This window comes from Castor canadensis, chromosome 2 (genome assembly GCF_047511655.1).
Source record: "Castor canadensis chromosome 2, mCasCan1.hap1v2, whole genome shotgun sequence".
NCBI classification, from domain to species: Eukaryota; Metazoa; Chordata; class Mammalia; order Rodentia; family Castoridae; genus Castor; species Castor canadensis.
The window spans coordinates 178,971,024-179,222,326 of NC_133387.1; the positions used below are offsets into that span (position 1 = coordinate 178,971,024).

The 251,303-nt window shown below is 41.6% G+C and overlaps 3 protein-coding genes, 1 long non-coding RNA gene, 4 other non-coding genes and 1 pseudogene across 12 annotated transcripts in view; 7 read left to right on the plus strand and 2 right to left on the minus strand.

Annotated features, from left to right (window-relative positions):
• Window positions 1-7,630, plus strand: part of LOC109697757 (uncharacterized) — an 11,132-nt gene extending 3,502 nt beyond the window's left edge. The window contains exon 3 of the long non-coding RNA XR_012445588.1: window positions 1-7,630. This exon is cut by the window's left edge and continues 1,092 nt beyond it. This is a non-coding gene — a long non-coding RNA (uncharacterized lncRNA).
• Window positions 7,631-47,387: 39,757 nt separating this feature from the next.
• LOC109697753 (CXADR like cell adhesion molecule) lies at window positions 47,388-149,530 on the plus strand. 5 transcript variants are annotated; one of them, XM_074066509.1, is made up of 8 exons: window positions 47,388-47,489; window positions 47,685-48,030; window positions 124,117-124,274; window positions 137,805-138,006; window positions 139,215-139,382; window positions 140,272-140,394; window positions 145,215-145,353; window positions 146,023-149,530. In XM_074066509.1, the coding sequence occupies exons 2-8, from the start codon at window positions 48,003-48,005 to the stop codon at window positions 146,321-146,323; spliced, it is 1,119 nt and encodes a 372-aa protein (XP_073922610.1). In that variant the 5' UTR covers window positions 47,388-47,489; window positions 47,685-48,002; the 3' UTR covers window positions 146,324-149,530. The 5 variants fall into 5 exon arrangements, with proteins under 5 accessions (XP_073922610.1, XP_073922613.1, XP_073922614.1 ...); XM_074066510.1 differs by lacking the exon at window positions 47,388-47,489 and adding an exon at window positions 78,170-78,253 and having other exon boundaries at window positions 47,640-48,030; XM_074066512.1 differs by lacking the exon at window positions 47,388-47,489 and having other exon boundaries at window positions 47,638-48,030; window positions 139,215-139,283.
• Window positions 102,264-102,370, plus strand: LOC141420995 (U6 spliceosomal RNA). Its single transcript, XR_012445703.1, has one exon. It is a non-coding gene; the product is annotated as a U6 spliceosomal RNA (small nuclear RNA).
• Window positions 133,556-133,694, minus strand: LOC141421123 (small nucleolar RNA SNORA29). The gene has a single exon (XR_012445797.1). It is a non-coding gene; the product is annotated as a small nucleolar RNA SNORA29 (small nucleolar RNA).
• A 9,256-nt stretch (window positions 149,531-158,786) lies between the features above and the next one.
• On the plus strand, window positions 158,787-163,483 carry Hspa8 (heat shock protein family A (Hsp70) member 8). The gene is made up of 9 exons (XM_020181592.2): window positions 158,787-158,940; window positions 159,667-159,876; window positions 160,370-160,575; window positions 160,763-160,915; window positions 161,014-161,569; window positions 161,790-161,992; window positions 162,223-162,421; window positions 162,577-162,809; window positions 163,078-163,483. Exons 2-9 carry the CDS (start codon window positions 159,672-159,674, stop codon window positions 163,261-163,263), a joined length of 1,941 nt encoding a protein of 646 aa, XP_020037181.1. The 5' UTR covers window positions 158,787-158,940; window positions 159,667-159,671; the 3' UTR covers window positions 163,264-163,483.
• LOC141420961 (small nucleolar RNA SNORD14) lies at window positions 161,628-161,713 on the plus strand. The gene has a single exon (XR_012445671.1). It is a non-coding gene; the product is annotated as a small nucleolar RNA SNORD14 (small nucleolar RNA).
• Window positions 162,063-162,148, plus strand: LOC141420962 (small nucleolar RNA SNORD14). The gene has a single exon (XR_012445672.1). It is a non-coding gene; the product is annotated as a small nucleolar RNA SNORD14 (small nucleolar RNA).
• A 12,593-nt stretch (window positions 163,484-176,076) lies between the features above and the next one.
• LOC109697754 (high mobility group protein B2 pseudogene) lies at window positions 176,077-176,914 on the minus strand (annotated as a pseudogene).
• Window positions 176,915-230,689: 53,775 nt separating this feature from the next.
• Window positions 230,690-234,455, plus strand: Bsx (brain specific homeobox). Its single transcript, XM_020182388.2, has 3 exons — window positions 230,690-231,052; window positions 232,970-233,166; window positions 234,210-234,455. Exons 1-3 carry the CDS (start codon window positions 230,791-230,793, stop codon window positions 234,453-234,455), a joined length of 705 nt encoding a protein of 234 aa, XP_020037977.1. The 5' UTR covers window positions 230,690-230,790.
• Window positions 234,456-251,303: the final 16,848 nt, after the last annotated feature.

Below are 251,303 nucleotides of genomic sequence, written 5' to 3' on the forward strand. Positions count from 1 at the left end.
GAGAGTGACTTCAACGAGCTGGACTCCCTCTGTAGAGTTGAGGTTCATGCTTCTCCCCCATGCACATTCACGCTCTCTAATACACATACGCAGACACACACATTTCTCTCAGGCAAGAAGGAACCAAAGTTTGTCTGATGTCTCCTGAGCAGCTTCAGAACACCTTTCCCTGGATAAACACAGAGGGAGTGGTCCTGGTGTCTTATGGTGAGGCTCATCTGCAAAAAGGGGGGATAGCTTTCTCCTACAGGTAGGAACTGAGGAGCTTCTTGGGTTGGAAGTCTCATATGCCATGGTTCTGCTAAAGGACAACTACTTCCTCCTGAGAAACGGCTCATCCCAGGCCATGCTACTTCTTCTTTCAGCCTTATTGGACTCTGGTCCTAGAAGAATGTTAGAGGGAGGGTCAGGAAATAGACTAGGAAAGGATGGACCTCAGATCCTTTTTGGGAGCTTTTCAGGAGTTTTCTGTTCTTCATCTTAGGGATAGAGGACAAAGGCTGGTTTGACCCTTGTTCTCTCCTCCAGGGGCTTTGGCAAAAGTTGTTGTCTACCAGAGAGAGGTGATACATCAGCCCAAAGCCACATACCTTCTGCTAATGTCCTCTAGTTAGCAGGACAAGGCCTAGATGGGCCCCATCTTCTCACTCATGGGCTAAGAAAGGTTGATGGGGGAGAGGGCTAATCCATGGCAACCCAGCTCTGACTGCTTTGTGACTTATATAACCTGCTTGACAATTCCAGCACTGCCCAGACCCTTGTATGTATGGCTAAGTTCATCCCACTTTCCTGATCTCTGCTTCAGTGTCATGGAAAAGTGTTCATCCTTCTAGCCTTTTTTTCCTTAAGAAACCAGTGGGATTCCCATTTCCCTCCTCAGAGCCTCAAGGGCTTTGGGTATGGGATACTGGGGATTGTACCCAGGGCCTTGTGTATGCTAAGCACGTACTCTCCCACTGAGTTACACCCCTCCAAATCCTAAGGGCTCATTTTTTTCTTTTCTACGGGTTTTATCATTTCATCTAGTTCATGGAGATCTCAAGTGGAGAAGAGATGATCTTGAAAACAATCTGTGAATTCTTTTCACACGTAAGTCCCTAGTCCCATTTCTTATCCACTATGGAGAGGCAAGAAAGGTGTACTGACTGTCCTGATGTTGGTCTTCTTCTCCTCCCTTTCCAGTATGAGTAAAGTAAGATTAGGAGGCTGTTACCTCTCTTCCTGTCAAGTGAGTGGCCCAGCCCTCCCTCCCATCATCCTCTGGTACCTACAGGTGAAGATGGACAACAGCCTGGAGCACCAGCCAGTGGACTGTGCCATAGTAATCAATGCCAGAAAAGCTTGGTCTGGGCAAATTGCAGAGCTGGCTGGTATTGGGAAGGGGCCGCCTGGTACGCTGAAGGGCACTAAGCTACCTGTGGAGCTGCAGAAAAGGTAGCTTCCCTTGGGGAAACTTGGGAAGTTGGTGAGAGAAAGAAATGAATAAAAGTTTGGGGTGTGTGTATAATTTAATCAGAAAAGGAGAGACATACTAATAGTAATGGTAACCATGATCCAACTGGGAAGGAAGTGTGGCTACAAGAACTGCTTTTTCTGAGTTCTTCTTATGTGTTTCATCCTATGCCTTATCCTGGCTTCTTGTCCACCAGCTGCCATCTAAACTATTTCAACTTTCCTAATCAATGGTCTTATTGCCCCAACTCTCACTTACCCAACCCACTGCTACCAGCTTTATCTTCCTGAATCATTGGCAAATGTAAGCTGAGTTTGGTGGCATACATCTATAATCCTAGCACTGGGGAGGCTGAAGCAGAAGGATCAAGAGTTCAAGGCCAGTATGGGCTACATATTAGACCCTGTCTCAAAATCAAAACAAAAGGGCAAACATGTTGTCCCACCGCCAGTCTTTAAATGGATTTTGGTTTCCTGCAAAGCTGGCATTCTGGTTATCAATGTCTTCTCCAGTTTAGCTGCAAACCACCTCACCAACATTATCCAGCCTCTTCACTCCTCTATGCCACCTTCAACTCCCACCCAATTAACACACCCCCTGCCCCAGACATCCTGCAAACCTTCCCACTTAGAATCCAATACTGCTCAGGCAGTATTTGGCATATGCTGCCTTGAGATACTTGTTTTAGTGTGTCTGTCTCATGGTTGAATTCCTTAGGAGTAGGAGTTGGGTACTAATTCTCTTCATATCTTCAGTTCTCAGCACAAGCTGGGTACACAGTAAGCCCTGAATAAATCCAACTCACTTTAACTAGGGCTTTTTATTAAAGGTACCAAGCTTTGTTTATCATAATCCATACTTAAATCCATCCAAGGTAGACATGGTATGCAGAGGCATATCAGAACCTCTTGGTGTAACATAAAATACAGTCAAGAGTTGAGACACAAGTAGACTTTTCAAGTGAATGCACCTGTTCTCCAAGAGGGTAATTTCCTTGGTCTTTTCACAGTTAGTGTATCACACAACATTATTGCCACAGCAAACATTTTTCACTTATATTCCTTACTTCACAAAATCTTGCTTTTTGTGGGGAGGGTACTGCAGATTGAATTTAGCCTCCCGCATGCTAAGCATATACCCAACCACTGAGCTACACCCCTGGCCCAAGGCTTGCCTTCTATAAAGAGGACTACACTGGGAATCACAGAAGCTGCTAAGCATAGAATTATCTGAAACGGCTTTAACCCACTTGGTGTGGAAGTCTTCTGGCAACTCTGCTAGACTCTAGAATAGTAATTTTCAACTCAACTACACCTTTTGGTTATAAGGTTTATTTCTCCTATTTTGTCCTCAATTCATTGTTCTGTTTGGGCTAATTGGTTATGTTTTTCAACTTGAGCACAACGTAAGACAGTTATTTCTTCTGGTCTATAGTTTCTTGGATATTCTTTGGTATTGATAACAAATTGACATAGCATAATGCATATAATTTGTAAATGACATCTCATTCCTTTCCCTCCCTCAAATGACTTACTACCTGTGAACAGGTTCTTCTGTTGAGGAAAATGATTATGTTCAATTAAGTGTAAACTGAGAACAACAAAAGGATGCTGTTGGAAAAGTGTGTTGTCACATCCTACCACCAGACCATTCTCTCACCAACCACCTGACAACAGCTGCAAATAGAAATTTCATGTTTACTTAAGAGTTGATGAGCCACACAAAACCTCAGCTGTTAAGCAGTACATCACCTTTGATTGATTTCCAACTTTGGCAAGTTTGGAAAATCATTGTCATGGTGGGTTTCTAGAATACAAAACAGTTGAGTGGCTCAGGAGAGAGGAATTGTTCAGAATTTCTGGCTCTGAACAATCTGGTGGAAGTAGGTCCTTGTGGGTTTTCAGTATTGTAAATTTTATATTTTATATTCAGTTCCATATGTTATATTTCAGGATTTTCTTATTTTAGTATTTCTCAGAACATTGCACACAAAGTCTCTCAGTGTAATGAATAGAGTCAAGACTTGTCCCCTGCCTCCTGCCACCCATTCCTTCTGACGCCTCAGTCTGTACTTTCTAAACTAGGAATTTCCAGAATATGCTGAAACCTCCTCAGTGCTCCCCTCTACATCCCACCTGACTGCTTAAAGCCCAACCCTTATCCTCACTATTAAACCTTTCAACAGGTGAGTGGAACCAAATGCTCCCGCCTCCTGTCCCACCACTAAGTTTAATTAGCCTGCCCTATGCCCTGTCCTGCATCCTTGTCTGTATCATGTTTTATGTTTCTATAAGGCAAACAATTACCACTTACTGTGCATCAGACCCTATACCAGACCTTGTCATGTTGTGTCTGTTTAATCATAGCAATGTCACGAGTATGTTTCAAATAAGGAATGAGATTCAGAAACTTGTAATTGATTATATGTGACCCTAAAGCTTTACATCTTCCCACCCCACCTGTTCCCCCTTCTCTCCATGTGTCTTTGCTTCATTTCATCTATATAAATTTGATTCATGCTCAAGCCCTCAGTTAAGGCCTTCCCCCACTCTTCAGAGAAACATCCTTCCTTGTAATTTGTAGCCCTTGCTGACATTCAAGTACTGTATGTAATGTCTTATTATATATTTAGTGTGTGTGCAGTATTTTTCCAACAAGACTGCAGACTCCTTAAGAGTAGGAGTCATGAATTGCCAGTGGTGTTTACTCAGGGCAAAGCGCTAGATAGTGCTAATAATTGTCTGGTAAGCAGCATGACACTGCCAGACATGTCTAATACCATCCATTCTGTCTCTTGCAATTGAACTAATTCCGGAAAACAGCTAGCTAGTTTAAGAGAGTACAGCAGATGCCTTTTGCAGTGGGTAAAGGGAAAAAGTCAAGATTTGGAGATGACTTGGAGGCTTTTACTACTTTTAATGAGGGCTGGAAAAGATAAAGAATTAGAAGAGATCCATGGTTGTAATCAAATGCCAAATGGAGATTTGGACAAGAGAAACATGGCCATAAGATTGGCCTAGTCGTCTCAAGAAAATGTCCCCAGTCCATGACTATCTCTCAGAGCATCAACCCCACTTGCCGAGAAATGTATATTTAGCACCTACTCTGTATGGTCACCAGTAGGGCTACAAAATGGTTTTATTAAGGGTCTGCTCAAAAAGTACCTGTAACTTAGTTGGAAAGAGAGGACAAGTAATTACAGAGAAATGCAAAAACACCAGGAAATATATACTAGCAGTTCAATAACATACATTGAGTGTAGGTGCTGGTGGTGTTCAGAGGAGGGGAGACTTCTACAAACCCTATCAGAAAGATTTCACAGAGAAGATTGGACCAGAATTGGACCTTGAAATCAAAGGTAGGGCTTAGATAGGTAGTGGATACTGGGAAGAAAACAAGCAAATGAGCCATGAGTAGTGGTGGAAATCCAATTTCCTAGGGAAGGTTACACAAACATGCAGTGACCAGGCACAGGACATCACATGCTAGACAGCTTATATCAGAACCCAGTATTACATCTTCCTGATTACATTGCCTTGCACAACACTGCACTGAGGCAAAACAAAACAAAGCAAAAAACTAGCCAAACCAAACATTTGTGGGCTATAGTTTGCAAAAACAGAGGAATCAAGTAATAGCGTACAGTGGTGTGCTAAGGGTTGTGGAGGAAACATGCTTTTTGTATTTAAAAAGCTAAGTATCTACTTTGAAAGCAAGACTAGCTCATGGAAACAAACATACTTTCAAAACTAGTATGAGTAGTGATAAATTATATTTTTTGACTTTGTGACACAAAAGCATTTTAGAGACTAAAAAAGTCAGTATGGACACAGGTGTCCAGTAGTAGTACTGTTTCCATAAACTTCATGAGATGGCCCATGGAAATACAAATCCAACTTCATCTAGGTTTGCCCTGATTTCTCCTTTTTTTTTTTTTTAAGGAAATACAAATTTTATTTTATTTATTTTTTAAAATTTTATTATTCTTTTATTCACATGTGCATATATTGTTTGGGTCATTTCTCTCCCCCCACCCTCTCCCCCCCTTTTACAATCTACCTTCCACCAGACACCAGGTTTCTTGTGAGTATTTCAAAAGGCTTCAGTTCCAACCTGAACTTCTAAGAACCAATCTCAAGACCAGGCAAGAGTCATCTGACCTGGCAGCTGGGACATGGGAGGAACTGGTGGTGCCACACTCCTGCCAGATTCAGTTTCTGCTGAGGTGCACTATATACAAGCCACAGAGTCAATGTGCAGGATGTTAAAAGTGGTAGACACATTCCCACATTGACGGATGTTGAGCCTAACAGAGCTGAGTCAGTGCATTGTTCATAAGGCATCTTCTAATTTTTTTCAGATTAGAAAACCAACAAAAACCATTCTATGGCAGAAACAGATGTTTCATGTGGTCATTTCAAAAATCTGGAGTCATACATGTGTCTTATTTTAACAGTTCCCAGAATGTTACAACACTGAATTCGGTTCTTGAGTTTGCAAAGAACTTCCTCCCACGCAGTCCTCTTCACCATTCCTGTGATCTGTAGTAATTCAGCATCCCTACCATGTCCCCTTGTGAGCCAGGTGTGGAGGCCCAGGCTGGACAGGCTCCTCTGCCCTGAGGGTGGGGAAGGTTCAGTTAGCCACCTTAAGAGAAGGAAGTAATAGTCTGTCCAATGACTGAAGGGAGTGCAGAGCCTGCAATGGAAGCAGAACATACTCAGATACTCAGGAGCCAAATGGCTGGCGACATGAGGCTCTTCTATTGTGTGAGAAGCAAGAAGCACAGTGGGCAACAAATAAGTGAGGGCCACATAGATGTTTATTGAATGAATGAATGTAGTCCCAGTTTTCTACAAACTAGGTGCCATATTACAATGAAGATGCATCCATAATAACAAAGGCTACCACTACTGAAAATTGCTATGTGCCAGCCACTCTTCTAAGCCTGTAAGCCTCTAAGCACTCTCCCTGTATTGTCTCATTTTGCCCTCACAGTTCTCTGGGCTATGTACCATTATAATTCCCACTGCACAGAGAGAGATTAATTACCTTGTTTGGCTTGACCTAGTAGTAGGAGGCAAAGATAAGATTTGAACAAAGTATTATCTCTCCACAACCTAAGCTCTGTGATTTATAAAACATTTAGGACATTTATGGAGAAAGAAAACTAAGTATTCATCCATTCATTCATTTGGTCCCTGCCCTCAGGGTAGCATGGGGTTTAGCAGGGACTAGATAGTGGTGTGCTCATGTTTAGGGAATGTGAGGAGTGCTATGATATACATAAGCCTGGAATCCAAGGAGAGGAGAAAGGAGGGGATTAGAAAAAGCTTCTAGTGGGAGGTAGTGCTCAGCTGAGTTAAAGTAGAAGTGTAAATTAGAATTGGAGAAGGGTGTGGTAGATTGATTGCAAAACTACCTGCAGTTCTTCATTCCTCCCTGTTTCCTTGTCCCTTACAACTGACATAGTAACTCTTCTCATGAAGAGACAGTCTATTCCTCCGTGCCCTGAATCTTGCAGTTCGCTTTGGCCAATGGACTGTAGTGAGAGAGATGTGGTACCAGTTTTGAGCCCAGCCCTCAAGAGGCCTCACATGTTTCTGTACTGTCTTGAGCTTTGCCACCACATGAGAACAGCCTGGGCTAGCCTGCTGAATAATGGTGAACCATGTGATCCAGTCACCCTGTCGTGTCAGCTGGCAGCACACACCAATTGCACCCAGCTCCCAGTTGGCTACAGCCACTAGCTGACTGCATAGACCTGAGTGAGCCCAGTCAAGGTCAGCCACAGCTGGTCCAGATGCACAGAACTGTGTGCTGGCCTCTAGACTCAGCAAAAGGCTATAAGGTCTGTGGTTGTGTTGCTATATAACAGTATTATCATAATAGGAGTAGGAGGATCTCTTATAAGATTAAAACCAGTGTAGTACAGATTACACTGTAATCCTGTTATATTTTATTGCATTAGAAAAGAATGTAGGATTTTCAATTGCTCTAGAACAAGTTTCCAAACTTGGCACTATTGACATTTTATGTCAGATCACTTTTGTAGGAGGCTGTCTTATGCAGTGTAGGATATTTAGCATCACTAATGATCTTGACTCAGAAAATGATACCTCAAAATATGCCACTTTGGGCTTCAAACTGAGAACACTGGGGGAGCACAAATGTGGAGAAGGGATTTTTCTGAAGTTCCCTTTGTTTTTTTTTTTTTTTTTTTTTTTTCATTTTTCTTTTATTATTCATATGTGCATACAAGGCTTGGTTTATTTCTCCCCCCTGCCCCCACCCCCTCCCTTACCACCCACTCCACCCCCTCCCGCTCCCCCCCTCAATACCCAGCAGAAACTATTTTGCCCTTATCTCTAATTTTGTTGTAGAGAGAGTATAAGCAATAATAGGAAGGAACAAGGGGTTTTGCTGGTTGAGATAAGGATAGCTATACAGGGCATTGACTCACATTGATTTCCTGTGCGTGGGTGTTACCTTCTAGGTTAATTCTTTTTAATCTAACCTTTTCTCTAGTTCCTGGTCTCCTTTTCCTATTGGCCTCAGTTGCTTTAAGGTATCTGCTTTAGTTTCTCTGCATTAAGGGCAACAAATGCTAGCTAGTTTTTTAGGTGTCTTACCTATCCTCACCCCTCCCTTGTGTGCTCTCGCTTTTATCATGTGCTCATAGTCCAATCCCCTTGTTGTGTTTGCCCTTGATCTAATGTCCACATATGAGGGAGAACATACGATTTTTGGTCTTTTGAGCCAGGCTAACCTCACTCAGAATGATGTTCTCCAATTCCATCCATTTACCAGCGAATGATAACATTTCGTTCTTCTTCATGGCTGCATAAAATTCCATTGTGTATAGATACCACATTTTCTTAATCCATTCGTCAGTGCTGGGGCATCTTGGCTGTTTCCATAACTTGGCTATTGTGAATAGTGCCGCAATAAACATGGATGTGCAGGTGCCTCTGGAGTAACAGTCTTTTGGGTATATCCCCAAGAGTGGTATTGCTGGATCAAATGGTAGATCGATGTCCAGCTTTTTAAGTAGCCTCCAAATTTTTTTCCAGAGTGGTTGTACTAGTCTACATTCCCACCAACAGTGTAAGAGGGTTCCTTTTTCCCCGCATCCTCGCCAACACCTGTTGTTGGTGGTGTTGCTGATGATGGCTATTCTAACAGGGGTGAGGTGGAATCTTAGTGTGGTTTTAATTTGCATTTCCTTTATTGCTAGAGATGGTGAGCATTTTTTCATGTGTTTTCTGGCCATTTGAATTTCTTCTTTTGAGAAAGTTCTGTTTAGTTCACCTGCCCATTTCTTTATTGGTTCATTAGTTTTGGGAGAATTTAGTTTTTTAAGTTCCCTGTATATTCTGGTTATCAGTCCTTTGTCTGATGTATAGCTGGCAAATATTTTCTCCCACTCTGTGGGTGTTCTCTTCAGTTTAGAGACCATTTCTTTTGATGAACAGAAGCTTTTTAGTTTTATGAGGTCCCATTTATCTATGCTATCTTTTAGTTGCTGTGCTGCTGGGGTTTCATTGAGAAAGTTCTTCCCTATACCTACTAACTCCAGAGTATTTCCTACTCTTTCTTGTATCAACTTAAGAGTTTGGGGTCTGATATTAAGATCCTTGATCCATTTTGAGTTAATCTTGGTATAGGGTGATATACATGGATCTAGTTTCAGTTTTTTGCAGACTGCTAACCAGTTTTCCCAGCAGTTTTTGTTGAAGAGGCTGCTATTTCTCCATCGTATATTTTTAGCTCCTTTGTCAAAGATAAGTTGCTCATAGTTGTGTGGCTTCATATCTGGATCCTCTATTCTGTTCCACTGGTCTTCATGTCTGTTTTTGTGCCAGTACCATGCTGTTTTTATTATTATTGCTTTGTAATATAGTTTGAAGTCAGGTATTGTGATACCTCCTGCATTGTTCTTTTGACTGAGTATTGCCTTGGCTATTCGTGGCCTCTTGTGTTTCCATATAAATTTAACAGTAGATTTTTCAATCTCTTTGATGAATGTCATTGGAATTTTGATGGGAATTGTATTAAACATGTAGATTACTTTTGGGAGTATAGACATTTTTACTATGTTGATTCTACCAATCCATGAGCATGGGAGATCTCTCCACTTTCTATAGTCTTCCTCAATCTCTTTCTTCAGAAGTGTATAGTTTTCCTTGTAGAGGTCTTTCACATCTTTTGTTAGGTTTACACCTAGGTATTTGATTTTTTTTGAGGCTATTGTAAATGGAATTGTTTTCATACATTCTTTTTCCGTTTGCTCATTGTTAGTGTATAGAAATGCTAATGATTTTTCTATGTTGATTTTATATCCTGCTACCTTGCTATAGCTATTGATGATGTCTAGAAGCTTCTGAGTAGAGTTTTTTGGGTCTTTAAGGTATAGGATCATGTCGTCTGCAAATAGGGATATTTTGACAGTTTCTTTACCTATTTGTATTCCTTTTATTCCTTCTGAAGTTCCCTTTGGAAGCTGATCTGGAAGGCACACAGTTGCCTCCAGTCCCCTCCCTGAAATCTCATCAAATTCATTACAGAGAAAGAGAATAAGCATCAAACAGTACATCCAGAGCTCAAAGGAACTTTGTCCCAGGCCAGTATCTATTCTTTAGGCCCATTTTCTCCCCTAAACACCACTTAGTGGTCCTCTAAAATTGCCTACAGCCCCTTTCCTCCCTCCTCTCTGTGAAGAGGCTATTTAAACTTCAACCATCTGGCTCTTTGAGTTTTCCTATTTCATATGGCTCCTGTGCACATTAAATAAACTCATATGCTTTTTCTCCTATTGATCTATATCAGCAGATCCAAATATTAAACCTTCATGGGGGAAATTTGAACCTCCCCGTAGCCTCTATTCACTGGACACCAGTAGCATCCTTAGTTGTGACAAATTACTCCAGACATTGCGACATGTCCTTCAGGCAGCAAAATCATCCCCTGTTGAGAGTCACTGTTCTAGAAATCAACACAAAGTTTAGTTGCCATGTAGCCAAAGCCCGCTACCCCCTACCCCATCCCGCAACCAGGCAATCTGGCTACAAGAGCTGCCTCTCATGGCACATGAGGCACTGGGGTGGCCAGGTGGGTGCTACAGGAAGTCCTTTGTGAGGAAGTCCTGTAAAGCTTGCTCTGGGAAGGCCAGGTTGTGTGCTTTCACACACTGAATTTCAAAAAGAAATAACTAAAATGCAGGCAAGAAGCCAAAAATGGCAGCCAAGGAGATCAGACCACCTGTTTCCAAGAGCTTCTTCCAGTTTCCCTCTGACTTAAACTCTTCCTCCTAATTCAGTTTTCCATTTCAAGACTTGTGAAAAGAGCTCATTTCGTCCTCACACCCCATACCTGCCCGAATATTCCACGTCCGTTCCAACTGCCACTCTTGCATTTCATCAAGTTTCTTAGCTAGGAAGCAGTGTTTTTCCTATTGCAATGCTAAGGTTTAGGCTGGGAATGTGGCTCAAGTGGTATAGTGCCTGCCTAGCAAGTCTGAGGCCCCAGGTTCAAACTCCAGTACTGCCAAAAAAGAAAAAAAAAAAAAAACTAGGCTGAAGGCATGGCTCAAGTGGTAGTACACCTGTGTAGCAAGTTCCAGGCCCTGAGTTCAAAACCCAGTACCACCAAAAAAGAAAAATAAGTAAATAATTATACCTTTTGGGAGCTAATTTCGCTTCATGAGAGAATACTAGATTCAAGTCTTGGAACAATCTGCCATTTTTTTACCACTAGATAGGTGAATTAGCCCATTCACTAGTTCCAGAAGATGCAAGGCAGTGAAGAAAGACTTCTAGCTCCCTTACTGACCTACACATTTCATTGATAAATGTATTTGAGCTTTTGAGCTCTGTGTCTTGGAATCTTAAGCAAATTTTTAACTTCTCCAGGTTTCAGTTTTCCTCTAATCAAAAAAAATTTTTTGCTTTTCCTACTTTATAGGGAGAATTATAGTTTTAATCAGAAAATGATGTTTCATAAACCTATGAAAAATAAAGCAACCATCCATTAATAAAAAGGTCAAATTGAAGTCGAAGCTATTTTGAATTCTAAATTCTCAATGTCTCACAGGCAACTCTGTTTTCCTGATTTATTTAGCTTCCCAGTGGAACACGTCCAGTCATGCATTTTAGAAGTGCTTCAGGGGAAAAAAAAAAGTGAAGTCATAGATTCTTAGTATCTCAGAGTTGGGCTCAGCCAGACTTTACCACAATTAACTATTAATTCACTTTTTCTCTAACTCACTTGTTCCTGAAAGGATTTGTCAGCTTTGTGAATACTTGGGGGTATTGGGAAGGAGAACAGAGAAGGTCCAAAAGTCCAGGTAAGGTAAATTAAATGGTTATTTGGGGAAATTCACATCAAATCTAGATATTGGATGTGACAAATTAGTTATAGTTTCCACAAGTATGAATCTTTTTAGCAGAACAAGAAACGCAGATAGTTTATGCTGAAATGCTCCAGAATGTATTGCAAGAGACAGCCAAGCATTAGGGGCAAGTTAGGGGAGGTAACCCCAATGTGTGCCCTGACTCTGCAGTTCCATCTATGTCCACCAGGTGATGCTCAAGAGTGCTTGGTGCTCTACCAAACCGGCTCCCTACAGAAAGCTAGAGGTGTTAAAAGCTTAGGTCTTTGCTCTGAAGATGTTCACACTTCAAACTCGTGCCTCCCTACCTCCACAAAACTAAAATGCTTTGAGGGGAGAAATGACAATTTCTGTATATTATTGTGCCCTGTAATACATTTTTACAAATTATTCTGTTTGAGCCTCAAAGCCCTGTAACATATGTAGGATAGTGATCAGAACCTTTTTTTTCAGTTTGAAAGTTACAGACCTGGCCCATGGTCCCAGGCCAAAGTGCCAAGGAGTCTAGTTTGGGCTAGAAACCAATTTTCTGACTCCATATCTGGAACCCTTCCATCCACATTTGCTTCTCTAAGCAGACTTGGGGAATATAGCCACTGGGTGATGTTTCCCTGACCCCAGTTGCTGTATCAGTACCACCTCGCCTCCCAAACACACACATATTCCTATTTCCAAAGCAGCCTTCAGGAACTTCAAATACCTAGTCCCACCTTCTCAGAAACTAAACACTGATGAGGCAACAGCACTCCATTTATTGGTAATGACATGAAGCGTTAATTCTTTTAGTCTTGTCTGTTTCTTCAAACATGAATAGACATATGGTAAGTAATACCATATTTAACAGTTGACAAATCCTGATTGGTTCAAATATGCTGAGCACCAGATAGACTTCTTGTGTGTGGTTGTAGGGGGAGCTGCATTCGGGGCACCCAGTCCAAGGCATGAAAGGGAGCTGACAGCCAACTTGCTTTCTGCTTACTGCCTTGCCTCCTGCACAGGGCTATGTTCACCCATGGTGCAGTGGATCCAGCAGCAGCCTGGTTTTACACGTACAATATATTTACCAAAACCCTGCATGGTAGATAACAGTATCCTCATCACTTTGCAGATGAGGTGAGCAAAGCTCAAAGAGGTTAAGTGATTTGGCTATGGCCTCGTCAGTGGTGAATGAAAGAAAGACCCACTCTACATGTTCCCATGCGGGTATGCAGAATGTCATGATGCCTTCCCAAGGCCAGTCACAGGAGTTTACCTCTCACCTGTGATGTGTCACTTGTGCCATTTCAGGACTTTTCCCACACGGGCAAGGTGCAATTGTCAGTGAGCCTCTGAAATTTAATTCAGTAAAGTGACCTCAATATTTAAAAAAAACAAACCTACTTAAATGCCTTATGCTTGCAGATCTGAGCCACCTCAAAAGACAGGTTTTCATAGGTGATAGCAGTTCACACCTTATCACTTTTTTTCCCCAAAAGAACTAGGGATACGGAACCGGTGCAGTTTTTAAATGCAATAGGAGCTTTGAACTAAGATTATTTTATTTAAAAAACTGAAAGGATTTGGAGAGACAGAACAAAGATGTGCTTTCCTGATCCTGGAAGAGTTGATGAGGTCAGGAAGGTCAACCCTCCTCCAGACTTCCTGGGCTCTTTCCTTCCATTCCCATAATTAAATGCTCTTCCTCCTCAGCTGTTGTCACAGTAACAGCTTGGATCACATGGCTGTCACTTTACAATCTGCTCATGGAGCTGCTTGTAATTCTCACTCCAAGGCATAGTGACAGCTCATTTAGAATCAATCAAACATTTATTAATAGAGAGGGAGCCAGGGGTGCAGTTTGCTGCTGAAATTTTCTATGTCCGTGGCAAGGGCGAGAGCAGAGATAGCAATACCACAGGGTGGGGGTGGGGAGGCACACTGTGTTAAACAGGGTCCACATGGTCAAAGTCAGGCAGATCAAAGGGCCAAGACCTGCCTCTGCTGCTTTCTAGCTATGTATTCCAGGCAAGTAGTGAAATCCAGCTGAGTTTCAATTCCTCCTTAGAGGCTGTGAGGCTTAAAAATAATGAACGCAATCTGACCCCTAGGAAAGACTTTAGAACTAAAACCATCATAAATGGTTGAAAGAGTAGTAAAGGTGGTGTCTTAACTTCTGGATGCTGTAAACAAGAGCCCTTAGAGTGAGTGACTTAAATAACAGAACTTTATTTCTCACAGTTCTGAAGGCTGGAAGTTTAGGGTCAAGGTGCAGCAGATTCAGTGTCTAGTGAAGTCATTCCTCTTAGCTGTTGATGGCTACCTTCTCTTTGTATCTTCATATGGCAGAGAGAGGAAGCAAGTTCTCTGGTACCTTTCTTGTTATGAGGGTACTAATCCCATCAAACTGGCTGCACCCTCAGGTCCTAATCACCTTTCAAAAGCCCTACCCCTAAATGTGGGGTTTAGGGTTTCAAGATAAATTTTGAGGGGAGACAAACTCTCATACCATAGGAGAGAGGAAGTGGAGTGAAACAAACCAAAAATCATGATGTATGTCTGACTGCTGAGGAAATGAGGTTATTTAATCTAAATGTTATTTCCAAGCAGGAGTACTTGAAAGCACAGAGGATATGAGCTGTCTGAGTGGAAAACTGGAAAGGCAGAGCAGTAGAGAGCTGTAGGGAGGAGCTCACAAGAGAGAGCTTGGCTCTGGCTTTTTTGCAGATATGTAACTAGGGGTATGTCTTGCGATACTTTCTCTGTTCTTTTGTCCATGTGTGACCTCATCTGTATGGCATAGGTGGTCTTGCTAGAAATCCAACAGTAGCTTGTATGGTGCCTGTTATATGCCAAGCCCTATGACATAGTAGCTGAAAAAAATGAATGAATGACAGATAAATTATTCAATGGATCTAATGATACCATAAGAACACTTTGGGTTTTATGGAAAAGTTCACAACTGATGCTAACTTTCAATTTCCTCCCTCTATGTCCTAGTTTCTTACATTCAAATGTGCTAAATATTCTTCCTGGCAAAGCATTTGGAAAAAAAAGAAAAAGCTGAAGTATCCAGATGGATCTGACATGGGTGACAATCCCCAGAAGTGAAAAAGCCCAAAGATTGATGAATTGACCTCCTCCATCCACACTGAGCCAATGGAGTCTCAGCCAACATTTTTCCATTCGACTTGTTTACAGCCAAAAAGATGAGACCAACTCATTTTGTTCTAGCACTCCAGATCTCCTGTCAGCCCCCTGAAGTGGCTGATTTAGGCCAGGCCAGGCGCCTGGGGCAGTGCATGGGGACTGCAAGCAGTCTGTGTATGCCCTGCCTCCCTGTAGTCTTTCTTATTTCCTCTCTCTAGCATCTTCCTCTTATTTCTCCCTTTCCTTCTTGTTTCTCATCTTTCTTTGCCTGTGCTCAGGGATTGATATTTGACTTCAATGTCACTCAGAGCCAAAGAACTTCTGCCTTTGGCTAAAATAAGTTTCCTTGTCACCCTGGGTCCCTGATGACTCCACTGTAGATCCACATTCAAGACCTTACATGACTAATCCATTTAAACTCCACTGCAGTGAGAGCCGTTAGTCTCTGTATGAGTTTTCTTCCTTTCAAAAATCTATCCAAGTCATCTCGGGCTCCCCCACCCTTCCCTAGATGACTCCCATCTCTCTCTCTTAAAGACCTTTGTCACAGACGTGGTGCTGCACAGCATGGGAGCTGCTGCACCAGGGCATCTGATTAGAGCCATTGCAGTAAAGTCTGGCTCCAGTCCACCTCTCAAGTGTGTATCTTCTTTCCACTGACTTGTCATTGCTAGGGACTTTTCCCACTACCCAGTAGAAATGTAGCTTCTATCTGTCACTCCCCTGTTCAGAGCCTCCATTGGCTTCCCAATTTCCATAAGATGAAGTCCAAGTCCCCTGCCTGACACTCAGTACCTTATAAAACCTGGCTGCACTGGAGTGCTGGGATTATAGCCACACCCAGCAAAAAATCAGCAATGATTGTTTTTCATGGTACCGAAGATGGAAACCAGGTTCTCATGCATGCAAGGCAATTACTCCACCACTGAAAACTATACCCTTATCCCCAGAATCTTTTTTTTTTTAAACTGTACTGTGGTTTGAACTCAGAGCCTCACACTTGCTAGACAGGCACTCGACGATTTGAGCCATTCTGCCAGTCCAGAATCTTTTTTTTTAAAGTGTGCTTAAGTTTATGTAAGTGTTCCTTGTACTTTCAGATAGCATCTTCTTTGAAACCATCTAATTCTTACCTTTTATATGCTATATATATATATATATATATGTATGTATAGTTCTAGAGAGGGTAAGCAATCTGCTGAGTCATGCAGCAAAATAGTGGCCAGATGTCTTAGTATGTTAGAGATGCTATGACAAAATACTTCAGTCTCGGTAATTTACAAAGAACAGAACTTTATTTCTCACAGTTGTAGATGCTGAGGAGTTCAAGATCAGGGCACTGGCATTTGGTTTACTGAGAGTCTTCTTGCTGTATTGCAGCCTTACATGGCAGAGACAGAAGGGTGACCTAGCCCAAAGCTGTGTGAAGCCTCTTTTACAAAGGGCCTGAATCCTACTGATGAGGAAGGACACTGCCTTTATGATATACCACCTCATAAAATCCTGCCCCTCAAACTATCACATGAGCAGCAGCTGAATTTAGAGGGGACCCTTTCAAACTATAGCACGGTGTCATAATGAGCAGGCATGTTGGAGCCCCAGTTGGGTCAGCCTCCCCTTGTGCACACGCTGGTAAAGTCTGGTGTCCCTTTGCTGTCACCATGTGCTCGCCATACTTCCTCCCCTTGAGTGACTTGTCAAGAGTTCATTCTGGATTGTGTCCTGGTTGGGACTTCAAGTCCCAGGTCAGCAGAATTTACAATGAGAAATTTAAAACCTGACACTTGCCAGTTCCCATTGAGCTCTGGGTGGGCAATGTCCCTGACCTCATCCATTTTTAATGTCACTCATTCTAGCAGAAAAGATCACCTCCAGGTAAAGACATTCAAAACTAGGGTTTTGTCATTCTAGTACCACTCAACTGAGGTGGGTCACAGGTCCACTCTTGCTTGCTCTCTAGTCCTGGACATCCCAGAGAAGTGGAGCTTGGGACAAAGGTCAGTTTTCACGGCCCCCTCATCCTTCCCCTTCCCCACAGTGGTCAGGAAAATGTGGTGATGAGCCCTTGACAGAATTTCCTGGGGCCCAGTCCTCCAGAACACTGTTAGAATGCCGTTCTAATCCTGCTTCTACTGCTGACCAGTTATGTGACTCAAGCCACTCTAACAGCATGACCCCACTTCCTCATCTTTAGAAGGGGAATAATACTGTATTGGCCAGTCTTTTCCACTATGACATAATATCTGACATGAATAACTTAAGGGAGATTTACTTTAGCTCATGGTTTCAGAAGTTTTAGTCCCTGGTCACTTGATTCCGTGTTTCTGGGCTGTGGTGAGCAGTACATCATGGTGGCTGTAGTGTGTTAGGGGCTGCTCACATCATGGTGGGCAGGAAGCAGAGAGTGGGAATACAGGAAGGGGCCTGGGCAAGATAATCACCTCCCAAAGTACATACCTCCACAGTGACCTAATTCCTCCAAATAGGCTCCACCTCCTACTTTTCAAAACTTCCCAATGATGCCATCTTATTTTGAATCCATCAGGGATTAATCCATTGATTACATCAGAGCCCTCAGGATCCAATCATTTCCCAGAAGTTCCTCAACTGGCAACCAAGCCCCCAGTGTGTGAGTCTGGGGGACATTTTAAAGCATTATACACTGTGTCACAGCTTGATTTTTGAAAGCACTTTGTAAACTGTAAATCACTATATAAACCTAAAATGCCACATTTCTAGGTTATACTAGCAAGTGCCCAGTTTCCTTGAGGATCCAAATGCCAGGGATGGGAGCAGAGTTCCATCTCTTGAAATAGAAAAACTTCTTTTCTTTGCAGATACCTGTTTAAATAGGTCTTACAGTGCCCAGAAAAATCTGTCATTCTTAGAGTGATCTGCTTTTCTTCATCCTCACAAAGAACTGAATAGGAGGAAATTGTTGTCAGTCAATAAACACCAGGCACTCATCTATCCATTCCTTCAAAGAACATTTGTTAATTATTGAGATGTACCAAGCATTATACTGCACCAAGTGCTAGGGATAAAGAGATTAATATCAACCTAAATGCATAAACACTTGGAAAATAATCTGGAAGGCCCTCCCCCAATAGGTCCTCCCTCTCTCGTTGTCTCTCTTCCTTCCTCCTTATGTGAAATTGCTTCCAAAACTATATAAGTCATGCAGCATGGTGATACACTCCTATACTCCGAGCACTAGGAAGGCTGAGACAGGAGGATTTCCAGTTCAAGGCCATCCTGAACTTCATAGGGAAAGTGTCTCCCAAACAAAAACTTGTGAGTCCTCAGTCCAGGTAACTCAGAGGTGGTCAGGTCTATGGCTTAGTGGTATCTGCTTTACCACCCTCAGTCAGCTCCCCTAGCCAAACCAAGACATTCACGAAAACGTGGCTTTGGCTGGAGAAGCCATAAGACTCTGCCTTCCCGTGAGACCTTTTGATCCTACTGAGGAGCTCCCTTCATGTCTCCTTTGTCTGAATTGGGTCACATGTCCATTCTTAATCACTGGTCAAAGGAATAGTAGCAATGGCTTACACCACTGGTTCTCAAAGTGTGGGGCCTCAAGACCCTATCTGAAAGTCGAAATTACTTTTACAATAATACTTAGATTTTTAAAAAATTGTAAGTGTACAGAAAGCACAAGTTCATAGATATGAAACTAACATTTCATGAGTTTTGTCATACAAAATCACCATATCAGCAATGATCAAGAAAAGCTTATTAAAGTGTTTTTCCCTGTCCTGCCACATATCTGTGACCGCAGACTTTCTTCATTTATGGAACAACATGTTGCAACAGATTGAAGGCTGAAGCAGTCAAGAAAGCCCAGCTGTCCATAAATCCCAGTATTAAAAGACTTGCAAAAATGGGGGGAGAGAACCCACTCTTTTCATCAAGTACTTTTTATCTTAGAAAATACATTGTTTTTTGCCAGGCACTGATAGCTCATGCCTGTAATCCTGGCTACTTAGGAGTCAGAGAGCAGGAGGATCACGGTTCAAAGCCAGCCCCAAGCAAATAGTTCACAAGACCCTATCTGGAAAAACCCTTCACACAAAAAGGGAGCTGGTGAAGTGGCTCAAGCACAAGAAAGAAAGAAAGAAGAAAAGAAGGAAGAAAGGAAGGAAGACAGGAAGAAAGGAAGGAAGGCAGGAAAGAAGGAAGACAGGAAGGAAGAAAATATATTGTTTTCATAAAAATATTTATGGTAGGAACAGATTTACTATGGGCATTTTTAATGAATTCATCAATTAAAATGAACAATGAATTAAAAACTTGTTTTAATACTGAATATAGTGAATATCAATAGATATAACCCATCAGAGCTAAGGCTTAAGGAGTCTTTAATAAATTTTAAGAGTATAAAGGTGTCTTGAGACGCCTTTTCTTCTTTTTTTCCTTTTTGCAGTACTGGGGTTTGAATTTAGGGCCTTGCATTTGCTAAGCAAGTGCTCTGTCACTTGAGCCACACTCTCAGCCTCACCTTTTTACTTTTAGGTGATTTTTTAGATAGGGGCTCATGATTTTTGCCCAGGCCAGCCTTAGGCCTCAATCCTCATACATATGCTTGCAAAGCTGGGATTACAGATATGCTCCACCACAAATGGCTTATTTGTTGAGGTGGGGCCCTGCTTATTGTCAGTGCTAGCTTCAGTCCATGACCCTCCTGATGTCTGCCTCCCAAATAGCTTGAATTACAGGCCTGAGCTACTTTGTCTGGTCTTGAGAAGGCTTTTAAAAACAAGCCTGAAAAAACAAAAAACAAAAACTCTCTAGATGCCGATGGGTCCTACATGAGATAAGGGTTAGATGCATAAACTTTGCCAAGAAGAATGATGTAGAAAAATAGAAATTGCTGGAGAAGGGCCAGGGGCAAGATTCAAGTTATAGAGTGCCTGCCTGTGAGGCCCTGAGTTCAATCCCCAATACCCCCCCCACAAGAAAAGCAGGTATAGCTTGTGGAATTTTTACTATATATATTTATATATATATATAAATTTTTACTATTTATTTATTATACTATATCTGGTACCTTCTAGGAGAAAGTACTTTTCCCATTTGAAGAAGATGGAGCCCTCATTTGGTAGGAAATGGGAAGGTCAAGCCAGGACAAAATCATATACTAAGCATCCCCTGTGCCAGAGATATTGGAGCCACCAGGGAGTGGAAGGTGGCAGGCTATAGGGGGCTGAGTTCCTGATGGCCTCCACCTGGGCCTCTGTGATCCACACAGGAGCCTTTCACTGAGGCAGTGCCTCAGTTTGTCCCATCTCAGAGTGTGGGTAGAGAGGTTGGCGGGGGGGGGGGGTGGGGGGGGGAAGGAATCCAGAGAGAACAGAATGAAATGTAAGGCCTTGGACCTTGTCACCATCTACCTGGGGAGACAGGGTTTATTCACTGAAAATACATTATAATAATTAGAGAAAACTCCCAGGCCACATTGTTTGGGGCAGGTTGCATATGCAATGGAGATGTATTGAGTTAATTATAAAGAATGCCTGAACTAAGAAGTGTCTCCTCACTGCTGTCCCAGCATGGTTTTCTAAGTGAGCAAGGGGAACTCGAGAACGGAGATCCTGTTTTTGGCCTCACTTAATGTTCAGACATTGTAGCCACCCCGAAGCTCACTCCACTTTCCCAACATGTTTTCCTTCTGTCTTAGCCTCCTCTATCCACCCCTCCCTTTCAATCTTCCTCCACTTGCTGCCATCTTTCCCACTTCCCTCCTTGCTCCATCTTTTCTATTCATTTCTGTCCCGTTTCACTCTTCCTAGTTCATTAGCATTCTTTCATCCTAGTGATGAAATGCAAATTTTTCGTAATTTTTCGTTTGCAATAGGGGACTGCTACTAGCTGAAAAGATAAGAAACACACAACTTACTCATTTCTAAATGTCTAAGTGCTTTCAGTGCAACTACTTATGCAGCCATAATTTTACAAAGCTGCTATCGTAAAACCTATATCAAAGCAATTTTTGCTGCAGGCAGAAATTAGAGCCGTGTGTGCGTTCTGTCTGGGTTTAAGGACCACTGCTCACTTAGCTGGTGCCGTAATGAACAGCCACTGTCATTGCAATCAAATGCCAGGGAGCTCTATAAAGAGAGTACACATGCAAAACATCACCCACTCTCCAATAATCAGGGCCACAGAGTGGGAACGCTCCCATGATCCCTTGGCCTCCCCACACAGAATCAACATGACAAATTCAGAGACCCCACAGCTGGATAAAGACCCTTGTTCTTTCTCTATTCCCCATCCAATAACATGCTCAGAAATGTGGGTTCATTTCAGGCTCGGGCTGCTTTAAATATCTATAATCTATCATTTTATGTAAATGACAATCGGGGGACCTATGAATAAGCAGCCTACAAATTCACTTAGCTCAGCTTGGACACTCTTTAGAGAAAAGTGTGTCTGCTTAACCAGCCAACCCTTCATCAGATACTGACTTCTAGGGCCACAAGGTTAAATGGCAAACCAACAAAATCAACTCCTGTGTGAACCAGAAGGCATTACCTTGAATCTGGAATGAAGAGTCAGTGTGTGAGGGGGAGAGGTATTGGGGTAGGAAATCCTAGAGGCTGGGCTTTTCTCATTTAATCTTGTCAGTGACTGGGGTTTAGATTCAGGACTTTGTGCTTGGAAAGCAGGCACTCTACAGTTTGAGCCACATCTCCAGTCCATTTTGCTCTCTGCTTATTTTTAGAGATGGGGTCTTTGGAACTATTTGCCAGGGATGGCCTCAAACCATGCCCTCCTGATCTCAGCCTCCCAAGCAGTTGGGATTACAGGTGTGAGCCACCAGCACCCAGTTCATCTAGTCCTTATAATAACTCTGTAGATAGGTGATATAATTACACCATCTTACAGAATGGAGACTGAGGCTTAGTGCCATGTCAGCTCTATATAAAACTCGTGGTAGAATCAGATTGCATTGCAAGCAGCCTGCCTCCCATCTGGCTGGAATCCAGATGTTGTACTCTGAAACTTTCCACCCTTGGGCCGGAGAGGTAGATTACACCTGCAACCCCAGTTACTTGGATACAGAGATTGGGAGGATCTCAGTTCAAAACTATCTAAGGGAAAAAGTTAGGAGACCCCATTTCAGCCAAAAAACTAGGCATGGTGGTGCCTGTGGTGCCAACTATATGGGAGGATATGGTCTGAGGCCAGCCCAGGCCAAAAAATGTAAGACCCTACCAGAAAAATAACTAAAACAAACAAACAAAAGGGGCTGGGAGTGTGGTTCAAGTGGTGGAGTGCCTGCCTAGCAAGTGTAAGGCCCTGAATTCAAACCCCAGTACTGCCAAAAGAGAGAGAGAGAGAGAGAGAGAGAGAGAGAGAAACTTCCCACCTTATTGCTTCCTCAGTTCTTCATCTAAAGCCATGTCCTCCCTGCTCACAAGAGGCATTATAGGTTTTCCTCTTCCCTCCTAGAGCACCCCAAACAGACTTCTATAGACTGTTGTCACATGCTGTCCCCTAGAATGCGAGCTCCTCAAGGGTAAGAAATATGTCATTTGACCTTCATAATCCCAACCCATAGCTCAAGATGCTGTCTCAATAGATGTTTGCAGACAGTATATCTTCTATGAAACCCATTTCTACCTTTTACAGTATAGTGCCAGCTTGAAGGTCTGCAGTCAATAATTCATTTTCCCTTCAGTCCTTCCATCTCCTTTTTTTGTCTTTGTCCATTCTGACTGCTCTCACATAGGACTATAGATGGGGTGAGTTATAAACAACAGAAATTTATTTCTCACAGTTCTGGAGGCTAAAAGTCCGAAATCAGGGTGCAACCATGGTCAGGTTCCAGAGGGCTCTCTTCTTGTTACAGACTGCTGTCTTCTCATTGTATCCTCAAATGGTGGGAAGAGAGTTGAAGAGCTCCCTGGGGTCCCTTTTATAAGGGCAGTCATCCAGCTAATCCCCCAAATGTACCATCACCTTGAAGTCTAGGATTTCAAGCTATGAATTTAGGGTGACACGAACATCCTGTCCAATGCACTGCCCTCCATCAGACCTTGGAACTCTTTTCCTAACTGCAGTCTCTATCACAGTTACCCTCTTCATCCGTCACATTAAATGCATTTTTTAGACTTTGGGTTTGTTTCTCTTGGAGACAGTGTACTCTTTTCTTTGTTATTCATATTTGTTTGTTAGAAACCACAAATGCTAAGAAAGAATTGTGTCATAAATTGTGGCAGAGGACCTTAGACCTGGTATATGCCTAATAAATGCGCAAAAATAATTCTCTTGGCCTATCTTTTGACCTAACACCACACACAATTCAGCTGTCTGTATATTCAAGATCTAGATGTTCATCCATTCAGTCATTGATTAGTTGAACAAATGGCTATTCCATACAAAGTCAAGTGTTACAGAGTAGGAATATGAAGATGAAATAGACACGACTTTAACTTTCAGAAACCATATGTCTACAAGGGGAAAAAAATATTGCACTAAAAAGAGACAAAGAATGCCCCATGACCATTTCCAGCTGAACAGATTCGGGAAGACTTCATGGAGAAAAAGAACTTTGCACGAGGCCATGAGGATCAGTAATATTTAGATATTTGGCAAAGAAGGAGACAGAAGGGCATTCCAGATGGAGCAAAGAATTTAAGCAAAAGTAGGAAAGCCTGAGGCATGTACTTGGAACAGAACAAAGTTCATTTTACTGGGGCATGGAGTAGGAGAAGAGGAAGGTGAGGCGTGGAGATGGAAATGTGTGTGGATGCAGGATGATGAAATGATTCAAAAGAGGCCAGGACAGTAATATTAAGTCCTAGTTCACAGAGCTCCTCAACATTGTCTATATAACCAATGATGATCACCAGGATCTTTGGCCCTCTGGCATGGCTACTGTGCATTTTCCAACACCAGTCACCTCCTAGCAGATACTTTTTCCTTCTGGCAGATTTTCCACTTCTGGAAGAGTCACCTATATCATAGTCATATTTATAACTGTCTTTTGCATTTATATAGCCATTAATGTGTTATTAGGAGCTCCTCCCAGGTTCTCCCTCATACCTCCAAGTCCTTCCCATCACCTACCCCCGTTATGACAGAAATGAAGACCAGGGCAGCTTGAACAGAATATCACAGATTCAAGGTATCTAGGAACTTGACTTCTAGGTTGCAATTGGAGGCCATATTCTAGATAGAGGAAGAAGAAAGTTGTATTCAGATAGGGAATCATCACTATTAGCATTTAAACCATCAATCCCAAAGGCCTGTCCTATCTGGCGCGGTGCTGGCTACATCGTGGCTTCTCCAAGTCCTGGCTTCCTCATCTGTGATAGGGTATGGGAGGTGGGAGGGAGGGTTGCTATCACCCATCTTTTAAGGATTTATGAGGCTCTATAAGGTAATATATGTAAAAGACTTACAGAAGTGTTAGTGCCTGATATATAAGGTGCTCAATAAGACTGGAGATGTGGTTTAAGCAGTAGAGCACGTGCTTTACAAGTGCAAAGCCCCGAGTTCAAACCTCCCCAGTCCCACCAAAAAGAAAAGGGAGGGGAGGCTCAATAAATGGTAAGAATTTATAATGAAAAAATTTAAATGTATGTTAGAATAGATGCTATTGTATTATGAATATGCATGTATGTAAATCTGTGTATACCAATATGCATAGTGGTTTTTCACACTATACTGACAAGGTAGAAAGAGTAATTTCCTGAAGGAATCAATGCCATAGGAGAGATAAGGCAGTTGCCCAAGGTCACACATGCACAAAAATTGATGGCTTGGACTATAACTCAAATCTCTCTTCTCTTTCCCAGTATAACACAATACCCAAGTTCACATCAAGACCACTTGTGTAGAATTACAAATAAGAATCAGAAATGAGGCAAAAGGATTCTGTGCCCAGTGAATGTAGGAGAGGAAGCAATTAACTCCCCTTCAGGTGGCTGTGTTTTTGACCAAGTTTGTCTAGTTCTACTGCACCTTCTCCACAGAGGCTACGGAGGCCACTAATCAGCTTCCAGTCATGTTTCTCTCCTCTCCTCTGGGCTTTCTTTGAGTTCTTGACAAGTTTCCTTCAAAGTTCACTCTCCCAAGTAAAAGAGTGAAGGTGGACATCTGAAGTTTCCTCAAGGCCAGAGTTCACGTCTTTTTAATCTTTGTCTTCCCAGCACCCAGCTCTTGTGGGCTCTCATGACAGATTCTCTGGGCACCCTGCAGGGCTGTTGTAAGTCATGTGGTAAGGGTCAAGTCTACCTGTCCAGTCATACTGGGATTGGGTGGGAGCAAAGCCAGAGACGAGCATGGAGGGCGGAAGATGGAGAGTAAAGGGTGGAAGATGGAGGGTGGAAGATGGAGGGTAGAGGATGGAGGGTTGAGGGTGGAAGATGGAGAGTGAAGGGTGGAGGTTGGAGGGTGTAGAACAGAGATGGAGCAGCAGGTAGACTAGGAGGAAGTGGTTCAAACCAGACAGCCTCCAGAGAAGCAGCTGGGACCACTGCTTTGGGTGTATCTATGGAGTCCATGCACTTAGGCCACTGGCTGTCTGCTGAACTGATGGCTGCTCCAACTGGCTTCCTTCCTTCTTACACTCTGTTGTAAGATTTGGGTCAAGAAGAATGTAAACAGAAAGGCATGACTTGGATGTTTCAGAGCACAGAGGCAAATTAAAAAAAAAAAATGAATGAAAAAAGGGGGGAAAAAAATCAAGCCAAAACTCTTTGGTTAGAAAACTGGATGGCCTTTATGGCACTCCTGTATGTAAGAGTGACCCAGGCTGGGATGGCTGGCATGTGTTTCTTTGCAGCAGTCATCTGTTGAAAACAGGTACCGACCTTGGACGGCTCTTGCCTGACAACAGCACTGCACCTCAAGAAACCATGAATTGGAGATAGAAATTCCACATCCAGAACCTAACAAGATTCAAGCTGAAGAAAACCAGGTCACAGATTTAAGGGAGGTTTTTTTGGTTTTGTTTGGGTTTTTGGGTTTTTTTCTTTTTTTGCGGGGGTGGGTTTTTTTGGGTGGTACTGGGGTTTGAACTCAGGGCCTGTGCTTGCTATGCAGGTGCTCTACCACATGAACCATACCCCCAGCCCTTTTGCTTTAAGTATTTTTCAAGTCAGGTCTCACACTTATGCCGGCCAGCCTGGATCATGATTCTCTTATTTATGCTACCCGCATAGCTGGGATGGCAGGTGTGCACCGTTGTGACCAGCTTTTTATCAGCTTTTTATTGGCTGAGATGGGGTCTCGTGAACTTTTTGCTTGGCTGGCCTGGAACTACAATCCTCCTGATCTTAGCCACTGGGCCCAGCAGATTTACAGGAGTTTAACTTGAATTTTTCAACCTTGACCTTTTTTTTTCTTAGCTAGACTTTTGATAAGAATAAGGATGAGAGAAAGTGACAGACCAAGCATCTAACTTTATTCCTGATATTACAATTTGAGCTCCAAATTCTCAGGCTTCAGCATTAAAAAAATGGTAGGAAGTCAGATTCCTCCTGTGTCCTGCTAAGGCCAAGCCAGGAAGCAGGTAGGAATGAAGGCCCAGAGCCTCCCACAAGTAACCCCACCTCTCCTCCAGGGTGAGAAAAAGTCAGGGGCTCATAAAGTGTTATCTTGTTGGCAAAAGAAGCGTGAAGAACTGATGTGCCCTCTTCCAGCAATCCCAGTGAGCTCATGTATTTTCATTTTGAGGTGTTAAATATTGCCAGAGAAAGGAATTCAAGGAGCATTTAGGTCAAATGCTAAGATTTCTTTTAACCATTTAGAATTCTAGCCAAGTTCTGGTGATGCTAAATTGAGGTGCTAAAGCTGATGTAAGCTTCTTCTGGAACCTTAGCAGAGTAATCACTAATATTGTTTAAAAAAAAAAAATAGGCACGGTGGTGCACAACTGTAATCCCAGCACTTGGAGTCAAGTTTGAGGCTGGCCTGGGTTACATGGCAAGACCCTATCTCAAAAAAAAAAAAAAAAAAAAAAAAAACCCATTTGGTCTCAGATAGATGGCTTTATCTCTTTTTCTGTCCCTGTGAAAAGATCCTGACATGAAACTTCCATGGAACTTCAATCCTGCTGCTTACTGACTCTTCCTTGACCAACTCTGAATATGAGGTCATATTCAGGCTGGGTCCTTGGTTAGGGGACGATGACCTTCTTTGCCTGTCACTACCAGAGACTTCAGATTTTTGTTTGTTTTGTTTTAGGTAGCATCTTGCTGTATACCTCAGACTGGCTTTGAACTCAAGATCCTCCTGCCTCAACCTCCTGAGTGCTGGGAATATAGGTGCCCACCACCACAGCCAGTTCCAGATTTTTAAGGCACAAAGAAAATATCCTTTCTAAGCCTCCTGACAGAGCAGGTCTCAGTAGGCCATTCAGTAGCCCTAATGCTGACACTAAAATCCAGTTTTCTTTTTGAGTTTATAAAAATATGATTTGGCTATATAGTATATTTCTATGGTAATAACCAACTTTCAAAGAAGCCCCAAAGAATGAGCCCAATCCCTCCAAAATTACTATTCTTCATCCTGGAAAGAGAAATGAAATCAACTCTCTGTTTATACCCCAGCATCAACTGTCAGAACACCCCAAGTATCCCAACCCCGGAGACGTCAAAAGAAGGAGTGCCAGGTCAGTAACTTGGAAATAACACACAAGATACAATGAAAGAAAACGCCTACTTTCTAATAATAAAAACTACCTGGGACTAAACCTAAAAATCATATAAAATGAACAAAACAGTAAAATGCTAAAACCACACTGAACAGAAAACTTGACTAAATGCCAAGGCATGGCAAATGCATGCTCTTTGGTAGATGGACAGAATTACTAAGAAGTCATTTCTCATCCTTGGTGAAACACGCCTGTAAGTCCAGGTACTTGGGAGGTGGAGACAGGAGGATGGAGGTTCAGGCCAGCCTGGCAAAATTAGCTCAAGATCCTATCTTAAAAGCAAAACAAAACTTAAAATAAATAAATAAGTAAAGGAGTTGGGGGCATAGTTCAAGTGGTAGGCACTTGCCTAGCAAGTACAAAGACCCTGGGTTTAATCCCCAATACCCAGAAAAAAGTCAACTCCCCCAACATACCTACAACTTTAATGACTGATGTAGGACTATCCTGAAAGTGTTTTAAAGAAATACAATAAGGAGGGTTCCAGCCTTACCAGATACTAAGAGTGTTCTAAAGCTGCATTAAGACATACCGTGCACACTCATGCAGTGAGTAGACCTAAGAGAAAAAATTTAAAGATAAATACAAGTACATGTGGGAAATCACTAAGTAAACTGAACACTGGTTATTCATGTCTATAATCCTAGCTATTTAGGAGGCTGAGATCAGGAGGATCTTGGTTTGAGGTTAACCCAGGCATATAGTTTGAGACCCCATCTCCAAAATAAACAGAACGAAATGGACTGGAGGGGTGGCTCAAGAGATAGAGCACCTGCTTTGCAAGTGCAAAGCCCTGAGTTCAAACCCCAGGACCACCAAAAAAGAGAAGAAAATTACTCACCAATCAAGCTGGACTCTAATTTGTAGAGAAAGATTAGGGAACAAAGCTGAAATCATGCTTCACACATAACACCAGAATAAATTGTGAGTCCAAGATTTATAATATGAACAAGAGATCAACAATTTATGAAAAGAAACCTGGGAGAGGCTGCGCGCTGGTGGTTCACGCCTGCAATCCTAGCAACTCAGGAGGGTCATGGTTCGAAGCCAGCCTGGGCAAATAGTTCGTGAGACTCTATCTTGAAAAAAAAAATCACAAAAGAAGGCTGGTGGAGTGGCTCAAGGTATAGGCCCCGAGTTCAAGCCCCAGTACTGCAAGAAGAAAGAAAGAAAGAAAGAAAGAAAGAAACAAACAAACCTGGGAGAGTTCTTTTATAATCCCAGGTGGAGAAGACCTTGCTAGTGATGACACAAAACTAGAAGTCATAAAAGAAAATACTAACAAACTCAACAACATCAAGGAAAAGCCCATAGAGTTAACACCACCATAAAGCAACAAGGACTTCTTCAGAACTGAGATAATGACTACACTCTGAGACTCCGTAATTATACATACCTCTGATCCCCTGCCCCAGTTCTTCTCCTAGTTAAACCTAAAGCTCATAGCAATACCAGAAGATGGGATGAAATGCTTACTCCTCTCCACGTTACCAAATCTCCTTTCTCTGCCCTTCACCACTACTGCTCTCTTGAATTGGTGAGTGCCTGGACCTGATGTGCTGGAACCCTCAGTGCTGGGTCTCCAGCCTAGGACTCCAGCTACCTGAGCAGGCAGTTTTCCAAAAAAGAAATTATCCTCAAATATATGAAAAAGCTTTATCTCATTATTTATTAAAGAACTGCAAGTAAAAAACTATGAGACACTGTCTCCCATCTTAAAGTTCAAAAATGTCACAACACATTCCTTTGCAGTGTTGGAAAAGACTCATATATTACTGATGTGAGCAGAAATAAATTAATACAACCTTTATAGAAAGAAACTTCTCAAAAATTAAAAAAACTACAATTGCATATGGACTTTGGGCAAACAATTTCACTTCCGGAAATTATGGCACACAAAGGTACAAAATGACACATGCGCATAGTTATTTAGTGTGTCATTGGTCGTTATATCAAAGGATTGGGAACAACCTAAATATTTATTAATAAGACAAGGGTTAAATTGGAGTGAGTTTACTCAGTGGAATAGCATATAGCACTAAATAACAGTGAAGGAGCTCTTCTGCAGTAAAATTGAATAACCACCAGGATATTTTGTCAAGTGAGGAGAGAAAATTGCAGCTCAGTGTGTAGAATGTTCTACCATTTATGGAAAAAGCAAACAAAAATAAGCATATGTGAAGACACATAGAGAATTTAACACTAGAAATTGTACAAATTGTCTTTGAGGAGACAGCTGCATGTCTGGAGAGTGGTGGGAGGTAAAGTCCTCGCTAAATATTCTTGGGGCTTTTTGAACCTCAACCATGTGGTTTTATTATTAATTGCTTTAAAAAAATCTGAAAATAGAGGGCTGATGGGGTGGCTCAATTGGTAGAGTGCCTGCCTAGCAAGTGTGAGGCCCTGAGTTTATACCCTAGTACCTCCAAAAAAAAAAAAAAATCAGAGAATATAATTTTAAAAGAATTTATGGGATATAAAGCGTAACAAGACGAGCGAAAATTAAGTTGTATCTAACATGCATAAACATCAAAAGCACAAACAGAACTCGGTGTGCTCACAGCCAGCAGACTGTGGGGCAATGTGTGACTTTGGTGGCAAGTTATGATGTTCAAGTTTGGAACGTGGTGTTGTCACAGCATAATTTCCAAAAAAAAAGAATTTATTTAATGCAGCAATTCATGAGGGGAAATCAGTAAGATAGGGAAATAGACCCAAAAGCATTTGAGGGGAAGTAGCCTTTACCTAGCTCTGGGGACAGACTAGTCACAATAAATTTCTTAAGGACAAATCTAGTTAAAGTTGCACAGGGCAATAAAAGTAAAGATTCTCTTTCTGATGTTCAGAAATCATTTGCACCTCTACCAAATGCGTATCTTCCAGTTAACACATAACTCACAGAGTCTGAGCCCTAACTGAGAATAACAGAGTCAAACTTTCTCCTAGAGACAGGACTCACTACATAGTTTGCTGAGCTCTGTGCAAATGAGAATTCAGGGGCCCTTGTTCAGTAATTCAGATTTCAAGGCAGGGACGGCATAGCATTAAACAAATTAGGGACCCTCCTAAACTCAGGGTTCTGAGTGACTGCAAGATTGCTTGCCTGTGAAGCCAGCTTTGCTTGCAGACCTAAGCAGTATTTAGGAGAGTTCTAAAAGAGTGTTCCTGTGTGACACTGAGAGGCCACATAGTCACTTTCTTCTTAACTTCCAAGTTTTGGAAAACTTTTTTACAGAGTCAAAAGAACCTCTTTGGGCTGGGCATGGTGGCTCACATCAGTACTTTCAGCTACTTTGGAAGTGGGGATCCCAAGGATAGAGGTTCAAGACCAGTTGGGGCATAAAGGTAGTGAGAAGCCATCTCTCCATCTCAACCAATAATCTGGGCGTGGTGTCATATACTTGTAATCCCATCTCTAGGAAGCTATAAGTAAGAGGATTGTGGTCGGAGGCCAGCCTTGGACAAAAAACTACAACAACAACAACAAAAAGCTACGTCCCTGTCCAGAATAACTAAAAAGCCAAAAGGACTGGAAGTGTGGCTCAAGTAGTACAGCATTTGCTTAGCAAACAGGAGTTCCTGAGTTCAAACTGCAGTACTACTTTAAAAAAATATTAAAAAGAACCACTTCCTATTTGTGTGGGTTGGAGCAAGTTAATCAGCCTCTTTAAGGGTCCATCGCCTGGTTGTAGATGAGACTTAGGACCTTTGAGTTTCTCAGAGTCATAATGATTACTAAATAAGATATGAGCTTGACAGTTTTACACACATGTAAATCCTATACAAAGCTGGGCAAATACTTAGTATTTGGAAGGTGAGTGAGATGTCTCAGCTTGGTACTTCCTTCAGATCCTCTGTTCAGTTTTCTTAATCAGGAAAAGCTTTCTGAGGGAAATGATCTTAAAGTGCATTGTCAGAAGAAAAAGAAATGTGATGTGGTTGTCAGGAAGCAGGAGGGTTGTCCCAGACATAAGTGACAATTTGGACAAAGGTTCAGAGAAAGAAAAGAGTGAGCCCATCCCAGGAGATAGGCTGCCAGGAGATGAGAGTTGACACGTTAGGTGAGCAGAGACAGCAAAACAGTAAGAGCTCACCTGCCCCAGGTTACATCGGAGTAACCCCTGTCAAATTTCCCCCATACCCGGAATGACAGAAGGAAGAACATAGGTCACTATCTTTGGGACACTTCTTTAAACTCTTGTATTTAACTTCACAAACTCATGAAAATATTGCATCCTATCCTATCACATTCAAAATAATTTCTCCCTTAAACAAATAAAAAAAATGTTTGGTAAAATTGCATTCCATCAAGACATTCCATATTTCTTCTGTGGTTCCCATACCCCATGAGGCTTAAAAGCACCGAAATATTAGCACCTTACTATGACATTGTTCCTGACACCTGGATGATAAAGGCTACTGCACAGACAATTCCCACTTGAAAAGCTTTCTTGGCACCTCAGGAACCAGGACTCTGTGTTTGGGGACCCTGTATAGAAATTCCTCTCCACCACCACGGTTATTTCCAGCTTTCTCTGCAGCTTTCTCTTTATACAGACACCCACCATGTGCCTTCAGCCTGACCCCTTCTTGACTCTCAGAGAACTGGCTGGCTTAGGGAGATTTATGGCTACTTGAGTTTTTCCAAAACTCATTCTTCCGCCTCTCTTGTTTTTCTGCTCCATAATTGGTGTGGAGGTAGAGCAGTAGAAGGGGGTGGGTGGGGGAGGGTGGGCTGTAGGCTCAGAATGGAGAGATTTTTCCATCAGAAGAGGGAGCTGGGGGCTGAAGAGCAATCTTCATGACCTGTGACCTGGAGACCACCCAGGTTCAGAAACTCCCTTGCTGGCCATAGCTCCTTCCTACTGCTCTGTGCCCTTTGGAGCTCTACTGTCCAGAGCTTCACCCACCTGGAGCAGAGCTATCTGTGTTGATGAGTAGTAATCTTGTATTTCTAACTGTCCCAGGGAGGGGATCCTTGGACATTGCCCTGGGTTAGAGTCATCGTATGCTGCTTGGAACCTTGGTGACAGTCTGAAGAAGCCAAATTCATGACTGCCTCTGTGTTCAAATGAGGAATTAAAGGGGAGCTGGTGCGTGTCTCTCAATCCCTTCTTCCCATGCTGAGAACTTGTTTTCATTACCAGCCCAGGGGCTGCTAGAAGATAAAAACAAGAGATCAGAGGGCTATGGTGATAGGATATCCTGCCCTTCTGCCTCAGGATGGAGGAAGCTGGGGAAGGGAGCCAGGCAAAGATGAAGCAGGTGCAGCTAATTGTGGAAGTGCAGTGATGAAAATGTGGGGGATGCAAACATGATTCTCTCTGCTTTATGTTTAGGTTTGAAAATTTTTCAAGATTAAAAAAATTCCTAGCTGGGTGCCAGTGGCTAATGTCTGTAATCCTAGCTACTTGGGGAAGATTGTGGATCAAGGTTAGCCTGGACCTCAGTTCAAAATAGTCAAGAGACCTTATCTCCAAAATAACTAGAGAAAAATGGACTGGTGGTGTGGGTCAAGTGGTAATGCCTGCTATACAAGTGTGAAGCCCTGAGTTCAAACCCCAGTCTCACCAAAAACAACCACAAAATTTCCTGCCCTATGGACCTTACACTCTCTTTTTAAAAGAAGAGGGCTGGGGTGTAGCTCAGTGGCATAGCAGAGGCAGGATGCATGGTATTCTGCCCAGTGTATTTTACTCTATCTTCTCTGTGTTTTGTCTGTGACCAGAACTTCTCTATCACCGATCCATGTAAGGCCTCCACTTCTCACCCAACTCTTGCTGGTCTGGGGACCAGCTTTTTACATTGCTCTCTCTTCCCTAACTCCAGAAAACAACAACAACAACAAGAATAACAAGAAAACTAGGTTCTCCAGTACACAGGATCAGCCCCGCGACCAACAACCAGGAACAATTCTGAGCAAATCCAAGCACGATGCTCTGCCAGATTCATGGCTGAGAACAAGAATCAGATAGAAAACTTAAAAGTGCCAATGTCAGCCAGGTACAGTGGCTCACACCTATAATCCTAGCTACTTGGGAGGCAAAAACTTCAAGTATCATATTTGAGGTCTGCCCACACAAAAAGTTCTTGTGACTCCCGTTTCAACCAGTAAAAACTGGGTGTGGTTGTGTACACCTGTCATCCCAGCTATTAGACAGTTGTAAATAGGAAGATCTCAGTCCTGGCTGGCCTGGGCATAAATGTGAGATCCTACTTGAAAAACAACTAAATCAAAAGCTGGGTGTGTGGCTCAAGTGGTAGAGCATCTGCCTGGCAAGTGCAAGGCCCGGAGTTCAAATCTCAATACTACAAAAAAAAAAAAGGCAGATGTCCAGGCCCTAGCTCAGACACAATGAGTTAGGCTTTGGGGCTCCCCCAGAGACTCTATCGCATTGTCTTGTGTGGGAACTCTGACCCAAGTTACCTCAGCACCAAGTTGCCAAACCACCAGTCTGACCTCAAAGAATATTTTGAATCTAAAAGTTTGGTTCTACCATCTTGGACCCCTTCAATTGTCTTATTCCACCTGCTGGTGCCTAGTGATGGCCATTTCCCCTGACCACCCTGCTCACTCATGAATTTTCTGTTTCTTGTCACAGTGGGCAACTCTGGTTCTTGATTTCAGCCCCTACCCAGCTGCCCTTTTCCTGGTAGGTCACCAGTCCTCCAAGGTCAAGGGAGAATACCGGTGCAATTCCCACCAGCATCTCATGCTCAACATTCACAAGTTCACTGGGTTTTCTTCTACTAGCCAGCTGCATGTCCTGGGCTGTATATTTTGTTCTGGTTTTAGAACCTTATCTGTTCTGGTTATCCTGGCTTGAAATCGAAGAAGATGGGCTTCTCTCCATCTGTTCCTGTGCTCCTTGGTCCTCTCTAATTCAACAAACAAATCGCTTCACTCACTATTCAAAAACTTACACCAGTTTCTTCCTTCCAGGCGCCTGGCTTCTGTCCCACCTCAGCCCCTTTCACCTCTCACCTGGAACATTGGGAGTGGTAAAGGTGAATGATTCATCTCTGACTCCTCCCCACCTACGCCTTTTTCTTCCACCACTTCCAATCCCCTCCCTTTTGGTGTATGCAGATAAATCCAACCAATCTTCCTGTATACCATGATGCTCCGCAGGTCAAATATCTTTTACAGCTCTCTTTGCCTACTGAATAAATCTCTCACATTGTATCCAACCCACACGATTGCACTTACATCCACCAAGTTTCTTATGCTTCCTCAAATGTTGCCACTCACAGAGCTTCAAAACTGCCTCCATTCCTGTCCTCTGAGCCTCTGTCTTTGCTATTTCCTGTATCTGAGCATCCACCCTCTTTTTACTCATGTATTGAAATTGTACCCATCTGTCAATGCCCCAACTCCAGATTTATCTTCTCAATGAAGACTTCCATAATGATTCCAGCCAGATGTGACCCTGTGCTCCTGATCCCCAACAATGAGTGTACTTTTGTAGGACATTTCTCATATACTCTTCTTGCCTTGGTTATTTGATTCTGTGGCATGGTTCACTTATCAGACCATAAGTTTCTTTACTCTTCTTTGTGATCTCCTTTGAACAAAGCAGCTTCCTCAAAACTTAAGTGGGCTGATGGTGTAGCTCAGTGGCAGAGGGCTTGCCTAGCATACATAGGGCACTGGGTTCAAGCTACAGCACTGGGAGGGGGGAGCCCAAACCCCACCAAAACAAAATAAGTAAATAGATAAAACAAAAAATATTGTAAGTATTGGAAGACTGAATATGTCAACAATAGATTATATCAAGATGAGAAAGGCTGATATGCAGATGGTACATGAGGTACAACCACCCTCATGCAATGGGAATATTGAAATATTTCCATTCTGATTGGTAAGTTTAAGTAATTACTGCCCTGAGCCCCTAGATGCCCCCAACTATCTCCACTCTCCTCTGAGAGCTGCTGGCTCCCTTTCATGATCCTGCAGCTAAAGAGGTGACACCTGACACAGCTAAGGTCTCCACAACGAAGTAATGTCTTCACAGTAATTGTGAATACCTCCCATGGGGAGGAGAAACACCAGAATCCTATATGGCTCTGGAATACCTTTAGTAGGAGGATGCAGCAGTAGAGGACTTGGCAGTGATGCTCGCGTGAGGACTAGTGACATGTGGGTAGCTGTTGCAGGAACGATAATAAAAACCAGTGCTTGATGATACATTTTTATTCTAGCTGGTTTTAATTTTTACAAGAATTCTTTGGAAGCAGCTGTTACTTCTTCATTTTATAAATGAAAGAATCTGAGGACCAGACAGACAGTGATGTGCCCTGGTTCCTGCAAGACACAAACCATCTGAGTTAATGCAGCTTCTTCATGATTTCATACTGCTTCAGAATCAGAAGCAATGACACTGTGTCCCTCAGTGGAAAGAGAAGAAGAAAGGAAAGTAGGAAGGCTGAGGGGCGTGGGGAACACCAACAGACACAGAGAGGTAAATGGTAAATGAGGAAAGGGAGAGCAGGAGGAAGAAGGAAAGAGAGAGAGAAGGGGAGAATATGGAGAGGGAGGGAAGGAGGAGAAAGGAAAAGAGAGAGGAAAGAAGAACAAGGAAATAAAGAAAGAAGAAAAGGGGAAGAGAGAGGGAGGGAGAGAGAAAGAAAAGGGAGGGAGAAGGAAAAAGAAGAAAGAAAAGGGAGGGGAGATACTAAGTAGGGGTATTTTGAGGCTTTCACAAACCTTTGAGGCTTACATCATATTACACTTACTAAAATATGCCCTTTATTGAATATATTGCAACATTTTTATAATTTTCAAAATTTCATCTAAGAAGACTTGTTTTTTAGCCATCATTGCACATAATCAGAAATTCTTGCCAGGTGCCAGTGGCTCACTCCTGTAATGCTAGTTACTTGGGAGGCAGAGAGATCAGGAGGATCACAGTTCAAAGCCAGCCTAGGCAAATAGTTCATGAAACCTAATCTCAAAAACAGGGCTAGTAGAATGGCTCAAGTGGTAGAGCCCCTGCTTTCAAATACATAAAAATTTTGTCATCATCAATGTAACAATTAATGAAAATGACATAATACATCATTGTCAATGTATAGAGAGGGAAACAGAGAGAGGAAAGGAGGAAGAAAGAAAGAGGGAGAGAGGCAAGAGATAGAGATAGAGACAGAGAAAGGGGAGTGATGAGAAGAGGAGGGAAGAAGAAAGATGGAAAGAAAGAGACAGAGGGACATTGAAGTACTTATTAATTTCAGTTTCACAAATTTCTTTTTAAATTGTGAAATTGCTCAACACTGTTTAGGTTTTCCACATAAAAATGTGAAGATCTAGGGGATAAACAGCCCTGGTTGCCAGGGTTTGAATAAAAGCAGCTGATGACTGATTGAGGATGCTTGAGGTTACCATGGAAATGCTGTCGGCCACTTTTTCCCCAAGCCATCTTCACACATCTGCACATGGAGAGTAGGCATTTGTATCCACAGTGGAGTTAATTCCATCTCCCAGTGGCCTCCTCTGGAAACTCCCTCCCTGCTGGTGATCTGGCAGAGCTACTGGAAGACAAAGAAGTACATGAGGAGCTGAGCAATAGGAAGGGCAGGAAGCTATGTCACTCCAGGGCTTGAGCCTGGGGCCAGCGGGAGAGGCACATGGTGTTAACCAGTGAATGCTACTCATCCTAGCCAACCTGAGCACATTCCGAGACCAGCCTGCAATCCAAATGACACTGAACAGTCTTCCTTTGCTTTGGGGGTTGCTATGACTGCCAGGAATTTGCAAACCAAACTGGACCTGGAGAAGAATTCTGTCCTTGGCCCCAAAAGTTTGTGGTTCCAAACTATTTGAGGGTTCCGGCTGTCCCCTTTGATACCTGCCAGATGGAAGGATCTCTAGGCCTAGGATCTGAAAACAGCCCAATGGAAAGGTTATTTTCAAGCTGGCTGAAACTGCACTAGATGGAATGGAGGTGCGATAGGAGGAACTTCTTGGCAAGAGAAGTTGGAAAATATGACACTAGGTCCCAGAGAGACCCTCACCAACACCTCTAAGAATCTCTTATATTTGTTTAGTGTTCTGTGGTTTGTTAAGCATAGTACCACTAATTATTGAATTAGATATTCACATCTGCCTGGTGAAATAGTCAAAGTAGGTAGTATAATACTCAGCCAATGACAAGGAAAATTAAGTTCAGTAAGAACAAAAACAAACACTAATAAGCAGCAGAGCTGGGACTTGAACCTGGCTTTCTGACTCAAGGTCTTGGCTCTTAATTCTACCATGATGATCTTCAAAAATATAAAACCCAGCCTTGGGATGTGCACTTGGGAGCCTGAGGCAGAATGATGACCAGTTAGAGGCCAAGTGGGGCTGCATAGTGAGACCCTGTCTCCAAACTATACATAAATATAACAGATCATATGTGATCTAGATAGTTTAGGAGCAGGGTTTTTATTTTTAAAGAAAGTGATATTTTTTTAAGAAGAAAGTGATATTGTAGATGGATGATTCTTTTTATTATGGTAAAACACACACAACATAAACCTGTGTGTGTGTGTGTGTGTGTGTGTGTGTGTGTGTGATGCTGGGGATCAAACCTAGGGTGTTGCACATCTTCCCTCCATGCCCTGCCTCCCAGCCTCTGGAAGCCACCATTCTCCTTTCTGTCTTTGTGAATTGATTACTGTATATATTTCATATAAATGGTCTTTCTGTAACTGGCTTACGTCCCTTAGCACAGTGCCTTCGAGGCTCGTCCATGCTGTAGCATGAATCAGAATGTATCTGTCTAGAGGTGTAGCCAGTGGTAGAGTGCTTTCTAGCAAGCCCCAGGCCCTGGGTTCAATCCCCAGAAGAGAGAGAAAGAGATCTTCAAGACCCTGTTTTCAACTCTTTCACGTATATATCTAGAAATGAAATTGTTGGAACACATGATAATTCCATTTTTAATTTGTTGAGGAACTTCTATGCTGTCTTCCATAGTGGCTGCACATTTTAAACTCCCACTAACAGTAAACAAGGGTCTCAATTTTTTGTCCCAACACCAGTTTTCTCTCTGTGAATATATATATATATATATATATTTACCATCCAACTGAGGGTATAGAGGGATTTTTTTTTTTTTGACTATTACTGGTGTTTGAACTTAGGACATTACACTTGCTAGGCAGGTGCTTTACCACTTAAACCACACCCTCAGCCCATAAGATGGATGGTTTTTAAGTGCATGGTTTATTTGGTTCAGGTTGGTTGGTTTGGAGGGAGTAGAGAATGGTACTAATAAAACCAAGTTAGTTTTCAGTGGACATGCCTGTGCTAGGTCCAGCCAGAAACCTTGGAAAGACATTCCACTGGTCACCAGGTAAAGCACTTGAGTAACTTGCTCTTGGGGATAATGAACTCAAAGTAAAGATTCTACTCACAGGAATGTCATATGCCTTCAATAGGCACATGGATTCACTCTGCAGATACTTCTTAGATAAGACACCTTCCTCCACAATTGCAGGGCACGTGTGCACACGGGGACAGGTGAAGGCAGGAGTCTGTGTGGTGAAGGTGAAGAGTTGCAGAAAGGATGGTGTGATGGGGGTGTTGGGCAGGTGCTCTTCCCAAACAACTCTACAGTCACAGAAGTCACTTCATGTCTATTTACTCTTTATCTATCCCTGCCCACTTCAGAGAGATGAGTTAGGTTGGATCTTTAAAGGACTTCAGAAGAAAGTGCTCTGTGAATATAAGCTATAATTATATTGGATCTTCTCCACAGTTATAATTGCTACCTGACATTAACATTTAGATTCCTATCAGGTGGTAAGGAAGAGTGAGGAGACATGAGGCTGCTAAGATTGGGATTAGGAGGCATTCTAAATTTCTCAACCTTGAGAGTTCGAATCCTACCCACCTCAAATGCCCGCTCTCCAGGAAGCAGTCCCTGAAACTACAAGGAAGGAAAAATTTCCATCTTTTCAAGTTCCACAGCACCTCACCTGTGCCTGTCTTAGGCCAATCACTCTTTACCTTAGTCTGCTTATTAAGAGTATATTATATATCCCCTGCCCTCTTAATTTTTTTTTTTTTTTTGGCAGTACAAACTCAGGGCCTTCGCTTGCTAAGCAGGTGGTCTACCAGTTTAGCCACACACCCTAAACTGGTTGCCCCTTAAGGGCAAAATCCAGTTCTGGTTTGCAGAAAGTATAAAGCAGAGTTTACAAAAGCTCCCTAACTGACTTCTATTACACCTGACTTGTTGGCTATAACTGTGTCATGTGGCCTTCCTTAGAGGCAAGGGAGGCTGGGAAAGTGACCATTTCTCTTTCTAGCCTCTTTGATGGAGGTGAGCTGGAAAGAATTGGGAATGGGACTGGGTCAGCCAGTGGACAGTGTCTACCTGGCCTCTATGTTCTGGGCACTTCCCCTGGGAAGTCAGGGGGAGGGGCGAACCCTGAGTCCTAGGCCTGGGTCCTATTTCTTCTTGAGCCCTTCATGGGCCACACAAAACCCTTGTGGACTGATAGATTCTCTATTGAAATTGAGCAATCTGGGATACAAAAAAGAATGACTGATTCCCATTAGATTTTGACAGTTCCTACAAATTTATACTCCTAATCATGTTTATCTCATAGTCATAAAGAATTTCACAGTTTACAAGGCACTAGAATCTTTATTTCCTTCAGATAAAATAACTGTGACACTGAGAGGTTTGTAATTTGTTCAGGCTGGCTCAGTAGGGGACAGTGCCAGGAGGGCTCCATTCTAGTTGGCTAACATCACAGTAGTGGCTGACCCACCACTCTTCACTGCCTCTTGAACACTAGTTTCAGGCTGTGACTGTCATATACTTCCCCTCACCTCCTGGGAACAGAGAAGATGCAAGAGGTTGCAAGACAATGGCCGGAGGAGTTTGTATCTTGTAGTTCTCTGCATGTGGTGATTGAGGTAGGGGACATTCCTCCTCCCCTCCCATCTCCTGAGTTTGGCCACCACAGACATCAGTCTTGGCAATGAGCAGCTGCAAGCAGCTGCTGACAGCTTGTAACATCTCAGCCACATACTCTGAGTTCCCCACAGTTAGGACACCAGTGGCCTGGGCCTGTTCAAGCTTTGCATGTACTGTAATATTCTCACCTTTGTTCTATGGCTTCAACTGGTCACATCCATTACTACAAAATAATCCCAGCTCTTCCCAGGGTCCTAGTACACCTGTTTCTGCCAGTAGACACCATGGAGTCTTCTGCTCTGGTTCCTGACTTTTTAGGAAGAGGCAGAGCTGTTCTGAAGGATAACTGTCCACATGCTAGAAAGAGAAAATGGCCAGACCCTAGGAAGCCTGGTTTCAAACTTGGCTCTGCCTCTAACAAGCATGACCCTGTGATAGCACGTCCCCTGGCTGGGTCTCCATCTACAAAATGAGAAAGTTAGACCAAAAGGAACTCTAGGGGTCATCCAACTTGATAGTGCAGACAGCTGCTGCACAGTGGTGGGGTGAAGTGTGACTTCCAAGCTGGAATACATCTTTTATGCTGATGGGAACAGCAAGCTACTCTTCCCCAGCCAGGAAGACAGGAACCATTTCTGTCTTCTGGTATGGCAATTTCCCTGCCAGGGGCCTACATGGCAACAGAGGGAAATGATACCAGATTCTCAGAAAAATCACCAGGTCTCAGTTTGGCTGCAGATTAAAGCCAGACATGGGTCTGTTCACCCATCAGATGGTCTTGGGGAGAAGTCACTCAGAAATTACAGAAGATCAGTGGGACACAGTGACAAGAACACTAAACTAGGAGTTAGACTAGGGTTTTTAGTGCCTCTGTGCCCCCAGCTAGCTGTGTGGCCTTCAACATGCTCCTGCTTGAGTTGGTGTCCTTTTCAGTAAAATAAAAAGTTAGAACTGATGCTTTGATATCCCTTTTGGAATGTGAGATTTAGAACTTAATCTCACCCCTGCCTCATTTGGCTCCCTTGTGCCAGCTTCTTTGTGGGTATTTCTGAGTATCATTAGCCAAAGAAAAACCTTCTTTTAATCTCATCTCAGAGACAGGGAACAATGTATGAAAGGGAGAGAGCAGAGGAATTGTCTTTTTTATTTTGATTTTGATTTATTTTTGAGACAGAATCTCTCTGTATAGCCCAGGCTGGCCTTGAACTGGGGAGATCCTCCTGCCTGAGACTCCCAAATGCAGCAATTACAGGCACCCAGTTTAGGAATATTCTTTGCTTCTTTGAGAGGGGAAGGGCTCTCTGCTGATCCAGTTACTATATATCCTGGAGTCAGGGCATACATTGTTGCATTAATTTAAGTAAATACAAGCTTGCTCAGCACCAACCTGCCCTATGCTAGGAGCTTTCTTTATAGTTTCCCACACAGTCTTCTAAACAAGCAGAAGTGAAATTTTTTTTGTTTTGTTTTGTTTTTTGGTGGTACTAGGGTTTGAACTCAGGGCCTCATGCTTGCTACAAAGGCACTCTACTGCTTGAGCCCTCAAAAGTGAAATCTTAAAATGAAATAATTCAGGCTAAGAGAGGTTAAGAACGGTGCTCCAGTTAGGCATAATCAGGAGGGTAGTTGGAGTTCAAAATCAGCTGGTCTTCCTGGAATTGCCTCTCTGAGGGTGTTAGTCTATAGAAACTGAGAGTAGAAGATGGAAAAACCTGAACCTAGCTGATCCCAGGGAAGAAGGTAGGACACTGAGCAAAGAATCCTGAAGATTCTCAGTGATGGAGCCTTCTCTAATGTTCGTCTTGGCTTTCGAGTCTCCCATGGCCTTCTCAAAACCCCACCAGGTAGACAGACAGACCTCTGCATCCTGGATGCTGGCAGCCAGGTTGGGGGGGGGTGAGATTTTTTCTTCTTCACAACAAACATTCTATAGGAAACACCAGTCACAAAGTCCCCGCCTTCTCAGCTGATCACATGGGTGGAGGGAGCTAGGGACTGTCCTCACATATGTGTGGCTAGAACAGGACCCAGCTACTCTAAACTCCTCCCTCACTCCAACAACACACACCCCCTTTGGGAACAGAACAGCTGCTTTCTCTACTATGATGAGAACACCTCATTCCTTAGCCTCCCCAGCACACAGGGCCTCAGACATAGCCTCAGTAAAAGTTTTCCAGGCAAGACCCTGGAAGCCAGCTGGGGCCTCTTACTGTTCAGCCATAAAAAGAAACAGCACACTGACCAGCCTAGATGAGAAGCATCTTTGCAGGAAAGGAAAGAATATGTAAAGATAACCTTGTTTTAATAGAAAAAGGAAATGACACATAAATTGGCTTCTTTCACTGCAAAGAATGAAATCCTATGAATTCCACTTTAGTTTTAGTTGGAACAAATATTTGCCAAGTCTCATATGTGTTAGACACTGCAGTAGGCGCTTCATCACAAATTCACTTCTTCCTCATTCCAATGCTAGGCAAAGAGGAAGGAAAGGCTTGATGAATTCAAGGGAACTCTTCATAGCCACTATGAGCCCAAAGTTGCTGCCCCCTCCTTGATGTCCTTATGACCTTGGATCACTGGATTCAGGGCCTCAAAGGGACACGTCCTATGAGATAGGAGAGTCACAGAGGTCTCCCTCTTCCTACCCTCCCCTCCCTCTCAGTTTATAGGACTCTACTTTCAGGCTTTTGAACTTGACATCTCCATGAGGCACAGGGTGCTGGTATGATCTCCACAGCTCTGCACTTTCTTACAATTGCTTGTGTCCCTCTCCCTTAACTCACCAGAAGCTTGTGGAGGCCAAAGACACCTTTTCTTTGGTCACCATTGATTTTTCAGTGCTTGGCACATACTAGGTTCCTGACAGAGATTTACTGGATTTTCTGTTTTTGATAGGAATGCACTCTGCCTCTGAGCTGCACTACCAACCTTGAATTATTGATTGGAAGAAAAAAAATGGAAAGATGGATGGAGAAATGAATGGATGATGGTTTATCAACCCCTCAAAGTCACCATCTCTCAAAGTAATTGAGCAATTTATCTTTCTGGTCCTGACAAGTTAACTCATCTGACTTCCTAGTTTGACAGCAGACCAGTCCAGATAGTAATGTCTAAAAGGTTTGAATTTTCTTACCTTTATAGCTTGCCTTAGTAACTTACTAGCTATGGGTTGCCATGTAATTCATTCAGTTTTCTGAACCTCAGTCTCCCCATTGTAATAGGATAATATGAGGCTTGCTTACGAGGGGCAAATAAATGGTTGCTATCAATCTTTTCATGTAAAACAATCTTTGAGGTCTCTTACACTTATTTTTGGTGCCTCTTTTGTATTCTACACTCTCTCCCACCCACAATGGCTGTTAGATTCTTAATGATGTCTTAATCTTTCTCCTAAATGTCTTCTGTGTTTTTTTCCCTACCCTCCTGGCATCAACCCTGTTAATGCAATAGGTTCCAGCCAGTTCATCCGGTTCCCTTCCAAGGCATTATGCACTCCCTGTGGAGCCTCCAGGATTCCTTTAGAGGAGAGTTTTGCAGTGGCACACCCCAGAAAGCAGGGAGGACAAGGGACAAGTCTTAAAGCTGCATATGCATATCACTTAACAAAATACTGAGACAATGTCAATTGTCTATGTTAAAGCCTATGTATAGGAAGATTGGATGGATATAAAAGGGGTACAAAATTTCTCTACCCTGACCAACCCTTGTGATCACCTCTGGGTAGAAGTTGCCAATTTATGCTTCCTGTGGCTCTCATGGAGGTACTTCTGTTAACATTGTTTTGACAAGAAACTGCAGATCAAATTTCAGTCTTTGCCTGACTTTTAGATCCCTTCATGATTTTACTTCAGGCCAATCATTTCAGGGCATTTTGCTCCAACATTCAATTTTCACTTCACATGTTTCATGTCACTCAATGCCCCCTTAATACACCAAAGCTATTCCAAACTCCAGGTGTGTGCCCCAGAATGCCTCACCTGGTCCTCTCAACTAAGGAATTCTATTCATACCTAATGTCTGCCTTCAGCATTGTTCTTCAATCCCCACCTCAAGCCTATCGTGAGCCTTCCTTCCTTGGAATTCCCAGTGTTTCTTACTGTCAGGGTCATTGACTTTTACACACACATAACATTTGGGGGGGTAGTACTACTAGGGTTTGAACTCAGGGCCTCATACTTGCTAGGGAGCCACTCACTCTACCACTTGAGCCATGATAACTATGTAATTTTCTTGTACTGTTGCTGAAACATTTCATATTTTTATTTTTCTCTTGTTTTTGGTGGTCCTGGGGTTTGAACTCAGGGCCTTGAGCTTGCCAGGAGGTCCTCTACTACTTGAACCACATCCCCAGCCTGAAACATTTCACATGTTGAAGTTTTTTTCTCCCACTGACTTCAAGATCCATTAAGGGTCAGGATTGCCACATTGCTCTGAATTCCCCAGGGCACCTAGCCCAGTCTCTGTGGGACCCAATGTAAGCAGGCATGAGCTGCTGAATTAAAAGCCATCCCAGAATCTTGGCTCTTCTGGCCCAGGAAAGAAGTTTTAATTTAGGGACAGTCATCTCCTAGGTCTAAAAATTAGCCTATCTATTTATTGGCTGGTAGACTTTGGTCCTGGGAAAACTGACCATTTCTGACCCTGTCTCAGATGACCTTATCACTTTCTATGCTGATGACTAACCACTTAGGGCTGAAGTCCTCTTGATACCTTTGGCTTGATCAGTGCAGGTCTAAAACACACATGATAAATAGCCATGGTACTGCCAAGCCATGAGAAAGGCCACCAATGGCCACAGAAAGAAATGAAGAGGGGAAACTTGATAAAGAGTATCCAAGAACTTTGTACTATTTTTTTCTACTTTTCTGTAAATCTGAAATTATGTCAAACATTTTTAAATATTGTAAAGCAGAAATAACAAAAATTATTTTTTATGTAGTTTCCCTCCTACCTTCCTCAGCCTTTACAAAGAATTCACTGTTTTTTCAGCACACACAAAATAATGCTTTTTTTCAATACAATTTAGAACTGTGAATATATCTCTTTCCCTGTTAGACAGGAAGTGTTACATGAAAACCAAAATTACTTTAGAGTCAAAGAAACCTTTTAAATACTACATAATATGAAATGTAATCTTTTAAAATACTAAATTAGAATGTTAATGTTGGAATTGGAGGGGTTTTAACATTTTGTAATCCTGGGTAAAATATTTAACCTTCCTAAATTGCAATTTTCTTATCTTTAAAATGGAATAAAAATGCCTATTTTTTTTTTAACAGCCCTAAGAATTAAATAGGGGCTGGGGTTGCAGCTCAGTGGTAGAGTACTTTGCGTAGCATCCGTGAGGCCCTGGGCTCAATCCAGAGAGAAAGAAGGAATATTAAATGAAAATGCAAACATTAATTAATATGCTTCCTGGTCCATAGTATTGAAATTTTTTAAAATATCAATTAATTACTAAATTATATTTACTTTAGGTCCTCAATGCCTATTGAAGCATCTGGCACAGAGTGGATGCCTGAAAAATGGTTATTGAAGGAGTGACTGAGGGAGTGAGTGAATGAATGCTGTAATTCTACTAGCAACTCCACACTGATCCCAACACCCCAAGAATAGCCCCCACTTTTGCCAACACTTCTGAGTGACCTTGTGGGAGTTCCATAACCTTTCCTGGCCTCTGCTTTCCTCATCTATGAAATGGGTTCTGGTTTTCATTACAACTGGGAAGTACTAAGCCAGTTACAGAGGACTTGGGGCCCTGGAGTGAGGGGTGGAAAGACAAGGCAAACATGTGACCAGTAGCCAGCCAGCCTGGAGGGCTTCATCTCTTAGTGCAGCCCTGCTTCTCAGGCTGTGGTCCTAGGTCGCAATCTAGGCAGATAAGGCAGACCGTGGGCAAGTGCACCCTCAGTCAGGCCTCCAGCGACATCCAGAGCCTGGCACCAGAGAAGGCAGGTCTGTGACTTCTAGGAAGCACAGGACAGTGCAGGGCAGGAGCTCCCAGTGGTAGAGACCCGAGCGTGGTCCTCAGTGCCCTTTTCTTGAGAGGAGCCTCAGAGTTCTTAAGTATAAATTCCCAACAGCAGACCACAGGGGAAGTGGAAGTGGGGGGTGGCTCCTGTCACCTGCCAGTCTCCTGCCTGTCCCTGGTCCTGGGAGTGCAGCCCTAGAGCAGAGGGCATTCTATTCCCTCTGCCTTCTTTTCTTCCTGAAATGGAGTGGCGCATATTTTGCCCAGAGCTACGTGCAATACAGTTTGTTCCAATGCTTCTTAAAGTTCTCCATTTCCCTGGGGTGCCTTAAGAACCCCACAAACCCCACTCCACTTCCCTGGGGTGAAAGCTAGTTCAGCTTTGTCCAGACTGAGGGCAAGGCTACTGTAAAAACTGACAGGAGAGAGAGAGACAGACGGACAGACACTAGGGAAGGCCAGGCTGTGTGGATGCTAGGGGCTAAGGCAGACAGTTAAGCCAGAAAAGCAGCAACCCAATGCTGGTTGGCGACCTCTTAGCATCCCACACGGAGAGCTCCACTTTCTAAGTGGTGGGTCTGGTAGCTTTCTAAGACCAGATCCCAAAGGGAGGGGAGAGGAGAGGGGGAAAGAAGAATGTGAGTAAAAGAGAAATGGGGAGGGGCACAAAGGGAGAGGGAGGAGGGGAAGGGGGGGAGAGACAGGAGAGAGAGAGAGAGAGAGAGAGAGAGAGAGAGAGAGAGAGAGAGAGAGAGAGAGAGAGAGAGAGAGAGAGAGAGAGAGAGAGAGAGAGAGAGAGAGAGAGAGAAGAGAGAGAGAGAGAGAAAGAGACAGAATGGCAAGGCCTCATCCACCGGCTCTTGGCCCAAGTGTTAGGATTCTCTCCTACACAGAATCAATGCGCCGAGCGCCTCTCGCAGCCGCACAGCCGCGGGATCGCCCCGAAGCCCCCGGCCTTCCCTCCAAGGCCGGAGGTAGAGCCCTGCGGGGCCAGCTGTCCCCTCCCGTTAGAGCAGCCCCCGCAGCTCACCCCAAACGCTGCGAGCAAGGGAGGGAGGCAGCGAGAGGGGGAGGGAGGAGAGAGGGAGGGGCTGCGGTAGGAGGTAACCATGTGGTTCCAGCTCAATTTTTTTCTCTCCCTTTCTTCACTCGTTTTTCTTTCCAAACAGGGAAAAGTGTTCCATGAAGCGGTAGCGCCTTTCCGCCTCGCCTTTTCCTCCCTGACCCTGTCCGGGCTCCTGTCCGGGCGCAAGCTGGTGGGGAGAGCGCTAGAAGCCCTCAGTGCCCAGGAGCGCAGGGCGCGGGGACCCGGGCTCCGGGCGCGAGGCACGGGGCGCGGGGCCGGCTCCCGCGCCTGCACATGGCTGCAGCCCCCCGGGCGCACGCCCAGGCGCCGCGCCCATCTCGCCAAAGGTCCGTCGGCTGTTCCCGACAGCCCCACAGCCAAGCAGCGCTGAGCGGGGAAGTGCCCGCGTCCGGGGATCGGGATGTCCCTTCTCCTCCTCCTCTGGCTAGGTGAGTGCCTCGGGGAGGGTGGGAGTTTAGATGGCCCCGGGCCAACCCAGCCCAGCGTCGGGGGAGACTTGTCTTCTGCATGGTTGTCTCCGCAGCCTCTGAGTGCGCCGACCCTTCGATCCCTGCCTCCCCGCCGCGGAGGAGCACATCTGGCAGCGGAGGACCGCCCAGTCGGCCATCGAAAATATCTCACACATCTGGGCCATCGAACAGGCTACAGGGGTGGGGGCGTTTCCTGGTCGAGTTTGGCTTGAACCGTCTGGTGTGGAGGGTACTTTTTAGGGTGGTGTTTGGTTTCAGGAATATCTGGGGAAACTGAAGAATTGGGGGAGGGAAGTTTCATCTAGGAATTTCTATGCCAGGTCTGAGGGTGGGGGGTGCTTTTTTGTTTCAAATAGGCGCCTCTGAGTGCTCAGATTAGAAACAGATGTGTTGAAGGGTAAGCGGAAGGGAGAGGGGAAGAGACAGGGCAGGAGAGGAAAGGAGGGAGGAAAAATGGGTAGAGCGCAAAGAGCCTGGAGAAGGCGCAGCGCTGAAAGCCACCAAGGAGAGAAAGGAGGAAAATGGTAAAGAGAGAGAAAGCACAGAGGAGAATGGGAATATGAAGAAAAAGAGCCTGACTGAGAGAGACTGAGCAAAGGGAGTGCAAAGACGCCAGAACAAATGGAGCAGAGAAGACAACAGAGAGCAGAGCAGCTACCACTTTCTCCTGTGGGTGCTCTGAGGCAGGAAGAGCCCTCCTGGGTGTCCCCCTCCCGCCCAGTGGCACCCAAGCGGGTCTCTTGAGGCCTCAGAGGCTCTAAGGCACATGCTGACGCGCCTGGGCTGGACACAGGCAGGTTTACAGAGCAGGACACAAAAGAGATGTGTGAGGCAAGAGCTGAGAGGAGGGAGACACTACTTGAAGGGCCAGAGCCGGAGGGCAGCGGGAGAGCAGCAAAAAAGACACAATGTGCACCAAGGAGGCTAGGGTGGGTCCACCGGAGACAGCACCGGAAGTTACCTAGAGTTCAAAAAATCAAAGACCTCCAGGGTGTGATGGACAGTGAGCACTGCCCTGGACACCAAACCACATGAGAACTAGTTGTGGACTTGAACTGACTAGCCAAGTGACCTGGGACAGCTTACTCACTATCCAGGGTTTCATTTCTTTAGAGCAAGAAAACCAGAAGTTTCCCAAGACCTTTCTACCCTGACTGATACACCTGTATTGGAGGGTGATCGATACCTCCAACCAGCAAACAAAAGTGAAGGGGAAGAGCTACCCTGAAAATGTCAACCAGAGCTCTTTGTGACCTTACAAAACCATTAGCATGCCAATGTGGGCCTTCCTCGGCCTGGTTACCACCCAAGCTAGAGGAATAGAAGAGCTGGGCTAACCTAAGCCATTGCTCAAGGAGAGAGGGAGAGAGCTGGTTTCTGAGCTCTTTGAGATATTAGCCAAGTAGTACAGTACTTCTGCAGGTATCTAACATATCTAGATGGCACCTTTGTCATCCTTACCATCCTCTGCCACTAAGCTACCAATTACCAGTTGTTCAGTAGAATCCAACTCCAGAGTTGCCTTATTAAAAACAGCTTGAGTTCATTCAGTCCTTGTTATGCTGAGCACTTTGTACTGTTTTGTTAACTCCTTCATTCTTCACACCAACCCTACTGACTACCCATTACAATGAACCTCAGTTTACAGATGAAGAAATCAAGGTGTGAAGAGGTCAGGTAACTTGCCCAAGGCCACAAGCTCATAATTAGCAGAAATGGGACTTGAAAGTAGGTTGGGTACAGTTCACGGTGGAGAATGACTTTGGCCTGTCAATATCAGCTGGTGGGACAGGGTGAGGGAGAAGACAAGGCTGAAAAGTGTCATTGTTTCATTGTTCCTTCTTTGCTGATGCCTACTATTGTATAATCATTGTTCTGGTGAGAAAATCTGCTGGATGGTTTCTCTGCCTTTATCATGGAAGCCACTTCTCCTGATTACTCTCATGGTATACTCTCTGTGAATCCATTACAAACTAAAGGCCAGGAAGAAGAGAAAGGAGGATTGCTGACTTTGAATTCTGCAAAACTAGATTTTCATCATTCACACCTGCTCTTAAGTTTTTGCCACATACAAGCCTGTGGCAGGCATACCCAGACTTACGACATCGTGGCTCTAAGTTAATTAAGCATTCAAGTAAGAGGCAGGCATCAGAGGGGAGCAAGACTGAGGGAACCACTCTCCAAATGTATCCTGCATGGGCAAGGAGCCCATGGGGAAAGCAGTTCTGTTGACTACATTATCCCCTGTTTGCAAAGTGGTTTTGAATCATGGTACACTTGGGCATTCTTAGCAAAGCCAGAAAGAAAATCCACAGATTGCTCCAATCCTAACATCATATACTGGTCCTTTAAAAGGGCTGCTTTTGATTATGGCTGGCTTGATTCCAGGACTCTTTTTTTTTTTTTTTTTTTTTAAGAAATTGCAGTGTTGGAGGGGAGTTGGGAGGGTTGAGAGAATTCCTAGCTTGAACAAAGATGGGCTAGCTGACTCCTTGCTTTCTGTACCTGCCAACAAGTGAGGTGAAATATTCTGCCTCTCTGATGTGAATACAGACTCCATAGAGATCAAAGGGGGATCTTAGCTCCCTCTTCTGAACACCTCCCTGCCCTCCGCCTCTCTTGTTGAGATCCTTATTATTCTGCCCTAATGTTTCTCTTGGATTTGACAATAGCTGCCACATTCATGTCCTGCCTGACCTCTCTCCATCTTACACACTGCTGCCCGTGGGGCAGCTGGCAGAATGCAAAGAGCCTGGACTTGGATCTCACATGGTTTCTGGGTTCTGGTTCTGCCTCCCTTGTCTGTAAAATGGGGGTAGCAGTCAGGGGATCTTGAATTCAAAATTTCTATAATGCTATGATCTCTCTTACTTCTTCCAAAAACCTTTAGAAGTCCTCATTGCTTTCAATACTGAGTCCAAACAACCCATGCTGAGATGTTGGGGAAGGAGCTTGGTTCCACAGAAAATGAGCTTGCAGAAGGCTTGACTGTAAGAGTCCATTGGTCTGCAGTATGACAGATCTCAGAAGCATCCCAGGTCTGTCCTTCATCTTCTCACACTGATGAAGACGGTCACAATAACAATACAGTCCCAGCAGACTCACATTGTCTCTCATTCTTTTTTTGTTTTGTGCTGAGCCAGGCAACACACACATTTATGTATTTCATGAACATATCTAATGATAATGAACTAGACAGATTTTTTTTTAAAGGTGAAGATTTTCAGAGCTTGGAAAAAGCTAAGAGACTACTTAAATCACTGGTTCTTAAAGTTTTGAGTCCCCAGTTTCTCTAAGAACCTGATGGAAGTCACAAAATCACTTTAGAAAAAGATATGCATACATTAAATTCTGTCAATAATTTCTGGGGGCTCACTGACCTCCTGGTATCCTTCCTTGGCTAAGTTCATCCTTGATCTAAGCCTACCCCTTCTTTTTTAATTTTTAATTTAATTTTGCATTTTTATTAATGCTGTTTATTAATTATACAGAAGGGCAGACGGTTTCATTGTGATATTTCCATGAATTCATATTCACTCCATTATTTTTTTATCCTTCTTCCTACCTCCCCCCATTTTTTTAACAGTTTTAATATACCCCTTCTTTTATGAGGAAGAAGGAACTGAAGTTCAGAGAGTCTTAGGTAAGACTAGACTACACAGCTTAGTAGAAGGGCCAAGATGGGAACCCTAATTCCATGATGTGTCCTGTCACACATTTTTGAAATAGCAAAATGTCTTTCCTTCCTTTACAGTTCATGTAGTTAAGCTTCAGGATCACGGTTGCCCTTCAGTGCTTCAGTTAAATGAGCTAAATACTGAAGAGTTGGCATGGTTTTCATGTTGAGAAATTGCTTGAAAAATAGGGCAGATGTCGTAACATTTCAATTTAGCCATCATAACTGGAAATCCTGGAAACAATTTGAAGTGTCATGTTTGATATCTGATGTATTCAGAAAAAAGGAATTAATGCCCTATGTTCCAAAGATGTGGTTTGTGTGTGTGTGCACATGAGGAACAGGACTGGAAGTCAGTGGCTCTCACGCCTTCAGAAATTTGCTGTTATCGCAGGCAAGTCACACCATCCTGATCCTTAATTTCCTCCTCTGTGAAATGAGAATATAAAGATTGAGGTTATCACTAAGTTTCCATATATCGCTACCATTCTCTGAGGCTTTTAAGTCTGAGAATTTGCCAACTGGTTAAGATGAGGTTGTGATCAGGAACACATGTGTATCACCATGCTTACTTGATTTTTCTCCCAGCACTGCCATTCATAGCAATTGGTGGCATATGATTATAAACCTATAAGAACCAACCAACTAATTCGAAGAAAACAGTCATGACCTCTGTCCTGGAGCCGCCTTGTGGTTCTGTGAGTCAGGGAGCATCACTGAAGATCACGGTGACAATCACATTCCACTGCTCAGGAAGTCCAACAGCTGAAGTACTTACCAAAAGGACTTCATCCTAAGAATTTACCAATAAAACAACCCCAAAAGTCAGGTGTGCTGGGATGTATCTGTTATCCCAGCACTGGGGAGGCTGAGGCAGGAGGATCAAAAGTCCCAGGCCAACTTGGACTACATAGAAAGATCCTGTCTCAGAAAAACAAAGCAAAAACAAAGAAACCCACCAAACAACAGCAAGCACACCCAGGAGAGATGTCAGTATAGAGGGTCTATTGTGTGAAAGTGTTTGCAAGTATTAAGCATTTTTCTTTTTTTCTTTTTGTTTTGTTTTTGTTATTTTTCTCTATTTTTTCAAAAAGATTAAGCCATAATTTATACCCATTAAGTGTACAGCTTAATGGATTCCTTGCATGGATTTGAATTTTTGGTTGTGGTTTGAAATAGGAATTATGTATTATTCACCCACTTAAAACACCCGAGAGTGGATTTTTTACATAAATTGGAATAATATCACATTATAGTTAGCTTCTAGTATTTGTACAGGTTTGCAGTTTACAAAGAGTATTAGCATACCTTATGTCATCCTTCAATGATTCTTTGAGAGTGAATGTCACTACTACTCCATTTCACAAATAAATAAACTGAGACTCAGAGAAATAAAGTAAACTTTTTAAGAATACCTTGTTAGGAATCAGATGAGCTGTTAGGAAACACTGACCCAGGACCCTGAATTGCCAAAACCATGTGTTTCCCACTTACCAGGAGACACATGGTTATTCTGAAATAAAGGCTCTGGGCCACCAAGAGGAGAGGGTCGAACTGAAGCAGAGGCCTCGTTGTCAAGATGCCAAACTATAAATCCCAAAGTGGAAAATTCTGTTGGAACATTCATCACCTACCCCATTCCCCTGCACCAGTCATGTGGTTTGTTGGATTCATGACTACTGTTTATAACAGAATTTGGACACATATCACGCAAAACAATGCATGCATTCTTAGTTCCTCCTAACCAGTTACAGGCCCTTACCATCCTCAAGGTTATTGATGGAGAGATGTGCCCTGCTTTGAGGTCAGACACAGAAGCCTCCCTTCTTAGCATATGGTCCTGAGACTGAGGGTGGTGATTGTGTGGGGACATGACTCACCTGGAGGTTGCCTTTTCTCACTAAATTTTTGTTTTCAGCAGCTCTTGACTTCCTTGTTTCCTAAAGAAGTAATGCAGACTGTACCTCTGCAACCCCACCTCCCCAAAAAAGTTCTGGTTATCTGAGCTGTTATGTGTCTGAATTCTGTAAAAATAAAGTTTATTTCCTTTGGCACCCTACAGACCAAAATGGGAAGAATGCTAAAATTGAAGCTTGCTTTTGTGAGCAGCAGTCAGTTGGGTCACTGTGTGTGTAGCCTCAGCCAAAGTCTGTTAGTGATAAGACTGAAAACTGCTTTGAATCAAGAGAAGGCAGGGGAGAAAGCTGTTTTCTTTGGGCCATACTAAGAGGGGAAAATGGGCAACTATCTTCAGAATAGTTCTCCAGACTGTGTGGAATATTGGGGTTTTTTCTAAGAGGAAGCACAGGGGATCTGGAGCTGTTCAGGTCACAAAAGCCAACCAAAGAGAAGAAAGGGAACAGAGGGGAAGGAGGAGGGGAAAAGGAGGAGGAGAGGAGAGGAGAAGGAGGGCTTAGAGACAGCAGAGAATGGAAAGCTAAGCTAAACTGACCTGGTGTCTACACAGTGGCCTCTCCCTCTCTGAGCTCATTCTGTTTCAGGATGGCAGCAGCAAATCGTTGGTCTCTTTTTACCATCTTTAGCGCCCACATCTATGCCAGCACATTTCCTTCATCATTTACACTCTCCTTCACAAAATTATTACAGAAGGGATGAACTCTCTTAGAGTTCAGGCCCTGAGCTAGGCTCTGAGACGCCAATCTGTGTGATAGGCCCAGTTTCTACCGCCTAAGTACTCACCAGTGGGGCAGACATCCATCCATAAACAAGGAGCCACACACAAGGAGCAAGCGATCATGAGGAAAGTACCAAGGTTTCTAGGAGTTCCAAGGAGGAAGCAACATAATTACGTGCTGCCTGGAAGAAAGGGTCTTTCTTCTCTTGTGGTCTTCAGGGGCTGTGTCTGATTTTCTTGTGTCTCTCACAGCTTTTGCACATTTGTGAGGTTCCTGCCAGTGTTAAATAAGTGACTGCTGGGGTGATGGGTCGGTCACCCCATCATCATCAGAAAGGATGGATTAATCAGCCAGTGTCCTTGGCATTCTGCCAGGTGCTTCCTGAAGGGATTGAATCTCCCCAGTGTCCTTGCCTATTGAAAGTTATGGTCTCATTCTTCATCGCAACCTGCCAGCTACATAGCTACCTCTAACTCCTCATTCCTCATGGGATAATAAAAAGAAAAAGAATGATATCAGTGAATTTGGCTCTCTTAATTAATAATGGCAGTCTATTCACCCAGGCTTTGTATAGTACTCATCTATATGAAAAGTCAGTAGAATCAAGCAAGAAGGAATCTTCTGTTTCAAAAGAAATCTATTGTATACAACAGAGATTTAGCCTATGCATATTCTAATTTCTCTTCTAGGTGGTAGTGGTGGGTGGGGAGGATCAAATCCTGAGAGGGAAATTGCTTTGTGACTTCATGGTTTAAATTTAGGCTTGGGTTTATGGGGATCGTCAGACTGGGAGCAATAAGCCTTCTAACCCAACTTCTGTCACTTCTCATTACTTCCAATGACAGTTCCAATTATTTCCAATCACTCTTCAAGGGAAGAGCAGGGGGAAGGCACATAAGGCTTCCATGGGGACCAGCCACCGAGCAACTGCTGCACAAACTCAGCCCCTGGGGTCCCTAGACCCTGGCTTGAAGCCCGGCTGGGGCACTTCATAATTGCATGACCTTGGGCAAATTGCTTCACCTTCCTAACCTTAGTTTTCTCAGCAGTCATTGCATCTAGTGACAATGTCATAGCAGGGTATTTGTGTGTGTGTGTGAAAATTAAATGAAGTAATGCATATTAAGGGTTTTAGCCCCTGCTTGGTACTTAATAAGCAGTTAATGAATGTCTGTTGTTAACATCATGACTGTCTTTGCTGGGAGAGGGTCAACCCATGGGTATTGGGCAGGTCTGCTTAAAGTCAGCTGACACCAGGCTATCAGAGCCAGCCTCCCGTGGCCACTGCTGCTTCTCTGCCCTGCAGGCAAGTCCTTAGTGTCCTTTCGGGAATATCACCCTGCTTCAGGACCCCACAAAGCTTATAGACCCATCTGTGCTCCATCTGTCTGCAACTGCTCTGGGAGAGGAACTTTTTTATGTTATTTAGTCTTGGGCAAGAGGAGCCCTTCCTACGCTGTTTAGTACGCTGTTTGCAGGTTGCTGAAGCAATATCATAGTGCGTAAGTCTTCTTTCCCCAGCTCTACCCTCTCTATTACATGCTTCCTGATGGCTGGGTCCACTTGGACAGCCCCAGCTGGGGCAAATAACTGGCTGGTTCAGTTCTGCTTTCAGTATCAAGCAATGTTTTATTCAGCAACTACTGTCATTAGGCATTGTGCTAGGGATTCACATGCAGGTGATTTCAAGTAATTTCTTGTGTCCTTACAACAACTTTTGAGGTTGGTATTACTCCTATTGAATAGGTGAGAAAAGTGAGATATAAAAAGACAGGTATATTCTCAACTGTAAGCTTGAGGATAGCATGATGGCAGATTTGACCTGAGTTTGTCTTTTGCTTCAGCATTGATCTAGGAAGGCAAAGAATGAACAGGTAGCAAGGTCAACACACACACACAGTCATGCATTGAATAACGACGAGGATATGTTCTGAGAAATGCATCGCTAGGTCATTTCGTCCCTGTACTAACATCATAGAGTGTACTTACACAAATAGGATAGCTACAGTGCCAGCAGGAGGTGCACTCTTATGGAACCATCATTGACCAAATCATCACTGTATGACGTGTGACTCACTGATACACAGACAGGAAGCCACTTGGGGGGCCTGGCTTCGAATGGAGCTCCAACTTTCTATGTTCTCAGAACAAAATAGACTCTGAAGAACCCAGCACCTGAATCCAAGACATGTTGAGTTATGTTTCTTTTTTAAGTTTTGGAGGAAAGGAAAACCTCATGGTGAGAAGAAAAACCTGGGTTTTTTTCCATTGACCTGAGCAACGAAGTGTGATTTTTTTCCTCCCATGGGAGAGGCTAAGCTGGTGTCCCACATTCCTGCAGACCTTGCATTCTGGGGCCAGGCAGGTGGAGTCTGAGTCTGCAGCTCAGGCCTGCTCCCCATATGTGTTCCTCTGGGGAAGTTCCAGCCCCTACGTGCTGCAGACAATAGCCAAGTGCAACAGGCTCTGCCTTGCCTTTCTTCATGCACAGCAGCTGAGGAGAGGCTGGAAATGAAGGAGAGCCTAGAAACAAGGCTACCTCTCCACAGCCACCTTCCTTGCTTCACCGCCTCTCACTTCCCTTTCCTGGAGCCATGTGACTTCCCAGACCCCCACATGCTGGCACCACAGCCTGACCTTCCTCCTGTTCCTTCTCTCTTCAGACCCCAAATGGCCTGTTTTCCTGTCTGGGATATAGAGAGAGACAGAGACAAAGACAGATAGAAGGAGGGAGGGCAGAAGGGAGGGAGGGACAGAAAAGAGAGGGAGAAGTCTGAGATCTGTTCTGTAAAGCTCACCTTCCCTGTACTCTTTCTTTCCTTTCAGTCCCCCTCACAACCTCTGCAAGAAACCCACTCCTGAAAGAATTAGCTTTCAACTCACCCTAAGCCCATGTGGTCCTTTATCCATGGTGTTTCTTTATCCTAGGTCCCAGGACTTGCTCATGGAAATCTCCTCTCAGATGATCTTCTGTTCCCCTGTGCCCCAAGCCTCTTCCTCACAAATTAACTCCCTTCGGGGCCACCTCTTCTGCAAAGGCTTCAGTGACTCCAGGCAGACATCTCTGGATCCCCAGAGCACCTAAATCACACCTTTCTAGTATCTGAGTTACATTATGGTAGCATTTGGGGTTCTCTGTCTTTTCTCTGTGACTGTGGACAAGGAACACTAAGCCCAGTGGGCACCACATGTTAGATACTTGCAAATAAACAAGCAAACTTTTCATTCATTAATGAATATAAAATGTAAGCTTATAAGAGTTAAGAGTTTAATTCTCTGAGAGTATCTTTAAAGGGGAATTCCTTATCATCAAAAAGTCCCCAAAGGGAAATGGTAATGGAGGCTTCAACAGAAGATGGTGTGAGCATTTGCAGACTGGGTTGTGTGGGGGAAAGTATGGAGGTGGGCTGTCTAGTAGTCCTCAAAGTCACAGCCCTAAAGGCCAGAGCTTTCTGAACAGCAGCAACCCCAGATCATCCTTAGAGAAGAGTTGAAGCTGTGCAGAAACAGGACAGGAGAGATGGGGGGGAGGGGACATTATAAAGCCCTCTGCTGCCCATCTGGTCACAAGAAGCCTGCAGCAGTTCAGCCCTTTCAGACTTTGGTGATTAATTTCTCCTTCCAATATTATCCTCAACTTTTGCCTCTTTAGTGGACAAGACCAACAGAACAATGTTGACTGGCTCCTGTTCTGGCCTTTATAGGTCCTCTGGGGTGAGCAGCGAAAGAGTTGAGTGTGGCTCTTGCCCAATTCTGGGGCTCCTTCCCTGATGCAGAGCTTCAGGCCCTCTTCCTCTCTTTTTCTTTCTCTTCTGCCTTGACGGGTTCACCTTGCTTATCACTGCCCTGCCAGGATATCATGGAACAGATCAAGCAAATGAAACACACATCAGCCAATGATTACAGAAAGTTTGGGTGGGGCTTTAAACTATGTATGCATGCACATGTTAGCTCATTTAATCTTTGAGGCAACATTGGAAGGCAGATACAGTCAACTTCTGTTTTACAGATAAGGACTGGTGAGGTTAAGCAATTAATCAAATCAGAACTAGGACTCCTGACTCCAAAACCATTGTTTTTCCATCTACTCCTCATGACCAGAGTCCCATTGTGAGTGGCAGCTGCATCCCACAGTGCTCAGCAGGGCCCCTTCCTCCAGTATCTCCTGTCCAGCCCAATTCATCATCTGGGCATTCGGGGAAGCTTCCTTTGGAAGATAACTGCCCGAAGGCAGGGCTGCTACCTACACTGGGAAGGGTTGCGACTTGTTTAAGAGGTACACTGACCAACCATCCCAGTTGGCCCAAGACAGGGCTTTCTTAAGAGGTGGAATCAGGATCTCCAATTTGGAAACCCAGATAGTCTTGAGAAAGCCATTTGGTTGGCCACCCTGGCAGTGTCTCAGCACTTAAGTGTGGTTCTCAGATGACAGCAGTGCCTTTCCCAGCATGCAGGCCTTCCCCCAATGCCTCCTGAGTCAGAGTCTGCATTTTAATAAGATGCCCACGAAGGTAAAAAACAAAACTAGGTCTGAGGATGTAGCTCAGTGGTTGAGTGTTTGCCTAGCATGCACGAGGTCCAGAGTACCACGACAAACAAACAAACAACAACAAAAGACATTTGAGATGCTCTAGAGCAGGACTCATAGTACCTTTGACAGGTGGTAGGGTAGGGAATGAAGGTTCATACCTGAATTATCTGAACTGGGAACAGCTTTGCTAGGATCACAGGTGTTGTGCAAAAGACTTACTTCTACAGAGGAAAGAAGGCCTCAGTTCCCCCATTTGGCCCAGTTGTTGTGTGGTGTGTAAAGTGAGCAATGGTAAAGCTCTTTCCTACCTACTTTGGTTCAGCACCTCTGATGACTGTCCCCTTGAAAGGATGACGTTCTCTAACGATGCTGCAATTTCCTGGGTCCCCTAGCCTGTGCCCTTGGATTGGGCAGAGTCTGGATCATAACAGCCAAGAGCAAGTGAGACGGAGTTTGCGCAAGGAGAATGACAGGATGTGCTCTTGGGCTGGGGAGCTCAGAGACAGGAAATAAAAGCACAGAGGATAAAGCATGCTTAGGAGGTATATGTGGCAAGATTCTCAATAGTTACTATTGATAGAGTAATGAGGCTATCAGAGGAGTGAGGCTATTCCAAACTCACTGTGCTCCCATTTGATGGCTGGCTCTGCATCACCAGAACCTACCCAAGCTTTGTAAAGAAGGTATCAACAATGACCCAGCATGACCTTCCCCAGGGTGGTCACCTGGCTTAGCTGTAAGCAGAAGTAATCCAATCAGTGTTCCAGTTGAGGAACTGTGATCCTCCTGATCTCAACCTTCTAGGATGAGCTAGGATTTCAGGAGTAACCACCAGGACTCAGTTGTTCAAGTCTTTTAAATGGGTGATAGGTGTTATCTTCTATTCATTTCTTAAATTTAGTTTGTTGCTGTATAATTCAACTCAGATGTCTATGTAATAAGCACTGAACAAGGTAGGAAAAGATGATTGTATTTCTGGGATTGCAGAATAACCTTGAACTAAAAGAAGTATAACCCACATTTGTCAACTTTCTCTCTGATCCAAGTCACATGGCCAGTAGGGAACTGGAAAGAAAGGCGGCCCAGGGGAGGGAATGACAGGCAGGCCTGGAGATGGATGTGCTCATTCACTCAGAGCCATTTCAGACCAAGCCGATCTCTGCTGTGATATGAATCCCTCCCTGACACCAAGAAATCAAGCTGTCACTTTTCTCATAAGAGGGAGAACTGTCTCTGACCTAGGTTTGGTTTTATGACTGTTTCTTCCATGTGTGTTATTTTCCTGGAGTCTCAAAAGGCTTGGTTGGAGGTGGGTTTTATAACAAAATAAAGATTTCAATTAGGGAACAACTCCCTGTGTTTGGTACTGCGGGCGGACATGGAGTCACACATGGCCCTTGGGAGAGAAGAGTCTTGACTCTGCTCATCACAGTCTGGTGGGCGGACCAAATAGACAGAGGAAGAAAGAAAAGGGCCAACCATGTAAGACAGGACAGAATTCAATGCCAAAATATTTGGAACAGATAATAAAGGAAATGGGGGTTTTGGAAAAGGATGGTCATGGGAGGGAAGATTCTTTGACTAAAGGTAGAACAAGATTATGGACTGAGAGGCGAAAGCACAGTCCCTTGAAGGCATTGCATGAGGCGTGGGTGAGGGGTGGAGTGTGGAGCCCTGGAGAGCCTAGAGCATAGGAGGGACACGTGGGAGTGAAGGCTGCTGCGAAATTGTCATCTCACTCTGGAGATAGCACACATTCGTGGTGCATGGGCCAGTTGGGGGACCCACCTTAGGCAGTATTGAGAAGTGATGGTGGGTGCCATGCTCTGGATGTGGTTTGCCCCCCAAGGATTCATGTGCTGGAAGCTTGGTCCCCATTGTGACAATGTCTAGAAGTGGTGAAACCTTTAATTGGTGCTGCCTTTGGAAGGGACCTGATTAGTTTCCACGATAATGACTTGTTATAAAAGAGTGCATCTGACTGCTGAATTTCTGGCTCCCTGTCTTGCTATGTGATCTGTCTCATGCATGTGCTTCAGCCACAATGCCACCTGCCATGATGACACCCACTGTGTTAACACCTACCATGAGGCTCTCACCAGAGGTCAAACTGAGGGAGCTGCCTAATTTTGGACTTTCGGGCTTATTTACTTATAAATTTCTTTTCCTTATGCATTACCCAATCTTAGTGTTTTGTTATAGCAATAGAAAACTGACTTAGACAGTTGGACCTCACATTCCTGGTCTGTTTTCATCCTGAAGGAGATTGGAAGGGAGAATTTTCTTCCAATGGGCTCTACAGCATTCCGTGTAGGAGAACCATGGACCAATGGCTGTTCTTTCCACTACAGGAGTGTGAGGTGATGCTTTTGCCATTGAAGTCTGAACCAGAGCCCCTCTCACCCCTACACCCGCAGCCTCTCTGCCATGGCTTTGCTCTGTCCCCAGGGATTTCCCTTCATCAAGCCTAGAGACCAGCCATCTTCCAACAACCCAGCCTCACCCCCACTTCCTGTGCAGTCTGACCATGCTTCTGCCCCTACAATGTCAAATCCTTTCCACTTTTGGGTCTTTGCTTCCCCCACCTCTACTCCCCACCTCCGCCCTGGAATGCTCTTTCCCCAGATCATTGCTGTGCTGGCTCCGTGCCTTCCAGGTTTCAGGGCAAGTATTGCCTCACTGAAACCTTTCCTGAACTCCCTCCTGAGTCTACCCAGAACCTCTGCCTGGTTACACGTAACCCTGCCACATTATTCTGTTATATTTTCTCCCTAACATTTACCACAACCTCAAATATCCTTTTTTCTTTTCTTTTAACCATTCATGTCTTAGTCAACTCAGGCTGCTGAAACAAGTTACCGTAGATTGTTGGCTTATAAACAAAGAAATCAATTTTTCACAGTTCTGTAGGCTGAGAAAGAAGTCCAAGCTCAAGACTCTGGCAGATAGGTGAGGGCTCTCTTATGGGATGCTGACCGCTGTCTTCTTTTTGTATCTCAGGTGGTAGAAAGGGGACTAGATTGCTCCCTGGGGTCTCCTTTATTAGGGAACTCTACCCTCATAACATATACCTTCCAAAGGTCCTGCTCAAATTCCATCACACAAAGGACTAGGATTTCAAGATAGAAACTTTAGTCAGGACAGGGAAATAGCACACATGTTCAGTCTACAGCAAGTACTTATCTATTACCTGTTTCTAGGAAAGCCTGGACTTTAGTGTATATAATTTCCTCTTTTGTGCTTGGAGCAGTGCCTGACATAGAGGTGCTCCATAAATATATGATGAGTGAACACTTACGCTCTTGTCCATATGGCATCATAGCAACAGAGAAGTTTTAGAAAGGAAAGTCATTTAAATGAGCTTTTAAGTGCAAAGCTTTTAACATCCATTAGTTCGTTTAATACTCAGGACAAGTCTGTCAAGTAGATACTATCCAGATCCCACCTGACAGGGTGTTACCAAGGTTAGTACTTGAGGAGTTACACAGTTGGTTAGGCATTCTGACTTCAGATCTGGTACCATAACTTAATATGCTATTTGTCTTCATTTGTTTTGTGTTGCTATAACAAAATACCTTAGGCTAGGTAGCTTGTAAAATAAAGAAGTTTTTTTTGGCTCATAAGTGTGATGACTGAGGCACCCCAACAGCATGACACCAGCAAGGGGCTGTGGCTGTGTCACAACCTGGTGAATTGGGAAGGGGCATGTGTGCAAGCAAGAAAGCAATTGCGACACAGGGGAGATGTCAGGCTCACTCTTTTTATAATAAGTCATGAGAGAATGAGAACACATACCCATAAGAAAAGCATTAATCCCTCTTAAAGATTTCATCACCTCCCACTAGGCCTACCTTTTAAGTTTCCACCACTTGGGGACCAGGACATATGGGGAACAAGTTTTCAGCACATGAATCTCTAGGGGGAAAAAAAACCACACCCAAACCATAGTACTACTCAAGTTGTCTAACGTAGCACTTTTCAGTGTTTGGGTATTTACCTGGAAAGTCTTGTTAAAATGCAAGCTCTGAGTTAGTGTGAAGTGAGGCCTAAGATTCTGCATTTCTGTTCAGTTCCAAGCCGATGTTTCTGGCCCATGGAAAGCCCTTCTCAGGAGGCAAAAGACAGAGGGAGAGAGACTGAGGCCCAGAGAAGTTAGGTGGCTTTTCTTAAATTATATGTCTAGTTAATGGCAGAATTGGGGCTCTAGATCTAGGTCTGGCTCTCAACCCAAAGCTTGTGGGAACTTCAGCAAGCCCAGGGGCTTTAAAGCATACTTACATCTTCAAAGATCTGGAGATTGCAAACAGAGCCCCCAATGACCACTCCTAGTACTTGGTTGACTCTGGGCCATCCTGTCATAGCACACATCAGTTTTTGTCTTAGAGACAAGAGTGGTTCCCTCCGAATTTGTAAAACTTCTGCTAGAACAACACTCAGCAGCTCGGCATGTGGTCTCCAGAGTACACCACCCCCCCCCCCCCCCCCCCCCCCCCCCCGCTCATTCTGCCATATGCAAAAGTAAGTGCCATAGCTCTCATCTACCAAGTTCCCATTGCTGCTATAGGGTTTCTCACTATAGCTTTTGCTATAATGAGTGTGTTCATTTGTACACACACACACACACACACACTTTCCCCAGCCTTTCCTGTTCTTTCTGACAGGAGATTAAATGTAGACTTGCTGAAAACTTAAGCTCCTTTTAGGAAGATGATCATTCATCTTCTATTTGAGCAAACAACAGGAGCTCAATACTTGTAAAGAGCCCTTCCTAAGACAGTTTTTACCATGAGGAATGACTTTCTACTTTGAGTGTGAGTCTCTCTTCCTGGAAACTGCCACCCACTGAAGCCACAAAGATTACTGAAGCTATAATCACCTTTCAAAATAAGGGCCCTCTCATTTAAAAAGAGTTTTAAAAAATTTATCTGCAACAGGCCCTATGCTAGACATTTTTCATGTACAGGTCACCTCATGTTATATGCCCTGAAGTACACGTACCAATCCCTATTTTACAAATATGGAAACTAAGGCTCAGAGTGATTTAAGTGGCTTGCCCAAAGACAGGACCAGGAAGCTTCAAAGGTAATGTCCTTTCTACTGCATCATAGCCACACATCCTTCTTCTACCCATAAGCCGAACAAAAGTCCTTCCATATATGTCTTCCATCTTGCTCTTCTCTTCTACAAACTAAACACTCCTGTCTCCTTTAAACTTTTCTCCCTGGTTATCACAATCGTAGTGCTAGCCATCATTAATTGAAGTCATGTTATGTGCCAGGCACCCCATATGAGGCTAAGTTAATTTCCATGACGACCCTGACATCACTGTATTTCACAGAGGAGAAATTGCTGGAGTTCAGAGTGGCAATTTGTCCTGTGGTACTCAATTAATAAGTGACAGGAAGTTAGGCTGAGCCTGGGACTCTGAGATTGTGAAAATGAGAAAGTGCTATAGAGAATGGATGGGACGGAGATGGTGGGAAGCCAAGGGAGAGATGATGCAGACTTGGATGTTCGCCCATTTGAACGGGTTTCTCATGTTGGCTTGTTGGGCACCAGTGAGGGTTCTTCCCAGGAACCAATGTGTGCAGGGTGTGGCCTGAGTTGCCCAAGGGATTTCTCCATTGGGGAGATTTGACACCAATTCTAAGTACTTTTTGGAAAAACAGGTTTATTAAACTGCACATATTAAAGTATACAATTTGTTAAGCTTGCCTGTGTGTATATACCCATGAAAGCATCATTTAAAATTAAGCTATTTTAAATACATGAAATAGGCCCAAAAGTATGGCATCCCTGAAATGAATTTTTGAAGTTCTAATCTTCATGAAGGGGACGGGAGAAGGACTCGGAGGATAATGACAGTCCGTCTCTGATCCTGACAAGTATTGGAGAAGTATAGGCTGAACTCAGCTGTATTTCACATTCTGTAGGACCTCTCTCAGTCCCCTCATGTCTAGACTTACTAGTTTTCTGGTTTGCTTTCTTCTTGAGGCCACAGCCTATATTTCTAGACCTGTTTGGCTTCTCTGGATTCCCGTGAACAATCTATCTGAGTTCAAGAACATAAATGTAGGCCAGGCACCAGTGGCTCACGTCTGTAATCCTAGCTACTCAGGAGGCAGAGATCAGGAGGATTGCAGTTCGAAGCCAGCCTGGGAAATATTCCAAGAGACCGTATCTCGAAAATACCTAACACAAAAAGGACTGGTGGAGTGGCTCAAGGTGTAGACCCTGCATTCAAGCCCCAGTACTGCCAAAAATAAAATAAAATAAAATATAAATTTAGCTGGTGGAGTGGCTCAAGCAGTAAAAGCACCTGCCTAGCAATTGTGAGACCTTAAGTTCAAACCCCAGTGCTGAAAAAAAAAAAAGAGTGAAGCTCAGCAAACAAAACAAAATTTCCCCAGTACAATAATAATAATATGATAATAAAAAATTAAAATTAAAAAATAAATTAAAAATAATACCATCTGTGAGGAATGGCCCTCACCTTAAACTTCTAGCCTCCAGCACGGTGAGCAATAAATTTCTGTTGTTTAAAAAAAGACTATAAGTTTATCTTCAAGTTCTTGGGGCTGAAAAATTAAAGTGCAACCCATGGGGCTGGTTCTTTAGCTCAGGAGGCCCATCGGGCCTCCCCAAAGACACCCTGACGATGGAGTACAGGGTCACTGGCCACTTGCCCTCTCCCCCTTTGCCCCTTTTCCTTCTCTCTAAATACACACTGCATCAAAGGGAGCAAAAATGATCTTGAGAACCGAGGATTTGGAGGGAAGGGCTCTGAATTCAAAGACAGGGGCTTGCTCTAAAACAGCCTCTGTGGCCTAAATATGTATTTACCTTATGAGCTTCCTCATCCCCTCTGTCAAAGTCATCTTTGTCTACTCTAGACTCACATGAACTTTCCATTATGACAAAATTTCAAATGTAAGTATTCACACGCAGCTTTTTTCACCTTCTACAATATAAGCTCTCTGGAGGCACCATCCTAATTGGATTCCTCTTTGCATCCTTTGCAGTGTCTAACTCTTCAGACTCAATGGAGACTTGTTGAACAAATGAATGAATCACCCACTTGTCTTCAATGTCAGGGAAGGACTCAGGCTAAGCACAGCACTATCCCCGTGTCTCTCACACACTTACCATATATGAGGAATTAGTGTGTGACATCCAACGTGGTGATTCTCACACATGTGATATGGAGCCAGGAAGATGGTTACACTGTCTTCTTTACACACTTAACTCTCAGCCAAGGTGAGACTTGGCTTGACAGGCTGGGCTGCTATTGGGGAGGCTGTGTCTGACACTTTGCGGGCCATCAGCTGTTAATGAGCCAGGAGAGAACCAGCACTCGGAGTGGGAGGGGATAGTTACAAGAGAGCTGGGATCTCAGCAGCCAGGGCCCCATTGGCTCAATCTCAACCTTAGAAGAAAGTCCACAGAGGAGAGCATCCTGCGAGCCACCAACGCTATTGTTTTCTCTCCCAAGGATCAGAGAAAATTTGAGTTGAAGTATAAACATGGGTAGGTTAGTGATTCTCAGACTTTTAAGTTTCAAAGACCAGTAAAATTTCTAAAATAAATTTGGGCATAGAATCAGAAAGCCACTATCAAAATATTGCTAAACATAAACCTAAACAAAAATATACACCACCATCCTCCTATTGAATTTGTTCCTAAAAAGAAATGGCATTTTAACAACTACAAAAAGTCAGCTGTTTACAACAGGTAACATTTACCGTGTCTAACTGTATGCCAGGCACCATTCTAAGTATTTTACTGATAACTCATTTTACACACTGCTTGTCTATTTTTTTTCTTACCTCTCCATGAAGCTATGAAAATTTCATCATGGACTAGTGACAGATTTATACCCTAGTGTTAAGGAATCACTAGATGAGATTTCCTGAGGTAATTCACACCTGTAGGGGTTAAAGCTTTCTCGAACCTTAAATTTTTCAACAGGTGAGCTCTTCAGTGCTTATGCTGGATCCAGGTGACAAACACCTTCCTTTGAAGTTTTCTTTAATATATGGGATCCATCAAGATTTGTTCCCAGTTGACACTGAGACTCCTGAGCTCGCAGCCTTTGTCGACAAATGCAATGCCCAAGTAAACCACAATCCAGCCAAAGCTAAAATGTTGCCAGCTACATTTTTGAGGCATGGAAGATGAAGGCAAAGCTACCACTTTTGCAATAGAGAGTCATTTCTCCCCTTTTCTTGTTGTACTTTTGAAAGCCTAACATCCCACTATCCTGTTTCACAATGAACACAAACCAGATGGCTTTCGCCAAGGGGAAAAATACTGGGTTGAGTAACAAGGTATGAATTAAACAACCTTCAAACAACCATTTAAAAAAATTCTAAGTGCTTTCTAATTTCTAGATTGAAGGAAACTCATGGGGCCTTAAATAGAAAGAGAACATAAAGAGTCTTATGTTGCTACCTCTAGACAGAGGGCTTTCTTTAGACGATGGGTAAGCCAGCAAGGTCATCCATTACAAAAAGTCTCCCCAGAGACCAGACAAATGTTCCAAAGGAGACAGGAGGCGGCAAATGGGAGGCTCTGTTATTTATTTTTTTAGTGCTTACCAAAACAGCTCAAGGCAACCCAATGTCAGGGATGTGAATTACGATATTTCTGAGGATAGTGCTGTGTGTACAGATGGGAGAGGAGCCAGATTCAGGGCAGACTGTGGTTCAGTCCTGGTGATCTTTGCTGGTATCATTCCTTCCTCCTCACCATCTTGCTTCCTTGAACAGAAAAGATGGAAACAATTGGAATTTCCTATTGTACGTACTATGTAAAAAAAAATTAACTACTTCCTGTTCCTAAGAAGCTAGAAGTGGAAGGGAATATGATAGAGCAGAGTGCAGTAGGGTAAGCAGTCAAGTAAGTATAGGAAGGGCACGCTGTAAGGGACCATGTTGGGCCTCCACTTCTGGTGGAAAGCTTAAGGTTCTTAGAAGTTTGGATTCCTAAGCCTAGAATTTTAATACTGTGCTGGGGGAGAGGGGAGCCATGGATGGTGCCATTCTTTATCAGTTCTGTGGCCTTAGGCAGGTGCCATATCCCCGAGCCTCGGTTTCTGTATCTGTAAGACAAAGAAGATAACTCCCATTTTCCAGAGGAGGAAGGGTAACGCTCTAAGAGGTTAAGAAACTTGACCAAAGTCACAAACTAATATATCCTGACTGCCAAGTCTGTGCTTGTTTCCATCATCACACCAATTCTCCATGTGCTTTAAAATCCTCTCTGGTGGGAGGGGGAGGATAGATGGAGAGAATGAAGGAGAAGAAATAAGGTTGATATACTTTATATGCTTGTATGAAAATACAACAGTATAACTTGTTGAAATTATTTTAAGGGGGAATGAGGGAGAATGATGGACAGGACAACCAAACAACTACTATATGCTAATAAAATATTTTAAAAATTACTAATGGAAGTTCAAATGTGTAAAATATTTAATTTTTTTTGAAATATTAAAATATATTGAGATATTTTAATATTGAAATATTAACAAATATTTTGAAGTTGTATTTTATTTTGTGGTCTCCCGGTTATAGGAAGAATCATTACTTGGATGTCTATTTTTAGTTAAGTAAATTTGTATTTTGGTAATTATATATTCTGTACAAGAATGGAATAATATTAAGAAAGACCTATGAATTGTATGAAGCATTCAAAACAATCATTAATAGAACACATTATTTAAGTAGTTTTGCTTTACTAAAATATTTTATTAAAGAAAGGGACTTACAGAAAGCAAAACCAGATACTTTTGAAAAGTTTTGCTGATGTATTGAAACTTTTCAAGTAAAACATTTTTGAATGGAGAAAAAATGCTCTCTAATGAGCCAGGCATGATGTAGTCATCCTCTTGTGGGTTTTATGCACAGATGGCCGTCTGGCACGTACGAAAAGGAATGTCAGCCCACTTCTACATGTGTCCATGAAAGCATCACATAAAACTGCTTTACAAGTACCAGCAGCATTATGGTCTGACTAGAATAAGAATTCTTCGGGAAGAACAGACTAGAATGAGCACCATATAGTGCCGTATGGTGGCTCTAGCCATAAAGCAATCCTGTCTCGTGGACATTTGCACGTGCTCTAAGGCCAGCCCTGCAGCCTTACTGCATGTAAGGCTTGCATCAGCCTCGCTGCTGATGTAATAGATAATGGAGAAATTTTATGACTTGAATAAATGCTTATGACATAATACTGCGTAATAAAAAGAGTACAAAACTGCATATGTAGTAAAATCTCGATTGTGTCCTTAGGTATCGGTACAAATTTCATTTGTACCAAAATATTTGTAATTTGTATCAAAATATTAAAGAGTTGTTAAGGTTGATATTTTCTTCATTATTTTTGTCCTTATTATGCAAGTTTTGTATACTAAATAATAAAACTTCTATTTTTAAAATCTTACTTAAGGACTGGAGGTGTGGTTCACACAGTGGAAATCCCTGCCTAGTGAGCACTAAGCCCTGAGTTCAAACCCCTGTACTGCAAAAAAAAAAAAAAAAAAAAAAAAGCAAAGTTACTTAAAAATTGCTAAACATAGTGCACCTGCCCATGCCAGTGCGAGGTGAGTTCAATCCCTAGTGTTGAAAAAAAAAATTGCTAAACATAAATGCCACTTGTCCTCAAATGGCTCTTTCTTTTGCTAGTGTAAGAGCCTTCCAACTATTCTCCCCCTTCCCAGCCACCCTTCCTGGTGCAGTCTGCCATCCCTAGGGCTACCTTCCATAGGCTCAGCAATCCGTCTGGCCCCTGGCTCATTGCAGACTTTGGCTATCTGGTTCCTCTAGACCAGGAGGTAGGGTTGGTTCCTCTAGACCAGGAGGTAGGGTTGGTTCCTCTAGACCAGGAGGTAGGGTTGGTTCCTCTAGACCAGGAGGTAGGGTTCCACCTCCTTAATGTGACTTCTTGTTCCCGACACTGGCAGACCCTTTCAAGCCTGGTCTTCATGCATGTTCTTTCCTCTCCTTAGAATGATGCCCTTTCCCCAACTCTCCTACCTGGGAAATGTCTACTGGCCTCTAAGGCCATGCTCAGAGGTTAGCCTTTCTGGGAAACCTTACCCGTCACTCCCAAGTAGAGCCCGTTGCTATTTACTCTGCTTCCCAAAGAAGCATAGCTCCTAGCTCCTTTTTTAGTAAACACCATAACTTGCAGTAAGTGTACTTGATTGAATGTCTCCCACAGAAGACCACACGATTGGGAGGATGCAGTTAGACTTGTTTGTCTTTTTTTTTTTTTTTGGTGGTACTGGGGTATAAACTCTGGGCATACCTTGAACCACTCTACCAGCCCTTTTTTTGTGGTGGATTTTCTTGAGATAGGATCTCGCAAACTATTTGCTTCAAACCACAGTCCTCCTGATCTCTGCCTCCTGAGTAGCTAGGGTTATGGGTCCCGTCATGATTTGTTCATCTTGCTGTGCCCAGTGCCTGGCACAGAGTCATTCCCCGATGACAAACAGACCGAAACTGGCCACTGAACTGAGACGAAAGCAGCAGGACCCCCAGTGTCAAGCAGATCATCTGTAAGATAACTGCAAGCTGATCCTCAGGCCTCCAAGCAGCAAGAAAAAGCAGGCTTTGTGTGCAGCAAAACAGATCCATTCGCTAAAAGGAGGAACTTCCACAGGGTGCTATCATTAGGGTGCATGAGTGATTGGGATAGGAATCCCCTAATAATGGGGTAAAAACCTCCCTATCTAGGAAATGTTCACACTTGTCTTGGACACTGGAAGGTGGGTAAGATGATCCAGCCAGGCCTACACTGCAGGGTATGCAGCTCTGCTTCCTTCTGGAGCCCCCTGTAATCCTGCAGGATTGGGCAGGTTTCCATGTCAACTGCACTTCCAAGCCCAGATCAACAATTTGAACCTACAGCCCTGCAGACAAAGAAGACTGTGTTAAGAGTAGGCCAAATTGCTTACAAAGCCCAGTGGTGCTCTTGGCTCCGCAACACTCATTAGCATCTTAAGTTCACATAAATATATATGAGGCCTGTGGATTCCCCTGGGAGTCCTGGAGTTCCCTCACAGCCAAAACAAAATCTCCCTCGCTTTGCACCTCCTTCAGAGCCCAGCTATCTCCTCGGAGTCCCAGGGTTGGAAGGAGGCTCCCCAGCAGGGGTCCTATAGCTCATTTTCAGAGTGTAGAAAATAGCCACTTGGTCCTTTGGGGGACCAGAGTTCTGTTCTGTCCTTCATAGTTGAAGGTGTCTGAAGACCAGGGATTTCCCCACTTTCCTTTAGTGTACCTGATCCTGGAAGATATTGGACGCTGCACCATCTGGGGAGGGGTGGAAGGGTTGAGGGAGATGAGGAGATTCAGGGCTTTAAATTCTTAAAGGACTCTCTAATCTACTGGGATATACAAAATAGAGAAGGAGAACAAGTGGGAGAGAGAGACAGAGAGAGAGAGAGACAGAGAGAGACGGCCCTGATCCCAGAGAATTACAAATGAGAACATAATTAGCAGTACATGAACCTTGTAAATTCCACAGACAGGGCAGGGCAAGAAGGAAGTGTTGCTGAATCCAATCTGAGAGCACTCCTTGGAAGAAGCAAATTTGGAAAGAAAAAGGCTGGGGCACCAGCTATGGGCACTTGCAGGCACAATGCAGGGCAGTCGGGTGGTATGGAAAAAGGCAGCCCCAAAGCTCCTACGACTCCAACAACCACCCTGCTTCATTCCAAGCTGAGTAGCTCAACTAGCACAGTGGTTTCCAAGTCTTCAGAGAAAGAAGGGCTTTCTGAGAATGCTACCAAACTGAGCTGGTTGTGGGAAGAGCCAGTGCAGTGGCTGCCCCTGGGTGTTGTGGAGGGTCCTGGCCTCAGTGTCAGTGTGTGATGCCACAGCACTGTCATGGCCAGGTAGGTGGCTTTCCCTCTAAAGATGTTTGTGAGCACATCATGGACTAGAGGCCAATGGATGAAATAGAGGGAAGAAATAAATGAAGGTGGCAGATTTTCAGCCCCTGACTGTGTTTTTCAGCTAATTCTTAGGAAAGGTTCCTCTGGTCCTGCTTCCTTCACTGAGCTAAGTAGATTGGCAGCCTTCAGTTTGAGAAGAGGCTCTCGCTTTGGGAGTATCTTTGGTGCCGGGTAGACTGCCTGTCTTCCTGGACCTGAGACCAATCACACTCTTGTCATTTGCTTCTCGTGGAACTCAGCCATTTCCCCTTTTAGAACAGCTTTCTTCTACAGGGAAGGAGCTTGAATTCACAGCAGGTTAGATTGGAAGGACTCAAACAGGTCATTAAGTTCAACTCTTCCTGCAAGCCCAGAGGGAGGAGGGGGCTTATTCAGAGCTGCATCTGTCATCTGTGGTCATCAACTTGCCACTGCAATGGGAGGAGGCACAGAAACTGCGCAATCTGCAGTCACACTGGCCCTATATATGACATTCCATCTCTGTAACTTGATGGCTATGAAACCTTGAATATGTGACTGAACTTCTCTCCATGTTTCATCAGCTGCCCAAAACAAAACAGAATAATACTTCTTCATCTGTAAGATTATTTATAATAACACCTATTACTTATTGAGCATTTTCTATGTGCCAAGTACTATGATAAACATTATGTGCCCATTACCCCAAAGTGCCATGTCTGGCCCATATATTAGTCACAATGACCACCACCCTCAGACCCAAGCAAACTGTATGAGCTATGGACAGTTCCCACCTTTGGTAGCAGATTTCTGAGATGAGGAAACTGCTACTTTCCCAAGTTTCTGAAAAGCAGAAAACGAACTCATGTTCAGGAGGGGCAGTCTTGCTGGCCTATCTCCCACACTGGAGAAAGGTCACTGGCCTCTGAGTCCAAACACAGCTCACTCTTGTCCTGTTTAAACAAGGTCAGGGAGGGAGGCAGGCAGCCTGTGGTTGAGGAGGAGGAGACAGGGGCTGTTTGGGATTCCACACAGACTCTGGGCTATTGAAGCTGTCAGGCTGATACACAAGCTCCGTCAGGCTCATAGCTCTTGGCATTCTGGCTGCTTCCCCATGATGACCATTTATAGTCAATCCTTCTGAAGAGGGTGTAGCCTTGAGGTTGGGCAAAAGAGATAAGTTGGAGAAGAAGCACCTGGATGTGGGGAGGCAAGTGGTAACTACTAGAAACCTTGCTGCATTCAAACTCCACCAATTTCTCAGAACACGGGTCCAACTGCTCCTCCTTCAGGCCTGCAAGGCAAGAACAAGCCAGTTGCAAAAGGGAGGTTGGAAGAAAGAATGAACAGAAGGGTCGTAACTATAAATCATGAGTTTTAGCAGAATCCATACAGCTTTGTGGTAGGAAAGTCAATCCTGCTGGATGCCAGAGGCTCTCGCTTATAATCCTAGCTATTCAGGAGGCAGAGACCAGGAGGATCTCAATTTGAAACCAGCCCAGGGAAATAGTTTGAAAGACCCTATCTTGAAAAACCCATCACAAAAAAAAAAAAAAAAAAGTGTGGGGGCGTGCTCGTGGAGTGGTTCAAGATGTAGGGTCTGAGTTCAAACTCCAGTATTACAAAAAAAAAAAAAAAGTCAGTCTTTACATACCTTGATTTTTTTCATTCATTTCCCTTGAAATTTAATTCAAGTAGCAAACCGTTAACATCTTAGGAACCATTTGATCATTGACCTGCGGTAAGTTCTGCCCTTTGTACCTCCTTCATTTCCATGTATCTGTTTGGGAAGACAGCAGCATTGCATGGTCCTAAGTAGACCCTGTGCTCTTGTCTCTAGAACAATGAAAGATTAGGGGGAGGGTTTGTAAAGGTCCCTGCAGAGGTAGGGTTTAGTAAAAAGAACACTGCTAAGAAAAAAGAACATCGTCCTCAAAGCCAGCTGGATGAATTTCTAGCAAATCAGGAAATTGCAAATAATCATGCTAAAAGGAGGAAAGCTTGCTTTGCACTGAGGCCACAGGGAATCAGTACTTCAAGATGGTCACCATGGACACCGCAGACCTGCGTGCACCTGCCAGAATGCAGAAAAATAATAATGCCTTTGTTAATCGTGAGAGGAGCATCTAAAGGGGAGGGACGGTCAGAGACAAAAACCATTAGTATTATGTAGCAGGTATTATGCAGCTGGGTTGTGGGTTCCATGCACGTTATTTTACTTTTTCAATGTTCATAACCCTGAGAGGTTAATGTTACTGTTATTTTAAGATGATCAAGAGATCATCAAGCAAATTGCTCAAGGTTTCAGATTAGCATATGGTGGAGCTGGACTTCGAAGTTCTTTCTACTGTCAAGCTGTGTTTAACAGCCTGTTTATAACAAGGTCAGTTACTTGTTCAGAACACTCCCTCCTGGGAGATACCATGTTCTCAGGAAGCTAGCTGACAGACCAGAAGTTGCTTTGGTGGCTAAAGGGTCCTTCCGTCAAGCCAGTAAAAACTGGAGAAGCTGTCTCTAGTCTGGAGAGGTGCCTATTTTTGATCAGAACAGCCTGTCCCATGCAGGATGTAGAATGATACTATCAAAGTTTTGGTTTTACAATTCCTTTTCTAGACGTTTGTAGAGATTACGACTCTTCTGTTACCATATCCTTTCCTCCCTTGGTAAATTACAATATACTCAATGATAACATTCTCTAGCTGGTTTCAATTCCAAGGATTCAGAGGTCACTTTTATTAACTTTTAGGAATGTATTGTCATGTTTTAAAAACCTTTTAGTGGAAACTACAACCTCATTTATTCATTCAAGTGTATTGAGCACTTACTGCCTACCTGACAACTGTGTTCAATACTAAAAACAGGAAAATGAATGAAGTCATCCCTTCCTACAACACGGGCAATGTCACATGTGCCGAGGCATCATGTTTTAAGTGTGATGCTGACTGCTATTCTCAATAGATTGGTTTTTCATTCATTAAGAGAATAAAACCAGTGAGTTACTACTAATTATAAGGCCTTATTTTAGGTACTGGGAAAATCAAGGGGAGCTTATTGAGGGAGACAAATAAATAAATAACATGGTCCAAGGGTGTAAACATCTCTAAGAGTTAAGGGCAATTTTTGATAGGCTAGTTACTACTGATTTGCATAGAAGTAAGCTGCTTAGCACTTTGCCAGGAACAGAGCAAGCACTGAGAACATCAATGTGTTGCTGTATCTCTATCACATTTATTATTCTCGGCAAGTAAACATTTGGTCATTTAATTTGGATTTTGTCTTTTAAAATCTAAAATTGGGGCAATATTGTATTTCTCCAGCTGACGGGAAATCTGTACATGGTAATATGATTCCACCATATAGTGATTTGGGAAAGATCAAATTTAAGCAGATACCCTGGCCCCCTGTAGCTATTGAACTCAGAACTCATAAGCTGGTCTTGGGTCCTCTCAGCTGCAATGCAACCTGATTCTGATCCTGCTGCCAACTCCTTGTGACCTAGAACTGGAGCCATCTGAGATTGTCTTAGGAGTCTCCCTCCCTACTTCCTGCACTCAGTAAGTCACCAGGCCCACAAGCACAGTGCCTTTCACTTCACTGTGCATTCAGATCACCCAGGGCTCTTGGTAAAATGCAGGTTCTGATTCAGTATGGTCTGGGTTGCGCCTGAGGCACTGTTTCTAATAAGTTCCCAGATGCTGGTAGTGTTACTGGTGATAGGACCACACATTGAGTAGCAAGCTGTGGATCTGAACTTCAAAGTGTCGTTTTCTACTGTCTTCCTTTCTCTTGCTCTTGACTCTCTAACTCGGGCCATGCTTCATTCTCTTCTAGCATCTAGAGTAGGCTCAGCCTCATGAATGGTCTCCCTACCTCCACCCTCTCTCTCCACTCCACCTTATATGCATCTGCTGAATTCATCTGCCTCACATTTAACTTTCCCCCATGTTACTCCCCTGCTCAAACCCACTCACTTCACACTAATAAACCCAACACAAATTTCTGCAGTGGAAAGCAAAACCCTCCAAGATTTTGTCTTGAGTTGTTTTTTGGGGACCCTCTCACTCCCATCCCTTTATTCTGCTCTTCATTTCCATTGTTCATTTGCTTTGGGGACTTTGTGGGTATTCTTCATACCACTGATACTTTATGCTTCCAGCCATAGCCCTAATCTCCCCTTCCATCCTCACCAAAACTCTCCCCCTTCTCCAAGGTACAAGTAGCCATTTCCACAGCTGGAAATGACCTTGCCTGCCCCCAAAACACCATAGTCCTTTGCCTAAATGTGCTTATTTATGTACACTTTCATCTTCCCTGTGGACTACAACCTCCTTCCTCTCAGTGAACCCCATAGCACCTCTCACAGTGGTTTGCTCCCATCAAGCCTGAAATTAATTCATTCCAGGTGCTTGAAAGATGTGTTCCTTTTAATGGGTCTCTGTTCCATTTGCATTATTTATGTGCCTGTTTTGGATGTGTTTTAACATTCTAAACTACCTCAAGTCCTTTTTTGGAAATTGGTGAGCTATAAATCATAAATAATCAGCTGCCAGAACAGACACTCAGGAAATGTTTGTTAAATGAATAAATGGATGCTTTCTTCAAAACTGGGTACAGAGTAGGTTGCTATCTGTTCTTCCCACTCCTTCCTGCCTCTGTCCCTTTTGTTCATCTGTCCCTACAAAGTCTTCTCAAAGCTCATTTTTAGGGTGAGCTCTAGCTCCTCCAGGAATTTCCCCCTTGATTAAGCTGTTTTGTGGCATTCAGCTGAATATCATGCACTAAACTGTGATCTCCATTATGTTCTTTATTTTCTGCATCCCTGCATCTCCCGCGTTCCCAACCCTGGATCCCTGCGAGTATACCCTGTGCATCTTTGCAAATATTCAGGAGCCCAAACCTCCACATTGAAGCCAAACCTCTTGAGTCAGGTGGTTCTCAAATTCCAGTGTGCATGAACTCTAGCACCTGGAGGATCTGTTAAAGAACAGATTGCTGGGACCTCCCTCTGCCAGGAATTTGGGGCCAAGAATTTGCATGTGTAAGAAGTTCCCAGCTGATGTTGACACTGCTCACAAAATGACAATTGGAAAACTGCTGTGTGAGGCATGAGGCCCAGCTATTCTGAATTTAAAGAAAAAAAAAACAGTGCTTCTCACATGCAGGCTGAGCATGACTGGTTTAGCACATGGTAAGGCCTTAATAAATATTTAACGTACTTATTTCCTTCATCTACCTTAGTTCTACATCCCCAAATAGATTATAAGCAACTTGTGGTTAGAGACCAAGTCTTAGAATGCTGGGCAGCTAGTCCTCACCTCTGGTCAAGTAACTGCCTTTCCTGCCCCTGTACAGGGTTGCTGGCAGAGGGAAACCAAGGAAACCTAATGCTGCTTGTTTCAGTCAATAAACAGGGGAGCAAATTCCTTGTTGACATCTGTGAAGTGGTCATGCTTGAGATGTTTCCAGAAGAGGAAGCTTCAAAAGGAAGAGAAGTGAGGCAGGACCAAGCCACTCTGTACATGTTAGGAAATCAGTAAATCATAGACTTGTCTCCAGCATGATCCATCCCAAATAATTATGGACAATTCAGCCTTTTCTCCCAAGTATCTCAAGTTGCTTATCTGCTGGAAAATCTCTGATTTTTCCCTTGAAATAAATAGTGTTCAGGTGAGCTGGTCTTTGGGCAGTCATTAGAAGTCCAATCTTCACTTAGCAAAGTCCTTCACTTCTAAGGACTGTCCTTCCCAAAATGTCAGTAGTTATCCACCTTCTTAGGAACATTACATTCATAGAGGTACAGTTGTATTATTCTAAGAATTCTTATCACCAGTGTCTACTTTACCTATTTTATGGTTCTCTGAGCCACTTGTTACAAAAGCAAATTCATTACCATTAGGCAGAAAGTCTTAATAACAAACAAATTTTGTAGATGTTAAAAAAAAAAAAAAAAGGGTTGATAAGCTCCTCATCTTTTTCCCTTTAGGGCTAGACCGTGAAAAACAAATTTTAATGCAACAATTATGGATAGACTGAGAGTGTCCACAGGGAATTATGGGACATACCTCCTCATCTTTGCAGACTCAGAGCATCATGACTGTCCTCTGAAGTTGCCTTCTTGTGTGCCCCTGGCATACTGGGCATCTTACCACCATCCTAGCACTTACTTCATGGCCTCAAAATTGTCAGTTGCCCATCCCCTCTTGTGTTAAATGTGAGGTAATTATCTTGAGATTGAAGCAGTAGAGAAAAGCCAATGTACATTAACAGTGTGCCAAGTTGAAGCATCTGTTGACTTTACCTAACAAGTGATAGGTTCTCATGTTCTCATTCAGATGTTACACACTCAGATGCTTCCATGCCTGTCCAGAGGGCATCATTGGTCTGAAGCATGCTGCTCACATGAGACATGAGGAGACGTAAGTTACCCTTCTTACCCATGGCACCTCTGTTCCCACCTCTTTAATGCCATGAGCAGGCTCACCCCATGTCCATGTAGCTTCATCTTCACAATGGCCTATAGGTTCTCATGTAGGCTTATTGATAATTTGGTATGAACACATTCTTGGAAGATCCACAGGCTGACACCTCCTCAAGAAGTAACTGTTAATTCCCAGGAGATACTGGGTTTTTGGTGACCTTTCAAATACTATTTTAATTGTTTAAAAAAAAACACACATGCAAACACAAATTTAATTACATTAATTTTGACCAGGCATTCTGGCCCACACCTGTAAATCCCTGGTACTTGGAAGACAGAGATTGGGAGGATAGTGGTTGGAGGCCAGTCCTGAGAAAAAGCTAGCAAGACCCCCATCTCAGTAAGATAGGCCTGGCAGGGTGGTGCACGCCTGTGATCTCAGCTATTCAGGATGCTGTAGGTAGGAAGATCGTGGTCTGAGGCCAGCCTGGGCAGAAAACATGAGACCCTAAAATAACTAAAAGCAAAAAAAAAAAAAAAAAAGGCCTGGGAGAGTGGCTCAAGTGGTGGAGTGCCTGCCTTGCAAGTTCAAGGCTCTGAGTTCAAGGCCCAGTATGGCCAAATGTCATTAATTTCTTAATTAATTTAATTACTTTCTTAATGCTTTGACAGATCTTGAGTCTTCCCCACCTTTCCATTTGGAAAAAGAACTAGATCACGAACTTCTTAAGGGAATGGCTCTTTTATATTTATACCCTCAGCACCTTGAGCAGCACCTAGCACACAAAGGGGGCTCAGTGAATAGCAAATAGTGCAGAATAGCAAAAGTCATAGCTAATACAGAACATTTCCTCTTTGCCACACATCGTGAAGCCCTTTACCCGTGATCTTAATGTAGATTCAGTCCACCTGGGGCTCAGAGGGCTGAAGTAACCTGTCCAGTTTTAACAACTGGAAACAATAAAGCACATTTGGAAGCTAGATCTGTATGGCTCTAAATCCCCAGCACTTGACCCAGCAAAATATGCGGAAAACAGTTGAACTACACTTGATTTTAGGTGCTATAAATATTGAAGTTGGCTACTGGCTTTGTGATTTATTGCAAAACTAAAACAATACAGCCAGCAGCATGACACAAGTGAGAAACAATGTGTAGTGCTCTTTTAAAGAGGGAGGCAGTGAGGCCTAGATAGCTGAATGGGTCCACCCAGGGCTGCAAAGCCGTCAGGCAAAGGCAGCACTGTTCTGGAATCCCTGAGTCTGATGTCTAGCAGTGGAAACTGACATACAAACCTTCCTGTTACCTGTAACCGAGCTACTCTGTTGACTGAGGCAGAAGGATTGCAAGTTCAATACCAGCTTGAGCTACATAGCAAGATCCTGTCTCAAAAAAGGGGGGGTGGGGACTGAGAATGTAGCTCAGTGGCACAGTACTTGCTTAGCACACAGCAGATGCTGGGTTCAATCTCCAATACCATAAAAATGAGTAAATAACCTTCCACAGTGCCTGAATTCTCCAGCATGATTCTTTTTGTTTGTTTGTTTTGAGCAGTACTAGGGTTTGAACTCAGGGCTTCATGCTTCTTCTACCATGGTTCTTGTGCTTAGTCTTTTCTAGGACAAAAGCATTTTATCAAGTTCGTAGTGTTATATTATCTAGGCACGCCAAGGGTTAGTTAGCTAACTCATCAAAAGGGATTGCTTTCTCTGATTGATGGATGACAGGCCATAATTGGAGGGGCACTTAGAGGCTGAAAAGCTTTTTGTGACTAGTCTAAGTCCCCGAGTGCACCAGTGACCCATGTTAGAGCCCCAGTTTAACCCTATAGCTTGGGCCTCTTTCTATTATACCTTCTTCCTGCCAAAGGCTGCCTGGGCATCAGAGTTTGAGCCAAGTAGCCTAGTTTTCAGGTGGATTGAATTATCTATGTGAAAACCTTGGAGATCAAACCTGAGAGTTTTGTGCAGAAGGGACCTGGTAGGAAGAAGCAGGAAGTGATTCATTTAATAAAGAAATGGCTGTTGGGAGAGCAATGGAGGCAGTTTCAGGATTTCACTTAGAAGAAGAAAATGCCTGGAGGGTGGGAGGAGGGGGGAGGTGGCCCAAACAATGTATACACATGTAAGTCAATGAAAAAATGATAATATAAAAGAAAGAGAAAAAAAGAAAGAAAGAAAATGCCTTCCCACTCCCCTCCACTCCTGGAGGGTAACAGAATCATTTGCGCTTGAAATACAAAGACTAAGCCAGGCATGGTGGTACACGGCACTTAGGAGACGGAGGCTGGGCTACATGGTGAGACCCTGTCTCAGAAACCAAAATGAAACAACCAAACAAAAAAACCCAAAAAGCAGAATCCCAGGCTGTGCTCTGTCACTTTATGCCATTACTATGTAGGAGAATGACAACCTCTGGCCCTTCATTTCTCCTTTGTTGGTAACATAAAGAGTTTGTCTTGGATGACTTCTAAGGTAGTCTAGCTTCGACATTCTAGGATTCTCTTGGACTGGAATTATTTAAAGTGAAATCTGATATCCTAAGGCTACTCAGAATATTCTACTCTGATGGGGCCATACTGTGACAGGCACCTCTCCAAGTTCTCTGAATTTTGTTTTGGAAGGCAGAACCATCTGATAAATTGATCCTGGGTATATAACCTTTAATTCCTTCATTCTCCCAGGAAAAAAAAATCCCTCAATGTTTCTGTTCCTAAAGCTGATAAACGTGATTTTGATCACATCTTAAAAATAATTTCTTAGCAAAGTAGAAGACAGAGTCTCAGAAAGAAAGGATCTAAGTGGTGATTTCCATGGAAATTTTCCCTGGAGCCCTCTTTACTGCTGCTAGGATGCTTCACAAGACTTTGAAGAAAGGAAGTATCATTTGTGAGATTTTATCTGTGAGATAGAGCATAGTTGGGCATCTGTCCACCACATGTCCTCATCATTGTGTATAGCCAGCAGCAGAAAGCATCGTTTGTGAGGCTTTATCTTGAAATGGAGCATAGCTGGGCCCTAACCATGACACAGATTAAAATCTTATAAATGATGCCTTCTGCTCCCAGCTATATAGACAATGCCTTATGTGGTATTCTGCCTTGGGATAAATGGCATCCTCCATTACTTCCATCAGTTAAATATTGTCACACAAAAAGTTATGCACCAACACAGTGGCTTAAAGTAACAAACATTTATTATTTCATAGTTTCTGTGGATCAGGAATTCAGAAGCAGCTTAGCTGGGTGGTTCTGACTCAGGATCATTCCTGAGTTTGTCATTAAGGTGAAGCTAACGTCATCTGAAAGGTTGCTTGGGACTGAAGGATCTGCTTCTGCATTAGTTTGCTGGCTGCCATATCAAAATACAACAGGCTGGGTAGCTTAAACAACAGACATTTATTTTCTCACAGTTCTGGAGACTAGAAGTTCAAGATCAAGGTGCTAGCAAATTTGTTGTCTGGTAAGGGCTGTCTTCCTAGCTTGAAGATGGCTACCTTCTCGCTGTGTTCTCATGTGGCCTTTCTACCATGTTTAAACATGGAGTTCTTTAGGGTTTCCTCTTATAAAAACATTAATATTATTGTACTTTCCTTGTACAATGATAACATAAGATAAGAATTCTAGAATATCAGGGTTAGCAGGACTTCTGTATCAAATAGTCTTATAGTCGCTAACTCTTTAATCACGAAGGCTCTTTCTATTATTCATCTTCAAATGAGCCCCATATTTGATCACCAACTTATAATAATTAATCATCTCCCATTATATTCATCAAAAACATACATAACTGTCCATCAGATATTTCCAAATAGTGAGAGATCATTGGTACTTTCACAATGAGTTGTGATAATTTTAATGAAAAGTAAAGTGATTATTATTTTAAAGAACCAGAAAGATGGGAGGTGATATATCCAGAGTCACTCAGATTAGTTAATGACAGAATTAAGGCTCAAACCTTAAACTCCTGATTCCAAACCAATGACCTTTCCCTATTCTAAGTGGTCACCATAAGTACTTGAGATAAAATGCCATGCTATGTTTTATGTATTTGACACATGAAGTTCCTTCTGGTCTAACATTATGAATCTCCAGGATAAGATACCCAATCTTGCATGGCTGACACAAATGGAAAAGACCCCAAGAACCACAAATCTGGGCCCATAATTACCACAGAACAGACCATTCCCCCTGTGACCTCCGCAGAGTGTTCTCCCACCAGCCAATAAGCCTATTAGTCAGAGTTTAGGACATGGGGTGCGATTTGTGTCTTCAGGTTTGTTGACCTAAGCTCCAATCACAAAGAGAAACCAGCTTTTCACTGCCTCATAAAAGTGATATCAGGATGAGTGCAAGGAAGTCATCCTGGAACCTCCTTGCATGGAGGATGGCCTGAGAGGGCTACGCTTGGCATAGACTCTGTCTTGCTATGGAGAACAATAGTTCAGAAGTATGAGGGTCCATATTCATCCTGGCGTGGCCATCAGTTTCATTTCTGGCCACAAGATCAGGATTATGATAGGTGTCCAATCCTATTGCCTTCTTTGAAAGAGAACAGAAAGAAACCAAAGAAAGAAAAGCTCAAGAATTAAACCAATATCTCTCCAGCCTAGAGGTAGAGAGAATTAGTGCTCGTGAGCAAGTTAAGAGGTCCAGTTATTTAAATACCAATGCTTCATTAGTGCTTCTGTGCTCATTGTATGTGTTTGTGAGGTCTCCCCCAATGCAGTTCATAGTGGAGTTCCTTTTGAATTATATGGTCTGCCTCAGTTAAAGACCATAAAGAAAGATGGTTTTGTATTTTCCTCTCTTGGGCCAAAATTTTAAGCAAGAGAGGTAAATCTCTGAGATAAATTGTGGTCACAGCAAAAGGACTCAAAGAGAGAAGCTGGTGAAAGAGAAAAGAAAGTTCAGAGAAAAACATCAGATAAAAGTTTTCACTTGAGCCCTCCCCCATGAGAGAAAATAATCTGCAACGATAATTTGCTCCAAGCTTGAGGCTGTCTGTGCCCAGGGGTGGAGAAGAGTTCAGTGTTCCAGACGACTGGCAAGGCTGAATGTCAGTGCTTGCTGCCACACAAGCCCTGAAACCTTGAGAGCTCCATCAACGGTAGTACCAAGTGATGCTTTAATGTCAATTACACTTAAAGTCACTGCTCTGGACTCTCTAAGCCAGAGGTATTTCATGGCAAAAGATTTTGGTTCCTAGAGAAAACCCTTAGGGAAAAAAAAGTAATAAAGAACATCTTTGGTGAGCTTCCTCGGAGGGCAGTCTGTATCAGCCCATAGGCTGGAGCACATTTTAACATGCCTCCCATCAGGCATCTCTCACACAACCATGCCTAAGGTCCCTTACGAGGCACTACTGAGTATGACTGGGGTGTGGCTGATATACAGCATGAAAAGATACAGGGAAAATGTGGAGGCCAAAGGGAAAAAAATGACAGTATTTGCCTAATTTGAATCAAATCAAAAGTAGCTGTCCTTGAAGGGTGTATTAATCTGCTCAGGCTGCCATAACAAAGTACCATAGACTGCAAGTATTCTGACTTCTACAAAATAAATGTATTTTCTTACAGTTCTGGAGGCTCAAAGACTGAGATCAAAGTGTTGGTAGGGTTGGTTTCTTTTGAGGCCTCTCTCCTTGGCTTGTAGATGGCTGACTTCCTCTTGCTTTCATATGATCTGTACCTTTTGTGCCATGACCAAGATCCTAATGACCTCATTTCAACTTAATTACCTTTTTAAGGGCTGGAGAACTGGTTCATGGGGTAGAACGTCTGCCTAGCAAGTGTGAGGCCTTGAGTTCAACGCCAGTATACACTCCCCCAAAAAAGAAAAAAAGAGGCTATTTAATTACCTTTTTAAGAACTTATCTCCGAATAAGTCACATTCTGAGGTACTGGGAGTTAGGAGTTCAACATATGAACTCTGCGGGGGATGAAATTCAGCCTGTAATAAGAGCATTCAGTTTAAAAGAGGAAATGATTCTCACATCTGCAAAGAGTTATGTAAATCTACCAACAAGGTTGTTGATAAAAGCATGTGCCTGCATGCTTTGCATGTGGTGCCGGCCACTGGTATGGTTTGAAGAGGGTTTTACTGAAGAGGTAGAACTTGAGTGAACCAGAAAGCTGTGTAAAGTGTGGATAAAGGTAAAAGGGAAAAAGAAGGGGTGGAAGAGTGAGTGTTGAAAATGTTCAAATGTGGCCTAAGAAGGCATGCTCAGAGAATGTTGACTAGACTGACCTTGTATGGTAGGAGTATTCATTTTGTGGAAGAACAGAAGAACTTGAGAAAAATAGCAGAAACTGAAGGGTGGAGGGCTGGGCTACAGGTAGACTTTCTCTTCTAAGGGACACAAAACAGCAATAATGTATAAGGGTCACCTATACCATTATGATTTTTTCATGAGTGTCTCATTGTCATCACTATAAACATTCAATAAAATCATCAGGGCATCATTCTAACCACCATATAATGGTTATTATTGGAAATGGAGGTGCAGAATCTTTAAATGGCTGGACTAGCAGATTTAAGGGCTATAGGAAAAGTCCTGTGCGATAGGAAAAATAATCTGATGAGCGTTAATTAATTTGAGAAGAATGCTCTGGAAAGGAAAGAGGCAGGGGGAAGAAAGCTATTTGAAATTAAAACAGGAATGAACTGATAAAAATTGGAATTAAGGGAGTAGTAGTAGGATTAGAAAAAATCCAACAGATATAAGATGTTGGCTTTAATTAATAAAAATGCTAAAAAATGAAGATGCTTTGAAATAAGCAAAAAGGTTCCTGGGAAGGGTAACACATTTAGTTCCCATAAGACTTAATCAGATTCTTCCCTGATCTTAGTAATAGGGAAAAAGATGCAGCTAGGTTCCCATATGTTTCTTATAGGCACTTAGTATAGTATACTGTACTTGTGGATTACAGTATAATTGCACAGTGTAATTGTCTGTCTCTCCAGCTAGAATATGAGTTCTTTCCTCAACTGAGAAGATGAAATGTTATTTGTCCTTGTATACCCAATGTCTGATAAAAAGCTTCAGTAGTTAGGAGCTCAATAAATACCATTTAAATGAATGAATAAGAGCAGGTAAAGAAACCAACACAGGAGAGGAAAAGATCATTAAAGAAACAAAACAAAACAAAACAAAACAAAACAAAAATCCAGAGGCTAAGGCTAATCTAATTCCGAAAATTCAGGGCATTTGATATGTTGCTCACCACTTCCCTCTGTCTGAATGCATGATTTGACCCTACAGGAAGTAGGATAGTAGGATAGTCTTCTGTTGAAAAGTAGTGAGTGAATGCTCTGTGAGGATACGGAGTGGAAGTGGCCATTAATGTACTCGTCTAATAAGGGGGCTGATGTTTCCAGGAGAAGCGAGAAGCCAAGATGTGGGCAGACCCTAGACTATAGCCTCAATGGAATACTACATAACCCGTAAGCTATTTGTGATGCTCAGAATCTTAGCTACACGCCTAATTGGCTCTCTTCCCACTCTAAATGTAAAAGAAGTGTGGATGAGGCTTTTAGGAGATGAAGGCATTCAGACTTGGAATTCTTCAATATAGAATTTGCTCATCTCTTAAAAGGTTGGAAGCCTGAGGGTAAGGTCCCCACAGTCCAGAAAATAATCCTAGGCTTACGATACCCTTCCCATGTGCTAAGCTAAGTAAAGAGATGATCTGATATTATTGAGATTGATGGCAAGTAGAATAGGAACCAATTCATTTTATGAACATGTAAATTTAGGATGTTCGTATTCATAGAGTCTATTTTTTTCTTCCCTATTCTCTTATCCCAGCAGACCCATTCTTTTTTTTTTCATTTTTCTTTTATTATTCATATGTGCATACAAGGCTTGGTTCATTTCTCCCCCCTGCCCCCACCCCCTCCCTTACCACCCACTCCGCCCCCTCCCTTCCCCCCCCTCAATACCCAGCAGAAACTATTTTGCCTTTATTTCTAATTTTGTTGTAGAGAGAGTATAAGCAATAATAGGAAGGAACAAGGGTTTTTGCTGGTTGAGATAAGGATAGCTATACAGGGCATTGACTCACATTGATTTCCTGTGCGTGGGTGTTACCTTCTAGGTTAATTCTTTTTGATCTAACCTGTTCTCTAGTACCTGTTCCCCTTTTCCTATTGGCCTCAGTTGCTTTAAGGTATCTGCTTTAGTTTCTCTGCGTTAAGGGCAACAAATGCTAGCTAGTTTTTTAGGTGTTTTACCTATCCTCATCTCTCCCTTGTGTGCTCTCGCTTTTATCATGTGCTCATAGTCCAATCCCCTTGTTGTGTTTGCCCTTGATCTAATGTCCACATATGAGGGAGAACATATGATTTTTGGTCTTTTGGGCCAGGCTAACCTCACTCAGAATGATGTTCTCCAATTCCATCCATTTACCAGCGAATGATAACATTTCGTTCTTCTTCATGGCTGCATAAAATTCCATTGTGTATAGATACCACATTTTCTTAATCCATTCGTCAGTGGTGGGGCATCTTGGCTGTTTCCATAACTTGGCTATTGTGAATAGTGCCGCAATAAACATGGATGTGCAGGTGCCTCTGGAGTAACAGTCTTTTGGGTATATCCCCAAGAGTGGTATTGCTGGATCAAATGGTAGATCGATGTCCAGCTTTTTAAGTAGCCTCCAAATTTTTTTCCAGAGTGGTTGTACTAGTTTACATTCCCACCAACAGTGTAAGAGGGTTCCTGTTTCCCCGCATCCTCGCCAACACCTGTTGGTGGTGGTGTTCCAGCAGACCCATTCTTGCTCTTTTTTCTTTTTTTCCTTTTTTGGAGGTGCTAGGGGTTGAACTTGGGGCCTCATGCTTGCTAGGCAGGTACTCTAGCACTTGACCCACACCACCAGCCCTTTTTTGCTTTGGTTATTTTTTTTTTATGGCCTTGCCAGCCTGGACTGTGATCCTCCCCTTTATGTTTCTCCCGCATAACTGGGATGATAGGGATGCACCCCCATGCCCAGCCACTGGCTGAGAAGATCTCCCAAATGTTTTTGCCCAAGCCAGCCTCGGACCACCATCCTCCTGATCTCTGCCTCCTGAGTAGCTAGCATTACAATCTTGAGTCACAGCACCCAGCTGCATGCTAAGCATACAGACCACTGATGCTCTTTCCTTTCTGTTCAGATCCCATCCACATGCCCTTAAGCAGAGTCCATCTAAACCTGAGACAGCATGGCTACATAGTTTGGATCTACAGTGTCTCCCAAAGGTCCGTGTGTCAAAGGCTTATTTCTCCAGGGTGGTGGTGTGGGAGAGTGGAAAACCTTGAAGAGCTGGGGTCTACTAGAAGTCTTCTAGCCATTAGGGGGCTTGCCCTTGAAGGGGTTAGTGGGACCCCAGCTTCTTCCTCATTTCTGATTTCTGGCCATGAGGTAAGTAGATTTGCCTCACCACATGTTCCTACCATGATGTGCTGCCTCATCACAGGCCCAAAAACAATGGGACCAGCCAACCATTAACTGAAATTTGTAAATCTGTGAGTCAAATAAACCTTTTTCTTTGTAAATTGGTCATCTCAGGTATTTGTTAGAGTGATGGAAACTCACATGACGACGTAGTAAAAACAGCATAAGCTGAGTCAGGTGTAGTGGCACACATCTATAATCCCAGCACTTGGGAGAGTGGCACAAATGATCATAGGCCAGCCTATGCTACATAGGGAGATCCTTTTTGAAAAAGGAGGAGGAGAAAAGAAAAAAAGGAAAGAAAAAGAGTAAAGAAACAGTAGTATGAGCTTTGAAGTCAAACACCAAGGTTAAATGCCAGCTTGGAAAGCTACTTAAAAACTCTGAAAGCTTAGACATAATACCTATGCGCACATAGCACTTAACAAGTGCCAGGCACTCTTAATTCTCACCATAACTCATAAGGTTGCGTACTGTTACTACCCCTTTTTATATCTGGGGTAGTGAGGTGTGGAAAGACTAAGGAACTTGCGGCTAGGCGGGCTATAGAATCAAAATTTGCATTTATACAGTACGGCTCCAGTGTCCTTAACCACTATTCAGTGCTGCTTAAAAGGTTGCATTGCCTTTAACAATTTTTTCAACAACTGCTTCCTGAGCACTTGTCTGCCCAGCACTGCACAAGGTGCTGAGGATGCAATGAGTCAGGATCAGGTCTGTGCGCTCCAGGCACCACCAGTCTAGTGGGGCCCGTATTGTGATACAGAGTGCTGGCTTAGAGATGTGCAGACAGTGCTATAGAGGGCAGTAAGACGTGACCCCTGAGTCTTAAGGGACCACTGGGAAGTAGACCATAGAGTGACAGTGATCAGTGAATGCAAAACAGTGGTGTAACTGTTCATGTGCAGTTCAGTGTAGTTAGAACTGGGCATGGGAGTGGATCAGTTACACAGGATGAGGTTGGAGAACCAAGTAACATCCGTTCTCCAAGGTCTTCACTACTGAATTCCAAGTTGAACCTAGAAAAAATGGCATTTTAGAAAGCAGGTAGTGAATGAATTGGATAGAAGATTTTAAACTGAAGACAAGAAGTCCATTTTGGAGACAACTTAGTGCTGATCTGGGTCTGCACTAAGCAGGGCAGTAGTGATGGAGAAAGGTCAGAGTCGAGAGCATTCATGAGATAGAATCTATCCCTGTGCTGGAGATTGAACCCAGGGCTTTGTGCATGCTAGCCAAACACTCTACCACTGAGCTACATACCCAATCCAGATATGTACTCTTCGCTTTTAAAAACGGCTATCATTCAGCAGTAAAAAGGAAGGAAATTTCACAATATGTGACAACATGGATGAATCTGTGGGTATGATGCTAAGTGAAATAAGCCAGTCACAGACAAATGCTGTGTGATTCCACTTACACGGGGGAATGGGAAGCTGCTAAACAGTAGGTATAAAGTTTCAGTTATGCAAGATGAGTAAGTTGTGGAGATCTGCTATATAGCATTATCCCTGTAGTCAACCAGAATGTACTTGCAAGTTCAAGAGGGTAGATCTCATGTTAAATGTTCTTGTCTTAAAACAATACAGTACAATTAAAGTACCTGCTTCTTTATAGGCAAAGAAAATGAAGCTCAGGGAAGTTAAATGCCATGCTTAAGATCAGGCAGCTATTGAATGTTGGGGGTTGATTTTCAATTGCAGGCAGTCTAACTCCAATGCCCTTGCTTTAAACCTCTACATGTTGCTGCCCTCCGACAAGTGGATAAGTCTATAGCATCTCCCAGGGAGACCGGTATTTTAGCAGGAAAATACCTTTACATGGGGGAAAGCTGGGACAAAGGAGAATGATGGATGGGGTGAATTTAACTAAGATACATTGTAAGCACTTTTGTAAATGTCACGATGCACCCCCAAGTACAACAACAATGTGATGATAAAAATTGTTTTAAAAATCTTTAAAACTTTATAAATTATCAGCATCACTATAGACCTGGGAGGAAATAATGATGGGAGGGTTGCAGTCATTGTGCTCACAGCCTGCCTCTCTCTCAGACCCCAGCCAGCCTTAATGAGTAAATTGGAGCGGCCTGCACTGGGCCCAGACCACACACACTTGCTGCTGTTATGGATCTCCACCTCCAGGGAGGGCAGAGGTATGAGCTGAGGAGCAGAAGGGGGGATAGCCAAGTGACAGATGGGGTAATGGAATATTGTTGGGCTGATTTCATCAAATCAGAGCCGACCCTGCTCATGCAGTGCACCTGACACTGTCAGGGATGTGCAAGTGAAAGGTGTGTCCTCTTACCTCAGACTCCAGACTCAGACCTAGTCATTGTTACCTTAGGCAGGTTTCTCAATGAGTCATAGTCAGCGTTCAGGAAAGGAAATCAGAGCACATAGTTCATCCTTTTGGAGCTTGGATGTGAGACCGCAATCGAGTGATAAGGCTTTGCTCATCATGAGATAAGGAGTGTAAATTTTGCCCCAAAATTATAGAAAACCCCCAAGGACTGTTTACATATGTCTGTGGTGCTGGGGATCAAACCCAGGGCCTTGTGCACCCTAGGCAAGTGCTCTACGGAAGGACCTGGAGCAAAGAAATTGTGGGCTTATTACAATAGTAGACTGCCTATTTTAAGAAATCCTATCTGAGCCAGGCATGATGGTTCATATCTGTAATCCCAGCACCTCAGGGGGCTAAACCAGGAAGATTGAGAGTTCAATGCCAGCTCAGACTTCACAGTGAGATCCTGTCTAAAATAAAACAAAACAACACAACAACAAAAGGAATCCTATCCAGTCAAAATCTATATCCACATTGTTCCCACATGATTTTGCACCAGGGGCCCCAGAGCATGCCCATCCTGCTTCTTCTACTTATGGCTTTGACTGAGGTCAAAGCCACTTATTATAGGATCCCCACACCCTCTGCCAGGCTCTGTAGAAACTTCCCTAAAGGGACACTTTCTGATCTTAAGTTCACTTTTCTTCCTCCTCCACCTCTTCCTCCCCCACTCGTTGTCCTCCTCCTTCTGTGTTTTTTGAGACAGGGTACACTAGGTAGCCCAGGATAGCCTTGAACTTGTGATCCTCCTGCCTCAGCCTCCTGAGTGCTGAGATTATAAATATATACCATATAACATCGAGCCAGATTTTTTTTTTTGTTTTGTTCTGTTTTGTTTGCTGTACTGGGGTTTGAACTCAGGGCCTACACATTGAGCCACCCCACCAACCCTTTCTTGTGAAGGGTTTTTTCAAGAGTTCAAACCCCAGTGCCAGCAAAAAGAAAAAAAAAACCAGAATAAGGGTTTTTTTTTTTTTTCTGAGATAAGGTCTCTTGAACCTAGAGCCTCCTGATCTCTGCCTCCTGAGTAGCTAGGATTAAAGGCATAGGTTCACATTCTTATAACTTCTAAGCTCATAGTCATTTCTCTTTCTCTTTCTCTCTCTCTCTCTCTCTCTCTCTCTCTCTCTCTCTGTCTCTCTCTCTCTCTCTCTCTCTCTCCTGCCTAGATATCTGGCCTCCCCATGACTTCCCTCCCCTAACCCTGACATGTAGGATTAAGGTCAAATGAAGAATTTTGACTAGATCAACTTAATCCTCTCTCTCTGGCTCAACCAGGAACAGCCATCTGTCTGCTGGTGCCACAATGAGAAGAGAAAATCTGAGTGCATAACTACTACTGCATAACTACTACTGAAGTCAGTGTACACTCATGTCAAACCAAAGGCATTATGAAATGGCCCCATCTTCAAAATGCCAACAGTATAGAGGTTGAAGAATCCTGGTCTAGATCTAGAAGAGAGGAAGCCTTTTAGCAAAAGTTCGCCAGGTGCCAGTGACTCACACCTGTAATCCTAGCTACTCAGGAGGCAGAGATCAGGAGGATCAAGGTTCAAAGCCAGCCCTGGGCAAACAGTTCATGAGACCCTATCTCAAAATCACTCATCACAAAAAAGAGCTGGCGGAAAGGCTCAAGTGTAGAGTGCTTGCCTACCAAGTGTGAAGCCCAGAGTTCAAACCCCAGTGCTGAAAAAATAAAGAAAGAAAGAAGGAAGGAAGCAGATAAGAATAGAAACACCACCTGACACCACTATCTAGTCTGGAAGAGGATCCCTAGGATGGGTTCTTTGCAATAAATAATGATAGCCCATCTTTTAATTTGTGACTCGCCAGCAACAACAAATGTAAGAATTGCAAAGTTAGGAGCTAGAGTGTGGCTCAAGTGGTAGATCGAAAGACTTAAAATTGTGAGGGCCCTGAGTTCAAGCCCCAGTACTGCCAAATAATTAATTAACTCCAAAGTTAGAATCTTAAAATATTACCACTGAAAGCTTACCTAGAGGTCTAGTCCAGTCCCTTTGTTTTATAGATGAGGGAACTGAGCTCTACAAACTGGGAGTTTGTTAACCAAGGCTGTACAGGTTTACCAAACAGCAGAAAGAGCTGTAGAACCCAGCTCCTTTAAGTTGCTGTCAGTCTTCTTGCTTTTGTTTTATTTTTGACATCTAATAAGTAGCCCAATGATCTTCTGAACATCTCTTCTCCAAGGTGGTTTTGAAACCGGAGTTTTGGATCCAAAGTCCAGACTCCTGAGATTCCATGTGCCAGGTCTGGCCATCTGCCTCTAAACGCCAAACAAAGAGTCATGGTGAAGGCAGAGAAAGGATGTTTATTACACGGCTTGGGACATGCCGTGGGAAGAGGCAAAGTAAGTACTCAGCCCATCTTCAGCCATCTTCAGGGTACAGACAAGAGTTATAGCCTTAAGTGGAAAAAGAAGTAGGGGCAGGGGACAAAGGTATGGATAAACAGTCCCAGTCACAGGTGTATTTTGGTTGACCTTTATCTCAGTCTGAGGGTTCAGGAGAAGGGTTCTGGAGAAGATGTTATCTCTGTCATCACTTGAGGGGAGCAATCTGGTTCCCATGAGATGATTATTCCTACTCAGGTGCAGCCTCATCATTAGAGGTAATTGTCCTTATTTGGAGGGGTGGTCTGTCCTGCAAGTCTCCACTGTTCCTTAAGGGAAGTTTCAGTCCCTTGTCATAAAGATATTATCAGTTCTGTCCTTTCTGGAATCCTGCAAAGTGACTGCAAAGAGCATGGTTTAGAGCAAAGAGAGATACAAAATGGAGGTAGGTGCCAAACTTCTGTTTTTAGTTAATTCATAGGCCTGAATAAGGAGTCAGTGCTTCTCAGCAAAAGCAGTTTGAACAGTTCCTTCTTACAGAGTTGAAAACTTTCCTATATCTCAGAAAATATAGTAACTATTCCAGGCTTTCAAGGCCATGCCATTTCTGTTGCAAATACCAGAGCATGAAAGCAGCCATAGTCTATTGTGAACTTAAATTCCATATAATTTTCATGTGTCAGAAAACATTTTCTTCCCTTTTCCCCAAACATTTAACATGTAAAGGGCTGGGGGTGTGGCTTAGTGCTAGAGTGTTTGCCTAGTATGAGCAAGGCCCTGGGTTGTTCCCCAGCTTAAGCAGGTACACACACACACACACACACACACACACACACACACACACACACACACATACACACACACATCATTCTTAGCTCCAGGTCATACAAAATGTCAGGTGAGGCTGGTGGAAGTTGCTGGACTTGCCCCACAGGCCAAAACTGCTGGTGTAGTAGCATTCAGGCTAATCTTTCTATCTTGCCTTCCCCCTTTGTAACTGCAAATCCTAAACTGCACAGAGGAGAAAGTAAGTCTCTGTATTATAGTATGTAAAATCTTTCAGAATCTACTTAAAAGTGCAGTAAATTGCAAACAATGCACACTATAAAATCCCAGTTTATTAAATGTAAAATAAAGTTCAGTATTTCTGTATGCACACACATACACACCTGTAACTACATAGAGATAAAATCTCAGCCAGTTGCCTGTGGCTCATGCTACTCAGGAGGGAGAGATCAGGAGGATCACTGTTCAAAGCCAGAGGGGGCAAACAGCCAGCAAGACTCTATCTCGAAAAAACTCATCACACACAAAAAAAGGGCTGGTGGAGTGGCTCAAGGTGCAGGTCCTGAGTTCAAGCCCAGAACTGCCAAAAAAGAAAAAAGAAAAGAAGTAAGATCTCAAAGGATGCTTATAAAACTTACAACAGGCATTATTTGGAAGAGCAAAGGAGGCTTGGGGAGTTGAAGGAAGGCCTTGAAGGATTTCCTTTTTTTATTACCTTTTCCTTTTTTTTTCCAAACTAGGGTTTGAACTCAGGGCCTATACCTTGATCCACTCTACCAGCCCTTTTATTGTGATGGGTTTTTTGAGATAGGATCTCCTGAACTATTTGCCCGGGCTGGCTTGGAACCGCGATCCTCCTGATCTCTGCCTCCTGAGTAGCTAGGATTACAGGGTGAGATACCGGCACACAGCTTATTTATTTTATTTTAACTTGTGGTACTGGGAATTGAACTCAGGGCCTCGTGCATGAGCTATCTCCCACAGCCAGATTTCCTTTTGTTAAATAAAAAGAACCTGTTTGTGGATTCGATCTATAACGTTTTAGAGTTTTAAATTAAAAAGGAGTTGGCAGGTGTATGTACTAGCTTGATAATTTGGAGAGGGAGGCAGGTGGGGCAGTTTGATAAATTTGCCTCACAGTCACACCATGCGGACTCTCGAGAGGGGAGGAGTTCTCTCCTAAGCTCAGAAATCATGAAGAGGGTTCCTTCTGCTGCCCAGCCTGCTTGGAAGCAGAGGTTGGGGGCCTTGGGGGCTTCTAGTCATTTTCCGTTATATACTGGGGAGGGGGGTGGAGATTGTCTTTCATTAAATCAAAAAACACAACTTGTTGCTCCTTCCGGGATACTGGCGATCTAGGGCTTAGAAGTCCTGACTTTGGGAACGCAAGGGACAAAAGTAAAGCGCGCCGGGTCCCTGAGTCTGGCCGCTGCTCCGGGAGCCTCCAGCACATGTGGTTTCCATCACCGAGGTGGCGCCTTCCGCCGCCCGCGCAGCCCCGGGGCGCCCGACCGACTTCCGTGCTAGAGAGGAGCAGGGCCCAGCTCGGGTGGCCGTCTTTGGGAGAGGTTTTCAGCTCAGCCTGCCCCTCTCTATAAAATTCCGGAAGTCACAGGGCAGCCCCAGGCGACAGGCTGCAGGCAGCAAGGCTGGAGCGTGCTCCCGGGACTGGGCTGCTCGGCATCTCTGGGGACAGCCCAACCCCGCGCCCTCTCGGCCAGCGCGGTCCAAAGCAAACGCCGAGCAGATGGCCCGCGCGAGGCTCTGGTGAAACTGTTTATTCTTACGAGATGGCCATCTCCCCTTTGGGACGTGGCCCGCCCGAGCCTTTTTTTCCTCTTTCACTCCGGGATCTCCCCCTTCCTCCTTCTGAGTTGGGCTTCTCTGAATGTGAACAAGGAAAAGAGAGCATCCCCGTGGCTGAAGGTCGCTGAACAGAAGGGTTTGAATGACTCAGGGAACAAGACGCTGAGGTTTACTTTATCCCGTTTGGAATGAAGACAAACGCCAGCCTAGACTGGCAGCCTGCTATATCTAAAAGCAAACAGTCTGTAAGTCAGGTTCCATTTATGGTAAGTTACTAGTTAAAATTATCCTGTGGGTCTACATTACAGAAGGTATTTCTTGAAAACAATAATCCAGGCTCCAGCCATTAAATGCTAGATGGAAATAGAGTCATTTTACTCCAAGCATCCAGGTACCTAGCCTGCACCCCTGGAACGTACACTTCATTCAGGATCTTGGTTTTTACTGCTCCCTCTGTGACATTAACTGTTGGTCTTTAGCCTTGGCCATAGGCCCATGTAGTGTATAGGCTTTATAAGCTAGGGTTACCATTTTTAGAAATAATTTACTTCTGAGAACATCTGCACAAACACTGCAAAGATGTCTGACCATTTTCTCAGGCATTTTGTTGTTCTCCAGGTGAAAACAAAATTTCCTATGTTCAGAAATAGTGAATTTGTTTATTACTGCCCTTGGACTCACTGCAGTTGGTCTCTATGAAGCAGACCCCGCCCTGTGAAGCATTTGACACACCACTGATGTACAAACTTGAACATGAACCATCCCGCTAAAAACCCCACTGTTTTTCCTTGGCTTATGCACCAAGAATGATCTAATCCCTTCAGTATGTTATTGCTAAAGAAAAAAAAAATTGCTCATAGCAGTTGTTAAAGGTGGTAAAGAAGACTTTGTTCAGGGAATGTGGGTGAGGAAAAAAAAAATCTTCCTTCTATTCTTCCAGGTACTTAGCTGGGGCTCTGTAATAAGAGACAAATTAGCAAGATAAAAGCATATAAATTTATTTTATGTAAGTATATGTGATATAACAGCTTTGGTGGGGAAATGAAGACTCAAAAGAAGCAGTTAAGTCTACAGCCATACCACCCTGAATGCACCCTATCTCGTCTGATCTCAGAAGCTAAGCAGGCTCAGGCCTGATTAGTACTTGGATGGGAAGAAACGGTTAGACCTGGGAGTTTCACAGTAGGTTTGATGGGGAATGGAAAGTCACAGGAAAAGTATAAAAAACTGGGGGATGCATAGTGTGGCCTGTTAGTTGAGACTCCTCTCAGTATTCTTCAGTCTTCAGAAATGAGGATGCTCCTTTCCTCTGGATATAGGGAAGGCCCTTCTCACATGACTTGCTTCAGGGAAGATTAGAGAGTACCTGTTGTTTCTCAAATTTTTTTCAGCTTAAAATTTTCAATATACCAAGATGTCATCTTTTGGGGCAGTGTGTCCTGACCCTCATCAGTGGCTATTACAATGATGTTTTGTGGTAGAAGAGAGAAATCCAGCTCAACTCCAAATACAAAAAAGAAAAAGTAGGTGTGGTAGCTCAACCTATAATTCCAGCTACTCAAGAGGTAGAGATAGGGAGGATCACGACTGGAAGCCAGCCAGGGAGAAAAGGTAGAAAGACTCCATCTCAACTAACAAAGCCAGGCATGGTGGTACACAGCTGTGATCCAGCTACTTGACAGTTGTAAGTAGGAGGATTGAAGTCTGAGGTCAGCCTGAAGCAAAAGCATGAGGTAGTATCATAAAAATAACTAAAGCACAAAAGGGTCTGGGGGTGTGGCTCCGGTGGTAGAGCACCTGCCTAGCAAGTGCAAGGCCCTGAGCTTAAACCCCAGTACTGCCAAAAAACAAAACAAAAAAACCCTAGGGATTTATAGCCATAGAGCAGGGTGGAGGGATGAGGGATGGAGGAGTGGAAACAATAAAGCCGAGGTAATTCTTTGCTAAATTGACCACGGTGATAAGATATTGAGGGTGGTCAGGCCAAGAGCAGTGGGTTTTCACTGAACTGACTCTGAAGGAGTCTTGCTAAACCTGGAGTAAGCAGGCCAAGACAGAGCCCAAGACTGAGCCTAAACAAAAGGAGGGCTCAGAAGAGCCTGACCAGTCAGTAAGCAGTGAGTCTTTGTCACTGTACAGACTTTTCCTGATCTGTCCCTTTTTTACTTTCTAGCCTCATTTCTAGTCTTTAGATCCCGATTCTATACTGAAGTCACTGGAAATTCCTTATCTTTCCTTGAACACATTTCTAGGTCATCCTAACAACTCTCAGATTCTGTAGTGGGCAATTATGATGTCAGGGCTCAGAGAAACAGGAAACATTGGGGAAACTATTATTTAGGAAATAGTCATCTCCATGTGGACCCTCTAAATAGCTTTCCCTATTTGACAACTCCCCCAAATAACCATTTCTTTGCTGAGTCCCTTAATAGGGCTGCTGCCTACTCACCAGCAGTATGCCCTGCTGTGGGTCAGAATTAGCCCGAAGGGAGATAGAAATCATCTTTCTGCAGGATGCTCAAAAACAGAGCTTTTTGTGCTAACAGAGGTTCTGCCTTCAGCATTTGGATTCAGTTCTGCTCCTTCCCTAGAGGGTTCTTACACGTGCCCTTCCCCAGGATTATTACTTTTCTTTCCACTCCTTACTAGAATAGCTAATAGAGATATGGATGGTCCCCAACTTAAAGTGGTTTGACTTGGGGTTTTTCAATTTTACAATGGTGCAAAAGTAACATGCCCTAAGTAGAAATCTTACTATGAATTTTGATCTTTTTTTTTTTTTTTTTGCAGTACTGAGGCTTGAATTTAGGGCTTTCACCTTGAGCCAGTCCACAAGCCCAATTTTTTGTGAGTGGATTTTTCGAGATAGGGTCTCAAACTATTTGCCCGGGCTGACTTTGAACTGCCACCTTCCTCATCGCTGCCTTCTGAATAGCTAGGATTACAGGCGTGAGCCACTGGCACCTGGCTGGATTTTGATCTTTTTCCAGGCTAGAGATATGAAGTAAGATACTCTCTCATGATGCTAGGCTGGGACAGGAAGCTTCAGCTTCCAGTCAGCCATGCGATCGTGAGCAGAAACAACCAATGGTCTACAGTGTACTATGTTGCTAAGATATCATGTTGGTAGGTTAGGGCAGTTAATACATTTGAGATTTATGATATTTCAACTCAGAGGATGGGTTTATCGGGACATAACCCCACCATAAGTCAAGAAAGCATCTGTTTCATACTAGTGTGTGCTCTGTGCTTTAAGACAATGTTACTATACTTAAGCCTTACAAGAGCCATGAAGAAAGGTACTGTTTGCTCATTTGGCACTTGATAGAACTAGACTGAGGTTAAGGACAACATAGTGTAGTTAGGATTCCAGTCAGACCCAAGACAGCTCAAGCAACCACTGTCTTTTTTGTTTTTCTTTTTCTTTCTTTCTTTCCTTCCTTCCTCCCCTCCTCCCTCCTTCTCTCCCTCCCTCCTTCCCTTCCCTGCTTCTCTGTGTTCCTCTGTTTCCCTCTCTCTCAGGTGGCACTCAACCACTGAGCCACATCCCTACCTGCTTTTGCTTTAGTTATTCTTCAGATAGGATCTCACTTTTGCCAAGGGCCAAACTGGAACTGCAATCTGTCCAGTCTGCCTCCTGAGTAGCTGCGATTGCAGGCATGTTACCACTGTACCCTGTTCTTGTTCGAAATCCCTTTTGTGTTTGGCAGTACTGGCGTTTGAACTCAAGGCCTACACCTTGAGCCACTCTACCAGCCCTTTTCTGTGAAGGGTTTTTCAAGATAGGGTCTCTCGAACTATTTGCCCAGGCTGGTTTCAAACCTCGATCCTCCTGATCTCTGCCTCCTGAGTAGCTAGGATTATAGGCATGAGCCACCGGCGCCTGTCTCCGAATCTTAAATACATAAAATTAAACTAAGAGGAGTTAAAAATTCCCTGCAAGACTCAAAATATTCTTTTCCATATTTTTCTCAACATCTGTGGCTGTTAGGAAATACTTCTTAATGGAACTGATGGGAAAGTGAAAATGCTATACAACTTTATAGTTGAGGAAGGATAAAACAAGATTTAAAACTAGTAGGCCAAACTGGTGGGGTGGGGAGAGGAAAACGATCATCTAAATTCTATTTGGAATAGTCTATGTTAACTTGAAATCCATTTGGGGAAGAAAAACAAAGATCTTACCACACTGCTTATGTTGTATGTGAAAGTTGCATACCCAGGTACCATGATGGTGTTTAGAAGCAACTTTCAATGGGGTTTTAGGTTGGTGAATCATTTTCTGACTCCTGACCTTCTTTTTTCCTACTCATTTTCAACAACTCAACCCTCATCCCAGAATTTTCACTCTATATGCCCCTCCCTGTGCAGGACACAGGAAAGGTGCAACTTGCAGTGGTGCCTGCTGGGGAATGTGGGCTTCTTTCCACCCAGTGAGGGCATCACTTAGGTGACATAAACTTGTGTGACAGGAAAGGGGGATGAGATTTTTCTTCTTCCAGACTTGCTCAGATATCTGCTCAATACCATTTTTCTTAATTCACACTGCTTGAATAGTAAAGAATTTTTTTCCTTCTTTATTTTGCCAATCCCCTGCCCAAACAGCAGAGAAGAGCTCCTGAGCCTTCAAAGTCTCACTTTCCAGCACCTTTCAGGGAGGTGCAAGAGACCCTGGTGACTGGGTGAGGATGGTGGATACTGATCTTTGTCCACAAAAGGATAATGGTTATCCAAAGGCCTCCTGAGGCACTTATGTCCCCTGGACTCCCCTGTACAGAGTCTCAAATTTCCGAGAGATAAGTAGCATGGAGTGAATAGCATACAGCACTTGCCAGACCCAACACTAATTTCTTTCACCTTCTTTTCCCTTCAATATTTTTAGTCTTTCTTGCATCTACATTCCTATGAAGGGACCAAGGGACAGCTACACCCAATCTTGCTTAATATGCTCTTTTCTTAGTGTGGGCAGCCTTCTCTGTGGCTTAGTGGTTTTGAATGCTAAACAGAGAAGAATACAAAATTCAGTCTTTGGTTCTGTAAGTTATATTTATTTCTCTAGTATTTCAGGCCTGCAGTTTCCAAGGAGGGGAAAAAATGTGTGTTGGTGAACAGGAAGGGGTAGATAGATTAGATGGGAAAGGAACATTTTCTGAAAACAAACAAAACAGTGTTTTGAGAGTCAAAAAGACTGGGCTCTTTGCTCTTTACTTGCATCAATGTGCCTAGATCCTCAGCTTCCTGATTTATAAGGTAAAGTGATCAGATGACAAGTAGCACTGAACAACACTTAAGAGATGCAGACTCCAAAATGGACAGCTGGAATAAAAGCTTTTCTATTTTATTTTATAAATGTAGGGAATTACAATTATTGATATTTAAATGTTAAATCAATCAAAAATTCTGAGGATAAGGTCCACTTGGTCCAATGCATTATTCTTTGTGCTTGTTGCTTTATTTGATTTTGCCAAGAGATGATTGAATCTGAGTTCATGAGAGACGATGGGCTGTGATTTTCTTTTGTATGTGTTGGATATCTTTCACTGGTTTTAGGGATGAGAGTTATACTGATGAAATACTATTTTCTGAGTTTGTGTAGAATTGCTCCTTAAAAGTTGGGCTCTGGTGTTTAAATGTGAGACTGCCTGCTCCTGTTAGTTCTCCCTCCCCGTACATGATAAGTCTTATTTGCCAATATGGAAAAGAAGTAATTATCTCCAGAGGTGAAACAGTCTACAGATACAGTTCGAAAAATGTTTGAGAGCAGGAGGTATAGCTTGGTGGTAGAGTGACTGTCTGTTGTCTAGCATGTACAAGGCCTTGGGGTCAATCCCCAACACACAAAAAAAAGTCAAAGTATTTACAGGTGGAATTATATATTCTTGTATTTTTCCTTCATACCATTTATCACATTTATACACCTAGTTATTTATCATATTTAATGTAATTAAATATCTGTAATAAAGTATTTTTCCCTTATCTATTGTGTCTTCTTTACTATGAGTTTCATGAGGGAAGAGACTAGTCCTGTTTTCCTTGCTATTATCTTCATAAACCTGCCTTAAAAATAGAGAGCTGAGCCAGGTGCTGGTGGCTCATGCCTGTAATGCTAGTTACTTGGGAGGCAGAGATCAGGAGAACTGCAGTTCGAAGTCAGTTCAGGCAAATAGTGGAGAGACCCTATCTTGAAATATTCCACACAAAACAGGACTAGAGGAGTGGCTCAGTGGTAGAGCAACTGCCTAGCAAGTGTGAGGCCCTGAGTTCAAACCCCAGTACCAAAAAAAAAAAAAAAAAACAGAAAGCTGGGAAATATTAAATTAATGCATGGAAAAAGAATTCTTTCAGATGAGCTTTCCAGAGAATTTGAATGTCACTCTAAAAACATTCATCAGTTTAGCTTACATTCATTGAGGGCCTATTTGGTGACAAGCACTATATAAATAAAAAGGCACATATGAAAACTGTCGTGGCCTTGGGAATTTAATGTCCAGTGGGAGAAAAGATGAGAAAATATATCGATCCAACAAAATGTAAGAACTATTATAGAAGAGGCAGGTGTGGTGGTACACACCTGTAATCCCAACACTGGGGAGGCTGATGCAAAAGGATCTCATATTGGAAGTTAGCCTAGGCTACAAACAAATAAGAAGAAGAAGAAGAAGAATTATAAAGTGTCTGTAGAGTATTATGGGAAATGGATAAAAGAAAAATCTTGCTGTTCTTATAAAACCATATAATCAGACTGACACCTTGGAAGGCGGAAAAGCTTTTCCAAGTCAGGAAGGTGAAGTAATAGCATGAGCACCATGTGGAGTTTGGGCAAGGCTGTCTTTATCATACCCCTTCAGCGCATCACCTAGTGAGAGCTCAGAGTATGATTAGTAATTGGTGTGCTTTGGGTATGGTTACTCCCACTGAAGAGAGAGTAGGAAGCAAGGAGAATGAGTGGTGAGCAATGTAGCCCAGAACCAGGTCTTGAAGGACATGACTGTCTGGGAAGTCTCCACTTGATCCTCTAGGCAGGGGCAAGGCTGCTAGAGTTTGTTAAGTAGGGCACCACTCTGCAGACTTCTCCACCAGAGTGCCCCTAAAGGCAGAGCAGTGTGCAGTGCACCCTGGAGACATAGCCCCAAACAATCTGCCACAAACATGGCATTTCTTTAAAGTCTTGTTTAGTTTAAAAAGACTTATGAATTTGGTATTCTACGGTCTCTATATTTTCATAGAGGGAATTGTTTTTGATTACTTAACATTCAGTAAAATGACATTCTAAAATTGATTACAGTGCTCGCTTCAGCAGCACATCTACTAAAATTGGAATGATACAGAGAAGATTAGCATGGCCCCTGTGCAAGGATGACCCACAAATTCGTGAAGCTTCCATATAAAAATAAATAAATAAAATTGATTACATAATTATTCTATAAATTAGACCTGTCACACTGCCCATGACCTCCAGTGATATGAACATACCTTCTTAGGGGTCTCATTATATAGCCCAGACTGGTCTGGAACTCATGATTTTCTTGCCTCTGCCTGGGATTACAGACATACACCACCATGCCAAGCTTTGAGCACAACTTTTGAGAAGAACAAAATAAAGAGTATCCATTTTGTTCATTACTAGTACCTTTGTTTGTTCTTAGTACCTTGAATAGTTCCTAACACAGCAGATTCTCAGTAAGTGTTTGTTAAATGAATGAATGATGGATATGAGTTGATATGATCGGCAAGGCATGGTGGTACATGCCTGTAATTCTAGTACTTGGGAGGCTGAGGCAGAAAGATCTTGAGTTTGAGACTAGCCTGGGTCATGTAGTGAGTTCCAGGCTAACCTGGTACATAGTAAGACCCTGATATGACCAGATATTCGAAAAAGTGATAGAATAGATGAGTGTTAGATTATTACAGATATACTGATGGCTGTTCCATTATTACAAAAATAAAGATTACTGTAAAGGCAAAACCCATGGACTTGAAGTGTGACTCAGTGATAGAGCACCTGCTTTGCAAGGGTGAATTATTGAGTTCAAAAACCCAGTCCCACCAAAAAAAAGAAAAGGTGTTGCAGCAGTGAGGGGGAAAAATAGATCTTTACGGCCTCTGGTTTAATCTCAAGGAATGGTGAATAAGTCAGCTGAAAAATTGTAGGCAAAAGCAAAGACTTATTGTTAAACTAAAAATAACCAGAAGGAAAAAAAAAAAAGATAGCTGTTCTTAGAGGGCCAGCTCCCATAGTGTTCATCTAGAAGGTTCCCTCTTCTAAATTTCCCCTCAGATGGATCACTCATTCCTCCTTGCTTCTTTTCTCTTTCCCTTATAATCCAATCTTGGCTGATCAATTCATTGCCAACCAAACAGCCAGAACTCTTCCTGCCTCTTGCTTTGCAGTTTCCCTTTACCCATTCTGCCTTCTGAAATGCCATAATCCTTTGCATTGGAACTCTTGTTTCCTTTACTGATTTTCACCATTCACTGATTGGCATGTTCTTGGGACTCTTGTAGCTTTAAAAGTAGTGCTAATTTTGTGCTGTCTTACAGTATTCATTAATTTTGTCATATGCCGTACAGCTCTGTTGGATGCTCCATGAGAGCAGGAAGAAATCATGTTAACTCCACTCTTGTGCCTTCCACGGAGTCTGTGTAAAATGCTGGAGCATAGGACTTGTCAAGTTGCTCATCCACTGGTTGATACGGAGCTAGAGGCTAAGGAAATCTGCCTGAGATTCCCTTGCACCTCCCCACAAGGCTCACTACCAATTTCTCATGCACAGAGTATCAGATTCTGCAGATTTCATGTCCCAGAAAGGTCACAGCTGGAGGCAAATGTAGTATGCCCAGAAAAGCTGATTCCAGGACTAAAAAACATAGTGGCTTTAAAGACCACAGAGAAAATGAAAGATTTAAATAAATATTTTTCCTAGGGAGGCCTCAGTCTGTAGAAGGGTTTCCAAGTTGCAAACACAGCAGAAGAGTTGAGAGGGGAGAAAGAGCTGTGCAGGGCAGAACAGAGGTTTGTTGATTGATATTCAGGATGGCTTCATCCTGAGGATTTCTGTACTTCTGTAGTGTGTTCTGAAAATTTTGATTCATTTTCCCCGATGAACCCAAATAGCTTAAATACAATGTGTCTGCTGAATAGAAAGAAAGAAGGAAGGAAGGAAGGAAAGAGGTGAAGAAGGGAAGGAAGAATAGGAAAAGAAGAGAACAAAATAAGAAAAAAGAAAAAAAAATTTAATTCCCACACACTTTCTCCTCTTTGGGTTTCTTAGATGAAAATTGGCAAAGTTCATAGGCTGGGTGTGTGGCTCAGTGGAAGAGCACTTGCCTAGCATTTGTAAGACTCTGGATGTGATCTCCAGCACCACAGAATTAAAAAAAAAAAAAAGAAAGAAAAAGATAAAAGAAATGGATGTGATCTCCAGCACCACAGAATTAAAAAAAAAAGAAAGAAAAAGATAAAAGAAATGGATGTAATCTCCAGCACCACAGAATTGAAAAAAAAAAAAAGAAAGAAAAAGATAAAAGAAAAAAGTGAGCCAATGTCCATATCCTAGCTACTCAGGAAGCAGAGATCACGAGGATTGAGGTTCAAACCAGCCCGAGCAAACAGTTTGAGAGACCCTATCTCAAAAAAAAAAAAAAAAAAATCACAAAAAAAGGGCTGGTGGCATGACTCAAAGTGTAGGCTCTGAGTTCAAACCCTAGTACCACAAAAGAAAAGAAAAGGAAAAATCCTGGCACTGTAGTCCCATCTACTCAGAAGACTAAGGCAGGAGATCACTGGATCCCAGGAATTTGAGGGCAGCCTGGGCATCATAGTGAGAACCTGTCTTGAAACAGATAAATAAGCAAAGCTGCTGGTAGTTTCCTCATTCCGGATGACCCTTGTCTTCATGTTTCTCAGTACCTTCCTCTCAGGCGAGGTTCTGTGGAGAAAGGAGAGCCTCTCACGCTGAGCAGAGGGTGTTGCAACAGAAATGCTTCCCAGCAGGACATGAGTATCCAGTATCCAACAGGAGCTTCTGAGTACAAGTATAAGCCATTCGGTGTTCAAAGGACTGTCCTCTCTGACACAGAGTTGAACAGCACTATCACAAGCAGTATGGTGTAGACATATCTATGCAGGACAGAATCCTGCAAAGATAGCTGTGTTGCATACAGGAAATGGGAGGATTTAAAGCCATGGATATTAGGAAAGTTTTAGTTGTTCACAAAAATGGAGGAGATGTCTACACTATCTAAGATGATACCTGCCCTCCCCCCAACCACTTACTGATATTTTTGGTAATATGGTGATGGAACATGCATTTTTTTGTTTCCTCCCCAACTCCTAGTAAAATGAAAGGAAAGGAATGAGATGGATGTTAATCCAAAAGGAAAGAAAAAGGTGGTGGGGGAGGGAATAAAATTAAAAGAGAGATGTCAACACGTTTGACTGGTGAGAGCAGATGGAGGAAAGGTAACTGATGTGCCAAAAAACAGTGGCAGAAACTGCAGTGCTAACCAGGTGCTGGTGGCTCCCGTCTGTAACCCTAGCTACTCAGGAGGCAGAGATAAGATGGATCATGGTTCAAAGCCAGCCTGGGCAAAAGTTCACGAGACCCTATCTCAAAAATACCTTTCACAAAAAAGGGCTGGTGGAGTGGCTTAAGGTGTAATCCCTGAGTTCAAACCCCAGCACCACAAAAAAAAGAAAGAAACTGCAGTGTTTATGAGAGCCAAGCCAGGTCATTAAAGGGCTTGAAGCCTGGAAGCTACATAGGAACAGCAAAAGATGGACCTGAGGCATGGGGCTTAAGGTTGGGATATTTAGTGAAAATCTGTTTTAAGAAAGGTAGTTCTCCTCCTGAATTCTCCCCTGAGGGGTCCAAGCTCCATTGTTATTTATAGGAGAAGAGAAGTTTAGGAAAACAGACTCAGAGACATCAGGCACAGCAAACAGCAGGACCTTCCCCACCCAGCTCAGAGAAATTTGCAGCCACTGCCTACCTCCCTCTTGTGCCCAGGTGATTTAAAAATCTCTGGAGAAATGCAACAGCCTCAGAGAAGGGGGGGGAAAAACCCAAAAAAACTGATGCTTGGAAATCCCACTTGGAAAGGTCTACGGAGAAGCCCTTTTCCCTTACAGAATCATGCAAGGAGTCCAATGATTACTATCCTGGAGAGTCTTGTTCTTAAAGAACAAGATGGTATGTAAGAGGAACATCTGCTCAGCATTTACTGAGCACTTATTATGTATCGGACATGCATTAAAACTGACTTAATTCTCATAATATAATTTAATCCTTATTTAATGCCCACCAGTTGGATACAGTTAGTCTCCATTTTAATAGATGAGAAAACAAAGACATAAGGAGGTTAATCATTTGCCAAAGATTATACAACTAGAAAGGAATACATCTGATATTTTAACAACTACCTTAAAATGCCTCCTAAGAAATCATTCCTTGAGAAAACACTTAGAACAATTCAATGGAACAACGTGCTGGTGGAGTGGCTCAAATGGTAGAGCATCTGCCTAGCAAGTGTAAGGTCCTGGGTTCATACCCCAGTGCCTCAGAAAAAGAAAAAAAAAAAGTTATCAATGGAACAACGTGAGAGAAAAGATAAGAAATTAGAGAATCAATCCAGGAGGTTCAACATCTGAAAAGTGCACAAAGAAGAGAAAGTGAGAGGAATCATTTTTAAATAATATAATAACATTTCTTTCTTCTTTTTTTTCTTTTTTTGGTGGTACTGGGGTTTGAACTCAGGGCCTCATGCTTGATAGACAGGCTCCCTACCATTTGAGCCACATCCCCAGTCAAATATAGTAACATTTCTTTTTGTGGTACTAGGGTTTGAACTCAGGGCCTACACCTTGAGCCACTCCACCAGCCCCTTTTTGTGATGGGTTTTTTTGAGATAGGGTCTCTCTAGCTATTTGCCTGGGCTGGTTTCAAACCACTATCCTCCTGATCTCTGCCCCCTGAGTAGCTAGGATTACAGGTGTGAGCCACCAGTGCCCAGTATTAGTAACATTTCTTGATACTAAATGAAATAAGTCTGCAAATTAAATGGCTTCACGATAAATTAAAAAAAAAATAGAAGACCAACACCAAAATTCATGATAGTAAAATTGTGGAACTCCAGACATGAAGAAAGTATCTAAAACCTGCTGGGGTGTAGCTCAGTGATAGAGTACTTGCCTAGCTAATGTGTAAAGCCCTGGATTTGATCCCTAGCACTGGGGTGTGTGTGTGGGGGGAATCTCTCACATAAAAGATTGGAATTACAAATGGCATCAGACTTCTCAATAAGAACTCTGGAAGCTAGCTGTCAATTTGTTAGTCAGACTTTTTATTGTAGTGACAAAATACCTGATACAAATGACTTAAAAGGGAAAACATGTGTTTGAGCTCATGGTTTCATAGCTTTCAGTCCATAGTCCTAAGCTTTGTTGATTATGGACCTATGGTGATGCAGAACATCATGAATATGTGTCAGAGGCTACTTACCTTGTGGGCGGCAGGAAGGAGAGAGAGAGAATGCTGATGCTAACTGCCTTTCTTTTTCCCTTTTTATTCCATCCAACCTCCAGCCTACGGGATGGTGCCACCCACATTCATTACAGATCTTCCCCCTCACTTAATCCTCTCTAGAAATGCCCTCTCAGACACACCCAGAGATGTGATTTACTAATCTCTTAGGCACTTCTCAATCCAATCAAGTTGACAACAAGATTAACTATCAATGGAGCCATGCTTTCTGAAATTTGAGTGGAAATCATATACAACTTATATCTAGGCAAACCATGAATCCAGTGTAAGACATAGAATGCACATGAACTTGAAGCATGAGTTACCTGTAGGAAGGGAACTGAGGGGAAAGTGTGAAAGAGAGATTTATTTTTCATTGTAAAACTTTTTGTTCTGTTGAATTTTCACAGCATGCTTGTATTATTTTTAAAAAATTTAGGCAATACTGGGGTTTGAACTCAGAGCCTTGTACTTGCTAGGGAGACTCTGTCACTTGAGCATACCCCTAGCCCCTCAAAAAAATTAAACCTTTTTTAAAGGATGCTAATAGGAAGCTGATGGAGTGGCTCAAGTAGCAGAACACCTGCCTAGCAAGTGTGAGGCCCTGAGTTCAAACCCCAGTACCACCAAATGAATGAATGAATAAATAAATAAATAGTGCTAATAATTAAGTAGATTGAGTAACTACTCATCTTGGATAATAAAGCACTTGGGAGATTTCTTGTTCTCATTACTCTTGCAACCATAATGAAGTACAGTTGGTCTGCAGGAAGGAGGTCAGCCAGAACTGGCTTATTGCTCTGATGAAAAGGTAAAGATTTAAAAAAAAAAAAAAGGTAAAGATCATCTGGATGACAATCCCCTGGCAAGACAAACCTTAGGCTCACAGTTAGAGTATTTGAATAAATACATGAATAAATGAAGGAACAATTGAGCATGAAGCAGCCATTTGACTCATTTGGGTGTGGGTAGGTGACAGGAAGAAAATAAAGTTAAGAGAAATTACATGGCATCATAACTCCTCCTTTGCTGAGACCTGACATTTTCTGCAGAGACATACTGCAGTGTTGGGTCTATTCTTGCCATCTTTGTGTGACAACCTGAAGTCTGGTTTAGTCCATTTATCTGCATGCCATCATGAAGTAGTATACAGATCAAGGTTCTGGGTTTTGTTGTTGTTTTTGTTTGTTGCTTTTGCACTACTGGGGTTTGAACTCAGGCCCTCATGCTTATTAGGCAGGCACTCTACCACTTGAGCCACTCTGCCAGCTCTTTTTTGTTTAGGTGTTTTGAGAAAGGATCTCCCTTTTTTCAGGGGGAGAGGCAGGATGGCCTCAAACCGCAATCCTCCTGATCTCTGCCTCCCCAGTAGCTAGGATTACAGATATGAAGGACTGGTGCACAGCCAAAGTCCAGATTGTAATTGCCATTATCTGTCCCCGGAAGAAAAGGAGCTCTGAGGGCTGGTGGAGTGGCTCAAGTGTAGAGTGCCTGCCTAGCAAGCGTGAAGCCCTGGGTTCAAACCCCAGCACCACATAAATAAATTAATTAATTAAAAAAAAAAAAGAAAAGAAAAGGAGCTCTGAGATTTTTCTTTGTGAAGTTATGAGCTAAATCTGATTATAGTTCTCATATGCTTGATATAAGAAGCATATTAAAGCTTCTTAAGTCTTTAAGATCTGATCCGTTAATTATTTTTAAGTAATTTAAAAATAGTCTGGGTTAAATGAATGATATAATACATCTGGTCAACTTACCATGAACACATTTGTAAGAATATATTCCATATCATTCCCCCAAATGATCATGGAATATTAGCGTTAGCTAACACTACCACATTCCTTAATGTTGACTACAAACGTCATATGGACAATGACTACCCTTTATATTCCACCTAATATATCTCTGAAGGTAATTTGGGATATTTTCCCTCTCAGATCAGGATGACATTGCTCATATAAAAATTTCTCCATGCCAGAAAGTGTGATAACAGAGTAATAGGTACCTCATTATAGTTTACATCATTTGTAGAGCACATGTCCTATGTTACAATGTCAGAGTTGAAATTTTGTCTCTAACAGTTATTAGCTCTGAGATCTTAGCCAATTATTTAGCATCTCTGAGTCTTAGGTTTTGCTCTATAAAATGGGGCAAAACCCTGCTTCATAGGGTTGTTCTGATAAATAAAATTATATGCGAGCATGTATCTTAACATAAATTGGCATACAGTAAGCACTCAATAAATGCTAAATATTATTAATATTATAGAGCAGCTTATAATTTTCAGAGCATTACCAGATAAACTAACATCAAACTGTGGTTCTCACTTACTCTGCACAACAAAACTCAAAATATGTATGGGAAAGGATTGTGAAATCTGAAAAGTGCTAGGCAAACACAAAAGGGGTCATATCAAGCATATTACTGCCATAAAACAGAAAGAAAAAATCATGTCATAATTTATCCTTAAGGAATGTTGTGGTTACCAAAAACTAGTGAATTGTTAAAACTTTTTTTTTTCCTAGTGCTGGGATCAAACCCAGGGTCTTGCACATTGTTAAATCATTTTTAGCCAGAACAGGTACAGACCTGTAACAGCAGCAATAGGCTGAGGCAGGAGGATTGAAAGTTCCAGGTCACCGTGGGCTACCTAGTTAGACCCTGGGGGTTTTTCAGTTTATTTTTTTTTATTATCATATTATTGTTGTGCTGGGAGTACATTGTGACATTTACAAAAGGTTTTACAATATATCATAGTTGAATTGAATTTATCCCTTCCCCCCAGTCCTGTAATAGAGACCCTGTCTCTAAAACAAAAACAAACAAAAAACAATGACAATGATTTCCATTGCAAATGAGGAGGCAGAGGGGAAGTATGTGTATAATTTTCAAAGCTATTATAAAGTATGTGACAGGCTACCTCTAAGATTGTACCCAGTGATTTCTACCTCCTGCTATTCCTCTCTCTAGAGTGTGAGATGGGATTAATTGAATTGCTCATAACAGAGTATGGCAGCAGTGATGAGATGCCTCCTCTGAGCTTTCACCTTGTGTACTTTTTTCCCTGGAGAAAGCTGGCTGCCATGGGGTGAGGCAGCCCTGTGTATAGATAGGTCCGTGTGACAAAGGGTTGAGACCCACCAACAATGAGTCACTTAGAAGTGGCTATTTCCCCACCTCCACTGAGCCTTCAGATGACACTACAGCCCCAGCTAATGGTTTCATTATACCTCATGAGATTCTGAGCCAGAGCCACCTAGCTAACCTATCCAGTTCCTGACCCACAGAAACTGTGAGATAATGCATGTTTATAGTTTTGAGCTTCGCATTTTGGGCCAACTTGTTATGCAGTAATAGATAATACAAAATATAATATGCATACAGAAGTTGCACAACCATAACTGCATAGCTTAATGAATTTCACAAAATGAATGTATTCAGCTAACAAGCACCGCAAAGTCAAGAAGTAGAGCATAGCTGGGTGCTGGTGGTTCACACCTGTAATCCTACTTCTCAGGAAGCAGAGATCAGGAGGATCTCTATCTGGGCAAATAGTTTGAGAGATCCTATCTTGAAAAAACCCATCACAAAAATGGGAGGGGGGTGGTGGAGTGGCTCAAGGTGGAGACCCTGAGTTCAAACCCCAGTATCACACATACACAAAAAAAGGTAGAGCATAACCAGCAACTTAGAGTCCTCCCATGCACTGCTACTCACTACCCTATCCTTCAAGAGAGACCCTACCTAGACTTTAACACCACGGATTAGTTTTCTCCTGTTTCTGTACCTTATATAAACAGAATCATACAGAAAATACTCTTTTGTGTCTATCTTCTATCAGCATTATATTCATCATATGTAGTGTTTGAAAAGCATGCTCTAAAGTGCCATTGTTTAATCACAACATTTAATCTATTACAAATCATAGCAAAGTGTATGTTGCACATATATAACATATGTATCTATGCCTAAAAGATGGTATATGACCAAGAATAGAAAAGGAGACAATGAAAAGTTTTGAGGGCACACTAGAGCATTGCCATTTTTGTTCACTCTGTATACTGGGGAGGTAGTACAATACTTGTCAAGGGTATAGATCTCAGAATTTAAAAAGCTCTATATGAATTGTGACTCTACTTATCGTGTGATCCTGGGCAAATTAACCTCATTTCAGAGTATGTGTAATGAAGATTATTGGAAAGATGAAAAATAGAAAAGAATATAAATCAGATAGCAATGCTTTGCCTATAATAAGCACTCATCTGGTATGGTCACACATGCCTGCAGTCCTGGCATTGGAGCCTGAGGAAGGAGGGTTATGAGTTTGAAGCCACCCTGGACTACACAGAGAGACCTTGCCTCAAAAAAATGTTAGCTATTATTTAAAAATGTAGATATATAGGATGGCAAATTTGTATTGTCATTTTTATCATGTCAGAGGTGATTTTCCATGAGTAGAAAAATGCAGCTCCCTTCATTCTTTCTGTTCCATGCCTCTTCTGTCCCTCCCTAGAAAGAGGGAACTTCTCTTTGTTTTTAGCTCTTATAGGACAGTAGAGGGGGAAGATGAAGACTGAATTGAGGCTTTCACATATCAGTGCATTTCAATTATCAACATAATCTCAATTCTTCATTGTCATGGATCCCTAATAATTGACTATTGTCCTCTCAGTAGCAAGTCTGCCTATTTTTAATTTTCCTCTTCTATTCAAATCTCCACCAAAGGTAATAAGATTTAGACTTAGAAAGTGCCTTAGCATTCGGAATGAGACAGATTAAAAATAGGTATGTCAACGAAATAGGCTAGGGTTTGTCTAGTTCTCTGAGAGTCTCCACAACAAAGGCACACATTCTATGTGATCTGTGGACTGGCTCAGGCATGCATGTAGAGGTCTTTGGACAGAGATATGAATATGCATATTCCTACACATGACATGCATTGAACATGTATGAGCATACACTGCTCATACATTCCAAGGGCTGCTGTATTTCTGAATGGCCAGGTCTTTGTGAACCAGGTCAGTTTCTTTTCCCTGACAATTATTACTACAGAACTCAGGATAAGACCTTGTACCCAAGTAGTCAACCCCCAGCTTGTAGAACAGTGGCAAAGCTACATGGTGAGTATGTGATATTACTGACTTTCCTCCTTCCCACCACCAGACTTTGAGAACATGTCAGGATACAAGGGTCTATGGTGATGTGCCAATCTTTCTGTACTCAGGTCAGCTTGGCAGCTGGTCTGCTAAGCAGTCATGCTGCCATTTACAATCTGTGGTATGTCAGTATCTTTCATTTAGAGATGCTAAATTTCCAGCCTATTCTTCAGAGCCCAGAGTAAATACTGCCTTTTCTGTGAAGCCATCCTGATCACCTCATGATCTTCCTCCTCTGAATTCCTAGAGCACTTCCCTACTCTCACACAATAGTGATCATACACTACTTTGATCTGGTTTGGGTGGGTGCCTGCTTTGTTTCTTTGTTAGAATGTGGTCTCTTCATAGATGAAAGACAATTTCATTCACCTCTGTATCCCTGGCATTACTTAATATAGTAACAGGAGTGCCACTTGTATTTATTGAATAAATGTGTACTTCTGGTCACTCCCCTCTGGTTGCCAACTATATTGTGCATGAACCTAGAATCAGAATCATTGAGGAAAAAAGATAATTAGTTTAAGGAAATGTGAAAATCAGTATCCCTGAATATCTTATGATACATGGTGATAAAAAATTGGATACTAACAGAATTGTCAAGATCTTGGAATAGATTTCAGATTCTCAATGATAATAAGTAAATGTGAAAAATGTGATATATTTCAACAAACTAGGTTTTTGTGGTTTCTTTGAGACAGGGTCTTGCCATCTTCCTGCCTCAGTCTCTGAAGTGCTCAGATTGTAGACGTGCGCCACCACACCCAGCCTAGCAGACTAGTTTTACTAAGAGATTGGCCTGAAGCCAAGATGATGACCTAGATGGCCTTCTGAGGGCCTGCCCAGTTTGAGAGTCTAAATTATACACAACACCAGAGCACCAACAGGATTTTGTGACTCAGGATAAATTACTAGCCTAGAACAAAGACTAAGCTTCAAGATTGAAAGAATCTTGAGAATTCTTTTACTGACTCCTTAGCCTCTTAACCATCTAGGACATTTTTGTCCCTTCCCTCTTTGCCTGTTATTTTTAGATGCCCAGAGATTATATTTCGCAGCATCTGAGTAGTTTTGTTTTTTTTTCCATGATAAATTCTGAAATTAAAATAAGTTTTTTGGTCTTAGGTACATAAATCAAACACCTTTTTTAGTTGTGTAAAGGTAAAATAGTGACTTTAAGTTGTTAACAGTTATTAAAATAGTGTATGTTTCTATTTTCTGGATAAAGTTCCTGTCAAAGACTTGACATTTTCTAAGGTTTACATTTTTCCCACAGGTTCTTGAAAATTAAGTGCATATAGAGGGAAATTTAGCATATAACATCAATGACAACAAAGTGTGTATCAAGCTTAAATCCAGGATAGTCTATAATTATTTGTCAATTATAAACCTTGTTATGAAAAATAAATTGAGGAATTTGCTAATCCTAAATAAATTCTGCCCCCTACTGGATTCAAACATCTACAGCTAACAAAGAAATACAGCTGCTATGGGTCACTTCCTTTCAGTTATTTCCAAGAGCCCTACAACAATCTTTTTTTTTTTTATTGTTTATTCATTTATTCATATGTGCATACATTATTTGGGCCATCTCTCCCCCCTGCCCCCCGCCCCCCCACTCCCCTTGACAATCTTTAAAAGTCATGCAAACAGCAAAACAAAACTAGACCCTGTGTATTAATTGTGTAAGAGCTCGCTGGTAGTGACAAAATAGTTGACAGTCGATAGTATACATTTTGTATCTCATATTCTGCTATGAAATCACATTCAACTAGGGCAGTACCTTGAATATATTAAGAACTCAGTAAATGTTTGAGTATTTAGTTCAACATCCACACTTAAGGATTCCTTTTCACAGTCCTTGGCATATCCCTACATAAATGATTACAGTACTATTCAGTGAATTTATTTATTTAATGCCACTCATTCTCCTGAGTCCTGTGTTAGGGGACCTCCTAACACGCCAGGTATATCTTCATCCTTGCTACAAAACTCAGTCCAAAGTATCAGAGGAAGCAGAAAACCCTTATTACTTGTTTTGTAGCCTTTTAAATGTTGAAAGGCAGCTACCTCACTGCCTTTTAATCTTTCATCCCCCTACTTATTCATCTATAATGGTGTCAACCATCACATTCTTCATGCGATGCATCTTTCAAACCTCATCATTTCCAGGTCACAATCTTCTGAATGACAATGTTTTTGTCAATTTCCCTCCCGGTTTTTAGCATTTAGAACTGAATGCAGATGCTCTAGGTGTGCTAGTTTGGCTCACATAAAGTACAATGAGGCCATTACTTCCCATATTTGGAACATCAGACCTCTATGAATGCAGCCCCAGGCTCAATAAGCTTTGCAGCAACCACATCAACTGGTGGGCAGCAAAATTCTTAGAGTCTTCCGTGTCTCCCAGGTCAATCCCCCTCTGTGTGTCTATGTATTTTAATCTTTGTCTCTATTAATTTTTCTCCTTGCATTTGGCTCAAGACCTTATCTAGTAAGATAATTGTATATCTCAAAGGTGTCCAACCAGATAGCTGTGCTTTCTGACTTTGTGCATCTACATTTAATAAAAATGGTCTGAGCTGGGCGCTGGTGGCTCATGCCTGCAATCGTAGCTACTCAGGAGGCAGAGAACAGGAGGATTGCAGTTTGAAGCCAGCCCAGGTAAATAGTTCCCAAGACTCTATCTCAAAAAACAAAACAAATAAAACCCTTCACAAAAAAAAGCTGGTAGAATGGCTCAAGGTGTAGGACCTGAGTTCAAATCCCAGTACCGCAAAAAAGAAAAGTAGGGTCTGTTTCCCACCTGACAATTTCATTGTAAAGCCAATGACCTTTGGTATGAGAAAGAAAACAGAATAAAAATTGAAGGTGAGCTATGTCTCTGTAGTGCTTTTCATTAGCCATGAGGCCTCAGCTTTCCCTTCTCTAAACAGAATTTATAACTTTAGCTCACTGTGTAGCCATGGCCCTCCGTTGAGATAATGCATTCAAATGAGTTAATTGTTAAATTAATGTAAGGTATCATTAAACACCAGCTTTCCAAGGATTTGAGAGAGGAAAGGAGGCTATTACCATAGTTATATTCCCAGCACCACACATTCCTGCTAAGTGAAGAACCCAGTGTAATTTTTTAGTGTGGATAAATGCATGCAAAACACATATTGAGACAGTTTGTCAGAGGAGAAAGGAGGTGAGTTGATCATGTTTAATTACCCTGTATTTAATCTGAAAATTTAGGGCTAGGTGTATAGCTAAGTCATAGAGCCCTTGTCTAGCATATACATGTTGATTCTCAACAGCACAAAACAACAACAACAAAATAGAATGAAAACTTGTCCCACTAACTTTTGTCAGTATTGGGCTCACCATTTTCCCTCCTCTTCTCCCCTCTCCTTTCTACTCCCACTCTCCTTTTCCTATCCCTCCTCATCTTCTTCTTCCCTTCCCATTCCCTTCCTTTCTCTCCCCTTCTCTTTTTCCCTCTCTCCTCTTTCTTTTTTTCCTCCTCTTCTTCCTTTAAAGTCAATCCACGGACTGAAAAGAAGGGAGGAAGCTCAGCATCTGACCACCATAACCGAAGCTCACATGTGCACATGGGCCTTGGGCTGCCACCTTGGGCCTTGTACACACCAGCAACAAATACCGCTTTGGGGGAAAACTAACCAACACACCATACTGATTCCTAGATGTCTAAAATTCCACTGATAAGTTGAAAACTTCATCTCTTAGATTTAGGCTTTGTCTAAATACCAAATATGTTTGCATTTGAGAAAACATGCAAATATATCGGAATTTACTAGCTCACAGCAAACAGGAGTTTTCTCAAGAGAGGGGTCTCATAAAGGGGTCTCTCCGCTGAGAGATTCTGGGGTTTGGCTGGGTATGGAGGTAGAAAGCAAAATATGCTACAGAGATGGGGAACCTAATTTATGGTGAGGCTGACAGGAGAGGCCAGATGTTACCATTGCTTCAGCCGTTCTTTTCACCTGGAAGGCTTTTCCTTTCCTCAGCTCTCTGCAGCAAAAAAATATCTTCCCAGAACTACCTCTCTCCCACTCACTCACTGGTGTCTTCCTTAATCACTTTTATCAGAAGTGATCTTCCATACAGTATTATTAATTTTCTTAGGCATGCTAATGATATTGTGATTGTGGGAAAGAATATCCTTAGTATTAGGAAATGTTTGCCAAACCACTGTAGGTATGGTGCCATGCAGCCTGATATATGTGTGTGTGTGTGTATATATATATATATATATATATATATATATATAGCCAAATACTAACAATTGTCAAGCAAAATAACTTCCAAACTAAAATCTTGGTTTACCTCCATGATGTGTTTTTGGGTTTTCTTTTCTTTTAAAATGTAGCATGTATAATTATTAATAATAATTGATATTTGTTTTGTATATACTATATATCATGTGCCCCTGCTAGATTCTTTGCACGTAGCATATACAATAATCAGTATGACAGCCTTTCAGAGTTGATGCTTTTATTCTAGCTTTGCAGAGAAGAAAAGGTTCAGAATGGTCAGAGAATGAGGTGGTCTTGCAGTCACTGCTTAAATCCAGGTCTATCTGGCTCCAAAGTTCATGCTCTTTCTGTTGCATCATGTTGTTTCTTGAACTTCATACAGGGTTCCAGAAATAGTGTGGACCTCTCTTACACATGCTTATACACACACACACACACACACACACACACACACACAGACCCCTACAGAATATTATGTAAATATGGATATCAGGAGACCTTTGTGTGGTCCCTTCTCTCTAAGGCTTAGCTCTTGGCCTATCTAATGAGAGAGGCTGATTAGAAAACGTCCAAAATCTCTTTCATTTTCCTGACTAGTGTGATTCCCTTGAGACTTGCTCAAGTACTCTGTAAAGCAAACAGAGGACAATTCTTCCCACATAACTGAGTGAATGGCTGACTAGGCCAGGTTCATTGAGAGCTATCATCTGGAGGAAGAAGGAGCTTCCACATTTCAGATGTCAGTAGAGGGCGCTCTGCTGTACATTACAGTGTGCATGGCTCCCACACCTGGCATTGAATAGTGACCTTCTGTGGCTCTAATTCTGTGACTTGTGAGCTGCTGGTCTACACAGCGTGGTAAAAAATTCAAATCTAAAACATGAACCCATCTATTTTCTGACCTCTGTACCCAGCACTGTGGCTTCAGTATATGTTGGGTGCCTGTGCTGATGGTGGCAATACTGAAGAAGTCTTCCTTTGGGGGAGAGTAAGTAGGACAATTAGGAGAAAGCTGTGCCCCATAGGCATTCAGTGTTTCAGAAGTAGAATTCTCTATTAGAGAAGTAAAATAGTTTTGTTTTTGTTTTTGGTGGGACTGGGGTATGAAGTCAGGACTTGTGAACTCAGGGCCTCATGTTTGCAAAGCAGGCACTTTACCACTTGAACCACACCTCTGGTCCATTTTGCTCTGGTTATTTCTGGAGATGGAGTCTCATGAACAATTAGCCAGGGTTGGCTTCCACCGGAGATCCTTCAGGTCTTAGCCTTTCAAGAAGCCACTGGCACCCAGCTAAAATAGCTTTTAAAAAAAAATGCAGCATCCAATAACCAGCAACTTGAGCAGGAAGCAGATGTGTCAGTCATGGATGCCATGGTGACAGCTCCCAAGGATCAAAGAACATGCTTCACTGGAAGCCAGCATGGATTAAAGCTGACAGGCAGGGCTGCTCTCAGCTGGTACTCACCAGTACATCCCATGAATTGGATCTGTAGTTGTCTATTCTGATTTATTGGTGTCTATATCATACCGATTGTTAAGTTCTTTGAGTGTCAAACCTCCTGGTGACCTTGTTCAGATGCCTATTGCTTGATGCCAGGCCTCCTCTCTCAACTTGGATCTCCACAGTGAGGTAAGGAAAGAAGAGGAAGGGGGGCATTCTGAAATCACTAATGATTCCCTTCCAAGGAGACTAGAATAAAGCAGAAATGACTACTTTGCTCAGCTTACGTTTTTCCATTATCAGCTTGCAAACTAATTTAAACTCACTGTAGTCAATTAAAGGGAGCTCCATTTTAGCAGGGCGCCAGTGGCTCACGCTAGGTATAATCCTAGCTACTCAGGAGGCAGAGATCAGGAGAATCAAGGTTCGAAGCCAGCCTGGACAAATAGGTTCCGAGGCCCTATCTTGAAAAAACCCTTCCCAAAAGAAGGGCTGGCGGAGTGGCTCAAGGTGTAGACCCTGAGTTCAAGCTCCAGTACCATAAACAAAAAAAAACAAAAGAGCACTACATATTTTTTTAAATCCATAATTGCTATAATGTAAATCATTGCATCTTGTGTCTAAATGTCAAATGTGCCCCAAAGCCTCTAAAGCCATCAGTCGTTTGCTTGCAGAGGTCATGTTCTGTGATATTAGAGGGTGGGAAAGAGAATCTCAATGGTGGTGTGTTGTCACAGTGGGGTCTCACAAGAAGGCAAAAAGGAAATTTAATTTGTACTTTTTAGAGATCAAGAAAAGCTGTCAAACAAACCCGTGACAGATGAGAGGCTGAACAATATGGTTTTTTTAACATGGGTTAAAATCAGGAGACCTTGATTTGATTTCAACAGGAAAAACAACAAAAGAAGAGTAAAAACCAAGCCAAACACACAAGGAAAGAAAAGGAGCAAAAAAGAAATGAAAAGAATAGAAGAAAATAACAGAGAAAAGAGGGGAAAAGAAATGGACTGATGTTTATAGATTTAACAGAGTTTGTCAGAGGGACTTAAATTTTTTTCTAATAAATGAATTGATCAAGATGGCTGGAATAAATTTTTTAAAGTTTTAAAACTAAATATTTTTAGTCTAAAAAAAGTTATTTCTGGACTGGAGTTGTGGCTCAAGTGGTGGAGCACCTGCTTTCCAAGCACAAAACCCGAGTTCAAACCTCAGTCCCACCAAAAAACAAATGAGATGGTAAAAAAAGTTATTTCTAGCTGGGTGCCAGTGGCCCTGAGTTCAAACCCCAGTACCAAAAAGTTATTTCTGCCTTATCTCTGAGGGAGGTCTTGAATGATCAAGAGAATCTTTAATAAGATGTGTTAGAAGTAAAACCTTAAACTAATCTTATCTGAATGTAAAGAAGTTATCTGGGAAAAAGCCCCTTCTAGCACAGAAGACCAAGGGAGGAAGCTAACATTTTGCAGGGAGACTTCTATGTACCATCACTGTGCTAAGGGCTTCAACCTCAGCATCTTGTTAATTCTCATTTTGCAAATGAGAACACTAAGACTTGAAGGGAGTAATTCCCTCAAGCATCTCACTGAGTGCCTGAGTTGCATGCAAAAGCCATTTAGGGAAAGCCTGTGGCTTCCATGGGGGATTTTGCATGTATACCAGGAGGCACTTCTTGTGTGTCCTTAGCACAACCGCCTTCCAACACCTCTCCCCAACAGATGTTAACAAAATCCCAGGTGCTCAGGGGGACTGTCCCCCTACTTGCAGTTCTGCCTCTCACTAGCTTTGGGAATTGGCATTTCAGTTCTCTGGACTGTGATTTCCTGGTAAATTAAATTGATGATCTCTAAGGTCTTTTTAAAAGAAGATGAATCCTTCAGTCCCGGGAATCTTAGGTCAGCCTCAGAGGACTGCCCTTCCCTCCCATCCACCAGATGGCAGATACATACTGAGCATTTCTCATGAACACTGCCAAGCATTGGAGTTAAGCACAGAGCTAAGACGGGAATGTGTATTTAAAAAGACTACAGGAAGAACATAGAAATCTGCATAGATCCTGGTGGTCCTCTTGGAGTTTGGGGTGCTTAGGTTCAGGGAAAGACTACAGAACCATTAACTCTGATTGGGGCTCCCTGCCTTAGAAAAGCCATTTGTATCCATGAGGAGCCCCTCCCTGCACTGCTGTATTTAATTCTGGATATGGTATAAATAGAACTTGGCACTCTATCGAAGCATACCACCCACCACTATATTTCGGTTCTTTTGGGACATTAACCAAATCTGAGCCTTTGATTCCCTCTAGTGGCCTAACTCGGCAAATTTTGTATCTGATTCACTGTATTTATTTATTCAGTGTATAGTAAGTGCCTATGTATGCACATCTTTTCTTTCTTCTATGTTATGTGGGGTGGAGGGAAGTGGTTTTATTTGAGCATTGTCAGGTTTAGCACGGGTAGAAGACAGAGCTCCTTCTTACAAGTTTAGTGTAGTGTAATATAAATTTCTCAGCTATTCTGGAGCTGCTTTGGGGGACTTAAGGGGAATGGGCTATGATACCGGTTATTTCTGCTCTGAATGAGTTATCAGGACCTTGGGTCAACTCTTTTACCCCTGTACCTTAATTTAAGCCTTAGTTTGTTCACTGATAAAACACATGTGAGCCAGGCATTAGTGGCTCATGCCTGTAATTCTAGCTAATCAGGCGGTAGAAATCCAGAGGATGGCAGTTCAAAACCAGCCTGGGCAAATAATTCTCAAGACCCTATCTTGAAAATACGCAATACAAGAACAGGGCTAGCAGAGTGGTTCAAGTTGTGGAGTACCTGCCTAGCAAGTGTGAGGCCCTGAGTTCAAACCCCAATACTATCAAAAACCAAACCAAAACAAAACAAAAAACCATGTGTGTGTGGGTTAGATTCAAATCAATTCAATAAATATTTATTGAATATCTACAGTGTATTCAAACCTGCAGTGTAAAACTGAAAGTGAAAATATATAAGCCATGTGCTGGTGGCTCACACCTGGTATTCTAGCTGCTCAGGAGGTAGAGATCATGAGGATCGTTATTTGAAGCCAACCTGGGCTCACAAGACCCTATCTCGAAAAAACCCATCACAAAAAAGGGCTGGTGGAGTGGCTCAAAGTATAGTCCCTGAATTCAAGTCCCGGCACCACAAAAAAAAAAAAAAAAAAAAAAAGGAAATATATTAGTTAATAGGAAACTGTTCTATGTAGTAAAACTGAAAGTATTATTTCCATGTCATTGTACCATATAAATTTGGTCAAATATGTGTATAATATTTAAAACTCCTCTCATAGTCTTGCACTTTGCTCTCATTTGTTCCAACAGGACACAATGCTTGAGGTACACATGTCAAGAGGTGATACAAAACAGAAGTTGGGATCATTATGCTAACCTGACCATGTTGGAAACCAAGGAGAGGCTGAATGTTGTTATAGACAGCCCTTGAATCAGAGCCAATGGTATTTATTACCAATTGCTGATATTGAAACTGGAGTTTTGGACCCAAGGCCCAAACTCTTAAGATTCCATATGCCAGGTCCAGCCACCGCCTATAAATGCCAAATAAAGAGGCGTGGTGAAGGCAGAGAAAGGAGGTTTATTGATGACTTGGGACATGCCGTGGGAAGAGGCAGAGCCATCTTCAGGGTACAGACATGAGTTATAGGTGTAAGTAGACAAAAGAACTGGGGATAGGGGACAAAAGGTATACATACCTAGACAGTTCAATCAAAAGTGTGATCCAGGTGGTCATTATCTCAGTCCTTGTTCTGGGAGAAGTATGGAGTTGTTATCTGGAGCCAGGCAGGTGGTCCATCCAAAGGAAGGCCCATTGTTGGGTGTAGTTTCTATCCCTTGCCATAAAGATGTTATCATCTGTCTTTCCTGGAATTCAAGGTGATTGCAAAGTGACTGCAAAGAGAAAGGCTTAGAACAAAGACAGATACAAAAATAGGGGACAGATGCCATGTTTATTTGTTTGTTCTTTTGGCAGCACTGGGGCTTAAACTCAAGGCCTCACACTTGCTAGGCAGGAGCTCTGCCACTTGAGCCACTCCACTAGCCCCCTTTGGGGCAGGATTTTTTTCAAGATAGGGTCTCATGAACTATTTGCCCCAGGCTGGCTTCAAACTACCATGCTCCTGATCTCTGCCTCCTGTGTAGCTAGGATTTTAAGTGTGAGCCACCGGCGCTCGGCCCATGCATTTTTCCTGCTATTAGTTAATTTGTGGGTCTGAATAAGGAGTCCATGCTTTTCAGGTAAAGCAGTTTAAGTGCCTCTTACAATATCCCCTTACCTGCTTTCCTAGCCTGTATTTTTTTGTATCTGTCATTTCCTCTCACCGTATCGCAACACTTTCCTTCATCCTTTACATAAATTCCCATTTTCCAGGGCCCACACCAAATACCACTTTCTCATTTTCAGACAGTTTCACTATCTTGTCCATGCTGCTCTGGAATTCCTGGGCTCAAGCAATCTTCCCATCTCTGTCTCTGAGTAGCTGGGATTAGAGGTGCACATCATCATGGCTGCTAAATTACCACCTTCTTGATAAAATCAGTTGTCTTAGGGAATGCATGGTAGCACACAGCTGTAATCACAGATGCTTGGGAGGTGAAGGTAGGAAGGCTAGGGTCTGAGTCCAGCCCCAGGAAAAAATGCAACACCCCACTTGAAAAATAAACTAAAAAGCAACAGGAGCTAGGAACTAGTGGCTCACACTTGTAATACTAGCTACAGGTGAAGCTGAGATGGAGAAGGATTGCTGTTCCAGGCAGCCCAGGCAAAAAAAAGTTTAGGGACCCCATCTCAATGGAAAAATCAAATGTGATGATGTGTACCTGTCATCTCAGCTATAGCAGGAAGTGTGAAATAGGAGGATGGTGGTACAAGTCAGTCTGGGGAAAAAATGAGATCCTATCTCCAAAACAGAGCAAAAAGGACTCAAGGTGTGGCTCAAATGGTAGAGTGCCTGCCTAGCAAGCATGAAGTCCTGAGTTCAAACCCCAGTGTGGCCAATAAGAGGGAAAAAAAAAAAAAAAAAAAAAAGCCTAGCAAGCATGAGGCCCCAGTACAACCAAAAAGAAAAAAAAAAAAAAATCAGTTGTCTTTATTCAGAGCCACTAAGCAGTAGACACCATACTAGATTTACATACAGTATTTTAGAAGAAACTGGTAAGATTTAAACTTTTCCTAAACCCAATAATTAATTGCCTATAATTCTCCCTTCTCTAAATTGACATATAATCCTTTGATCATGAAATAATTTCCTTAGTCATCTTTTTATCCTCCTAAATAGATGCTACTACTCAGAAACAATTGTTATGGATTTAAAGGAACTCATGTGCAAAAGATGAAGGTTCATCTGTAAGGTTTTCTCCAACTTCAAATTGCTTTGATTCTGTGACAGAGCATTGGCCTTTTGGAACCCTCTGCTAATAGAAGACAGAAAGATCAGAAGAATAGTGGTTGGCCTAAACCATTTCATTGTTGATAAAAACCCAGTAGTTAGGAGGAGAGGCACTAGTAGGCTGTAATTCATGGAGGTTAAAGATGTGATGAATTCCATTAATGGAGGAGTTAGTGTGAGACTTTTAGTACTTCGGGGCAAGGATTTTTTTAAAACCTTGACTGTGGCTGCTTGCCCACAGGTATCTAAAAGTTATCTGTTGTAATGTTTACTCCCTATACATTTTCATCCAGTTTCTACATTGCTCATTAGAGGTTTTCCTCTTCCAGTTTCCTACTGTGTTGGAACCTTGGGGACTCATACCGAGATCAAGAGAGTGGCAGAGGAAAAGGTCACTTTGCCTTGTCACCATCAGCTGGGGCTTCAAGAAAAAGACACCTTGGATATCGAATGGCTGCTTACTGATAATGAAGGGAAACAAAAAGTGGTAAGTATACACCTGGCTAGTGTAACCTCTTCCCATCCTCTATGGTTGCTTTCTTCAGTCTTTCCAGTCTTGTTAGGTCTGAAAGAACCTGAATGGCTTTTCATCTGGTTTATACTTTATATACAAAACTATAGAGAAGAAAGGGTATTTGGGTTGTGAAGATGAGAAACTCTATGTTCTTTGGGCAAGCCAGAAATACTAACAAGCCATATGGCACTTGCCCAGAGAGGGACTCTGCATGATTAGCATCTTTGCCTAAGAAGAGGACAATGAGGCAACAGCTCGATCCCCTAATCCAGTGGGCATAACCCAAAGTCTAGAACTCTAGGAGATTCGTTCCTCTTCCTCTTAAACTATTACTACCTGGCTAGGCTTCAACTTTGCACAAAGTCATGATTTACACCTTCCGAAGATTATGTAATTTGGCAAAGAACATATGATGCTAGGAGCAAATATGCCACATGAATGAAAGCGTTGCACACAAATAGAACCAGCCAGCAAAGAACTGATACTGGTTCTGGAGATGGAAAGTAAAGGAACAGACCTCAGGTCTTCAATGCTCAGATTGGGTAGGGTTATGATGGGCCACTGGTTTCATGAGCTTATGTTCTTTGTGAACAAAATTTGTAGTGCTCTGGCTCCTGAGGACCCATTAGGCTGCCTAAGACAATGACAACTAAGTATCCTGATGCTGTTTTATCCTTTCTGTCGGCTGCACGTAGTTATGGTAGTTTTCTCAATCAGGTTTTTGAACATAATTATTCTCACTTTACTCATTGACTTATTGGTTGTGGTTCAAAGATGTAAGATTTTGTGATTTAGGAAGGCTGGAATAGTGGGGTGAAGGAGAACCTAGTTCATGAGAAGTACCGGCCAGTCACATTAGGGAGTGAGAGGAGATTTTGTTCATTTTTTGATTCTGAATGTATTCTGTTTTACCAATTTTAGAGACATATTTACAGGATGTCTTCATTTTTGTCTTGATCCATCCTCGACACTGAGGAACATTATCAGCTGTCAGAAGTGTGTGGCATGTCCCTTCATAAAGTTTGGCCTTGCTATGAGTTTGAGGGGTACTCCAGTTTTCTGGACCTGTTTTTGCCTTTATGACTTACTGTTTTAAACATTGAAGGGTTTCCTACAATGTATTGGACAATTTTCTCCATTAATCTAGATGCTTTTCAACTTAGGAGGAGGCTGTTACATTTCCATAAACTCATGGTGAAATGAAACTGTCATAAGCTGAAAATACACTAAAAACACATAACCTACTGAACATCAAAGCTGAGCCTAGCCTACCTTAAAAATGTTCAGATCATTTACATTAGCCTGAGTTGGGTAAATTGATCTATGTATTGTCTATTTCATAAAAGTGTTGAATATCTTCTGTAAAACAAGATTTTGTAATTTAAAAAGTCTGTAACTTGGGTAAGCTTTTACACTTTCCTTCTGTTTCCAGAGCTTTACTTCTTTCCCTGTTAATAAAATTAACAGTTGTCCTTTTTCTGATCTGTCTCCATTACTAATTTTATAAAATAGTTTATGCTTGGAAAAACTGAGGTTTTCACTAAAAATAAATTTGAGGATCATTGTTGGAATTTCGCCTTCTTCAGTAGCTGTCTCTATCACCCTGTTATTTTGATACTACTTGTCATTTTTGTACCGTAGCGCATCCTCCTAAGACAACTTGTTCTCTGTAGAGCAAGGTCACCTCAACCTGAACATGTTTATTCCAACAACTTTTTGGTTAGTCCTAGACATGATCTTCTCAGTTGTGAATGCAGTAAATAAGAGCTCATGTTCCTGTACTAAAATCCAAGAACCAATGTGATAAAGACTCTCCTTTAACCGTACCTGAGTCAGACTACTGAGTACTTTCTGACTCTGACTCGGTCTCATGTTAGGCTTCCCTTTCTGTCCTAGTAGAACCCGTTCTTAGCAAGATGCTGCTAAGTTTGTTCAGTAGAAATCCTTCACCCTTGGTATCTGACCACCTTCAATGTTTAATTGCTCTGTTCTGCTTTCAACAATAGTCCTTTCAAATCAGTGGAAGGAGTGGGGGATAAAAGAGAATGATGGAGAGGGCGATAGTAAGAACTTGGGTAAATGTCACAGTGTACCCTCAGTACAATAATAATAAAAAGGAAGACAAAAACAACAAAAACCAATGGAGACAAACTCCCTCATCCCTAATGTTTCTTCTTAGCAATTTCCACCCACTGACTTCAACCCTGACCCTTTCTTACGAGCCTTCACTTACCCTTGTTGGAATCAGAGTTGAGCCCAATCTCTCTCCCCAACTTCCAGACCCCGTATTAGTAGTCCCTACACCTAACACCTCCCCTACCTCCAAGTAAAGTCTGCCTTACCATCTCTTTTTTTTGTGTGTGGTACCGGGGCTTGAATTCAGGGCCTACACCTTGAGCCACTCCGACAGCCCTTTTTCTGGTGATTTTTTTCGGGATAGGATCTCCTGAGCTATTTGCCTGGACTGCCATTGAACCTCGATTCTCCTGATCTCTGCCTCCTGAGTAGCTAGGATTATAGGCATGAGCCACCAGCCTATCTTTGTAGACTTAGTTATTTTTGTTGTTTTGTTTTGGTGGGATTGGGGTTTGAACTCAAGGTTTAGCACTTACAAAGCAGGTGCTCTACCACTCCTCCAGCCTTGCCTTATGATCTTTAACAAGTATTACTGAATAATTTTTGATCTCTCTTTTTACCACTTCCCATCTAACTTCTTATCTATCCATCTAACTTTCACCAGTGTTTTTATTTGAACTAAACTAAAAAAGGGCTGCTGGGTTATATAGTTAAGATCATATAAGATTGGAGAAGTTAATGTAAATTTTAAAAGGCATGCCTGTAATCTCAAATACTCAGAAGGCAGAGATTAGGAGGTTTGAAGTTTGAGGCCAGAGAAGGCAAAAAGTTAGTGAGACCCCATATCAGCAAACAAGCTGGGAGTGGTGACACCTGTGCAGTAGCCCCAGCCCCAGGCAAAAATCTTGAGATCCTAAAAAAAATAAAAAAAAACTAGGCAACAAAAGAGCTGGAGGCTGGCTCAAGAGGATGCCACTGACATGGCTTTAGGCAATCACAATTCCTCACTTATCTTCAGTTGATAATCTAAGGTGAAATGGCCATTTATTCAATCATCCAGATCATACAAATTTATGTAGCATGCTAGGTACCAGGATACAACAGTGAAGAGTTCATCAAATCCCCTGCCTCCTGGGAGTTTACAGTGAAAAGACATACAAGTATTAGAAACAAAGAAAAAGAAGGAAGGAGGAATATTCACTATTCACCAGATGTAAATCTGTTTAGCACATATTCTCATGACTAGGATTTTTAGGCCTTTTTTTCCAAAGTGCTGGGGATAGAACCCAGGGTCTTATGCATGCCAGACAAGCTCTCTACCACTAAGCTATATTCCAGCTCCCTATTAGGCCCATTTTACAAAAAAAGAACTTGAGTTACATACATGTGTTCTTGCACACACACATACAAAATGAAAAGAACCACCTAACGTCACCTGTTCTGCATTTTTAAATTGGGCTGTTAACCACTGGCTATATTTTCTTTCTAAATAATTTTAAAGTCCATCATGTGTTATGTGGAATGTTGGGAGAAAATTATTCCAGAAAGAACTAATTATGCAAAGACCTTGATCTGACGCAGGAAAGAGTTTGCCACTATTGGGACTTATAAAAGATAACAAACTAATTTAGCTTATTTTTTTTTTAAGATTCCCACTATAAGAAAGGAACTACAGCAAAGGAAGTAGTGAAGAAATAAATGTATAAAGATAATTTCACTTTTATTTTAATTATTTGTTTTTATTTTCCACAGATTCTCCTTAACTTACAAGGGGGTTACCCCAATGATTGTAAGTTGAAAAAGTAAAAAATGCATTTAATACACCAAGCCTACTGAACACCCTAGCTTAGGCAGACAGTGTGCTGCAGAGTCTTGATTGTTTCTCCTCATGATCGCATGGCTGATGGTGCTGTGACTTGCTATTGCCACCCAGCCTCTCAAGAGAGTATCAAATTACACATCACTCAGCTGGAAACAGATGAAAATTGAAACTTCAAAATACAGTTTCTACTGAATACATACAAATGCATATGTACACCATCATAAAATAAAAAAATGGAGCTGGCAGAGTAGCTCAAGCAGTAAGAGTGCCTGCCTAGCAAGTGTGAAATCCTGAGTTCAAACTCAAGTACTGCAAAAAAAAAAAAAAAAAAAAAAAAGGCCTGGCACTGATAGTTCATGCCTATAATTCTAGCTACTCAGATATGAGGAAGATCATGGTTGGAAGCCAGCCCAGGCAAATAGTGCACGAGACCCTATCTTGAAAAAAATCCACCAAAAGAAAAAAACCCACAAAACCATCAATAAAAAGGGATAATGGAGTGGCTCAAGATATAGGCCCTGAGTTCAAACCCCAGTAACACACAAACACATACACACACACAAAATTAAATGAAATTAAAAAATGTAAGTCAAACCAATGTAAGTCAAGGACTGTCTACAGAATACACTACCCCCTTATCTATATAGAACATATTTCAGTGGATACTTGAAACCTGAGTCACAAAAAAAAAAAAGAAAGAAAGAAAGAAACCTGAGGCAGTTCCAAACTCCATATACCAAATTTTTTCCTGTGCTTACATACACAAATTTAATGCCCTTTCCATCTTAACTTAGTATGTATCAGGCACTTATGGCCATGACATTTGCTGTATGAGCAAAACTAGTCCAAATTTCTTTTTCTTTCTTCTAAATTTCACAGATAAATTTGTTTTGACAAGCTGGGTATAAAGGTACATGCCTGTAATCCCAGCACTTAGGAAGCTGAAGCAGGAGGATGGTGAGTTTGAGGCCAGCCTGACCTACATAGAAAGACCCTGTGTCAATCCCACCACCTCTTACACCCCCCCCCCAAAAAAAAAAGATTTGGCCTGTCAGCATAGAATTTTTTAAAAAATTAAGTCAAGAACAACTTTCACCTTCTCACTTAAGGAAGCACTTTACATCTTCTCTTTAGCAGTCCAAATTGCCAGCATTACAACACTTATGCTTTGAGGTTATCATAAGTAAAAGAAAGTCTACTTGGGCATAAGCACAGCAATAGCTGGACCACTATCTGATAAGAGACCCCTAATGGGTGGGTCACCTATGCAGTCTGGAAAGGCTGGATAAAGGAATGATTCATGCTCCCAAGCAGGACAGAGCTTGGCTGCAAAGATTTTATCACACTACGCAGAATGGTGTACAATTTGAAATTTACAAATTGTTTATTTCTAGAATTTTCATTTAATATGTTTGGACATTGATAGATAGCAGGTAATGAAACTGGTGCCTGGGCACCAGTGGCTCACCCTTGTAATCCTAGCTACCTGGAAGGCTGAGATTGGGAGGATCATGATTCAAGGCCAGCCCAGGGAAATAGTTTGTGAGACCCCACTTAAAATAAGCAGACCAAAATGGGCTCAAACAGTAGAGTGCCTGTTTTGCAAGCATGAAGCCCTGAGTTCAAACCATAATCCCACCAAAAAAAAAAAAAAAAAGAACCCATGCATAAGAGAAGCTTACTCTATAAAGACACTGTCCAAGAGTAGTTGGAGGAGAAGACAAGCACAGCTTCCTTGGAAAAAGCACAACTAATCTAAAACTTTGGTTGCTTTTGTTTTGAGACAGGGTCTTCCTATGTAGCCCAGGCTGGCCTCAAACTCACAATCCTTTCTGCCTCAGCCTCCCAGCTGCTGGAATTACAGTCATGTGCCAACACACCAGCTTTGATCTAAGTCATGATCAAAGGAACTGACTTGAAGAAATTACAAGAGCATAGACACGAATGGTGGGAAGTCATAAGCAGCTATTACAGGTGGAGCATAAGATGTGAACCTGAACAGGCTGCAGGAACAGAGCCCGGAAGATCTTTTTGCCATACTAGGGAGCTTAGAATTGCCCTATAATGTCATGGAGCTCTGGACAGATTTTAAGAGTGCAAGTGACATATTTGCATCTTAGGGAAGTCATTCTGACATTGGCACACTGACTTAAGGGAGCTTCAACTACAAGCAAGCACAATTTCATACTACATAATGAGGGCTTAAACGACGGTCAAAGGCAGTTGGAAATCTCAAGATAGGAATAACAAATAAATAGTGGGTAAAGTTGCCAGGACTTTGTAACTGTAGGGTGTTGGGAACAGAGTGAGGGTGGCTGAGAAAGAAAAGACAGGAAGAGTTGGAATAGATGTGGCGCTTAAAGTAGGCTAACCAATGATGCAGAAGCCAAGTTTAGCTTTGCATTTCAATCTGAGAAGAAATGTTTTCATTCCTTTTGTCTTGGATGCTCAGAGCAGGCAGGGAACATCTGGAGGTGGGCAGGCAGTCTCCAGAACATTTGAATTTTAGCCTCCATAGCAAGGCCAGTAGAACTCTGGCGCTTTCTTCCTAGTTCAAGGGATGGAAACACCACTAAATCTCCAAAGTTAAGAGTGACCAACTCCCCCAAGGTCAGTGAGGGACACACAATGGATCTTTCTCCACCATTTTTCAGAACTGAGAAATCAGAATTTAGATTTTCTAATCCCCACACCTATTCTCTCACACATCTTTCTTTCCCCCTTCCTACTGGCTTTGAGCAAGAAAACTCCTGATCTTAAAAAGAGAAGCCTTCATCCATCTGTACTTAAAGCAGTTTTACAATTGCTACTTAGGCCATAGCATGGCAGAGCAACTGTCAGAAAGTTGAGCTTATCCATCTGTCCAAATTAAACAAACAACCTCATGTTTGTAATTCCTATATTTAAGTTTTCTGCTTGTCTTCAAAAGGATTAGGGCTGAGGGAGTGGCTCAAGTGGTAGAGTATCTGCCTAGCAAGTGTGAGGTCCAGAGTTCAAACCCCAGTGCTGCCAAAAAAAAGAAAAAAGTTTCTGTGACTTATACAGTGTATTGGAAAGTTCTAAATAAACAAATAAACAAAGGATTAAATAGACGTTCATTCTTCTCCTGTCATACCTGATGAACAGTTTAGTCTTAGCAGTGACTTACCTAGAATTAAAAGCAAAATAAAACAAAGAAACAATCAAGCATTCAGAATTCAAAGTGCATCTGAAAACAAAAACTAAGCTAAACTGCGAGGCTGTAACTGTGCCCCTACCCATGTCAGAAGTCTGTGTGATATATCATATTAAGTAAGGCTTATTTAATTATATTATAAGATTGTTTTACAACTGAATAATCTCAGCTGGGCCTGGTGGCTCACACTTGTAATCAAAGCTACTTAGGAGGCAAAGATCAGGAGGATCGGGGTTTGAAGCCAGCTTGGCAAATAGTTAATGAGAACCTATCTCGAAAAACCCTTCACACACAAAAAATAGGGCTGGCAGAGTGACTCAAGGTGAAGGTCCTGAGTTCAAGCTCCAGGACTGCAAAAAAAAAAAAAGGACTGGTGGAGTGGCTCAAGGTTTAGGCCTTGAGTTCAAGCCCCAGTATTGGGAAAAAAAAAAAAGAGGCTAAGTCAGGAGGCTCAAGGGTTCAAGGCCAGCCTGAGCTACATAGCAAGAGGAGAAGGAAAAGAAGAAGAGAAGGAGGAGGGGGAATGTCAGGTTTGAAAACTAGTTGATTCAGAGATGTGAAGGCAGGGGTCAAAGGTAAGATGTGGTCCAGAATCTACTGCATTTCTCATACATCACTGGAAAATGCCCTCTAAATATCGTTTTCATACTAAGGAATATTCCAAAAAGTATAGTAAATGCATTATTTTAGTAAAAATTCAGCCTTTAGTCAAAACATCAATGCAGACATTTTATCTTGAGTTTCTGCATTCTTTTTAATAAAAGTTGCAAGTTGCTGGGGTAGAGAAGAGGGCAAAGAAAGCTGAATGCTTTGGAGAGAGGGGACAGGAGGAAGGGAAAAAAGAGATTTATCTTCAGAAATCTTGGATTCAAATTTAAGCTGAAACACATCTTGGAGAAGGGCCTTTACTTTGTACAATCTAAAAGGTGTTGAGTCCAGATTTTCTGGAGATGAGTTGGGGTCTAATTTTCCTTGCATTAATTTTTTTTTTTTTTTAGTACTGGGGTTTGAACTCAGGGCCTATACCTTGAGCCACTCCACCAGACCTTTTTGATGGTGTTGAGATAGGTCTCTCCAAATCTCTGCTTCCTGAGTAGCTAGGATTATAGGAGTGAGCCACTGGCCCCTGGCCCTTGCATTAATTTCTACAGGCATGGAAATTCACTTGTAGTTAGCTAATGGTGATTTTCATGTTTCTTATCTACAGCAATACAAATCATTGTCCTTTTATTTTTTCCTGTGGATTTAATAGCAAGTTCAGTATACCTATTATTGTATTAAGAAAAAACTAAGGGCTGAGGACTGAGTGGCTCAAGAGGTAGAACGCCTTACAAGTATGTGGCTGTGAGTTCAAATCCTGTGGCTGTGAGTTCAAATCCTGGTCCTGCCAAAAAAAAAAAGGAGAATTAAAAATTGCAATTTCTACACCAAGAATTAAGGACAACAACAGACTCTGAATGAAGAAAGGGTACACATGAAATCCAGTGCAATTTAAAGGGTCTTTCTTTTTGCAATCTCATTCATCAAAGAAAAAAAGTTGTTTTTTGAGGCAGGGTCTCACTACATAGCCCAAGCTGGACTGAAACTTGCTGTCTCCTGATCCTCCTGCCTCTGCCTCCCAAGTGCTAGGATTACAAGTGTGTCACCCTGCTAAAAAGGATTTAGTGCTAAAAATGACTAGTTTTACCACTATCAGCTGTTCGAATCAATTTTACACATGATCTATATTACCTGTGAGGGAAAAAAAAGACCACCCAAGGAAACATTCTAATCATTTTGAAGACATTGGTGACTTAGCAGTGCTAATCAGTAATCTCTTCCAAGTTTTATCTGTGTTAATAGTTAGGTTTTCACTGATACAGTGTATAGCTCCCCTGTTTAAAGTATAGGAGAGAAAACCTTACAAATTCACCAAACTTTTAGTGGGAGGGGAATTTAAACTCAGGGCTTCCCGGTTGCAAAGCAGGCACTCTACTTCTTGACCCATGCCTCCAGGCCATTTTGCTAAGGTTATTTTGGAGGTGACGGTCTCACAAACTGTCTGCCCAGGTGGCCTTGAAAGTTGATCCTCCTTCTCTCAACCTCCCAAACCTAGCTAGAATTATAGGCATAAGCCACCGGGATCTGTCTCCAACCTTTTTGTTTTTATCACATTTAACAGTGTCAAAATGTATTGGCAATTATTTTCTGTTCAGTCATTTCACATAGAAACAGGACACTGAAAAATCCTCCCACTTCAGATCATGGCATCTTTAATCTATTTCATTAGCATAGCCACTGAAATATATTATAGGAGAAAATGCGGTAGTCAAATGGGAAATGCAATTCATTGGTGTTCATAGAAATGCAAATAAATTTTGTTCAAAGGAGGATATAAATCACTTTTAGTACCAATTCTCATTTGAACTGGCTGAAACATCTTATTAGTTCTTTTTGTTGCTTTTTTCTTCTTTTTTAATTAGTTCTATTATTAATTAATGAGCAAAGTAAAATCCTTGACACATGTCCAACTTGTTTGTTTGTTTGTTTGTTGGTGTACTGGGGCTTGAACTCAGGGTCTACACCTTGAGCCACTCCACCAGCCCTTTTTTGTGATGTGTTTTTTTGAGATATGATCTAGCAAACTATTTGCCCAGGCAGGCTTTGAACCTTGATCCTCCTGATCTCTGCCTCCTGAGTATCTAGAATTATAGGCATGAGCCACAGGTGCCCAGCTTCAATTTGTATTTTTATGAAAGTTTTACCTCTTTTTAAGAAAGTTATTTATTAACATTTATAATACTCATTTTCTGAATTGTTATCATAGCATAGTGCCAGGGACAGAGTGTGTTTTTAATAAATGCTTATTGGATGAAGAGTTGTAAAACAGCCTAGCCAGAGACAAAAACAACAAATACGCTGGGGAATGTAGTTCAATGGTAGAGTATTTGTCTAGCATGTGCAAGGTACTGGGGTGGATCCCCAGCACTGCAAAAACAAAAACAAAAGCAAAACAAAAAACAACCACACACACAAAACCCCCCAACCAAAACAAAAAATCAGATAAACCCAAAGCGTCCTCTGGACAATTACAAAATCTTTCATAATTTCTCTTCAAATAAAACAGATGCTCTAGCCAGGTAATGGTGGCTGTCACCTGTAATTCTAGCAATTTAGGAGGCAGAGATGAGGAGGATTGTATTTCAACCCCAGGCAAACAGTTCCTAAGACTTTACCTAAAAAAAAAAAAAAAACCCTTCACAAAAAAGGGCTGGTGGATGGCTCAAGGTGTAGGCCCTGAGTTCAAACACCAGTACAGCAAAAAGAAAAACAACAACAACAACAGATGCTCCATAGCTCATCATATCCAGGGGTAGAAGTCTAGCTCTATGGTAGTTTGTGCTTAATTAAGCATGTACAAAGCTCTGGGTTCAAACCTCAGTTCAGAAAAAAAAAAAGGTATAAATATGGATAAGAGCAAGAAGAGACCCTTCTCTGTCTTTCTGAGTATCATGTCAGGACAGGTTTTATGAGAATGCAACATTCCTTTTGAGACTAAAACAATGAGCAGAGCTTCTTTAAGTGATGAGATGGAAAAAAGGGAGTTTAAGAAAGAGAGTGCTCACATGGAGGTCATTTGAGAGCCCTAGACTGAATCTGGTCATCATTCAGAGGTAGTGGGGAATCATTACGGTTTTGAGCTGAGGAATAGCTAATGTGCATTTGACATTAATAAGTTAACAAGATTAACTTGACAGCATTGTGTAGGGTAGATTAGAGAGGACAGAAACATACAGCAGCCAGGTAGTGGGAAATACAAAATTGGAGCTCATGCTGGGTATGGTAGTATGCACTTGTAGACCCAGCTACTCAGGAGGCTGAGGCAACATTGTGGCTTTAGCCAGGGGTTCAAGGTCAGTTTGGGCAACACAGTGAGCTCCTGTCTCAAAATAAACAAACAAATAAGAAAACAAAACAAAAAAAATCTTGGAGCTCAGAGACAAGGGTATGAGAGTGGTAATAATGGTGGTATTTAGGATGAGAGGGCAGTAGATGGAGGGGGTGATCTAACCAAAGTACAATATAAGCCTATTTGGAATTGTCACATTGAATTCCCCCCAACCCTGTACAATGAATATATCCTAATTAAAAAAAAAAAAACCTCAAAAAGATAGATTGAGGATAGTATATGAGTAGTATGTAAGTATATAAAAGCAAAAAAAAAAAAAAGATGAGAAGGCAGTATTGAATGGAAATGTTTTGAGTATATTATCAATTACAGTGTTCAATATTCTCTTACTATTTTCTCCCCCATTCCCTCTCACAAGAGTTTGAGCTGGATCTTCAGTGTAGGAACTGGTCTTAGCCTGTTTGTTTTTTCAGTGTTAGGCCCAGTACCTGATACAGAAGCCCAGTATGTATTTGCTTAGGAAAAAGAATATACAGAGGAGAAAACATTTTTCTCAGACAGACTGGTAAGGGCAAAGTGAACAATGCTACTGAAGAGCTTGATGTGATGGAGAATAACTGATGGACATTTTCTTGGATGACTTTGCTTCTTTTCAGGAAAGCATATGATAAGCCATAGAGCATCATGTGATTGAGGATGGGTTAAAGGGTTAGAATAAAACAATTTGGAATAGTTGCAGCCAGAAATGTGCTCAGGAGCCTCCCATGTGCTTGCAAGCCTGTCTTAGTGCCATTATATGTATCTGCAATGCTCCTCCAGCCCTCTTCTTCCTGATTCTCATCTCTTAGTCTTTTCATCTTTCAAAGCCTGACTCAATTACCACCAATTTTTCTAGGACACTCTTCCTGATGATATTTCAAGCAAATTATTCCTTTTCTTTCTGTTTGTACTTCTTTATTAATTCCACCTAATTATAAGTACTTTTTTTTTTTTTTTTGGTGATACTAGGGGCTCACTGAACTCAGTGCCAAGTGTTCTACCACCAAGCTATACCTCCGGTCCTTCCTTTTTTTTTGGTGGGACTGAGGTTTGAACTCAAGAGCTTCATGCTTGTAAAGCAGGCATTCTACTGTTTGAGCCATAACTCCAGTCTATTTTGCTGTTGTTATTTTGGAAATGGGATCTTCCTCATCTCAGCCAGGATTACAGGAGTGAGCTACCTGGGCCCAACCCAGCCCTTCCATTATGATTACTAAAGACAAGGGATGGGGTATGGCTCAAGTTAGAGTGCTGTCTAATAAATGCAAAGCCTTGAATTCAAACCTCAGTACTGCCAAAAAATAAAGACAAGAAAGGGGTTTTACTCATCTAAATGGCTCCTCTAGATCTGATGGGAAACACTCATATTCTATATTTGCTGATGTTTACATCAAATGAATTTAAGAATATTACTCTCAGTGGCAGGGAGAACAAAGCTGAAGTTGTAGGACTGAACTTTTGGTAGACTAGATCAGCACTGTTTTCTTATTAACACAGTGACTGACAAAGAGAACCCAGGGAGAAGTTAAGTGCTGTGATGCAGGCAGACAAAAAAAAAAATCACTAAAAATCAAGATTATTTTTTCTGTTGGGAAAATTTAAGCTTTGGTATCCCTAATTGGGAAAACAAAGAAATGTGTATTAAATGGAAGGAAGAAACATAGTTTTCCCCATCTAACTTATTCTTACCAATCTGCAGCAAAGCCAACAAGGAGGGAAAGCCAAACAAATAGAACCCTCAGTATTAGATTGGACCAGAATTTTACATATTCACTTCTCCAGTCCCTTCACCTGGATGCTCAACTTCTGTAAGAACAAAACAAGTTGATTTTTTCAATTTCATTTTTTTCCCCCATTTCTAAATTTTCTGGAAGAAAAGAGGTAACTGTGGTATATAGGAACAACAAACTAGATGGCTTTATAAGACCTATGTTCAAATCCTAGTTCTGCCACCTTTCTGTGAAATGGGGACACTTAAATATTCAGGGGAAAAAATAACTGTTTGGAAAAATTGTGGTGAGAAATAAACTAGATGTCATAAAAAAAAACAAAACACCTCGCATAAGGAATGTAGTACTTTGAAGAGATCACATGCAAGTGGTAGAAACACAAAACACAGAAAAAGGTATACAGGGGAAAGGCAACTCTCCTTTGCATTCTTATCCTCCCTTCCCTCAAGTCTCAGACTCAACTCAGCACCGTGTGTTGTGCACCCTTCCAGAAATATTCTAAGCTTAATGTACGTATAGCTTGCAAGTTTTCTTCCTTTCCTTAATTTAAACGTGTGACCTCCAGTACGTAACTCAGATTCCTAAAATGGAGTGGTTCTGAGCATTTAATGAAATAATAGCACTTGATAATTAAATGCTACACAGATAAAAGGTATTACTTTTGGAAGGAGATGGCCTAAGCAAATGTATTTTAATTTAGATCAGGGATCTCTTGGACCTTAGAATCACTAAGGTCAATCACTGCTTGACTTTATCTTGGTCTTTTCCACAGGTGATTACTTACTCTAGTCGTCATGTCTACAATAATTTGACTGAGGAACAGAATGGCCGGGTAGCCTTTGCTTCCAATTTCCTGGCAGGAGATGCCTCCCTGCAGATTGAGCCTCTGAAGCCCAGTGATGAGGGCCAGTACACCTGTAAGGTGAAGAATTCAGGACGCTATGTGTGGAACTATGTCATCTTAAAAGTCTTAGGTAAGGTAGGGCATCAAGGTAAATGCCTACATCATGCTTTTCTCGTTTTTTAAAACAGAGTCTCACTTATATAGTCCAGGCTGACTCAAACTTGGTATTTAGTCCAGGCTGCCCTTGAACTCATGATCTTCCTGCTTCAACCTAGTACTCCTTCAGGCATGCATACCATGTTCAGCTTAAATCCCTCCACTTTAAAGTATCTGTGAAGAATAGTCAAATGCATCATGGTGGTACAAAAGTTCATGTTCAGTACTTGTATTATGATACATTTAGAGGTCACCTAGTGCAGTTCCCTGCAAAGCATTTATGTTCTGTGTTTTAGCCATAATGAAAAAAGATAATTATAATTTTCCATGGTAGCTCATCATAAAATTTAAATGCCCTCTAATATTTGAATGGTTTCCTTCTAATTAACTATAGGGGGAATATAGCTGAGTGGTAGAGCACTTACCCAAATTTAACTTTTTCTTTTTTTGGTGGGAGGGATCTAACCCAAAGCCTTAAACATGGTAAGCAGGTGCTCTACCACTGAGCTATATAGCAGGTCCCTTACATGTAACTTAAATCTCTCAGAGATGATTCATTTCTGCCTTATGACACCAAGGACCACTGATTTATACTTAATTACTTTATTTATTTATTTATTTTTGCAGGACCAGGGCTTGAACTCAGGGCCTACACCTTGAGCCATGCCACCAGCCCATTTTTTTGTGTTAGGTATTTTTGATATAGGGTCTTGTGAACTATTTGCCGAGGTTGGCTTCAAACCACGATCCTCCTGTTCTCTGCCTCCTGAGTAGCTAGAATTATAGGCGTGAGCCACAAGCCAGCACTCTGCCCTTAGTTACTTAATTAATGATCAATTCCTGTTTCAGTATCAGTGAAATCACACTTAACTTTCCTAAAATTCCTAATAAATAACAGTGTTTCCCTTTTAAGAAGTGATGTGGGAGTTTTGAAGCAGCCCTTGAAAAATCACACCACCCCCATTGGTAGCAGCTAGAAGTGTGTGTGTGGAGGATAGAGGATAGGGTGGGGTGCCTTCTGGGGCTAATATAAAGGATGGCTAATTAAATCCTGGCTCATAAATTGACCATACATATGGCTGGAGAAACAACTCAAGAAACATAGCTTTTGCACTGACATTGACTCTGGTGTTTGGAGAACCTTGGAATTGTACTTTTTTTTTTTTTTTTCTATGTGGCCAGTGAGACCATCCAAACCCAAGTGTGAACTGGAAGGAGAGCTGACAGAAGGAAGTGATCTGACTCTGCAGTGTGAGTCATCCTCAGGCACAAAGCCCATTGTGTATTACTGGCAGCGAATCCGGGAGAAAGAGGGGGAGGATGAACATTTGCCTCCCAAATCTAGGATTGGTAAGTCACCTTACCAGTCTGCTGGGCTAACAAGATAGTCCTGTATCCATGAATTCTAAATCTCCTTTGTCAGCACCTCACTATATGACCTTGAGTATACTGCTGAACCTCCTCAACTTCCATTTTGTTTTTAACCATAAAGTAAGACAGAAAATCTTTCTTCAAATGACAAGTAAAAAAAAAAAAAAAAAACACAAAACAATTAGGAAGAAATGTACCACATAAATCCACTCTATTCTAATCATCTTGTTTAGTATCCCTTGGATATTCATAACCTTTTGTCACTTTTGAGGATGTAGTACAATTTATTTATTTATTGTGGTCACTGAGGTTTGAACTTAGGGCCTATACCCTGAGCCACTCCATCAGCCCCTTTTGTGATGTTTCTTTTTTTCGAGATGGGGTCTCACAAACTATTTGCCCAGGCTGGCTTTGAACCACCATCCTCCTGATCTCTGCCTTCTGAGTAGCTAGGATTACAGGTGTGAGCCACTGGCATCTGGTAAGGATGTACTACAATTTAAAAGAATATTTAGCTGGGTGCTGGTGGCTCATGCCTGTAATGCTAGCTACTCAGGAGGCAGAGATCAGGAGAACCCAGGTTCAAAACCCACCCAGGCAAATTGTTTGCAAGACCCTATCTTGAAATATGCTACATAAAAAAGGACTGATGGAATGGCTCAAGGTGTAGGCCCTGAATTCAAATCCCAGAACCACAAAAAAAGTAAATAAATAAAAAGTAAATAATTATCATGTTTCAAAAAGGGGTCTATTATTTCATCCTTATCAAACTGTATTGAAGAATCTTAGGTTAGTGATGCTCCACAGTAAACAATAAATACAGATGCTGTCACTAAGGAAATTTACAGCATCCTTTCTGCTTATGTAGACTATAACAATCCTGGGCGAGTCCTGCTGCAGAATCTTACCATGTCCTCCTCTGGGCTCTACCAGTGCACAGCAGGCAACGAGGCTGGCAAGGAAAGCTGTGTGGTGCGAGTGACTGTACAGTGTAAGTATATGAAGGGTTTTTTGTTGTTGTTGTTTTGCTTTCTTTTCTTTTTTGTAGTGCTGGAGATTTAACCCAGGACCTCAAGTATGCTAAGCAGGCACTCTACCACTTAGCTACAACTCTAGTCCTCCAAAGGATTTTTTTTTTTGTCATTTTAAAAATTTTATTTTTGCATTGTGTTTCAAAGTAAGACATTTTAATGATGAGTAAATGTAAGGTTAAGGTCAAGTATTTCTTGAGCTGGCAACCATGTAGGCTTGACACATAATGGGTGCTCAATAACACTAGTTACTATTGCTATTATTTTCCTATTATCAACTTATAACTTCAGAATTTTGAGCCAAATCCCATGTCCTCAACTCATGTTATCAGATAGCATTTATTAAAAAGGCTGTATAAACCATGTTTTAAACATAAACAAGGGTTGGCAGAGTGGCTCAAGTGGTAGAGCACCTGTTTAGGAAGCAGGAGGCCCTGATTTAACTCCCAGTGCCATCAAAAACACAAACCAAAAAAAAATTTTAAAAACCCACTGAAAAACAAAAACAAGATGAGTACTATTATATATTTCTGTGTAACAAATCCCCCCAAAATTTAGTAGCTACAAACTTATGTCTCAGTTTCTGTGGTAAGACATTCAGAAGCAGTTTAGCTGGAAAGTCTGCTCACTATCTCCTCAAGAGAGGTTGTGCAAGATGCCAAGTGCTGCAGCCACTGCAAGGTTTGAATGGTGCTGGAGGAGCGGTCTCTAAAATGACTCCTTCACATGGCTGTCAGCCAGAGGCCTCATTTCTGCACACATGGGCCTGTACACCAGGCTCTTCACTTACTGATGGCCTTCCACACAGACAATGATCTAAGAAAGACTGTGCCTGCTTCAAAGAAAAATAAAAAAAAGTGCCTCGAGAGCTAAGTACTCCCTGGCTTTTGCATGACTGAAGTCTCCATATGGTGTACCATCCCTTCTTCTGTATTCTATTCAGTAGAGGTGAGTCACTGTCAGACGCTGGTGGCTCACACCTGTAATCCTAGCTAACTGGAAGATCAGGAGGATCACGGTTCTAAGCCAGCCCAGGCAAATAGTTCACAAGACCTTATCTCGAAAATACCCAATACAAAAAGGGCTGTTGGAGTGGCTCAAGTAGTAGAGTGCCTGCCTAGCAAGTATGAGGCTCTGAGTTCAAAACCCCAATACTGCTAAAAAAAAAAGAAAAGAAGTGAGTACTAAACTGGGCGTGGTAGTTAAAAGTCAGCCTGGGCTACAAAGTGAGACACTCTCTCAAAAAAGGAAGGGAGGAAAGAAGGAAAGAAGGAAGCCCTGTATAGAGACTCTCACCTCTATTCCCAGCTACTCAGGAGTAGAGACTGGAAGAATCTCAGTTTGAGGCCCCCTCAGGCAAAAAAATTAGTGAGACCTCATCTGAACAAATGATCCCGGCAGTGGTGGCAGGCATCTATAATTTCAACTACTTGGGATGCATGGGTAGGAGGTCTAGGCCAGTCCTGGGCAAAAACTCAAGACCTACCTATAAAATAAATAAAGCAAAAAGGGCTGGGGGTGTGGCTCAATTGGTAGAATGCTTGCCTAGTAAGTACAAGATAAGACTGAGTACATACCGCAAAAAAAAAAGGGAAGTCACCAAGTGCAGTCCACATTCAAAAGGAAGTTGGAATAAATGAACGAATGGCTCAAGTGGTAAAGCACCTGCCTAGCAAGCACAAGGCCCTGAGTTCAAACCCCAGTACTGCCAGGGGGGAGGAATGACAGGCTGCCTTTTTTAGTTTTTTAACAAAGACTTGCTATATAAACCAGGCTAACCTCAAACCCATTATACTTCTGTCTCAACTTTCCCAATACTGGGATTACTCGTGTATACCAATTTGCCAGGCAACTCTATCCCTTGAAGGAAGAAATAGCAAATTATTTGTGGACATATTTTAGGCAACTGCCAGAGTGCAAAGTCTAACAAGGTAAGTATCAAATATACAATAAAGAACACTTTCAACTAGGGAAAAAAACCCTCAAATCAGTGAGAAAATGTCTAAACCAATATGGCACAGAATGTCGTTGAAGTATAATTTTCAAAATGGCTACAGCTTGAGCCACTCTACTACCTCTTTTTTGTGATGAGTTTTTTCAAGATAGGGTCTCACAAACTATTTGCCCAGGCTGGCTTTGAACCACGATCCTCCTGATCTCTGCCTCCTGAATAGCTAGGATTACAGGCCTGAGTCACTGGTGCCTGGCTAAAATGGTAAACTTTTAATTCTGACAAACTAAAGATTTCATTTCATTCATTACTTGGGCAGGAGATGTAGTTTCATGGTAGAGTACTTGTCTAGCACTTGTGAGGTCCTAGGTTCAATCTCCAGTGTTACAAGCAAAACTTCATTGCTTGATGAGGGAGCTAGTAAGATACTAAATTTGGTCCAAAGAGCATTTGAGAAGTTAGAGATAGAGAAAATGTAACACATGAGATGTAAAGATTGCTAGGTCAGGCATCAAACTGGTTAATATTCTATAAAATCACAGACTATAATTTCTGGGGTCACCTATCTAACTGGACGGTAATCATTTCCATCTTTTTTGGACAGAGGTCTATAAGCTGCCCTTGAAGAATTGTAAATTATCTAGCACTGTACTTCTTTTGTCCATTTCCAGGTTTTACATAATTTTTCCTACAAATTTAATGAGCACTTCACAGAAATACGTACTGTGAACTGCCTTTTATGTCAATGAAAAAGAGGACCAAAAAAATTTAAAAAATGTAAAAAGTGTAGTACAAATTATACAAAGGATATGAGAAAGCAGGAGCTTTTACATTTTTAACCAGAGTATAAACTGATAGCACCTTTTAGTGTCATCTATAGATTTGGGGAAGTAAATATAGTGAGGTAAAATTGCACAGAGAAGAGTACATAAATCCTAAATGTACATTCTGGTAGATTTTCAAAAGTGAGTATCTATTATTCACTTACCAGCACTATGATTAAGAACCTGTCAGTACCTCTCACCACCCCTCCATTACTCACATTTCTAATTTACAGATTACTTTCCCTGTTTTAGAACTTATTACATAAATGGAATCATTAATTTGTATCTAGCTTTTCCCACTCCACATTGTTTTTTGTTTATTTGGTTTTTGGTGGTACTTGGGTTTGAGGGTTTGAACTTAGGTCCTCTTGCTTGCTAGGCAAGTAATCTACCACTTGAGCCACTCAGCCAGCTCCACATTGTTTTCGAAATTCATTATTGTTGCTTATAGCTACAATATGTTCATTCTTATTGTTTTATAGTATTTTTATAGAAGTATAGCACAATTAGAGACCCATTTTATGTTTGATGGAAAAGTGCATTCATTTTATTCAGCAATATTTCTGTGTTTTTGTTCTTCTGAGATATTCCAAAAGTGTGCAAATACATATGGAAATTATGTATTATTTTCAATTGTGAAAAATTCAAAGCAATCTAATTTCTATTAATAGACAATCCATCTAGAGTGTGTGGTAGGTTTGAGGCAAGGGGAAATCAGCATTCCTTAGCTGAAATTGTAAATATGCTGTAGTCCTTGGAGACCTTAAATAAGAGATATTCAAAGTCTAATTTCTTTAAAAAATGGTTTTGTTTACGTTAAGAAGTCACTTAGCTTATAAACACAGAATAAGAATAAAGAGATTTTCTGTTGACTACACTTCCAAAATACAGGCCATACTTATCTACCTGCTTCTATGTAAATTACTTCCATCCTAGCCTAATCTACCACCATCTCTAGCCAGCACTACTGGAAGTATGCTAACTTGAGTCACAGCTTCCTTTCCACCTCCTCCATAATTCCTTTCCCTAGAACAGTAACGATATGCTTTCCCAAATGTAATTTGGACCATGTGATGCCTTCATTGCTCTTATACTGAAATCATTGCCATGGCCTGCAGGCCCTATGTGAGTTGGTCTGTTCTTGTCTGTCACCTTATCTCCCTACACTATACCTTGCTCATTATGCTCCAGAACCACTCACATTCTTCATACTTGCTATTCCTCCTGTCTGTAGTGTTCTATTCCTAGATCACAAGATAGTCTTTTCTATTTATATCTCAACTCAAATGCCACTTCCTCAGAGTCCTGATTGCCCAAATGTAAGTGGTATTCTTCTATTCTCCCTCTAAACTATCAATCACCTACTTTTCTTCAAAGAATTCATATATATTCTGAAATTATTTTTATTTATTTGTCATGTTTCCCACTTTCTGGAATGTAAACTTAAAAACAAAACCCTTACCTGTCTTCATCAGTACCTAGAACTGTGCCTGGCTTGGTGTAGGCACTGAATATGTTTGGCATATGAATCAGAGTTACTAATGTGCAAGTCACATTTTGACTTCTGAAGTTCTAGGATCTATTGGTAAACACACACAGAGTCTAACATGGCTCGTTATATATTTCTTATCTCATTAGTGTAAGAGAAAGTTTGAGAAAAAAGGAAGTTAGCAGAGTCAGAGTATTGACCCAACATTATCCTATTAATGTTGACAAAATCTTCAAACATGATACAGTAACTCTCCCGTGCATTTTATCATCTGCACCAACCCAGGCTTATTCACAAAATCCGAGCTAATTGCTAGTAAAGTCTGTGATTCAGTGATTACAAGTGCAAAAGTACCAAAGAGGGCAGTCAGACCACAGAGAGTAATGGGGCGCTACTCTAGAAGACACATATAAAAACCTAGAAGTCCTCATCCTGCCCAGAGCAGACGCATTTTGAATTCATGTATTTCCCATCTTACGTTTGACTTTACTTGTGCTTCTGCTTCTGAGAAAACAGATGTACAAAGCATCGGCATGGTTGCAGGAGCAGTGACAGGCATAGTGGCTGGAGCCCTACTGATTTTCTTCTTGGTGTGGCTGCTAATCCGAAGGAAAGACAAAGAAAGATATGAGGAAGAAAGACCTAATGAAATTCGGTAAGCCTCCCAAGTTCCTACTTCTACTGAGCTGCTTTTCTAAGGCCAGTTGCATAGTAACGAGTCAACATAAATATCCCCAGTTTAGGACTGGAGGTGTGACTCAACAGCTAGAGCACCTGCTTTGTGAGCATGAAGCCTGAGTTCAAACCCCAGTCTCACCAAGAAAAAAACAAAACAAAACACAAAAAGCTTATGATAAATATCCCCAGTTTCCTCTGAACCACGCAATCTGTTCAAAGGATTATTCTGTTAGGAGGAAGTTGCTGCCTTGGGACAGAATGTATGGTTTACCCAGACTTTATTGGGAAACTATCCTCAACAGAGACTCGTGAGTTCAACTTTACATTACTTCTGATTCATTCCCACTTAAAAAGGCTATACACAATAAAGGATGTATAACCTGCAGGACATGAAAGGCTTTTACACATACAAACCCTAAATCAGGGCAAGTGCTATCTAGACTATCTCATGGTGAGTTGTATCCTAACAAAATAAATATTTGCCTAAACCAAGCATTAAGTCTCAAGAAATGAGGGAGTGCTCAGTTTCCTAAAGGGCTACCTTCTGATGGTATTATTTGGAAAGCCTCAGGAGGAAGTAACTATAGTGGAAGCCAGTAAAATCCTGCTGATACTAAAGTTTCTCTTTGCTGTGTTTTCTCTTCAGAGAAGATGCTGAAGCCCCAAAAGCCCGCCTGGTGAAACCTAGCTCCTCTTCCTCAGGCTCTCGGAGCTCTCGCTCTGGTTCTTCCTCTACTCGTTCCACAGCAAATAGTGCCTCACGCAGCCAGCGGACACTATCAACTGAAGCAGCACCCCAGCCAGGGCTAGCCCCCCAGCCATACAGCCTACTAGGGCCTGACTTGAGAGGTTTTGAACCAAAGAAAGTGCACCATGCTACCCTGACCAAAGCAGAAGCCACGCCCAGCATGATCCTCAGCCAGAGTGGAACCTTCCAAACAGTCTGAATTACAGTGGACATGACTCCATGCTTTTCTAGAAGTCAAGATCTTAGGACTTTTCTAGTCATTGATACTCAGTCACCAGCCACACATCCCCTCAACCAGATAAGAGGCCATTTAAATAGCAGTGAACATCACCTGGAACAGATGCAGATGCACTTTCTTCATATGATACCAAATGAACAAGAGGATATAAAGTGATCAACTCTAAACAGGCATCTCTTTGTGCCTTTAGACCAGAGTAAAGGGAAGCAGAGATCCAAATCCAGCTATTGATGACCAAGACCTGTGGTGAATGCTAGATAAAAGTGAGGTGAACACACCTAAAATGTCTCACCTAGGATGTTTTGCATCAATGTTTTGAGCACCATGTCAAGAAGAAACGGGGTGTTGTTTGCAAATTTTGTAATCATTTCTGCAAACCTATCAGATTATTGAGAACATTCAAGAGTCAAAAAGAACCCATAGCCTTATATTACATGTATATGTACCATGAACTGGACTGCTTCCAAGAAACTCCAAAGAAAGGAAACATGTCTCTTTTTTTCTGACTTAACTTCACGTGTCATGAGGTCAGATATTAATTTCAGGAGAACCTGAAATGTGGGAGATGGAGAAGAATGATTGTCTCTCACTCTTATCTATTACTAATCTTCCTACTTACATTGAACTCTAAAATAAGAACTGAAAAAGGATTCCAAAATGTATAACAAGATTCTGTGAAAAGCTTTCTATCTTTATGTTCAAAGGATTGTTGACAAACATTAGAAATACATACTGGAGCAATTGTGGATATTCTCTGAAATTAAATGCCTCTAAGGACTTCCCAGCTGGATATCTTTGGAAGAAACACATATTTACTACAAGTCATTTAACAATGTCCTTATACAAAAATCTTCTAGAGAAAATGAGACCTAGGAATGTTGAAAGATCTCCTGACATAAAATTACAGTCTTCTCTCTGAAAACAGGTGAAACCAGAATTTAAATACCAACTGGGCTAGAAGGGAGATTATATCAGTTTTCTCTTAATATATAAAGGAATGATATAAGGAAGCTGCCTCAATTTCTTTCATTTTAGAATATGAACCTGGGACTTCTGATGAGACTAGACCTTGAATTATCAAAAAGATTAGAGAGACTGCCAACATTTCCTATATGCCATAATCATTCATTCTTGAAAGGGTGAAGCAGAGCCAGGTGCAGGTGGCTCACACTTGTAATCCTGGCTACTCAGAAGGCAGAGATCAGGAGAGTCAAGGTTCAAAGCCAGCCCAGGCAAATAGTTCACAAGACCCTATCTCGAAAAGCCCTTCACAAAAATATGGCTGTTGGCTTGGCTCAAGGCGAAGGCCCTGAGTTCAAGCCCCAGTACTGAAAAAAGAAAATCAAGAAAGGGTGAAGCAGAGAGAAATTCAGTATTTTCCCAGCTTCAGTTTCCAAGAAAGCCTAGCTCTGAGTTGGAAGGAAAGTGAATTAACATTTAGGGAAGAAATGGTGAAAATAACTAGTGGGCGACAGCAGGAAAAGGTTCAGCTAGTGCCTGTTTACATTTTAGCTGCCTCAGTCTTGGAAAGAACTTGTAGATAGGATTTATCAGGAAAGCTACTGAAAGAGCTGATGTATGGGAGAAGGTATCTGAGAAATAAAAAGAAAGATGCAGCCTCCAATTTAGTACCTTGCCTTTTTAATAGTTTTTGACTACTAGGATACCTACAGTACAAATACTACACCTGAGTTATCCTTTCAACAATCACCATAGTAAAGTATTTATTATTATTAAAGGGAAGCAGGCTAGAGAAAGAAAAGTTATTACTGAATATGGTGATGAACGTGTTGTCTCTAAAATGGGAATCAACTTACAGAGAAAAGATTAATGTAGGATTTTGTCCCAATTCCCTCGTTTTTCATTCTTACATTGAATTATCACAGTAGTGTTCTCACCGAGTAGCAATGTATTTACTTCTAAATTCCTTATGAGTTTATCCTTAGGTAAAAGGTTTTTTGTTGTCGGGGGTTTTTTTGTGCTAGAGATTGAACCCTGGGGTCTGGTTGGTGCTAAGATGATAAGGTGAAAAGGGCAGAGGGCTGAAGGTGTGGCTCAAATGGTAGAGTGCCTGCTTTGGACTTGACTTCAAACCCCAGTACCACCAAAAAAAAAAAAAAAACAAAAAAAAGAAAAGAAAGAAAAAGACCTAAAAAGGGTAGGAAAAAGAGACATTGAGGAAATAAGTAATGTTAATTAATTAAGTGTTAGGGCTCACACCTGTAATCCTAGCTACTTGAGAGGCTGAAATTGGGAGGATCAAGGTTCCAGGCCAGCCCAGGCAAACAGTTCACAAGATCCCATCTCCAGAATAACCAGGGCAAAAAATGGATGAAGGTGTGGCTCAAACGGGTGTGGTATCTGCTTTGCAACCGTGAAGCCCTGGGTTCAAACCCCAGCCTGCCAAAAAAAAAAAAAAAAAAAAAAAAAAGGATGCTCTTTAGTCTAAGAGAACTGGCATATTTGGAATGCTTCTTATACTAACTCTTACCTCACTGTAAGACATAAAACCCCTTACTCTGACTGCATTTTTATTATTTTGAACGTGTGGTATCCAGGCAACATATCTCTTCTGCTATGTAATTCTGAGAATTCGCTTTCCTAGAGAACCTGAGCCAAACAAGTATACTATGGAGGCAGCAGCTGTACAATCACTAGCAATCTTCTCTTATTTACTACTTTTGAACCACAGGCTTCCTGTCTATGCTCTGAAAGTAGAAACCTCTTCTGAATGCAAAGGTGATTCAGATCACTTAAACATGTTAACAGAAGACTAATACCATTGAATATCCCAATTATTTTGGAAATCTACTCATAATGGAAATCTACAACAAATACCCTAAGCTCAGGAATTCTAAGGAGTCTGAGAATTCTGAGAAATAAGGTGCTGAAGTCTTCTCAATGAGCAGTGCACTTCTCTTGGAGTCAGGCATTTAGGCTCAGATAAGACAGGTTCTGAGCTTAAAATAAAGTTAGAGTCACCTCTGGTCTCAGACTATATTCCACTGACCTTTCAAATCAAATAAATGGATTCTTTCTTATGAAACAAACAACAGGATACAATAAGTAAATGGCAGAAGAAAAAATGTTTGTAGGAAGAAAATGCAGATGGAATATGTGGTTGTTTAGAGTGTAGCCATTTTAATAAAATACAAAATCAAACTTAAATCTGTAAAATAATGAAGTTGATACTTTTGTTGTTACACTGTATAAAAACAATTTCAGAAATTGCTGTTCTGCAAAGATATTTATAATTTTGCTTCATTTCTGGTGTTTAGCTGTTTGTTTCAATTTTAATTCTAAGTTACCTTGTAATTGGGACTGTGAGCATCACAGAACCAAATATTTATTACAGATCCATCTGTATCAACAATTAAAAAATAAATAAGTAAAAGCAATACTGTAGGAGGGGCCGAAGCTCATATAACCCACACTGGAAATTTGTTTATCAGCTTGCTACCAGCAGAAAGGAAGAACTCAGACTGAATATGATCTATTTATTGATTTCAGCCACAATTATAACAAGTCCTATTTCTCACAAGGCAATATGCTACGTATAAGTAGCACAGGGAAATAAATACCATGTATGACAAAGTTGCTGCCCTTAAGGACTTTCTCAAAATCAACAATTATTACTAAGCAGGTATCTGTGATAAGGTAAAGCGCCAACAGAGAAACCCAAACAAAGGGATTCAACTAAATCTGAAAAGAGAAGCATACACCAAGAGATTCACAAAAATCAGAAAAAAAGAATCGAGTTGGCTAGGTGGCCCACACCTTGTTGGCTAAGGCAGAATAATCTTGAGTTCAAGGCTAGCCTGGGCTATATATTGAGAACAAAAAACCCGAAACTTCATAAGCACATCATAATAGCACTATCAGTAATTTTCACTGAACTATCACGGGCCAGGTACTCTGCTAAGTACACTGTATATTTTGTCTTGATTTCATACTCAGCCTAAACATGTAAGATATTTGTATTCTCATTTTACAAATAAGAAAACTAAGGCTCAGAGAGGTTATGTCAGTAGTAGAGCCAAGATTTAAGCCCTGCCATTATCAGTGTATTCAGTAAGAACTGCTAGATCCTGCCATTCTGATTCTTGAAGTCCTCATACCTTTACCCTAAATTATGGGTTTTCCCTTCCTTTGCTTTCTGTCTTACCTTAAAGCTTTTCACCACATCTGGGACACACTTAGATCACTCACTCAGTAAGTCCAAATTGCTTCTAGAATTCCCTTGGTCTGCAAATTGGGATAAGATTTCCAACTTTATAATTGCCTGTGATGTTTTTATATGGTAAGATAACAATGGACTTAGATCATATAATGCCTATATTCTTAGTTGAATGTTAAGCACAGAGTATCTTGAACACATCAAGGTTAAATTTGCCATGTCTTCTGAGAGGCAAAAGGACAGGTGTATTAAGAGTACAAAGTAAGCCAGGTGCCAGTGGCTCATAACCTGTCAGAATCTTAGCTACTCAGGAGGCAGAAATCAGGAGGATCACTGTTTGAAGACAGCCTGGGCAAACAGTTCGTGAGACCCTATCTCAAAAAAGTCCATCACAAAAAAGGGCTGGTGGAGTGGCTCAAGGTATAGGCCCTGAGTTCAAACCCCAGCGCGGCAAAAAAAAAAAAAAAAAAAGTGCAAAATAATATGTGCTGGGGATGTAGCTCAGTGGTTCAGTGTTTGCTTAGCATACAAGGCCCTGGACACAATCCCTAGTAACACACACACAAATAATAATAATAAATAAAATAGGTAGAATTTTCCAAAGATAATAAAGGCATACCAACTTATTAAAAATGTTTATGAAACTCAAACACTTCGTGGACCCCATATTTAGAAATTATGCTTATAATTATGTAGGGGTGACTTTCTTCTCTCTGTTCATTTATTTTTTGTGATAGTTCTGGGGTTTGAACTCCAGGCCTCACGCTTGCTTGGCAGGTGCTCTACAACTTGAGCCATGCCTCAAGCCTTTTTAGTCTGGGTATTTTAGAGACTGTGTCTCACTTTTGCCCAGGTAACCTGGACTGAGATCTTCCGATTTTAAGCTTCATACCATTGCTGGGGTGATAGGCGCTTGCCATTACACCCAGCTTTTTTCCAGAGATGGGGATTTCATGGATTTCTTTTGCCTGGGCTTGCCTCCTGATCTCAGTCTCCCAAGTAGCTAGGATTACAGCCATGAGCACCAGCATCTGGCCTCCCTCTTGTCTTTTATTATTGATGTTTTTATTTATTTTCTGGTGCTAGGAATCAAACTATGGCCTTGAGTATGTTAAACAAGCACTCTGCCACTGAGCTACATCCTCAGCCCTGTCTTGATTTGTATCTCCTTTTTGTCACCAATCCCAGATAGAAAAGTTATAAAAATCAGTTTTGCCACTGCCACTTATGAGCAAATCTTTGATAAAGAACTTCTCTTTTTTTTTGTGGGACTCTGGTCTCAGGGCTTCATGCTTGCAAAGCAGGCACTCTAACCACTTGAGCCACAACTCCAGTCCATTTTGCTCTGGTTATTTTGGAGATAAGGTCTCATGAACTATTTGTCTTGGGCTGGCCTTGAACCCTGATCACAGCCAACCAGCTTGATAAAGGAATCTTTGATGAAGATTTCAACTAGGGATGGGATGGTGGAATGGCTCAAGTGGAAGAGTGCCTGCCTAGCAACTGGGAGGTCCTGAGTTCAAACTCCAGTACTGAGACCCCTGCCCCAAAAAAATGCAGTTAGTAAAAAATAAAGAGCAGTTTTTAGTAAAGAGCAGTTTATACAGCACCTCTTGTTCACAGTGCAAGGGCTAAAAAAGATGTTTTAAATAAAGTTTAGAGTTAATAAACTGGGCCAGGTGCTGATGGCTCATGCCTGTAATTCTAACTACCCAGGAGGCAGAGATCAGGAGGATCATGGCTTGAACAGCCCCAGGCAAATACTTCAGGAGACTCTATCTCAGGAAAAAAAAAAAAAATCACAAAAAAGGCTGGAGGTATGGCTCAAGCAGTAAGAGTGCCTGCCTAGCAAGTGTGAGGCCATAAGTTCAAACCCCAGTGCCACCAAAATAGATAAATAAAGTTAATAAACTGGAAAGCAACCTAGTCTAAAAGTAAAAGCATCAGCTGTGGAATAAAGTAGATCTGATTTTGAAAGAGTCAGGTTGCGGTTGGACAAATTATTAGCTCTATGTGACTCCTACTTTCCCTATCTGAAAACAGGTGATGTAAGAAAATATATGTCATTGCTAACATATTGTTCTACACCTAAGCATGTAGTATACTACCAGTAAAACATTACACTAAGTGATGGCATTCATTCTAAAGCATTTAATATGGTTAGGCAGGTCAAACATTAATGAGGGAATATGGGGATTATTTATATGTCTGTATTTTCCTGTAGCAGTAATTTATAACTGGCTATAGGGAAAAAGTCAAGATACTAAAAACACCTTGAGACATTGTGTTTTCAAATTTCTCTGATGGAATGTGGTGAGGTCATATACTTCATTTTTCAGTCATGTCACTGTATCCAAGAAGGTTTGTTTGTTATTATCTGAGGTTTTGTTTTTGTTTTTTTCAATTTTAACAAGTTCCTTTATATACATATTTATTTGGTACTGAAAATTAAAATAACATCAAAATTCCTTTTATGGCAACCCGAATATTTGAAAATGAGAAAATACAGTTACCTACCCAAATTATTACACTATAACCAGACTACCCCACGTTCTCCTCACACCCCTTCAGGTTATATTTCATTTCACAGACTTTAGGCTTCTAAAACAAAGATTTGAGACCTATTGGTGCTTCTTGGTTCAAATCAAAATGTAGAACTAAAGTATTTTAAAGTCATTCATATACAAATTACACAATTCCCTTATAAATTAATCATAGAGGGAGTGAAAATAAAAGATACAAGATAACAAGGTCATATCATATACATCAGTTATTCAAAATTAGTGGTATGTAGCTTTCAATATGCTCATTAAATTACCAGCAGGAAAACTGATAAATTTAGATTTATGCCTAAATTCAAACTCCCAAGTCCCACCGAGAGAGAGAGAAGAGAGAGAGAGAGAGAGAGAGAGAGAGAGAGAGAGAGAGAGAGAGAGAGAAGATTTAAGTCTAAATTGATTCTACTCTGTCATAATCACTCCCTAGTCTAGCATTCTCAGAAGGATCCCAGCTATGGTACAGGCAGTAACTGCAGGTGCATTGGAGGCACATTGAATGGTTCACTCTGAACTCCTTTAATCCCATCTCTTAGCTTTTCTCTTCAAATGGGAGAGTATCTGTTGCTCAGGAGAGCTCTCATCTTGGCCAGACATTCTTTCCTTGCAGATAACAAGGTCCGGACTACTCTCTGCCTATAGGGAGTGTCACCTCTGGTCTCCTGTAGGACTTTTTTGCTTCTGTCTGGCACTTGGGCTGGACCTTCTGGGAGAGGGGAAGGGAACCTGGGAGGAGGGTTGAGGGTCAAGTTATGAAGGTTTCTGGATGAGAGCCTGAATCTCTTGGGGAATTTTCTTCGTAGGCCATCTGAAAAGATTCTGCCGTCAAGGTTGGGTTAAACATTTGTGAGGGCTCCATTGGTGTTGTGCTGAGGAAAAATTACTCCAGAATAGGCCAGAAAAAAAAATGTAGTTCTGAAAAAAAGCCTAAAACTCCGAAGTCCAATAAATGGTGGTGAAATAAGGCAACCTAAAAATTTAGGCCTGGTTTCCTTTTAAACTACAGAGAAACCTAGAGTCCACGCTATTTGAATACTAAAGATGCAATCTTATCTGAGGTTTTGAAGTAAGGAAACAAAATTCACAATTCTAAATGCTCACTTGATGTAAGCATTTAGAAGGGCTGTGGATGTATCTCAAATCCTAGAGCACAAGCCCAGCAAACGCAAGGCCCTGAGTTCAATCCCCAGGACCACTGAAACAAAACCAAAGAACCGTATATATTTAGAAACACCCCACACCACATAATTCTAATAGGAGTTATCCAATTAAATTCTAAACTTAAGCCAAGAGTGGTGGTACATGCCTGTAATCCCAGAACCTTGGAGACAGAGGCAGGAATCATGTGTTAAAGGCTAGCCTGGGATACATAGTAAGGTAGTGTCTGCAAAACATAATTTTTTGGCTGGTGGAGTGACTTAAGTGGTAGACTGCTTACCTAGCAAGCATAAGGCCCTGAGTTTAAACCCCAGTAACACACACACAAAAACAACAACAAAACAAACAAAAAAACCCCATATATATATATATATATATATAGAGAGAGAGAGAGAGAGAGAGAGAGAGAGAGAGAGAGAGAGAGAGAGAGAGAATGGGGGTAGGAGGTGTAGCTCAAGTGGTAGAGCCTAGCATGTGTAAGGCCCTGGGTTCAATCCCAAGTACTGAAAAAAATCCTAAACTTGAAAAGTATAAAGGGGGGCTGGCAGTGGCTTAAGTGGTAGAGTACCTGCCTAATAAGTATGAAGTCCTAAGTTCAAACCCCAGTACTGCCAAAAAATAAATAAATAAATAAATTTTAAAAAAATGGGCTGTCTACTTAGGTTGATTAACTTGTCATCTGTATATTGCCTAGTGAATTATGACAATTCACACAATCTATTTGGAAGTTTCTTCAATTAATGGTACCCTAATGCTCCTAATTCAATAATTACCCACTACGATATAGCAAAATAATTCATCTATAAACCCTGTTTGTTCTTTCTTACTCTGGCCTGAGTTTGTCTTCCTCTTCTCCCAGAGCACTGGGGAAGAAATTAGTGACTCTATTCAAAAAGATTCCAAAGATGATTTTTTTCCCCCCTGGGGCTTGAACTCAGTGCCTTCACCTTGAGCCACTCGACCAGCCCTATTTTTGTAAAGGGTCTTTTGAGATAGGGTCTCACAAACTATTTGCCTTGGCTGGCTTCAAACCAAGATCCTCCTGATCTCTGAGTAGCTGGGTTTACAAGTGCTTGTTCTGAACTCAATTCTATCTGCACCCACCCATGTAATATAAATCGAACATGCTAGTCTGTTTCTCCTAATTTTATCTTCCTTGAATGTTAAGGAACAAAACAGAGGTTCTTAATATTTTATGGGTCTTGGGTATCTTTGAGAATTTGGTATTTTGGACCCTGAGATACTTCCACACTTAAGAATCCAAGAGAAAAAGGGAAGGGACTAAAATGACAAGCAACAAACAAGAACAAGAAAAATCTTACACATTATTTTATTCAATCCTCACAACTCTAAAGCTGTTGTTCTACAGAAAGAGTAAGTGAAATCATCTCTATGTCACTACACAAGTAATGGCTTGAATTAAAATTCCAATCTGACTCCAAAGTTCATGCTCTTCTCATTCCTCCATGCTGCTCATAAAAAAAGACAAAACACGAGTGTATGCTTAATACTGAAGAGGCATTCCAGATCTGACAAGTTTGACAGAATTAAGGATTATGAGAGACTGTAAAAGCCATACAATCCAATCTTCATTTTAAAGTGATTTCACCTTTCCACCAATGTTGGTGTTTCAGACAACAGAAAGCAGATGTTTTAAGAAGACAGACACTGTAGTCAGAGGGAGTTTGAATTCCAGGTTCCACATTCTATCTTGTGGCATAGCTTAATCATTTACCCTTTTGGTGCCTTAGTCTTCTAATCTACAAAATGGGATCATAACAATTGCTACCTCTTAATAGTTGTGGTAAAAATTAAGTGAGGTAATATATGTAACCCACGTAACAGGCATACAACATTAATCATTGTCCTACTCCCCTAGGAGGCCCTACACCTCCACTGCAGTCCTGTACACCCAAATTTTTAGATTTTGAATAAATGTGCTGTTTGAAATCCTGTGCATCTAGGAGATAGAGAAAAGGATATTCATTATATTCTGAGCTTTAATATACCACTCCAAATCCTTCTATCTAGTAAGAACATAGTCCAAGTCCTAGACTACATTTTGAGTGCCCAGAAACAGTACTTGTTCTGCTTTTTACCATTCTGGGAATTAAACCTAAGACCAGGGTGTTGAACCTGTTAGCCAAGCATTTTACTGATGAACTATAACCCCAGTTCTGTTCTGCTTTTCCACATTGCTGTTATTGGGGGTGGGATCCCCCAAACCAGCGAATATGGGCCTCAGTTCTACTTTCTACTAGCTCAGTGACAAACATGAATGTAGTTCAGAGATCAATTATAAAAATGCAGGATGTACCGGGTGCTGGTACCTCCTGCCTGTAATCCTAGCTACTCAGGAGGCAAGATCAGGAGGATCCTGGTTGGAAACCTTCCCAGGCAAATAGTTCCATGAGACCTATCTCAAAAAACCCTTCACAAAAATAGGGCTGGTGGAGTGGCCCTGAGTTCAAGCCCCACTACCACAAAATAAGTAAATAAATAAACTGCAGGATGTAGTTCAAATAATATACTTGTTAAAGGAAACTGAAAGTGGCCCAGAGTACACATCTTCTTTCTGGAGTTAAAGTTGTGTGTTTCTGGAAATTACACTGTAGTTAAAAAAAAAAAAAAAGGTGGGCGCACATGGCTGTAATCCTAGCTACTTAGGAGACAGAGATCAGGGTCATGGTTGGAAGCCAGCCTGAGCAAACAGTCTGAGACCCTATCTAGGAAAAAACCATCTAGTCGAGTGGCTCAAGGTGTAGGCCCTGAGTTCAAGCCCCAGTCCCCTGCCCCCATGCTACGTTAACCAGCTGTCTATCTTCGCACAAAAAATATCTCTGAACCTCATTTTTCTCCAAATGTGCAGAGGCATATTATATACTCCTAGAGAGTTTTTTGTTTTGTTTTGCTGTTTATGGGGTTTGATCTCTGGACCACAAGCTTGATAGGCAGGCACTCTACCACTTGAGCACTCCACCAGCCCCAGAGAATTGTTTTCATGGTTAAATGAGCTAACAAAAAGCAGTCTGTGTTGAAAAGTCAGTATAAAATTAACTTCTTGGGAGGGGCTAAGTATATATCTCTATGGACTCCATGCCAACATTTCCCCAGTAGGTAAAGATGAAAAAAAAATCCTTTTTTTTGAGTCTGTCTCTAAAAGGCTTTTCTGGCTTGACAAGAACAAGGACAAGGTGTCCTCAATCTTGTGATAGGTTTCCTCAAATGGTCTGGAGACCTTCCAATTCCAACCCGCTACTAAAAGTCAAAGTAGTTTTAAATAAAAAAAAAAAAAATTTCCCCTATGTGTGATTATTTAACTATAAAATGCAAATAGCAGCTGTCCTGCCTGTTTGAAAAGTCACGTGGAAAAAAAGCAGAACCTGACAGAGCCGTAAGAGTGGCAGGGCCCCAATACCTGCTTCATGCACAAAATCCCGGGCACCTCTGTTTAGAACACTGGCTCAGTCACGTTTTCAAGGACTCTGCAAGGTCTGTCGTTTAATTTCTGGCTAAAATCATGGGAGAAAACGTACCCGCCTGTTATTGAAAATTTTAAAAAGGCTAAGAAATCTCAATCAAGGGCACAGGGCTACAGAACCAAGGATGGCTCATCCACGAGGGAAAAAAACCGCATTACCTTTGATTTATGAAATGACACTTATTTCATAAATGTGAAACGTGGGCAAGCGGGGGAGGGGCGGTCGGAGAAGCGGGCCTGGCCTTTTACTTCACTGCAGACCCCGCCCCCCCCCATCGTCCCGGGGAGGGGGAGGGTGTTTGAGAAGTTGGGCCCCCCGAAACCTCTGCGCTGGGGTTGCTGCAGTGACCTGTTCCACCTCTCGTAGGAGCGGAGGCGGGGCCCCGAGGCGGCCTGGCGGCGACCCCTAACCCCAAGTCCAGGTACTCCTGAAAGCGGAACCATCCTCCCCGACCTTCGGCGTCCCCTTAGCCCCAAACTGCGAAACATGGGTGCACAGAACCTGGGGGAAGGAGGTAGAAGACAGTCTCCAACACCGCGATGGGGGATGGGGAAGAGGAACAAGGATTCGGGTGGGGGAGGGGAGCAACAACCTTCGTAGCCATTTTGTCCTCTCTTCACTTCCGTCTTCTCTTCCCTATCTCCGGAGCCCAGACCCCTCCCTTCAGGCCCTGCGCTCTTCCGGCCCCGGTTCCGTAAAGCAAAAAAAAATCCCAGCTACTGCTGTTATTGGTTGCCTCCAAGTGTGCCCGTCCCTTTTCCTTTTCCTCCTTCCGCCCCCTCGGAGCGCGCATGCGTGGAGCCAGACGCTCCCCCTCCCCCACCAGGAGTGACTGAGGACTCCCGCGCGCGGGCTCTCTTGGCCCCACCCTCCCTTTCCCCGGGGCCGTTCGGAGAGCGGGGGCGAGCATGAAAGTTCCAGAACGCCGCGGCGGTGCGTCATCATGAGGTAGGGCGGAAGGGGGGCGGGAGGGGGCGAGTCCAAGGAATGAATTCGGGTTTGTGATTGGGAGTTGCTGAGGTATCGGTCGCCCATTGGTTGAAGAGGCCATGATGGGCAGCCAGCTGGGGCGGGTCCCTTCTGGAAGGTTCTGAGACAGAGTATAAGAGACGGGGTGGCGGGCTGAAACCGGTCTCATTGAACGAAGTGGCAGCTCTTGGGGGTTGGGTGCAGTTTTCGCTACAAGAGCAGGGGCCTACACGCATGGTAAGACGTCTAACCTTTAACGACCTTGGTAGTTGGGGTGGAGGGTTTGAGAAGCGAGCGGGTGTGGGTGGACGCGCTAGCCCGAGTGTGCTTGCTGCCGCGCGGCTCCGAGCAGCTCCCGGTGAGCGTGCGGCGGGCTTCCGCTCGTTTCGGCCGCTTTATCTCTGCAGGTGGGGATGGGCTGTGGGCTGTGGGCTGCGGTCCGGTCCGCAGGATGAGCTGGGAGCGCGGGCGGGCCGGGCGAGGCTGGGCGGTGCCCAGGCCAGGTGTCCTCGGCGACCGCGTGGCGGGGGAGGGGTGCTGCATCCGCTTTCCGGGCAGGCGGAGCCGGCCATTTCCCCGACCCCTGTTCTGTCTGCACTTGGCTTCTTAGAGGAAGCCGGCTTTGGCACACACCCGGGGTGGAGGGGCTTCTCTGTACAGAGAAACAAAGCAGGTCGATGTGGCTGGTGAGGGGACATAGGGCTCCGCGACGCGACCACGTGCTCGTCAACGTCGCAGACCCTTCTAGATCAGGGGCAGATGGAGCATTCAGCCGGGGCGGGCGGGTTCTGCTGGGTTGGCACGGTGGCCTGGATTGTAGCATTTGCTTCTGACCTCCCTTGTTAATAGTCGGAAAGCATCTGTTTACAAGAGGCCACACCTGTAGGTATGGGTCTATATTATAAGGCTGTCTTAAGGAAACAGGTAATTAAATGCTTAACTTGTCTTTTTGTGTGTTGGCAGCAACTATGTCTAAGGGACCTGCAGTAGGCATCGATCTTGGCACCACCTATTCCTGTGTGGGTGTCTTCCAGCATGGAAAGGTGGAGATAATTGCCAATGATCAGGGGAACAGAACCACACCAAGCTATGTCGCCTTTACTGACACCGAAAGGTTGATCGGTGATGCTGCAAAGAATCAGGTTGCGATGAACCCCACCAACACAGTTTTTGGTGAGTCAGGTTTGGCACGAGTTTAAAGGGCCCAGTGAGCAGGAAGTTTTTAAAAATACGAGGCAGCAAAACCCTGATTATTCAACTATGTAATTTAAACGGTTTATCAGCCGGGCACCGGTTACTCAAACGCTTGTAATTCCAGTTTCTCCAGAGGTAGAAATCCTCTGGATCTCGCTCTGAAGTCAGTCCAAGCAAGTAGTAGAGGCACCATAGCTCTAGAAAATCCATCACATACAAGGACTGATGGTGTGGCTTAAGCATAGGCTCTGAATTCAAACCCTAGCATTGTAAAGTCGAGGGTAACCTTGTACTTCCAGAAAGTCAAGATGGACCATTGCTGTCCACACTGGTTGACTACCAATCTGAGTGTTCAGCCACCAGTGCTAGAGGAGGGGTGTGAGACTTGTGCATATCAGGCAGTGTGAGCTATACTGAGTCTGGGCTTTGTTTTTACTGGCAAGGTGTACAATGAAGATAACTTCTTTTACAGATGCCAAACGTCTGATTGGACGTAGATTTGATGATGCTGTTGTCCAGTCAGATATGAAACACTGGCCGTTCATGGTGGTGAATGATGCAGGCAGACCCAAAGTCCAAGTAGAGTACAAAGGGGAGACAAAAAGCTTCTACCCAGAGGAGGTATCATCTATGGTTCTAACAAAGATGAAGGAAATTGCAGAAGCCTATCTTGGGAAGGTAAGCTCTTTGACAGTACTAGTAGTTTGCAGCTGTCTCCAGGGATGCATTTTGTGTTAAAATTTCCAACTAGGATTAAAGTGTAATGCTTTCAGTACTGGGATGTTGGCATGTCCACGTAGACAATTTGGTCATAGAACTGAGTTTAGTGATTTGATTGGTCTTTTTCTTGTCATTCATTCTTAAGACTGTCACCAATGCTGTGGTCACAGTGCCAGCTTACTTCAATGATTCCCAGCGTCAGGCAACAAAAGATGCTGGAACCATTGCTGGTCTCAATGTGCTTCGAATTATCAACGAGCCAACTGCTGCTGCTATTGCTTATGGCTTAGACAAGAAGGTTTGTAAATTTATTGTAGATGCTAATCTGGGTTAAGGAGTGTTTGGATCCCCAATTAGGTGTAAATGAACTTAATACAATTTTTTTTCTTACAATAGGTTGGTGCTGAAAGGAATGTGCTGATTTTTGATTTAGGAGGTGGCACTTTTGATGTGTCAATCCTCACTATTGAGGATGGGATCTTTGAGGTCAAATCTACAGCTGGAGACACCCACTTAGGTGGAGAAGACTTTGACAACAGAATGGTCAATCATTTCATTGCTGAATTCAAACGCAAGCATAAGAAGGACATCAGTGAGAACAAGAGAGCTGTCCGTCGTCTGCGTACTGCTTGTGAGCGAGCCAAGCGTACCCTCTCATCCAGCACCCAGGCCAGCATCGAGATTGATTCCCTCTATGAAGGAATTGATTTCTATACCTCTATCACCCGTGCTCGGTTTGAAGAGCTGAATGCTGACCTGTTTCGTGGCACTCTGGACCCTGTAGAAAAAGCCCTTCGAGATGCCAAACTGGACAAGTCACAGATACATGACATTGTCCTGGTGGGCGGTTCCACCCGTATCCCCAAAATTCAGAAACTTCTGCAAGATTTTTTCAATGGAAAAGAGCTAAATAAGAGCATCAACCCTGATGAAGCTGTTGCATATGGTGCAGGTAACAATCTCAATATTAAGTTTCAATTCGACAGCCTCCTTTAGAGGCCCAAATAGACTCGCTATGATGATGGATTCCAAAACCATTCGTAGTTTCCACCAGAAGTCTTGTGTTGGCCAGTTCCTTCCTTGGATGTCTGAGCGAGTAAGAGCTATAGTAGTGAAGTTAGTACTGATGGGTACATTGTGTCTTAACACTTTATTTTTTTTTTTTACTTTAGCTGTCCAGGCAGCCATCCTATCTGGAGACAAGTCTGAAAATGTTCAAGATTTGCTGCTTTTGGATGTCACTCCTCTTTCTCTGGGTATAGAAACTGCTGGTGGAGTCATGACTGTCCTTATCAAGCGCAATACTACCATTCCTACCAAGCAGACACAGACCTTCACCACATACTCTGATAACCAGCCTGGTGTGCTCATTCAGGTGTGTTCACTATTTGGGGTGGCTTAGATTACATAAAAGCAGGGAGCCTCCTCTAGAGGCCTAGATAGACTCGCTATGATGATGGATTCCATAACCATTCGTAGTTTCCACCAGAATTTCTGTGTTGGCCACTTCCTTCCTTGGATGTCTGAGCGACTACTAGTTTTCTCCTAGATAAACAAAAGAAGTCTCTAAAATCCATTGTACTAACCTTTCTGCTCTTTCTCAAGGTGTATGAAGGTGAGCGAGCCATGACCAAGGACAACAATCTTCTTGGCAAGTTTGAACTCACAGGCATCCCTCCTGCACCCCGTGGTGTTCCTCAGATTGAAGTCACTTTTGATATTGATGCTAATGGCATCCTCAATGTTTCTGCTGTGGATAAGAGTACAGGAAAAGAGAACAAAATTACCATCACCAATGACAAGGGTATGTTATGCTACATGACATGCACTCTGCTCTTAGTCATAATTTCCTGTATTTACAGTTTATGCTGAATAGCCAAAAGTATTTATTTGTAGTGCAAATAACAGTGCATGTTTTGGTCTTTAAAGTTGTGCTCAAAGGATTTTGTAATTTCATAGGCCGCTTGAGCAAGGAGGACATTGAGCGTATGGTCCAAGAAGCAGAGAAGTACAAAGCTGAAGATGAGAAGCAGAGGGACAAGGTGTCATCCAAGAATTCGCTGGAGTCCTATGCATTCAATATGAAAGCAACTGTTGAAGATGAGAAGCTTCAGGGAAAGATCAATGATGAAGATAAACAGAAGATTCTGGATAAGTGTAATGAGATCATTAACTGGCTGGATAAAAATCAGGTTAGTTTTTTGTTGAGCAGTGGGGGTAGAACACTTCAAGCTTCAGCTGGTGTTATGGCAGGGTCACGATGATGAATGGTCCAAACATTCGCGGTTTCCACCAGAATTCAGGACTGTTGGCAATTTACCTTCCTTGGATGTCTGAGTGACCTGATTAAGGAATAGCCAATATCTTAATTTTTATAGTATAGCAGTGGGCTGTGATGGATTATATTCTTAACATGTCAGCTATTTGAAAAATCTAATTTATAATTTTTCTTTTCCTCAGACTGCAGAGAAGGAAGAATTTGAACACCAGCAGAAAGAGCTGGAGAAAGTCTGCAACCCCATCATTACCAAGCTGTACCAGAGTGCAGGAGGCATGCCAGGAGGAATGCCTGGGGGATTCCCTGGTGGGGGAGCTCCTCCTTCTGGTGGTGCTTCCTCTGGTCCCACCATTGAAGAGGTTGATTAAGTCAACCCAAATACAGGTGTAGCATTGTTCCACACAGTAAAACATTGAAGGACCCAAATTTAGCAAATTGTATAGCAGTAAAATGAGCTGCTATACTGGGCATTCTTATACTTGAATATGGAACATGTGATGCACAGGAAAGGAAGTAACATTGCACTTTATAAACACTGTATTGTAAGTGGAAAATGCAATGTCTTAAATAAAAATATTTAAAATTTGGCGCCATATAATTGGTCTGACTTACTGAATAGCTGCCTAGCTTGAAGGTAGAAGTAACTGGTGGTGGTTTTTCAACTGCAAGATGGGGTTTTTAGGAAAGGCCAGTTAAGCTAGTTAGGATGGTTGGACACATTAAAAGCTATTTGCAGAACTTAACCTAGATCACCATTTTAGGGGAGGGGAGAAACCTGCCTGGGTTAGTTGAGCCATTATGTGTTAGCAGAGAATACTGAAGTTAACTGGGCTCCACTTTGGCCTGTGGACTTCTGTCCTAAGGGAAGTTGGATGAAGGCTATTCTAAATATAATTGGATCCTTCGTGCTAAGATGCCACCTTGTGGTCAGACTTAGTTCTCACTGAATGGTACAGTAAGATGGTTTACCCCAGGCATGTAGCTCTTGTACCTCAAACTAGTTTGGGATAGTCGGTTTCACTTAAGTCCTGTTGGAAATGGCCCCACTGCTTGATAATTAGACTTTGAATTTTGCAGATGCATCAAGACAAGGTTTTGTCTAATGGAAATTTCTTCAACCTTCATCGACCCTTTAGCCCTTAAGCACATGAGGGAGCTGCAACACTTGAGCTGTCTGAGGAGGTTGGATTTTTTAATAGGAATAGGTATCCCTGCTCTATTTTTTGCTATATTGTAAGGGACACGTTTGGAAGGAATGTGATGTTTACATGTAAATAACCACTATTTTAGTGGCTGAGATCTGACTGGGGTCTTGTTACTGTTTGTGGCTGAAGAATGAGACAGGTCCCAGACTGTGCTCCAACTCTGATCTTAGTCTTTTCTCTAGTGCTGGGGTTAGGGATGTGCTACTTTGCTCAGTTTACAATTTTTAATGAGCTGGGGTAAACAATTTTGAATTCTTAAATCGATAAGACTCCACCACCACCATGGTATTTACTAAAAAGCAGGAATTACACTGAAAAAATTCCCAGTTCTAATTTGAGGTTGAATATGAATTAGAGGGGTAAGTATAGTAATGTACAACTGGGCCTGTGTAAAGAGCATGAGATTATTTTGCTAGGTTTTCTCAAACTACTTAGTCTAGATGTAACAGTGCTGGGGTTCAGACATTTGAGTAACTACACTGGGAGGACAGTCTAGCTGGTTAGACTTAACCTGTTTCCCTTAAACCATACATGAGTTGGGTTACAAACACCAATTTATCTCCATATATCGCTTCTAAGGATTCATGCTTACTGCGAGGATTTTCTTTCACACATGCACTTACTTGCAAAATCTTAATCTAGGTTGAATTGGGTCAAATTAGTATTCTTTGTTACTGTTTTGTCATACTGGACTTTGGAGCACTTGAAGGTATTTGCAGCTCTAAGCAATACGGGGACCAGAAGGTCCCAGTGATTTTGTTTTGCTGTATTTCTAACTACCTTCCTGCTCTGGGCTAATTCCTGGATAAGTAAATGGGCCCTAAAACTGTTGTAGTCATGCAGAGTAGCAGGAGAGAAGTATGCAAAATTGAGGACAAAGTAGCATTACAAGATGCAAAACATACTGTAATTATTGTGGGAAAGCCTTGGAAAAAATACTAAGTTTGTAAGGAGAGGTTAAGGGAAAATGGAGAAGTTAGCTAAAGGGTCACCAATATCTACTGTTGCTGCTTAACTCCATTTGATTCCACCCTTAGAAGGGTGGTTATATAAGCTTAGAAGAGTAAACTTGCATGTAAGTTTATGCATAAACTTAGGGTGACAAAATTTTTTTTTTTTTTTGCTTATTGAGGTTGTGTGTGATTGAATGTCCTGGCTGAGGAACATTCTGGGTTGGAATTTGTTTTTCAGTTTGATTTGGTTTTTGTACAGAGGACCACTAGGTTGAGACAAGCACAAAAAAATCCATCTGTCTCCCAAGTCCAATTTTTAAAAAAGTAATTGCTGGAGTTGGGGGCATGGCTTCAAGCTGGAGCCCTAAATTGAAACTCTAGAACTATTCCCCACCCCCCCCAAAAAAAAAAGTTTCTGCAGAATGTAACTTGACCTTAGCATGGCTATGCTTTAAAATGTATTTTTATTACTATGGTTCTCAAGATTAGACTTTTAAACTACTGAAGATTCATTTTTTTTTTGTAAGCCACAGCCATTGAAGTCAATACTAAAATATTTGTATACTTAAATTGTAAACAACAAAAAAAAAGCCTTTAAACAGCCCTTTGCCCAAACAATGTTTGAGGCTCTAGGCTTTCATAGAAAAGTGACCTTTTGTTTTCTGTTAAGGTGGAATGGGGTGATTGGTAGAACTGCCAGTAGAAAAGGAGAATTTTCATTTTCTATTGGAAGTATACCTACTGGTGTAAGGACATCTTTGTCCACAAGATGGCAGTAGCTAATTATAAGGCACCAGGGCACCTGGAGGAATGTTTTTGTCAGAGGTGGTGCTTTTTGCTTGTTTCACAGATTGCCTAACCAAAAGCACGGCAAGTGATGAGTAAGGAAGTCACCACCAAATACCCACATTCATGTTCCAAGCATTTCCTGCTGAGCAAGTACCTTGTCTGGGGTGGGGGCGGCTGGGTAGAGTATAGCTTGAGTAGAGATTTAGGGCTGTGAGGGTACAGGGGTGGGGAATAAAGTGTTTAGGTCAGTATTTTAGATACAGTCACAGAACAGTGCAACACAATTTGGAACAATTTAATCACACCAAAACAAAATTTCATACCAAATTTTCACTTTGCCTTTTACCACCTTAGCTATAAACAATCATCAGTCTACTTCCTGTCTCAAAATATTTGTCCATTCTGGACCTATCATATAAACAGAACCATGCAATATGTGGTGTTTTATGACAGGCTTCTTTAGCATGTTTTCAAGGATTGCCTATATTGTAGCATGTATCAGAACATATTTGGCTACAGAGCTGCCTCCCCCATTCCTACTTAATAGTTTTCAGGGCAAGGGGGACAGAAAGAAACAGATCTATTAAAGTAATTGGAAAGATGGAGGAGGAAGCACAATAAAAACCCAAAATGAGATTCCTGCTCTCAGGGAACTGAGTAATGTCTCTTGCTGTTTTTCTAAACTCTGTACTTGTTTAGTATCTCTGATGTTTCTGTCTTAACAAGCCTGCTCTACCCTTTGTAAGGAGTGTGACTTTTTTTGTGGTACTGGGGTTTGAACTCAGGACCTTCACCTTGAGCCACTGTAGCAGCCCTATTTTTGTGATGTGTTTTTTTGAGATACGGTCTAGCAAACTATTTGCCCAGGCTGGCTTCGAACTACGATCTTCCTGATCTCTGCCTCCTGAGTAGCTAGGATTACAGGTGTGAGCCACCAATGTCCAGCAAGATGTGTGACTTCAAGCAAATTTTTCTTTCTGAAACACTATCTACCAGTGAAATGGAAGCTAGAATACTCAACTGTCAGGATTGTTACAAGGATGGAATGAGCCAGTGTATGGAGAGCATTTAGTTCCGAGACTGACTCAGAAGTGTTCAGTAAATGGGGATCTTATAAGCTATTATCTAAATGTTGTTAACATTTCCTAAGGATACTGTGAAAAAATACCCAAAACAATACAGCTTAAAACAACAGAAATTTGTCCTTTCAGTTCTAGAGGCTAGAAGTCTGAAATCAAGTTTCAGGCAAGGGCCGTGCTTGCTCTGAAAGTACTAGGGATGAAACTGTCCCAACTGTCCTGGCATCTGGTAGCCTCAAGTGTTCCTTGCCTCACTCCAGTCACATGCTGCCTTTTACCTTGAGTGTGTTCACGTTGTCTTTTTTCTGTGCCTGTCTGTGTATTTATCCTTTTATAAGGATACCAGTCATATTGGATAAAGGCCCACCTTGATCATTCTTTAATTTTCCAGTTATGTACATTAATTACCTCTGTAATGAGCCTACTTCCAAATAAGAAAAGTCACATTGTGAAGTCACATAGGACTTCAACATATCCTTTTTTGAGTGGGTGGGGTAGGGGGCTGTAATTCAATCCATAACAATTACATATTCTTTTGTCAATAAAGAGGGGCCACCTCCTCAGGTCTTGCACAAAAATACAAATTGAAACCTAGACAAAAATCCAAATACCTGTTCTTTAGTGAGACCAGCAAAAAGGCCTTCTAAAAGTAGTCTTTCCCTGGAGCTGCTTCCATAGTAGGCCACCAGCTGTAGATTTCATTTCTCTCCATCTTTCATCCTTCCATTGTCCCCCTGGATTCCCAAACAATACCTAATTCTATTATTTCCAGTGATTTCCCTGTGGACAGCAGTTTATTTCTGTCATCAAGCCTCTGATGAAATCTTTAGCTATGAAATGTTTAGTTCAATTCCAACAAATCGTGTATAGTGTTAGCATGGCACAAGCTGCCCATGGCCTGCATTATGTGGTAATTTGGAAGCGAGAGAAGTGATAACATAGGGCCGGGCTTCCTTTGTGAGCTCGCATTAATGCTGTAGCCTGTGATGTCAATTGACAGCCCATCGATTTGGGCTAATAGTGCATGGAGGGGACAGAATTGGGGCAAGGTATGAAATAAAGGATATCGACATCTAGTCGCCAGGATCCCGGCAGCTTTTAATCTATTATTGCCCTCTTTTAATGCAATTTCTGCGTCAATGGCATTTGCTTCCACCAGCTCTGCCTGCTGCTCTGAACTGTGAAGCCGGTGGGATGCCACCCCTAGAGTGGCTCAGAGTTCCCCAGTATTGATTCTTTCATGCTCTAGGGTGTGAATTATAATTATTTCATTAAGCCCTTTAATGGGTATCAACCATGAACCTTCTCCAGCCCAGGCTGGGGAGGCCAGGGCGAGGCCCACATCATTAATCTGTGTTCATCTCGTTGCCACCAATTGTCCTACTCTCGACCTTTATTTTTTTCTCTCTCTCCTATTATCGCGTCTAAGGTTTAGTGAGAAGCGGGTCGATCTACCCCCAGAGAGGAACTAGGAAGAGGAGTTGGCTGATTTGGGGAGACTGGAGGGGAGGCCACGGCTGAGCAGATTGCAGTGCTGGGTCTTCGCACCAAGGGACTGGCTAATCACTTGTCAAGCCAGCTTTGCCCAGCTCTACTTTGCCTGTGCAGGGAGGTTTGGAACAAAGCAAGACATCTTGCAGCCCCTTGTGTGGCTTTGCATCCTTTTGTGACTCAGGAATATTCTATCCCCTTACTTAAAGTCATTCATAATTTAGGGTGCTAGGGACAAAAAGGAGTACACTGTATTGCCTTGTACTCAAGCTTCAGGAGGAAATGGATGAAGGAGAGAATAAATAGCAAGCAAAGACACTGGTGAGCACTGAGAAAGGGCAAAGCATAGGAAGTTATGGTACCCACAGAAGGGACATGGGGCCCAGGCTTAGATCAAGGAGGGCTTCTGAAAGGGCTAATGCTAAGCTGATCCTGAAGAATGAATAGGCAGAGAAAAGAGAAGAATGGAGAACTAAGCAGTGTGAACAGCATGTTACAAAGGTCGAAAGCACTGGGCTCATGTCTGTTATCCTAGCAACTTGGGAGACTGAGAGGAGATGAATCACAGTTCAAGGCCAGTCTGGACAAATAGTTCAAGAGACACCATTTCCAAAATAACCAGAGCAAAATGGACTAGAGGCATGGCTTAAGAGGTAGAGTGCCTGCTTTGCAAGTGTAAAGCCCTGAGTTCCAACCCCAGTCCCACAAAAAAAAAAAAAAGAGAAGAGAGCAAAGTGAGACTTTGGAGACCTCATGTAGCTAAGTAAGGCTCCTATTTTACTTTACTTTGTATGTAGTGGGGAATAGTCCCTCCCCACACAGCTTTCTTGTCTAGTACCCACGTCCCTTTGCTGATGAATCACACCAGAAACCTCAAGAAAGCTCAAAAAAAAAAAAAGTCACATGTGGCATTCCAGATGTTTCTTGTTTATGCACGCTTTCTTTTAGGCAGAGAGTGACTTTTATTTCTGGACCTTCCCTTCTTTGCTTTGGGTGGTATCTTTTTTTTTGTGTGTGTGGTATAGCATTTGAACTCAGGGCCTCACACTTGCTAGGCAGGTGGTCTAACATTTAAGCCATTCATGTATCTAATTTTTTTGACCCTCGTCTCATCAAGGTACAGAGTCTAATTTCTCCCTTTGAATATGAGCTGGTCTCAGGGACTGACTTGTATTGGATAGAAGGTAGAGAAAGTGACTCTAGGGGACTTCTAAGTCTAGATTGTTAATGCCATGCCATTCCCACCTGGTTCTCTGGAAATTCACTGTAGGAGTCTTCAGCTGCCCTGTAGGAAGCCTCCATCTGGAAAGGCCAGCTAAAGAGAAATGCCTAGGGAGCCCCAGTTCTTCCAGCCTCCAGCTAACAAGTGGGTTCTAGCCTGGGCACCAGAAACACAGTGAAAATGACTTCAGCCCCAGCCAACAGCTGAGTGAATCTCATGAAATACCTGGAGTGTATTCAGCTGAGCCCAGCCAACCCCAGGTCCAGGAGCAAAAATATAGTAGTTTTAAGTCACTGTTTTAGGGTAGTTTGTTACACAGTGATAGATAATTGAAACATTTAAATTTAGTAGCTAAGTTTGATTATTAACATTACTAATATTTAAGTATGATTACTAACCTACTTATAGTAAGTCTTAAAATCAGGCCTGTCATAATGATACACACATGTAATCTGAGCACTTGAGAGGCAGAGGTGAGAGAATCTTGAGTTCAAGGCCAGCCTGGTCTGAATAGTGAGACTATGTCTCAAACAAATACACAAACCAGATAGACTGTGAGTCCCCAACTTTGTTCTTTTTAAAGACTTTTTGACTGTTCTAGATATTTTACTTGTTTGTTTTTGGTGATACTGGTGTTTGAACTCAGGAACACACACTCGCTAGGCAGGCACTCAACCACTTGACCCACTCTGCCAGCCCTTATTCGTGTTGGGTATTTTCGAGATAGGAGCTCATGAACTATTTGCCTGGGGATGGTTTTGAACCTTGATCCTCCTGATCTCTGATTCCTGAATAGCTATGATTACAGGCATGAACCACCCATGCCTGGCTCCATATAAATTTTTAAAGTCAACTCAGCTTCTAAAAAAAAAAAATAGTCTGACTTGGGATTTTAAAGACAAAAATTGACAGTTTATCATATCTTCTCCATTACTTAGGTCTGTTAATTTGTGGTTATAAAGGAAGAAATCTAACGTGTTTTTATTGGTTTTTGGTGGTACTGTGGTTTGAACTCAGGGCCTCATGCTTGCTAGGCAGGCAGTCTACCACTCAAGCTACTCTGCCAGCCCTAGCATGTCTTTTCTTAAACTTGTTCTTAATTATATTTTTCCTTTTCCTTTTTTGTTTTTTCATTATTGAGATTTGAACTCAGGGCCTCACCATTTAAGCCCTTCCCCCCTTTTTTTGGTTTCTTCTCTCTCTCTCTTTTTCTTTCACTCATGAAAATGACAGCAAAGTTTTCAGGAGAGGAGTTCACTTTCAATAGACTGAAAGCAGGTCATCTCTAGAGTGAGAACAACTTGGTTGGTTTTTCAGATAGGAGCTCATGCTTTTAGCCCAGGGACTTTGACACTCTTACCCATGCCTCCTGCATAGTTGGATCTACAGATGTATGCGACCATGCCTAGTTTGTTGAAATGGAGGTCTTGGTAACATTTTTATTTGGTTGGCCTTGGACCCCGATCCTCCAGATCTCTGCTTTCCAAGTAGTGGGACTACAGATATGAGCCATCATGCCTTATCTATCCTGTTTTTGACTCTATTATAAATGGAATTATTTATGAATTTCATTTTCTAGTTATTTACTCCTCATATGTAGGAATAAAATCAAATATTGACTATGTAATATATGATCTTGCTAAATTCACTCATTAATTCTAATAGTTGTTTTGTGGAGTTCCTTAAGATTCCGTAAGCAGTTTTTGTCATTTGTGAGTAAAGATGAGTTATTTTTTCCCTATTCAATTCATATACCTTTTACTTCTTTTTCTTTCCTTATTGCTTTGGCTAAGACAGTAAAATATTTAATTGGCTAGTGATGGTCATTCTTACCTTTTTCAATCTTAGGAGGAAATTATTTAATACTAAGTATGCTGTGACCTTTGTTTTTCACAGATACTCTTTCTCAGATTGGGTTGGGATTGGGTATAATGCTCAGATTAGGAGTAAATTTGTTAAGCATGACAATTTACTCAAGACAAATTGCCAGCAAAGATAAGAATGGAGGACAAGGACTGATACAAGTAAGCATAAGAGCTCACTGTTAAAGGAAATCACTGATACGGAAGTAGAAAGAAGTGCTATAAAATGTGACCAGACAAGGCTGTCTGGAAGATATTCAGAATTACTTGGGATCTGGAACTTTCTTGATATGCAGGACTCATTTGTGTATTGCAACATGTCAAACATCCCTAGTCCCTACTTAACATTGAAGGCCAGGGATGCCCTCCCACAGCAACAACCCAAAATGCTCTTACAAATGTCCTGAGTGTTCTAGAGGGCAGTACTACTCCTGAGCCCTCATTCTGGGGTTAGTCCTGGATTCAAACTCTCTGGCTATGCCCCTTTTTGTCTTTGTGGTCATGTGACTTTCAGTTTCTTCACCTGTAAAGGGAAGGAGGCCATTCCCAGCTCATAAGATGTATAAAGGTTTAAATAACATTGTGGTAAATGACACTTAGTACAATATTAAGCTCATAGGGCTCAGAAATAGTTAATGAGTATTTAGCACATGTTATTTGTTTTGAATAATAACAAACTCAAGCCTTTGAGTTTTGTGCCATTAACTCTAATTTTCATTTGAATAGAGGACCAATTTACTTGCCCAAGGTCACATAGGAAGTGATATGGCAGGGATTTTTAATATATGCAATCTGACTTCAAAGCCTATTTGGTTAACCTCTATGCTATTCTGACTTTATCATGAAGAATGCCAGGCAAGTCTCTATGCTTATAACTTGCCAAGAGTTGTGTCCTTCAGAAAGGATATTCATTGGCCAACATTCCAGAATACTGATGAAATATGAGGAGAAAAGGGCAGCAGAGGCAGAATGAGAGAAAGAGGAACAGGGAAGGTAAACCAGCTGTTCTAGTGTGAATTTGAAATGTCGCCCAAGGCCCCATATGTTAAAAGATTTGTCTCCAGTTTGGTGTTATTGGGAGACAGTGGAAACTAAAGAGATGGGACCCAGTGAGAGGTTTTCAGGTCATTGGGGGCATGCCAATGAAGGGAATAGTGGGATACTGCCCCTTCCTCTTTCTCTGTTTGGCCATAAGGTGAATGTTTTTGTCACGTGCTGCTGCCATATATGCTTCTGACTTACCATAGGCCCAAAAGCAGTGGGGCCAACCAATCATGGACAGAAACCTCCAAAACTATGAGCCAAAATAAGTCTTTTCTTTCTATCAATTGATTATCTCAGTTTTTTTAAAATTTTTATTGTTTTATTATTCATATGTGCATACAATGTTTGGGTCATTTCTCCCCCGTGCCCCCACTCCCTCCCTTACCACCCACTTCACCCCCTCCCTCTCCCCCCACCCCCTCAATACCCGGCAGAAACTATTTTGCCCTTATCTCTAATTTTGTTGAAGAGAGAGTATAAGCAATAATAGGAAGGAACAAGGGTTTTTGCTGGTTGAGATAAGGATAGCTATATAGGGAGTTGACATTAATTTCCTGTGCGTGGGTGTTACCTTCTAGGTTAATTCTTTTTGATCTAACCTTTTCCCTAGTTCCTGGTCCCCTTCTCCTATTGGCCTCCGTTGCTTTTAAGGTACCTGCTTTAGTTTCTCTGCGTTGAGGGCAACAAATGCTAGCTAATTTTTTAGGTGTCTTACCTATCCTCACCCCTCCCTTGTGTGCTCTCGCTTTTATCATGTCAGGTATTTGTTATAGTAATGACAAACAACAACCCTCTACATTTCCTTCCTTTTCTACCCATTTCTCCCTTGAGTGTGGGATTGAGAGCTGTCATTGTGGGGATGCCTAAACTGTTACCATACCAGAGAAACTGAGACTTGGAGTGGGTGAGTTGCTTTGCCGAATTGGCTAGGCTACTCACTGGGCTTGAAGAAAGGCTGATTTGGGTTCAATACAAAGACTAATTCCCTAACACTTAGAGCAGTCAGAACATTCAAATCAATGCTCAGAAAGCACCTGGTGTTACAAAAGCATCATGGGATTATGCTGGCTCCAGAGGGGCACAAAAATGAGTCATATAAGACCCCTGTTCTAAGGTGGCTAAACAGAAGAAATCAATGAAAAGTTCTGAAAGGCTGGAAAAGGGAGAATTTAAGGAGGTTGGGATAGTTGCTTTTTTTTTTTTTTTTTGGCAGAACTGGGGTTTGAACTCAGGGCCTCACCCTTACTAGGGAGGTGCTCTTACTGCTTGAGCCATCCCACTATCCCTGTTGTTGTTTTTGAGGCAGAGTTTCACTATGTATCCCAGGCTGGCCTTTAACCTGTGATCCTCCTGCCTCAGCCTCCCAAGTGTAAGAGTATGGGTGTATACCACAACGTCTATCAGAGTAGCTATGTTTGAACAGGTAGAGTGTGAATATATTCAGTGTTACTCTGCCATTAGAGCTGTTATTCACTGTGAGATGAAACAACAAATAGTGGTTTGGGAGTTGGGGAAGATGTCTCTAACTCCAAACCCCCTCTTCTGGACTCTGTTCCTTGATGTTAGTCTTGACTCTAAAACCATATTTCTCCCTGCCAACTGAATCTCTGTTTGGTTCCCCTATTAGGGGCATCAGAGGGAGGCTGGAAAGCAGGAGGAAGAGGCCTCCTATTTGCTTGCTTGTTGTCCCTGACAACAGCACCCACCCAGCAAGATGGCAGTTGATTCTAGTCTCTAGCTTTTTCCAGTACATCCAGAACAAACATCACTGTGTCCCTTCAGAGACTTTGAGCAATGGGAAAAATCACTAATGTAGAGGTCTGAATCCCAGTTCTGAAGTACCAGCACACTCCTTGGTGGCCTGAGTAGCAAGCAGCCTTATAGGGGCCTTCCTCCAACCCTTCCCACCTCTTCCCTTTGTGTCCAGTCTTACGGTGGATACTTTTTTTTCTTTTTGCAGTAGTGAGGTTTGAACTCAGGGCCTCACGTTTGCTAGGTAGGTACTCCACCACTTGAGCCACTCCACAGTCCTTATTGTGTTGGGTATTTTCGAGATAGGCTCTTGGGAACTATTTGTCTGGGTTGGTTTCAAACCTTGGTCCTCCTGATTTCTGCCTCCAAAGTAGTTAGGATTATAGGTGTGAGCCTCTGGCACCCAGCTGGAGACTGCTTCTGAAGTTACTGTCTCTGTATTACCTTGGTATCCCTTTTAGCCTTTTTACAGTTCCAATATCTATTTAAGCAAGAAATTCACTCCACTGAAATTCTTAGCATGGTTTCTGGTTTCTTAACTGGACCCTGACATACTTGCTATCAGGAAAGCTTTTATTGCAACCAATTGTGTCAAGGAAACTAGCATCCAAGTGTTGGAAGTTTCACCAATACAAAAGTCTGGTCCACAATGGCAATCTGCACTACCCTCAAAATAGTGGAAGAACAAGAGGATGGAAGTCAGTTGTCCTAGATTGGGCACTGCTGCTAGTTAAAAACAACAGAGAGGAAATGGTTTAATAGTAGGAAGTCAAGCCCTATCATGCATGGTATAGCAGTTTCCAAAGTCTTCATCTATAAAATATGGAACCCTGGATTTGCAGACATGAAAGTATCCTTAGAAATCTTTTATAATACCCCATTATTTTACTGAAGCTCAGAGAATTAACTGACTTCTTGAATGGTGGTCTGTTTATTTAACACTTATATGTAGCATTTAACATATGCTAGACAGTGTCCTAAACAAAGTAACATTTAGTCATACTATTTGGTGAGCTAATTTCTATTACATTTGTACAAACTTACTGCTATCTACTTCAAGAAATGCTATTTGTGTGTGTGTGTGTGTGTGTGTGTGTGTGTGTGTGTGTGTATGTGTGGTACTGGGGTTTGAACACAGGGCCCACACCTTGAGCCACTCCACCAGCCTTTTTTTGTGATGGGTTTTTTTGAGATAGGGTCTCAAGAACTATTTTGCCTGGGCTGGCTTTGAACCTTGATCCTCCTGAATAGCTAGGATTACAAGTGTGAGCCATTGGCACCTGGCAAGAAATGCTATATTTTGTGTTTTATTTATTCACCATCTATAATTAAAATTGTTGTGTCTTGCACAATGTCTGGCATATAGTGAACACTCTACACATACTTAAGGAAAGATGGAGTAATAATAATAGTGGCAATAACACCAATATTTATATAAAATCTCAAAAGGCTCTTAATTTTGTGTGTGTGTGTGTGTGTGTCACTGGGGTTTGAATTCAGGGCCTCCCACTTGTTAGGCAGGTGCTGTACCACTTGAGCCATGCCCCTAGCCCTAAAAATTTTAACTGCAGCAAAACACATATAAAGGACTGGGGCATGGCTCAAGAGAGAGTAGTTGCCTAACAATCTTGACACCATGAACTCAAGCCCCAGTACTGTCAAAACATACAAAATGAAACTTTATCTTAATCTTTTTTTTGATTCATCATTCATTAATAATACAAGGCCATACCACCTGGAATTCACCCGATCTCATCTGATCTTTTTTTTTTTTTTTTTACAAAAATCTGTACAGTTTTTATATTGAAGCTAATGTTGAGCTGCACTTGGATTCACATTCTTAGCAAAACAATTGCCTGAGCACACACGCACATTCCACACACATTATATGACAGCCATTTATTCTTCATCTTCATCTTCTTCCTCCTCATCCTCATCCTCTTCCTCTTCTTCCTCCTCTTCCTCATCTTCTGGTTCATTCTTCTTCTTTGAGCCTGTTGGCCTGCCAGGGCCCTTCTTTCCTGCTTCACTTTTGCCCTTGGCACGGTATGCAGCAATATCCTTTTCGTATTTCTCTTTTAGTTTAGCTGCTTTCTGCTCATATGGTTGTTTATCTTTGGCTGACTGTTCAGACCACATTTCCCCCAACTTCTTTGCCGTATCCCCAATGGAGAGGCCTGGATGTTCACTTTTGATCTTTGGGCGATGTTCAGAGCAAAACAGGAAGAAGGCAGATGGAGGCCTTTTCGGAGCGTTGGGGTCTTTCTTCTTCCCCTTCTTATCGCCCTTGGGAGGAACATAGTTTTTCATCTCCCTGTCGTAGCGGGCTTTGTCATTTTTTGCCATATCTTCGAACTTGGACTTTTCCTTTGCAGACATGGTCTTCCATCTCTCCGAGCACTTCTTGGAGAACTCGGCGAAGTTGACGGAGGAGTCGGGGTGCTTCTTCTTGTGCTCCTCGCGGCACGTCTGCACGAAGAAGGCGTACGACGACATCTTGCCCCGCGACTTGTTGGGGTCTCCTTTGCCCATGGCGGCGGCCTGCTGCGAGCTTCTTAAAGTACCGCAAACCGGTCGGAAACGACGGAGACGCTGCTTCCCAGGGATCCGGCGTGAACTGGTTTATCCTCATCTGATCTTGAAAGTTAAGCAGAGTCGGGCCTGGTTAGTACTTGGATGGAAGACCGCCTGGGAATACCAGGTGCTGTAGGCTTTAAAAAAAAAAAAATACAAGGGGATTTCATACTGGGTTTTGAATTCAGGGCTTCACACACTTACCATTTGAGCCACATCTCTAGATCATTTTGCTCTGGCTATTTTAGAAATGGGATTTTGAGAACTATTTGCTTATGCTGGCCTCAAACTGAGATCCCTCTGATCTCAGCCTCCCAAGTAGCTAGGATTATAGGTGTGAGCCACTGATAACTGGCTTGTTAATCTTTTTTTTTTTTTTTTTTTTTTTTTTATGAGACAGGGTCACACTATGTAGCCTCAAACATGTGGTCTTCCTGTTTCAGTCTCCTGAGTGCTAGGATTACAGGTGTACCTTCAGTTTACCACTAATACAGGCAGAATAGTATTGTGGCTGCAAAGGAGGTTACCCCTTGGATCTACTAAGCATGCTGATCAAGAGGCTTCATTGGAGGTAGTGCGATCCTAGGCTCTGGGAGTGTTTAAGAGGTGAGACTAATATGATTGGGGTTTGTTGCAGAAGAGATTGGAGTATGGGTGGGTAGTGGAGAGGACAGAGTTGCATTTGATCATTTCCATCTTCCCTTCAGATACCTCATAGCACAGGGGCTAAGCCCATGGGCACATCTCTGCTCTCTGGGTGGGCTGCGGGGAGAGGCAGTGTAGGCTACACATTCATTTTCCCCCTTTTTCATTTGTAGCAACCTGCCGCTGGTTGTCGGGCAGCCACAGCTTAATTTGCACAATTGGGCTCTGGTTTTGTCAAGAAAACAGTCAGGGCGCCTCAGCTATCCATCAGTATTCTCTTCAGTCCCCCGACAGCTGCTCACTCCAGGCTGGCTCAACCTGCACTGACCTCATCTTCTCACACAGAGCAGAGGAGGATCTGGAAAGAATTAGTTATATTAGTGACTCCCCGAAACACTCCGTTTACTTGTGATATGACAAATATTTCAACCATTAGGATCTCTCTGTCTCTTATCATCTTAAATGCACTCACTTACATTCCAAATCACTACTTAATTTAAAAGCCTATTTGTTGAGATTGTGACAGGCCCAGAGAAAGGGAGAGACAGACACTCTGCTCTGGCTGGAATAGAATCAGGCTTGGAACTTTGATTGAATCTTTCTCCCCCAGACTTATGCTCAGTCAGGTACAATCTAAACACTTAGGAAGCAAGAGACTTAAAGGGCACCTCACTCTGTAGAGATTTATAAGCTCTGTTTTGAAGTAGCCATGTGGCATGGTGACCTTGGGCAAATGACTTTATTGCTGGGTGTCCTCATGCTCCCTGACCCCCGCATACAGTGACTCATTCAATGAACATTTTTGAACCCCTAATAGATGCTAGGCAGCCTGATAGATTCTGAAGGTACAAAGATGAATTGCAGGGTGGTTGTCCTTAAATGTGTTCTCAGTTTATTAATAACAAACATTTTATCCACCACTATGTACCAAGGATGCTAAACACATTACATGCTTTTTTTTTTAATTGAATCCCCACTGTAATCCTATGAGTTAGTCTACATTTTACTCCCATTACACAAATTCAGAGAGTACTTTCTGTCTTTCTCTTTCTCTCTCTGTTTGAATTTAGAGCCTCACACTCTCTAGGCAGATCCTCTACCACTTGAGCAATACCCCCGACCGTTTTTATTTGGCTGTTTTTGAGATAGGGTTTTGTTTATGCCTGGTTCAGCCTGGACTATGATCCTCCTATTTATACTTCCCACATAGCTGGGATGGCAGGTGTGAGCCATCACACCCAGCTTTTATCGGTTGAGATGGGGTCTGGAGGACTTTGTGCGGGGGGGGGGGGTGGTCTTGAATCTCTATCCTCCCACTCTCCACCTCCCAAATAGATAGGACTATAGGCATGAGCCACCTTGCCTGGCTAATTCTTAATAGCCCACATTGTGTGGAGCTGGGTGCTGGTGGCACCTGTAATCCTAACTGGAGGATTACTCTGGAGACAGAGATCAGGAAGATCAAGGTTTGAAGCCAGCCCAGACAGATAGCCCCAGTACCACAAAACAAACAAGCAAACAAACAAACAAACAACATTGTGTGGTACTACCTCGCCATATGAAGGTTTCCCTAGTAGAATTTGAAAATGAGAAGTTTCCAGTACAGATATGTTGTAGATGTGTATGCTGTGAGCTCATGACATTAACATGCTATGACAGGGACAAAATTCCCTCAGTGATGAGAGGTGAGGACCAGTAGAATTCACTACCTCTGCCATTGCTGGGTGGCTAGCACATAGTTAAATTATTTCTACTTACTTCTTCTTACTTTAACATCCACTTTTGCTCTATTGACTCTTGTTCCTTTTGAGATTTGTTGAAAGGAGAAATATCCTTCCTGGGCTGTTCGTTTTTTAAAATTCATCAGTTAGTTAATTTAGTGACAAATTCTAATCATATGTGATTATGAAGCACACAGTGGTATGTCTACACAGTGTGGAATGATTACATCGGTCAAAATAGCATATATATCACCTTAATCACTCACAATTTCCTTTTCTTTTTTTGGTAGGAGTGAGGTTTGAACTCATGGCTTCCAGCTTGCAAAGCAGGTGCTCTACTACCTTAGAATTTATCCTTCCTCTTTAACCTCAACCTCATATCCTCTGACCAATATTTCTCTACTCTTCCTCCTTTTCTCTCCCACCCCTACCATTCTACTCTTTGCTCAAGTTCCATTTTTAGTTAATTAACTATTAGGCACTGGGATTTCACTGTTGCTTATAGCTAATACTTTTACTAATACTTAGTAAAAGAGAGCTCCAAGCACAAAGAAGGAACTCAGGGTATTCTGGACCTCTTAATCCAGCCCTTCCCAGGTTCAGGGTCTCTTTCCCCAAAAAGAAAAATAAAGTTAGGGTTTACTAAGTAATCCTTTTTTTGAATAATCCTTTTCTATTTGCCATTATCTTAAAATATATCTTTTACACCTTTTTTTTTGTTTTTTTAAAGCATTGAAATCTTAGTTTCTGACAGTGGTATAACTACTTTTTATTTTGCTTTTTTTTTCTTCTGTTGGTGGTACTGGGAGGTTGAACTCAGGGCCTCACACTTGCTAGGCAGGTGATCTACCACTTGAGCAACGCTGTTGTCCCTACATGAAATAGTTTTAAAATATTAATATTTTGACCAGCAATTAAACTACCAAATGAAATTTAAGTTTCTCTGAAGCTTTATCTATCTTTAGTATGAGTATGTATGTCTGTAGCTGGGTGTGATATCATATGCCTAGAATCCCTGCACCCAGGAGTCTGAGGTTGGAGGATCATGAGTTCAAAGCCTGCCTGACCTACATAGAGAAACACTATCTCAGAAAAAGCAAACAAACCCACAACAACAGAATGTATATATTCTTCAATTCTTGTGGTCTAAAGTCACTTGCAATAATTATTTTTTTGTGGGGGGGGCATCCATATCAAATTGACATTTATCATAAAATTTGTTTTTCCTGCAACCACCACCAGCTAATACAGGTTTTATTGTACGAGACAAAGTACAAACAGGCCATGGAAAGAAAGGCTTTGGTGCTGGGACCAGTAACATAAAATGGAATACAAAAATAAAAAGGCACTAATCTGTTAAGAAAAGTCACTTGATGTGTTCTAAGAATGTAAGTCATTTAATACTGTTAACCTTATAGAACAAACTAAAACAAGCTATGATCCCCAAAAATAATATTAGAAGCTTAATACAGAAAATATTATTGCCAGAAATTCATGGTCTCTAGACTCAAAAAAGCTTCATGTTGTTGTTGGTGTTTTAAAAGACACAGCAAAGATGTCTATTAAGGTCACTGTTCTTCCTGCAGGGACAATGATCCTGACTCAACTCTCCATTAATTTTAATTTTTAGGGATTGCTTTCAAAAATTCAGTATTTTAAAATATATAAAACATGTTTCCAAAGTCAACTTTATAGTTTGTTTATTTATGTAGAGACATGGGGTCTTGCTGCATAGCAAGCTGTGGCCCAGCTTGGCTTGGAACTCATGACCCTCCTGCTTTAGCTTCCTGAGTGTGCGCCACCTCTGGGTCTGTTTAAAGAAATCTTGCTTCCACCTATGTTCTTCCTACTGTCCTCAATGTTTCTTAGTTTTTGATTTATTTTTTTCTAGAGCTTCTTTATGGAAATTAAAGCAGATACACATGTATATTTGTACTTGTTCCCTTTATTACATAACTGGTGGCATTCAATATGTAATAAGGATGTACATATATCTATTTTCATATCTTATTTTATCCACTTACTATATACTGGAGATCACCCTATTTCAGCATATGTAGTTCTGACTCATTACTGTCCTCAAATTCAGAGTATTTTGTTTCATGCATATAACTGTACTTTATCCAACTCATCATTGATGAACATTTGCATTGTTTCCAAATGCTTGCTGTAGAGATTTACCTGTGTGTAATTGTTTTGAATTTTTGCTGGTGTATCTTAGGGTAGATTCCTAGCAGCAGGATTTCTGGGTCAATGGATAAATGCACATAAAGTTTTTCTAGATATTTTCAAATTCTGTTCTAACAGGATGATACTGTTTGAGTCTTCCAAAACAGTAAGTGCTTGTGTTACCATTACTCCATCTACAGAATATACTGCCAAGCTTTAGGATTTTTGCCAATTCAGTAAATGAAAAGTAGCACCTCAGTATAGAGGAGACCCTTGGTATCTATGGGTACATGATTATAAGAAGCCCATTGTTGAGGAAAAACCACTCATGCTCAGAAGGCGTAGGGTTCAGCAATGGCCTGCAATACTTGATTCCTTTTTCCCATAAAGCTGCTCAACTTCCACGAAACACATATTGCCTTTCAAAAAATCTCAAATTGTCACTTCAATTAAACACGTTCACTTTTGCCTTTCTTTTGGGGGTACCATTTGCTTTTTGGGAGGCCGATTTTCACAAAATGAAAGGCAGGGAAATAGCAGATCACAAAACAATTTACACAACTGACAATAATATGGGACTGAGTGAGAGCTGCTCCATATTTGCTAAGCTACAGAATGAGAACGAGAGAATTAAAAATTTTTGTTTCTGAAATGTCTTTTAGATTATTTCTTTGTTTGACGTGTGCTTGGTCAAAACCACATGCATAAATCCACAAATAAGGTGGGCTTAGTGTAGTTTTATTTTGCATTGCTCTTCATTTTGACTTTCGCTTTCTGTGGGTGTGTGGTGGTGGTGGGGATTGAACCCAGGGCCTTGCACATGCTAGGCAAGCACTCTGAAGCTACATCCCCAGACTTTTTTATTTTGAGACCCTGCCTCATTAAACTGTCCAGGCTGGCTTTGAACTTGTGATCTTCCTCCCTCAGCCTCTCCACCATGTGCCACTTTGTACAGCTCTTATTATGATTATATCTTCTCATATGTTGGATGCCACTTTAATTTTTCTGCTGTAATATCCCTGTTTAAATCTTTCCATAGATCTTTACATACATTGGCAAACAACAGTATTTAAACTCACAACAACCCAACGATATCATTACTACCCCTTATGAGGATGAGGTAATGGTAAATTAGGAAGGTTAAGTAATTTACCCAAGATCACACAACTAATATGTGGCTGAAGTCAAGCTGCCTGACTGTTAGATCCTGTGAATTCTCTATGGCTCCATTGTAAGGAGTAAAAATTGAACCTTCTGTGTTTTGCTTTTAATAAATGGAGTCACAATTCTGAGCTTGACTGCTTCAGAAGGTGCTGTCGTTCTTGGGGCTGGGCTGTGCTTGTAAAGAAGAGGATGGAACTTGACATGTCACCTAGCAGCACCCAACTAGCAATACTCAGCGACTGAGGCATTTTGAATCTCAATGGTAGAGGACAGTGGTGAGAGACCTGTAGCCTATTTAATTCTGTTAGAGAATCAGTGAGGTGCTTGATGAAGCCATTAACTGGGGTTCGTGTCTCCATTCTATTTATAAGACTCCAGGAGGGCAAATGCTGATGGAAATTTATTGATTTCTTTTTCTGCCTTTACCGAATGGGTCAAAAACATGGTATAACGCTGCTGGTTCCAATTAAAATCACCTGTTAGCTTACAAAGGTTGGCCCTCTTCACCCTCCCCTTTCTCCCCCATTTAAAAAGGGTTTAAAAGATTTTCATTTAATTGATTTGCTGTAAAATGCCCTTTACAATTACCCAGATAAACTAGGAGTCACCTGTGGAGTAAGAGCCAATTTGAGCTGTTTATCAAGACTTTGCCTCTGGCCACTTCTCACCCTGGGATCTTGAGGCTCTGTATTGATAGCTTGCATCTGTCAACATTGGATATTTTTAGTGGACTGTAGAAAGCTTTTAGGGAGATGGGGGTGGTGGGGCTGCATCTTTGAGCAGGTGAAGAAAGCATGATGGGTTTTTTTTTGTTTGAAATGAGAATGCTTTATTGTGCTGAAAACAAGTTCAGAAAATCTGCCTTGGACCCATATGCCTAAAAGTAATCAGAGCTGGTCCCATTTTAACAACCAGGCAACAGGCCACAGGAAATGGAGACATGGGTGATGGGAAAAACTAAGTAACAAAATTTATCCAGTTTCTCTTGGGTTCAGTTTCATGTGCAGCTGTCATTAAAGTTAAGAAGGAACCTTGCCTCTATAAGGTTTTCTGGAGGTAACATTTGTCTTATTTGAGTTGATTGATTAGGGGCAGGAAGAGACTGGGAAACAAAGGAGACAAACAGTTATTCTAGGTTGTGTGTGTGTGTGTGTGTGTGTGTGTGTGTGTGTGTGTATTTTTTGTGGTACTGGGGTTTGAACTCAAGGTCTACACCTTGAGTCACTCCATCTGCCTTTTTTTGTGAAGGGTTTTTTCAAGATAGGATCTTGTGAACTATTTGTCCTGGCTGGCTTCAAACCTGATCCTCTCGATCACTCCTCCTAAGTAACTAGAATTACAAATGTAAGCCACCAGCGCTTGCTTCAGCTTTTATTTTGCTTGAGATCCTGAAGATTTCTTTTTCTTTTTTTGTGGCACTGGATTTTGAACTTAGGACCTCACGTTTTCTAGGCAAGTGCTCTTACAGCTTGAGCCACTCTGTCAGCAAAAAAACATGCTTTTTTTTTTTTTTTTTTAATTGTTTTACTGTAGTGCTGGAAATCAAACACAGGGCATTTTGCATGTGGAGCAAGCAATATACCACCTCACTACTTCCTCAGCCCAAGTAGTGAGGTTTGAACTCAGGGCCTTTGTTTGCTGTACAGGTACACTACCTCTTTTTATTTTTTGGGGAGACTGGAGTTTGAACTCAGGGCTTCATGCTTGCAAAGCAGGTGCTCTACAGCTTGATCCACACTTCCAGCTTACAGAATTTTGATGTTAATTTTTCCCTTCTCCACAAAACTTTTTTCTTTCCTTGTGATTCTAATACCACTCTCCTGGATTTTTCTCTTTTCTCTCTTGCCACTTCCTAAACTCTAGCACAACAGCTTTTCTGTGTTGACCCTTAATAGTCTTCCTCAGGTTATTTCTTAGATAGTCCCTACATGTCTTGGGAGTGATCTCAATATGATTCCTATCAAAATCCATTAATGGGAATATCTACGTGCAAAACAATATGAATTTAGACCTCTGCCTGACATCATATACAAAACTTAATTTAAAATTGACCAAAGACCTAAATATGAACACTAACTCTATAAAACTCTTAGAAGAAGACAGGTGTAAATCTTTTCAACCTTGGATCAGTCAATGATTTCTTAGATATAACACCAAAAACAAGAGCGACAAAAGAAAACAGGCAAATTGGATGCGTCAAAACTGACATTGTTTGCATGTCAAAAGACACCATCAAACTGAATATGGAGGTGTAATTCCAGTACTTGGAGGCTGAGGCAGGAGGACCTTGAGTTTGAAACTAGCCTGGGCTATATAGCAAGATCCTATCCCCCAAAATATGTATGTGTAAAGACCTCTTACAACTCAATAATAAAATGACAGACCAATTTAAAGATGGGAAAAAATCTGAATAGACATTTCTTCAAAGAAGACACACAAAGGGCCAATGAAAGTGTGAAAAGTTTCTCTATCATTAGCCATCAGAGAACTGCAAGCAAAAAGCACAATTTTACTTCAACTATCATGGCCACACTACAAGTGACAAATAATAATAAGCATTAGCAAGAATCTTGAAAAATTATGTGTAAAACCATGCAGTCACTTCAGAAAACAGTCTTGTGGTCCCTCACAAAGTTAAATATAGAGTTATCATATGACCCAGAAATTCCATTCAGGTATATGCCAAAGAGAAATGAAAATAGACATATACACAAAAACTTGGGCACAAATTTTCATAGCAGTACTATTTATAATAGCTAAAACATGTAAAAAACTCAATTCTCTATCAACTAATTAAAATTAAAAATGTTATCTATCTATATGATGAACTATTATTCTGCCATAAAAAGAAATTAAATACCTATACATGCTACAGTGTAAGTGAAGTTTGAAAACAAGACGCTAAGTGGAAGAAATTAGTCACAAAAGAGCACATTGTAAGAATAGGCAAACTGGTACAGAAAGAAAGTAGGTTGGCAGTTGTCTGGTGATGGGGAATGGGCATTGGGGGAGAAATATGAATGAGTTAATGAGTATGATATTTTTTGTTTTGGGGTGACAAAAATGTTCCAAAGTTGATAATGGCGATTGATACACAGCTCTGTGAATGTGCTGCCATTGACTTGCACTTTTAAAGGGGTGAATTGTATGGTATATGCATTATATCTCAAAGCAGTTTTAAAATTTCTCCTTTCATAGTGCGCATATCTTAGCAAAATGAAAGTTGATTCAGTTTTCTAAGTATTTTTCAAATCTGTCCATTTCTGTTTGTCTACAGTGCCACTGTTTCCTATTTGAATCTCTACAGAGGCCTCCTTGCTGACTGACCTGGCTTCCATGGGGCTCTCTATGAATCTCTGCTCTGCTGCCTTGGAGATCTTAGGGGCCAATCAGGATGATCCTCCTGCCTCAATCTTACCATGTCTTCCCACTGCCTTAAAGGTAAGGTTCCCTCTTATCCACTTCTTTGAAATTGTTTCTTGCCACATATCATTATGACCATTTATATCTTTTAGTTTCGCAAATCTTGCAAATCTCAATTCTGGGCCTTTATAGAAATTAATCATCCTATCTTTTGGGTCTCAGCTTGCATGTCACTTGCTCTGGGACATTCTTTCTTTATTTTTATTTTTTGTTTTTCTGGGACATTCTTAAATACTCTTCATTCACATATGTTTGGAGAGTATGATAGCACTTACTATACTATATTATAATTGATTATTTAATTATATCTCCATGTGACTTTTAGTTTGTTGAAGATAAAGATTATGTCTGGCTTATTCATTGTTATATTCCCAGCATGAGGCCTAGCCCATAGTCCTTTAGTTTAAAAGTCAATGAACGAGCAAACCGATTAATTAATTAAGATACAAATATACGAGATGTACAAGAAGAGTTGTTGGTTTCCAGCTAGTAAAAAGAGACCATTCTGATTCATGACTTGATAGTATATTCTCTAATGTGTAGGCTATATTTCTTGAGAAATTATGTTCAATAAACTGCCTTATGCATAGAAAATGATCACTAATTCTTGCTCAATTTTAAAAAAAGCTTTTCATTTTTTTTGAAGTAATGGAAGACTTACAAAAAATAACAGATATAATTACAAAGAAGTCCTGTATAAGCTTTACATTTATTTGTTCTATCTCTTAACCTCATTTAAACTGGGACAGTATCAGTTTTTCTTTATCTTTCACAATGTTGACACATTGTTTTTGTCTTGGAGATACTAGGGCTTGAATTTTGGAATTTGGGGCCTTGTGCTTGCTGGGCAGTCGCTTTACCACTTGAGCCATACCCTATCCCTCACAGTTTTGAAGAGCACTGGTCAGTTATTTTGGAGAATATCTCTCTATTTTGGGTTTATCTACATTTCCTCATATTAAATTCATTTTTTTGTACTTACATAAGTATGGACCCCTAAATATTGGCTTCAATTTGTGGGTTGTAATCCATTATTATCATTTATTTTGTCATTCAAATTGTCCCAGATAGAAGAACACCGTCAAGTTGGTTGTGACATTTCAGTGATGTCTTCATCCTTTTTGGAGTACTTCCTTACATACTGGGACCACAGAATGCCCCAAGTTTCCTCTGTACTTACCCTGCCCCAGCCATATAATCAGCCATCTCTTTAGACAGGCTTCTTTTCACTAGAGAATAACATTAAGAAAGATCTGAGCACTAAGTGCTTAATGCCAATAGGTGTTATTGTTTCTTCATTCTGTGAGCAGAGTTAGGATATGTACGTATGTATATAAATAGGCATGCCTTTCTACTCATTTCCTGCCTATGTAGCTATGTATCTATTATCTATCTATCTATTAAAAACTATGACTAGTGATCTCTCCAATTCCAAGCCAACTTGAATGGTTTTCTATCTTTTCCTTTTCTTACTTGTAATTCCTTTCTCTAACAATAAAAACATTGGTGCTTATAATTCATAATATATTTACTTGTTGAACCCTAGATTATAAATAAAGTAGTTTCAAGATTTCTAACCTACTCTTGTAAAAAGTGGATTTTCTAAGTAGAGTACAATATTGTGTACTCTTTACTCTTTTTTTTCTTTTATTATTCATATGTGCATACAAGGCTTGGGTCAAATCTCCCCCCTACCCCACCCCCTCCCTTACCACCCACTCCGCCCCCTCCCTCTCCCCCCCACCCCCTCAATACCCAGCAGAAACTATTTTGCCCTTATTTCTAATTTTGTTGTAGAGAGAGTATAAGCAATAATAGGAAGGAACAAGGGTTTTTGCTGGTTGAGATAAGGATAGCTATACAGGGCATTGACTCACATTGATTTCCTGTGCGTGGGTGTTACCTTCTAGGTTAATTCTTTTTGATCTAACCTTTTCTCTAGTTCCTGGTCCCCTTTTCCTATTGGCCTCAGTTGCTTTTAAGGTATCTGCTTTAGTTTCTCTGCGTTAAGGGCAACAAATGCTAGCTAATTTTTTAGGTGTCTTACCTATCCTCACCCCTCCCTTGTGTGCTCTTGCTTTTATCATGTGCTCAAAGTCCAATGCCATTGTTGTGTTTGCCCTTGATCTAATGTCCACATATGAGGGAGAACATACAATTTTTGGTCTTTTGGGCCAGGCTAACCTCACTCAGAATGATGTTCTGATCATATCATTTGAATGATAACATTTCGTTCTTCTTCATGGCTGCATAGAATTCCATTGTGTATAGATAGCACATTTTCTTAATCCATTTGTCAGTGGTGGGGCATCTTGGCTGTTTCCATAACTTGGCTATTGTGAATAGTGCTGCAATAAACATGGGTGTGCAGGTGCCTCTGGAGTAACCTGTGTCACAGTCTTTTGGGTATATCCCCAAGAGTGGTATTGCTGGATCAAATGGTAAATCAATGTCTAGCTTTTTAAGTAGCCTCCAAATTTTTTTCCAGAGTGGTTGTATTAGTTTACATTCCCACCAACAGTGTAAGAGGGTTCCTTTTTCCCCGCATCCTCGCCAATACCTGTTGTTGGTGGTGTTGCTGATGATGGCTATTCTAACAGGGATGAGGTGGAATCTTAGCATGGTTTTAATTTGCATTTCCTTTATTGCTAGGGATGGTGAGCATTTTTTCATGTGTTTTTTGGCCATTTGAATTTCTTCTTTTCAGAAATTTCTGTTTAGTTCACTTGCCCATTTCTTTATTGGTTCATTAGTTTTGGGAGAATTTAGTTTTTTAAGTTCCCTATATATTCTGGTTATCAGTCCTTTGTCTGATGTATAGTTGGCAAATATTTTCTCCCACTCTGTGGGTGTTCTCTTCAGTTTAGAGACCATTTCTTTTGATGAACAGAAGCTTTTTAGCTTTATGAGGTCCCATTTATCTATGCTATCTCTTAGTTGCTGTGCTGCTGGGGTTTCATTGAGAAAGTTCTTACCTATACCTACTAACTCCAGAGTATTTCCTACTCTTTCCTGTATCAACTTTAGAGTTTGTGGTCTGATATTAAGATCCTTGATCCATTTTGAGTTAATCTTGGTATAGGGTGATATACATGGATCTAGTTTCAGTTTTTTGCAGACTGCTAATCAGTTTTCCCAGAAGTTTTTGTTGAAGAGGCTGCTATTTTTAGCTCCTTTGTCAAAGACAAGTTGGTTATAGTTGTGTGGCTTCATATCTGGGTCCTCTATTCTGTTCCACTGGTCTTCATGTCTGTTTTTGTGCCAGTACCATGCTGTTTTTTTTTTTTTTCATTTTTCTTTTATTATTCATATGTGCATACAAGGCTTGGTTCATTTCTCCCCCCTGCCCCCACCCCCTCCCTTACCACCCACTCCACCCCCTCCCGCTCCCCCCCTCAATACCCAGCAGAAACTATTTTGCCCTTATCTCTAATTTTGTTGTAGAGAGAGTATAAGCAATAATAGGAAGGAACAAGGGGTTTTGCTGGTTGAGATAAGGATAGCTATACAGGGCATTGACTCACATTGATTTCCTGTGCGTGGGTGTTACCTTCTAGGTTAATTCTTTTTTATCTCACCTTTTCTCTAGTTCCTGGTCCCCTTTTCCTCTTGGCCTCAGTTGCTTTAAGGTATCTGCTTTAGTTTCTCTGCATTAAGGGCAACAAATGCTAGCTAGTTTTTTAGGTGTCTTACCTATCCTCACCCCTCCCTTGTGTGCTCTCGCTTTTATCATGTGCTCATAGTCCAATCCCCTTGTTGTGTTTGCCCTTGATCTAATGTCCACATATGAGGGAGAACATACGATTTTTGGTCTTTTGGGCCAGGCTAACCTCACTCAGAATGATGTTCTCCAATTCCATCCATTTACCAGCGAATGATAACATTTCGTTCTTCTTCATGGCTGCATAAAATTCATTGTGTATAGATACCACATTTTCTTAATCCATTCGTCAGTGCTGGGGCATCTTGGCTGTTTCCATAACTTGGCTATTGTGAATAGTGCCGCAATAAACATGGATGTGCAGGTGCCTCTGGAGTAACAGTCTTTTGGGTATATCCCCAAGAGTGGTATTGCTGGATCAAATGGTAGATCGATGTCCAGCTTTTTAAGTAGCCTCCAAATTTTTTTCCAGAGTGGTTGTACTAGTCTACATTCCCACCAACAGTGTAAGAGGGTTCCTTTTTCACCGCATCCTCGCCAACACCTGTTGTTGGTGGTGTTGCTGATGATGGCTATTCTAACAGGGGTGAGGTGGAATCTTAGTGTGGTTTTAATTTGCATTTCCTTTATTGCTAGAGATGGTGAGCATTTTTTCATGTGTTTTCTGGCCATTTGAATTTCTTCTTTTGAGAAAGTTCTGTTTAGTTCACATGCCCATTTCTTTATTGGTTCATTAGTTTTGGGAGAATTTAGTTTTTTAAGTTCCCTGTATATTCTGGTTATCAGTCCTTTGTCTGATGTATAATTGGCAAATATTTTCTCCCACTCTGTGGGTGTTCTCTTCAGTTTAGAGACCATTTCTTTTGATGAACAGAAGCTTTTTAGTTTTATGAGGTCCCATTTATCTATGCTATCTCTTAGTTGCTGTGCTGCTGGGGTTTCATTGAGAAAGTTCTTACCTATACCTACTAACTCCAGAGTATTTCCTACTCTTTCTTGTATCAACTTAAGAGTTTGGGGTCTGATATTAAGATCCTTGATCCATTTTGAGTTAATCTTGGTATAGGGTGATATACATGGATCTAGTTTCAGTTTTTTGCAGACTGCTAATCAGTTTTCCCAGAAGTTTTTGTTGAAGAGGCTGCTATTTTTAGCTCCTTTGTCAAAGACAAGTTGGTTATAGTTGTGTGGCTTCATATCTGGGTCCTCTATTCTGTTCCACTGGTCTTCATGTCTGTTTTTGTGCCAGTACCATGCTGTTTTTATTGTTATTGCTTTGTAATATAGTTTGAAGTCAGGTATTGTGATACCTCCTGCATTGTTCTTTTGACTGAATATTGCCTTGGCTATTCGTGGCTTCCTGTGATTCCATATAAATTTAACAGTAGATTTTTCAATCTCTTTAATGAATGTCATTGGAATTTTGATGGGAATTGCATTAAACATGTAGATTATTTTTCTTTTGGGAGTATAGACATTTTTACTATGTTGATTCTACCAATCCATGAGCATGGGAGATCTCTCCACTTTCTATAGTCTTCCTCAATCTCTTTCTTCAGAAGTGTATAGTTTTCCTTGTATAGGTCTTTCACATCCTTTGTTAGGTTTAGTTAGGTTTACACCTAGGTATTTAATTTTTTTGAGGCTATTGTTAATGGAATTGTTTTCATACATTCTTTTTCAGTTTGTTCATTGTTAGTGTATAGAAATGCTAATGATTTTTCTATGTTGATTTTATATCCTGCTACCTTGCTATAGCTATTGATGATGTCGAGAAGCTTCTGAGTAGTTTTTTGGGTCTTTAAGGTATAGGATCATGTTGTCTGCAAATAGGGATATTTTGACAGTTTCTTTACCTATTTGTATTCTTTTTATTCCTTCTTCTTGCGTAATTGCTCTAGCTAGGAATTCCAGTGCTATGTTGAATAGGAGTGGAGATAGTGGGCATCCTTGTCTGGTTCCTGATTTTAGAGGGAATGGTTTCAGTTTTTCTCTGTTAAGTATAATGCTGGCTGTAGGTGTGTCACATATAGCTTTTATAATGTTGAGGTACTTTCCTTCTATTCCTAGTTTTCTTAGAGCTTTTATCATGAAATGATGTTGGATCTTATCAAAGGCTTTTTCTGCATCTATTGAGATGATCAAGTGGTTTTTGTCTTTGCTTCTGTTAATGTGGTTTATTACGTTTATTGATTTTCATATGTTGAACCACCCCTGCATCCCTGGGATGAAGCCTACTTGGTCGTGGTGAATAATCTTTTTGATGTGTTGTTGAATTCAGTTTGCCATTATTTTGTTGAGGATTTTTGCGTCAATGTTCATTAAGGAGATTGGCCTATAGTTCTCCTTTTTGGAGGTGTCTTTGCCTGGTTTTGGGATAAGTGTAATACTGGCTTCATAAAATGTGTTAGGCAGTTTTCCTTCTCTTTCTATTTCGTGGAACAGTTTAAGGAGGGTTGGTATTAGTCCTTCTTTAAAGGTCTGATAGAATTCAGCAGAGAATCCATCAGGTCCTGGACTTTTCTTTTTGGGGAGTCTCTTGATTGCTGCTTCAATTTCACTTTGTGTTATAGGTCTATTCAGGTGATTAATTTCCTCTTGGTTCAGTTTTGGATGAACATATGTATCTAGAAATCTGTCCATTTCGTTAAAATTTTAAAATTTATTTGAATATAGTTTCTCAAAGTAGTCTCTGATGATTTCCTGGACTTCCATGGTGTTTGTTGTTATCTCCCCTTTTGCATTCCTGATTCTACTAATTTGGGTTTTTTTCTCTCCTCATTTTAGTCAGGTTTGCCATTGGTCTATCGATCTTGTTTATTTTTTCAAAGAACCAACTTTTTGTTTCATTAATTCTTTGTATGGCTTTTTTGGTTTCTATTTCGTTGATTTCAGCTCTTATTTTTATTATTTCTCTCCTATTTGTTTTGGGATTTGCTTGTTCTTGTTTTTCTAGGAGTTTGAGATGTATCATTAGGTCATTGATTTGGGATCTTTCAGTCTTTTTAATATATGCACTCATGGCTATAAACTTTCCTCTCAGGACTGCCTTAGCTGTGTTCCATAGGTTCCAGTAGGTTGTGTTTTCATTTTCATTAACTTCCAGGAACTTTTTAATTTCCTCTTTTATTTCATCAATGATCCATTCTTCATTAAGTAATGAGTTATTTAGTTTCCAGCTGTCTGCATGTTTTTTGTCTTTACTTTTGTTGTTGAGTTCTACTTTTACTGCATTGTGATCAGAGAGTATGCATGGTATAATTTCTATTTTCTTATATTTGCTGAGACTTGCTTTGTAACCTAGGATATGATCTATTTTGGAGAAGGTTCCATGGGCTGCTGAGAAGAATGTGCATTGTGTAGAAGTTGGATGAAATGTTCTGTAGACATCTACTAGGTCCATTTGATCTATTGCATATTTTAGATCTTGGAATTCTTTATTGATTTTTTGTTTGGATGACCTATCTATTGATGATAATGGGGTGTTAAAGTCTCCCACAACCACTGTGTTGGAGTTAATATATGCTTTTAGGTCTTTCAGAGTATGTTTGATGAAATTGGGTGCATTGACATTGGGTGCATACAGGTTGATAATTATTATTTCCTTTTGGTCTATTTCCCCTTTTATTAGTATGGCATGTCCTTCTTTATCTCTTTTGATCAATGTAGGTTTGAAGTCTACTTTGTCAGAGATAAGTATTGCTACTCCTGCCTGTTTTCGGGGGCCATTGGCTTGGTAAATCTTCTTCCAGCCTTTCATCCTAAGCCTATGCTTATTTCTGTTGGTGAGATGGGTCTCCTGTAAGCAACAAATTGTTGGATCTTCCTTTTTAATCCATTTCGTCAAGCGGTGCCTTTTGATGGGTGAATTAATTCCGTTAACATTAAGTGTTAGTACTGATAGGTATGTGGTGATTCCTGTCATTTAGTTGGCTTAGTTGTTTGAAGGTTTGATTGTGTGTACCTAAGTTGAGGTTACTCTTTACTGTCTTGCTTTTTCTTTTCCTGTGGTTTGGTGCTGCCTGTCTTTTTGTGGTTAAGTTGGGTTTCACTTTCTGTGTGCAGAATCCCTTGAAGAATCTTTTGTAGTGGTGGCTTTGTGGTCACATATTGTTGTAGTTTCTGCTTATCATGGAAGACTTTTATTGCTCCATCTATTTTGAATGATAGTTTTGCTGGGTAGAGTATCCTAGGGTTGAAGTTATTTTCATTCAGTGCCCAGAAGATCTCACCCCACGCTCTTCTTGCTTTTAATGTTTCTGTTGAGAAGACTGCTGTGATTTTGATGGGTTTACCTTTGTATGTTACTTGTTTTTTCTCTCTTACAGCCTTCAGTATTCTTTCCTTAGTTTCTGAACTTGTTGTTTTAATGATGATATGTCGTAGAGTAGTTCTATTTTGATCTGGTCTGTTTGGTGTCCTGGAGGCCTCTTGCATCTGTATGGGAATATCTTTCTGTAGATTTGGGAAATTTTCCGTTATTATTTTGTTGAATAGATTACGCATTCCCTTCGCTTGCACCTCTTCTCCTTCTTCGATGCCCATGGTTCTCAAGTTTGGTCTTTTGTTGGAGTCAGTGAGTTCTTGCATTTTCTTTTCACAGGTCTTGAGTTGTTTAATTAATAGTTCTTCAGTTTTTCCTTTAATTACCATTTCATCTTCAAGTTCTGAGATTCTGTCTTCTGTTTGTTCTATTCTGCTGGATTGACCTTCTGTTTTGTTTTGCAGTTCTGTTTCGTTCTTTTTTCTGAGGTTTTCCATATCCTGGCTGGTTTCCTCTTTATTGTTGTCTATTTTTGTCCTGAGTTCATTTATCTGTTTATTCATCGTGTTCTCTCTTTCACTTTGGTGTTTATACTGTGCTTCTATGGTTTCCTTTATTTCTTCTTTTGCTTTTTCAAATTCTCTATTTTTGTTGTCTTGGAATTTCTTAAGTGTCTCCTGTACATTTTGGTTGACCCTATCCAGTATCATCTCTATAAAATTCTCATTGAGTACTTGTAGTATGTCTTCTTTTAAATTATTCTTGTGGGCTTCATTGGGTCCTTTGGCATAGTTTATCTTCATTTTGTTGGAGTCTGGATCTGAGTTTCTGTTCTCTTCATTCCCCTCTGGTTCCTGTACTAATTTTTTGCTGTGGGAAAACTGGTTTCCCTGTTTTTTCTGTCTTCCTGTCATTGTCTTTGGTGTTGTTACTGTCCCTGTACTGTGTGCAATTAAGTATTTTCTAGCTTGTAATAATAACAATGGTAATATTTAGAATGGAAGGGTGACCTGAGATGGAAGCAAGAAGTTAAAGAAAAGGGGAAAACAAATACAGAGACAAAAAGGAGAAAGCAGAACAAGGTTTCAGACAAGAAAGTTTCAAAGGTATAAACAGGGAGTGTTAGTGTACTAATTGACAGTAAGCTGAACAGACAATAGAGGGACAGAGATAGGATTGAAAATCAAAAATAAAAAAAATTAAGATAGGAATAAAAGTAAAAAAATAAGTAAATGAAAGAAATATCTATATATTAAAAATGAATTAAAATAAAATGGAAAATAGAAAATTAAAAAAAAAAACCAAAAACCAAAAAACCCTCCAAGTTCAAATGCAATGAAGTTTCCGTCTTAATAATTTGGGTGTCCATCTCAGTCTCCAATCTTGGAGATGGTGCCTCAGATGTTGTTCTGTAGTTGTCTCATGAAAGGGAATGCATAAAGTAGAACAAAACTACACACACACACACACACACAAACACACACACACACAAACACACACACACACACAAACCCCACCTAGTGTCCCAAGTTCAAATGCAATACAGTTTCAGTAAGTTTTTCAGCTTGCAGGTGTTATTCGGTTGTTCTCTCATTAAAGGTAGGGAGACAAAGAAAAAAATAGAGTCTGGAGACAGTTCTGAGAATGGTATCTGCAGCTGTGGCTTGCCTGCCTGCTGCTGTCAGCCTGCTGTTGCTGGAGGCGTTATTTATGCAGACCTCTGGGGTGAGCTTAGCACTCACCTGGCCCTGCAGGCTTTGTTTACTCAGATTTCTCCTGTGCGGGAGCCTCTGCTACAGGCTTTCCCCTTTCCAAGCACTGGGAAAGGTGACACTGCACCCACATTGTCAGGCCTGCATGTTTATTTACAGTTCATGTGGGAGGTGGGTTTTCCCCCTTCTCCTGTGAAGTTTTCCTCCCACTGCCACATTCACAAGCTTTCCTGTTCCTGCTTACTGGATGGTGCTGCTGCTCCTGCCAGCCACCATGTTTATTTACAGTTCATGTGGGAAGTGGGTCTTCCCTCCTCTCCTGTGCAGTTTTCCTCCCTCCGTCACTCTCACCAGCTTTCCCGCTCCTGGATGCTGGCCGTGTGCTCCTGCTCCCGCTGGAGCCTCTCCCGCCCACCTGGCTTGTTTATTTACAGTTTATTTACAGTCCCGGGAAGGATTCCCTTCCCTCAATCTTCAGTGCTCAGGGCGCCCCACCCTCTTTCCAGCGTGTCTTTATTGCTCTTATTGCTTATTACTCAGTTTCTTTTTTTTCCACGGGTGGAGGTCAGTCTGTCCAGGGGGCTATGCTGCTCTGGCCCAGGTTTGTCTGTGGGAGTACCGCAGTACCGCGAAGCTCACCTGGTCCCCGTCTTCCCAAGCCGTCTGGGTGCCGGCGACTGGTGGCTCGGGGGCCCTCCTTGTTTCTCTGTTTAACATGAAATGGAGATTCTTTGCGCCGGCTGGAGGTGTGGAGGGGTCAAAGTTATGCCTTTTCTCAGTGATTATGCCTGCAAAGTGTGTCTCCAGCGTCTCTCCAAGATTTCACTATAGGAGGCTCGCTTTCTGCTTCCTCCCTCTAGCCGCCATCTTGGAATCCTCCTCTTTACTCTTAAGAGTACATAAATAACTGTCCAAAGTCACTTGTTAATTCTCTTTTTCCCACCTGTTTTATTGAAGTTATGTTAGTAATTTGTAACAAAGTCAATGCATGTTTTTAAAAGAGAATAGTACTTGTAAAAATATATTGAAAAACACCACTGTTTCTTTCCCTCTCTCAGACACCCAAAAAGTTTGTAGAAATATCCCCAGGTTAAGTTCCCCAGAGGTGAGAACCCTCATCTCTTCCTGCCCTACTCTTTTCACATCCTTCCTTATCACCTATTTTTTTATGCTCTAGGAAGGAATTTGCACAAGTGCTTTCAAAGTCCTGAGCTTTAATCCTGTCTACCGCCACTGGACTTCAGTCCCAGATCAAGTGAAAACCTTTGCTACCTTTAATACCACTTTCATCCTTGGGGGTGGGGAGTGCTGTGTCAACAATCAGCTCCACCTGAACAATTACCTTCAATTCTTTTTTCTTTTGTCATGTGTGGAAGGGGCCACCAGGTGGTGCTCCAGAGTGTTCTGTGGCCCCCATTTTAAAAACCAGCTGCTCTGAGTTAACTTGAGGAAGCAGTTGCCTTCCTAAGACAAGGGATAATCTAATTTCCTTTTTTAATTTAATTAAAAACTTTCTTGCCATTTAATAACTCGATTCAGCTCTAGGAAAAATGACAGAGGAAGCACATGTTAGCTTCTGACCCCCTATTTGTCTAGAAACCTTGGGCTGTTTCCCTTTTCCTTTGTGATAATTTCTCTTGAGGAAAAGCAGATATACAAGCTTGTTGATGGTTTAATAGGTTTACTTTTCATCACCATCTGTGTTCCTGAGCTCTTTGGTTTGTCAACCCCTCTGCAAAGGAAGCTTTCACAGGACATGAAGAGACTGGGACTCATAGAAACTCCACTGCTACCTTCCAGTGCTTTCTCCAGGGCTCCCTTAGTTTTCTTAGGCTTTGCTTTTCTTAAGAGTAAAATGAAGGGATTAAACTCTTTGACCTTCACCATAAAACCCTCAGATGCCAGGTTGACAGCATAAGTCTATGAAGAGGATAAAGAACAATTTAAGACAATAGAAGGTTGTGTTGACTGAACTAGAGTTGGAACATAGCCTAATAAATGCATTTAAATTTAAACTTTAAAAAATTGAATAGACCAAACAAAATACCTGGTGGCAGTGAATGTGTCCAGAAAGCTACCAGTTTATAGCTCTTGGACTAGAGAATCTTTACCACTAAGGCTTCTTTATGTCTGAGGTTCAGTGACTACTTTGTGGTTTGCTTATGCTCTTATCTGCTTGGACTATTAGCGGCTCCCCCCATTCTCCATCACCCTGCATGCCTAGATCCTAATTCCTTCTTACAAAACCTATTCAAATGCCACACAATTCTGTAAGTTTCCCTCTATTTTTCTCCTTCTAAAACAAATAAACAAACAAACATTGTTCTCTCTGCTCTGAATTCTAATGTACCTTCTTTATTGTATTTATTGCTTTACTTACTGTGTTCTAGTTATTCATGTGTTGGTTGTCAGTCTTTCCCTACATATATATTTTTAACCTCCTTGAGGGCAGAATCTATTTCTAACTGAGTTTTGTATCTCCACCATCTGGGAAATCAGTCAACAAATATTTATTGAGTGCCTGTTCTGCACTAGATCCTGGCTAGGTACTAGATGGCTTAGGCACTACACTCAGCAAATAGTCTTTGGAATGCAATAAACATTGCTGAACTAATGGTATTAAGTTCATCTAGAGCAAGGAAAGTGAAAAACAGACAATACTAAGTGTTAGTGAAGATATGGAGCAACTAAAAACTTCACACTCTGCTGGCACCTGGAAGCTTGGCCCTTCAGTATATTCGCATCATTGTCCTGTGTTGCATGGCAAGATGGATTTTGCAGATGTGTTTGACCTTAAGGCAAGGAAATTAATCGAGTGGACCCAATCTAATCCTATAGGCCTTGTAGAAGCCAAGAGTTTTCTTTGGCTGGTGGCAGAAGAGGAAGTTGGAGAGACCCAAAGCGGAAGTGGTACTTGGTAATGAAGTTTGCTCCTGGATTCAAGAGTGGCCTCTAGGAGCAGCCCTCAGCTAATAGGCAGCAAGAAATTGGGAAACTTAGTCCTGTACAGCTGCAAGAAACAGTTCTACCAACAATCTGAATGAATTTGGAAGCAGGATCTTTCCCAGAACCTCCCGACCAGACCACCTGACACCTTGATTTTGGCCTTGGAATCCTCTAAGCAGAGAATCCAGTTGAGCCTGCATGGACTTTTGACTTACAGAATAGTAACATAAGAAATGGATGCTGTGGCCAGACATGATAGGGCATGCAGTAATCCCAGCACATGGGAGGCTAAGGCAGGAGGATTGGGAGTTCAAGGAATGGGCTATACTACATAATGAGACACACATAGTCTACATAGTAATATAATGAGATCCTGTTTTCAAAAGAAAGAAAAGAAAAAGTTACTGTTTAACCTACCAATTTTGTGCTAATTTGTTATGCAGCAATTAAAAACTAATAGACACTCAAGCCACTTTGTGGAAAGATGACAGGGAGAAGAACTGAGGCCCCTAGCTAGAGTCAGCACTGACTTACCCACGGTGTGAGTGACCACCATGGAAATGTGGGTCTTCCAGCCACACCTTCATTTGACTACAGTCCTGGCCAGCATCTTGACCACCTCTTCATGATAAGTCCTGAGCCAGAAGCACCCAAGCAAGTTGCTTCCACATTCCTGACTCATAAGAATTGATGGTCAGTGTTATAAACCACTAAGTGCTGGGGTACAGCAGTAGGTCACTAATACAGTGAATGCTCAGTAAATGTCTACAGATTGGCCACCTTAGGGCATTGCTGATGCTCCTCAAGTTACAAGGGGGTCTTATCCCAATGAACTTATCATTACAAAGTGACAATATCCTAAGTATAAAATGTATGAAATACACCTAACCTACCAAACATCTTCACTTAGAACATGAGTCTCGGTGGTTTCCCCTGTGATCACAGGCTGACTGGGAGCTATGTCTCACTGTTCCTGCTGTCCGGTATCCCAACAGAGCATTGTTCCACATATCAGCAGCTCAGGGGGGAAAAAAACAAATTTCAAAACTTGAATTACAGTTTCTACTGAATGCATATCATTTTTGTACCATCACAAAGTAAAAAAAAAAATTATTGAGTTGAACCATTGTAAGTCAGGGGCCACCTATATAACCAGGCAGGGGAACTCAAGCACTTTGATTGCTACCATCCCAAAATATAAACCACCTGGGCAGACTAATATTCATGAAGGCAGATCCTTTACCTAGCTACCCTGCCCTCCTGTCCTGGTTCCCAGATGGAATTCCTGCCTGGCTTGCCTTCAGCTTCTCTTTGATGAAAGTGAGAGAAAAATGTATTTTCTAAAATGTGAGGAAGCATTTTTATTTCATAAAATTGAATAATTCATCTATAGTGGTAGGAACACAAAAACACTACAGAGTCCTTAAAAGTATAGTAAAATCTCCATAGATATAAATGAGGAAGACTGACCAAGATTGTCAGATATATTTATATCAGAAAACTTAGATATATATATATATATATATATATATATATATATATGTATAGTTGTTTATTTGTTTTTGTGGTACTGGGGCTTGAACTCAGGGCCTGCACTTTGAGCCATTCCACCTGCCCTTTTTTGTGATGGGTTTTTTTGAGATAGGGGCTTGAGAACTATTTACCTGGGCTGGCTTTGAACCACAATCCTCCTGATCTCTGCCTCCTGAATAGCTAGGATTATAGGCACCCAGCAACACCACCACCAGCACCCAGCAACAGACATATTTTTAAATGAAAATAGTCTTCAGAACAATGTATATATCCATCTGTCATATTTGTAATATATATTCTATAGGCATATCATATGGTAATAAAATTGGCCTTTGAGAAGGAAATAGGTGGTTGGGAGCACATGTAGGAGAGTGATACCTTTTTTTACTGGACTTTTTTTTTATACCTTTTGAATTTGGAACCATGTGCAGGTATTACTTATTAAAATAATCTCTCTCCTTGGAAAGAGAGAAGAGGAACTTACCAGTTTTCTGTTCCCTATTCCCTTCCCTTAACATTCATACATCCTCTGCAGATAAACCTTCTTTCCATGGGTACAGTAGTTCCCCCATATCTGTAGGGACTATGTTCCAAGTGGGTGCCTAAGACTATGTATAATATACTGAACCCCACATATACTGTGTTTTTCCTATATATACACACCTATGATAAAGTTTAATTTATAAATTAGATACAATAAGGGATTAACAATAACTAATATAGAATACATTACACAGTTATAACAGTATTTTGTAATCATATTGTCAGCATCCCTCCTTTTTTGCTTTAGGCTATTATTAAGATAGTAAAATAAGGGCCACTTAAGCAAAGCTCTGTGCTACTGCCAAAGCTGATCTGATGAATAAAATACTTACTGTGATGGTTAACCTTGATTTTCAACTTGATTGGATTGAGAAATGCATAGGAAATTAGTGGAGCACACCTCTGGGCGTGTTTGTGAGGGCATTTCCTGAGAAGGTTAACTAAGGGAGAAAGACCCACCTTGAATGTGGGTGGCACCATCCAGTAGGTTGGAGGCCCAGATGGAGCAAAAGGGGAAGATGGAGGAAGTCTGCTAATGCAAGTATTCTCTCTTTCTGCTTCCTAGTTGCCATAAGGTGAGCTTCTCTTCTCTACCACATCTTCCCTGCCAGGATGGACTGAAACCTCTGAAACCGTGCCTTCCCTCCCTCCCCTGCCCCACTCCAAAATGTTTTTAACTTGTTTTTTCAGATATTTGGTCACAGCAAAAAGTCTGACTAACACAGGTACTCACTACTAAACTGGTAGCATATCCTGCATGAGTATGATGAACAAAGGAATAATTAATACCCCAGGCTGGATGGAGCAAGGTGACATGAAATTTTATCATTTGGCATCAGAATGGCATGCAGTTTAAATTTATGAATTATTTATTTATAAAATTTTCCATTTGATATTTTTGAACCAAGGATAACCCCAGGTAATTTAAACTGCAGAGGGAGGACTCGTGACCACTTGAACATACATACAGCCCAATTATCTCCTTAGAACCACACAGCTTCAACATGCATACCAAAATGTGATCCAATGCACTCAAAGACACCACATGCATGCACCTAGCAAATGTGAGTCCCATGTGTGCATGTGTGTGTTCGTATATGCATATGTGCCTTTGATCCACCTTTACCTCTACCCTCACCTGCACCTGCCTTCTGTGTATATACACCTGCGTGGAGGCCCCTAATTAAAAGGCAAAATTGGTTAAAAGTACCAATTTAGTGCCCAAAAGCACTAAATGGGCCTAATTATAGGCGACTGTAAAACTCTAATTAGAGGAAGATTCATTAGTTGCTAAAAAGAGAGAAGAGGGCAGACCTGAAATTAAAAGACCCCAATGACAAATGCAGCCTACTCAGATGGTGGAGAGAATGGGGCTTAATTGCCTTTTGATAAAACTCGGGTAGAGGAGATAGGAAAGGGAGGAGGCCAATAATCAAGAAGGGGAATCCTGCAGACATAACCCCTCCCTGGGGAGCTTCATCTCTGGCTCATCCATCTTTTCTCTGGAGGCCATTTATATGAAAACAGTCACTTGGCTCCCACGGCTGGCCAGGTGATGTAGGAGGGACTTAGTACTTGCACCCTGCTCTCCCCTTCCTCCACTCTCTTTGCTGCCTTCTGTGCTCCCTCAGGAATCCTGGGTCCTTGGTCTCCTCCTACCAATCAAAACCTATTCAGTGGGAGCCCTAAACATCACCTTGGGAAGAAGACAAACCTTCTCATCATGACTCAGTCACTCACTAGCTGTGTGACCTTTGTCAGTCACTTACAGTAAGGGAATCCGTTTGCTCAATGACAAAGTAGACTGATAATGTCTACCTCACAAAGTTGTAACCAAGAGAATAGTCAATGAGAAAGTGCTTTGTGAATGGCCAGCTCCTGTGTAATTATCAGCCCTGATGAACCACATTGGTATCTCTGGAGGACTGGAATCATTCTTTTTTTTGGGATGTTTTCTTTGCTTTTGGATCCCTATACCATGGAGTAAATAGGTTCTCTGTACACTGATGTGAACAAACAGACAAATGGCAATGGGATAAAGCTATGGTGACCATGTCATTAATTCTAATATTTGTTGAGTATTTGTGGTGTAGTAGGCACCATGAAAGCATTTCATACATATTTACTTATGTGGTCCTCACAATGTCCTTAACAGGGAGTGTATACGCCACATCATCCCCACTTTAAAGATGAGGAAATAGAGTTTTCATGTAAAGGTTTTCATCCAATGCTACATTGCTAGTAAGTAGGGGGCAGCACTTGAGCTAAGCCCACACTCAACTGGAGAGTTCAGGTATAACCTGTCAGCTGGTGAACAACATTTGGGTTTTGGAGCTTTTTGATGCCCTTGAATTATGTATTAACAACTAATTTTTTTCTTTTTTGGCTTTTTGAGACAAGATCTCTCTACGTAGCCTAGCTTAATGTTTTTTTCTTTTTTCTCTCTTTACCCTTCTTCATCTCCTCCTCTTCCTCTTGAGTACTGGGGATTGAATAGCTAAAAGTTCATGGATGTTTATAATACACTAGATTCTATGCTAGGACTTTTTCATATATTGTCTCCTTTAATCCTTCCAACAGTGCTAGGAAATAGGTGCTATTGTTACTTTATAGATGAAGAAACTGGGGCCCAGAGAGGTAATCACGGAAGACCACAGTAAGGATGAATGTAACACAAACATACATATAACAAAATACCACTTGATACCTAATAAATATGTAAAATTTAATTTGTCATTTAAAATTTTATTTTTAAAAAACAAAAAAAAAAAAAAAAATTTTATTTTTAAGGGGGCTAGCAGAATAACTCAAATGGTAGAGCGCCTGGCTAGCAAGCATGAGGTCCTGAGTTCAAACCCTCCAGTATGGCAAAAAAATTATTTTTAAGAGAATATAAGGAGATAAACATAGAATTAAAATTAGAGCCTCCTTCATTGGGTTCAGAGCCTACATCGTAATCCACATAGTATTTTGCAGTTACTTGGCACAAATGGCTATCTCCTCTGTTGAAACTTTAAGACTGATCCTATGAGCCAGGCTGGTTTTGGAAGAACAGGTGAGAGGCCTGCTGGGGAGTACTGCCAAGCCCTGGAGTGGGGCAGAGAAGAGACTGAGCTATTCACAATTTGTGAAGGTGAAAAGAGGGAGGCAGGGACAACTGCAGAGTGTCTTCTGAAAATGAGGGATTTTGCTAGTTGTTCTGTGGTGCAGAGTTTGTGGCCTCCAGAGTTTTTGTGGTCTAGAGGTGACTCAAGTTGACTTTCTGTAATGGCTAGTATCTTGAACATTCCCCAGGGGAACTCACACATGCTAAAAATAAGCTCTACCAATGAGCTACAGCCCTAGTACTTGATTAAAGGTCTCAGTCATCATGTATTAGGCATCATTTATCCAACAAGCAAGTATTTAGTACCTGCTGTTGGTATGGTACTGTACCTGGTGCCTGAAATACATTGATTGTACATCAACAGACAAGATACTGCCCTTCTTTCAAGGAACTTCCTTAGTTTTTCAGTTGAAGCCAAAAAAATCTTGACATTTCTATCTAACACTATGTTGAGTAGATTAATGTACATCAGATACCAGGCATTTTGAAATATTTGAAGAAAAAATTAATTACTATTCATTGAGAGACAACTATGTGCCAGGCACGCAGTGGGTGCTTTATCATACTTCCTTACTTGTTTTATGTCTTTCCTCCACCTTTATTGAAAGGCCATCTCCATGATTTGCTCAATTTGTCTACACAGTAGGTACTCAACAAATACTTGTTGACTTCACCAAATGAATGATTTCTAATCTTTCAACAACCCTGCAAGATTGGTGTGGTTATTATGTTTTTATTGACACAAAAAACTAATACTCAAAGAGACTGAATAACTCACCCAAGTTCTTTGATTTTTACTTATTTATCTTTTGGCAGTACTGAAGTTTGAACTCAGGGCTTCATGTTTGTGATTCATGGGTTTTACTGCTTGAGCACCTTACTCCAGTTCTGGCAAGTCTTACAGGGCAGAGATTCAAATCCTGAATCTGACTTTAAAACTGCTTCTCTTATTAACCTCTTCCAGGAGAGATGCCAAAAGCCAGGGACACTGGGTTGAAAAACTCTGAAATAAGATATGAATATGCAAAAGTGTGTTTGAGATGGAGGAGTGGTCAGTAGAGGCATAAGGGTCAGAGGGGAATGAGGCTGCATGTCTTTTGAATAAGGGAGGATGGGGAAACTGAGCTGGGGACTTTGGATTTGGAAGGTACTCAGTAATGAAAAATCTTTGCTTGATTGGAATTATCTTCAAGAAAGACTAATCTAATAGCAATATACAAGGTAGTTTAGAGTTCAGAGGGATGAGACCAGTGTTATTAGTTCATCAGTTGACAGAGAGGTAACCAGTCATTGAATAGAGGTGGTGACAATAGGAATGGAAAGGAAGGATGAGGTCAGAGTAGGGAGTCCAGCTACAGCTCAGAGGTTGGTTTGCAGTGACAAGTAGGTGAGGCAGGGTATCCCATGTTTTCCTTCTTTTCCTGGAATTACCTCTGGTAGGTGGCAGCTGTTGCTGTAGGATGGCAGCTCTAAACAGTCATCTTGGCAGAGCCTCTGGCCAGTCATTTCTTTAGCAGTATTAATGGGCACTTAATCAACATCAGTACTTTCTGTGCCTTATATCAATGTAATGATTAAGCCCATATTGTGTTAGGGTTTGGAGAAGCAAGGAGAACAGAGGAATGGGTCTCTGTCAGTCTTCCTAGTTTAATCTACATATGATCTCTACCTTTCCGTTTCTCCAATCATAAAGTGAGGGTGGTAATTGCACTTGTCTTACAGGATTGCTGAGAAGATTGAAATAATTGAAATAGGGAAAGCAAAGAGAACAGTGCCTGCCATGTAGTAAGGGGCTGGTAAGTACTTGCTAGTGTTATGTATGAGACAAAGCCCTTCTCCTCAAGGATACAGTTGTGTGACCAGATTCATAGGGTCTATGATGACACAGTAATGACAGATGTATACAGAAGGGACAAACAGAGCTCCAAGGGGGAGTGATTCTTACAGAGACCTTTCTATTGTTCAGTCTGACCCCTCCCACTGAGAGTCAAGCTTTTTTCATTTTCTAAGGTGAGTGTTTCATTCGTACTCTCTTCCTAAACTTCCCAATGATAAAATGATTATCAAATGCATCCAAGCAACTGGACATGGTGTACTAATCCCAGTTAAGTGGAAGGCAGAGATGGGAAGATCTAGGTCTGAGACTGGCACTGGATGAAAAGCATGAGACCCTATCTGAAAAATAAACTAAAGCAAAAAGGGTTGGAGGTATGGCTCAAGTGGTAGAGTGTTCAAACCCCAGTGCTACAAAAAAACCCACAAAAACATCTCCCAGACTGTTGGATTTCCTGAAAGTGTGTGAGGGGTAGCACCCCCATGCAATTTTTGTTGATGTTCTTGCAGTATTCGGATTTGAACTCAGAGCCTCATGCTTGCTAGAAATGCACTCTACCCCTTGAGCCACTCACCAGCTCTCCCCCACCCTGCCAATGCAATTTTGAAATGACCTTTTAGCTCTAAAGACCTGCCAGGAATTAAATCTTTGCCTGGGACAAATGAGATTATGTTCCTTTTGGAGAGGAAAACAAAGACGATCTTCACTTCTCCCTGGACACAGATATTCATGGGCCTGATCGCCTGCAAGGCAGATGAGCCTCTGAGACGCCCTCTTTCTTGTTCAGTTAGGGGTGAAAAATTACCAGCAAGAAACCAATTAGCATCATCTACAAGCAGGTCCCAAGCCTTCTGGAACCAATTCTTTTACTCCTCCTCCACACGTAAGCAGCATCTGCTCTGAGATCTTGTTCTAATTGAGTCCAACCAATGCCACTATCATTTGTTGACTACAGCCCCAAGAGAGGAGAGTAAGTGGGGAGGTCAAGGCTCAGTCTTTCTTTGTCTCCAGCCCAGAGAAGGCAGTGTGTGTGTGTGTGTGTGTGTGTGTGTGTGTGTGTGTGTGTGTGTGTCGGGGGGCGTGGTGGTGATTGGCCAAAGGAGTCAGAGGCCAGGGAGCGAGGAACTACATCTGAGCATTTGAGTGGCTGACTTGCATGCAATAAAAAGGACTTTTTCATGAGCACTTGTTATGTACCAGGTACTATTCTAAATGCTTTATATGGATTTGCAGAATTAACCATCACAACTGTCCAAGTTAGTTGCTGTAATCGGTTCCATTTTAAAATGAGAGAAATGGAGGCACTAAGAGGTTAAGGGCTTTCCAAGGTGACATAAATAAATAGAAGGGAAGCCAAGATTTGTGCCTTGATATGCCTGCTCCTGTCTCTGCACTCATAACCACTGTGCTGTACACATGACCCTCTCTATCCATGGGTTCCACATTGGCACATTCAACTAACCCAGAGCAAAAGTTTTCAAACTAAAAAATTGCATCTGACAGATGTTTTTCTTGTTATTATTCTCTAAGCAATACAATATAACACCTACTTTATTAGCATTCACATTGTATCTATCAGGGATTGTAAATAATTTAGACAGGAGGGTGTGTATAGATTCTATGCAAATACTATATCAATTAGTATAAAGGACCTGAGCATCTTTGGATTATGGTATCAGCAGGGGGTTCTGAAACCAAACCAATTCCCCTTGGATACCAAGCAACAACTGACTGCTTTTCACTTCAGCTGGCCCCTTGGCTGTCCACAGAGAGCTAAGTCAGAGGCCACATTGGAGCACAGACTTACATCCAGCTGCTACTGCTGAGGAAAGCCCCTGGCCGAGAAGCTACCACTTTTTGATCTCTTGGTTATCTGCTGGGAGCCTTAATGTGCTCCAGGGAGAGGGTGTTCCCCTAATGCACACTAGGACCTGGCTGCAGTAGGGAGATGCAGAGAAGGAAAAAGCCACTTTTGGGGAGCCCTGCTCGAATGGGGCTCCAGATGGGTAAAAGAGATACTGAAGGCAAGTCAATATCTGTCATTAGAGACAAATGGTCCAAAACCCCAAGCCCAAACTCCTGAGTAAAGTGTGCCAGGCCTCTCATCTTGTAATCCTGTCATCCTCCTGTCCTCAAGATTCTTCCCTTGCATGAGGACTGAAGAAAACCCTCTCCCATTTCACAGCTTCCACTTGTCTTAACCCTATGAGCAAAGTCTGACACTCTCCACCATTACAGTAAAACAGTTTGGGTTCAAGTCCAATCTTCATATTTTGATTCTTCTGTTTCCTCAAGTCTGTGGATGATTGTTCAAATGTCTGCAGGAGTCAGGAGGATAAAATAAACAAACAAGGAAGGCATAATACACTAGGGAGAGGTACAATCTGCTCTAGTCTGTGTAATACACCTTTCGTAAAGGCAATCAGAATAAAAAACGAATTTGGCAAGGTGAAACTCTGTGGGTCCATCATTGTAAAACTCTTAGCTCCAAGGAGGGGATGGGAGTGGAGTCTGAATTTCTTCTATCCCATGAATTCCTTTACAGTAAGGAAGGAGCACAGGGTGGTCCAACTACACTGCTGGGGTCTGGCTAGGCTCTGAAGCCAGATTACATGACTTTGATACCAATTCACTCTTTATTGGCTTTAACTATGGACAAGTTATATGCCTCCCTCTCTCTCCATTTCTTCAAGTGCGAGATGGGGGTAATGATAGTATCCACTTCATTAAAGCTATTGTAGGAATTAAATTAGTTATGTGTAAAGTGTTTAGAATAGTATGTGGTACATATTTAGTGCCCTGTGATTGGTAGCAATTATTATTTCTATAGGACACATTTTATAATTCTATTTATGTGAATATATAACAATCTGAGGTTCTGTGTATGGGCTGACAGCAAGAAGGTAGACAAGAGTTATTTTATGGCAATATCTCTATGTTAGTGGGTTTCCTGGAGTTTGCCTTTATGCTTCCATTAATTACTCTGTAATTAATAATGACAATAAATTATTGACAATATAACAGTATTATTTACCATATACTATTAATAATAAAATAAGTTATAAATAAAATAATAATGTAATAGTAATATATAACGTATAGAGAGAATTTCTGTGAATCAGGCACCCTATTAATGTTTTATATATGCTATCTCAATCTTCACATTTTACAGGTGAGAATATTGAGTCTTAAAGAAGTTAAATAATTTGCTCAATCAATTGTTTTTAAAGCATGTAAAAATGCTGAGGCAGGAGGCTCACGAGTTTGAGGCCAGTTTGGATTACATAGAGAGACCCTGCCTCACACCAGCCAACCAAGCAAACAAAGAGAATGGATTCCCTAGGTTTAATATAAATCTGTGAATCTTATGGACAAGAAGTTTTAGCAATAAAGATTATTCTTTAAGAAGAAATTCTTCTAGCATTTGTTTCCAGGGAATAACTACTTTGGTTAGAGAGAGACTGCTTGATGCAAAAGGAAGCAGAAAAACTTAAGACTGAAAATATGCATTTTATTTTATTTTTTTCCTTTTTGAAAATATGCATTTTAAACACTTGCTTAGCATTTGACATTTTACCAAGGACTTTCTGGTTGCTTCAGATCTTTTTTGAAACAAGGCAGCTCATAATTAAATAGTGATGACATGTTCTTTTGCTTGAATAATCCTTACAACCAAAATGTGAGATAGGCATCCTGATCCCCATATTACAAGTGGGAAAACTGAGACTTGCAAGGGTTGAGACTTGCACAAGTTTACACAGCTAAGTTCAGAGCCAGAACTTAGACCTACCTCTTATTCAGATCATATCTATAGCCTTCCCCTCACTATGCTATCTAGAAGAGTTCTGGCCCCTGCCAGTGGGATCAGCCAAGTCATTGTATTTATGGCACTATGCTAAAATGCTATGGAGGATACAGAGAATAGGATGACAAGATATCCCTTACGCTTAAAGTGAGAAAAGACACAGACGGGGAAATGAGTTCACGATATAAGGAATGTTGCCACGCTATACCATTGGAAAGGAAAGGAAATCAGATCCTGTTCAGAAAAAAAGGATTTGGGCTCACAGGACACGGAACACACAGAGGACCAAACACCAACAAAATAGAGGAAGCCAAAGACGAAAGGCTGCTGCCCTGCTCAGTCCCACACCCCACCCAGTTGCCATCTGAACTCTCATGCATGGACTCTCTCATTGCTACAAAATCTCTCCTTTTTCTCTTTCTCAAGTTGTGTGCATGTGTTTTATTATGGTTTTGATTGAGTGATGGGGAATTGATACCCTGCAACTCTTCAGTGTTCACACCACTTTAATTTGTTGAGCTGTCTAATTACCTAAACACTCCTGGCCAACAAGCAGAGTGGGGATGTTGGGGCTGGTGTATCACCTTCCTCCTCCTTCCCAAGCAGTGCCATCCCCATCTCAATTCAAAAGGCCCAGCGGCCTCCATGGGAGTGTAGCAGCTCCATTTCCCTCCAATATTAATAATTATGACATTAGAAGGGTGATCTGCTGCAATTCAGCCTTTCTATTTGCAGGCTGGTGGCTGCATATCAATGGCATGATTAGGCAAATGAAATCAGATTGGCACTGATATGAAATATTTACATGGCCAGAATGCATATGCTTCAATCTCATTGTTCCCATTATTAAGCCATTTTATAATCTCATAACATTTAGGCTCACACTTTGCATTTCTAATTAACTTGAGGAGTGACTTCGCTGGGAATTAATTGCAACTTGTGCATTCTTATACACACAAACTCACTGAGAAACAAACTCTGGTTGGCAATCATGCAATTCAACCCCAAGATGGACTCTGAGCTGACTTCTGTTCTAAACCAGCTTCACTGTCAGTTGGGAAAAGTGGCTGGGGACAATGGTGTTCATTAAAATTGGGCTACAAATCACATACAGGAACAGACTGAGTGCAAGGGTCCCTTTGAAGGGACTTGCTCTCTCCTGCACAGCCTCTCTCAGGAAAGCAGTCTGATGTGGGGTAGTGGTTTTCAGCCTTTTGGATTTCATGGATCAGTAACATCTCTAAAATAATGATAATAACAATAGTAAATGGTAACAATAACAAAGATTTAGGATGCCTAAATAGTTGCTCTGTTGAGCTACTAAATTTTGTTTATTTCGGCCTATCTCATCAGACAGATGAGATTATCTGTCTGTTTATCTATCTATCTATCTATCTATCTATCTATCTATCTATCTATTATCTATCAAGACAGGGTCTTACTCAATATGTGGCCCAGGCTGGCCTTGAACTCACAATCCTCCTGCCTCAACTTCCTGTGTATTGGAATTATAGGTGTGGGCCACTATGCTTTTTGTTGCCTTTAAAATTATTTCTGTATAAAGAATGTGCTATATATTTCACACTTCAATTGGTTAGTTAGCATTTGAATGTCTCTAATCAGAAGTCCATACCCTTAAAGTGCTATAAGCCTTTAATAATCTTTATATATGAATAACAGTTTTGTTAGCATGCACAATTGATGTTAGAAATGATTTTTTTAACTGCTGAAATGAATGGTGTTCAAGATATATGGATTGACAAGGCACTTTCTCTCATGAGTGAATAGGGAAAGTCCTTTAAGTATGCTCAGTAGTCTAAACCTTTCACAGTAGTGCCCTTGGCCTAGAATTTTTGCCTGGTCATGTTTTAAGAAGCTTATACAGGATTTGGCTCCCTGGCTCTGATTAGAAATGATCTGAGTCCTCTGTGGGTGATTCTTGCTTGCAAAGTGCTTGTTGGAGTGAGTGGGTCTCAACTGGGGACAATTTTCGAACCTTCATCATCCTAGGAGATTCTGCAATTGTGTGTGTGTGTGTGTGTTTGGGGGGGGGTTCTACTGGCATCTGTTAGGTAGAAGCCAATGATGCTGCTTAACATTCTAAAATGCAGAAGACAGTCCCCACAACGAAGAATGGCTGCCTCAAACTGTCAATAGTCCTGAGGATTTGAAAGCCTGGGAAAGGACAAAGCTTCAACTTCATGGAACTCGCAGAACTCTCTGTATGAGTGGTTTTACTCATAATTGCTAATGTGTTGTATGCATGTGTTGAGTTGTTATATAACCCGAGGGTAAAGCTGTAGGGAATGAAATCAAGGCTCTTTCCCCATCTCAACTGGTGGAGGTTACAAATACCTACCAAAAAGAACCCAGTAATTGTACATGACCAAGTTGTATTAGGTTAGTTTGAAAGAATAGTGTAGATTATCAGGTTTTTGTTTTGGAAACTTTACATTTTGTTAATTCTAGACTTTAAAAATAAATAACTTATCTACTATCACCATCATGTAATAAAGAACAATTTTTAAAACAAAATATTTAGGTTTAAAACAAAAAGGGTTCTCATTTATCTTTCTTAATTTGCATTAGAATTTGTATGTTCCCCCTGCCACTGCTGGTCATTTAGAGGCGAATCTTTCTCTTGTTGTCTTTAAAGGGATTCTTGGTTCCAGGTACCAATCTTGAAAAGGGAACATCTTTGTGGGGAAGGTTGAGAAAATCTCTAGACAGCCAGGCTACTGGGATGGCCTCCAAGGACTTTCCTACATGGAAGTGGAAAAACACAAATGGTACAAATTTGACCATTTTTTGGTTCTTTAGCAAAAAGAAAGAAAAAGAATTTACATCATAGAGCAACTCTGTTTCAGACACGAGGTACTTTTTATATTGCTCCCTCACTTAAAGCCACAACAGTCCTTTGAAGTGGCATAATTCCCATTTTACAGAAGAGAAAATAGGCTTCAGGGACTTGTCCAAGGTTATATGGACAAGTATTGGTGGGTTTTTGTTTGTTTGTTTATTTTGTTTTTTTTTTTGTTTATTTGTTTTTAAGACAGAGTCTGGCCTCATTGTGTGGTTCAGGCTGGCCTGAAACTTACAGTCTTCCTGCTTCAGCCTCCTGAGTGCTTGGATTACATTGCTGAATCACCATGCCTGACCGTTTTCTAGTATCTTAAACTAGATCTCCTGGGTGTTCCAAATCCTCAAGAGAGGAAATATCTCAGCTATGATCTGACTAAAGGTTATTGAACGTGTTCCCATTCAGTGTCTGAGGGATCACAGGACTGAATGGTCTTTTATGGATTATCTAGTCCCGAGATTTCCAAACACAGACGCTACTAGTCACCAAACCTTTTAAAAATAATTACATGCATCCATTTTTCCAAGAAAAATATTTTTAAAAACCTCTGCCACTTACTATAAATACTATTTCATTGAAGAAAGGATATATTAGTACTAGGAAAATAGAAGGGATATAATTTATATCTTTATTCATTCAACAAATATTTATCGAGTACTTACCATGTACTGGGATCTTCAGGTTGTTGGTGATAAACAGAACAAGAACGTCAAATCCTTGCTTATTGGAACTTACTCTTCAGTGGCATAATCTTAGAGTGAAAGATGGCTCTATAAGAGAAATAAATCAAACTCTGAAAGACTGTGTACATTGTCCTTATGGTTCCCAGTTAATTAATAAAAACCTTGCCATGTGTCACCATTGGTCCACAGATCAGAATCTGAAAACCCTGGCTATAGCTTATTTATCTGCTTCTAGGTACAGAACATTGAAGTTACAGCAGATGGAAAGGAATCAGGACCAAATGTGGAGGCACTCTGGACTTTCTGGCAGACCAGTGTTCATGGCTGAGGTGGGAAATAAAGTGGTAATTATTGTGCACCACAGGGTAGACTGAGCCAGATCTCTGTGAGAGTAACACTGGCACTTTGGCTCCACCAGTAAGATAGTATTTTCCACATCACATTGCTGTGACTGCTTTTTCTACACCTCACTGGTAAGTTTGAAATGCTCCAGTGCAGCTAGACCAGGCTTTCATCTGTCAGTCTGTGTAGCTCATTAGTAGCCCAGAAAAGCTCAGTTCATTTCACACAGAGGTAATCTGAGCCCCAGAAAGAGGCCACCTGGAAATGCAGACACAGCTTTAGGATCAAATCTCAGACCTGATTTTCATGCATAGATCTATTTATTGGCCAAGCCAGAGTCATTTCTGTTTAGAACAGAAACATATCGTTCATGGGCCCTGTAAGAACTACCTTGTTGGCTTCCCCCTAGTCCCCTACTTTGGCTGTTTGGAGTCTAAACTCTTTAAAATTACCCTTCCTAAAGTCACCAGCCCGAAACAAGTACCCCTGGGAGCTCAGGGTGGCATGTCTGTATGGCTATTATCTTTTTTGGGTTTTTTTGGTGGGACTGAAGTTTGGACTCAGGACTTTGCACTTACAAAGCAGGCCCTCTACCACTTGAGCTACACCTCCAGTCCATTTTGCTCTGTTTTTATTTTTTTTTGGAGATGGGGTTCTCACAAACTTTGCCTGAGTTTGCCTCGAACCATGATCCTCCCGATCTCAGCCTCCCAAGTAGTTAGGATTACAGGTATGAACCAATGTCCAGCTATTTTTATTTCTGGAGTTACCTAGCAGTTTAGAAAAAGAAATAAAATGATTCAAACACTGAGAAATTCTACTTGAGAGAGAGAGACAAAGAAGAGGCAGGAGCAAGATGGGAGAAGCAAGGACTCTGGAAGGAGTTTGAAAGACTGAGGCTGAAAGATTCTTCTGTTAACTCCCCTGGACCACTCAGTTCCTGCCTATGGAAAGGAGAACAAGGAGAACTTAACAGGTGGGGAAGAAATACCCAGAGTTCCCTACTCTGTGTGAATGGGGCTAGTTAGATTTGTTTTAGAGAAAGGGAATTCTGATTGGCTTAGGATCTTAAAAAGATATCATGCCTCCTTTGGCCCTCAAGCAAGGCTGAGGGCCTTGCTTAATCTTAATGGATGCTGTTAGGCAGTGCCCTCTTCGTGCTGTAGAATCTCTCTGTCTTCTTCATCTAAACACCTGATTATGAATATTTTCTTCCCAGTGTGTCTCCTATGGTTAAGGGAAGTTCATGCACAAGTCTGACCTCAAAGACTTTTTCTTCATTAACTATGGAATTCATTCTCAGTCACTAGTTCTACTGTGAAGAAAAGGGGCAATTAGGTGACAGTACAGAACAGTAGCTAATTCCAGCGTCTTTCTGTTTGGCACTGGGCAGTGTGAAGCAATGTTTTGAGGGAGATGTGTCTCTTTTTATTTATTTATTTGGTGATACTGAAGTTTTGAACTTAGAGCCTCTCACTTACTAGGCAGGCACTCTACCACTTGAGCCACTCTGCCAACACCTTGTTTTTTTGTGTTGGGTATTTTTGAGATAGGATTTTGTGAATTATTTGCCCAGGCTGGCTTTGAACCATGATCCTTCTGATTTCTGTCTTCTGCATAGCTAGAATTATAGGCATGAGCCACCTGCACCTGGCTCTTCTTTTATTCTTTAGGCTGAGGTTAAAAATAAATTGATGTCCCCTGAGCCTATAATGACTAAAAACAAAATGAAGACTCCTCTAGGAAGCATGTTTGGGACTGGAGTAGCTTCCTTGGAATTCATGCTTTGCCATGTAAAATCTTCCACATGAACCATCAAGAGGTCATGTTTTACTTATAACATCCATTATGCTTCTTAAAATGCAGGCTATATATGTGTGTCACTTAATTTCTGCTGTCAATAAATGTTGGATTAATTAGTTAATCAATGGATACAATATACATTTCTATCCCTCATTATTCAGACCACATTTACAATATTTTGTTCAATTCAAGGAAGGCACTATTTTAACGTTCAGAGATCCATAGCCTTTCCAGAGGGCTAAGAAAGGGGTTATGAAGACAGTACATGGTTGTTTTTGTTTGTTTGTTTTGCGGCATTGAGGTTTGAGCTCAGGGCCTCACTCTTGTTAGGCAGATGCTCTTACCCCTTGAGCCACTCCACCAGCCCTTCTTTGTGTTGGGTTTTTTTCGAGATAGGGTTTCATGAACTATTTGCCCAGGGCTGGCTTTGAACCTCGACCCCCCCGCCCCATCTCTGTTTCCTGAGTAGCTAAGGTTACAGGCGTGAGCCACTGGCAGTGCAAGGTTCTTGAATATTCATTTTGAGAAAAAGAATCCTCAGACTGTAGAGCTTTGTGTTTCTGTTTTAATATTGGCAAGCTCTTTGTGACAGTTATCTATCTATGAATGTAGCATTTTTCTAGATAATTTTAGAGGCCTGAATTTTATATACTTCCACATAATGTCTACTAAATCACTAGTAACTCTAGTGATATGGTGATCTAGTCAGATTATGACCTAGTGATCCAGTGTTCTAGTAGAGGTTATGTGGAAGTAAATTGAGGCTTCATATGAGAAAGACATTTGACTATCTTGGGTCTTTTGGACAAGTGGAGGTTGGACTAGAAACTTTGAGGCCCTTTCTTGCTATAAAATTGTGTGTGTGTGCACGCACGTGCACGTGTTCATGTGTGCACACATGAGCATATGGCTCTCCTCCTGCACCAGAAAGCTTCTCTATTTGTTTTTTTGAGCAGAGAATGTGGACACAACTGCCCTCTGCCAGCACACCATCTGGGGGATAGAGCTACACATAAAGATTCACAAACACATAGTAGGACTGCCTAGTTTCTACTAATCACTGATCCTGTGACAGGTGCTACATTAACCATCCTGTGAGGAGGGAGGGTCCATTTCTTTATGTCCCCATTTTACAGATGAGCATGAGTTTGTGAGAGCTTGCAGATAATACAGTATGCCCAGGGCACAGCTAGGGAGACCTGCTATGTGTATTCCAGTATGTCTGATGCTCAGTCTCGGGAAGGGGATGTGCAGTTTGCATTTAAACACAGGCACACGTTCTGAAGCTGTATGTGTGTTACAGAGGCCCATGTCAAAGGGCAGGCCACATAAATGCCATCCTTTTTCATCACTGCTCACCTCTGGAGAAGGGGAGGCTTAGCTTCTCTTGTGTTTGTTTATTTTGGCAATACTGTAGTTTGAACTCAGGGCCTCAGACTTGCTAAGCAGGCATTCTATCACTTGAGACATGCTCACAGTCCTTTTTGAGATCGGGGCTGGAGTTATGTCTAGACCTTGATCCTCCTAATTTATGTCTCCCTCATAGCTGGGATGACAGGTGCACACCACACCTAGCTTTTATTGGTTGAGATGGGGATCTTATGAGCTTTTTGCCTGGACTGGCCTTCAACCTCTATCCTCCTGATCTTCACTTCCCCAGTAGCTGGGATTACAGATGTGAGCCCCGCCCTGCTCTCCCTTCCACCCTTACAATCCATTTACCTCAAATCCAAGGAGCCTAGAGCCCATGCTGGGTTATGAGGAAACCTGAGTTTTCCATCGTAAAGACCAACAAGCAATGCAAACAAGCTGAGATTGTTTAGTTGATGAAGCAATGAAGTTTTGTGTGACTGACTTGGTGTTTGTGTCTTGTCTATATGCATATGCGCATGTAGGTTTTTCGGTTTTGCTTCCCTAATGGATGATGCTGGCAGCGGAGTACCTGGACTCCTTCCAGCAGGCAGAAGCCTCCAGATGAATGAGGATGGCTAAATGAGAAGACAAGACGTGCTTTCCATAATTTATCTCAAACAATCACTTAATGGGCACAGGAAATTTCTGCGAAATGGGTGAATAGCATAGGTCCATTTTCCCAGTCCCTTGATGAGGTAAAACCCACTGGCTTTTAAGATCCAGGCAGCAAAAAAAAAAAAAAAAAAAAAAAAAAAGGGGGGGGGGGCCTTTATCCTCACACACCAAATCTGTGCGGCAGTAAAGTGCAGACCCTGACAGGAATTTCAATTATTTAATCAAAAAGAAAATGAAAGAGGTCTTAAGTGTTGTGATTCGAAGACAGCCTTTTCATAGACCAATCTAGTGTGCGCTCACATTGAATATGAAGCAGAATAGGAAGGAAATTAAGGCAGCTTCGGCTTAAATCATGTGATTGCAAATAGTAAATTAGTTTCTCGATGTTTTCATTTAAGTGTTTAAGTGGAAGGTTTTATTCCTAATGTAGTGTAGTGACACAGAAGAGAACCCTCGGCTGACTCCGGCTTCCCCATCCTGGCAACGGTGATGCATTTACCCTGGGGAGGGCGAGGGAGGAAGAGAGGCTAAGATGGAGAGAGCTGGGGAAGCAAAGCCGCAGTCACGTTAAGGCGCTTTTGTTTCAAATTGCTACCAAAGTACGCTTTCACAGCAAACTCATTAATCGGGCAGATGAGCAACGTCTGTTGAAAATGTACTAAGCGAAATGCATTTAATTTGGAAGGGAAATCAGGAGCTGCATTAGTCAGGGCATATAAATGGCAACATCATCCATTCGCCTGTTGTTTTGTTTGATGTGGACTCACTGAATTTGTACTTAAAGGTTAGGGGAAAACAGTCAACACTGAGCTCCAGAGAAAACATAGCCCCATGGCTGTCAAAAGCTGCTGGGTGGTTTCGATAGGGCTTGGAACCAGAGCTGGCTGTGGTGACCCAAGTGGAGGTCACAAGAATCTCTTGGGAAAGTACTAATTGGGTTGGACTGGGTTGACCTCCGACTGGTGCAACAAGTAGCGGAGGGTCATTTCTTTGCAAATGAGCATCTCTTTGTGTTTGTAATTAGCTTTGATTATTCGTCTGGGAGCTTACTGCGGTGCACAGCAAGAGGTCAGGCTCTGGGTTCATCCCCTGTACCAGTAGTGAGGGGACTTGTAATGTTGAATTAGGCAATGAAGACTGGCATCTCCAAGGGTTAGATTTGCCAGTGTCCCTCCTATAGCCCACACAGGGAGGAGAGCTGTTTTAAAACTGGTAACTGACTCTGATATGGTTACAGCTGGGCTCTGCTAATGCCCATTCAGTTCATTCATTCAAGGCCCACCTCCTCCAGGAAGTATTCCCTGCACCTCCAGCCAAGAGATCGTTTCATCAAGAATTCTGAAACAGCTTTTGGTCTGTGTTTCAATAAGTTCTGAGAGGACACTACTTTTACCATTGTTTAACTTTCTGTGGTTGCCTATTATTTCACTCTTTTTTTTTTTTTAATGGAAATGTCCAACAAATAGAAAAAAGTAGAGTAAGGAACTCTATTTATCCAAACAAAATCTAGCAGTTATTAACCTGTCATATTTATTTAATCTCCCCCCACCCCGAGGTTTCACTTTAATTACTTCAGTATTCATCTTTTATTTATTTTTTTTAAACAAACTGGGCTTTGAACTCAGGGCCTCACTCACTAGGCAGGCAGTCTCCCATGTGTCAATCCGCCAGCCTTTTTCTTTGTTGGGTATTTTAGAGATAGGGTCTTACTGTGCAAACAGTGATCTCTGCTGCCTGAGTAGTTAGGGTTGCATGTGTGAGCCACAAGTGCCTGGAAGAATTCATCTTTTTTTTTTTTTTGGCGGTGATGGGGTCTGAGTCTCACACTTGCTAGGCAGCCTAGACTTCATCTTTTTTAAATGTTGTTTTTCTTATATAACCACAATGGCATTATCATACCTAACAATAATGATTCCTTAATATCATTTATACCTAATCCATATTCATATTTCTCCACCTCAAAAACATCTTTTGGTTGGCTTGTTCAAAGCAGGATTTAATCAAGGACCACCATGGCCTATGAAGTCTTTGGTCCTCACTCTATTTTTGTTTTTCTTGTGAAGTCACCTTGTTGGAAGAAATGGGGAATTGACCGGTTCAGTGTTGGACCTCCTGAATTTGTCAGACTGTTTTCATGCAGTATAGTTTAACTTGTTCTTCTATCCTCTGTATGTTCTGTAATTTGAATTTAGCCCTAAACCTGATTGGATTCAGTTTATACATGTTGGTCCAAATACTTTATAGGTACTTCAGTTGCATCATAACAGGGGTACATATACTGCCTGGTTGTCCCACCTTCAGGGATGCTAAGATTAATCTCTGCATTGAAGTGATAGCAGGCTGATCACTCCATGTTAGATTACACTTTCTGTTTTAGAAACAGCATGTAACCTGTAGAGTAATACTTTGGCATGATGCAAAACTCCAGTTCCCTCCATTTTATAGCCCAAATCAAATGAGGGCCAAGGATCTCACATCAGAAATATTTCTATTTCCTCTAGCACCCACTGGTGCAAGACAAGTAGTAACATTCCGTAAACATGGTTGAAGGGTGAATGAGTACATGAATACATAATAGTTAAAGTGACTGAATTTAAAAAATTAACATAATGCAGGCTGGGGGTCATGGCTCAAGTAGTTGAGCACTTGCTTATCATGCTTAAAGCCCTGGGTTCAATTCCCAGTCACACACACACACACACACACACACACACACACACATTCCTGAAATAATTTTTTTTTTTCTGCAGTGCTAGGGCCTGAACTCAGAGCCTCACAAAGGCTAGGCAAGTGCTCTACCACTGAGCTACACATCTGGCCCAGATTTGTAATTTTGTTGACTTTGCCAAACTGTAGGTTGACTTTACCAAACTGTAAGTATATATGATTATTTATTGAAGCATTTTTGTAATCATAGAAGATTGGAAGCAAATTATCTTACTATCATCAACAGGAGACTGGTTAAATGTATCATGGCATATCTATTTTTTAAAAGTTGTTAAGTAAAACAACAAGGTGCAAAGCAATATATAGTATGTTATGATTTATATAAAAAGAGGGAAGGACCTGGAGCTTTAGCACAGTGGTACAGTGTGTGCCTTTCATGCAAGAGGCCCTGGGTTCGATCTCCAGCACCTCAAACAAGAAAAATAAATAAATAAAAAGAGGGAGAAAGGATGTGTGCTAATGTATTTAAAGTAGCTAAGAAAGTGGTAACTGGTTGCTTCTAAAGGGAGATTTGAGTGGTTGGAAAGAGTGAAAGGGAAAGACTTTTTGCTTCGTAACTTGATAACTTTTGATTTTGAATTATTTGAGTGTATTATGGAAAAACATAGTGCACAGCCTAATTGAGATGATAGAACTCAGGCATGCAAAGAGATAAACGTACCAATGAATGTAGCGCTTAGTCATGTCAAAAGCCCAGTGAATTGTACATCTACTAATACCTGGAGGACTAAGTGTTGTGGCAGGTGTGTTTTTCTGAGGAAGAAGGAAATGAACTGGATTTGGATCTGCGTGATAGTTGTATATGTAGACGGAGAGGTGGTAGGGAATAGTCTTCTAGAAAGAAGACAGATGAAAGCAATTTTAAAGAATTGAGCTTTAATAATTTATAATAATAGTTTCATAACAATTTCCTTAATAATTGAGAGGGTAAGACCCCCACTGCAGTTCAGTTTTGAAAAGGTTTCCCAAAATTTACTACCCTATTTTTTTTTCTTTCCTTCAAAAAACACATAGTATTAACAAAAGAACAAAACATGTAGCATTACAATATCGCCTGGAGGACCTGCTTGCCTTCCATCCAATAGGGAGGGCTCTGGAACTGGAAATAAATCATTCTTTTGCCTGGGTATTGTCAAATGGTACAGCAGCCAATCATAGAAGTATTTGTGTCAATTTTGGAAAGTCCAATGCTGTGCATTGGAAAATATTAAAGTTATAGTTGACAAAATTAAATTCTTGACCTAAAAGTGGAGACAAGATCTATACTTCTGAGAAAAATCCTCCAAATGCGTAATCATCTTTTTACAAAGGCACGTGCTCAATAAAGGTTTGCAGAATGAGCTGTATAAGTCACAGAACTTTTGGGTTTACTGTCTCCCAATACTTCTTCCTATGAATAACAAAGACAACTGAGCTGCATCACCTCAATGATGAAACTATTGGTAGACACTTAATAGGTGTTCTTTGTCTTATTTGTTCCTCCACTCAAGAAGAAAACAAAATTGGTGCTGATCTTAAGGTTTATTTTTTTGGAGACAGGGTTTCACTGAATAGCCCAGGCTGACCTTGAACTTGTGATCCTCCTTCATCCTCTCAAGTGCTGGGATTACAGACATATAGATATGCACCATCATGCCTGGTTTTAAAATATTTTCTAATGTAGTTTTTGACCTCTGGCTAGGGGAAAGTAGGAACATGAAAATTGGAGTCATCCAAAAGGAAGATGTTCAAAGTTATTTCTAGGTGTCTCTGGAGAGCTAAATAGAGATTTCCACTTCTATCCAGGGCAACACTCCTTACTGCTTACCTCCTCCTCAATGCTTTCTTTCTTCTTTTCACAAAGCTCTTTCCAAAATTATATATGTGTACTTTTTACATAGCAACATCGTATTAGATTCAGTAATTCCTCATGCCTATGGTTACTCTAGAGTTTTAGCATTGATAGTCATTTGGGCTTGTTTTTCTTAGTCAGGCCACCATTGCCACCCCCTGCTCCACCACCATCACCACAGTTTCCACCATTACTGCCACCACTATCACTATCACTATCACCATCACCACTACCACCAGCAATGACAGTTGTGGTGCTACTTACTGAGCATTGGCCATGTGCCAGGCACAGAGCAAAACACTTTAATTTTTAAAATTTTAATTTTGATGGTACAGGGGATTGAAATTATGGCCTCACATTTAGCAAGTATGCTGCCACTTGAACCATGTCCCTGGTCCTTTTGCTTTTAGTATGTTTCTTTATATAGGGTCTTGGCACTTTTGCTCTAGCCAGCCTTGGACCTCAATCCTCCTTATCTTTGCTCCTGTGTAGCTGGGACTACAGGTATCTGCCATCACAACTGTCCTAAAAATGCTTTATATTGCTGGGTGTCGGTGGCACACGCCTGTAATCCGAGCTACTTAGGAGGTAGAGATCAAGAAGGTTGTGGTTTGAATCCAGCCTGGGCAAATAGTTCCATGAGACACTATTTCTAAAAAGACCCATCACAGAAAAGGGCTGGTAGAGTGGCTTAAGGTGAAGGCCCTGAGTTCAAATCCCAGTACTGCAACAACAAAAAGCTTTATGTACATTATCTTAGTTACTCCTCAAAAATATCTCATGAGGTAAATAATACCATCATCTCAGTTTTACAGATGAAGACAATAGGGTTTAGAGTGGCCAAACAAAATTTCCAAGGTCATGCAGGTAGTACATAAAATGGTGATGAAGCTAGATTGCTAATTATATCTGACTCCAAATCTTGTTCTGTTTATCACTGGCAATATATATACTTCCCTTATCAACTGGAAATAAAGATGGTACATGCATACACCACCATACATTCAACACATTTCAAAGTCAAAACTTCAAAACATTCAGTGTTTTAGGTTCTAGCAACTGTAAGTCATGGTATGAATTTTGAGGCCCTCTAATGAGATAAAGAATTGGAAAACTGGTCTCTCTCTCTCTTTTGTGGCACTGGGGTTTGAACTCAGGGCCTACACCTCTAGTCACTCCACCAGCCCATTTTTGTGATGGGTTTTTTTTCGAGGTAGGGTCTTGCAAACTATTTGCCTGGGCTGGCTTCGAACCGTGATCCTCCTGATCTCTGCCTCCTAAGTAGCTAGGATTACATGCATGAGCTACTGGCACCTGGCTTGGAAGGCTGGTCTCTTAAATAGAGGTCTGGTTTCAAGTTCCATCCATGATGAGAAATCAGCAGACTTTATTATTGCTTTGTGTGTTTATTTTTCATAGATAATGTAGTGAAATGCACAGAATATAGGCCCTAGAGCTGGGTAAACCTGGCATACAGGGTTAGATGCTGGCATGTAAGCTGTGTGATATTGGGCTCATGATTATACCTACATTAACTTCCTTACTTCCTTATCTGTAAAATAGGAAGGGCTGTGCTGGCTGTGTGCACACCTGTAACCACAGGACTCAGGAGGCAAAGGCAGGAGGATCTTGAGTTCCAGGCCAGCCCTCAGGAACATAGCAAATTCAAGGCTAGCCTGAGCTACACAGTAAAATCTTGTTTGAAAGAAAGAAAAAGAAAGAGAGAGAGAAAGCTGCACATTTTATAATACAAGTGCAAGAAATCCATCTCATCTCATTGGCCAAAGAACCATCATTGTAATAGTAAAAAACAATCAAAAACAGTTTTACAGATCCTTTTTAGGTGATTGATCGATGTTATCCCTGACTTCTGGATGAGTGTGGAGTGCGTTAATTTCTTGAAATCACATATAATGTATATAAAAGTAAGCGGTTTTTGACATTTACTAAGGAAGGTAAGTTTAAGCATTCCTATTTCCTAATTTGGGCCCAATAACTTGTGGAAAAGTGCTAAAACCATAATTTAAAAATGCAGTAAATTTTGATTTGAACCTATTTGTGTTGAAGTAAAACACTGTTCTCCCTTTGTGTTTTAAATTTTGAAATTTTAATATTATTATTTTTTTAATACATAAGCATTTATATGACTCCAACTCAGAGATAAGAAAAGGTATACAGGGAAAAACTTCCTTTTCATCAAGTCCCTAGCACCTTAGTTCATAGAGATAACTAATGTTGTGAATTTCTTAGGCTTCTTTCCAGAGGTGTGGCATAGCATTGTTTTCTCCTCCTTCCTCCCTTTAAAAAAATTCACGTTCTGCACTGTACTCTTTTCACTTAACACCAGATCTTAGGGTTCCTTTTGTTCTGATTTCTATAACTTAGTCATGATGTACAATTCATATATGGTGGGTACATTTCAATGTACGTTTGTAATCTTGGTAGATATTATCAAACTATTCTCCCTAGAGAAATTTATATCCTTTGCATGAATGTATGAGAGTAAAATTTCCCCACAGATTTACCAACAGAATGGGTGATTAGATTTTTTTAATTTGTTAAGTGAAAGATGTGTCTCAGTGTATCTCAGTTGGTGTTAGTCTTATTATTTGTATTTTTTTCAAATATGTAAGAGTCACTATGGCCTCTTTTTTGTGAACTATTTTCTTCCCATTCTTGGTCCATTAGAAATTGTACTCTTAATTGTTCTGTCTTGTTGATTTATAGGAATTTTTTATATGTAACAAATTACCCCCGTGTCTGTGATGAATTGGAAACAATTTTCTACTGGTTTATCATCTTTTCCTTTTACCTATGATAATTTTTGCTATGGAGAATTTAAAAGTAGTACAGTTCATTTTGTCAATGGCTTTTCTTGTGGCTTCTCAGTCTTTATGCTATACACAGAAAGGCCCTCTGTATCTTAATTTTAAGAATACTTTTCCAATATTTTCTCTTCTCTTTTAAGATCACCTTGGTCATTGTAAGAGAAATTCAATATTATCTCCTTAAAGTGACAAGATTTATATCATCCTGTTCTTTAATTGCATTGTCAATGGGAGTTAAAAGAGTAAAACTTAGCTTTATGAGCAGTATCTGCAAATAAAATACAAACAACTAACCATTTTAGTAAAAATATACCAAATATTTTGCTCCATGCACAAATTCTTGCACCATGCACGTAATACTTGTATAGATATGTTCACAGTGAGAATGAGGACATAGATTATTGATATGAACTCTTAGCATACAGATTGAAGCACTATTTAAAATGCCTATATGAAAGGTAATATTTTATAAAGATGTAATTTGGCATATACTGCTGTCAGTCTCAGAGTATAATGCTTATAAATTTGTATTATGAATGTACTATAAACCACCTCCACCTAATCACCAATACATTTATGCTTATATCTAAAAGGACCCACATATATAAATACATGTTATATAAACAAATTACTTATAAACAAATAAGGTAGCAATCCATGCCCTTTATTTTCAAAACTATTCATACTTACTTAGTATTAATATTTGAAGTTTGACGTGTGAAACTGTTCATAGAATTTGGATGATTTAGTATGGGAGAAAAGAATATTGAAAAGACATTTTGGGGGGACTCATCTCTTGGGACCTTCCCAGCTCTGAGAGCTCTACTTTTTGCTCTTTTTCTATCTCAATAAACTCTCCTGATTTATTGGCAAAAACATTAAATAAATAAAAATAAAATACATTTTTATTAGCTTATTGATTTTTTCCATGGTAATATATTTGGTTATTCTTTTAGGGAAAATGGTGGAGTGCTAACAAGAGCTTTATTAAGGACCATTCTCATTCCACCCCCTTCCATATATCTCTTAGAGAATTAAGAAATGGAATAGGGCGCTGGTAAATGGATGGAATTGGAGAACATCATTCTGAGTGAGGTTAGCCTGGCCCAAAAGACCAAAAATCGTATGTTCTCCCTCATATGTGGACATTAGATCAAGGGCAAACACAACAAGGGGATTGGACTATGAGCACACGATAAAAGCGAGAGCACACAAGGGAGGGGTGAGGATAGGTAAGACACCTAAAAAACCAGATAGCATTTGTTGCCCTTAATGCAGAGAAACTAAAGCAGATACCTTAAAGCAACTGAGGCCAATAGGAAAAGGGGACCAGGAACTAGAGAAAAGGTTAGATCAAAAAGAATTAACCTAGAAGGTAACACACAAGCACAGGAAATCAATGTGAGTCAATGCCCTGTATAGCTATCCTTATCTCAACCAGCAAAACCCCTTGTTCCTTCCTATTATTGCTTATACTCTCTCTACAATAAAATTAGAGATAAGGGCAAAATAGTTTCTGCTGGGTATTGGGGGGGAGCGGGAGGGGGTGGAGTGGGTGGTAAGGGAGGGGGTGGGGGCAGGGGGGAGAAATGAACCAAGCCTTGTATGCACATATGAATAATAAAAGAAAAATGAAAAAAAAAAGAAATGGAATAGGGTGTTCATATTTCAAACTTTTAATTTCACTTTCCCAGGTCGTCCTTTCTTTCTAATACTTCATGAAGCATGTTTTGAATTGAATTACCAAAGGCAGCATAGAGAACATCAGAGAAATGAAAAAATGCAATCCTATAGATTAGCCCAGTCCTGGATGAGCAAATTGGATGGATTTAGTCTTCGTTATATTAAGAACACAGTGATTTGAATGTCTGATCATTGAACGTGTTCTCATGGGGCTTCCCACCCTAATTTCCAGTGCAAAAGCATTATTTTTGAAGATGCATTTGCTAGAAGCAGCCAGCAACTCCTGTTCTTTTTGTACACATGTCATCCACTTTGGCAGTGCTTAAAATAAAGTACTCAGATAGAAGGTAAGTTGAAACAGACAACAAGCAATATAATACAAAATGTTATGAGTAAAGTGTGTTACTCAGATCCTTCTAAAATACATTTCTCCCTTTATTTTGAAGGCCACGGTATAGGCAACTTGGCTAATGGAACCAGTCTCTTCCTTTGATCATCAATAGGGTTATCTTTTCGGGAAACTAAGTCCCAGCTCAGATGACAGTTTTAGCTGAGGCTGACATGAAAGAGAGAGGGACTGTTTAATTATCAGTTCCCTGAAAAGCATGCCTTTTCTCTCTTTAAATTAACAATTCTTCAGCTGAAACACAAGCAGGAGTGCCATCAGATCTTTCAGGTAGATAGAGAGTGGGTACTCATTTGATCTTTACATTTTTACCCTGGGCAGTGTGCTGGATTTGGCTTTATGTATCAACCTTACAGACAACCACAACCTGCTGGCCCTGGGTGACAGATTTTAGACAAATGAGAATCAAGTGTAATGTGAATGCATTTATTTAATCTCTTAAGGCTTGCATAAAGCTTGGGAAGGTGTGTGGCTAGGAGCTTGGCAAATAGTAGATGCTCAATGGATGCTTACAATATTGAATATGATTGCTGGGAAAAGGGCAAGCATTGAGAAATTTCTAGGTTAGTTTCAGGAACTGCTTTCCATGTTCTGTGTGTGTCTATCTACATTTGGAAGGACTAATAGAGACCATTGGAATTAATTATTGCTGTACAATACAGTAAGCATGAGCCCAGCATGGCTATTAGACACTCAACACATGGCTAGTGTGAACTGAGATAGGCAGTGAGAATAAAATATATACTGGTGTTTGGAGATTTAGTATGAAAAAAGAATGCAATAATATTCACACTGATTACATGTTGAATAATATTATTTCTGGCACTTTGGGATTAAGTGAAATCCATTAACATTTCACCTGTTGCTTCTTAGTTTTAAACTATGACTTCCTGCTTTTTAAAATTTGACCAGTAGAAAATGTAAATACCAGTGTGGGTCTTATTATATTATTGACCAGCGGTGGTCTAGACTTTGGAGATAAGCCAGGCAATGAAACATCTCTGCTTTTAAAGGGGAAATTGTTTCCCTGCCCATCTCCCCTGCTGCTAGCAATCTTTACCCGGTTCTAAAATGTAACACTGACTCTCTGCCCGGCTGCCCTGGGGCCTGCAGGGCGCCTGGAGGCGGGGGCGAGGTCGCTGAACATAACTGCTGGCTTTCCAGTGCTTCTTTCTCCTAGCATAGGTCATACCAGGACTGAAATCCAGAGCGGGCGGGACCCGCAGCAGGACGGATCTGGTCAGGGCTCCGCGGAAGGCAGGGCTGGTTCTGATGAGCCCAGCGCTTCCCCTGCGGTTCTGCTCTGGAGACCTGCCACTGCAGAGAAACTTTCCCGCTTTCCTGGCCCTGCGATTTCCCAGAGGGTCTGAGACATTGCTTAAAAGGAACACGAGGCTAGGACCGGATCAGAAACTCTTGAATGGGCACAGTTCGCCCATTCGCGCGCTGGGCTCAGGCCCCACAGCCGGTTCTTGGCAAGTGCTGGCTGTTATGTATGTGGGCGCCCTGGGAGAAAGGGGTGTCTCCTTCTCTCTCATGGATAGGGGTGGCGACTGCGGAATCGCCATCCGAGCCTGCACCACTGCCTCCGAGCCCCTGGGGGCCTGCCTTGGTCCTGGCGGCAGTGCCGTGCTCTTCCAGTCCCTGGGCTTTGTTCCCCAGCATTGGTGGAAGGGAAAGCGCAGGAAAAGGCCTGCGAGCTCGAGGTCCTGCCCCTTTCTGTAGCGACCCCGTTCCGTCTTCCCTCACTTAACTTCTTAGGTTCCCACTGGGACCCAGGCAAAGGCGGGGTAGTTGAATTCTGTAAGAAAATGCCTTCAAGTCCCTCGCCCAGGGCAGCTCGGCTAGGCTGCAGGAAGCGGAGAGTGAGGGGCGTCCCTCTCGTCCCTGCCCGGAATTCCAGGTCTGGGAGCAGTAGCGCCTGGGGAGACAGCTTTAGCTGGGGGGTGGGGGGGAGGAGGGGTAGGAAGCAGAATTCAGGGTATACAAAATTATTCCTCCTGCCATCCCTCAAATACTCTGGGCGAGGTGTAAGGCAGAATTTGTAGTGCCTTGACTCAAAGACTGGCACCCAAAGACTGCTGCTCCCTGCTCCCAAAGGGACATTCAATAATCTCTTTTGAATCTGTAGCAAAAGTTAGTCCCCTCCCCTTCCCCCAAGAAGCTGAAATCCCGCCCCTGGGATTGGGTGCTAATCTGTGCGTTCTCTTTGGGCTCCAAGTGTAGGGTGCAGGCAGGCACAGGCCAAAGTCTAGTTGTTCGCCTGCCGGACCTTCAATAGCTACTCAGCCTTTAGGGTACTTGGAGAAAGACTGACTTGATTTCCACTTGCTGGATATGGATGCCATAACTCATAGTGGGGTGTGGGAGTGAAGATCTGTGGACATCACCCTAGCACTTCCTCACTAGTCTCCATCATCTCCCTCCAGCTCTGCAGAAGACGACTGAACCAGGGCTAATGGCTATGTAACAACTTCTGGAAAGTCTACTGTCTTTCTCTCTAGTGCCATCTGCTCTCCTGTTTTCTGTTCTTACCATAATAAACTTGGGAGAGGAAGGACTCCAGGACAAAGTGTTCTGACCTCATTTAGATGTCTACCTGTAAAGATCTTATGTTAAAGTCTCGCCCACTAGGCTTCCTCTTTCCTCTTATGCTCCTCATCTGCGTATCATTTCCCAGTTCATCTGTGTGGAATAGGGGATGCTCCCACTTCTTGGAGCACTGTAGTTTGGGGCCTAATTGATTCTGGTAATTAATTTGTTCTACCTGCTAGATCAGATGGAAATCCTACCCGAGCGCCCAAGGATTAGCACTTGGCTTTCTAACACCTCGTCTAATTATCTAATAGCATGGGTTGTGAGGACTCAGTCTCTATTAGAACACTTTTGCTATTAGCAGTAGTGATTGGAATTGTGATGATGACTAGATTTCAACAAATTAGAGCTTAAAAATGGGGAGATGGAAGAGAAGTGGCTTCTTTTAATTTCCCTGAGTTTAACATCAATAATTAGAGCAATTTTCAGAGATGCGAGCCAAAATTACCCCTGCTGTGTTGTACATGATCACCTTAATTTTAGCAAATTGACTCTAGGGAAAGAAATATGACATATTGGAAAAAGACAAACAGAAAAAATTGGGAAAGGGGAAGGAAAGGAAAGACGAAGGGAAAAGGAATAGGAGACAAAATCTGGTACAATTTTGGGGGAGGCTGGAGTTGGAAGGAGTGATCTAGCAGAAAAGGCAAACCATATAGTGAAATGAAGATGAAGTAAAGGAAATTTGAGGGAACATAGAAGATGACAGTTAAGGGCTGGCTTTACACATATTCAAAGTGACCAAATCACTAAACTAATGTAGGTATAAACTACCTCCCCACAACTCCCTAAAATGGAGGTAAAGAACATTATGATTGTCATCATTTTCTTTATTTACCTCAATAATCTGAACATCCCTCCCATAGATTAAAGCTAAGTCTAGAAACTTAGAGCGGTGAACACTCTTTCCTTCTTTCTTTCTTTCATTATCAATAGTGAAACCCAGGCCCATGCACGAATTAGTGCTTTACCCTATTGCAACGGGGCCCTTCTCTCTAAAGAGGAATTTTCCCAGCAACAGTAAGATTTTTCATTTAGCTTTCTTTCTTTCTTTCTTTCTTTCTTTCTTTCTTTCTTTCTTTCTTTCTTTCTTTCTTTCTTTCTTTCTTTCCTTCCTTCCTTCCTTCCTTCCTTCCTTCCTTCCTTCCTTCCTTCCTTCCTTCCTTCTTTCTTTCTTTCTCTTTCTTTTTTAAAAGACTGAATAAAGCAATTCTTGCAGTGGAAGGGCAGAAATTGAGATTGAAAAGCCTGGGTAGGAACTCAGACCTAGTCAGCTCTGCTGTCCCCAGGCTCAACCAGACGTATTCAGCACCACGGACAGATCCCCGCCCCGCCCAGAGCCCACCGCACCCTCCCTTCTGCCTCTGGCAGCCTCGCCATTGGCTCTCTCGGCTCCCTCTCCAAACTGCCAATTCTCCAACACATAGACCCGACCTACCCAGGAGCTTGTCTGCTTGCCTCTCCAGTGCCCGGGGTAGCCCAGGCGAGGAGAGAGCAGTGCAGATCTGAGCCTCGCAGTGTGGTTGCCGGCTCTTGACCCAGGCTTGCAGAGACATCGTCTGCTTCCTAGACTTCTACTGACCCTAGCCCTGTGGCAGGCGTTTCGCACAAGATGAATCTCAACTTCACCTCCCCTCTACACGCAGCGTCTTCTCAGAGGCCCACATCCTTCTTCATCGAAGACATTCTGCTGCATAAGCCCAAGCCGCTGAGGGAGGTGGCTCCTGATCATTTTGCCAGTTCTCTGGCTTCTCGGGTGCCTCTGCTAGACTATGGCTACCCCCTCATGCCCACACCCACCCTTCTGGCTCCTCACGCCCATCACCCTCTGCATAAGGGGGACCACCACCATCCTTATTTCCTCACTACCTCGGGTAAGTAACAGGGGCTTCAAACTGGTCCAGACTCTTAAGCCTGTGTTAGGGTCAAGGAAAAGTCAGATCTGACTTGGCCTGGCTTGGTGGCCTCCCTCCCTAAGTGACAACAGAAGGTTGGGGATGTGGCTGAGAGCTCATTTGAGGCATGCTAACACAGAGGGAGAACTCATGGCCACTCTGTACATTTTTATAAGGGAATGTCTGGCCAGGAGGCAACTGGAGGCAGATGGGTTTGAAGATATTCTTGGTGGGCAGTGTTCAGTCTTGCTGGTGATCTTCCTGGCCACTTTGCTCCATTTCTCCATCTCCATTCTTTGCCTCTCCTCGCTCAGAGGGAGACCCTTGACCATCCTGTCCCATGGAACAGACCTCAACTTTTCAGCTTAGAAGCTGAAAACCTCCGCCTGGTCAGCTTTCTTCTTCCAAGCGAGGAGCGCTGGTGGATTCTGCGGAAGGCATAGAAAGGAACAAGGGCTTGGGATACTCTGAACAAAAAAGGTTAGCACTGGCCAAAATTAAGGCAAAAAGGGTAAGAAACAAAAGAAGAGGGATGCAGCTCTTTAAATCTCATTTTCCAATATTCCGCATTTAACTGTCGTTTGTTAGTCTGGGCTGCTTTCCTCTGCCCGCGGGAATCGCTGGAGCCGGGGTGTTAAAGTGTTTTGATTTCTACAGCCTGGCAAGATATGGAAATTAGCAAAAGTGGTCGGGACAGGAACAAGTGAAGAAATACCTAGATTTCTTTCTGTCTTTCTGGGAAGGCCACAACCACATCTTTTGTTCTCTAGCATTTTCACTCCAGCCAGAATAGAATAATTTGTTTAGTTCAGGTGCTGAGCACAGTAGTGAAAACATCCCTGGTAAGGGCAGAAGCTGGGAGCAATTTGTGAAATGTGGGCTCTGGAATACAGCGCAAAAGCTAAGTGTGTGAAGAGGTAAAACCCAAACTCTCTGGCACTAGGTTGGAGAGAGAATTACATATAAAGCCTGCGTTGAGGTCCGCACACGCAGCGCGACATTCTCTTTGCCACCGCACTGACGTGGTCCTCATGAAGCAATAGCCAAAGACTGCTATATGGAAACTGCTTGCTTTTCCTTTTTCTCCCCCGCCCCCCGGATTGGAAGATATTGGTGTCTGCAGCAGCTTCTGTTTGCTTGGGGGAGTCTCAGACACTAAATAAAGCGGAGAGAGTGGTGGGGAAGGGAGGAGAACAGAAAAGTCTCCCCTGATCCTGCCAGGGGAAAGCGCTTCCCTCTTCTGAGGGAAAGAATGAGGACTAGACAAGCTAGCAGGGTCTCCAGTGCAACCCTGGAACTGACAAGAGGCGGGCTCCAGAGTTTCTTTGGATGAGAGTTTTGCTCTGTTTTCTTGGTTGCAGGAGGATGAGGACGGCCCCAGAAAGAGAAAGGTGCTTTTTAAAGTGAGTTTAGGAAGCAAAATCATATCTATCCTCTCTCTTAGCTCCAGAACAGAATGAGTGTCATCAGGGGTCTGGGTAGATGCCGGTGGACAGCTCCTGGACCATCTGATATTTTCAAGAAAACTTGGAGAGGCGCAACAGACTACTGGGCGCGGGTAGACCCTACGGAAGTCTGTCCAAAGACACATTTTTTTTTAAGGCCTCCGGTCCTACGTTATAAGTTTCTTTTTCTGCTTTACTTGCTATTTATTATTTTTACTTCTGGATGTCCTTCTAGAAGAAGATCTCCAGGCGTTATTTTTCGGTTCTCCCCCCTCTCAGCCTCTCCCCAGGATTCCTGGGAGAAGGGCTCCAGGAGCTTTGGGGCAAGCAGGAGACAGGTGGAGGCCTGGCCGAGGGACGCGCTGAGTACTAGAGGTGGGGAATGAAGTGGAGTGGAGGATGCGTCCTGGTGATTTCGACTCTACCCACTAGGCTGCTGTTCTCTCTGCAGGGGTACCGGTCCCGGCACTGTTCCCGCACCCCCAGCACGCGGAGCTGCCGGGGAAGCACTGTCGCCGCCGCAAAGCTCGCACGGTTTTTTCTGACTCGCAGCTCTCCGGCCTTGAGAAGAGATTCGAGATACAGCGCTATCTGTCCACGCCAGAACGGGTGGAGCTGGCCACAGCCCTCAGCCTGTCTGAGACGCAGGTGGGCGGGAGGATGCGCGAGGCCCAGACCTTTGCGGCGCACAACTCTTAACACTTAGGAATCCATTGAGTTAATCTTCAAGTGAGAATGACCCTGTTCTCATTTTTTTCTAGGTTTCCCCCCAATGTCCTTATTAAAAACTACCAATACCTCAAGTTCATGTCAGATTTACAAAATTTCTCCAGCAGAGCTCTACAGGAAGAAAACCCTCTCGGGTGATTGTCATGATCACCTCGGGGTTAAGAACTGTTGTTTCTATGCCCCTCCTCCCTTTCCCTCCAAGCAAGAAAGTAACCGCGGTCGGAGTCGAACTAATCAAACTAATCAGAGATTAGATGATTTCTTGTCCGGGAGAAACCCACACAGGGACATTTTTTCTCTCCCTTCTTATTCCAATCAATCTCAACTCCAGCAAGTCTTCATATGCATCCCCGATCTGACACTCAACACACTGTAGTTTAAGCCTCCTCTCTATTCTCCTGTCTTGAGTGAAAGAATTGTTTTCATTTTGCTCCAGGCACTATTCACCTATAGCCCTCAAACTCCTCCCTTTCCTCCCCTCTCTTTGGAACTTGTATGAAATCTTTAGCTTGCCAGAGCTGGTTCTCATTTTTTCCTCCGATGGAAAACCAACAAGTCCAATTCTTATCTTCCTGTTCAGGAGTGGTGCTGGACCAGGTATTTGTATGTCTCAATCAAGACGAACATAAGTTGAGTGTAACGGAGACTCGTCCAGGCAGCAACTACCACTAGTAATTTGACTAATAACAGTATTGGTAAAATTACTAACCAAACCATTTCGATCCTTATTATTACTTTGGAACAATGACTCCTGGAAGCCTTGGGTTCGCATTTAATTTAAGATAATAATTTGCGAGCACTTCAGGTGTGAGTTAATCCAAAAGCGAGGCGGTCACAGCTCTTGGATAATTCAATTCCAATGAATTGCGGTCCATTTTTCTAACCCCCAGCAATTGCTCAGATCTTAGCTCACTAAATATTTGGAAGAACGATTTGATTTTGTTTTTATCTCCCCGAATCAGGTGAAAACATGGTTCCAGAACCGGCGGATGAAGCATAAAAAGCAACTGAGGAAAAGTCAAGACGAGTCCAAAGCACCTGATGGGCCGGAGAGCCCCGAGAGCAGCCCGCGTGGCCCAGAGGCCGCCGCCACCGCCGGCGACGCTCGCCTGAGCCTGCCCGCTGGCCCCTTCGTGCTGACCGAGCCAGAGGACGAGGTGGACATTGGGGACGAGGGGGAACTCAGCTCAGGGCCGCACGTGCTCTGAGTCGCCCGGTTGGGGAGGGAAGGAGGGAGAGAGACCGCGGGGCCAGGCGCGGTTCTCTGGCGGATGGGAAGACTCAGACTCTGGTCTTGCGGCGGGCCTCGGAGATCATCAGCTCCTAGAAGACCCACAAAACCCACTCTTGAACCCTTGAGGACCCAGCGCCTTGGTGACAGGCATTGCGCCTCGCGTCCCGACCCTACCCTGCGCTTACTGGGGAGAGTGCGTACCTGGGTTCCCTCATTCCGGCGTCTTAGAGCCAGGGTCCCGCCCAGTGTTGCGACCCAAACTGGACCTGGGCGTTCGGCTCTGTCATCCGGCGGAGTAGGTTTTCCTCGGCTGCAAACGCAGAACCGCTCCTCCCTCATTGCTCAGCCACCTGTCCCCGGCTCAGTCATCCGGGTTCCACAGCCTCTCCACCCGGACCTTTGCCTACCTTAAGCATTTCAGTTGGCCTAGAGTAAGGGATCAGGTGACTGGGGCCTTCTGCTCTGCGGGGATCTAGGCCGACCTCCCAGGATGGTCGTTTCAATGTCTGGTGCGGGGATGGACTCGCGTGCTGCTTGTCACAACCCCCATCTCTAACTAAAACCCCAGGCGACCACCTCCTTCTCAGAACCGCGCTCCCATTTTCTCCTGTTCCAGTTCTCATCAAAAGCTCGAGGATCTGCGTCCTGGCACACTTCCTAGGCTCGTGGTTCCTGGTGTGGCTGCATCTTACACCCCCCCTCCCCCACTACAGTGCGGCGGGAACCCTCAAACTTGTTGAGCTCCTGTGCCGCAACTCTTCCATCCCACCCGCTAATGACATTTTCAAAGCGAGTGTTCCTCGGGTTGTGTGTGGAAATGTTCATTTTCAGTGCATTTTAAGGAATGCAGAGTTTTAACAAGGTTAAGGTCAATTACGAATACGCTTCACAGCCTGATGGTGAACGCTGACGGCGTGAACCTGTTTGGCGTCTATTGAGGTGGGACGGGGGAGGGGGTCTGATTGCCCTGCGCGTCGCCTCTCTCTTTTTCCCCTGGGAGGTCTTCTATTCTCTTAGTGGGTTCGCAGTCTTTTCAGATTAATAAAGGGCTTGCCGGGCAAAACTGGGAAAGAGCACGCGTTTCCGGGAATCGTTTGTTACCGCGTCCTCCCGAGCGCAAGCTCCCTCCCCTTGGCGCTAGCCAGTTTTCCTATTTCCTGCAGAAATGAACTTGGCTAAAGACCTCTATTAAGAGATTCTGTTTCCCGACCCTGATTTTTTCTGATTTTCATTGTTTGATTGATGGTCTTGAGTCCCATGTACGTTAAAAAGGTCACCGCAAATGGTATTTTGTCGCTCCGAAATGCTAAAGGGACAGGGATCTTTAGATATTTGGAATTTGAAATGCTAGCAAATTGTCTAACGACACTGCATACTGCAGCCATGGGGAAGGCGACCTCGGCTTCCGATCCGCTTTTGGCTTCTGGCTGTGTCTTTAGGTAAAAGAGCCAGGGAGGCTGGAAAAGAGTGAGTGTGGCAGGGTGGAATCCCCACCCTTGGTTTCCAATGATGAACATAAAGTACAATGGTGTGAGCTTGGGTTACATTTAATTTTTTTTGTTTCCTTATTTCCCCAATAAGGGGATGAATCTTAAAGATCCTTCTAGGTCTAAGTTTTGTGATTCTATGAATGTTAACAGTGGGCTTTAAAAATACAGCTGTGTTGGGAAGACATTACCTACCTGAGGCAAAGATAAGTGCAGAGAGAGAGCTTTACCCAATCGGCATCTTGTAGGAGGCAAAACCAGGGCTTTTTAAGACGTAAGCATTGCAGAGACTTGTGAATTTTCCAAAGTGTTTCTTTTGTAATCATTCAGGGAGGTTGTGAGAAGCAGACAACAAATATTATTTTTCCCTTTCACAGATCAGGAAATTGAGGCTGGGCAGGATCGAGGGGCTTATCCATGAAATTTGGGCTAGCGAATAGCCAAAGGTGGATAAAAAAACTCTCCCAACTCTTGGTTCCCTTTTTTGAAAGCCCCCCTTTTTTTTCTTGCAACAATGTATTGGTTGGCATTTTGCCTTTATCACTTTGTACACACCACTCTGTTTCTTTAGAGTGTGACGGTGTGGTTATTAAAAAACAAATCTAGGCTCACATTTCTTCTCTCCTCTGCTCAGATGACAGTACTTTTTAAAATTTCTTCTGGGGATCAAACCCAGGGCCTCCTGCCTGCTAGGCAAGCTGTATACCCACATGACAAGAATGATTTTAAGGCAAGAGTTTAAACCAAATGCTTTATAATAAGACAAATAAGATTTGGTTAGAGAGAGGAGCGTGATTTGTGAATAAGAATGTCCTGGTCACCTGGAAGGGAAAATAGATACTATTTCACAAGAACATGGAACCAAGGGGATAATCTCAAGAACAACTGCTAATAGGATTTGGAAAGGATCTTTAAAGTGAGCAGAAATACATGCATTTGGAGAAAAGTGTGTGTGTGTGTGTGTGTGTGTTTAAATTAGATAACAAACACAAACTCCAAAGTACTAGGCATTTATGTCTTGCTTCTGCTTTCACAAGATGCCATGGCTTGTTCTGAGTCTATGAGGAGCAGAGTAAGTGATTTCATGAGCTTTTTTTTGTCTTGATGAAGCAGGTAAACAGGAAACATGGTTAGCATGAGCTCAGCTCTGCCTGATCACAGGCCAGGGAGCCTGGCTCTGATTCGTGAGCACTGAGTGTGGGAAGATGCCAGTTCACCTTCACTCCAGTCTTCTCTTTTGTGGCTGTTCCTGGCTGGAATGGACCAAAAAGGAAGAACTTGGAATGTAGCACCAGTTGTGCTGACTGTGGCACAATTTTCTCTCTCATACACATACAAATTCCCTGAAATTGATAGCAAACAATCCAATAGCAAATTCTCCCTTTTGCCTCTTATTTTCCTTCCTCCTTTTTTTTTGACACAAGGGGTTAGTGATGATGGTGGAGGATAAGACACAATATAGTCTCAATTTAATGTAACATGATAGCAGTTTTTGTTTTTGGCCTTCAGTACTGATCAAAGCCTCCATAGGCTGAAAAGGCATTTGGTTTGAATGACCCAGGCTTTTGCCTCAACTCAGTTTCAGTTGGTAGTGAAGATGTGAAAAAACTATGTTCATTATGAAAGACACACAGATCTGAATTTGAAGGGACAAAAATGTCTTCAGATAGTCAAGGTCTGAAAGTTATACCATATGTAATCTCAAATAAAATAAATATTTTTTTTTGTATTTGTCCTTAATGCTGTGTTTCTGATGGATCCAATTCCATAGATTCTGAGAGGGGATTTTGATAATATTTCTTCACACATAACATAAGAATGTAAGAAATGGGGCATACACCATCTAGTCCAGAATTAGCTGATAGTAACACTAAGAAATGCTTAATTGGAGGGCTGGCTGTGTGGCTTAAGTGGTAGAGCACCTGCCTCATAAGGGTAGGGCCCTGGGTTCAAATCCCAGTACTGCAAAATATAAAATAAAATACAATAAAATAAATTAAAAAAAACCAAAACGCTTAACTGGAATCCATGACACCACTTCAAGAGCTAGGGGGCTGGCCCTCTCTGGATGCTTTTGATAAGTTGAGAGAGATGTGGAGAGGCAGAGCAAGCAGAATTCTTTCTGGTGCAATAAACATACTCAGTTGAAGAGTGACTCCCTGGTCTTCCTGGATTTGGCTCAATATACATGCAAAAGTAGTAGGTTAATTGAGACATTTTGTATATTATATTTATGTTGTATTTTTGGCAACATGTTTTAAAGAGGATGTGGGCAATCTAAGATTCATCCAGTATGCAGGAAGTTGGATTGTTTGGGTGTGGAAAATAACAAATAAAGGACTGTGAGCCTTTTCTCTTGGGAGGAATGGAGGAGGAGAGTTATTTGTTGCATTTTCATCATCAAGAGCTATTAAGTATCAAGAGGTATATTGGATTGGCATTGTGGTATATGCCTGTAATACCAGAACTCAGGCAACTCACAAGTTTGAGGCCAGCCTGGGCAGGGAGTTCATGAGACCCCCATCTCAACCAACAGCTGGGCACAGTGGTATGTACCTGTCATCCCAAGCTATCTGGGGGCCTGATATGGGGAGGATCTCAGTTCCAGGCCAGCCCCTGCAAAAAAGTTTGTTAGATCCCATCTCAGTGGAAAAAGGCTGGACACAGTAGCACGTACCTGTCATCCCAGCAGCTGGACTACGAAGATTGTGTCCAGGCTGGTCTGGGCAAAGAGCAAGACCCTGTCTCTGAAATAATCAGAGCACAAAGGACTGGAGGTGCAGCTCAAGTAGTAGAGCACCAGTCTAACAAGTGTAAAGCTCTGAGTTAAAACCCCAGGACTGTCAAAAATAAAAGGAGGAGTGTGTATCTATTCTGCCATGCTAAAGATGTGAGGGAGGTTCCAAGAAAGCAGAGTTTAGAGCAACATTTGGGTACGTCCGATAGGCCTGACAACTGTGCTGTCCAACTATAGAAAAAGCACCTTTTACTAAAAAAGTTTAAGCAAAGGCTAGAAGGCAAAATTTCAGGTATTCTCTAGAGTGTGAGCTTGGGCTCGATAGCCTGTCTTTTTCATTTTGTGTGTGGTTCTGTGGATCAGAGGGGCCTCATGCACACAGGAGGCAAGAATACTACTTCCGAGCTACACTGCCAGTCCTCATGTGGTTCTTCTTAATCTTTAAGATCCTAGTATTCTACCTTATTTTTGAGGAAAGGAACTGTAAGTTTCATGTTATTACAGTTAGTAATTAGAAAAATTAAAGAGAAACAGGCAATAGAAGAAAAGAACATTTCTTTATTCATTATAGAAACCCAGCCAGGAATGGTGGTGCACGCCATAATGACAGTACTCAGGAGGCTAAGGCAGGTATGGCTCAAGCACTGGAGTGCCTGCTTTGCAAGCACAAAGCCTTGAGTTCAAACCCCAGCCCCACCAAAAAAAGAAAAAAAAAAAACCCACAGAAGGTTTGTAAGCTATAGGTCAGCCTGGGCTATAAAACTTTCCCCCAAAGCTGGGTATGTTGGCTTACACCTGTAATCTTAGCTACTTTGGAAGCAGAGATGGGGAGGATCATAGTTTGAGGTCAACTGGGCAAAAAGTTAGAGAGACCCCATCTCAACCAATAGCTGATCATGGCAGCATGTGCCTGTCATCTCATTCACATGGGAAGCTTAAATAAGAGCATGACTTAAGTGGTAGAGTGCCTGCCTAGCAAGCACAAGGCTCTGAGTTCAAATCCCAGCACCACCACCAAATAAAATAAAATAAAATAAAATCCCAGCACTTCATTCTAGAAAGTGAAAACAAAGTGGTCTAGTAAGATAAGGACAAAGATAAAATTAGGAAGAAGTTGTCAGTATGGGAAGAGGATGTGACAAAATCTAAGCCCTTAATTTAAACAAATTAAATTTAAATTAATTTTTGAATTATCATACATTAATAATATGCGGGGATCCCACTGTGATAATTCCACACGTGTACACATACCTTGTACAAGTTCACCTCTCTATCATATTCCCATCCCCTTCCCCCCTTCTCCCTTTTCCAAACAGTGTCCGGTGGCCGTCGTCATGTGTACACATGCAGCATAAGTCCATCCTGCCCACCCCTCACTCCTTTCTTTCCCTCTCCCCCTTCCCACAAATCCCCCTTCCGCATTCATATCCCATTATCATTTTATGCCTAGGTTCTACAAATGAGCGAGAACGTGTGATATTTGGCTTTTTGAGCTTGGCTTATCCCACTCAGCATGATCTATACTTTCATCAATTTTCTTGCAAATAAAATAATTTTATTTTTCTTTATGACTGAGTAATATTCCATGGTGTACACACATATTTATATATATACACCACAGTTTCTTTATTCATTCATCAGTTATTGGGCACCTAAGCTCTTTCCACATTTTGGCAATTGTGTGGTGTATGGGTATCTCTCTTGCATGTTATTTTCATTCCTTTGGATAGATGCCTAAGAGTAGCATGGCAGGATCATAAAGTAGGTCTATTTTTGTTTTTTTAGGAACCTAGTTCCTAATTTATATTCCCACCAACAGTGTATGAGGATTCCTTTCCCCCACATCCTTGCCAGCATTTGCTGTTCTTTGTTTTCTTGATGGTGGTCAATCTGACTTGGGTGAAGTTTTTTTTTTTGGTGGCACTGGAGTTTGAACTCAGGGCTCCATGCTTGCTAGGCAGACACTTCTACCACTTGAGCCACTCTGCCAGCCTTTTTTTCTGATGGGGTTTTTTGAGATAGAGTCTCACAAACTATTTGACCCAGCTGGCTTCAAACTGCGATTCTCCTGATCTCTACCTCCTGAGTAGCTAGGATTGCAGACATGAGCCACCTGTGCCTGGCTGTAGTTTTGATTTTTCATTTCCTTTATGTCAAAGGATGTTGAATATTGCTTCATGAATTTATTAGCCATTTTTGTTTCTTCTTCTGAGAACTGTATTCATTTGCCCATTTATTAGTTGAATTATTTATTCTTTTGCTGTTCAGCTTTTTGAGCTCTTTGTATATTTTGGATATTAATCCCTTATCTACTGAATAGCTGGTGTAGATTTTCTTCCATTCTGTTAGTTATTTCTTGATTCTGGTAACTGTTTCTTTTGATGTGCAGCAACTTTTTAATTTGGTGCAGTTCCATTTGTCAATTCTTGTTCTTATTTCCTGGGCAATTGGTTTACTATTAAGAAAATAATTACCTATACGTGCATTTTTCAGAGTTCCTCCTTTTTTTCCTGTAGTAGTTTCACAGTTTTAGTTCTTACATTAGGGTCTTTGTCCCATTGAGAGTTGATTGTTGTACAGGGTGAGAGACAGGAATCTAGTTTCAGTCTTCTGCATGCAGACAGCCAGTTTTCCCAGCACTGTTTGATGAAGAATAAATTCTTCATTTTATAAATGGAAGAAATTGAGTTCCAGATGAAACAGGAGCCTGGCTTATGTTGCATGGGCAGCGGCAGAAGTGACTAGAAGCGAATTTTAGTTATGGCACCTTATGAACAACTCATGTTGTGATAAGTGACAGTGGGGCTACTGTCACTGTAGCATGTGGAGGAGAGGATTTCCATAGCCATTCTGGATATAAAAAAAAAAACCTTATAGCTAGAGATTAGTTAGTAAAATCTTAGACAACTTTTGGAAACACTTCTGATTAAGAGTAATCTGAAACTTGAATGAACTTTCCTAGGATGCACTGAGTGCCTCATTCAAGCTTAGGTTGAATAACCACCTGCTATGATGTTTCAGAAGATATTCTTGAGCTAGGTGCTTTTGGCTCATGCCTATAGTCCTAGCTACTTGGGAGGCTAAGATCAGGAGGACTGTGATTCAAAGCCAGCTCAGGCAAAAGGTTTGTGAGACCCCATTTCACTGCTGGGCACAGTGGTGAGTGCTTGTAATCCTAGGTACAGAGGATAGCTGTCCAGGCTGACCCAGGCAAAAAGCGAGACCTTATCTCTAAAATAACCAGAACAGGCTGGAGGCTTGGTTCGCACTGCGTAGCAAGTGCGAAGGTTTGAATTCAAACTCCAGTAAAACCAAAACAAACCAAAACAAAAAACCCCCCTCAAGTTTCTACATTTCTCTATTCTAAAGAGTCTTGACCTCTCTCTTTTTGTTATAGATGAATCAACTGAGAGTCAGGAGACTGACTGTGAGTTTGGGGGAGTTATGCAATTAATACTTGTGGTGGTCAGAGATAATTCCAGTAAATATTTAGGAGTGAGATGAAAATTCAAAAAGGTTCTCATGTTTTCTCATCATTGTATTTTTATTTTTATTTTCTTGGTTTCTTGAGATAAGGTCTCACGATGTAGTCCAGGCTGTCCTTGAACTTACTATTCTCCTACCTTCCCTCTCCAGTACTGAGATTACAGGTGTGCCCAACTACATTATATTTTGTGGTCGAAGTTCCCTCTCTCATTATATTTGCTCCTTCCCTCTCAGAATTCCCAGTAGGCACACCAGGTAACTTTTCTTCCATGATTTCATTTATAACTGTTCCACGAACCTTCTCTTCTTACTCTCTTTTATAGTATTGGAGCGCTCCAACCAGATTTGGCATCGTACCCATTGGCTGGCTGGCTTGGCTTAGAGGTTTAAATTCAAATTTTGCTTTTGCCAATGATCACATTATTTCTCTTATTTGGCATCTGAAAATGAGGAACGTGCCTGATAAATCAGTTAAGAATGGTGAGGGATGTGAGATTAAAGCTACAAAAGTGTCTACCATGAGGTCGTGCATGAAAACAGAGAACCATAATGAATCAGAATGGGATCAGATCAGTGATACTGTCCTTGATGTCAAATGTCACAGGACTACCACTGTTACCATGCAGTTAACTAAAAGGTGACTCTTGTGCTTTGTTGCATCCTCACAAAAGGGTCATAATGTCTCAAAGGAAATTACTTTTTAATAGGTTCTGTGATTGGCCAACCTCTTACGGATGAACAAAGATTAGTAAGCCCTGAATGAAATAGGATCCAGAAGATGTCATTGAGAATGTTTCATTTAGAATACTTCTTTTCTCCCTATTACCTATTTCACCCTCACCCTGTCCCAGGGTTTTTGTTATCTGATTTGGTGACAATATAATGTTATCTAGAGAGGAAAGTTAAGAGTCCAAATTTATAGGGATCCTTCTTTTGTTTTGTTGGAGGTACTAAGGTTTGAATTCAGGGACTCCTGCTTGCTAGGCAAGCACAGTCTATACCACTTGAGTCATTCCACCAGCCCTTTTTTTCAGTTGGGTACTTTTGATATAGGGTCTCACTTTCATTTTGCTCAAGTTAACCTTGAACCTCTAGCTTCCTGAATTCTGTCTCCTTGGTAGCTAAGATTACAGGTGTAAGCCATCAGCATCTAGCAATTTTTGACTTATCTATCTATCTATCATCTATCTATCTATCTATCATCTACTTATTTACTTTGGTGGCACTGGGGTTTGAATTGGGGTGTCACACTTGCTAGGCAGGCACTCTTATAGCTTGAGTCACTCTGTTAGCCCTTTTTTTGTGTGTGATAGTTTTCTTTTTTTTTTTTTTTTGAGATAGGGCCTCTTGAACTATTTGCCCTGGGCTGACTTCAAACCTTAATCTTCCTGATCCCTGATTTCTGAGTACCTAGGATTACAGGCATGAGCCACCAACACCAGCAATTTATGACCTAATTTGATTCCAAGCTCTACTCTGTTTGTTTCCCGTTTCTGAGATACTCACATCTTCCTAAAATTTCATTTCCTGGAAAACAAAACATTTTCCACACCCTCGGATCCATTCCACTTTGGATTCTATGTCAGTGCATCTCTGTCATCCTGGGGATTACTCTCATTTTATTTTACTCTTTTTTTCCTTCATGGTTTACTTCCTCTTGGTTTTTCCCCTGGGGATCAAACCCAGGTCCTCTGCATGCCAAGCAAGAGCTCAGCCACTGAGCTGGGTCCCCAGAGAGGTTTACTCCCTCTTTTCAGGGGAGCTTAGTCTACTATATTCCCTGAGAACTGCTGCCTGAGAGGTAAATACTTTGAGATCATCCTTTTTTAAAAGCAAATTTCATGCTTTAGTAAGATTTTGATTAAGTTGAGAATTCTAAGTAGGAAATAATTTATGAATATTTTTGAATAATTTTGAATGCTCCACTCCATTGATTTTTAGCTTCCAATTGGAAATGTAAAGTCTGAACCCACTTTGAGTTTTGATTCTTGCTGGGCTGTTTTATTTACTCATTTACGTTTCCCTTTTGGGAGCTAGTTGGATACTGTCTTTGTAGCCAGTATACTTAAAATTTACAATTATGTGCCTTGCTCCGGGTCTCTTTTTACCCATTGTTCTGGATAGTCGATAGGCCTTTCAGTCTGAAAACTCATTTTTTTTTCAGTTATAGGCAATTTTCTAGAATTATTTCTTTGATTATCCCTCTCTTTTTGCTTTCTTGCTCTCTCTCTCTTTTTTTTCTTTATGGAACTCTTATTATTTGGATTTTTGCCTGCTAGATTTATTCACTAAATCTCTTATCTTTTCTCTCCCATTTTCTATCCTTTTGCCTTTTTGATCTAACTTCTGAGGAAATTTTTTCTGGTTATTTTACAACCTTACTTTTGAGTTTTTAAATTTCTGCTATCATTTCTTATTCCCAAGATTTCTGTTAGCTTCCTCGTCCTCCTCCTTCTTTTTAAAGGTTCCTGTGTAATATGCTCAGATGTCTAGAAGTTTTAGTTGTCTGGTCATATTAAAGTGAAAAACTAAAAAGCCGCTAAGAAGTTGTGAGTATGCGGTGGTTCTTGTTGACTGAGTTTCACTGTGGGGTAACATGGCTGAGATCTTCAGTTGAAGAATCATTGAAGTCAGGACTTTTTAGGCTGGTCAGATCCGCCTAGAAAAGCATTTTCCAAGCTCCTGCTTGTGAGATAAAGTCCCAGTGTTCTGGGAGCCAAGTGGAAGAAAACCAAGAGCTTCTGTGTACAGCACACATGCTCACTTTTGACCCAGTACTGTGCCACCTCAACAGAGCCAGTTGTGGCTCACTGAGGAGCCACTGTTATGACATCTGCAAAAAGTGGGACCATCTTTTATTGGGGCTGTAGAGGGGCAGGGCCTGGCTGCACGGACATTGGGGAATGGACTTATAAGTCTACCCGCTCTTAAACAGACTTTCTTCCAGTCCTTCATTTAGTACCTCTCATCTCCATTCACCCTATTTCCAGAAGAAATTGACACCATCAGCTCCTCAACATTTGGTATTCTACAAGGTAAGTCAGACTGACTCTCAGCTTTCCCCTTTGCTAGCTTAGAATTTCATATTTTGTGAGTCTGTCAATGTTTTGAAACTGCTTTTCAGTTTTCAAAACTTTGTCACTTCTCTTCTCCCTGCTCTTATACACTTGTGACTTTTTAAGACCTTCTCCTGTAATTTCCTTGTTGAGGAAATGAAATGTGTGTGTTTAGTCTATCATATTTACCAAAAAGTCTCATAATTTGAGTTTGACGTTATTTCATCAAATAATGAGCCTTATAATGAGTGATGGAAGTATTGAAGTCATGGCATTTTTGACGTTTTATCTTGCTATTTCTTTTATGAAACAGAATTTGTTGAGACATAGGAGAATTGCATTCTTATCAGAACAGGTTCTAAGCAGGGGAAATGGGAAAAGACCTCATGATTTGGTGACAGAGTGGAGATATAAGGCAGGGCTGGCCAGCATCATAATAGTAATTTATTTTGATAATCGTTTGGGTGGCAAAAAACATAAAGTACAAGATTAATTTGGAAGAAAAGTTGGGTGGCTCAAGCTTGAAATCCTAGCAGAGAGACAGAGGATGGCAGTTTGAAGCCAACCTCAGCAAAAAGTTTGGAAGACTCCATCTGAACCAATGGCTGGAAGTAGTGGTTTGTGCCTTTCATCCCAGCTATATGGGGAAACATATAGGATGATTGTGGTTCAGCCTGGCTTGAGCTTATGTGAGATCCTATCTCAAAAATAACCAACACAAAAAGGGCTGGTGGAATGGCTCAAGTGATGCGAGCCTGCCTAGCAAGTGCAAGACCATGAGTTCAGCCCCCAGTACTGCCAAACAAGCAACAAAAAAGAGTAATGTGGCAGATGAGTTTGCCACCAAGGAAACAGTACATATAAGACCCAAAGTATTTAGCACAGAGCTCTTCATTGGCTTTATTCAATGTGTTTTCTACTTCCTCCTCTATTTAGAAAACACAGAATAGCCCTTCTTAACTTCCATGGTTTGGGAGCTCCTGGGCAGAGAACACTGGGTGTTAGAGCAGTCCTTAGCCATCTTTGTCTGTGGAAGGCCCTGGATAGTTTTACACAGATGAGGTGAGGAAACTTAGGCTCTACTGGGAGTGAGGGAGGTCTGTGTCTGTGAATTCAACCAACTGCTTATTGAAAATATTTGAAAATTTTATTTGTATTACACACTTTCAGGCTTTATTTTCTTGTCTTTGTTCCCTGAACAATACAGTATAGGAGCTATTTACATAGCATTTACTTTTTTTCAATATTATAAATAATCTAGAGATGATTTAAAGTAGATGGGAGGATGTGTGTAGGTTGTATGCAAATCCTAAGTCATTTTATGTAAAGGATTTACCATGGGTTTTGGTAACGTGGGAAGTCTTAGAACCAATCCCCTTGGATTCTTTTTTTCTTTAATACAAAAGTTCTTACAATGTATCAAATATATCATACTTGAATTCACCCCCTCCACCTTCTCCTTAATTCCTGCCCCCTTTGGATTCTGAAGGGTAGCTATATTTCGTTTTTCCTAAACTCAGATCAATTTAAAATCTAAACACCTAGATTTCAGTACTGATTGAAGAGAGGGAAGAAACAGAAAGCATAAACAGAGAAAACAGGGCACACACACACACACACAGAGAAAAGAATGATGCAAACAGGACAGGCAGGATTAGAAGGTGATCAATTAAGACATTAAGTGTTTTGTGACACATGGACACATTTGTATTTTGCCCTGATAACAAGGCCATCATCAGCTCATTTTCAGGGGACTGCTGCCTTCTTCAGCTCAATCCACAGATCAAAGCAAAACTGTCTGCTTGCATTTTCCAATCAGAATGGGGATGCTAATTTATACTCCTTAATGTGTGATGGTAAGAGACCCCTTCAATTAACTGAATTCTATAGCCAGCAAAATAAAAGGTATACAAAGAGGTGCAGGCTGGAAGAGCCGAAATTCTCATTAAATCAAAAGGTCCAGTATTCATTACCTCATGCATCTGAGGCTAAACACTAAACATGGGAATCATCAAAGGAGATTTAATGGGTTAAATTGAGACTATAATCTAATTAAAATATTAGATGTGGCTAAATAGTTCTTTGATATTCATCTAAAGCTTTCATTAAAAATGGGTGCTCGAGGTTTGTAACATAAGGGATTATCAATTTTAAGCAGCGACAACAAATTTAGGGGCCTCTTCTGCACTACTTCAAAGTGTCAGCATTGTGTGGACTCAGGGGAGATGGAAAAAGACCTCCCTGCCAGGTGACAGGGTAGGGATAGAGGTGGACCTGTCGGGCTTCATGATATAATTTCCATAGCTGTCTGGATGCCAAAAAATTGAGTGTAAGACTAAACTTCGAGGTGAATTTGCTACCAAGGAAAGAGTGCATATGGGGCCAAAATTATTTAGCACAGAGACCCCCAGTGATTTTATTCAGAGTATTCTCTACTTTTTTTCCTCTGTGTAGACAGTTTCTCAAATGATTACTGATTATACTTTCCAGGTTTTGAATTTCTGACAACTTTTCTCCTACTGTCAGATTTGCACCAAAGGTATACTTACTATTGAAATATCTGTTGCAAAAAATTGGAACCTAAATGGTAGGAGGGCACCCTGAGAAAGTAGGTTAGCAGCCTCAGAGTCAGGGTTAGTTTGTATGAGTTGCCAGTTTACTAAACAGTGTGCATGAAATCTTATCAGAAATTTGCAAGGCTTCACTAAAATACATTTTCCTGAAACGCTCACATCATTGTAATCCACTCAACCTGTTAGAGCTATTTAATAGCAGAAGACCATTTATTCAGCTTATTGAAAATTAATTACTTATATTACCCAGGTTTGCAAGGGGGAAATGAAAAAGCAATGGAGAGGCAGCCAGGGAGATAAACCCTGTCCTCCAAATTCTTTCTTCCTCTCTTAATATTTTCCAAAGACTCTCTGTATTGCTGGATAGAGAGGGCTGAAAAAAAAAAACTATTCATTTTGCATCTTATTGCATTTATAATGTATTGTTTTCACAGTATTCTGTGAAGGTTCCAACTTTGCTATTATTTTATTGAGCCAAAATTAAGTAACCAAATATAAAAGAATGGAAATATTTCAGACTGGGGAGTCAGACAGGGAGTGAGATGAATGAATGAAGAATTAAAGAAAAGTCTTCTTTATTATTAGGAGCCTTTTGTTTTCCATTGGCCAAATAGTTGCTTAAAAAATTGGGAAATATATTTCCTTATTCCTTTTATTAGAAAGATGTGTGATTTTGCTTAATGAAGCAAGTGGGGTAAGTAGAAACAAATACTGTACTTAGTCTAGAGATAGTGTGGCGAGAAGGTAATTCTGAATATAAGATTTTTAGCTACTTGGAGCCCTACTTCAGGATATTTAAAAAACTAGAATAAACATCTAACTACAATTTTTATTAGAATGCACATTTCACCTTTAGAGTATAGAAATAATATTGTTTGGTCTGACAGTATAGACAACTTCTTATAATCACTGACCTAGGGAGAGTGAGCACTATAAATTAACACAGTAATTTAGAACTTTTACTTCTGTGCTACAGTTTTCAATGATTTCCTTACTGGGAAAACAGCTAAAGAAGCAAATAGAATATTTGTGTATCTTTCTGTTTATCTGTTTTTACCCACTGGGAAAAGAAATTATGAGCACCCAGCTTGAGGGAGGAGAAGCCCTTACAGTTATTCTAGGAATACTTGACAGTTGGATGAAACACATTTTATCCAGAATTTAGTCTATGAGGAAAAAGGAATCTTTTTAAAAGCAACCTGATTTTTCCTTCTGAACCTTCCATTTTCAAATGCTACTTCTAATATAATGATAACAAATGTATTTTAAAGCATATCTTGTGGAAACATAACTAAACTTATTCTGATATCTGCAGACTATCATCAATGTTCCATTTTTACTTTCTGCTATTTCTTAATAAGAAATTAGGAAAAAATCCCCCCTGAGTTGGTCTAGTCTGCTATTGTAGGCCATTTGCTATCAACTCCAAGTTCTCAATTAGCTCCAGTGTTGTTATAATTACTGGACGTGTTTTCAAACAAGTCACCGTTAATAAGTGTTGGGATGAAGAGTCATTTTCTCACTATAGACTAGACTGCAATGCTCATGCTTGCTGTGATGTTTTGACAATGATTCATTAACCAATAATAAGGCCCCAATTGGAACCATTAGGCATCATTGCCTTTGCTAGGCTTACCTTTTATTTTGTTCCTCAATTTGTCTTTTCTTGACTTAGCTTCTGGATAACTCCCAAGAGACTCCTTACTATACCAAACAATATCAAGAAGACAGCTGTCATTAAATTCAGCTACTTGTAAAAAAATAAACTCCTTTTAAGAGGATGCTCTTGTAAATTCAGGATGGAAAAGTCCTATAAAGGGAGGCTGCAATGAGAGAGAATACACAGCTTAAAGGGCCTTTATTTGTACCAGCTCACGGAGATTAGGCAAAATTATCCTGTATCTTTTAATCACTTATATAACATCTGGCAAATACAGGCCTTCCCTCATTACATAACTCAAGTTTGAAGTTCCTAGTTTTCTAACAGGCAGATTGTTTTTGCATTCTTCATTATCTGAAACAGAAATGCTATAAAATTCATCCCTCATCCACTTGGTTTTATAAGAGAGCAATATTCTTGTTATAATATTGTACAATTTAAAGGAGGAGGGGCTGGCAGAGTGGCTCAAGTGGTAGAGCACCTGCCTAGCAAGTGTGAGGCTCTGAGTTCAAACCCCAGTTTCCCCTCTCTCTCAAAAAAAAAAGGCTTATTTTAAAAAAATGATGAAGAAGTAAAAAGTATTTGTCACTATTTGTGTGGAATGTCTTTCCCATCTTAGGATCATGGTAGCTTAGTGACATTCTGCTGAATCTTATATTGTGAGATGACATGGGGCCACATGAAAGGCTATTTTGATCCATCCTTTGATTTCTACCCTAAACTTCCAGCAAATATTTTTTATTTCTTTAGCAAAAGTAATTTTAGATGCCACTTGGCACAGTGTAAGGAATTTTAATGTTTAGAATCTTAGGTATTTGAGGGTAATGACCAGCATTGGGGGCAAGGATCCTGTGAAATGTTTTGACATCAACCAACTCACTGCTTCAGCTAAATGATGGTTCTTGAAGGTATGTGTGAAAGTGTTGAAGGATGAACCACATGTAGGATAACAGAAAATCTGTGATGGGAAGTTTCTGAAATGTTCTGTAAATGAAATAAAATAGTGTCTCTTTCACTGGTTGCTTCATAGGTCCATGCAACTTTGTTGATGTGGTAAGGACATTGCCAGATTGTCTGTGTTTAAAAAATTAACAGGTACCTCGTAATACATATTTCCAAAAATTGAACTTACTGGAAATTCAGGACCCAACTACATGCTCCTTGCCACACAGAGAAACAAGGACTTCCTCATTCTATTGACAAATAATCAAACAGTTACCAGACTAAGTGATTCCTGTGAGACTAAGTGATTCCAGTATTAAGAGAAAGTTATGGATAGGCAGCTTTTATTCCATATCATGATAAAAGTAAAATGTACACAAATTTCCAAAGCTGGTCCTTATGCCACATGATACGATAAACAGATTTGCCCTAAATTGTTAAAATGATCCATTTTTGGATATACCCTTGTAGGAAAGCGATGCCCAGGAAAGAGGTAAAAAATTAAATCCTCTAGTAATTGTTTTAAGACTAGGAATATTTATAATGCTTCAAAAGATAAAAATAAGTAGAATATTTATTAACATTTACATCTAGTAGTGAATCATGAAATGCTTTTGCCTTATACATTTTGTGTGAAAGCACACATTTGGTAATATTTTCAGATATTTGTGATGATGGCAAAATGCCCAGAGCCAGTGGCTCTTACAAAGTGTGTCTCTCAGAGTTGTCTAAGTTGGTCATTTCTTGATGTGCTGGAGGATTTGTACTTAATATCTTGACGCTCTGTTAGAATGACATTGTGATTTCTTCCATTTTAGAAGGCACCATCTAGATGTATCTTCATTTTTTTTCAGTTTTATATATGTGTCCTTTGGTAAATT

Excerpts from the sequence above, each read along its gene's own strand:
- Bsx (XM_020182388.2), top strand. The coding sequence starts at position 230,791 with ATGAATCTCAACTTCACCTCCCCTCTACACGCAGCGTCTTCTCAGAGG. Across the intron at positions 231,053-232,969 it reads TTATTTCCTCACTACCTCGG|GGGTACCGGTCCCGGCACTG; the intron begins GTAAGTAACAGG and ends TTCTCTCTGCAG. Across the intron at positions 233,167-234,209 it reads TCAGCCTGTCTGAGACGCAG|GTGAAAACATGGTTCCAGAA; the intron begins GTGGGCGGGAGG and ends TCCCCGAATCAG.
- Hspa8 (XM_020181592.2), top strand. The coding sequence starts at position 159,672 with ATGTCTAAGGGACCTGCAGTAGGCATCGATCTTGGCACCACCTATTCC. Across the intron at positions 159,877-160,369 it reads CCCCACCAACACAGTTTTTG|ATGCCAAACGTCTGATTGGA; the intron begins GTGAGTCAGGTT and ends CTTCTTTTACAG. Across the intron at positions 161,993-162,222 it reads AGCCTGGTGTGCTCATTCAG|GTGTATGAAGGTGAGCGAGC; the intron begins GTGTGTTCACTA and ends CTCTTTCTCAAG.
- LOC109697753 (XM_074066509.1), top strand. The coding sequence starts at position 48,003 with ATGTCCCTTCTCCTCCTCCTCTGGCTAG. Across the intron at positions 140,395-145,214 it reads GGTGCGAGTGACTGTACAGT|ATGTACAAAGCATCGGCATG; the intron begins GTAAGTATATGA and ends CTGAGAAAACAG. Across the intron at positions 145,354-146,022 it reads GAAAGACCTAATGAAATTCG|AGAAGATGCTGAAGCCCCAA; the intron begins GTAAGCCTCCCA and ends TTTTCTCTTCAG.